The 288,358-nt window shown below is 44.4% G+C and overlaps 6 protein-coding genes and 1 long non-coding RNA gene across 9 annotated transcripts in view; 3 read left to right on the top strand and 4 right to left on the bottom strand.

Annotated features, from left to right (window-relative positions):
- Window positions 1-16,459: 16,459 nt before the first annotated feature.
- EIF4A3 (eukaryotic translation initiation factor 4A3) lies at window positions 16,460-31,864 on the bottom strand. Its single transcript, XM_069768987.1, has 12 exons — window positions 31,586-31,864; window positions 28,834-28,906; window positions 25,386-25,452; window positions 23,133-23,195; window positions 22,884-23,016; window positions 22,711-22,791; window positions 21,011-21,152; window positions 20,719-20,857; window positions 20,067-20,182; window positions 19,436-19,543; window positions 19,220-19,347; window positions 16,460-16,665 (listed from the first exon to the last, which is right to left on the bottom strand). Exons 1-12 carry the CDS (start codon window positions 31,764-31,766, stop codon window positions 16,649-16,651), a joined length of 1,248 nt encoding a protein of 415 aa, XP_069625088.1. The 5' UTR covers window positions 31,767-31,864; the 3' UTR covers window positions 16,460-16,648.
- Window positions 31,865-77,091: 45,227 nt separating this feature from the next.
- NINL (ninein like) lies at window positions 77,092-247,678 on the top strand. 3 transcript variants are annotated; one of them, XM_069768984.1, is made up of 29 exons: window positions 77,092-77,239; window positions 132,550-132,744; window positions 149,044-149,146; window positions 149,729-149,895; window positions 183,695-183,761; window positions 186,414-186,604; window positions 188,204-188,344; window positions 188,454-188,618; window positions 188,900-189,036; window positions 189,548-189,688; window positions 191,350-191,524; window positions 197,250-197,360; window positions 197,888-197,974; window positions 202,008-202,158; window positions 202,242-202,307; window positions 203,502-203,611; window positions 205,960-206,306; window positions 211,175-212,557; window positions 219,636-219,740; window positions 220,047-220,116; window positions 221,727-221,960; window positions 223,922-224,206; window positions 230,052-230,315; window positions 231,726-231,779; window positions 232,932-233,045; window positions 235,146-235,259; window positions 242,755-242,967; window positions 243,605-243,718; window positions 246,332-247,678. In XM_069768984.1, exons 2-29 carry the CDS (start codon window positions 132,562-132,564, stop codon window positions 246,521-246,523), a joined length of 5,484 nt encoding a protein of 1,827 aa, XP_069625085.1. In that variant the 5' UTR covers window positions 77,092-77,239; window positions 132,550-132,561; the 3' UTR covers window positions 246,524-247,678. The 3 variants fall into 3 exon arrangements, with proteins under 3 accessions (XP_069625085.1, XP_069625084.1, XP_069625086.1); XM_069768983.1 differs by having other exon boundaries at window positions 231,705-231,779; window positions 246,332-246,657; XM_069768985.1 differs by lacking the exon at window positions 211,175-212,557 and having other exon boundaries at window positions 231,705-231,779; window positions 246,332-246,657.
- Window positions 103,245-104,818, bottom strand: LOC138680562 (uncharacterized). Its single transcript, XR_011321656.1, has 2 exons — window positions 104,538-104,818; window positions 103,245-103,373 (listed from the first exon to the last, which is right to left on the bottom strand). It is a non-coding gene; the product is annotated as an uncharacterized lncRNA (long non-coding RNA).
- Window positions 164,393-167,378, top strand: LOC138681461 (uncharacterized). The gene is made up of 5 exons (XM_069768980.1): window positions 164,393-164,731; window positions 164,812-164,916; window positions 165,069-165,264; window positions 165,414-165,573; window positions 166,499-167,378. The coding sequence occupies exons 1-5, from the start codon at window positions 164,687-164,689 to the stop codon at window positions 166,929-166,931; spliced, it is 939 nt and encodes a 312-aa protein (XP_069625081.1). The 5' UTR covers window positions 164,393-164,686; the 3' UTR covers window positions 166,932-167,378.
- LOC138681460 (uncharacterized) lies at window positions 168,734-170,889 on the bottom strand. Its single transcript, XM_069768979.1, has 2 exons — window positions 170,175-170,889; window positions 168,734-170,019 (listed from the first exon to the last, which is right to left on the bottom strand). Exons 1-2 carry the CDS (start codon window positions 170,519-170,521, stop codon window positions 169,134-169,136), a joined length of 1,233 nt encoding a protein of 410 aa, XP_069625080.1. The 5' UTR covers window positions 170,522-170,889; the 3' UTR covers window positions 168,734-169,133.
- A 2,609-nt stretch (window positions 247,679-250,287) lies between the features above and the next one.
- Window positions 250,288-284,728, bottom strand: GINS1 (GINS complex subunit 1). The gene is made up of 7 exons (XM_069768986.1): window positions 284,605-284,728; window positions 272,225-272,289; window positions 271,046-271,144; window positions 268,217-268,307; window positions 267,390-267,506; window positions 266,969-267,043; window positions 250,288-250,943 (listed from the first exon to the last, which is right to left on the bottom strand). The coding sequence occupies exons 1-7, from the start codon at window positions 284,677-284,679 to the stop codon at window positions 250,875-250,877; spliced, it is 591 nt and encodes a 196-aa protein (XP_069625087.1). The 5' UTR covers window positions 284,680-284,728; the 3' UTR covers window positions 250,288-250,874.
- A 55-nt stretch (window positions 284,729-284,783) lies between these two features.
- ABHD12 (abhydrolase domain containing 12, lysophospholipase) overlaps window positions 284,784-288,358 on the top strand; it is a 191,445-nt gene continuing 187,870 nt past the window's right edge. Inside the window, exon 1 of the mRNA XM_069768982.1 lies at window positions 284,784-285,154. Coding sequence (XP_069625083.1) covers window positions 285,108-285,154 — 47 coding nt within the window. The 5' untranslated portion in view covers window positions 284,784-285,107. The remainder of the gene's footprint in view (window positions 285,155-288,358) is intronic.

The raw sequence follows: 288,358 nt of genomic DNA, 5'->3' as shown, positions 1-288,358 counted from the left end.
GCAAGTCCCACAGGGTGGGGGGCTCACCTAGACGACAGAGTCACTCAGGGGATATGGACAATTCAGGAGCTCAGATCTTCCTCAAATCAAAAAGAGTTGAGGGCCGTGAATCATGCACTACTGTACTTCCTAGACCAACTGCAAGGCCATCATGTCCGAGTATTCTCGGACAACAAAGTAGTAGTAGCTTACTTAAACCACCAGGGGGGAACCAGGTCTCAATCATTAATGGAAACTACCTCCGAAATTTTCAGCCTGGTACAAAACAACTTCCTGTCCCTATCAGCCCTACATATAAAGGGGGTGGAAAACCAAAAAGCGGACTTTCTGAGTCGTACCCAACTAAAGCAGGGGGAGTGGTCTCTAAATCAGGGCATATTCAACAAAATTACAGATCTATGGGGGATCCCTGTAATAGACCTCTTTGCCAATATGCACAACAAGAAAGTGGAAACTTTCTGTTCCCTAGATCCCAGGGGGAATCCTCAGGCCGTGGATGCATTCACAATACCCTGGACACAGACCCTAACATATGCATTTCCCCCTACTATTCTCATTCCAGCAGTTCTGAGAAAGATCAGGCAGGACAGATCCAGACTCATCTTGATAGCCCCCCTCTGGCCCAAGAGAGCCTGGTTTTCATCGCTGAGGATGTTATCAATCACCGATCCCTGGGTGCTTCCGGATCTTCCGGACCTCCTGTCTCAGGGACCGGTGTTCCACCCTCAATCAGAAAATCTCCATCTGACAGTGTGGCTTTTGAGAGGTCACTATTGAGGGAAAGAGGGTTTTCTGACAAACTAGTGTCTACACTAATGAAAAGTAGAAAACCTGTGACCACAAAAATATACGGCAAAACATGGAAAAAATTTTTGTCCTCCTCTGGGGTAAAACTGCAAGATGGTGTTCCAGTGTCTGAAATACTAGAATTTCTACAGAAGGGCTTAGACTTAGGCCTTTCGGTAAGTACCTTAAAGGTACAGATAGCAGCTCTAGGAGCTTTATACTGTGAGAACATAGCAGCCAACCCTTGGGTTATACGGTTTATCAGAGCAGCCGCAAGGTCTAAACCGCTAACTATAAGTAGATTACCAACCTGGGACATGAACTTAGTTCTGTCAGCCTTAACAGACTCCCCGTTTGAGCCCATAGAATCGGTACCCCTTAAAATTCTTTCTCTTAAAACGGCCCTCCTAATAGCCCTGACTTCGGCCCGTAGGATGTGACCTCCAAGCCCTGTCTGTAAACCCTCCATTTACACAAATTCTGGATGATAAAGTTATATTAAAAACAGACCCTTCCTATCTACCGAAAGTTGCGTCAACATTCCATAGATCCCAAGAAATAATCCTTCCTTCTTTCTGTCAAAACCCTAAAAATAAGAAGGAAGAGAAATTCCATACACTAGACGTTAAAAGGTGCCTGGTCCAATACATAAAAATCACCCAGCAGTATAGGAAGGAAGGGTCTCTTTTTTATCTGCTTCCAGGGACCCAGGAAAGGACTCAAAGCTTCTAAGGGCACTATAGCTCGATGGGTCACAGACGCAATAGCTTTGGCGTACTCATCCTCCGGGAACGCCATTCCGCAAGGACTGAAGGCACATTCTACAAGGGCTATGGCGACCTCCTGGGCCGAAAGGTCAGAGGTACCATTAGATCAGATCTGTAAGGCGGCCGCCTGGTCATCACCTTCAACCTTCTTCAGACACTACCGCTTAGACCTAGCCTCTTCGTCTGACCTAACCTTCGGGAGAAGGGTTCTGCAGGCTGTGGTCCCTCCCTAAGCAATGATCTCTGTAATTCTCTCTGGTAGTGCTGTCATGGGCGACTGAGAAAAGTGTAGTTACCCACCGATAACGGTGTTTCTCAGAGCCCATGACAGCACCTGCTTATTCCCCCCCCCCCCCCCCCCTCATCACGTGTGCGGTGAGCACATTATTTGTGTGAAGTGGTTTTTTACATATAGACACGGTGTTCACTGTTAAGCATTATGATTAAATTGCATATTTTTTGTGTTGTTGTGACTAACCTGGAGGACCTCCGATGCTCTGTAAACAAAACTGATGCAGGGGAGAGGTACCGCCCTTTTATCCTGTAGGTTTCCTGTCCCTGAAGGGCGGATCCCCTCTCTCCGGTAGTGCTGTCATGGGCTCTGAGAAACACCGTTATCGGTGAGTAACTACACTTTTTCGCCTGTCAATCAGGCTGGTCTGCTCAGGTGGGCGTGGTGACATCGCTCTTTTCTTCCCCAGCTTTCCGTTGGTGGCGTAGTGGTGTGCGCATGTCCAAGTTCCGAATTCCCTGCGCGAACGTGAAGAAACAGCGCGCGATCTGCGCTGTTATCCCTTTCATCGGTGAGGGCGGCCATCTTCCTGGGGCCGCGCGTGCGCAGATGGAGTGCTCTGCTGCACGAGGCTTCAGAAAAATGGCCGCGGGATGCCGCGCGTGCGCATTAGAGATCGCGGCGGCCATTTTCCCAAAGCCGAGTTTGCATCTCGGCTTTGGGAAAATGGCCGCCGCGATCTCTTCTGCGCACGCGCGGCATCCCGCGGCCATTTTCCTGAAGCCCCATGCAGCAGAGCACTCCATCTGCGCACGCGCGGCCCCAGGAAGATGGCCGCCCCCACCGATGAAAGGGATAACAGCGCAGATCGCGCGCTGTTTCTTCACGTTCGCGCAGGGAATTCGGAACTTGGACATGCGCACACCACTACGCCACCAACGGAAAGCTGGGGAAGAAAAGAGCGATGTCACCACGCCCACCTGACCAGACCAGCCTGATTGACAGGCGAAAACGGCGACTTTGGTAATGTATTTCTCAGCATAGGTGGGGAATCAGGGTACACTATATACACTATAGTAACGCACAGCGCAGGCCCTATTTAACAGTATTTATATCTCAATCTCAAAAAACGGGGTGACAGGTTCCCTTTAAGAAAGCTGAATTCCTTTATAAAACCTAAAACATTCAAGATGGAATCCATTCGTTCAGCTATAAAAAATCTATTTCCAAACTGTTACATGGTGGTATTGGATCTTAAAGATGCTTACTACCATATTCCTATACATCATTCACACCAGCAGTTTCTTCGGGTTGCAGTTTGTATAGAGGGGCAAATTCGTCATCTACAATACAGGGCTATGCCCTTCGGGTTATCTATGGCCCCAAGGATTTTTACTAAATTACTATTGGAAGTGATATCTTTTTTACGGGTAAAGGATACTTTGGTCATTCCATATCTAGATGACCTATTGATTGTAGGTAAAGACCTCCTACAGTGTGAACAGAGGTTACGGGAAGTAGTGTTATCCTTACAATCCCTGGGTTGGCTGGTTAATTGGGAAAAATCTAGACTTCAGCCTGTAACGTGTCAGAAATTCCTTGGGCTCCTTCTGGATTCGGTTGACCAGATTTGTAAATTACCTGAGGATCAGAAAATTTCCATAGTTGATAAGGTATCCTTAGCAATAAAAAAACGTAGTATGTCACTAAGACAGGTCATGTCGTTACTAGGTTCTCTAACATCGTGCATTCCTGCGGTCCAGTGGGCACAGTTCCATGCTAGGCAGCTACAAAAAATTGTATTGGAGGAGGACATTAAGAATAGAGGATGTCTGGATAAAACAGTTTTCCTAAAGTCGGAAGTATTACACTCCCTTAAATGGTGGTTGGATCAGAAAAATCTTTCAAAAGGGGTTTTATGGGTAATCACCCCTTCTAGTATAGTGACCACAGATGCTAGTCCTGAAGGCTGGGGGGCACATTTTCAGGATCAGTGGGTTCAGGATCTTTGGTCCAGCTCAGAACTTAATAGTTCCTCGAATGTCAAAGAGTTGAGAGCCATACATTACTCCCTACTTCACTTTCTTCCTCAGCTCAGCGGCTCTCACACAAGAGTATTCTCCGACAACACCACTGCGGTGGCTTATCTGAACCATCAAGGAGGTATGCGGTCGGACAAACTCAGGGAGGTGGCATCAGACATGGAACTAGCCGAAGATCATCTGCTATCCCTGTCAGCAGTGCACATCAGAGGCACAGACAACTTTCGTGCCGATTTCCTGAGCCGTCACACTCTTCATCAGGGGGAATGGATGCTAAACAGAAAAATTTTCAAATTAATAACAGCTCGATGGGGTGTTCCTCAAATAGACTTGTTTGCCACAAGAGCCAATCGCCAGGTCAAGGTATTTGCCTCTCTAAACAGGGAGGACAAGCCGGACATACTCGATGCCCTCCAGGTGCCATGGACATTCGACCTGGCCTATGCTTTCCCTCCATGGAATCTATTGCCTATAGTTATAAGAAAAATAAGGGAGGAAGGTGCAAGAGTGCTGTTAATAGCCCCATTCTGGCCCAAAAGGCCATGGTTCTCATGGCTGAGGGCAATGTCAGTGTCAGATCCATGGATTCTGCCTCAGTCCAAGGACCTGCTCTCTCAGGGTCCATTCCTCCATCCTCAGGCAAAGGGCATGAACTTAACTGCATGGAGTTTGAGAGGCGGTTACTAAATCTCAGGGGGTTTTCTAATGGGTTAATTGATACTCTTATGAAAAGCAGAAAACCTTCAACTACCCGGATTTACGTTAGAATTTTGAAGAAATTTCTGCAGTTCCATACTACACATCTTTCCTCTGAAATTCCTATATTTCCAATGTTAGAATTTCTACAAAAAGGTCTGGAATTAGGACTCTCCGTAAGCACTCTGAAGGTTCAGGTTTCAGCCTTAGGAGCTCTTTTTAATTATGACGTAGCGGGTAATAAATGGATATCCCGGTTTATATCTGCTTGTGAGAGATCGAAACCAATTAGCATACCACGGGTTCCTCAGTGGGATCTATCGATAGTCCTAAACGCATTGACACAACCACCTTTTGAGCCTCTCCATACAGCCTCACTAAAAAATATTTCTTTGAAGACTGTATTATTAGTGGCGTTAGTTTCTGCCAGAAGAGTAAGTGATCTTCATGCATTATCTATAGATCCTCCCTTTCTAGTGGTAACATCAGATAGGATACTTTTAAAAACAGATCCTTGTTATCTCCCTAAGGTGGCCTCTACCTTTCATAGATCCCAGGAGATCTTGTTACCTACCTTTTGTGAGAACCACTCAACTCCAGAGGAAGAAAGACTCCACACCCTAGATGTAAAAAGGACTGTGTTAGCCTATTTAGACAGAACTAGGGACTGAAGGAAGAGTAGGGCTCTCTTTGTGTCTTTCCAGGGTAAAACCAAGGGTGCCAGAGTCACAAAGAACACATTATCTCGCTGGATCAGAGAGGCTATAAGCTTGGCATATAAAGCTGGAGGAAGAGATCCTCCAATGCATATAGGAGTGCACTCTACAAGAGCCTTGTCGACTTCCTGGGCAGAAAGGGCGAATGTGCCAATAGACCTTATATGTAAGGCTGCAACTTGGTCCTCACCTAATACCTTCTACAAGCATTATAGATTAGATCTATCCTCTGCTTCTGATCTAACCTTTGGGGTATCGGTCCTTGACTCAGTAAACCCACCCAGTCTATAGTCTCTGTAATTCTCTCTAGTGGGTGCTGTCGTGGCGAATAGAAAATACCGGATTACTTACCGGTAATGCTCTTTTTTAGAGCCCACGACAGCACCCGTTCACATCCCTCCCTTTTCTGTATATAGTTGCACATGGTGCTTTTTTGGTGAGGTGTAAATATTAGAAAGATGTAGTATGAGGTTGTAAATATGTATATATATGTATATACCTGAACCTGTTAACTAAAACTTGGCGGCGGTTCCTCCTATTCTCTGTAAAACAACTGAGGAGCGAGGGGGGGCCGCCCCTTTTATCTCTCTGTAGGTTTCCTGTTTCTAGGGGCGGATCCCCTCTCTCTAGTGGGTGCTGTCGTGGGCTCTAAAAAAGAGCATTACCGGTAAGTAATCCGGTATTTTTTTTTTTTTTAGATCCTAACCCTGCTTTACTCTTCTGCACAAATTTATCCCTAATCTGTCTGGTGTGTTCTTTGGTTTTCATGATTATGTTTGAGCGCTAATGTTCTCAAACCTCGGAGGCCTTCACAGAACAGCTATAGTTATTCTGGCAATAAATTAAACATAGGCGATTCAATTTACTAATTATGGAGTGGCGGTGGTGTATCGTCCTCCCGGCCCCTCTCATCAGTTCCCGGATCACTTTGCCACCTGGCTTCCACACTTTCTCTCCTGTGACAACCCCACCCTCATCATGGGTGATTTCAACCTCCCCATTGCTTCTCCCCTCTCCCCATCTGCTTCTCACCTTTTATCTCTAACCTCCTCTTTTGGCCTCTGGCAGCATACTAACTCTCCAACGCATGAAGACTGAAACTCCCTCGACTTGGTCTTCTCCTGGCTTTGCTCAGTGGATGATTTCACAAACTCCCCTCTCCCGCTCTCTGACCACAACCTTCTTTCATTCTCTATCAAGAACTGCCATCCATCAGGTCACCCCCACTTTCCACACTTACAGAAACATACTGGCCATTAACACCCAGAAACTTATGAAGAACTTGCAGTCCTCATTGGCCCCAATCTCCTCCATCTCATGTCCTAATTCTGCTCTGAAGCATTACAATGAAACCCTGCAAAGTGCCCTGGATGAAGCTGCACCTCCTATACATAGAACAACTCAGCACAGACGGCGACAACCGTGGCACACGCTGCAAACACATTTCCTGCATCGGTGCTCCAGGTGCGCCGAACGTCTGTGGAGAAAATCTAATCTACCCGAAGATTTCATCCATTATAAGTTCATGCTAAAAACATACAACTCTGCCCTTCACCTCTCCAAACAAACCTATTCCAACACCCTCATCACCTCGCTGTCCAATAACCCTAAACGTCTCTTTGACACTTTCCAGTCCCTACTCAACCCAAGAGTGCAGGCCCCAACCACAGATCTCCGCGCTGACGATCTGGCCAATTACTTCAAAGAAAAAATTGACCACATTAGACAGGAAATCATCTCCCAATCTCTACATACCATGCACTGTCCTTCCTCCCCCACTGCATCTAGTTCACTCTCTGACTTTGAACCAGTTACAGAAGAAGTGATCAGGCTCCTTGCATCTTCTCGCCCAACCACTTGCACCAGTGACCCTATTCCGTCACATCTCCAGTCCCTTTCCCCGGCTGTCACCTCTCACATAACAAAAATATTCAACCATTCTCTCACTTCCGGTATTTTTCCATCCTCATTTAAGCATGCCATCATACATCCATTACAAAACCATCCCTCGATCAAAACTTACTTAGGCAGTTAACTGGTTCATGCAGCTTTACATGAACACCCGAGCCTTACACTATGGCTGGTCCGAATAACAAGCAATTGTTACCATTCATCTCTCGTGTCTTCTCTTTTCCTCATAGTTTGTAAGCTTGCGAGCAGGGCCCTCACTCCTCTTGGTATCTATTTTGAACTGTGATTTCTGTTATGCTGTAATGTCTATTGTCTGTACAAAAACCCCTCTATAATTTGTAAAGCGCTGCGGAATATGTTGGCGCTATATAAATAATTAATAATAATTTTATAATAATTTTATGTGACTTCTGGAGGTAATTGGTCACTCAGGATTTTTTTTTTAGATACCAGACTGGATTGAATACAAATGCACATCCTAATGTTCAGATTAGGAAGCTGACATTAGGCAAAAAAGGAAAATAGCTCCTCCGAGTGGCACAAAGCACCTCAGTTTAAGCTTAATGTCTGTAGGAGGCGGACCTGGATCTGACCTTAGATCCACATTTTTCCTGTTGTGTTTTTATTAATGTTTTCCCTTTGTTTTTCAAGTTCCTTTCTCTTAGGGTAACAGGGTGTAATTTCTCACCCTGTTTTCCCACACTTATGTGACCGAGAGAGCAGGGTGGTGTCACCCACATCGCCCACTCTCGGACCCGAAAGGCAGGACCTAATCCCCTGTCATCTTCACGGTTCACAGGTGTTCAGGGTGAGTCCCAGTGGCCGGTCCTAGCTTTTTCCCACCCCTCTCCTTGGAGAGGGCTCTGGAGGAAGACTGTGGTCACCAGTGGTGGCCCTTCCACCTCTTGTAAGGGGTTAACGCTGTCTTCTGCAGTGCCTAGAGACTGTGGGAAGGAGGATTCCAGTGACCCTCACCCACCCGAGGGCTCCTGCAGGCGTTAACCTCGGGAACAATGTCCCTTCATCTCACATGGGACAGGGCGACGTTAGTAGAGGGGACAAGCCAGCACCGCCGCGGCCATTGCTTCCATAGCTTTCTCAGGGCTTGCGGGCAACACCCCCACCTTTTGCTGACCACACTTCCCAGCTTTCTATGGCCAGTTATCGTCGCGCGCTCTTTTTAACCAACAGGAGGTCTCTGCTCTTCCTCCTCTTCTTGTTCAGTCTGGCCACGCCCCCTAGAAGCACACGCTTGTTTGACTTTTTTTTCGCTGCTATCATGGAGCTTCCCCTTCCAGGCTGGTCACACCCCTGGCGTATCAGTCAATAGGATATTTACTTTAGTTTTTTACTGGCCGGCATAACACACGCCCTCTGCAATGCACAGACGGGTGGTGACGCAAGCCAATGATGCTTCAGCTTCTGTGCCTCTGCAACTGGTGGTTCTGAATATTGTACCGCCATATCCAAAGCGCTCTGCATTACATGTGGACACCTACACAGTGGGACAGCCATCCACATTTTTTTTTTCTGCTGGCATCGGGTATTCTCTGCTCTATCTCTCCTCCACAGCAGTATTTCTAAGGCTTGACTTATGCCCAACCCTTCAGAGTCTTCTTTCCGCCCCTATAAGCCTACTGTGATTCACTACACCTGTGCCCGCTGTAAAAGAAAGTGGTCTTCAGGTCAGCCTTCCCCTTTCTGCCTGTCCTGCAGTCCTTCCGCCATGTCTGCCCAACAGGAGCCCCCGAACGCGCGGGTTGAGAGCACACTGCCTCCTCCGGAGTGGGCGGTTGCCATGTTAGTCGGTCTCTGACCTGACAAAAGTATCACAGTCCCTTGTACAGGTCCTGGAGCGACTTCCACATTTGTCTGCAGCCACCAGTGCTCCGAACGCCTCTCATGGTGACTCGCACACACCTGACCATGACCTTTGCAGGGACAGATCGCATACAAAGCAAAGGAAGCGGGCTCTTTCCAGTTCTTCCTCCAGTTCTCCGGGTCCCTCGGCATCCTCCAGGATGCATTCCTAACCCTATGCCACCTCCTTGGAGGCGGCTTTTCGGTCAGATGCAGATTCACAGTCTGAGTCTGATATGGACCAGGTCTCAAAAATGCAGGATATGGTGAATAGCCATATCTTGGCGATAATCCAAACTCTTAACCTAAAGGAGGACGAGACACCTGTTCAGGAGCACTCAGTTTCCTTCAAATGGGTAAAATGCCCTTACGGAATTTTCCCACTCCTAGGGAATTTGAAGCAATTATGTCTAAATGCTGGTAACACCCTGAAAAGCGTTTCCCGGGAAGGAAGAAGCTAAACAATCTTTATCCTTTAAAGACCTCGTTGGTAGATGGGCAGAGTCCCCTAATGGGGACCCACTGGTTTCTCACCTGTCTTCTAAATCAGTCTTGTCTTACCTCTTAAGGACTCTACCAATAGATTGAATCCTCTGCTAAGTCAGCCTTTGAAGCAGCTGGCGCCTCCCTCTGCCCCATTTTTGCCTCCACCTGGGTGGCAAAGTCCATGTCTGCCTGGGCAAGAATGCTTTGTCAGGTTATCCTAGCAGCAGCTCCTGCTGAGGAGATGGCAGACCAGACCATGCCGGCAAATATCGTCTGACTGCCTCCTTGGATGCGGCCGGTTATATGCAACATTCTCTGGTTGAAAGCGTGGAATGCAGATCCACAGTCTAAAAATTCCCTCACTAACCTTGCCTTTCAAGGCTCTAGACTTTTTGGGTCCAAACTGGATCAAATAATTTTGGATGCTACCTCTCTTCCCCAGTGCAAGCCTAAACGTCCTTTCAATAGGAAAAGGTCACTTCAATTTCGTTCCTTTCGGCAATTCTCCTCTTCAGGGACTTCCTCCCAGCAGGACCGCTCTTCTGCCCATGGGGAAAGGAAGAAGCAGTCCTTCAAACCAGCTCCTCACTGGCGACCAAAGGGTCGCTCTTCCAAGCCTTCAGGGTCCCACACCAACAGGCTCTCCTCAGTGTGATGGGTCACCCCCACCTGGGAATCTCTCCAGGGTAGGAGACCAGCTGCTTCTCTTCCAGGACGCATGGTCGACAATGCCTGGGTCAGAGAGATGGTGACTTCCGGTTACAAAATCGACTTCTTCCCACCCAAGACGACGTTTCTTTCTGTCTTGCCCGCCAAGACTCCCGGTCTCAGGCCCCAGGTTTTCTTCAGGCCATCTCTTCCCTACTACGCACAGGAGTAATTGTTCCCCGGAACAAACTGTTTTCAGGGTTTTACTCCAATTTTTTTCGTAGTCCCAAAGAGACTGATTGCTCTGTACGATTTTGGACCTCAAGCAATTGAACCGTCACGTCCGAATCTGTCATTTTAGAATGGAGTCCATACGTTTGATAATCGCCTCCATGGAACCGGGAGAATTTCTTTGCTCTGTAGCCATTCAGGATGCATATTTTCACATTCCACGTCGTTAAACACAGTCCTGAGTTCTGGTGGTAGATGGGGCCCTGGGAGAGCAGATCTGGCCAATCCAGCAGTCTCCAGGGTATGTCGGCGACGAGGTGTACCAGCTCTGTGAACCACGCACGGCGAGGCCAATCGGGAGCGACCAGGATCACTGGCACTCCTTCCGCCTTGATTTTCCTGATTACTCTGGGGAGTAATGGTAGAGGAGGAAAAATGTACGAAAGGTGAAATTGGCGCCATGAAAGAACCAGAATGTTGACACCGATGGCTCTTGGATCTCAAGACCCCGTTATAAACTGGTGAATCTTGCCATTCAGTCTAGACGCCATGAGGTCCACATCTGGGATCCCCCAGCAAAGACAGATCTAGGAGAAGAATTCCAGATGGAGCTCCCACTCCTCCGAAGTGAGACACTGATGGCTGAGGAAGTCCGCCATCCAGTTTTCCACTCCTGGAATATGCACCGCTGAGATCACTGAGTGGTTGTTCTCTTCCCATCGAAGGATGTGTTACCTCGGACATGGCAGCCCTGCTGCGGGTACCCCTCTGATGATTGATGTATGCTACAGCCGTGGCATTGTCTGATTGGATACGGATGGGGTGACCCGCCAGAAGATGATGGAAGTGCTGCAGGGCCAGTTGAATAGCACGGATCTCCAGTACGTTGATCGGTAGCTTTGATTCTTTAATTGACCAGCGGCCCTGGGCAGTGTGGTGGCAAAAGACTGCTCCCCAGAGTTCAATGTTCACCACCTGAGAGTCTGTCTGACCTGCAGGGATAAGCGGCACCTTCGGTCGAGGGAGAAAGGGTTTCTGTACCAAGCTGCCAGAAGGGCATGTTGTAGGGGACAAAGGTGCAATTACGCAAAGGGAACCACTTCCATCGCGGCCACCATATTTCCTAGCACCCTCATTGCAAACCGGATGGAATGAGGGTAAGACTGTTGAAGCGTTCAGGCTCATTGTTGAAGGACTAAAACTTTGCCTGGAGGGAGAGTTAGCAACCCCCAAGACGAGTCCAGGGACATTCCTAGGAAGGAAATCTACTGGGCTTGACTGGGGAGGATTTGCTTATGTTTATCAGACCAGCCCAGGCGAGAAAGGGTATCGCAAGTAATGCAAACGGACTTCGCGCAGTCGTGGAAGGACAGACCTTTGATCAACAGGTCGTCCAGATAGGGCAGGATGATCACGCCCCGAGAGTGCAGGATGGACATGACTGCCGCCATGACCTTTGTGAACACTCTGGGGGCAGTAGCAAGGCCGAAAGGCAGGGGCGTGAATTGGAAATGCTGGTTGCGAATGGCAAAACGGAGGAATCTCTGGTGAGGGGGGAAAAATTGTAATGTGCAAGTAAACGTCTCGGATGTCGATTGAGGCCAAGAATTCCCCTTCCAGGGAAGTGATAACTGGACTTAGAGAGTCCATGCAGAGATGACGGACCTTGACAAACTTGTTTAGAAGGTTGAGGTCTAGTATAGGTCTCACCTTTCCCACTTGTTGGAGATGACGAAAAGCCAGACCTGACGAAAGAGAAGTAGGCGGCCGTCTACCCTGCCTGTGTCAACCGGATAGCGCTGATAGCGTGAGAAAAATCTCTGGGACCTAGGTCCTTTAGGACTCGGGTCGGGGCTTCCAATGGTGGTTAAGTCTGTATGAGACCCGAGTTCCTCCATTTCTTTGTGGAGAACGTCCTGAACCGGACAAAGGTAGTGGTAGTGGCCCAGCTTGGAGGGGAGCAAAAGGAATGGAAATGGATTTGTTGCTGTCTCCGAAAGGGACCTCTAAGTCGCTGTTGGGGAAGGAAATTACTCTTTCCTCCCGTAGTATCGGAAATGATCTGATCCAGCTTTTCCCCAAATAAGCGGCCGCTTTGATAAGGAAGGGAGGTGAGAGACTTTTTTGAAGCAGAGTCCGCCTTCCACTCTCTGAGCCATAATGACCTTCTGATAGAGATGGCATTGGCTGCTGACTGAGCAGCACAACTGGCCGCATCCAAGGATGCATGTACCAGGTAATCGCCTGCCTGGGAAATTTGGTTGGCAAGGTGTGCCGCCTCTAGAGAAAGGTTACTGTTCTAAAGTGAATTAGCTAAGGTCTCTGACCAGAAAACCATAGCCTTAGCTACCCATGCTGCGGCAAAGGATGGATAGAGAGCCGAACCTGAGGCTTCAAAGACAGAGCGAGCCAAACTTTCGGACGATCCATGGGATTTTTGATGGATGAGCCATCCGGCACGGACAGGAAAGTTTTGGATGCTAGGCGGGATACTGGGGGATCTACTACCGGAGATTTCGCCCAATCCTTTTCCAGATCAGCTGAAAAAGGATACTTGGCTTCAAAAGGCCTTTGTCCTGTGAAGCATTTATCCGGGCGCTCTCTGTGCCTATTAACTATGACTCTAAATTCGGGGTGAATAGCAAATGCCTTATGAGAGCATTTAGTTCTCTTAAAAGGACACGGTCTGAACCGGAGCAGAGCTGGAATCTTCCTCAACCTTTATTGCCTTGTTGACTGCCTCAATAAGCAAATGCACGGTCTTCTTAAAGTCTGGTGATTCCGGATCTAAGGAACCATCAGATTCGCGTTCACTGCTGAACTCTGGTGAGAGAGCGAGAAACGGAGCTGTGAGGCGACAAGGCACTTGTCTACTCAGGAGACGTGCTATGGATCCGTTTTCTATGTACCTGATGGCTTCTAGAGTGCTTTCGGACCCTGCTAACCGACTGCTCCCGGGTTGGTGAGGATCCGTCTACATCAGTCCTGCAAATGCTCCGGTCCCCCGAAGGATCACAGAGGGATTCAATTGCTTTGGCCAATGAAGCCATGGATTGAGACAGTGACGAAGTCCACTCAGGGGGACTAAGTACACTGGGCTCGGTGGCGTCGGAGGGCTCCTGAGCGCAGTTAGGGTCACAGGCATTCCTGAGCGACGAACGCTGAGCCTTAGAAAACGCATATTGGCAGGAGGAGCATGAAGTAAAGAATATAGCCATAGTCTTGTTAGACTTTTTTTTAATGCCTTAGGCTGGGAGATGACGTACCCTTCTATGTGGCCTTGCTGAGAAGAGGTACTGCCGAGAAAAGAAGGGGATACAGCAGGGAGGAGGATCCCGGTGGGATTCAATCTGTAAAATGCAGTGCTCCCTTACCCAGGTCTGTGTCCCAGCTCCTCCTGCGTGGACCCTACGTGACACTTGCTGCCTCCGTCCTGATGGCAGATAAAGTGCGTACTGAGGCGGTCTGTGGAAGAAAGATGGCTTCTCGTGCTGAGAAGTGCCAGGACAGGTGGGCGGAGCCACTGCATCGCATAATTGCGGGGGGCGGAGTCGGGGTTGCAGCCTAGAACAGGGCCGAAGCCAGTGACTATATTTGCAGCACTGATGCAGGAAAAATCCGATGCGCACCCCCACAATGAGGATGGGTCCTCCTTACCCAGCACCGCCCCAGACCACCTGAAAGGAGCCATCCAGCCACAGCACTTACCCAGAGAAGCTGCCGGGTGACAGGTAAGGCAGCTTGCTGAAGGTCCTTCTGTGCTTCTGCTGGTTTGGATGGTGCAGGGATAAGGGGTAAAACCCTCAATCCACCATCCTTTTAGGAGGGAAGTGGAGAGGGACCGTCCGCCTCCTTGTACCATCAGTTTTAACAGTGGTGGTGCAGTGGGGACTGCTCGGACGCCTCGAGGTGGGCCTCTGAAAATCTAAGAGGTTAATCCCCAAGGATGGGACAGAATGTCCAGCAATAGGCCTGGCTGCAGAAGACAATACGTGGAGGCGACACTCCATGTGGTCGTCCGTTGAAGGTGTGGGGAGATCTGTGTCCTTGAAGGGGCCAGTCGCCCCTACGAATCAGCTCAGGCGTGGCATCCCACATTGCAGGAGAGGATACAGAGAGGCAACACTCTCCTTGCTCGCCTGTTGATGGTTCGTGGAGATCTGAGCCTTGAAAGGTTCCGTCGCCCCTTCATCCATTGTGAAAAATAAAATAAAAAAAACAAAGAGTTTTGGGTCTGAATAGTAGACTCGTCCGTGTGCCTCCTACGGACACTAAGCAAGAACTGGTTAGCTGAGAGCCAGCACGAGGGTGTAAACTGCAGAGGAGGAGCTAACTTTTCTTTGTATCACTTAGTGTCAGCCTCCTAGTGGCAGCAGCATACACCCATGGTCTGTGTCCCCCAATGAGGCGAAGGAGAAAAAAAAATAATAAATCGGACAATACGCATCCGATTTATACACTCATCTGCAGGGGCCCTAAGTAACAAGTTTACGTACCGGTCAGGGACGAATTTATCTATATTGATTCCATTGACCTGTTGAGAATATTAGTGCCAAGATCCACTGAAGTATACTTACCGACTTTTTTTTTTTTTTAATTTTTAAACATTGAAAAGGCAGACACTGATACAGATTTAGACGCGTGGCGTCTTGTGTAATACAAGTTCATTGATGCACGTGGGCTTGGCGTTTTGACTTTCACTTTGTGGTGCCGACTAGTATAGAGTTTAAAGATGCTAAATTTAAAAAAAAAAAAAATGCTGCCCCTGCGACATCACCGCTATAATTCTCAGGTCACCCTGATGGAATACTGAAGGGCTGCAGCCTATTTGCAGTAGTGGTCACATGACTCAGAGCCTAGCAGCACTGACATCACCAGAATGGTGACGCTGCAGGATGTGAGCATAGCTTTTTATTTTTTTTTTGTGCTTAACCTGGGGTTATCCAGTAGTGAACAATCCGTTGAGAATGGCTGAAGCAGATGTCACCAGAACAAACATGGCCATTTAAAAGGTCACTAGTGTCTAGCACATTAAAACCACTACTCGCAGGGTGTGTTCGATTGTTTGGACTCGCTGCATTCTTTAAAAACTAATGTACGTGTTTGTGGCAAATATGCAATTCCTGTAACGAGAGTAGTTTGACAGGATGGTGGTTCATCAATATCCAATTTCATCTCCTCCTCTCAAGCCCAGGCACAGAGTTTGATAGCCAAGAATGAAGTCCCTACAAATAATACACATGTGCACTACTGCTCTTAGCACTGAACGGGAGGAGGACATGGTTAATACTTCTAGCACTTTGGAACAGAAGTTTCTTGTTGCAACACAGTAATGCCTTAGAAGCAGTAAGACTGGAGACACCAGCTTATCACATCTGATGGGAAAGAATTGGATGCTATATGCCAATTATACAACTCCTGCTCTGCTGCAAGCGTGACCTGATCCTCTCACAGAGCATCGCAGCACAGCTGAGAGATGTGGCCCGCGACCGTGAAAATCACACTGCACTTGGGTGGTATCCAAGTGCCGTGCGAAGTTTCACATGCACCCGCAGATTTGTATGGTTGCGTGCGATCCAAATTTGGCATGCAATCGCAGCATGTTGCATTTTTTCCCCATCCGATTGCAATCTGATAGGAGCTGGAAAATAAATCACCATTGAGAACACAAGCGTAGGATTAAATTGGTACAAATGAAATCTGATTTTTAATAGGATTGCATTCGTCTGATTTAATCGCAAGTGGGAGCTAACCCAACTCTGGCCATACTAATCTGTGTGTCGGCTCTTTCCTCCCGCTCATCGACGTAGAAGTATGCATTACTAAGGGAAATCCTGAAAACATGACCTGTTGGAGAAGACGGGGAAGGGGTCGTGAGGACAGAAGTTTGAGAAACACTATTATATTGTTAAATCGGGTAACATATCTTTACTATATTAGCCTCCCCAAATTTTCCAGTTTCCCCGCCTGCCCCAATGCTACATTCCACCCGTTAGTTGTTGGTACGGAGTTTAGTATTGCACCATTAGAAAACAGTATTGGCAATACAATGCTTGTACAATAAAAATAATCACTTCACAGAACGGGGGTTTGTATTTTTTATTGAAAACTCACCAAATGTATTTACAGAGACTTACAATGGGATGCTTGGTTCATTGTACTGAAGCTTTAAATAAAAAGGTAAAAAGAGAACAGTAAAGTCTGCTCTACAGGCAAGAAATAAAACAAGTTGGGGTCCATCTTTCCATATAATCCTTCCACACGAATTACATTTCATATTAGATCAGCAACTGTAGAAAAAAAAAACATTATTGAAGAGATATTGCACTCAGTCAGTGGTTAGAATCCTTTACTTCTGGGTGAAAAGTGACTGCCAGCTCAGAATATCTGCAAAACCAGTACAGGCGCTCGGTGCCCCATGGCCAAACAGTGTAGTGCACCTTGCCACCTGCTTTCCATCCATTATGCCTTTCTCTGGCTCTATAAATCCAGAATTATCAAAGGAGGGGGGGAAGGGGTGACCCCCCCAAAAAAAGTTAAGTAAAGACACTAGCGCCCAAGGGAATAGGTACTTCTGAAGGGTGCTGCCAGAAAAACGGCTCCTGTGTGGCGAACACATGGAAAAAGTTAATAACAAAAATTGAATACTGTGGCGCTAAACAGCTAGTGGACTGACATGAAAAAAAAAGGAGACGCTCAATTATCAATAAGAACTGAATGTATGAAGTAACTTTCAGATAATTCCTTCAAAAATCGTGGGAATTCAAACGTACACAGATATTTATGTTCAGTACCTCTCTATAAATAGTTAGTTCCTCTAACAGCGCAAAACTAGTATTTGGGCTATAGATCTTACACACAATATAAATAATTCACTAATCTGTCAGTTTCTAATGCTACAAATAGCTGAAGTGGCAGGTCTGCTGTGGTACATGCATATGAAACATTGAAAGGAGTAACAAAAAGAAGACCTGCAGTTTTCTGACATAGCGTTCCCTGGAGGATGGGGGTTACCCCTGTACCTCTGATTGTTCCTGTGTATACTGGTATCTGCTGTAGGGATCCTTTATCCAGAAGCAATTAGAAATGTACGCGGTGCAGCAAGATGCTGCGAATCCTTGTTACAAGTCTGTGTGACCAGGGCGCTCCGGCTGGTAGCATTCTGGTAACTGAGCGGGAAAAAGTCCTGTGGTGTCCAGAACCTACACGTTAAGGAAATCTCGGGTCCCCTTCGTGAAAATGCTGGATTTGCGGTGTTTGTTAGCAGAAACCGCACAAATTGTTATTTCTTCTAATTTATAGAGATGATAAATACCTGTGTGCAAATTTTAAGTACCATGATCCCGTTTTTTTTTGTTTCTTCCATGTCCGTCCACTAGCTTTTTAGCATGACAGTATCCAATTTTTTATCAGATTAAAAGTGCATGTAAATGACTGATCCCGCTGTGAAGCATGGAGTGCTTATGCCTGGTTTGAACAATCATATAGATCCTAGTACAATAAAAATGATTCCTGCTTTGTAACCCAATGTGCCAGCACTGTGAATACAAGCCTTGAAGACACATACACACGATTCTGGAAGTGCACGGGGGGGAATATAAATATCCCCAAATTGACTACTAGTTTCAGTGGTAAAAACATGCCGACAGATTCCCTAAGTGTTAACTGCTCATCCATCTCACGAATCACAAAACAATGACCAGTCAATAAATCATACTCAGCATAGTATCATTCCACAGAATGACTGACCGCTGTTGCCAGAATACCTACATGTTAATACACCAATTTTCCAAATTACACCGATCAGCAGACTGCTGCATTTACAAATGTTAGCACTGATAAGAGAGGGGAGCCTAGGAAATTCACAGCAATGACGGTAGCTGTGCTAGTAGGAGTATTAGGCTGCCGTCACACTAGCAGTATTTGGTCAGTATTTTACATCAGTATTTGTAGCTAAAACCAGGAGTGGAACAATTAGAGGAAAAGTATAATAGAAACATGTCACCACTTCTGCATTTATCACACACTCCTGGTTTTGGCTTACAAATACTGATGTAAAATACTGACCAAATACTGCTAGTGTGACGGCAGCCTAAAGGTACCTTCACACATAACGATATCGTTGCTTTTGGTGACGTTGCAACAATATCGTTAAGGAAATCGCTATGTGTGACAGCGACCAACGATCAGGCCCCTGCTGGGCCATCGTTGGTCGCTGAACAAAGTCCAGAACTTTATTTCGTCGCTGGATCTCCCGTGGACATCGCTGGATCGGTGTGTGTGACACCGATCCAGCGATGTCTTCACTGGTAACCAGGGTAAACATCGGGTAACTAAGCGCAGGGCCGCGCTTAGTAACCCGATGTTTACCCTGGTTACCATCCTAAAAGTAAAAAAAACAAACACTACATACTTACCTACCGCTGTCTGTCCCCGGCGCTGTGCTCTGCACTCCTCCTGTACTGGCTGTGAGCGTCGGTCAGCCGGAAAGCAGAGTGGTGACGTCACCGCTCTGCTTTCCGGCCGCTGTGCTCACAGCCAGTACAGGAGGAGTGCAGAGAAGCTGAGCGCCGAGGACAGACAGCGTTAGGTAAGTATGTAGTGTTTGTTTTTTTTACTTTTAGGATGGTAACCAGGGTAAACATCGGGTTACTAAGCGCGGCCCTGCGCTTAGTTACCCGAAGTTTACCCTGGTTACCGGCATCGTTGGTCGCTGGAGAGCGATCTGTGTGACAGCTCTCCAGCGACCAAACAGCGACGCTGCAGCGATCCGGATCGTTGTCGGTATCGCTGCAGCGTCGCTTAATGTGAAGGGGCCTTTAGACTGCGTAAGGCGATACATACCATTCATTGGCATTTCATCAATCTGAGTAGAGTAGTACTGCTCAATGTCTCGCAAGATACGGATATCATCATTCTTCACAAAGTTAATAGCAACACCTTTCCTTCCATAACGTCCAGAACGACCAATTCTGTGTAATAGAATAAAAAATTATGCAAGGCTAATAAATAGGGAACTGTCAGAGTAAGCCCATGGTAATTACATGGGCAAGAACATACCTGTGGATGTACAATTCTCTGTTGTTGGGAAGGTCATAGTTAATGATGAGAGAGACCTGAGGGACATCCAAACCTCTCGCCCAGACATCAGTAGAGATCAGTACTCGACTAGAAATAAAGGAAAGGAGACTGTAAGGTTATCTGTTCAGACTTTTCGTACTCTTATGGCACACAGCTGACATTCCATGTGCCAGCATCCGTACGTTTTTCCATCATGGATATATCAAAAAATCTTTCTTGTAGGCAGTAATCCAACTTGGCAACCCCTAAATGTTTAGCTAGCACTTAGCTGATGAAACCTTGTTAGAAGAGGCTACACATTTTGCTGCTGGTTGCCCTGTTTTCTCTAGTTGTGCCCTTTGGATAGCATAGGACGGAGTACTGAATGAGGCTACCTCTGCCAATCACTATAAATCTGTAGGCAATGTTTTAAACTTGGTTATTGCTAGGGACAGCTCAACCGAGAACTGACTTTAATTTCCCCTGGGCCATCATTAGATGGGAAGTGTGAATGTGTCATTTTAAGGGCCAAGCGAACCACTCACAGTCAGAGATGCTGAAGATTATGACACTAAAAGCCGGACACTGGCAAAAGAACAAGGCACATCTTACAAAACCAATGCACACATACCTGGCACCAGATCGGAATTCTTTCATGATGGACTCTCTCTCTTTCTGGGGCATGTCACCGTGCATTGAAGACACAGTAAAGTTAGCCTCCCTCATTTTCTCTGTCAACCAATCAACCTAAATAGAACACAAACAAAATGTTTGTATGAAGAAAACACTTCAGGGACACTTTCCTATAGATTTTTTGTGCAGGTTTACCGGAAGGGGAGAAAGCAAAAAAAAAAAAAAAACATATGTCACTTTAAAATCGATGATACTTAAATAAATAACACACATTTCTATTGACTTACAGCCTATATCAAGCTGCAGAAAAAAAAAAGTTTTCATTACAAATTCTGTAGGGCATTCTACAAGTCCAACACAACAGATAATGATCAGAGACTCACCACGTTTGGCCAACAGGAGCTTATTAAATTACATTTTTTATACATTATCTGATAAAAAGGAAAGTAATCAAAAGGGGTAAGAAAATGGGGAATATCACAACAACAGAAAGGTACTGGGGGAAACCACCATCGTAGGTCATCTGAAGGCAATTAAATGAAATCTAAAAAATATCTGAAATAAAAGATCGTACAACAGAGAAGAGTAGACATAAGTGTAGTGAACCACGTAGGGGACAAAACATACAATTTTCACAAATAGTTTCTTACCTTTCTTTTGGTGTTACAGAAGATCACAGCCTGTGTAATGGTGAGTGTGTCATACAAATCACATAAGGTGTCAAATTTCCATTCTTCTCGCTCCACTGCCACAAAGAACTGCTTAATGCCTTCCAGCGTCAACTCATCACTGTAGGAAGAGAAACCAGAATGACACTGTGGCTTATACCCAAACACTGCTATAATATAGTATGCCACAGGTAGGTCTTTTATTAAAGAGATGAGCAAAGGTCACTCATCAATCAAACTAAGCAAATGTGAAAAGCAGCAGCTAAACAATTACCGTTTTACCAGGATACGGATGGGATCGGTCATGAACTTATTGGTCATTTCCAGGATTTCATGCGGAAGTGTGGCACTGATCAGACACACTTGTGTAGCGGGCGGCAGATACCTATATACATCATAAATCTGTTCTTTGAAACCTATAAGAAAAAAATATATAAAAAAATATAATCTTCTTACATTTATGCAGCTTATGAACCATCCATGACTATCAGCTCTACGCAATCTCATTGAGACAGAACATTGTAAGGCTATGTGCACACGTAGGAAATGTGGTGCAGAATTTTCTGCACTTAGGGTATGTTCACACTATGCGGTTTTTACTGCGGACCTCCGCGATTTTGCCGCTGCGGATCCGCAGCTGTTTTCCATGCAGGGTACAGTACAATGTTACCCTATGGAAAACAAAAACCGCTGTGCCCACATTGCGGAAAATCCCGAAAAAAACCGCACTGAATTGCTGAAGGACCATGTCACTTCTTTGTGCAGAATCGCAGCGATTCTGCACCCATAGAAATGCATTGATCCGCTGTGCACACCATGCGGGAAGTAAGCGGATAATGTGCGGTTGCTACCCAGGGTGGAGGAGAGGAGACTCTCCTCCAGGCCCCGGGAACCATATTTGAGTAAAAAAAAAAAAAGAATTAAAATAAAAAAATCATGATATACTCACCTCTGAAGTCTCAGCGCTGCACGCGGCCGTCCGGTCTCAGGTTTGCTATGCGACCAGGACCTGCGGTGACGTCGCGGTCACATGACCGTGACGTCACGAAGGTCCTGGTCACACAGCATCTTTGGAACCGGACCGCCGCCTGCAGCGCCGAGGAGATCGGGACGTCAGAGGGTGAGTATATAATTATTTTATTATTTTTAACATTACTATTGATGCTGCATATTGCTGCATATGCAGCATCAATAGTAGGGGTAAATCCCGCAGCGGAACCCGCAGGACAAACCACGATAAATCTGCAGGGATAACCGCAGCGGGTTTGCTCTGCAGATTTATCAAATCCGCTGCGGGAGAACCCGCAGGACAGGACGCAACGTGTGAATGTGGCCTAAATCTGCATCTCCTGGCAGAATCTGCAGGTGTGTTTTTTATGCGTTTTTTGTGCAGATTTTACCACTGTGGATTTCTATAATGGAGGGGTGCAGAAACGCTGCAGAACTGCACAAAAGAAGTGACATGCACTTCTTTGAAATCTGCAGCGTTTCTGCGCAGATTTTTCTGCACCATGTGCACAGCTTTTTTTTTCACATTGATTTACATTGTACTGTAAATCACAGTGCAGTTCTGCAGCGTTTCTGCTGCAGAAAAATCTGCTGCAGTTCTGCACTAAATCTGCATCGTGTGCACATACCCTAAGAGTTGAATCTGTTTTTACCAGAGGTAGCTCTGACTGCAACAGCTACTCTCAGGAGCTGGGTGTATAGCACAGCCAGCATTTACGCTTTATGCAGTGGGGTCAACTCCTGAGCTCACCGAATACAGTAAGTGCAAACATTGCCAGAAATTAGCAGATGTCACCAAAGTAAAAAAGTTATCCTCAAAGAAAAGCACTGCAAAAATCAGGCTTGAAATACAGCTCAAAGGTCAATGTATACATTCTTGATGTGCGGCCCATGTCATTTTCTACCGCTTTGTTATACTGAAATTAAAGTTTTGCCTTTGGAGAACATGTTAGACAGAAAACAAACCTTTGTTAAGCATCTCATCAGCTTCATCCAGAACGAGCATTTTAATAGCCCGCGTTCTTAAGCTTCTGCGCCGAATCATATCTGTGTGATAAAATGGAGACAACAATGCTAAATTCATCAAAGCAAACATCTGAAAACTCAACGCAAAGAACCAAGTAAAAAATAAGGCTTACCAAAGACACGGCCTGGGGTGCCTGCAACTACATGCTGCCCATAATCCAGTTTTCTGATATCTTCGCCTACATTGGTTCCTCCAATGCACGCATGACACTGGACATTCATGTAGTCGCCCAAGGCAAGGAGAACCTGGAAATTGGGCACAGCGTTTTAAGATTATAAAAGATTGGCACATTGGTGGAGATGGCAGTTTAATAAAAATAAAATAAAATCCACCGGACAGCAAATAAAGCAATTTGTTTTACCTTCTGAATCTGTCCGGCCAATTCTCTGGTTGGTGCCAATATTAACGCCTGTGTTTCTCTGACCTAGAAGGCAATAAACAGTTATGTTTTGTGTCCCCCAATGAGGCGAAGGAGAAATGTACAAATTCACAGTATATATATATTGACTGAGACTTGAGGCCATTTTTATTATATTGTTACCATCCACCTCTCGTGTCTCCCCTTTTCCTCATAGTTTGTAAGCTTACGAGCAGGGCCCTCACTCCTCTTGGTATCTGTTTTGAACTGTATTTCTGTTATGCTGTAATGTCTATTGTATGTACAAGTCCCCTCTATAATTTGTAAAGCGCTGCGGAATATGTTGGCGCTATATAAATAAAAATTATTATTATTATTATTATTATATAACCAAAGGGAAGAAGGTCAGACAACAAAGGGTGTGTTCCAATGGACCAACCCCCCTTAAAAATTATTAAATAAGAACAGTTTCAAGAATCTGACCATCACAATTTGAGTACAAACCACGATGTTTATAGCCGTCGCGAATATCTTGACCTGAGCCCAAGAGCCTTAAGGTACCGTCACACTAAGCGACGCTGCAGCGATACCGACAACGATCCGGATCGCTGCAGCGTCGCTGTTTGGTCGCTGGAGAGCTGTCACACAGACCGCTCTCCAGCGACCAACGATCCTGAGGTCCCCGGTAACCAGGGTAAACATCGGGTAACTAAGCTCAGGGCCGCGCTTAGTAACCCGATGTTTACCCTGGTTACCATCGTAAAAAAACAAACAGTACATACTTACATTCAGCTGTCTGTCCCTTGCCGTCTGTTTGCTGCACTGACTGCTGGCCGTAAAGTGAAAGCAGAGCACAGCCACAGCGGTGAGTCACCGCTGTGTGACTCACCGCTGTGCTGTGCTTTCACTTTCACTTTGCGGCCAGCAGTCAGTGCAGCAAACAGACGGCAAGGGACAGACAGCTGAATGTAAGTATGTACTGTTTGTTTTTTTACGCTGGTAACCAGGGTAAACATCGGGTTACTAAGCGCGGCCCTGCGCTTAGTTACCCGATGTTTACCCTGGTTACCAGTGAAGACATCGCTGAATCGGTGTCACACACACCGATTCAGCGATGTCTGCGGGGAGTCCAGCGACGAAATAAAGTTCTGGACTTTCTTCCCCGACCAGCGATCTCCCAGCAGGGGCCTGATCGCTGCTGCCTGTCACACTGGACGATATCGCTAGCGAGGACGCTGCAACGTCATGGATCGCTAGCGATATCGTCTAGTGTGACGGTACCTTTAGGCTGGGTTCACATTGCGTTAGTGGGTGTCCGCTGACGGAATCCGTTACATAGCGGCGCTAATGCTATGTAACGGATCTGTTAGCGCACCCATTGACCGCAATTATGTGGCGCATCGCTAACGCATGTCATTATTGGCATGCGTTAGTGATGTGCCGGTTTTTTTTGTGACGGACCTCGAACGCTGTCTGCAGCATTTTTGGGTCCGTCACCGCTAGCGCAGATAGAGCGTCTGCACTAGCGCAATCGCATAACGCGATCCTTTTTCGGCAATTGCGTTAGCACAGTCCATTAGCGTATGCGCTGAACGGACTGCACTAACGCAATGTGAACCTAGCCTTACAGACCTGAAGCTGTTGAGTTAGGTCAGGAAACCTGTGGTCGGTCTGGACACTGCCGTTTGTACACTGTTCGTGCAGGTAATAAGCAGACACCTGTTACTCCGAGGCAGCAGGAAGGGAGAACCGCCAGTGATCCGCCTGTCTGACCAGTCTATAGCGCAGTCTTGGTCCCGAGCAGCATTTAAAGTGTGTCTTTTCCCTGAAACACTGCTGTGTCTCAGAGTAAGACCACGTTCGCATGTTCAGTATTTTACCTCAGCATTAGTAAACCAAAACCAGGAATGGGTGAAAAATGCAGAAGTGGCAACGTGTTTCTAGTATACTTTTTGTGTGTGTGTGTTCCCATCCTGGTTTTGGCTTCCAAATACTGATGTAAAATACTGAACGTGTGAACGCGGTCTAAAGCATACATGGTTGTGATCATACAGGCAGTGCCTAATAATTGCTGCCCGTGGATTGCACAACATGTATCAGCTGTAAGGTTCCCTTTAAGCAGGGGTTGTTCAGTAGTGATCAAAACACTTAGTTATATTATGAGGTTAATAAATTATTACTGTCCCCGTGAGAACAGGAATACAGTTAGAAATGAGTGATCACAGGATTGTTTAAACTTAGAAGGTAACAAATTACCTGAATATCCAAACACTGAAGGACAGACACACAAAACGTAGCCGTTTTGCCTGTACCAGACTGTGATCTGCAAGACAAAAGGAAAGACTTCAAGTCATAAATTGCAGTAGAAGTTATGCTTAGGCCATGAGCTTTATACTTTTGAAAAAGAAACAATAGCGCACTACTGGACACCACCAGACCATGACGGCCACAAACGACTTACAATGGGGACTGTTAAGTTCTGTCGAGGTGTTTGTGCTTATATAGGAAAACAGAAAAATCATGGAAAGAGCCTAAAGATTTTTTATGTCTCTAGTCCACTGCATTTGCATCATCGTCATCTGGGATGTGTACGTTCGCCGCTGACATCTCAGTGACAGATTGTTCTGAATGTATAGAATATTACACAGGTTTATACAAACTGCAGAAAATATTCACATAGGGAAGTATTACTATCCAAACTTTTATAAAAAAAAAATAAAAAAAAGAGAAAACCAAGGCAAATTGTCATCAATACGGCTTGTGTGAATGGATGTGTATACTATCACATAAGGAAGAGTATCCACAAAACTGCTGCATGTGTATTATGCCTAAAGGCAGTACAAAGCTGCCCAAAATATCAACACGGTGCCCATTCAAATGGCAAAACTTCATTTCTCCACTTCAGCTTACAATGTGTAATGAGGATTGTAAAGTCAAAGTAATCTCTGCACTCGTATATTATCAAATTGCAAAAAGTTTATTAAATTTGAATTCGTGAAAAAGAGGTACTTGGCGAATTGACGTTTCGGCCAATCCTTGGCCTTGTTCACAAAATCGCCCGTTTTAACTCTGTTGTTTGTACAGAAAGGACCCTATTTGACCGGTGAGTCAGGTAAAGGAATAAAGTTGCATAACCATACTGAAATCATAAGGAGCGCTTGCCAGTGCACTGTAGCCGCAATTCCGGCTGGAAAGACACCTATAGCTGCCCTGTGTGTAATGTCAGAGATACAGCTTGGGCTGTGTTCTTCCTGCGTTAATTGGAAAGCCCCAGAGGGAATGAGACCATATAATGCTGTATCGCTTATGCATTCAGAGGCATAGATGTATTCAGGGGTATAATAGCGGAAGTGGACTCCCTGTATGGTGTGGTATATTAAAGGCAGAGCTGGGGATGATATCCGTCTCTGTATCCCTTGGCAGCAGGGGGCAAGCGTTGGTGGCGTAGTGGATGAAGCCGACACAATCCTGTGTCACGGCGGTGGATCAGCTGATGCATTCAGAGGCATAGATGTATTCAGGGGTATAATAGCGGAAGTGGACTCCCTGTATGGTGTGGTATATTAAAGGCAGAGCTGGGGATGATATCCGTCTCTGTATCCCTTGGCAGCAGGGGGCAAGCGTTGGTGGCGTAGTGGATGAAGCCGACACAATCCTGTGTCACGGCGGTGGATCAGCTGATCCACCGCCGTGACACAGGATTGTGTCGGCTTCCTCCACTACGCCACCAACGCTTGCCCCCTGCTGCCAAGGGATACAGAGACCGATATCATCCCCAGCTCTGCCTTTAATATACCACACCATACAGGGAGTCCACTTCCGCTATTATACCCCTGAATACATCTATGCCTCTGAATGCATAAGCGATACAGCATTATATGGTCTCATTCCCTCTGGGGCTTTCCAATTAACGCAGGAAGAACACAGTCCAAGCTGTATCTCTGACATTACACACAGGGCAGCTATAGGTGTCTTTCCAGCCGGAATTGCGGCTACAGTGCACTGGCAAGCGCTCCTTATGATTTCTGTATGGTTATGCAACTTTATTCCTTTACCTGACTCACCGGTCAAATAGGGTCCTTTCTGTACAAACAACAGAGTTAAAACGGGCGATTTTGTGAACAAGGCCAAGGTTTGGCCGAAACGTCAATTCGCCAAGTACCTCTTTTTCACGAATTCAAATTTAATAAACTTTTTGCAATTTGATAATATACGAGTGCAGTGATTACTTTGACTTTATGACTTGTGGGATCGAGTATCCCGTTCACTGGCACCGTGAACTTTAGTTGATTGAGTGCTAGCTTTCAATTCTTTCTAATGAGGATTGTAGACTCTCCCTCCTCTATAGAATCCATTACTGGGGTTTTCTGTAATTACATTTTCTTGACTACAACTGCACAGTATATCACTGCTGCAGGCTGTCGCTGGGCTACAGAGGTCATGTGCATTGTAGTGGTGACGCCACCAATAGTGATGGGCGAACTGTCCCACGAGGATCCGGATGGTTTGCAGAGCAGTCACATCAGTGATGCAACCACTCTCCACGCCAGCGGCATCACAATGAGCAAAGCGTGAGAAGCGCTGACTGTGACCGGCAGTGACGTCAATAAGGTTACCGCCGGTCACAGGCAGAGCTTCTCATGCTCTGTTCCTGCTGGCGTGGATAGCGGTCGCATCACTTATGTGACTGCTCTCCAAACCAACCGGATTGTTGTGGGACAGATATGGATTATGGTCTTGTCGGATGGGTGAAAAATATGGTGCTTTTTTTTTTAATTTTTGAAAATAAATGGTTTAAGAGGGTGGGGAGTTATTTTAGTCTTGCTGTGTCTTTATTACAATCTTACTCTGGGGTTAGCAATGGGGGTGTCATATAGACGCCTCTCTATTAGTAACCTGTGGGCTTTATGTCAGCTGACATCAACCCCACAAATATTACCCCAATTGCCACCGCACCAGAGCAACTGGGAAAAGCCAGGCATAGTGCTGGATTTGGCACATCTAATAGATTCGCCCTTTCTGGGCAGTCTGTGGGCTGTTATTTTTAGGCCGGTGGGGTGGCTCCTCACCAGTCTGAGAATACCAGCTCCAAGCTGTCTGCTTTAGCTTAGTCGGTTGTCAAATAGGGGGATGGGGACCATACGACATTTTTTTTAAATTATTTATTAGAATAGCTAAAAAAAAATAAAAAAATAAATAAACAGCGTGGAGACTCGTCTTTTTTTTTAAAGCAGCCAAGATAAAACTGACAGCTGTGGCTGGTGAATATTCCCATCTCCGTACACCTACTCTTGTTGCTATCAGCGAGATCAGGTTTAGGATAATGAGAGTACTACTCATTAGTCGACACCTGTGACCGGCGGTTATTAACTTAATGCCCATCAGAGCCAGTGTTTCTCATGCTGTCACACAGATGACAGTGTAGGTAACACATTTAAATGGGGTCCGGGTGCCGGTACTCAAACCAAACTTTTTAAAATGTTCAGCGGAACCCGAACATCCACAGGTTTGCGCACCTCCAGTCACCCCCTGTAGCCTGTGAAAGACTGGGAGGAGATGGAAGGGTCACTGGAGAAAGGATCAGCAACTTTTGTGATTATTTTTTTTTTATCTCCCCAAGCATATACAAGAAAAAGATATTTGACCACCGACACCAGTTTAAAACAAATGTGATGTGCACTGTACAAGCCCCATGATTACTTACTGTGCAATTACATCTCTGCCTTTAATAATCTGTTTAATCGCTCTCTGTTGGATGGCTGACGGCTTCTCAAACCCTGAAAGTAAAACATACATAGCTATTAAAATGCTGAAAATCAAAATCAATATAGATGACGGTCAGAAGAAGAATCCAAGATTTGTACAACAATGGCCTCAATAACATATAGAATAGAGAAATCGGTCCTGCCAATGGTGACCGGGTGTTGGGGTGATCTGTGTTTGTGTGTATAGATGTCCATACAATAATTTTTGATGTCCTGTACCTGTGGATGAGAACAGTCAGTCACCAAACTATATCAGTATGCACTGTGGTGACAGTCTGGGATGTTGCTTAGCAACAAAACAAACTTAGGTGCATATTCAGGCTGCCCAGTCAGCAGACAGAACTGAGCGAGGCTTTTACCCAAGATACAGCGCCAACACTTCATCCACTATATTTCTTCAGTTTCCCAGAGCTAGAGAGAATGAACAGACATTGGCTCCGATTCACAATTTGCATTTTCTTTAAGTCACTTGTTGTACGGAATTTGTTGCTTTTGCACCAAATACTTCAAAATGGTGCACTCTGTTCGAGAATTTGGCACCAAGCCCAAAAATAGTCTTTTTTTCCCTGTCTTGAGCTGTTTTTGCAACAGTAGCGGACAAAGTTGCATATTTTGTAAAATGGTGCCAAAATTACCCCAAACTACTGATGTATTGTAAAACACACCAAGGTGGAATTGAAGTGAAATGGCAAAGTCCGGCAGCGTTTTACAAAGGCGCAATTCATGAATCATGATAAAAAAAAAAATAAAAAAAAACTGGAACCACTGAACTTCCCCCCCACAAAAAAAACAAAAAAAACAGGCAAGCACATATAACGAAATGGGAACAGATAGAATAACGAACCGCGTACAGACAAAAATAGCCACCAATTAGGGTATGTGTCCACGTTCAGGATTGCATCAGGATTTGGTCAGGATTTTTCATCAGTATTTGTAAGCCAAAACCAGGAGTGGAACAATTAGAGGAAAAGTATAATAGAAACATATGCTCCACTTTTGCATTTATCACCCACTCCTGGTTTTGGCTTACAAATCCTGATGCAATTCTGAACGTGGACACATACCCTTATAGATCGGGGCCAATGTTTTTTGACTGCATGACCCCAATGTAATCAATGTGGAGCATGAGAGGTAACGACCCTGATAACAACATGCAGAGAGAATACACTGTAAAAGCACTCCAGCTTAGGCTGTGTATGTCCGCACGGTGCCTCCAGGATGTGTTAGCCTGGATTCTCCTTCATGAAGGTACAGATGTGACTATAGCGCTGCTGCAGGAAAGCTCCATGCTCTTTGGCCTGGTGTTGCACAAGGGCTCCTATGGTTTAGAACAGCTGCTCTGCAGGACTCGGCTGCCAAACACTGCATGGAGCTGTGCTTGGCTGCTCCCATCAGGGTTTACATATGGTCGCCTATGGATCGGTCAACTTGTTTATACAAAACACTCCCGTATATCGAATGTGTAGGGAGCCTCGAAATGCGGCTCTCTAAACATGTCCTGAATTCCTCTCTGCAGACAACAATGGCTGCCGGTCCCCAGTGTGGAACAGGCAGTATAGTAGTGAAGCATGTGATGATGTGCTGCAGCAGCACGTGTATGAAGTCTGTCTCACCGTATGTGCAAATGCATGTAGAAAAGCCACAGAGACACCATCACGTGTTTCTCAACACAAGCAATAAAGCCAGGTCTTTCACCAGGAAGGAACAACCACGGGAAGGGCAGCATCCAAAAGGAAAACCACCTATGCCAAAACATGGTATCCATCCACAGACAGCTGTTTCGGGGTATTTGCCCCTCATCAGTGTGGAGTAGGAAACTGGCTATTAGGAGCAGTGCCTGGTACAAGGACCATAAACATAAGGATGAATGACCACGGGGAGATCAAAACATCCAACACCGCGGAGACACCATCACGTGTTTCCCAACGCAGTGATCCAGAACACTGCCCCCATCCCTTATGGGAATTATGCAAATGCATGTAAAATGCATATTTCCCATAAGGGATGGGGGCAGTGTTCTGGATCACTGTGATGAGAAACACGTGATGGTGTCTCCGCAGCTTTTCTACATGCATTTGCATATTTCCCATAAGGGATGGGGGCAGTTGTCTGGATCACTGCGTTGAGAAACACGTGATGGTGTCTCCGCAGCTTTTCTACATGCATCTGCATATTTCCCATAAGGGATGGGGGCAGTGTTCTGGATCACTGTGATGAGAAACACGTGATGGTGTCTCCGCAGCTTTTCTACATGCATTTGCATATTTCCCATAAGGGATGGGGGCAGTGTTCTGGAATCACTGCGTTGAGAAACACGTGATGGTGTCTCCGCGGTGTTGGACGTTTTGATCTCCCCGAGGTCATTCATCCTTATGGTCACCGTATGTGCAGGCACCAGAGCAGATGCAGCGCCAGGGTCACAGCTACTGGGAAAGTAACAGGAGAGCACACATTCTTACAGCAACCAATCACATCGCAGCTTTCACTTTCTAGTTCAGCTAAAAAATATGAGAGCTGTAATCTGATTGGTTGCAATGGGCAAGAACTTTACACTAGTCCTCATAGGTCTCCCGTATTCCGGGTGCGGACAAACCAAACATGATGGGATTCCCACCAATTACACCACCCACAATACACTTGGCCAGCTGTGGTGGCACCACAGGTCGCAGCATCCCCGCGGCCTGCACTCACCATACGCATAGATGCCGCGGAGTAAGTCTTCCCGCAGGCCCATGGTGTCGAAGGTGGGAGTCACGTCCACTTCCTCGCTGGTTTCAAACTCCACTTTCGTCATGTCTTCTTCCCTCAACATGCGCTTACGGCTGGAGCCGCTGGTCACCCCCACAGGGCCCGCGGTTGCTGCGCTCGCCATTACCCCGACAGGCTGGAAACCGGACACGAGCGGACGATATAGAGCCAAGGCACACGACAGCGGGCGGAAGCGGACTCCCAGAAGCCACCGCGAGCAAGCGCAAACACGATGCATACGTCACACGTAGCGTCCTCACGTAACCTCGCGATACTTCCTTCAGGCAGTAGAGAAAATCAGGCGTTCAGCGGCTTGTACTGTGAGCGCGCCGCCATCTTATCGGAGCCCGGCAGGAATCATCTCTACTGGTGCAGGAAACAAGGTGCACAAACCGAGAGGAGCTGAGACACCAGTCACACCACAGCCTCTGCGGCTGCTCTGCGGTTACTACTGCAATGCCAGGCATAGGGTCAGCCCTCCACACATGCGGTGTAGCTAGTAATAATAGGCCCGGCACAGGGACGGACTAAACTGCATATTGGGATGATGGGATGATGGGCTGCAATACTAGACTCCACCACTAGATGGCAGCACATATTACAAATGCAGCCCAGGAAATGACTTCTTGTAATATAGCAAGAAGGGAATTCAATGGAAATACTTAAATGAATCAGAACATCCACAGGGCTGGATTAAAGTTTAATAATAGAACCAGGAAAAAAGATTGTAACTACATGGCATTATGTGTAGAATATCGGGTTACACACGCCTGGTGATATATCTCATCAACATCTCATAGGAATATGGGTATAACTATTGTTCTGTATGGGGATTATGGGTGAAATATCACAAATACACATGCCCAGGAACATATTTCATCTACTTCTGATAGGAATATGGGTATATCTATTGTTCTGTATGGGGATTATGGGTGAAATATCACAAATACACATGCCCAGGAACATACTTCATCTACTTCTGATAGGAATATGGGTATAATTATTGTTCTGTATGGGGATTATGGGTGAAATATCACAAATACACATGCCCAGGAACATACTTCATCTACTTCTGATAGGAATATGGGTATATCTATTGATCTGTATGGGGATTATGGGTGAAATATCACAAATACACATGCCCAGGAACATACTTCATCTACTTCTGATAGGAATATGGGTATATCTATTGTTCTGTATGGGGATTATGGGTGAAATATCACAAATACACATGCCCAGGAACATACTTCATCTACTTCTGATAGGAATATGGGTATATCTATTGTTCTGTATGGGGATTATGGGTGAAATATCACAAATACACATGCCCAGGAACATACTTCATCTACTTCTGATAGGAATATGGGTATATCTATTGTTCTGTATGGGGATTATGGGTGAAATATCACAAATACACATGCTCAGGAACATACTTCATCTACTTCTGATAGGAATATGGGTATAATTATTGTTCTGTATGGGGATTATGGGTGAAATATCACAAATACACATGCCCAGGAACATACTTCATCTACTTCTGATAGGAATATGGGTATATCTATTGATCTGTATGGGGATTATGGGTGAAATATCACAAATACACATGCCCAGGAACATACTTCATCTACTTCTGATAGGAATATGGGTATATCTATTGTTCTGTATGGGGATTATGGGTGAAATATCACAAATACACATGCCCAGGAACATACTTCATCTACTTCTGATAGGAATATGGGTATATCTATTGTTCTGTATGGGGATTATGGGTGAAATATCACAAATACACATGCCCAGGAACATACTTCATCTACTTCTGATAGGAATATGGGTATATCTATTGTTCTGTATGGGGATTATGGGTGAATATCACAAATACACATGCCCAGGAACATACTTCATCTACTTCTGATAGGAATATGGGTATAATTATTGTTCTGTATGGGGATTATGGGTGAAATATCACAAATACACATGCCCAGGAACATACTTCATCTACTTCTGATAGGAATATGGGTATATCTATTGATCTGTATGTGGATTATGGGTGAAATATCACAAATACACATGCCCAGGAACATACTTCATCTACTTCTGATAGGAATATGGGTATATCTATTGTTCTGTATGGGGATTATGGGTGAAATATCACAAATACACATGCCCAGGAACATACTTCATCTACTTCTAATAGGAATATGGGTATATCTATTGTTCTGTATGGGGATTATGGGTGAAATATCACAAATACACATGCCCAGGAACATACTTCATCTACTTCTGATAGGAATATGGGTATATCTATTGTTCTGTATGGGGATTATGGGTGAAATATCACAAATACACATGCCCAGGAACATACTTCATCTACTTCTGATAGGAATATGGGTATATCTATTGTTCTGTATGGGGATTATGGGTGAAATATCACAAATACACATGCCCAGGAACATACTTCATCTACTTCTGATAGGAATATGGGTATAATTATTGTTCTGTATGGGGATTATGGGTGAAATATCACAAATACACATGCCCAGGAACATACTTCATCTACTTCTGATAGGAATATGGGTATATCTATTGATCTGTATGGGGATTATGGGTGAAATATCACAAATACACATGCCCAGGAACATACTTCATCTACTTCTAATAGGAATATGGGTATATCTATTGTTCTGTATGGGGATTATGGGTGAAATATCACAAATACACATGCCCAGGAACATACTTCATCTACTTCTGATAGGAATATGGGTATATCTATTGTTCTGTATGGGGATTATGGGTGAAATATCACAAATACACATGCCCAGGAACATACTTCATCTACTTCTGATAGGAATATGGGTATAATTATTGTTCTGTATGGGGATTATGGGTGAAATATCACAAATACACATGCCCAGGAACATACTTCATCTACTTCTGATAGGAATATGGGTATATCTATTGATCTGTATGGGGATTATGGGTGAAATATCACAAATACACATGCCCAGGAACATACTTCATCTACTTCTAATAGGAATATGGGTATATCTATTGTTCTGTATGGGGATTATGGGTGAAATATCACAAATACACATGCTCAGGAACATACTTCATCTACCTCTGATAGGAATATGGGTATAATTATTGATCTGTATGGGGATTATGGGTGAAATATCACAAATACACATGCCCAGGAACATACTTCATCTACTTCTGATAAGAATATGGGTATATCTATTGTTCTGTATGGGGATTATGGGTGAAATATCACAAATACACATGCCCAGGAACATACTTCATCTACTTCTGATAAGAATATGGGTATAATTATTGTTCTGTATGGGGATTATGGGTGAAATATCACAAATACACATGCCCAGGAACATACTTCATCTACTTCTGATAGGAATATGGGTATATCTATTGTTCTGTATGGGGATTACGGGTGAAATATCACAAATACACATGCCCAGGAACATACTTCATCTACTTCTGATAAGAATATGGGTATATCTATTGATCTGTATGGGGATTATGGGTGAAATATCACAAATACACATGCCCAGGAACATACTTCATCTACTTCTGATAGGAATATGGGTATAATTATTGTTCTGTATGGGGATTATGGGTGAAATATCACAAATGCACATGCCCAGGAACATACTTCATCTACTTCTGATAGGAATATGGGTATAATTATTGTTCTGTATGGGGATTATGGGTGAAATATCACAAATACACATGCTCAGGAACATACTTCATCTACTTCTGATAGGAATATGGGTATATCTATTGATCTGTATGGGGATTATGGGTGAAATATCACAAATACACATGCTCAGGAACATACTTCATCTACTTCTGATAGGAATATGGGTATAACTATTGATCTGTATGGGGATTGTGGGTGAAATATCACAAATACACATGCCCAGGAACATACTTCATCTACTTCTGATAGGAATATGGGTATAATTATTGTTCTGTATGGGGATTATAGGTGATATATCATGAATACACATGCCCAGTGTCATATTCGATCAATTCCTGGTAAGAACACGTATGTGTACAATTATTGTTTTATATGTTGATTATTGGTAAAATATGATGAAACATTTCATTAACTTCCGGTAAGAATATGGGTATATTTATTATTCTATATGGGGTTATGGTCAGAATGCCATGGATATACAGATCCTGTAACCTATTTGCATCTGACAGGATTACATGTCCATTGACTTCTCCCACCCCTGGGAGATGTGAGCCCTGGCATCATAGGTCTTTGACCCAGTGTTCCCACCTCCTTATTAGGCCGGCCATGTCATAGAGATGAGCAGTCTTGCACCATACTTCTTGCTTATATACCTATATTATTCTCAATACATTGTTTTTATAGGATGTTGGATCTTTTGCAGGATTTTATTGGTTACTTAGGTTTGTTGACATCAATAACTTTTAATGGAGATATATAGAATTTTTTTTAAATAACTTTTAATAAAATAATAGGTTTTATCTTAACAAAAATATTTGGAAATGGAACATGTATTTTAGTGTATATTGGTCTCTAGGTTAATACGAAGGCCATCATAACAAATCCAACAAAATAGCTTTCATGGAACAATAAATGATCCTGCTTACGTTCACATGTCTGATATAGGACTCGGTATTGCTTCTTCGTCAGTAGGCAAGGCATAATTGAATCTTATGTGCCTGTTTTCCATCCAGGTTCACTTGAATGGGAATGGAAACTTTCATATTGTTCCCCGCTATACAGGGCAGATTTTTTTTTTTTGTGTGGCTGTGGGAAAAAGATGAGGGTAGCGTATACAGTCATGGCCAAAAGTTTTAAGAATGACACCAAAATTATATTTTCACATGATCTGCTGGCCTCTGGTTTTATTAGTGTTTGTCTGATGTTTATATCACATACAGAAATATAATTGCAATCATATTATGAGTACCAATAGGTTATATTGACAGTTAGAATGAGTTAACACTCCATCGGACCGATACAGACACTTCATGCTTCCAGTGGTGCCCGTCGAGAGGAATAAAGTGTAATATTTTAGTGCGGAGGCACCAGGGAGGCGGATAGAGGGCTGTCCACACTGCTGGACCTGTCAGCTATGCCACCATAGCTGCGGCTTGGTGGCATTGAATGTGATGACAGGTCAGCTTTAAGCCTTTTTTTCAGTACTGAAGATAAGCAGTTAAAAGTCTCTTAACCCCTTCCCGACCTTTGACGCATACGCTGCGTCATGAAAGTCGGTGCCATTCCGACCCATGACGCAGCATATGCGTCATGGAAAGATCGCGTCCCTGCAGATCGGGTGAAAGGGTTAACTCCCATTTCACCCGATCTGCAGGGACAGGGGGAGTGGTAGTTTAGCCCAGGGGGGGTGGCTTCACCCCCCCCCCCCCCCGTGGCTACGATCGCTCTGATTGGCTGTTGAAAGTGAAACTGCCAATCAGAGCGATTTGTAATATTCCACCTAAAAAACTGGTGAAATATTACAATCCAGCCATGGCCAATGCTGCAATATCATCGGCCATTGCTGGAAACACTAATGTGCCCCCACCCCACCGATCGCCCCCCGATCTGTGGTCCGCTCCCCTCCGTCCTGTGCTCCGCTCCCCCGTCCTCCTGTCCGCTCCCCCCGTGCTCCAATCACACCCCCATGCTCCAATCAAACCCCCCCGCACTCCGATCCCCCCTGCACAGCGATCCCCCACCCCGTGCTCCGATCCACCCCCCCGTGTTCCGATCCACCCCCCCATGCTCCGATCCACCCTCCCCCCGTGCTCCGACGCCCCCCCCCATGCCCTGATCTCCCCCCCCCCCCTTATACTTACCTGGCCTCCCGGGGTCCGTCCGTCTTCTTTCCTGGGCGCCGCCATCTTCCAAAATGGCGGGCGCATGTGCACTGCGCCCGCCGAATCTGCCGGCCGGCAGATTCGTTCCAGAGTGCATTTTGATCACTGAGATAGGTTATATCTCAGTGATCAAAATAAAAAAAATAGTAAATGACCCCCCCCCCCCCTTTGTCACCCCCATAAGTAGGGACAATAAAAAAAATAAAGATTTTTTTTTTTTCCACTAAGGCTGGGGTAAGAACTAGGGTTAGGGGTAGGGTTAGGGCTAGGGCTAGGGGTAGGGTTAGGGGTAGGGGTAGGGTTAGGGTTCGGGATGTGCACACGTATTCTGTCCTCTGCGGATTTTTCCGCAGAGGATTTGATAAATCCGCAGTGCTAAACTGCTGCGGATTTATGGCGGATTTACCGCGGTTTTTCTGCGCATTTCACTGCGGTTTTACAACTGCGATTTTCTATTGGAGCAGTTGTAAAACCGCTGCGGGATCCACAGAAAGAAGTGACATGCTGCGGAATGTAAACCGCTGCGTTTCCGTGCAGTTTTTCCGCAGCGTGTGTACAGCGATTTTTGGTTCCCATAGGTTTACATTGAACTGTAAACTCATGGGAAACTGCTGCGGATCCGCAGCGTTTTCTGCAGCGTGTGCACATACCTTTAGAATTAGGCTATGTGCACACGGTGCGGATTTGGCTGCGGATTGGCCGCTGCGGATTCGCAGCAGTGTTCCATCACGTTTACAGTACCATGTAAACATATGGAAAACCAAATCCGCTGTGCCCATGGTGCGGAAAATACCGCGCGGAAACGCTGCGTTGTATTTTCCGCAGCATGTCAATTCTTTGTGCGGATTCCGCAGCGTTTTACACCTGTTCCTCAATAGGATTCCGCAGGTGAAATCCGCACAAAAAACACTGGCAATCCGCGGTAAATCCGCAGGTAAAACGCAGTGCCTTTTACCCGCGGATTTTTCAAAAATGGTGCTGAAAAATCTCATACAAATCCGCAACATTGGCACATAGCCTTAGGGTTAGGGTTGGGTTGGAATTAAGGTTGTGGTTAGGGGTGTGTTGGGGTTAGGGTTGTGATTAGGGTTACGGCTACAGTTGGGATAAGGGTTAGGGGTGTGTTGGAGGTAGAATTGAGGGGTTACCACTGTTTAGGCACATCAGGGGTTCTCCAAACGCAACATGGCGCCACCATTGATTCCAGCCAATCTTGTATTCAAAAAGTCAAATGGTGCTCCCTCACTTCCGAGCCCCGACGTGTGCCCAAACAGTGGTTTACCCCCACATATGGGGTACCAGCATACTCAGGAAACACTGCGCAACAATTACTGGGGTCCAATTTCTCCTGTTACCCTTGAGAAAATAAAAAATTGCTTGCTAAAACATCATTTTTGAGGAAAGAAAAATGATTTTTTATTTTCACGGCTCTGCGTTATAAACGTCTGTGAAGCACTTGGGGGTTCAAAGCGCTCACCACATATCTAGATAAGTTCCTTGGGGGGTCTAGTTTACAAAATGGGGTCACTTGTGGGGGGTTTCTACTGTTTAGGCACACCAGGGGCTCTGCAAACGCAACGTGATGTCCGCAGACCATTCCATCAAAGTCTGCATTTCAAAAGTCACTACTTCCCTTCTGAGCCCCGACGTGTGCCCAAACAGTGGTTTACCCCCACATATGGGGTATCACCGTACTCAGGAGAAACAGGACAACAACTTTTGGGGTCCAATTTCTCCTGTAACCTTTGGGAAAATAAAAAATTCTGGGCTAAAAAATTATTTTTGAGGAAAGAAAACGTATTTATTATTTTCACGGCTCTGCGTTATAAACTTCTGTGAAGCACTTGGGGGTTGAAAGTGCTCACCACATATCTAGATAATTTCATTTCGGGGTCTAGTTTCCGAAATGGGGTCACTTGTGGGGGGTTTCTACTGTTTAGTCACATCAGGGGCTCTGCAAACGCAACGTGACGCCCGTAGAGCATTCCATCAAAGTCTGCATTTCAAAACGTCACTACTTCACTTCCAAGCCCCGGCATGTGCCTAAACAGTGGTTTACCCCCACATATGGGGTATCAGCGTACTCAGGAGAAACTGGACAACAACTTTTGGGGTCAAATTTCTCCTGTTACCCTTGGGAAAATAAAAAATTGCGGGCTAAAAAATCATTTTTGAGAAAAGAATTTTTTTTTTTTTTCATGGCTCTGCGTTATAAACTTCTGTGAAGCACTTGAGGGTTCAAAGTCCTCACCACACATCTAGATCAGTTCCTTTGGGGGTCTAGTTTCCAAAATGGGGTCATTTGTGGGGGATCTCCAATGTTTAGGCACACAGGGGCTCTCCAAACGCGACATGGTGTCCGCTAATGATTGAAGCTAATTTTCCATTTAAAAAGCCAAATGGCGTGCCTTCCCTTCTGAGCCCTGCCGTGCGCCCAAACAGTGGTTGTCCCCCACATATGGGGTATCTGCGTACTCAGGACAAACTGGACAACAACATTTGTGGTCCAATTTCTCCTATTACCATTGGCAAAATAGGAAATTCCAGGCTAAAAAATCATTTTTGAGAAAAGAAAAATTATTTTTTATTTTTATGGCTCTGCATTATAAACTTCTGTGAAGCACCTGGGGGTTTAAAGTGCTCAGTATGCATCTAGATAAGATCCTTGGGGGGTCTAGTTTCCAAAATGGGGTCACTTGTGGGGGAGCTCCAATGTTTAGGCACACAGGGGCTCTCCAAACGCGACATGGTGTCCGCTAACGATGGAGATAATTTTTCATTCAAAAAGTCAAATGGCGCTCCTTCCCTTCCGAGCCTTACCATGTGCCCAAACAGTGGTTTACCCCCACATGTGAGGTATCGGTGTACTCAGGAGAAATTGCCAAACAAATTTTAGGATCCATTTTATCCTGTTGTTCATGTGAAAATGAAAAAATTGAGGCTAAAAGAATTTTTTTGTGAAAAAAAAGTACTTTTTCATTTTTACGGATCAATTTGTGAAGCACCTGGGGGTTCAAAGTGCTCACTATGCATCTAGATAAGTTCCTTGGGGCGTCTAGTTTCCAAAATGGGGTCACTTGTGGGGGAGTTCCAATTTTTAGGCACACGGGGGCTCTCCAAACGTGACATGGTGTCCGCTAAAGAGTGGAGCCAATTTTTGATTCAAAAAGTCAAATGGCGCTCCTTCCCTTATAAGCCCTGCCGTGCGCCCAAACAGTGGTTTACCCCCACATATGAGGTATCAGCGTACTCAGGACAAATTGGAAAACAACTTTAGTGGTTCAGTTTCTCCTTTTACCATTGGGAAAATAAAAAAATTGTTGCTAAAAGATAATTTTTGTGACTAAAAAGTTAAATGTTCATTTTTTTCTTCCATGTTGCTTCTGCTGCTGTGAAGTACCTGAAGGGTTAATAAACTTCTTGAATGTGGTTTTGAGCACCTTGAGGGGTGCAGTTTTTAGAATGGTGTCACTTTTGGGTATTTTCAGCCATATAGACCCCTCAAACTGACTTCAAATGTGAGGTGGTCCCTAAAAAAAAATGGTTTTGTAAATTTCGTTGTAAAAATGAGAAATCGCTGGTCAAATTTTAACCCTTATAACTTCCTAGCAAAAAAAAATTTTGCTTCCAAAATTGTGCTGATGTAAAGTAAAAATGTGGGAAATGTTATTTATTAACTATTTTGTGTCACATAACTCTCTGGTTTAACAGAATAAAAATTCAAAATGTGAAAATTGCAAAATTTTCAAAATTTCCGTTTTTATCACAAATAAACGCAGAATTTATTGACCTAAATTTACCACTAACATGAAGTCCAATATGTCACGAAAAAACAATCTCAGAACCGCTAGGATCCGTTGAAGCGTTCCTGAGTTATTGCCTCATAAAGGGACACTGGTCAGAATTGCAAAAAACGGCAAGGTCTTTAAGGTCAAAATAGGCTGGGTCATGAAGGGGTTAAATCAGCCTTTATTTACTTATTTCAGCAACCTTGACGTCCAACCACAAAATATATCAATAAAATCACAAAAGCTATTTTCAAGTCAATGCTTCAGACAGTTTTCACAATCTTGAAGAAAAAAAAAAAGCAAAAACTTTGTTAAACCCGTCTTTCCAGGCCAGTTTCAGCATCTTTGAGCGTATAAACACTGCATATGTCCAGGAAATCAATGCAGATATTTTCAAATTAATAGTTCAAACTGTTATCGCTATATTAATGAAAAGCCGTCATATAGAGACAATAAACAGCGTATACTGACTTATTACAGCGCTATTGAATGCAGAATTACCAGCTGTAAAAGGAAATTACTTAGCCTATTTGACGCTGTAATATAAATGTACATATAGGTATTCATTTATTATGGAGCTTAGGTGCCCACAAGTTTTTAAAGATATTTTTTCAAACAAAGCTGCAAAATTATTTGGCCTCTGTAAATATAATATTTCACATTGAATTACCATGGAGGTGAATAATTCTATTCATATTATTATGGGAAATTCATCAAATGTGGTACTGGGCATGACGATTTGGGAAAAATATATATGTTCTTAAAATAATGATAAAATATGTTCCTGGGCATGTGTATTTGTGATATTTCACCCATAATCCCCATACAGAACAATAATTATACTCATATTCCTATCAGAAGTAGATGAAGTATGTTCCTGGGCATGTGTATTTGTGATATTTCACCCTTAATCCCCATACAGAACAATAATTATACCCATATTCCCTTCTTGCTATATTACAAGAAGTCATTTCCTGGGCTGCATTTGTAAAATGTGCTGCCATCTAGTGGTGGAGTCTAGTATTGCAGCCCATCATCCCATCATCCCATAATCCCAATATGCAGTTTAGTCCGTCCCCCCGGCACAGCAGGAGAGCTGGATTATTGCACATTCATTGCTCTGTCCTGGAATATCAGCAGTAGAAAGCAGCAAAGAATGAGCATAACTTGTAGGTCCAAAAATATGGAGAGGGATTATAGATTTCTGCTGTATCTAGGATATGGCATGACCGTGTAATATATAGATAATAGAGGTATGATATAAGGGGCCTCATATAAGGGGTTAATGAGATACATATCCTGGATGACATGCTTATGTCTATAATGTGAGAGGAACAATCACTATATTGCCATGAAACAGGCAGAAAATGTCAGCATTATCCAATAGTATCATATACAAGTCATCAGTGTAACCTGCATCAAGTGTGTGTCACAGAAGTATTGTGGGGATGTACTAAAAAGAATAAAGAAAAAGAATGAATATCATAATTTATAGGTTCGAAGATATGGAGAAGTTTCATAGATTTCGTATGCATCTTGTATATGAAATGAACCTGAATTATATGTAGACAATTAGGAAATCAACACATATTCCATATAAATATTATATTCCCTGAGCTTTATACGTGGGGAATGAACATTAAATATACGTAGATAATAGAGGAATGAACACATATCCCATATAAAAATGTTTTTATTATTATCCCTGAGCTTGATAGGTGGGGAATGAACATGAAATATATGTAGAGAATAGGAGAATGAACACAAATCCCATGTAACCAGGTGTATATTATTTACCACACTTGGACTAAAGCAGCCTCCAACTCCTGGACAGTCTGTTGTACAACGTGACGGTGGATGGTGCGAGACGTGATGTCCCAGACGTGTTCAATCGGATTCAGGTCTGGGGAACGGGCGGGCCAGTCCATAGCTTCAATGCCTTCATCTTGCAGGAACTGCTGACACACTCCAGCCACATGAGGTCTGGCATTGTCCTACATTAGGAGGAACCCAGGGCCACCAGTATATGGTCTCACAAGGGGTCTGGCACATGTGCAGGAGCTGAAACTCCTAAACCCTTCATCCAATTTTAATGTGGATACCCTCAACTGAAAGCTGAAAGTTTGAACTTCAACTGCATCTGAATTGTTTTGTTTAAAATTCATTGTGGTAATATCTATAACCAAAATTAGAAAAAAGTTGTCTCTGTCCAAATATATATGGACATAATGGTATATCCAAAAGGCTTCACGGGTTAAAAGCCGATGTTGTATGTCACCTCCACGGGGTAAAGAATTACTTCAATACCATACGCACAAAATGCAGTAATATTTCTAGTGTAACTATCTATGAAATGTCTAGCTACAGATTAAATATTTTTATTATCACTACATGATTCAGAAATGTCACGCAAATGTTCAGAAATCCATTGTTTTATTTGTCGAGTGGTACATCCTATATATGATTTAGAACATACTGTGTAATCAATTTTATATACCACATTAATAGAATTACAATGAATAAAAGTTTTAGATAAAACTTTTTGGTATTATTGTGATTGCTGTATGTTTTGATATTAATGGTCTGTTTGCACATTGTGCACCCAGTCCTACCACATTTGAAAAAATCCATGCACGCAAGCCATGTTCTACTTTCTCCTTCGCCTCATTGGGGGACACAGACCATGGGTGTATGCTGCTGCCACCAGGAGGCTGACACTAAGTAATACAAAGAAAAAGTTAGCTCCTCCCCTGCAGTATACACCCTCCTGCTGGCTCCCAGCTAACCAGTTCTTGCTTAGTGTCCGTAGGAGGCACACGGACGGGTCTGCTATTCAGACCCAAAGAACTCTTTTTTACCGTTTTTTACTTTTTACTACGGTCGAATGGGGCGACGGATTCTTTCATGTTCCGATCTCCTCGAACCATCAACAGGCGAGCACGGGAGTTTTACCTCTCCGTATCCTCTCCTGCGACGTGGGAAGCCACTGCCTGAGCTGATTTTAGGGGCGACGGGCCCCTTCAAGGGCACCGATCTCCCCCCTCCCTTATCAGACGAGCACTGGAGTTTCACCTTCAGTATCCTCTTCTGCAGCCAGGCCTATTGCCGGACATTCAGCCCTGTCCACCAGGTTTTACCCTCGGCTGTACAGAGGCACCTTCCAGCGTGGCGTCCGAGCAGCCCCCACTGCATCACCACTGAAAAAGCGGATGATGGAAGGAGGCAGACGGTTCCTCTCCACCCCTCTTCTGCAGGGATGGTGGATGGAGGCTCCCCAACCCTGCACCGTCCTATCTACCCGGGCACAGCTCCTACCTGCAGCATCTGCCACCCCCTCCATATTGGGGTAAGTGCTCCATGAGATTTGGGTTTTCCGGCGGTCAGAGGAGGGCTCCATAGCGACTGGGTCCCCACAGAGCTTAGCGGCACTTTTCCCCTCAGTCTGCGGGTGCGCGACGGCCGAAGCCATAAATTTAGTCCCCGGCTTCGGCCCTGTTTAGGCCGCATCCCGGGAAGCCCCGCCCACCGCTTGCTCCCTTCTAGCGGCTCCGCCCCCCTATTCAGGCGCTTCTCGTTCCAGACGAGATCTCGGCGGCCATCTTCTTCCTCCTCCATTGCGGTCACTATTTCTTCTGGAGGGGGCTGCGGCCGGCGGTTTTTCAGCGCTGAAGTCAGCGCTATTCCAGACGGGGGACTCAGAACCTGAGTAAGGTGAATCGCCCCAATATCTCCCCCCCCTCCCCCCCGGCACGCATCCCGGCAGCATTAAGGGACTAGCTTTCCCTGTTTTTTATATACTTAAGGCTGCAATCTCTGGTGCTCCTGCACACTACAGAATGTATAGTACAGTGTGCAGGCTTGCAAACAGAGAGCTGTGAGTTCCCAGCAATGAATGAAGCTCTCATGACTCATTCCCTGGTGACTCATTCCCTGGTGACTCGTTCCCTGGTGACTCATTCCCTGGTGACTCATTCCCTGGTGACTCATTCCCTGGTGACTCATTCCCTGGTGACTCGTTCCCTGGTGACTCATTCCCTGGTGACTCATTCCCTGGTATTTAATACTCTGCCCGGTAGTCGCTGGGCCCATAGGTGCATCCCCAGCTTTCCATGCCTTTTTATTAAACCCAGGACCAGCATTCCCTGGTCTTAAGGGTCCCCTAGTTTTAAAAGGGTCACATCCCCAGCATTCTCTGCTCTGCCAGAAGCCGGTCTCCTTTTCCTTAGTACTTAATCAGGCCAGTATGCCCTGGTCTTAAAGGCACAGGGCCAGTAGGCACTGGTCTTAAAGGCACATGGCAAGTATGCCCTCGTCTTAAAGGCACATGACCAGCATCCCTGGTCTTAAAGGAGCATGACCAGCATTCTTGTTCTTAAAGGCACATTACCAGCTTTGCTGGTCTTTATGGCACTTGTTCCAGCATTCCTTTCATGACCAGTATTCCTGGTCTTAAAGGCACGTGACCAGCATGCCCTGGTCTTATAGACTCGTGACCAGTATCCCCTGGTCTTAAAGACACGTGTCCAGTATACCCTGGTCTTAAAGGCACATGACCAGTATGCCCTTGTCTTAAAGGCACGTGACCAGTATTTCCTGGTCTTAAAGGCACATGACCAGTATGCCCTGGTCTTAAAGGCACGTGACCAGTATCCCCTGGTCTTAAACGCTATCACCAGTAGGCCCTGGTCTTAAAGGCACATGACTAGTACGTCCTGGTTTTTCAAGGCCATGACCAGTATGCCCTGGTCTTAAAGGCACATGACCAGTATGCCCTGGTCTTAAAGGCACGTGACCAGTATCCCCTGGTCTTAAACGCTATCACCAGTAGGCCCTGGTCTTAAAGGCACATGACTAGTACGTCCTGGTTTTTCAAGGCCATGACCAGTATGCCCTGGTCTTAAAGGCACGTGACCAGTATCCCCTGGTCTTAAACGCAATAAGCAGTATGCCCTGGTCTTAAAGGCACATGACTAGTACGTCCTGGTTTTCAAGGCACATGACCAGTATGCCCTGGTCTTAAAGGCACGTGACCAGTATTCCCTGATCTTAAACGCAATAACCAGTATGCCCTGGTCTTAAAGGCACATGACTAGTACGTCCTGGTTTTCAAGGCACATGACCAGTATGCCCTGGTCTTAAAGGCTCATGTCCAGTATGCCCTGGCTTTTAAAGGCACACGACCAGTATGCCCTGGTCTTTAAGGCACGTGACCATTATGCCCTGGACTTAAAGGCTCAGGACCAGTACGCCCTGGTCTTAAATGCAAATGACCAGCATACCCTGGTTTTAAGGGCACATGACCATTATCTCCTGGATTTCAGCATGCCCTGCTTTTAAAGGCACATGAACAGTATGTCATCTTACAAAAGGCACAAGACCAGTATTCCCTGGTCTTAAAGGCTCATGGCCAGTAACCCCTAGCCTTAAAGGCGCATGACCAGTATTTACTGGTCTTAAGGGCACATCATCTATCCTAAGCTGGTCACCCTAACTGAGCTCTGGAGCACTCACATGCTCCCTCTCCTACAATGGGAGCCGTCGGCTAGCAGGGGCCGCAAGTATTCTAGAAAAACGTACAGGTTCTAGAAAATCTCCATCAACATTTGACGGTGATGCACTGGAAGACCTCTAAGTAGGATACCATACCTGGTCGGAATTTTATGGGCGACGGGTCCCTTAAAGGGCTCCGATTTCCCCCCACACCTTCAACAGACGAGCACACGGAGTGTCGCCTCCATGTATCTTCTTCTGCATCCAGGTCTATCGCCACAACCTGCCCTGTCCACTTGGAAACCTCAATTCTGGGGATGTGGCGTCCACATTTGTGGCGTCCCAACAAGGAGGTTTTCCCCCCTTTGTATCAGATGCAAGAAAGTGGACGATTCCTCTCCACTTCCCTGTTAAGAAGATGGTGGATCGAGGTTTTTCCTTATTTTCTTCTCTGCACGATGATGGCAGAGACCTGCTGGTTACAGTCCCGCATTCTGTCACTTGGCAGACTCGCCGGGCAGAATTTCTTGCGGTATTCCTACCAGTATCCTGGCAGGTGTATCATCAATTAAGATTCCACAGACGGTCGGATAGCAAATCTAGTTCGTTCCGTCTTGTGGTTTCGGGTTCAGCGCTCTACCCTTCCTTAGCCGCCACATTGGTTGCTTGACCAAAGGGAGAGAATGAAAGTCTCCGGGTCCCAGACCTTATCTACTTCGTTCCACAGTATAGCTGGCCAATCAAATCTTCTGAGCGGGAGACTAGCAAGGGATCGTATCTCTTCTTCAGGCTCAACCAGCAGTGGAAGCATTGGCCAGGACAGTCTAGATCTAAGGGATCTTGGTTCCAAAATGGAGGGAATGAAAAGTATCTTCATTCCTGGACCCAAACTTCTAACAACCTTTGACAGGGCCCTTTCTTTTTTCGGATGGAGTTCCTCCGCTCAGCCACTTCTTCAACAGAGAAACGTGGTTGTTTTCTGGCATCCATCGTCATTCGGGATTCTTACCCTCACATACCTATTTCTCCTCTCTACTATAATCTCTTCGCCTTTCCATTCGCGAACAGTATTTTCACGACCTGGCCCTTCTGCCTGGCTACCACACCAGAGTGGTCGCAAGGGTCATGACGGTTGTCATGTTCTTCTTGCACCTTAGAAGCATGGTCGTCCTGCCCTATTTGGTCGACTTTGTAGCCGCTCTCCTAGGACTACGCTGAGTCGTCCATATCACTTGCAATTACCTCTCTATTGGGCTAGCAGCTAAACTTAGACAAGTTTTTTTCCTCATTCTCAGCCCAGCAGATCCTCTTTGAGGATGATCCTGCCCAAGAAGGATGGTTATTCTCTCTCGGGTCTAGGTCGTGGCCCTTCTACAGGGAGCTTGCGCACTCGATCTCTCATTCCCTCGGTTCTTTCAATTCGCTAGGAGGGTTCTGAGGGAAAGGACGTCTACGGAAGCAGTTTCCTTCGCTGCGCTCGTTTTCTGCAAGTCAATCAGGCTCTCAAAGGGTAGTCTCTGAGCTCCTTTCTCTTCCAGAGCCTTCTCCTGGCCCAAGGGCTATTGGGAGATACCATTGCCAGTTTTCTTCTCCCGATCATCTCTTTGTAGATCCGAATGGTACGGCTATTCCTTCAGCAGGCCCTCTGCCTTCTGGCGGGTCTTCAGTTGGATAATGCCTCGGCTGTGCCCCAAGTTAGCCATCTAGCAAGTACCCTCAGTCAAGCGCCATGGCTAAGGTACCTCGCACTCTCTGATGGGCCGAGTTCTATCTTCGGTGATCTCAACAGTACATTCCCTGGAGTAGAACACTGGGCGGCAGACATATTCAGCCATCCGGGTTTTTCCTCAAGTGAGTGGGAACTTCACTCGGAAATCTTCCATCGGACCTGCCTTCACTGGAGTACTCCAGAGGTAGTTCGGATGGCGTCCAAACTGAACGCCAATGTACTCCAGTTCATGGTTTGGCCTCGCGATCCAAGACCATTGCAGTGCATGATCTATTCTTCCATGGTACCAATTTCCATAACCCCTCTTCCACTACGTCTGAAACCTTTTCGGAAGCGGGTAGGGCCCCAGTGATCCCGGGAGACCCGCACTGACCATGTCAGGTTTTTTTCTCGCTTGCGGTACTAGTATTTTCCCGGCTTATTGTCTCAAGCTGGAAATATGGTCTTTCTTGCAGGCCTCAACCTGTAGTTCTTCCCTACCGCGTACCGTTAAATCCGTGGGACCTTAATGGTCCTGGGCATCTTACAGTGGACTCCTTTTCTGATCCGGATAGACTTTTCTATCAGGGAGGGTCTCTCCCCTTCTTTCTCTGCGCTCTTGTCCTCCTGATGAGTCTTCAGATCTCGACGCTCTGTTCTTTATCTTTTTTCCTTATTACCTTCAAGGCAAGGTTGCCCTCTAGCCATCCCCTTCCCTCGTTGCCAAGGGGTATTATATCTCCACTGTTGCAGGGGCATCGTCCTCTTATCTCCTTCGGCTCTAGTCCACAAAGCGGAATGGGTTCTCCATAATCTGGAAGAAGCGAGTGCTCCGAGTGGGTACGTATCGAGGACGACGTCCTTCCAAAGGTTGGACATTTTACTCGGGTTTTTCGATGGTAAGTAGGCTTCCTGACGGTCGCAGGAAGGGTTTAGCCGTTTTTCTTCGGCCACGTTAGCCTGGTGGATTCTTTTCTCCATCCAGGAGTCCTTTCGCGCTAGATGCCAGCCTATCTCCCTGTCTGAGGGCTCTAGGCGCCAGACGTCGGCAAGCACGACCGCAGGCTTGCGAATTCCTCCAGGCCGCATGCATTCTTGAAGCACTATAATTCACTCACTTCCACAGATGTGAGTCTGGGCAGGTGGACTTTGCAGGCCGCGGTGGCGCACTTGTAAGTAGCGGCTACACGGCCTGAAGTGATGTTGTCCCCACCCAGGGACTGCTTTGGGACGTCCCATGGTCTGTGTCCCCCAATGAGGCGAAGGAGAAATAGGGATTTTTGTGTACTCACCGTAAAATCCTTTTCTCCGAGCCATTCATTGGGGGACACAGCTCCCACCCTGTTATTAGCTTATGCTTTGTTTTTATCTTTTGATATGTTATACTCTTATATATAATGTGACATGCTTTACGCTTATATGTCGTTATTGATCTCCTACTGCTTTTGCACCGAACTGGTTAGCTGGGAGCCAGCAGGAGGGTGTATACTGCAGGGGAGGAGCTAACTTTTTCTTTGTATTACTTAGTGTCAGCCTCCTGGTGGCAGCAGCATACACCCATGGTCTGTGTCCCCCAATGAATGGCTCGGAGAAAAGGATTTTACGGTGAGTACACAAAAATCCCTATTTTATTTTCTGATGTATAAAAACTGGGAGATATATTGCCAATAATCCGCGCCTTCCTAGCAACTATGTTTCACAATCAGACAGTAAGATTTTACCCAAGATAACATCTCCCAGAATAGGTAAATATTTAGTAATAATTAGTTAAATTTCCCGAAATTGAGGACTGTACTGGAAGCTCAAAAAAGGTTTTTGCTGAAAAATAGTATTACCATATATACTTGAGTATAAGCCGAGATTTTCAGCCCAAAAAAATGGGCTGAAAGTGCCCCTCTCAGCTTATACTCGAGTCATGGAAGGCGGGGGGTTCGGCGGGTGAGAGGGAGCGATGCCTGTCAAATACACACCTGCTCCTGGCGCTGTCCCCACATGTCCCACGGTCTTCGGACACGGCAGTTTCTTCCCCTGTTCAGCGGTCACTGGTACCGCTCATTAAAGTTATGAATATGAACTCCACTCCCATAGGGGTGGAGCCGCATATTCATTACTGCAATGAGCGGTACCATGTGACCGCTCACTACAGGAAGAGGCTGCCGCTCCCGGAGATGTGGGACATGCAGGGACAGCGCCGGGAGCAGGTGAGTATGTCATATTCACCTTTCCGCTTTCCACCGCCTCCTCGTCTTCCGCGTCCTCTGCAGTGACTGTTCAGGTCAGAAGGCGTGATGACGTATTAGTGTGCGCGCCGCCCTCTGCCTGAACAGTCAGTGCGGAGAGACGGGACGCTGAGGAGCAGCGACGAGAGGTGAGTATGTGATTTTTTTTTTTAGTACAGCAGCAGCATTACATGTGGCGCAATGCTATATGGAGCGTCTATGGGGCCATAAAGAACTGCATGTAGCACTATATGGAGCATCTATGGGGCCATAAAGAAATAAAGAACTGCATGGAGCATTATATGGGGCATCTATGGGGCCATAAAGAACTGCATGGAGCATTATATGGGGCATCTATGGGGCCATAAAGAACTGCATGGAGCATTATATGGGGCATCTATGGGGCCATAAAGAACTGCATGGAGCATTATATGGGGCATCTATGGGGCCATAAAGAACTGCATGGAGCATTATATGGGGCATTATATGGGGCCATAAAGAACTGCATGGAGCATTATATGGGGTATCTATGGGGCCATAAAGAACTGCATGGAGCATTATATGGAGCATCTATGGGGCCATAAAGAACTGCATGAAGCATTATATGGGGCATCTTATGGGGCAATAAAGAACTGCATGGAGCATTATATGGGGCATATTTGTATATGGAGCTTCTTATGGGTCCATAATGAACTGTATGGAGCATTATATGGGGCCTATTTTGTATGGAACATCTTATGGGGCCATAATGAACAGTATGGAGCATTATATGGGGCTCCAGATTCAATATGGATATTCAAAAACACAACCCACTGATGTCTCAATTAATTTAACTTTTATTGGTATCTATTTTTATTTTTGACATTTACCGGTAGCTGCTGCATTTTCCGCCCTAGGCTTACACTCGAGTCAATAAGTTTTCCCAGTTTTTTGTTGCAAAATTAGGGGGGTCGGCTTATACTCGAGTATATACAGTATTTCTCTTTTTTTACTAGATGAAACAAGTAAGTCAGCACAATGTTTTTGTGAAACATTATTGTGAGCTCAGACACCTCTTTTTCCAAGGCACCCACTTGGCACTCAGCAGCCTGTTTCCGAAGCTCCTCTTGCTTCAAACGGGTTTCTACTGCATCCTGGATCCTCCTTAACTCACTTCTCACATTCTCTGGCTTGGTTGAATTTCCATCACTTCAGCCCCCCACACTTTTTGGCGGCTTCCTCCAACTTTGCATGTGTGGACTCAGCACAGGCATCTTCAGCCCTCTCTGGGGTCTCAGTGGTGACATCCTTAGCTTTGTCCCATTTCTATAAGACTTTAGAGTACTTCACACACTCCAGGTCCTCAGCATCAGGTTTTCTGGAGCTATCACAATCTTCCGTCACCTCACCTTTATTCAAATCTTCACAAGGTGCAACTGGTTCAACCACTTTGCACCTTTTACATCTCCGACGATGGGAAGAAGACTTGCCACGTGTACCTGGGTCAACGTTATTGTACTCCCCTTTCATGGCGTTTGAATCATTGTCCGAATGGGAGTCACCACTACTCACTCTGTCACTCTGGCACAACAAGTCCCCACTTAAACAGGTCATATTTTCTGGTATGGCTGCCACCGCCATCCTGACTTCACCCTGTGGAGACCTGTTGTTCCACTGTGTCAGTGCTTCTGTCAGCACACCATTGTACTCAGCCCTATTGGTTACTACAGGCAATGACAAGTCACAGTCACCCCCAGAGTCTGTTACACCCCACAGTATGGTGAACCCTCAAGCTGCTTTCTAACCGGGTGTCATCTCCACAAGTTTTATTTACCACATCACTAACAGTCATCTTGGGCTACATGTCAGGTGACATCATGTTAGTAAGTTCGGCAGACGCACCCTTCCCACTGGTCAACCCGATGTCTGACCTGTCAATTTTAGGAGGTATTACTGTCTTAATGTATGCCACCGCAACAGTAGAGAGACCTCCATTCTCCTGCTGTAGAGAAACTATCTCCTCCCACAAGTCTGAGTACAGCCTAGAGTCCCGGCCCACTATCACCTGACAGGCTAAGTTTGAGACTATGGCGGCCTCAAGACTTCTATGGCCCCTGACTGACTCGAGGTGCAACAGGGCCACTGAATAAACCTTAGTGTTGCTGTAACGATTCATAGATAAAAACAAAAAGTGGACACTCTGGACCGCGACGACGATCCCCTCACAGGCGAGCTGACCAGATGGACCGCCCCCTATACAGGGAGAGTTAGGGGCAGGCCCATGAGAGACTCGCCACGGAAGCTGGAGGATCAAGACGGAAAAAGGGGAAGATAACGGGCTGGCGATGGCAGCAGGAACTCAGGATAGGTGGGAACTGCAGAGTCACAGAACTGGCGGGTATGACTGAGACAAAAGCCTGGCGGGAACACTGCAGCCACACAGGGACCGACAAGAACAAGGCAGAGACAAAGGGACCGGCAAGGTGCTACAAAGACGAAGAGACTAGCAGAGACACTACAAGAACACAGGGACTGACAGGAATACTACAGAGACACTGGGACTGACGGGAGCGAGGCTTTGTCACAGGAGCAGGCAAGGTACTGCAGAGAAACAGGAACTGATGGAAACACGGCAGGGACACAGGAAACAGGCAATGCACTGCAGAGAAAAGTAGAGACCCAAGGTCAGAGGGCAAGGAACACACAGAGACCACGGGCGGCCAGAAGCACTTGATAGCACAAATGAACATCAGTCACAGAGGAGGGGCAGGAAGTGGTTTACATACCTGCGCGGAGACCACTTCTGGGTTACAGCCCTCCAGGATGATGGAGAGGACAGAAAGGAGCGCCAGCAGGAAAACTACAGGTGCGCCCGCGCAGAACTGAACGCAGCGTGCGCATGCACCCGACGAGCAGCAGAAGCCGGGAGCGAGCGCCGGAGTGAAGACGCTGCAGGAGAGGAGCCGTGATGGGACGCCGAGGACAGGTAAGTATGACAGGGAGCGGCAGCAGCAGAGGCATGACAGTTCCCATGGATGCAGGTGACCTCGATCTTCTTTTTGGACATTACAGATGTATCTTTCACAGCCCTTATTAGGGTCACCGAAGTCCCCGAATCGACCAGACCAAATACCTCCTCTACCTCTGCGTTCAATTCCAGAACTCACCCACGTAGCCTCTTGCCAGGAGGGTAGTTCTTATGGCAAATTGGGCACACATAGTACAAGTGTCTCCGGCAACCCTCAGTCTGTGCCACCCTTTAACTTCTCTGTATATTATATTCCCTGAACTTGATAAGCGGGAATGAACATGAAATATATGTAGATAATAGAAGAATGAACATGTATCCCATATAAACAGGTGTATATTATATTCCCTGAGCTTAATAAGGTCGTGAATGAACATAAAATAAATGTAGGTAATAGGGGAATGAACACATATCCCATATCAACAGGTGTATATTATATTCCCTGAACTAGGTAGGTGGGGAATGAATATGAAATATATGTAGATAATAGGAGAATGAACACATATATAAACAGGTGTATATTATATTCCCTGAGCTTGGTAGGTGAGGAATGAACATGAAATATATGTAGATAACGGGTGTGGAGTCGGTAAGCCAAACCTCTGACTCCAACTCCGACTCAATTCCCATGACACTGACTCCGACTCCATGAAGAGGTGTGAAGCAGCTTCAACAAGATCATCTAATTGTAAAGAATCATTTTGCTGTTCTTCTGCAGTAATATCTGTTTGTTCCTCCATTATGGGAACATGACTATGGTCTTCCATCTCCAAGATACTGAATGTGAGATGTTCTTCTAGCTGCTGTTCACCTTCATTATTCTCATTCATCAGTTTAATTGTGCTTATCATGTTAGAAGCATTATCAGTTACAATAGCAAGAACCTGTTCTTTTTTTAGTTCATAATCTTGCAGAACTTTTTCCACTAAGATCTGGAGAAACTGGCTGCTGTGATGAGCTTTAATATCTTTTACTGCCAGTGTCTTAGTAACAATTTTTTTGTTGTCACAAACATATCGAACTTTGATAGCAAAATAGATCACTCTGTGCCGTGTGCAGGCATCCATTTTAAGAAATACAAAGTGTCTCTTGAGAGTCTTTTTAAGATCTTCCTTTTGGTTAAGGGCTTCTTCAATCACTAATTTTCTAATACTTTCTCTTTCCAGAGAAAAACCAAGTTTGCAATCCATTTCTCCATCAAGAGCTGTTAAAGCTGTTTGTGCAAATAATGATAATGGTACACAGTCCTTCACAACAAGCTCGATGAGCTGTCTTTTAAACACATCTGCTGTCATTGTTACAGTAACTTTGTCACTTACAAAACATCTTGGAAGTGACGTTTGAGATGCTATTTCCTCCTCCTTTGCCTGACGGGAAGTGCTGGTCTCTGGTTTCTTAATGCTGCTGTGATCTTTTTCAGTCACAGCTTTGTAAACTTCTGGGTGGCAGCGTTGTAAATGTCTTCTAAGGCTACGTTCACATTGGCGTTCCGCTAATGTGCGTCGCTGTTGCGCCGGCGACGCAGCGGCGACGCAGCGGCGACGCGCCCCTATGTTTAACATAGGGGACGCGTGCGTTGTTTTGGTGGCGTTTTTCGCCACGTGCGTCGTTTCCGACGCTAGCGTCGGACGCAAGAAAACGCTACATTGTAGCATTTTCTGTGCGTCCGATTTTCGTCAAAAACGACGCAAGCGTCGCAAAACGCGCGCGTTTTTACGTGCGTCGCGCGTTGCGTCGCCGACGCAGGGCGGCGCAACGCTAGTGTGAACCTAGTCTTAGATTGGAAGCTCTTGAAGGAGCATTTTTACCACTGCCTGAGTATGCACTGATTATGGCATCATAGCATTTGTTTTCATCTGGGTCACTTATACACTGACACACAAGATGTTTATTATCTTGAGTCACTGTGAAATGCTCAAATGCAGCTGACTTAAGCATAAGATGCTTCTTAGACATTTTGTAGTTATGTAAATTCGCTCTCAAAATAATTTTGCCCTGTAAAAAAAAGTATATTGTAATTCTTGCAAGAATAGGGAATCATACACTGTATAATTTGGGACACAAATAAAACAATCTTTGCATAAATCAATAGGACAGATGATAAGTATAAAGTTTGTAAAATGTGTTGTTAAATAGCTTTACTCTGAACTTTCAATGTCAAGGCTTGTCTCAGGGTACAGCTCATTAAATGCTTCACATTATATTTCTTCACAGTCTATGAAGAGGGGAGGAGGGAGGGAGCATGTTTGTGCTTAATCACATTTCAGAACACACACACACAGACAAATATATATGTCCTCATCGATCCTGTTACTGTATTTCCAAATTTGAGATGTTAGAAAACATTTTTCCCCTTATATTCTATGTATAGTGTATATATGTCATCAGAGCAGCTAATTTCTCCAAACATGAGCTAAGAGGAAAAACAAACTGAAACATCAAGCATACAGAGACAGCATATACTGGACTATTGATTTACAGTGCCTTGCGAAAGTATTCGGCCCCCTGGAACTTTTCAACCTTTTCCCACATATCATGCTTCAAACATAAAGATACCAAATGTAAATTTTTGGTGAAGAATCAACAACAAGTGGAACACAATTGTGAAGTTGAACGAAATTTATTGCTTATTTAAAATTTTTGTGGAAATTCAAAAACTGCGAGAAACTCAGATGAGTCTTGCATGCAGGGCTGCCACTAGAAATTTCAGGGCCCCATATTGGCAAAATTTCCGGGGCCCCCTTGAGACTCCGCCCAGGCTCCACCCCAGCCCCGCCTCCACGCTCCACCCCTCAAACTGTCCACAGTCCCACCACTCTTTCTTGGAAAAACTCCACTTCTCACCTATCACACATTAACAGTTCCCATCACCAGATCACACATATAGCCGGCAGCTTTTGTTTTGGCCAAAAGATTTTTTAAGCCACCAAAATGACAAGGTAGACACTTTTGGCCGGGCCCTACTCTACTGTAACCTATTAAATATTCGTTAAAATATGCAATACAATTTAGGTATATTTTTATTTATTTTTCAATTTTTAAAATGACCTATAATACCACATACAAGGAACAAATACCACAGCACCATGACCAGATACCATATTACCACAGTGACCTATAATACTATCCACAAGGCACAAATACCGCCACACCATGACCAGATTACATATTACCACCACAGTGATCGAATAATATCAAATACAAGGAACAAATACCACAACATCATGACCAGACCACATATTACCACCACCACATAGTGACTGAATACTACAATACTGATCAATAATAAAAAAAACCCACAATACTATCAACATCAGTGCCATTATACACAGGAGATCTGTACTTAGTATGCAGTGATCACCAGTGACATTATACACAGGAGCTCTGTATATAGTGTATAGATAATCCAGTGATCACTGGTGACATTATACACAGGACCTCTGTATATAGTATACAGTGTATAGTGTTAGTGTATAGGTAACACACTGACTCACCAGTGACGTCTCTAGGTGAAGTCCGTCATCTTTCATCCAGCACAGACCGCCATCACTTCATCCAGCCAGGACTCGTCTCTGCAGGAAATAACACCGTTATCTCGAGTTCCACTTGCAGAACACATTACTTAATTTTCCCAACTTCTACATTACACCACATGAAGAAGGCGACATAGTATCACTCTACACAGTAATAGGACCGCCCCCCCATTTAGAACAGTATACTCAAAAAATAAAATAAATACATCACTGCAGTAATAATATCCCTTAATTAGCCCCCATGGTAATAATATTCGCCATCCTAGCCCCCATGTGTCTCATTCCTGGCGTCAGCCATATGTTCTCCCATCCTGCCCTAATGAGTATCCATCCTGCCCCATATGATCTCCCCATTCTGCCCCATCTGTCTCCATCGTATCCATCCTGCCCCATGATCCTGCCCCATCTGTCTCCAATCCGGCCTCCAGTGTCTCCAATCATGCCCCCTGTGTCTCAATTCTGCCCCATCTGTCTCCAGTCATGCCCCAGTGTTTCCAGTCATGCCGCCATGTCTGTCATCCTGCCCCCTGTGTCTCCAATCATGCCCCGTTTCTCCATTCTGCCCCTGTGTCCAGCAATCTGCCCGTGTCCAGCAATCTGCCCCTGTGTCCAGCAATCTGCCCCTGTGTCCAGCAATCTGCCCCTGTGTCCAGCTTTCTGCCCGTGTCCAGCGTTCTGCCCGTGTCCAGCGTTCTGCCCGTGTGCAGCTTTCTGCCCCTGTGTGCAGCTTTCTGCCCGTGTCCAGCTTTCTGCCCCTGTGTGCAGCTTTCTGCCCGTGTCCAGCTTTCTGCCCCTGTGTCCAGCTTTCTGCCCCCCCTGTGCCCAGCTTTCTGCCCCCCCCTGTGTCCAGCTTTCTGCCCCCCCTGTGTCCAGCTTTCTGCCCCCCCCTGTGTCCAGCAATCTGCCCGTGTCCAGCAATCTGCCCCTGTGCCCAGCTTTCTGCCCCTGTGCCCAGCTTTCTGCCCCTGTGCCCAGCTTTCTGCCCCTGTGCCCAGCTTTCTGCTCCCGTGCCCAGCTTTCTGCGCCCGTGTCCAGCGTTCTGCCCGTGTCCAGCGTTCTGCCCGTGTCCAGCGTTCTGCCCGTGTGCGCAGCTTTCTGCCCCTGTGCCCAGCTTTCTGCCCCCCGTGTCCAGCGTTCTGCCCGTGCCCAGCTTTCTGCCCTTGTGCCCAGCCTTCTGCCCCTGTGCCCAGCTTTCTGCCCCTGTGTCCAGCTTTCTGCCCCTGTGTCCAGCTTTCTGCCCCTGTGTCCAGCGTTCTGCCCCTTTGCGCAGCTTTCTGCCCCTGTGCCCAGCTTTCTGCCCCTGTGCCCAGCGTTCTGCCCCCCCTGGGTCCAGTGTTCTGCCCCCCGTGTCCAGCGTTCTGCCCCTGTGCCCAGCTTTCTGCCCCCTCTGTTTCCAGCTTTCTGCCCCCCCGTGTCCAGCTTTCTGCCCCCCCGTGTCCAGCTTTCTGCCCCCTCTGTTTCCAGCTTTCTGCCCCCCGTGTCCAGCTTTCTGCCCCCCCTGTGTCCAGCTTTCTGCCCCCCGTGTCCAGCTTTCTGCCCCCCTGTGTCCAGCTTTCTGCCCCCCCTGTGTTCAGCTTTCTGCCCCCCGTGTCCAGCTTTCTGCCCCCCCCTGTGTCCAGCTCTCTGCCCCCCCCTGTGTCCAGCTCTCTGCCCCCCCTGTGTCCAGCTTTCTGCCCCCCCTGTGTCCAGCATTCTGCCCCTGTGCCCAGCTTTCTGCCCCCTCTGTTTCCAGCTTTCTGCCCCCCGCCCGTGTCCAGCTTTCTGCCCCCCGTGTCCAGCGTTCTGCCCCTGTGCCCAGCTTTCTGCCCCCTCTGTTTACAGCTTTCTGCCCCCCCGTGTCCAGCTTTCTGTCCCCCCCGTGTCCAGCTTTCTGCCCCCCCTGTGTCCAGCTCTCTGCCCCCCCCTGTGTCCAGCTCTCTGCCCCCCCTGTGTCCAGCTTTCTGCCCCCCCGTGTCCAGCTTTCTGCCCCCCCGTGACCAGCTTTCTGCTCCCCGTGTCCAGCTTTCTGCCCCCCCGTGTCCAGCTTTCTGCCTCCCCGTGTTCAGCTTTCTGCCCCCCCTGTGTCCAGCTTTCTGCCCCCCCCGTGTCCAGCTTTCTGCCCCCCCCTGTGTCCAGCTTTACTGCCCCCCCCCCTGTGTCCAGCTTTCTGCCTCCCCCTGTGTCCAGCTTTACTGCCCCCCCCCCCCTGTGTCCAGCTTTCTGCCCCCCCCCCCATCCTTGTGTCTAGCTTTACTGCCCTGGGAACCCCCCCTCCCTTCCCAGATCGCCGCTCTCAATAAAAAAAAAAAAGAAGTTCTGCTTACCTGCCGCGCTCCTGCTCTCTCCACGCAGCTGCACTGTGCACTCGCCGGCGACTGACAATGACGTCAGACGCCGGCGACCTGCACGCTGCGGCTGGCGGCTGTTAACTATTGACGTGCAGGCGCGGGCCCGCACGTCAATAGCGTTTAACAGCTGCAGCGCCGGCCGCCGCTAAGGGCCCGGTTCAGCCTGCGGCTGCCGGTAGAGGCCCGGTGAGCAGGTAAGAGGGGGCCCGATGCGGGCCCCCTCTGCTCACCGGGCCCCATACGTCAGTCACGGCTGTAATGCCCTGATGGCGGCCCTGCTTGCATGTTAATACACGGCACTGTACCCGGCACTCAGATCAGAGCGTGCGGCTGCATAGGAATACATGCAGCAGCACGCTCCGCTCCTGAGTGCTGGCAGCAGCGCCGGCTATTGACATGCAAGACTCATCCGAGTTTCTCGCAGGTGAGTATGAGCCCTTAGATCAGGAATAGGACAGACATTTATAGGACATTTCATAACTTTCCCAAATTCTTATGAAAAAAATATTCCGAACAAACTAGAAAAAACAGGTGCCATAGAAAAAGTCCTATCACGTCACACTCAAAGAAGAGCAAATCTCCAAACATTTTAAGAAACGGAGAAGGAAATGTTTTGTAGCACTTAGTTATTTTGCCCCTACTGAAGCCTCGAAGTGGTTTCACTCACTATGATACCCCTTTAATGACCCCAGTAGGGTATTATGCCCCCACATAGTATGATGACCCCACAAACCTTAAACAAAGTATGATGTCCCACAGCACCCTACACAGCAAAATTGTCACTACAGCCTTCCATTGCAGAATGGTATCTTCCACAGCCCCCAATATACAGTATGAGAGGCACCACAGACCCCCACACGTTATGATCTCCACCACAGGGCCATATATAAAGTGTGATGTTCACCAAAGCCTCTCGTACAGTATAGTGACCCCCATAACCATCTTAAACAGTATGATGGTCACCATGGCCCCCAACCTAGTATACTGTAATGTACCCCATAGACCATCAGACAGTATAATGTCCACCACAACCACCCCTCACAGCATGATGTCCACCACAACCACCCTACACAGTAAGATGGTCCCTCCACAGGCACCCCACACAGTATTATAGATCCCCCTTATGCTATGAAGACCCCTATAACCCCAATTATGTGTGGCAGTCCCCCCACAGCACCTTATGATGGTCCACGTCACAGCCCCCTATATAGCATGATAGTCCCCCCAACAACCACCCATATAGTTTGATGGTACACCCCACAACTCTTTATATATTATGATGGTACACCTCACAGCTCCTATGTAGTATAATGGTACCCCCAACAGACCCCCATATAATATGATGGTCTTCCCAACAGCTACCAATGCAGTTTGATGGTCCTGACAATAGAACACTATATACTATGGTGGTCCACCCCACAGCCCCTTATATACTATGATGGTCCGACTCACAGCACCCTATATAGTGTGATAGCCCCTCACAACCCCCAGAAATAAAAAAAATCTCTATACTCATCTAATGCAAACACCTCATCCTCCGTAGCGTCTGACTCCTCTCCGTTCTCACAGTGAATGCTGGCGACACGATGCAGTGATGTCATTGCAACACTGACGTCCCCTGTTGGTGCTGGCCTCCAGCAGGTAGCAAACAGAAGGGATCCCACAGCCTGCTGGGGTAAGTGACAGAGCCAGCAACTTTATACTCCGACAACTGATAACAGTATGGCTGTCACGACTCCCGGGTATTATTGCTGTGGGGAGAGTTGCAAACAGCAGCAAGGGAGCTGAGCAAAACGCCAGGTTACTAACCAGGTAGCATACATGACCTGAACCATGTGACAGAGTGAGAGGTGGTCGGGGCGGAGCCAGATGCAGAGGTGCAGAGTAGAGATAAACACAGGAGAGTAGTCAAACAAGCCAAGATCTGAACCAGGAGATCACGAAGTACCAAAGGGGTCAGACGGGATTGTCAGAAGTGAAGCCAGAGCTCAAAAATCCAGAAGAGCAAACAAACAGAGTAATGCACGGATAGCAAGGAAAACCATTGCAAACCGGGCACAAACTCCAGGGGTCAGGAACACAGACTAGAACAGAAAGTATAGCTGACAGCGAATCCTAAGTAAAAAGACCCCTCCCAGATCGAAAGGGAGGCCAGCAAAATTAACCCTGAGAGAACAGGACATTAACCATGTCCTAACCATGACAGTACCCCCCTCTTAATTGGGGGTCACTGGACCCCAAGGATTCTCATGGTACCTGGCATGAAAAGCCCACACCAGTCGATCAGCGTGCACAGAACTGGCAAAAACCATTGACCGATCCTCAATGGAATATTCCTTCTAGTTTATTAGGTGTTGAAGCCTCCGGCGCACCCACCATAAATCAACGATGCGCCCTACCTCGTACTCCAGCTGACCCTCTATCCAACACTGGCAGAACATTGGAAGAGGAATCTCTAACCGGGACCTGTGGAAGACATTAGATATTTTGAAGAAGGTGGACAACTGTAATCTATAGGCTGCCGGGTATAATATACCAAGCAAGGCAGAAATAAATAGATGTACTGGCTAAATTGGAGGCGTACCATGACATCTTCAGAATGATGAGTATTGTTCCTTGCTCATTGCTCTACCGTATTGTTATCTATACACACTGACAGACTGATGTGGGTATAGTTATATTGGCTATACTGAACAACTGTATGGTACTTTATGCAATAACTATAAATGAGGCCGTTATCTCTGTGCAAGAGTGCAATATCTCTGGTTATTGATTAGGGTGGCCTATGAATAATAATTTTCATTTGATAATCTGTATTAGATTTGCATAACTATTGGTCTGCTAATATATTTTTCGTGCACATAGATAGGCTGTTGTGCTATCTACAATTTAGCCATTTAGCCAGTACATCTATTTATTTCTGCCTTGCTTGGTATTATTATTATTATCAAGTTAATAATAATAATAATCTTTATTTTTATATAGCGCTAACATATTCCGCAGCGCTTTACATTTTGCACACATTATCATCACTGTCCCTGATGGGGCTCACAATCTAAATTCCCTGTCAGTATGTCTTTCGAATGTGGGAGGAAACCGGAGTCCCCGGAGGAAACCCACGCAAACACGGAGAGAACATACAAACTCTTTGCAGATGTTGTCCTTGGTGGGGTTTGAACCCAGGACTCCAGCGCTGCAAGGTTGCTGTGCTAACCACTGAGCCACCGTGCCGCCCAAGTTGATTATTAGGCATATTTTTTGTGCCATCTTCCATAGCTACCCATAGGGAATCCAAGGGATAGCCGACGTGGAGTGGGGGCGCCATTTCCGCTGTACAGTAGGGTGCCAACCCCCACAGCAAGGCAGGAATTGAGCCTTGGGAGCAGTGTAGCCAGGAATTTTTGTTCACTTTTAGCACTTTATTTTGCACTGTTTTGCACTTTGTATGTCTGTGTCTCTCACCCTATCATAACAAATACAATTTTTTGTGCCTTATCTACCAATGAGCAGTATTGGCTACTGATATCTGTCTATCCATTTACTTCCTGTTGTATATCTGTGAGCCCAAATGTGACACATATGTAGGGCAGTAACAGGAGATTTAGGGCAAGCCGCCATTGAGTGGGGGCGCCAATCTCGATTGTGTCTAGGGTGCCAACCTCCACTGATAGGTAGTAGGTACTAAGGGTCCCCTTGATAGGGTACATCCAGAGAGCACGGTTGTATGTTGTGTTATGTTTGTGGCTGTGTCTATGGTTTTAACCAATAAAAGTATTGTTTTATATAGTTTATTGAGGATTATAGGTTATTTGGTTGTACTTTGATTCTCTTTGACCTATAGTTATATTGAATTTCGAGGAGGATGAAGTGCCAGAGCGTCCTTCAGACAGCCATATAGACCCTTGCAGAACAACCCCCTCAGGGGGTACTTCGGCTGCCCAAAGTCTAAACTGTGAACAGAACCATTCAGCGGAGTGCCTCCCCTGTGTCACACCCATCACCATATCCTTTGCCAGACACACTCTATCAGGCTCATCATAAATGTGCCCCAGAGCCTCAAAGAACAGGTTCACAGACATATGTTCAGGAGTAGAGGAAGAGAGAGAGAAAGCTCATGCCTGTGGAGCCCCCCTTAACAAGGACATTACAACCCCACCCTCTGCCTTTCATTTCCAGAGGCCCGTGGATGCAATTCAAAGAGCAACGTGCAACTTGCATCCCTCCATAAAGACCCTAAACAATTTTTTATCTCCAGAAAAACTGTCGGGTAACTTTACCTGTGGCTCGGGGTCCGCTAGGGATACATCAGTGGGGCCCCCCTCCCGGAACCCTAACGGAGCAGACCTCTGTAAAGCACCTGCCACATCTCTCTGCACCTGTTGATGCGAGTGGACCAGGGCTTGCTGCTCCAACAGCTTCTGCATAAGCTGGGAGAGCTCATTAACCTGCCCCGTGAGAACCTGTACCGGATCCATAATATACTAACACCCCACCACCAGGGAAAGACTGTACAGTAATGTCACGAATCCTGGGTATTCTTGCTTCGGGGAGAGCTGCACACAGCATCAAGGGAGCTGAGCAAAACACCAGGTTACTAACCAGGTAGTAAACAGGTCCTGAACCATGTGACAGAGTGAGAGGTGGTCGGGGCGGAGCCAGATGCAGAGGTGCAGAGAAGAGATAAACACAGAAGAGTAGTCAAATAAGCCAAGATCTGAACCAGGAGATCACGAAGTACCAAAGGGGTCAGACGGGATTGTCAGAAGTGAAGCCAGAGGTCAAAAATCCAGAAGAACAAACAGAGTAACGCACAGAGAGCAAGGAAAACAATTGCAAACCAGGCACATATTCCAGGGGTCAGGCACACAGACTACAACAGAAAGTATAGCTGACAGCGAATCCTAGTCTGGAGTGAGTATAAATACCCCTCCCAGATCGAAAGGGAGGCCAGCAAAATTAACCCTAAGAGAACAGGATAATAACAATGTCCTAACCATGACTATGGCTGTTTTGAGGATGCAGATTCTGATAAAAATGTAGCAGACAAAGCAGCACACTACCAGACAGACCCTTCTGACATTTGCAAGAATTGCCAGATGGCCAGTCCGGCCCTGAACACAGGTTACATTGGTAGTGCACTTCAGGTCACACTAGTAATGTATTCCAGGTTACACTAGTAAAGCACTACAGGTCACACTAGTAATGAACTATAGGTCACAGTAATGTACTATGGGTCACACTAGTAATATATTATAGGTCACATTAGTAATGCACTACAGGTCACACTAGTAATGTATTCCAGGTCACACTAGTAAAACACTACAGGTCACACTAGTAATGAACTATAGGTCACAGTAATGTACTATGGGTCACACTAGTAATATACTATAGGTCACATTAGTAATACACTACAGGTCACACTAGTAATGTACTACAGGTCACAATAGTTATACACTACAGGTAACACTAGTAATGTACTACAGGTCACACTAGTAATATACTACAGGTCACACTAGTAATGTACTACAGGTCACACTAGTAATGTACTACAGGTCACACTAGTAATACACTACAGGTTACACTAGTAATGTACTACAGGTCATGCTAGTAACACACTACAGGTCACACTTAATGTACCACAGGTCACCCTAGTAATGCACTTCAGGTCACACTAGTAATGAACTATAGGTCACAGTAATGTACTATAGGTCACACTAGTAATATACTATAGGTCACATTAGTATTGCACTACAGGTCACACTAGTAATGTATTACAGGTCACATTAGTAATGCACTACAGGCCACACTAGTAATACACTACATGTAACACTAGTAATGTACTACAGGTCACACTAGTAATATACTACAGGTCACACTAGTAATGTACTACAGGTCACACTAGTAATGTACTACAGGTCACACTAGTAATACACTACAGGTCACACTAGTAATGTACTACAGGCTACACTAGTAATATACTACAGGTAACAATAGTAATGTACTACAGGTCCCACTAGTAATGTACTACAGGTCACACTAGTAATACACTACAGGTCCCACTAGTAATGTACTACAGGTTACACTAGTAATATACTACAGGCCACGCTAGTAATACACTACAGGTCACACTAGTAATGAATCACAGGTCACCCCAGTAATGCACTAAAGGTCACACTAGTAATGCACTAAAGGTCACACTTGTAATGCACTAAAGGTCACACTAGTAATGCACTAAAAGTTACACTAGTAATGCAGTACAGATCACACTAGTAATATACTACATGACATACTAGTAATGCACTACAGGTCACACTAGTAATGCACTACAGGACACACTAGTAATATACTACCGGTCACACTAGTAATGCACTACAGGTCACAGGTAAGGTACTACAGGTCACACTAGTAATCCACTACAGAACACACTAGTTATATACTATAGGTCACACTAGTAATGCACTACAGGTCACACGTAATGTACTACAGGTCACACTAATAATGCACTACAGGTCACACTAGTAATGCACTTCAGGACACACTAGTAATGCAGTACAGGACACACTAGTAATGTACTACCGATCAAACTAGTGATGCACTACAGGTCACACTAGTAATGCAGTATAGGTCACACTAGGAAGGCACTACAGACCACACTGGTAATATACTACAGGTCACATTAGTAATGCACTTCGGGATACACTAATGTACTACAGGTCACACTAGTAATGCACTTCAGGACACAGTAATGTACTACAGGACATACTAGTAATGCACTACAGGTCACACTAGTAATGCACTAGTATAGAAAGGTAGGAGACAAAAAAAAGCGCAAATAGGGTCTTATCCCCAGGATTGTTTCTAATCAATTATGAGAGAACTGCTCACCTGGTGGTACAAAGTAAGGCTATGTGCACACGTTCAGGAATTCATGCAGAAAATTCCTGTGGAAATCCGGACATTTCTGCCAGATTTCCGCATGAAATCCGCATGTGTTCTTTTGCGCGGTTTTGACGCATTTTTTGCGCGTTTTTCCCAGACATTTCCCAATGCATTAGACAGTGGGAAATCCGCAAAAAAAACGCAAAATTAATGAACAGGTTCATTATTTTTCCGCAATGCGTTTTTCATGCGGAAAAACGCACATCATGTGCACAGAAATTGCGGATTCCATTATAAATGATGGGATGCTTAATGTATGCAGATTATTTGTGCTTTTATAGCATTTTTATAGCGCAAAAACGCTAAAAAAAACGCAAATAATCTGCAACGTGTGCACATAGCCTAAAAGCGTGTAGTTGTCAGCTGCTGTGACCTATCAGAACCATTATAATAGATGAATGTGGATATAATCTGCGCTGCTGCGACAAATGATGGATCCAGATATACAGTAGTTATAAGATGTTCGGGTGGTTTATTCAACACGTTTCGAAGCTCATGGCTTCTTCTTCTTCAGGAAGTTTCCACAGAAAGATAAATGTATCTTTCTGTGGAAACTTCCTGAAGAAGAAGCCATGAGCTTCGAAACGCGTTGAATAAACCACCCGAACATCTTATAACTATATCTGGATCCATCATTTGTCGCAGCAGCGCGGATTTTATCCACATTCATCTATTATAATAGTAATGCACTAGAGGATACGACAATGTACTACAGGTTACACTATATTCCTACAAACTACGGAAGCATATGCCAAAATAAAGGATAAAAATAGTAAATTTTATTAATTACATAAATATAAACAAACATTGTGTAATAGTGTTGGTGTAGTCTACTATGCCACCTGTCCGTGCAGGAAAATATATGTGGGCCTAACGTCAAGACCTCTGAAAATACGGGTAAGAGAACACTACAGAGACATTACAAACTCAAAAGATGTTGAAGATATTTCAACACTAAAACACGTACCTAGGCACTTCAGAATGAAGCATGAGTGCAATGCTAAACTCTTAAAGGTTATTGGCATTGACAAGGTCCTAATTGGTCAGAGGGGGGGGGGGGGGGTGATTGGCGTAAAAATTTAGCCCAGTTGGAAGCAAGATGGATCTCTAAGATAAATTCGGTACAGCCATATGGGCTTAATGAGATCCTAAGCTTCGCTTCCTTTCTTTAGTTGAGTGTCGGTATACCTACTTTTTTCTGCTTTTTATAGTGTGTTAGGTGTTTTTATTTATTATTTGTTTTTTTTAATTTTATCTGTTTTTATGCTTGTTCTATTAATCTGTATTATTTTTCTAGTATCATCTTGTTCGTCCTTCTTTATTAATATTGGAGTGGCTCTCTGCACTTGAAGAGTGACTGATTGGATATACCCTCTTGTTGGAAGGTCATCAGTGTAGGAGAAATTTATGGATATTGTCTTGGTATGACCCGGGAACTTGGAAGAGATTATACATCATGATTGGATATCGTGGAATACTGCACTTTTTTCACTTTAAATATTCTTGTAATATTATTATGCTGAATAATCTTGTTGGTGTTATACAGTAACATATTTTTTATATGTGTTTTTATACTATAATCTACATATATGTGATTGTGTGCACTTATCACTCACTGGACGCTGGTAGAATGATTTATTTGTGCCTCTATTAGGTTATATATGGTTCCTTATATTGAACTGTTCTTTATTATACACTAAGGTGGCTATATCCAATTTATTGATTAATTTTACACTATATACACTTATTATCAAGTAAATTCCACTGTTTGATTGTCTATTGAAGTTTAATTTCTTTGTGGTATCTCTCCCTTCCTGTGGCCATATTATAGTAACTACGGTCCACTCCCCGTCCTCCTCTTTTTACCAGCGGTGTGCGCTTCCCGAGTCCCCGGCTTGTGAGTCTCCATAGCGACGCGTCCAGCTCGCCGCTTGTACCGCCTCCCTCTCTGACGCGTCGGTGTGGGATGCGGACTTGTGACGTGGGACGCCGGTCTGTGTTGACGTAACTTCCGGTTTTAGACAACGGAAGCGCCGCACACATGCCGCTGCCACCACTGATTCTTAAGGTATTTAAGGACGTCTAATAACATCTCTCACCCATACTAAACTCCCCCAAAGGAAGAAGCTAAACGCGAAACGCGCGTCGGGGTTCGTGCTGCTATTACAGGTCATGTATTACTGCTCTATTTGAGCGTTTTTTCATTAGCTATACCATGTTCTTTCGCTGATATTGGCGGTTAGTACTGTTTTGTCACTTGGCACTTTATATCTTTTCTTGGTCCCGCTTTGGGGATGGTGTGGTCTCCTGCATATCTGCACTTTATATAAAAATAGGAGTCTTACATACGTTTATAACTACTGCCACTAGGCACTTCATATATATGATGTATTCAGGATGTGCATTGCCATCTCTGGGCTTATACAGAATTATCTAGCATCCACTGAGTGATGGTACCTATTTTTTATGCAGTATTAGATTATGATTCTGTGAGATATGCACTTGTGAATCCAAATACCTATGGTATGTACTTAACATCTAAGATAGAATATGCTGTTCCGGGTGCTAATATTTTGTGATGGTAAAATGTATAGATATATCATTACTTTGTGGTAGCTAAAATTATTTAAAAGCTATATAGGCTTTTGTTTGTACTGAGGACATGACTCTGTAGTGGCAGCTTTTTTGTATTGTTTCTCTCAGTTTGTTTATATTTATGTAATTAATAAAATTTACTATTTTTATCCTTTATTTTGGCATATGCTTCCGTAGTTTGTAGGAATATATATGTTTATTGGAAGTGCCTTGGTTAGACCTATATATTTTGGGTTATATACAGGTTACACTATTAATGTACTACAGGATGCAGCAGCTCCACGATAAAGGTGACGGTGGCAATACATGTGCAAAATGCAGATGAAATGGCCATTCACACACTGACCATTCATTGAGGGGGTGATTGACTAGTAATTGCACACAAATAAGACTTGTATAGGGCGCTGGTCACACAGGTGATGCATAGTGTCTGGCTTACAGCCTATTAGTAACACCCAGTCTAATAGATCCGGTGGACTGCCCAGCACCATGTAAGGCCCCCTTCTTCACATGTCAATGTTTGCAGTACATGTTATGACATTTTTTACTCGTACCAGACGCACATACAAACGTTCACTGCTGTTTAGGCACATCAGGGGCTCTCCAAACATGACATGGTGTCTAATTATGCTAGCAAATTTTATATTCAAAAAGTGAAATTGCTCTCCTATCCTTCCGAGTCCTGCCGTGCGCCCAAACAGTGGTTTCCCCCCAAATATGGGGTATCAGCGTACTCAGGAGAAATTGCAAAACAAATTGCATGGCCCATTTTCTCTTGTTACCCTTGTGAAAGTTAAAAAAAAATTAGGTCCACAAGAACATTTTTTGTGAAAGAAAAATAAATGTTTATATTTTCCTTGCACATTCCATTAATTTCTGTGAAGTACCTGGAGTGTTAATAAACTTCTTGAATGTGGTTTTGAACACCTTGAGGGGTTCAGTTTTTAGAATGGTGTCAGTTTGGGGTATTTTCTGTCATATAGTCCCCTCAAAGTCAGTTCAAATGTAATGTGGTCCCAGAAAAAAATGGTTTTCCAAATTTTGTTGTAAAAATGAGAAATCGCTGGTCAACTTTTAAGCCTTCTAACTTCCTAACAGAAAAAAAAATTATGTTTCCAAAATTGTGCCGATGTAAAGTAGACATGTGGGAAATGTTATTTAGTAACCATTTTGCGTGATATATCTCTCTGACTCTGATTTAAGTACATAAAACTTACGTTTTAAAATTCCAAAAATTCAAAGTCATATCAAAGAAATGTTACCACTATCATGAAGTACAATATGTCACAAGAAAAAAATGTCAGAATCAGTGGGATCCGTTGAAGCGTTCCAGAGTTATAACCACATAAAGTGACAGTGGTCAGAACTGTAAAAATTGAAATGGTCAAGAAGGTGAAAACAGGCCCAGGAGCGAAGGGGTTAAAGTGGATGTCCGGGGGCCGTGGCTTGCTTATGGCCAGATAGGAAGCAGAGAGACAGAGCTCTGGCGTGATTTCAGCAAAAAAACCTGACACAGAGGCATAAAATAATAACAAGGCTCCTGGAATGAGACGTAAGATGAGATCTTCGTCAGCTACAGCAGCCCTGAGCAGAGGAAAAGGTGAAATTATCTGCTTTTTTTAACACTCCGCGCTTCAACAGACCGGAGACATGCTGTCCAAGATGGCGCCGGCTGGCGTTCCCCGTGCACAACAGGAGAATGCGGCGGAGACCCGAGGCTGGTACCAGACAGGGGAAGGGAGCGGGAACAAGATGGAGCAGCACCGCTCCAAAAGAATCCCCACCCCACGTGTCATATCGGGCTCAGCCGCCCAGACACGGTGAGAACTCCTTATCACCATCATCCTCCCCCCGTAGCATATCCTCGAGACACGAGCAAACTTCACAGGTGCAGATGACAGACGAGGAATGGGACTGAAAAGCGAATATCAAAGTTATTCCAACCAAGCAGGCGTGTACTACGAAGGACAGAGAATGAACTTCAATCCAATATTGCAGCCAGCATGCAGCCAGCGGGTAAGGAAAGGGTGAATGAAACACCCGAAAACCCCGCCCCTATGGCTGAAGATTGTTCCCTCCAAATTCAGGTGACAGAGTCCATTTAAGCATACAGCCACTGGACTTTAGAGCTGTGGAAACATGTCCTCTGGAGTGACACATCACGCTTCTCTATCTGGCATTCTGATGGACAAGTCTGGGTTTGCCGAATGCCAGGAGACCGTTACTTACCTGCATTGTGTCAACTGCAAAAGTTTGGGGGACTGTGCTCTTCCATACAGAAGGATCCCCCATCTTATGGGTGGTGGATGCCATTGTATGGTGTCCATTACAGGCGTTCATTAAATGTGTACGTCAGTAGATTTCTCAACAAATGTGTTAATCCGAAGCAAAAAATAAATAAAAAATATAATGTGAATTTTTTTTAATTCTTTTAAAACAATTCCTGCTCTTGGCCTTTTCTTTGAACATCAGGGACCATCCTTTGGGCTCTTTCAGATGAGCATTTTAATTGGACGAGTGCTATCAGTGGTTTTGACGGATAGCACTTCTAACCATGTTATTCTATGGGGCCGTGCACAAGTCTGATTATTTTCTTCGGACCGAGCAGTCCAAGGAAAAAAGTTGCAACATGCATGATTTCCCTCCGAGAATTGGATGGCATTTGGCTATTCATGTCTATGGATCGTGAAAAAAAATGAAACCACACTCGATCTGATTTTCTAAGACTAACATTATGGAGTTATGTTATTTTTTCTCTCCACCTCAGGACCCCACAATGATCAACTTCTGATTATCATAATTTTCTCGTATGAAGAGTAAACAGTTGACTGCAGCAGTCGGCTGGAGATCGGAACACAATGCACGGACTGACCGCGGCTCTCCTGACCCGAGAGTAACAGCTGCATAGAAATATAGAAAGCTGCCACACTTGGGTGGGGAGAGCTGCCGGCCAGTCCGACCACTGCGTTCCGATCTCGCTCAGACTGGTACAGCCGTCTGATGTGCCCATAGTTGTAGCAATTAAAAGCATTTTGTTTGAATGTATCCAATTTATGGAAAAATGAATCAGATGCAAAGATCACAATTCCAGGAATGGTTGTGTAAGCTCAGGGCTCTGTTACAACATATTGTCCGCACTTCGGGACAATTAATGGACTTAGGTTACACTGTAGTGTGAAATTACATATAACATATTCTAATCGGGTTGCGTAAAATCGCAGGTTTACACCCGTGGGATTTTTCTTTTAGATTATTTAGACGTTAGTAATTGTAAATATTTTATACTATATTATTTAGATGCCCGTAACTACTGCATGTCATATTGCTGGGCCATCTTGTTCAACATTTCACTATTAGACATGGCATGCAGTGCACCAGCCATACACAAGGTATTATTGCCTTTATGGTCACTTTATTAACCCCTTTCTACCATTGGACGTACTATTCCATCCATGTGGGGTGAGCCTTTCTTCACATGGACAGAATAGCGATCAACCGCGCTCACTGACTATCGCAGCTGACATCCGGCACTATGTGCCAGGAGCGGTCACGGATGGCTCCTGGCACATTAACCCCCAGCACACTGCGATCAAAGATTATCGCAGCGTTCCAGCAGCATAGGGAAGCATCACGCAGGGAGGGGGCTCCATGCGTGCTTCCCTGAGACCCTCGGAGCAACGCGATGTGATCGCGTTGCTCCGAGGGTTTCCTACCTCCTCCTCCCTGCAGGCCCGGATCCAAAATGGCCGCGGGGGGCCTTCCGGCTCCTGCAGGGAGGTGGCTGCCTCCCTGCAGTGCCTGTGTGATCGCTGATCTGACACAGTGCTCTGCAAAGTGTCAGATCAGCGATCTGTCACTATAATGTGATGTCCCCCCCTGGGGCAATGTAAAAAAAAAAATATTCACATGTGTAAAAAAAAAAAAAAAAAAAATTCCTAAATAAAGAAAAAAATATATATATATATATTGTTCCAATAAATACATTTCTTTATCTAAATAAAAAAACAAACAATAAAAGTACACATATTTAGTATCGCCGCGTCCATAACGACCCGACCTATAAAACTGTCCCACTAGTTAACCCCTTCAGTGAACACCGTAAAAAAAAAATGAGGCAAAAAACTACGCTTTTTTATCATACCGCCAAACAAAAAGTGGAATAACACGCGATCAAAAAGACGGATATAAATAACCATGGTACCGCTGAAAACGTCATCTTGTCCCGCAAAAAACGAGCCGCCATACAGCATCATCAGCGAAAAAATAAAGAAATTATGGTCCTCAGAATAAAGCGATGCAAAAATATTATTTTTTATATAAAATAGTTTTTATTGTATAAAAGCGTCAAAACATTAAAAAATGATATGAATGAGGTGTCGCTATAATCGTTCTGATCCGAAGAATAAAACTGCTTTATCAATTTTACCAAACGCGGAACGGTATAAAAAAAGAAATTCATGAATAGCTGGTTTTTGTTCATTCTACCTCACAAAAATCAGAATAAAAAGCTATATAAAAAGTCACGTGCCAGAAAATGGTACCAATAAAATCGTCAACTTGTCACGCAAAAAACAAGACCTACATGACTCTGTGGATCGAAATATGGAAAAATTATAGCTCTCAAAATGTGGAGACGCAAAAAATATTTTTTGCAATAAAAAGAGTCTTTTAGTGTGTGACGGCTGCCAATCATAAAAATCCGCTAAAAAACCCGCTATAAAAGTAAATCAAACCCCCCATCATCACCCCCCTTAGTTAGGGAAAAATAATAAAATGTAAAAAAAATATATTTTTTTCCATTTTCCCATTAGGTTTAGGGTTGGGGCTAAAGTTAGGGTTAGGGTTGGGGCTAAAGTTAGGGTTAGGGCTAAAGTTAGGGTTAGGGCTACAGTTGGGGTTGGGGTTAGGGGTGTGTTGGAGTTAGGGTTGTGATTAGGGTCATGGTTAGAGCTGGGATTAGGGTTAAGGGTGGGTTGGGTTTAGTGTTCGAGTTAGAATTGAGGGGTTTCCACTGTTTAGGCACATCAGGGGGTCTCCTAGGGTTAGGGTTGGGGCTAAAGTTAGGGTTGGGGCTAAAGTTAGGGTTACGGTTGGGGCTAAAGTTAGGGTTGGGGCTAAAGTTAGGGTTAGGGTTGGGGCTAAAGTTAAGGTTTGGATTACATTTACGGTTGTGATTAGGGTTGGGATTAGGGGTAGGGGTGTGGTTAGGGTTGGGATTAGGGTTAAGGGTGTGTTGGGTTAGCGTTTCAGTTAGAATTGGGGGGTTTCCACTGTTTAGACACATCAGGGGCTCTCCAATCGCGACATGGCGTTCGATCTCAATTCCAGCCAATTCTGCGTTGAAAAAAGTAAAACTGTTCCTTTCCTTCCGAGCTCTCCCGTGCGCCCCAAACAGGGGTTTACCCCAACATATGGGGTATCAGCGTACTCAGCACAAATTGAACAACAACTTTTGGGGTCCAATTTCTCCTGTTACCCTTGGGAAAATACAAAACCGGGGGCTAAAAAATAATTTGTGTGGAAAAAAAAAGGATTTTTTATTTTCATGGCTCTTTGTTATAAACTGTAGTGAAACACTTGGGGGTTCAAAGTGCTCACAACACATCTAGATAAGTTCCTTGGGGGGTTTAGTTTCCAATATGGGGTCATTTGTGGGGGTTTCTACTGTTTAGGTACATCTGGGGCTCTGCAAACGCAATGTGATGCCTGCAGACCATTTCATCTAAGTCTGCATTCCAAACGGAGCTCTGCCATGCGCCTAAACGGTGGTTCCCCCCCACATATGGGGTATCAGCGTACTCGGGGCAAATTGGACAACAACTTTTGGCATCCAATTTCTCCTGTTACTGTTGGGAAAATACAAAACTGGGGGCTAAAAAATAATTTGTGTGAAAAAATGTTTATTTTCACGTCTCTGCGTTATAAACTGTAGTGAAACACTTTGGAATTCAAAGTTATCACAACACATCTAGATAAATTCCTTGGGGGTATAGTTTCTAATATGGGGTCACTTGGTAGGGGTTTCTACTGTTTAGGTACATCAGGGACTCTGCAAACGCAACGTGACGCCTGCAGACCTTCAATCTACGTCTGCATTCCAAACGGCGCTCCTTCCCTTCCAAGCTCTGCCATGCGCCCAAACAGTAGTTTTCTCCCACATATGGGGTATCAGCGTACTCAGGACAAATTGGACAGCAACTTTTGGGGTTCAATTTCTCCTTGTACCCTTGGGAAAATACAAAACTGGGGGCTAAAAAAGAATTTTTGTGGAAAAAAAAGAATTTTTATTTTCATGGCTTTGCGTTATAAACTGTAGTGAAACACCTGGGGGTTCAAAGTGCTCACCACAAATCTAGATAAGTTCCTTATGGGGTCTACTTTCCAAAATGGTGCCACTTGTGGGGGGTTTCAATGTTTAGGCACATCAGGGGCTCTCCAAATGCAACATGGCGTCCCATCTCAATTCCAGTCAATTTTGCATTGAAAAGACAAATGGCGCTCCTTCCCTTCTGAGCTCTGCCATGCGCCCAGACAGTGGTTTACCCCCACATATGGGGTATCAGCATACTCAAAACAAATTGCACAACAACAACAACTGGGGTCCAATTTCTCCTGTTACTCTTGGTAAAATAAAACAAATTGGAGCTAAAGTAATTTTTTTGTGAAAAAAAGTTAAATGTTCATTTTTTTTAAACATTCCAAAAATTCCTGTGAAACACCTGAAGGGTTAATAAACTTCTTAAATTTGGTTTTGAGCACCTCAAGGGGTGCAGTTTTTAGCATGGTGACACACTTGGGTATTTTCTATCATATAGACCCCTCAAAGTGACTTCAAATGTGATGTGGGTCCTATAAAAAAAATGGTGTTGTAAAAATGAGAAATTGCTGGTCAACTTCTAACCCTTAGTCTATGTGCACACGCTGCGGATTAGGCTTAGGAATTTCTGGTGCGGATTCTGTCTCTCCTGGCAGAAAACGAATCTGCGGATTTGTTGCGTTTTTTTGTGCGGTTCAGCAGCGTTTTTTTGTGCGTTTTTGCTGCGGTTTTCTTGCCTATTTGCTGCGTTTTTTTACCCCTGTGGTTTTCTATAATGGAATGGATACAAAAACGCTGCAGATTCACAAAAAAGAAGTGACATGCTACTTCTTTTAAACCGCAGTGTTTCCGCAGCGGATTTTCCGCAAAGTGTGCACAGCATTTTTTTCTCATTGATTTACATTGTACTGTAAATCAATTGCGGATCTGCAGCGTTTCTGCACCTCAAAAAACGCTGCGGATCCGCAGAGAATCCGCAACGTGTGCACATACCCTTATAACTCCCTAACAAAAAAAAATTTTGGTTCCAAAATTGTGCTGAGACATGTGGGAAATGTTACTCATTAAGTATTTTGTGTGACATATCTCTGTGATTTAAGTGCATAAAAATTCAAAGTTGGAAAATTGCGAAATTTTCAAAAGTTTTGCCAAATTTCAATTTTTTTCACAAATAAACGCAGGTAATATCAAAGAAATTTTACCACTAACATGATGTACAATATGACACGAGAAAACAATGTCAAAATCAGTGGGATCCGTTGAAGCGTTCCAGAGTTATAACCTCATAAAGAGACAGTGGTCAGAATTGTAAAAATTGGCCCGGTCATTGACGTGCAAACCACCCTTGGAGGTTAAGGGGTTAAGAAAAAACTAATATTTTAGGAAGAAGCAAGTAGTATGAAGCATGTCCTCTGGGGGTGTGAGAGCCTGTGGTGGAATACCATAGCCTAGCAGCAGGGGGCAGCCTCAGCTTCTGTACAAACCCTCCACTCCAGCAGGGATGGCAGCTCTGGAGGAGGAGGAGGAGAAGGTGTCATATAACCGTTGTATCAAGTCTCCTGTGATGGTGATGCTGGAGGAAGATGAGGAGGAGGAGAGGCTGAGTGTTCGGCCTCCATGCTGACTCCCCCTTCCCCTCTCCAGCAATCATCTGGAGGAGGAGCAAGCACTGGGAAAGAGACTTCCAAGTCCCAACATAAAGTCCTATAGCAACTGTGTGCAAAGTGTGCGCCCATGTCTCCTGGGATGAGGATCTGCAGGCAGAGCCCTGGGCTCCAGCACTGACTATGAGAAGGAGCAGGTAGGAGCAGATCCCTTGTCCTTTCTCCTTTCCCTGCCCCACAATGCTGGTCAGGATGGAGAGACAACAGCCGGATGTGAAGTATAGGCAGATGCCACCTGCATGCACTGCCCACTCACTATCCGCTCTGGGGGGCACTTACTTTAGGCATTGTAGTGTTTATATGGTAACTTGTCACAGTTTTCAGTATTTATAGAACATTGGGCTCCTATCAATAACCTGCTATACTAATAATCCCAATATTGTGCTGCAGTGAGGTCTGGTGTAATGTTTGGGCAGGCTACAGCTGAGGGGTGAGGGGCTATCCTGCTCCCATGCTGATGTTTGCTCTCAGAGGGACCTTGCCTGGAATATCTCTTGTTTGTTGCAAACCTCTTGCAGGTCAGAAATAAGCAATTCTTTTAGAGGACATCTCCATAACACAACATGCTACAATTTTGATAGTCAAGTCTTCAAGAATGAAAAAACCTTAGTAAAAAGTCAGATTAATTACAGATTCCTATCTTACACACCGCCCGCTTCATATTCTCACTGCCAAATCAAGTCCTTTTTACTTTACAAAGCAGCATGTCCTCAGGAGAAGTGGTGCTTCCAAAATGAGCAACAACCGTGTCGTGTGTACGGACGCTTTGTCAAGGTCGCAGATCCGTACAACACCGTTGTTTTGCTTCACGTCACACTGATCATAGTTTAATTGTCCCAATTTTCTCGGATGACCGAAAAACTGTTGTGTGACCCTAGCCTAAAGGCGTTTCCTCACATGCGTTGATTTGAATGCACATTGTAATGCTTCATTTCACCTGCGGGGGCACTGTGGGTAAAATAAGCCCTTACTGCCTGACTTCTCCCCATATTATAGCTGATCACTGGGGTTCCTAGCAGAGGTACGTTAAAGATCAGAGTCGTCCCACCCCTTTTTTTTTTTTTCATTTTGTGTGCGTGGTTTTCAGACTTTTTTTTTTTTTTATACCACTTTCATCAAATTAGCGCACGCAAATCCTGAAGTTTGCACTTTATAGCGGGAAAAGTCGCATATTTTGTAAAATGTGTCGTAACTGTTGCACATAAAATCACTCCGGCGAGTAGGAACTGGAGTAGACTCGCCTTTTTTAAAAAGTTGCATTTCATGAATTTGTCGAAAACGTCTGGAACATTCACATAAAAACCAGAAAACGAACGAAGTGAAACGACTTAAAAAGGCGCAAATTAACTTGTCACAAATCAAACGGTCAGTAATTGAAAGGTGTTCGCGCCATAAAACTGTCAGAAATGCAATAATGAGTCCGGGCCCCATGTGATCAGCTGATTGTTAGAGGACCTCTTTGTGGTATGTGCACCAGGCGTATTTTTCTAGCTAATTCCACCCGGAATCTGAAAAAGTGCCGCAAAATCTCTCCATAAAATTCCTGTGCACATGTTCACCGTTACGTCGCTTCGGAAGTGGCATGCTCGTTCTCCGGAAGCTTCCGCTGTTGAGCCGCTCGCTGTCTATACATAACGGTATAGTGGGAAAGAAGCTGCCACAAGAGCGACGTTAGACGACCGCCGCGCGCACGTAACCTTACAAGTAGGACATTTCCAAAGCAGAGAATCCATCTTCCTTTCTGGTTCCTGTATAAGCCCCTCCTGTGACATCGCTAGAATTGTCCTGATATTTCTAAACAAAAGTTCTCTGATCATAATGATTTCTTCATATATATACGACCTCTGTCCGCCAGCGACGGATAGTTGCATTATTACATCTGGATATGTTGGTGTAAGCTCCCTTCTCGAGACGGAGACTCTCTAGACATGTGTCATTGTTTCCACTGAGGAAAAGTCCTGGCTTCTTTTCTGCAGGGCAGGGGATACGAGGATACGCTCTGGAAGGGAATGAGTTACATGATAGATGCCAAAATGTCTCTGTCTCTGTACAATAGGATGGTGAAACCAAGCTGAACGGCTAAATCTACACACAGCTCTTCTCTGTGGCATGCCATTGTGTATAGGCTGATGCAATGGGGAGACCAGAGGGGGCTCCTAATTCCTGAATATGGCTTTAAAGGGAATCTGTCACCCCCAGGGACATTTTAAATGGAACCTGTCACCCCCAAAATGGAAGTTGAGTTAAGCCCACCGCCGTCAGGGGCTTATCTACAGCATTCTGGAATGCTGTAGATAAGCCCCCGATGTAACCTGATAGATGAGAAAAAGAGGTTAGATTATACTCACCTGGGCGGTCTGATCCGATCGGTGTCACGGTGCGGTCCGGGGCCTCCCATCTTCTTACGATGATATCCTCTTCTTGTCTTTACGCTGCGGCCCAGGCGTACTTTGCCTGCCCTGTTGAGGGCAGGGCAAAGTACTGCAGTGCGCAGGCGTTGGGCCTCTCTGACCTTTCCCGACGCCTGCGCTCTGCAGTACTCTGCTCTTCCCTCAACAGTGCAGGCAAAGTATGCCTGCGCCGGAGCCGCAGTGTGAAGACAAGAAGAGAACATCATCGTGAGAAGATGGGAGGCTCCGGACCGCAACGCCCATCGGACCGAACCGCAGCGGGACCGCCCCTGGGTGAGTATCATCTAACCTCTTTTTCTCATCTTTCATGATACATCGGGGGCTTATCTACAGCATTACAGAATACTGTAGATAAGCCCCTGATGCCGGTGGGCTTAGCTCAACTTCCATTTTGGGGGTGACAGGTTCCCTTTAACCTATTATGGGCATACTGGTAGAATGGTTAAGCCACTCCGGGGCCGACATATCATTGTTGCAACCTGTTGAGCCGCACAGGTGCCCAAGAGGTAAGGGGGCCCATTTCTTCCTCTAAAACAGGTGAGGTTGTGCATTATGATGAACTATTGGGTTCCAAAGAGCCCATATATACTGTTCTTGCACAAGTGTCCTCTCCTGTCTGCCAGTGAAGCCAGTACTACCTGTATGCCCATATCTTCGGTCTGGTTGTTGAGAAATCGTCTTTTATTTCTTCATGCTAATGATTTCTTCTAGGCTCTGGGGTGTTCGGTGCCTGGAAGAAAACTCTTCCTCCAGTCTTCATTTGCGTATCACCACTTTCTCTCCCCCCGCCCCCCCTTCCTCCCACAGGTAACTCCGTCAGTCATACATGTACCTCTTTTCTCCATCTTTTGCTCTGCACATTTTTCCTTATTCTGGCATACAGCCATTTGGGGATTTCTTTTTCTGTCCCCTAAGTGTGCCCCTGTTTCTAGATATATCTTCCATCTACAATATTTATATGGGTACCCTTTGTTGCTCAATGCATATGCACTTTAGAGCAATTCTGTATTTTTACTATGACCATATTGCCGATGTTTTTTTGCATGCTTAATACCGTGGTTCCGCCATTTTTTGGCTTGCCACTATTATTTTCCTATTGATTTCATACCATTTGTTATATTGTTGTTTCAATAAAGTCTTTACTTCTAGTACCTTGGTTCTTGGTAGTGCTTTTCACATACACTGCAGCGCTCACAGAAGTGCATACAGTGGTTGTCACACATATTATTGGCTTACGACATCCTCCCCCGTTCATGAGATCGGTGGGGTCTAAGTCATCAGACCTCCACTGATTATACCTCCTCGATGTGGTCTGTATCCGCATGGCCAGCTGATCCAGAGATAATGGAAAATAATGTTTTGTTGTTTTTTTTTCTAGGCATTTCAAAGTGCAGCCCACTTCTTCAGGAAACAAAAATAATATATCACATCCAATGTAGACATAGGAATGCTGAATAGTTATGTGTCACTTGGCTACTTGCTGTAGCATTGATACAGTCACTGTTTTATCAGCAGGAGATTATCATTACAGGACTAGAAAACCTGGTGCCATGTAGTCCTCCATATTTGAGCGGTGTATAGCCCCCGCATCACTGATTGGCAGCTTGCTGTCTATGCACAGTGTACATAGCTGCCAATCGGGTGTGGGTGGGGTTATACAGAGCTCAGCATTTAGAGAACAGTAGATCTGCAGCAGAGAAAGCAGCCCAGTAAGTGATAAATTGATGAAATCTGAGTTTTTCCACTACATCATGCTGCACTTATATGTAGTAAGAAAAACCAGATTACAGATTCCCTTTTTAAGGGGGGGGGGTTGTCCAAACTGGGACCCCAAGCGATTCTTAAAGGGTGACTGAAATTTGATTAACGCCAACTAATTTTAGTGAAAGTTCCCAAATGTATTATTTTTAGCTGTAGTTAATTTTATTGAAGGGAACATCTAAGCATTCTGAGGGTACGAACACACTGCCTTAAAACATCGCATGGCACTTGGCCGTGTTATATCGGAAAGCACTTTGCCCAATGTTATAGTATGGGGCAGTGCAGATCTTCGATGGTTTTTCTCATGGTGATTCAGTATGAGAAAATAATTGCAGCATGCTTCGAGTGCATCTGATAGTCAGATCACACAAACCCATTCCAGCCTATGGGTGCAAGTGAAACATTGGACTGCACTCCGATGTCATCCAAGTGCAGTCCGATGTACTCGCACAGTGTCAATGGAGAAGATGGAGAAATTTCTCCATCTCCTCTGCACCTGTTCTGTGATTCTCTCTTGCGAAGGAATCGGATTAGACTTTCAGAGTTTGAGCAGCTTGTTATTAGCATAATGATTAGTGATGAGCGAATATACTCGTTACTTGAGATTTCACGAGCATGCTCGGGGGTCCTCAGAGTATTTTTTCGTGCTCGGAGATTTAGTTTTCATGGCCTCAGCTGAATGATTTAGATCTGTTAGCCGGCATAAGTACATGTGGGGGTTGCCTGGTTGCTACGGAATCCCCACATGTATTTATGCTGGCTAACAGATGTAAATCATTCAGCTGAGGCCATGAAAACTAAATCTCTGAGCACTAAAAATACTCGGAGGACCCCCAAGCATGCTCGAGAAATCTCGAGTAACGAGTATATTCGCTCATCACTAATAATGATCCCAATTCTCTCTCCCAAGGGGGATATACACCAGTGTGAGCAAGCTCTTACCCTGAGATTTGTGCTGATGACATATTAGGCTAGTTTCACATTTGCGTAGAATCCGCAGCGTTTAAACCGCAACCGCAAATGAAGGAAAAAACGCTTTGAAACGCATACAAGCGCAGCGGTTTTTAGACGCATGCGTTTAAAAAACGCAGTGTTTTCAAGCTTTTCCATGCATTTTGTTTGCGTTTTTTGTACGCATGGTGAAAAATTTAACAGAAACAGAATCTAGATAAACAGACACCGCCAATGGGACTACAGAGGGCGTGTATTATGGGATATCTATATATAGACCCTTGGACTGCTGAAATCTTCACAGTTTGCTACTGTGTCCTGTGTCATGATGGATCTTCGCATGGAGAGCTTTTATTTCAACCTGGATTTAAGCATCAAGCTGTTTCTTGCCTGTGCGTTTTCTAAGTTGGGACAACAAAGAAACAGAGAACGACAGAGAAGGACATGGCGTAGGTGTTTTCGGAGACACCCCATTATTGAACTCCGGGAGAGCCGTGGAGCCTACCACATGCTATATGGCGAGCTTAATGCCAACCCGGACAAATTCCCCGAATATACCAGGATGTCTCAAGACTCTTTCCGGGAATTGCTTGGTTGTGTCCAAGGAGCCAGCCGGAGACAGGACACCCAGCTCCGTAGAACGATTCCTGCAGAGGAACGTCTCCTGGTCACACTAAGGTACGTAATAATTTTAAACAAATGCCAGTCTTTAGCTAAACACCACCATAAATGGAATTGATTGTAAATTTTATTTTTTTAATCTTATTTCAGATTTCTGGCAACCGGAGAGAGCTTATCATCCTCCACTTTCAGTACTGGCTTGGAATTTCCACCCTGTCCGGAATAGTTGCGGACACCTGCCGGGCTTTGTGGAACGTTCTCTGGGATGAATTTATTCACCTACCCAAGGAGGACATGTGAATTGAAATTGCAGAGAAATTCTGGAGTGTGTGTGATTTCCCCAACTGTTTGGGAGCGGTGGATGGAAAGCACATACAGTTAGGGCCAGAAATATTTGGACAGTGACACAATATTCGCGAGTTGGGCTCTGCATGCCACCACATTGGATTTGAAATGAAACCTCTACAACAGAATTCAAGTGCAGATTGTAACGTTTAATTTGAAGGGTTGAACAAAAATATCTGATAGAAAATGTAGGAATTGTACACATTTCTTTACAAACACTCCACATTTTAGGAGGTCAAAAGTAATTGGACAAATAAACATAACCCAAACAAAATATTTTTATTTTCAATATTTTGTTGCAAATCCTTTGGAGGCAATCACTGCCTTAAGTCTGGAACCCATGGACATCACCAAACGCTGGGTTTCCTCCTTCTTAATGCTTTGCCAGGCCTTTACAGCCGCAGCCTTCAGGTCTTGCTTGTTTGTGGGTCTTTCCGTCTTAAGTCTGGATTTGAGCAAGTGAAATGCATGCTCAATTGGGTTTAGATCTGGAGATTGACTTGGCCATTGCAGAATGTTCCACTTTTTGGCACTCATGAACTCCTGGGTAGCTTTGGCTGTATGCTTGGGGTCATTGTCCATCTGTACTATGAAGCGCCGTCCAATCAACTTTGCAGCATTTGGCTGAATCTGGGCTGAAAGTATATCCCGGTACACTTCAGAATTCATCCAGCTACTCTTGTCTGCTCTTATGTCATCAATAAACACAAGTGACCCAGTGCCATTGAAAGCCATGCATGCCCATGCCATCACGTTGCCTCCACCATGTTTTACAGAGGATGTGGTGTGCCTTGGATCATGTGCCGTTCCCTTTCTTCTCCAAACTTTTTTCTTCCCATCATTCTGGTACAGGTTGATCTTTGTCTCATCTGTCCATAGAATACTTTTCCAGAACTGAGCTGGCTTCTTGAGGTGTTTTTCTGCAAATTTAACTCTGGCCTGTCTATTTTTGGTATTGATGAATGGTTTGCATCTAGATGTGAACCCTTTGTATTTACTGTCATGGAGTCTTCTCTTTACTGTTGACTTAGAGACAGATACACCTACTTCACTGAGAGTGTTCTGGACTTCAGTTGATGTTGTGAACGGGTTCTTCTTCACCAAATTAAGTATGCGGCGATCATCCACCACTGTTGTCATCCGTGGACGCCCAGGCCTTTTTGAGTTCCCAAGCTCACCAGTCAATTCCTTTTTTCTCAGAATGTACCCAACTGTTGATTTTGCTACTCCAAGCATGTCTGCTATCTCTCTGATGGATTTTTTCTTTTTTTTCAGCCTCAGGATGTTCTGCTTCACCTCAATTGAGAGTTCCTTTGACCGCATGTTGTCTGCTCACAGCAACAGCTTCCAAATGCAAAACCACACACCTGGAATCCACCCCTGACCTTTTAACTACTTCATTGATTACAGGTTAACGATGGAGACGCCTTCAGAGTTAATTGCAGCCCTTAGAGTCCATTGTCCAATTACTTTTGGTCCCTTGAAAAAGAGGACGCTATGCATTACAGAGCTATGATTCCTAAACCCTTTCTCCGATTTGGATGTGGAAACTATCATATTGCAGCTGGGAGTGTGCACTTTCAGCCCATATTATATATATAATTGTATTTCTGAACATGTTTATGTAAACAGCTAAAATAACAAAACTTGTGTCACTGTCCAAATATTTCTGGCCCTAACTGTACGCATTATCAAACCCACCAGAACTGGATCGGAGTACTTCAACTACAAAAAATATTTTTCAGTTGTGCTCATGGCAATAGCAGATGCAGACTGTCGCTTCATCGCCGTGGACATTGGAGCTTTAGGCCATGGAAATGACTCACAGACTTTCAAGAACTCTGATATGGGCCGACGTATGTATGGAAGAAATTTTAATTTTCCACTGCCACGACCTCTTCCCCAATACTCAAGGCCCACTGATGCCATTTGTTATGGTTGGGGATGAGGCCTTTCAGATGTGTGAAAACCTACTGAAGCCATATTCCAGTCAGAACTTGAACCACACTAAAAGGATTTATAACTACAGACTGACCATGACCCGAAGAACAGTGGAGTGTACCTTTGGGATTCTTGTCTCAAAATGGCGCATTCTTGCGACAGCCATTAATCTAAAAATGGAGACAGTCGATGAGGTGGTCAAAGCCTGTGTGGTTCTCCACAATTACATAATGTCTAAGGAGCGACCCAACATTGAACTGGATGAACCAGTTGCAAACCCATTGCCAGATTACCAGCATCACCCGCTGCGGTCAACTGTTGAAGTTGGCCACATGCGTAACCAATTTGCTGCCTATTTTGATTCTGATATTGGACGTATGGCATGTTGCTAATATTTTTTGTTAATAAACTTCGTGTTTTGATACTGTATCTTGACCGAGTCTCCTATGTATTTCCTCTAAAAAACACTTAGGTTGCTAGTGATAAGGTAGTTGATGTCATTACGTCCTGATTCTGTTCTGCAGTATCTATTGGACCCAGACTGAAGAGACGATGGAGGTATAATACAAAGCAGATCTACACTCATCAAGTCAGGTGTCAAATAATGAATTCATGATGCACAAATAACAGCCTCATGAATTCACTATTTCTGACACATGTCCAGGTGAGTATAGATATGCCTTGTATGACCTCCATCGTCTCTTCAGTTTGCGTGAAATAGATTACGTACACTGAAGAAAAAATGGAGGTTATACACGGCAGTTCTCTACTCACTAGGTCAGGTGTCATAAATAATGAGTTCAAGACGCAGAGTTTTGTACATCATGAACTCACTATTTATGACATATGACCTGTTGAATATAGTTCTGTTTTGTATTACTGCCATTTTCTCTTCAGTCTGCGACACAGATTAATCAGACTGAAGAGATTATGGAGAAAATACAAGTTATATATATATATATTTTTTTTTTTTTTTGCCACCTCATAGCTCTATACCAAACACACAAAGCTGCAGTGTTTTACTTAACTACTGGACCTATGAGTTGGCAAAAAAATAAAGTCTGCGGCGCAGTGTTTTATTAGGCGCACGGTGTGTGTTGCTGGCGCGAAATACACAAATAACCAAACATTATTGGGGGCAAAAAACATTATTATTTTTTAACAAAAAAACAAAATTAACTGTGCCTGCTTGGGGTAGAGTGACGGAACTGGGGGGTGTGTAGCTGTGAGGCCTGGCTAAGTGTGGACGACGCAGGGGTGGCAGGAGAAGGGGCAATTAAAGTAGTGGGGTCTGGGAGTTCGGGGATGGGGCTTGACACATGAGAGGCCTGAGACACACTGGAAGGGTGAGACAAACCTGACATTACAGACACATTGGGAGGTGATGGGGGAGGAATACAGATAGTACACTTTTTTTTTTTTTTTTTTTTCTTTCCCTTTTTGGGATCTACATGGTCTGGGAAGCCTCTGTGGGCTCATTTGTTGCGGCCTGGTCGTGGTGGGCGACCTGTCAGGGTCCGACTGCTGCTGAGCGTACAGCCATGCCAGAGTCCATTGTGCTCGTAGAACGAAAGGCCATGCCTGGGTCCTGCTGCATCGTGGTGGAGCGGAAGGCCATGACAGGGTCCTGCTGCTGCATGGTGGTGGCAGTGGAGGAGGTCCAAGCTGGAGCAGCAGTTGTCATGGTGGTGGCGGTGGGCTGTCCAACTGCACTCGGCATGGTGGTGCTGTAGTGGTGTACGGCAGTGCTTGGAATGGAGGTGGCAGTGGTATGCAGCAGAGCTCGGCATTGAGGTCAAGCGTGACCGTGTTGGCACAGGTGGATATGCCGCCACTGTCTTCTGAAAATACCGACTCTGCTGCATAGCCTGCATGTAAGCAGCATTGCAGGCCTGCATGACACGAAGCTGGAGATCAGGAGTAAGGTGATCCGACATGCCCTGTTCAATTTGATTAAAAAAATGATGTGCTGGCCTCTGGAGGTCGGCTTTCACTTGGTCAAGGCTTCTGGTGACCTCCTAGATACGTGTATTCATATGGCTAATGGCAGTATCCAGTCGGTCACCCATCGCTTTGAATCCATCATGAAAGACCGAGCTCAATTCCAAAAACTCAAGCATGAGTGACCTGTCCGAGGCCCTCTGTCGCTGCCGGGAAGAGCCCAAAAAAAAGGGGACTGGGAAAGGGGGACACCTGATGGACCAGCTTCCTGGTCTCCAGTTAATGTGGCAGGCCTACTTGCTGCAGCGATGCTGGATGGCTGGGACGGGTCCGTGGCTGTCTGGTGAAGGACCGCTCAAGAACCAGGGTCAAGAGTGCTGCTCCATGTGCTGTGAAAAAAGAAGAAAAAAAAATAATACCAAACATTTACAAAGCACCAACTCCTGTGGAATAGAAACTTACAGATTATGGCAATACAACACAACCTAATACACAAAAAAATACTTACGTTCTCTGGGCAAGGACCGGTCTCAAAAATGCCAGAATGTGGTGGTATTTATATTTTCGGATCCTTGCTCCCGAACCACTAGGAAGCCAGCTCTCTTGACGAAGGTCCTTGTTGAAGCGATCCTTCATCGAACGCCAACGTGTTTTGACTTTGAGCACTGTTGAAAAAACAAAAAAGAATGGTTAGACATTGGACTTTTGGCCGTGATCACACAACTGTGTGTGATGAGAGAAACTTTCAGGAGTTTCTCATCACACACAGTTGTGTGATCCTGGCCAAGGTCACTGCTGCAGCACACCGCATTGCAATACTTACAAAATGCATTTCGAACCCGAGTCGGGGCATTGTCCCTGCCATCCCACATCGCTTTGGCCACCTCATTCCATAGCCGCCGGATTGTCACGTTGTCCAAGTGCTGCGGAACCCGGGTGTCCCACAACGGGACTCGCTCATGGACCAGGGAGATTAGGAGGTCATTTTCAATGAGGTCCTCATCCTGTTCTGGAACCTAAAAAATGAAAAAAGACATTAATGTTGGAGAGATTAACATAAGGAAAAGAAAGAGAACAGAGACAGAAAACTGGCATGAAAATTGAAAGTCAAGAAAAAAAAGGAGTCAAGAAGAAAAAGGTAAAGAAAGAGGAAGGTAAAGAAATAAACATTCAAGAATAGTAGAGTGAGTATACAATAAAGTCAGCCAGGCATACTTACACGCTGCCGCCTTGCCACCCGACAATGAACCCGCTGCTCCTGCTCGGCCTCTGCCGCAGTGGAAGAAGTGCTCTAAAAAAAGGAAAAAAAAATTGTCACATGTGTAGATGTAACAGTGAATACTTACCAATCTGAGGAGGTGAGTACTCACTTCACTGACATGTTCGGCTTGTGCAGGCGCAGGATGTTGCTGCTCCTCAGAAGAAGATGACATTCTAATGCATGCAGAAAGAAAAAAATGGCAGAAATTAGGACATATAGAGACAGAACATATAAAATAAAGGCATTGGCTTTGATATACTCACATTGTTCAGAGTCTTGTTTCCTCCAAGGTGCTTTCCTCTGTCTGGTCTGTTTCCCGGTCTGCTGTATAGTGACCTGCAAATGCCCACTCCCTCCTCTTCATCACTTTGTATGTGGGGGGTGGCTAATCGGTGTCTAGACATGTTTTCCTGTGATGCAACGCATGCGTTAACAAACGCAAGCGAACACATGTGCTTGCGAACGCATGCGTTCACATAGACCGTAATGCGTCTTTTTTGCCGCATTCTTTCCGCAAACATCCGCATACGTTTCTAGGCGGCAAATTGACACCTCTAAAATTACGTGTAGCGTTTACCGCGCTAAACCGCTGACAACGAAACGACGCATGCGTCGTCAAATGCGGCAAAACGCAACCGATCGCAGACACATGCGTCCCTAATGTTAAATATAGGAATACACGACGCATGCGGATAATTGCGGAAGAAACGCTGCGGACACAACCGCAGATGTGAAACCAGCCTTACTTAGCTATATTTGATATTGACATTATTCAGGTTCTGTCCGCTCGGCCCCCTGACACCAAAGGGGGCTGAGATATTGTTACTTCTAACTAGGCAAATTTCACTTTAATGCATCAGTGAGGTAGTTTTCTTATATTAAACTGGAAATCCATGTATTTTTTTTTTTTTTGTAAACGCCATTTTTATTTAAAAAAAATGTAAGTAAGATATTTTGAAGATTGTTATCAGTAACTAGATGGTAGCCCGATTCTAACGCATCGGGTATTCTACAATATTATTGTAGTTTATTTATGAAGATTTTATAATAATACATTGAATACACAGGATTCGGCCGGCCACGACCAATTAGCGAAGCGTGGTTGAAATCCCGCACCAATTCGCGGCCGGACTGCGCCTGTCGCTGATTGTTTGCGGCCGGCCACCCGCGTAGAATATTGCACAGCCCGCATAGTATATTGTCCAGCCCGCGTAGTACATTGCACAGCCCACATAGTATATGACAATGTGGGCATCATATCCCTGTAAAAAAAAAAAATTAGTTCTATACTCCCCCGGATCCAAGCGAAGCAGTTACCGACGCTCCTCGTGCGCTCTAGTCCCAAGAGTGCATTGCAGTCTCGCGAGATGATGACGTAGCGGTCTCGCGAGACCGATACGTCATCATCTCGCGAGATCGCAATGCATGGAGCGGTCACCGGGGCTTCGCGAGGAGCGGGAAAGGCCTGTTCCTGATCCGGGGGCCGACGGACGGTGAGTATATAAGGTTTTTTTATTTATTATTTTTAACATTAGATCTTTTTACTATTGATGCTGCATAGGCCACATCAGTAGTAAAAAGTTGGTCACACAGGGTTAATAGCAGCGTTAATGGAGTGCGTTACACCGCGGCATAACGCGGTCCATTAACGCTGCCATTAACCCTGTTTGAGGGATGACTGGAGGGGAGTATGGAGCGGACATTGACTGCGGGGAGGAAGGAGCGGCCATATTGCCGCCGGACCGTGCCGCTCGCTGATTGGTCGTGGCAGTTTTGCCGCGACCAATCAGCGACTTGGATTTTCATGACACAGAGGCCGCGACCAATGAATATCTGTGACAGACAGACGGAAGTGACCCTTAGACAATTATATAGTAGATTGTGGCTGCTTCAGGATTAGACACTTTCACTTCAATATATGGGTGCCAAAAAATGTAAGATGGTCTCATACACTAGTGACTAAACGTAATGAGCTATTCTGCTGTATATTCTTCATATCAGTGCAATTTTGGCAAAAGGAAAGGGGGGATTTAAAAACCAGACAGTCTGGAGTGAATATCCCTTGTAATCTAATACCATCTGGTCACCTGCGATGACTCCATATTACATTCACCAGCTGCTTATTAAAAATAAAAGCGGCTAAGCCAAATAACAGGGAGGATGTGTGTTGGGAATTGGTCTTTTAGAGTAGCAATAGATATCAGATTGTTGGCCTTTAAGAGTTGTCTCACAGGAGACGCCAAAGATGTCTAAGGGATGCGGACCCATCTCTCTCGAGGACATTGCTCTCTGGAGCGCCTTGTCCTTGCTGCTGCCCGATCACATGTGGCCCTGCATACGTGGACTGTCTCTATTCATTTCTATGTGCACTCGGAATACAGGCGAGTAAGTGCCCGACCCGAATATAGTAGACATTTATGGTATATTGTCTAGATTTTGCCTAAATGTTACCTGGGACCATGAGGCTCGGGTGATTTGGCCAAGAGGCAGGTCCCTGGCGGATTCTGCCTGCGCCGCTCCTCTACAATGACAGGTGTATCTCCATGCATGTTTATAGGGAGGGCCATGTCCGTCTAGTTGTGCTATGGAGAAGTTGCCAGGGATCGGCCTCTTGAACAAGTGATTTGAGCTACATGGCCCCTGGCTGACTCTTTGGCTTGAGTTACAGTGACACACTTGAAATCAGTGTCGCATTGCAACATCACATCTAATGTTTTCCTATGGAGTCGCGTTTCGATCTGCGACATCCTGCAGTACAGAGTTGCAAGTATTTCCAGATGAGTTGGACTTTCTGATGCAAGCGACACGCAAATTTCCATTATGTGGCTATTCTTATTTTACAGCAAAATCGGAGCCCTGAAAAGGTTGCACAACAGCAAGTTGCACAGATGTTTTTATTGCAGGACGTTTCTGAGAATTGTGGTTTTACAGTAAATGTTGCTGTGTCGCCCTAGCCGTAGTGTTTCAGAGTAAAAAGTCAGGCTGGATAGAGCCAGTGTCTGATACATACTGCCTATAGTTTAAGAACTCATGTACTCTACAGACCAGTGTACGAATCCATGATATGGAGCCCACAGGCTGCTTTGGCTTCATACTGTGTATCCATGTTCTTCTAATGACTTATGTAGGCACAGTGCACACCTATCGTTTTTCTTGTGAATGAGGAATCTTAAAGGGGACCTGACGGCTGATACATGCTACCTATAAATTGGGCAGCATATGTCGTGTCGGCACTGGCTAAGAGGCGTATCTAGGGTTTTGATTCAGGGGGAGCAAAATCTCTAAGTGGGCCCTTAACAAGGTAACCCTGATTACAACTCTGTGACGCACCATAAGGCTGTGTGCACACGTTGCAAGTTTACATTATGCATCCCATCATTTAGAATGCATTCGGCAATTTTTGTGCACATGATGCGTTTTTTTTCTGTGAAAAAAACACATCGCGGTAAAAAAAACGCAGCGTGTGCATTAATTTTGGGGATTTTTTGCGGATTTCCCAGTATATTATTGCATTGGGAGCCTCCGGAAAAATCCGCAAAAAAAAAAGGAACAAAACACGCATCAAACACGCAAAAAAAGCATGCGGATTTCTTGCAGAAAATGTCCTGTTTTGCTCAGGAAATTTATACAAGAAATCCTGAACATGTGCACATAGCCTAATAGTGGAGGGAAAACCTCAGCAGATAACGGCGCTGTTGCTGAAAATAATCTCTGTACAAAGACCAACATTGATATTAACGCCATATGGTCAGTGGTAGATATCAGTTCTGCAGAACATGTAATGGATTACAGTGTCTTACCACTGACGTTCTTTCTGATGGAATCGTTCACTTTTCCATTTGGCTCAGACCAACAATAATCCTGGAGGGCATTCTAAGGGATGCTATACTGGAGTATCTGAAGAGGAATAACCTCATGACCCAGTATCAGCACGGGTTTACTAGGGACCGTTCATGTCAGACTAATTTGATCAGTTTCTATGAAGAGGTAAGTTCCGGATTGGACCAAGGGAACCCAGTGGATGTAGTGTATATGGACTTTTCAAAAGCTTTTGATACGGTGCCACACAAAAGGTTGATACATAAAATGAGAATAATGGGGATAGGGGAAAATATGTGCAAGTGGGTTGAGAGCTGTCTCAGGGATAGGAAACAAAGGGTGGTTATTAATGGAGCACTCTCGGACTGGGTAGCGGTTAGCAGTGGGGTACCACAGGGGTCAGTATTGGGCCCTCTTCTTTTTAACATATTTATTAATGACCTTGTAGGGGGCATTCAGAGTAGAATTTCAATATTTGCAGATGACACTAAACTCTGCAGGGCAATTAATACAGAGGAGGACAATTTTATATTACAGGATGATTTATGTAAACTAGAAGCTTGGGCTGATAAATGGCAAATGAGTTTTAATGGGGATAAATGTAAGGTCATGCACTTGGGTAGAAGTAATAAGATGTATAATTATGTGCTTAATTCTAAATCTCTGGGCAAAACCGTCAATGAAAAAGACCTGGATGGATGACAAACTCATATTCAGTGGCCAGTGTCAGGCAGCTGCTACAAAGGCAAATAAAATAATGGGATGCATTAAAAGAGGCATAGATGCTCATGAGGAGAACATAATTTTACCTCTATACAAGTCACTAGTTCGACTGTTGTGAGTTCTGCTCTAGGGCTCCCTCTTGTGGTTTCTAGTGGTATGGCTGCTCCTTGGATTTAGCTGTCTGCAGCTGCTTCCACTGATAGTCTTTTCTGCTCGGCTATTTATGCCTGGCTCTTTCCTTCAGCCAGTGCCACTTGTAAATGGTTCCTGGTTGAATTCACATCTCTTTGGATTTCCCTGTTATCCTGACCAGTTCAGCAAAGCTAAGTTTTTGCTTGCTCTTTTCTGTCCATAGATTGTGGACTTATCCGTTCTGTGCTTTCTATCTTTGTCCAGCTTATCAGTATGAATTAATTCTGTCTTGCTGGAAGCTCTGGGAAGCAGATTTACCCTCCACACCTTTAGTCAGGTGTGGAGATTTTTTGTAAACTCTGCGTTGATTTTTGTAGTGTTTTATACTGACCGCACAGTATTCCATCCTGTCCTATCTATTTAGCTAGACTGGCCTCCTGTGCTCATCCTGGTTTCATTCTGTGTATGTCTTTTCCCTCTCCACTCACAGTCATTATTTGTGGGGGCTAATCTATCCTTTGGGGATTTTCTCTGAGGCAAGATAGTTTTCCTGCTTCTTTCTTTAGGGGTAGTTAGCTCTTAGGCTGTGACGAGGTGCCTAGGGAGAGTTAGGAGCATCCCACGGCTACTTCTAGTGTTGTGTTGAGCTTAGGGACTGCGGTCAGTACAGGTACCACTTCCTTCAGAGCTCGTTCCATGTTGCTCCTAGACCCACCGTATCATAACATTCGACCACACTTAGAATACTGTGCACAGTTCTGGTCTCTGGTGTATAAGAAAGACATAGCTGAACTAGAGCGGGTGCGGAGAAGAGCGACCAAGGTTATTAGAGGACTGGGGGGTCTGCAATACCGAGATAGGTTATTACACTTGGGGCTATTTAGTTTGGAAAAACGAAGACTAAGGGGTGATCTTATTTTAATGTATACATATATGAGGGGACAGTACAAAGACCTTTCTGATGATCTTTTTAATCCGAAACCGGGACAAGGGGGCATCCTCTGCGTTTGGAGGAAAAAAGGTTTAAGCATAATAACAGACGTGGATTCTTTACTGTAAGAGCAGTGAGACTATGGAACTCTCTGCCCTATGATGTTGTAATGAGTGATTCATTACTTAAATTTAAGAGGGGACTGGATGCCTTTCTTGATAAGTGTAATGTTACAGGGTATATACACTAGATTCCTTGATAGGGCGTTGATCCAGGGAACTAGTATGATTGCCGTATGTGGAGTCAGGAAGGAATTTTTTTTCCCCAATGTGGAGCTTACTCTTTGCCACATGGGGTTTTTTGCCTTCCTCTGGATCAACATGTTAGGGCATGTTAGGTTAGGCTATGGGTTGAACTAGATGGACTTATATTCTTCCTTCAACCTTACTAACTATGTAACATGACAACTTCTCCAGCCAGCACTCATCTGCAGAGATTCCAACAAAGACACATTTCACTTCTCATATTTTTAGCTTTGTCCCCATCTATTCCCAACCTGCACAAACTCCTCATCCTGCTGATACAGCAGCAGCAGCTCCGCTTTGGGGTATATGTCCCTATTACTGAATCTGCTTTGTGGGTCTGTGTGCCCTCTAGACGGTAAAACAAACCTCTAGAATATAGTAATGCTGTGTGCAACTGCCCTAGAAATCAGTGCCACACTTTTCCTCTTTAGAAAGTAATAATGCCCTCTGTGTGCCCCTTTGACAGTCACAATAACCTGAGTTCCCCTATAACAACAAGTGCCAATTTAACGTTTAATAATGTCCCAGGTCTCCCCCCTGCACAGCTCCCCTGTGGCGGTCGGTGAACTTCCTCCGCTTGGAATTCTGGGATACCTTGACATCTGGACAGAACAGGAAATAAAAACATTACAAGGCAATTGTATAAATAGATTATCTTGCCGTGTAAACAAGCTGCCAATGAACTGATGAACGGGGAAAAATGCTTGTTTCTCTGATAATTATTTTTATGCAGCATGAAAGAACATTTTCTCTGTGGAACATGTTTCTGTGTAAACATGACTCGCACTGCTGACATGAGTGGCGGCCTATGTGCCCTGCGCTCAGTGCGCATCATTTACCTCGGTCTGCTTGTGTAAACAGGCATTGAAACAACCGCCGATCTTGTAAAAGTTTTCATGTCGTATCGTGCCTCCAGATAATCTGTGTATATGACTGTGAGAAAAAAAGTATTGTGGTTGTGTTTATTGCATCCATATTATGGAGCTATTTAACGCTAAGACATGTATCAAGGGAACATACGGTACCTCACAAAGGCACACGCTTTCAGTTAATATTCCACTGGCTTGTTAACTTGCGCAAAGTTACCAGATTGAATTGCTGGTAATTTATTGGCTGGATTTCTATGGTTCAGCAGTCTTGCAGTGATTTATAGTCCTCATTCTATTTAGTTTTGAATGTTCTACCTGTTTGCATAATATATTTGCCATGTACTTGTGATATTCAACAAAGTCAGAAAAGTTTTATCAAAAGAACATATGGGAATAAAATAATATTTCATGGTGTCTGCCCTCCAAGTAAGAGTATGCTCACAGGAAGTCTATCAGACATGTGCAAACCTGGTGAAATTTTCAGGAGGAAAACCTTTCGGGACACGTTGGCGTATTTTGTCATGAACTTTTTTTTTTGTTTGTTTGTTTTTTAGCATATGTTCATTCTTTTTGGCCTTTTATTCAGTGCTCTTTCATGTGGGTTATGGAGTGTATCTACTTGAAAAAGACATAATGTGCACATACCCTACTGGTATTCAGTCATGCAGTTTACGGTAATTGTTTTCTTGTGATCATATCCATTAATATTCTTATATAATTTTATTTAGTCTGTATTGCAGGAGTGAAAAATATTTCCAAAGGTCACACTGTCATAGTAAACCAATCCTCAGAGCTGCAAAAATTAAAATAAAAAAATGAGAGGTACTTACACAATTACAGCACCAGAACCGCTATCGGTACATGAGTACAGAACCACCGTTGGAACATGATTACAACACCAAGCTTAGGATCAATTGCAATGTCGGGTGAGCTCTCGCGGTACACACTTGTATTGCATGAACCCAATATGTCTTAACAACTCTTAGTATCTCTTTATCATTGTTAAGTTACCAATAGTGATGAGCGAATATACTCGGTACTCGAGATTACCCGAGCAGGCTCAGGTGTCCTCCGAGTATTTGTAAGTACTCAGAGATTTAGTTTTCAGCGCCGCAGCTGAATGATTTACATCTGTTAGCCAGCATAAGTACATGTGGGGGTTGCCTGGTTGCTAGGGAATCCCCACATGTAATCAAGCAGGCTAACAGATGTAAATCATTCAGCTGCGGCGCTGAAAACTAAATGTCAGAGTACTTACAAATTCTCGAAGGACACCCTCGAGGAACGAGTATACTTGCTCATCACTAGTTACCAACCATTATCAGACTGCGGACCATACAGCAACCACAGTAACTATTAGACGCAGTCAATATTACAAATAAACATCCAGGTACTTCTCATGTGTTGTCTTCTCTGATTAGAGTAGTTAAAGGGAACCTGTCACCTGAATTTGGCGGGACCAGTTTTGGGTCATATGGGCGGAGTTTTCGGGTGTTTGATTCACCCTTTCCTTACCCGCTGGCTGCATGCTGGCCGAAATATTGGATTGAAGTTCATTCTCTGTCCTCCGTAGTATACGCCTGCGCAAGGCAAGATTGCAGACTGTGCAGGCGTGTACTATGGAGGACAGAGAATGAACTTCAATCCAATATTGCAGCCAGCATGCAGCCAGCGGGTAAGGAAAGGGTGAATCAAACACCCGAAAACTCCGCCCATATGACCCAAAACTGGTCCCGCCAAATTCAGGTGACAGGTGCCCTTTAACATTCCTTTTGTCTCCATGAAGTACAGATACTATAATGAGATAGCTTGTCTCTGCAGAATTACTTTTCCAGCTTTCTGCAGCACATCCCAACACGGTGCATTAAAAATAAATGTAATTATAATGCCCCGTGATTTAAAAACACAAAGTATGACCCCAACACTGTTTCTCTTATGCAACATTGCATCAACACTATCCCTCTCCTTATAAATTATAAAAACCATGCTGTCACCCCCCCCCATATGAACTATAACTGCCAACCTGTCCTTCCTTACTAACTATGGCCTCTACACTGATCCCCCTTACATTGTTCAATAATCTGTGTTCCTGCCCACACTGACACCTCTCCTTACTGTCCCCCTTCAATGTTACCACCAAATATGATCGCAGTGTTCCGGCGGTATAGGGAAGCATCGCGCAGGGAGGGGGCTCCCTGCGGGCTTCCTGGAGACCCCCGGAGCAACGTGATGTGATCGCATTGCTCGGAGGGTCTCTTACCTCCTCCTCCCTGCAGCAGGCCCGTATCCAAGATGGCCGCGGGGCTGCATCCGGGTCCTGCAGGGAGGTGGCCTACCAGCGCCTGCTCAGAGCAAGCGCCGGTAAGCCTGCAGAGTGCACGTCAGATTGCAGTGCACAGCAAAGTGTCAGATCAGCGATCTTACACTATAACATGATGCCACCCCCCCGGGGCAAAAATTAAAAAAAAAAAAATCCTAAAAAAACAAACAAACAAAATATTGTTTCCATTTAGTTAACCCCTTCAGTGAACACCGTAAAAAAAAAAAAAGGCAAAAAACAACGCTTTATTATCATACGCCAAACAAAAAGTGGAATAACACGCGATCAGAAAGACGGATATAAATAACCATGGTACTGCTGAAAACGTCATCTTATCCCGCAAAAAACGAGCCACCATACAGCATCATCAGCGAAAAAATAAAACGGTTATAGTCCTCAGAATAAAAAATGCAAAAATAATTATTTTTTCTATAAAATAGTTTTTATCGCATAAAAGCGCCAAAACATAAAAAAAATGATATAAATGAGGTATCGCTGTAATCATACTGACCCAAAGAATAAAACTGCTTTATCCATTTTACCAAACGCGGAACGGTATAAACGCCTCCCCCAAAAGAAATTCATGAATAGCTGGTTCTTGGTCATTCTGCCTGACAAAAATCGGAATAAAAAGCGGTCAAAAATTGTGACGTGCCCGAAAGTTACCAATAAAAACGTCAACTCGTCCCTCAAAAAACAAGACCTCACATGGCTCTGTGGACCAAAATATGAAAAAATTATAGCTCTCAAAATGTGGTAACGCAACATATTTTTTGCAATAAAAAGCGTCTTTCAGTGTGTGACTGCTGCCAATCATAAAAATCCGCTAAAAAACCCATTACAAAAGTAAATCAAACCCCCCTTCATCACCCCCTTAGTTTGGGAAAAATTAAAAAAAAATGTATTTCCATTTTCCCATTAGGGTTAGGGTTAGGGCTAGAATTAGGGTTAGGGCTAGGGTTAAGGCTACAGTTGGGGTTGGGGCTAAAGTTAGGATTAGGGTTTGGATTACATTTACGGTTGGGAATAGGGTTGGGATTAGGGTTAGGGGTGTGTCAGGGTTAGGGGTGTGGTTAGGGTTACCATTGGGATTAGGGTTAGGGGTGTGCTTTGATTAGGGTTTCAGTTATAATTGGGGGGGTTTCCACTGTTTAGCCAGATCAGGGGCTCTCCAAATGCGACATGGCGTCCGATCTCAATTCCAGCCAATTCTGCGTTGAAAAAGTAAAACAGTGCTCCTTCCCTTCCAAGCTCTCTCGTGCGCCCAAACAGGGGTTTACCCCAACATATGGGGTATCAGCGTACTCAGGACACATTGGACAACAACTTTTGGGGTCCAATTGCTCCTGTTACCCTTGGGAAAATACAAAACTGGGGGCTAAAAAATTAATTTTTGTGGAAAAAAAAAAAAAAGATTTTTTTATTTTCACGGCTTTGAGCCCCCAAGTGTTTCACTACAGTTTATAACGCAAAGTTCTCACAACACATCTAGATAAGTTCCTTGGGGGGTCTAGTTTCCAATATGGGGTCACTTGTGGGGGGTTTCTACTGTTTAGTTACATTAAAGGCTCTGCAAACGTAATGTGACGCCTGCAGACCAATACATCTAAGTCTGCATTCCAAGTGGCGCTCCTTCCGTTCCGAGCCCTCCCATGCGCCCAAACAGTGGTTCCCCCCCACATATGGGGTATCAGCGTACTCAGGACAAATTGGACAACAATATTTAGGGTCCAATTTCAACTGTTACCCTTGGAAAAATACAAAACTGGGGGCTAAAAAATAATTTTTGTGGGGAAAAAAAAAAGAATTTTTATTTTCACGGCTCTGCGTTATAAACTGTAGTGAAACACTTGGGGGTTCAAAGCTCTCACAACACATCTAGATGAGTTCCTTAGGGGGTCTACTTTCTAAAATGGTGTCACTTTGTGGGGGGTTTCAATGTTTAGGCACATCAGTGGCTCTCTAAACGCAACATGGCGTCCCATCTCAATTCCAGTCAATTTTGCATTGAAAAGTCAAATGGCACTCCTTCCCTTCCGAGCTCTGCCATGCGCCCAAACAGTGGTTTACCCCCACATATAGGGTATCGGCGTACTCGCGACAAATTGTACAACAACTTTTGGGGTCCATTTTCTCCTGTTACCCTTGGTAAAATAAAACAAATTGGAGCTGAAGGAAATTTTTTGTGAAAAAAAGTTAAATGTTCATTTTTATTTAAATATTCCAAAAATTCCTGTGAAACAGCTAAAGGGTTAAACTTCTTGAATGTGGTTTTGAGCACCTTGAGGGGTGCAGTTTTTAGAATGGTGTCACACTTGGTTATTTTCTATCATATAGACCCCTCAAAATGACTTCAAATGAGATGTGGTCCCTTAAAAAAAATGGTGTTGTAAAAATGAGAAATTGCTGGCCAACTTTTAACCCTTATAACTCCCTAACAAAAAACTATTTTGGTTCCAAAATTGTGCTGATATAAAGTAGACATGTGGGAAATTTTACTTATTAAGTATTTTGTGTGACATATCTCTGTGATTTAATTGCATAAAAATTCAAAGTTGGAAAACTGCGAAATTTTCAAAATTTTCGCCAAATTTCCATTTTTTTCACAAATAAACGCAGGCAATATCAAAGAAATTTTACCACTATCATGAAGTACAATATGTCACGAGAAAACAATGTCAGAATCACCTGGATCCGTTGAAGCGTTCCAGAGTTATAACCTCATAAAGGGACAGTGGTCAGAAATGTAAAAATTAACGTGCAAACCACCTTTGGGGGTAAAGGGGTTAAACTTTCCTTGCATGCCCTTCAGTGTTAAGTAGTGAACGCTGCATGTATGTGTGCTAATAGAGCAAGAATAAATTAATGAGCTGGTTGTAATCAAAATACACCTCCCTGCCAAAGAATACGGTCCCTGAGAATCTGCTCTGGGGCCTGATAAAAGGTCATTGAGGGCCGTAAATGGCCCTGGGGCATGAGGTTCTCCACCCGTCATAAAGTAGTGTTTTATCCTAGATGTGAATACCTTATTATCAGATTGCTGGAGCAGGTCCCTGTGGCTGCTTTCCCCATGCTGTCATCTGAATACAGGGGCCATTTACGAGAGGCATTATTTGCCCATTGTGGGCAGGAGGAGGCCTTCTGTTCAAAGCATTAGCAAAATTTTGGCTGCTGAAAATGGTAGATGTATTCTGCTGACAGCTGTTCATTACAGTTTTGGTAACAAAAGAAGGTCACCCGTTTTGGATCCTTTTTTTTGAGTGAACGGAGCTCTTTGGATGTGTTTGGTATATACCGTAATATGACAGTGAGTTCCTGGGGGCAGACCCCAGACACCGTGCTCCGGTATGGACAAACCTTATTCTAAATCATGTATTGAGAATTTTGTTTCTTGTTTCTTTCCCTTAGCTAAAAACTTAAGACCTTACAATTACTGACAGCCGTGTATCTCCTCTAGTACTAGATGTATATAATGCTATTCCCTAACGTATGGCGTCACCGTGGTTGTAAAAACCAGTGTTTCTATGGATCCATCTCCTGACACTAATCGGCTTTAATAAATCCTCATTATGCATAATTTTAGACCATTACTGACATATGGCTGTGGTAAAGAAATAGGGCAGTTGTCTTTTCTGCACTTACTGAATGTCATTACAAAGAGCAAATTCAATTGTAATTAGAACCAAAAATGACAATATTTAATTTTTTTTCAACATTTTGCATTGTTTTTTTGTCAGTGCAATTGGGGTGCTGTATTCCATGAGTTGTATCTGCTGATGTGGATAGGAATTAGCTGAGGCTGCAGCCCCACTATGAGTATTTGGTCAGTATTGTTCCTCAGCAATTGTAAGCCAAAACCAGGTGAGGAACAATCAGAGTAAAAGTATAATAGAAACACGTCACCACTTCTGCATTTATCACCCACTGGTTTTGGCTTACAAATGCTGAGGTAAAATACTGACCAAATACTGATAGTGGGGCCGTAGCCTTAGGAATAGTCCATTGCCGCTTCCACCGTTCCCCATGGTCTTACCGCAGTGTGACATTATTAGCTAAGGCTACTTTCACACTAGCGTCGTACTCGGCACGTCGCAGTGCGTCGGGCCGAAGTACAGACGCTAGCAGTGAATGCGCCGCACAACGGGGGCAGCGGATGCATTTTTCCAGCGCATGCGCTGCCCCATTGTGAGGTGCGGGGAGGTGGGGGCGGAGTTCCGGCCGCGCATGCGCGGTCGGAAATGGCAGACCGTCGGCAGCAAAAAAGTTACATGTAACGTTTTTTGCAGCCGACGGTCCGCCACAACACGGCGCAACCGTCGCACGACGGTTGCGACGTGTGGCAAAGCGTCGCAATGCGACGCTAATGCAAGTAAATGGAGAAAAAACGCATGCTGCAAGCACTTTTGCAGGATGCGTTTTTTTCTACAAAACGACGCATAGCGTGCAGTGCACGACGCTAGTGTGAAAGTAGCCTTAGATGCAGTGTATGTGAGTTGTAGAGGAGTTGGTCTTGGATATCAGGCTGAAACCAGAAACTCTGAATACAATAGAAAGCCGAGAACAATTCTGTCCTTTCTCCCCAGCCCAGGAGTTCAGACTGTGACAGCGAAGGGCTTATGTATTAACAGCCTGGAAAGACAATGCCACCGACCTCCTGTCACCATCTTTTTGACTTGAAATTCCATGGCAACCAACCTGGACTAAAGAGATTATACAATGGCCTTTGTGAAAGCTGAGTTTCTAGGCACCTATCCTAATTTATAGTGACACATGCTTAGTTGTTAAAATGACTTTCTTTTGTTGTGAAAGCCCTTTTTATTTTATTTTTTGTATTATCGCATGCCTGTGTTTATCACTAAAGAATCATTCAGTTACATTTGTCCTTGTGAGCAATAATCACAGACTAAAGACCACCTTTCATCAAATTTTCCGTGTTGAACTGGACACATGATATGATGGTGGCTTCAGAGCGCAAAATAACTTTTTTTTGTTTTTAGTTTCGCCTCTCTGTTGCAGAGATATTGGTCAAAGAATTTTGCACCTAACGAGTTAACTTTTGGTAAGTCCAATTGGGTGTTATTAGATAGTCACTCATAAGGGCTGGTGCAAACGGACGTCCGAGGGAATCGCGCCGATTATGTAAAGACACTCAGTGTGATCTAATTTTCTCAGATAAAATGGAGAAAAATATGTCAATCTCTCCATTCTGTAAGTCCATGGAAATCAGACTGCACTCAGATGTCATCCGAGTGTAGTCCAATGTTTTTCAATGTCCTCACTCACTTGCGTAGCCAAGTGAAATCCAAATATAGGATCAAACAAAATAAAAAAAAATGGTCATGAGAGGTCTATAAATCCTATCCACTTTGCTGGAACTGTGAGACGCTGCTTATTTCATCTGGCAAAAATATGCAACATCAAAAACTCAAAGTGGGAACTTGGCCGACAGACAGAACAAAGAGGTCCACTGGCATTCAGGTTTACGGATTATTGCCCAGAATGCCTATATTTCACACCTTTATTCAGGCCCCGAGGGGAGCTATTATCCCTATCCACCTCCTCCCATACTTTGTGAGAAGATCCACCTGGCTTTCATTGTGTAAAACATACGCAACAACTCAGGAATTACGTAGAGAATGTCTCGCTAAAGTACCGTAAGTGAACAAGCTTTTCGTGTTGATTGCTTGTGCTAAGCATTTATTTTTCACAGCACTTTATTTTGTTTTCTTAACTACATAAAAAACTTTTTTTAGCATTTCCCATAGACTTCTGTGCGAGACGTAAGGGGGTGGGGGGGAGCAACAAAAACACTTGTGCACAGTTTATAAAAAGATTTATTTATTTTTTTAAAACCAGTCTTCATGAATTAAATGGTATGTGCACAAAACATCTTTTTTCCCGGTGGATTCCGCCTGGTACCTCCCCTAAAGTTCAGCAAAACTGTTAAAAAAAGGAACATAACAGCAACATAAAAACATGTTAAGTTTGACTGCCACCGGCCCTTTAATTACATCCTGCTCCGTGAGCAAATGCACGCAGCATTGACTACTGAACTCTGAGGCGCATGCATGGAAAGATTACGTCCTGTGTCAGCGTTAGGCTACGTTCACATTTGCGTTGTTGTGTGTTACGTCGGCAACGCGACGCATGCAAAACGCATGCAAAAACGCATGGTTTTGTGACGCATGCGTCCATTTTTGGCTTGATTTTGGACGCAAAAAAAATGCAACTTGCTGCGTCCTCTGCGCCCTGACGCTTGCGCCAAAAATGACGCATGCGTCACAAAACGCAAGACAACGCATGTCCATGCACCCCCATGTTAAATATAGGGACGCATGCGTCGCCGCTGCTGCGCCCGACGCAACGCTAATGTGAAGTACTTCATGGGCAGAGTTGACACGCTGTTTGTACGGCCCCCAAGGATGGTATAAATTTACAAATGGCCCTTGGCAGATAAAAGGTTCCTCATCCCTCCACTAAAGTCTGAGCTGTCTGGGTCCGGAAGTGGTTAGATGCCTCTTCTGTTTGACTTCCATATATCATTTTTTTTTTTCTATTTTTCAACTTGTTTATGATCTTCTAATAGTTGGGATCTGGGCATTGATAACGTTTTGAGGACCACATCTTGGCCACAATCTCACTCCTTGTCTGTGCATGTCCTTTTTTTCTGATTCATAGCTTTTTCATCACTTTTTGGCATTGTAATTTTTTAGATCCAGCTGAATTGGCTGCAGGACCAGGGATTTTATAAGCCAGCCGAAAGAATGTTACTGTTTACCCAAGTCAGTCGTATGACATTGTCTGGCTGTCGGCTTTTATAGATGATCATTTTAGAGGAGGTGTGCAAGAATATTTTGTTAATGTAACCACAGGTATTCCAAAAGTTGTTCCAAGTCACTGTGTCTGTATCTTCATGATACCACAGGGCTATACTGGAATATTTATACCATGGAGAACAAATAAAACTTGCATTAGACAAGACGCCTTTGTGATTGTGGGAACATATTGGTGGTATAAGAAAGTACAGGGATAATGTCAAAGGACCGCTCACTGTGGGTGGGGGTATGTTCTCCGTCAGTAAAGTGCGAGCAGTAAAATACTTACTTGTCACAGTCTTCTGCCATTTCCAGCGCCGCTTTGGTCCTCTCCAACATCTTGATTTCCATCATTCGTATGTATGACTACGGGGAAGTGCATGGGGGAAAAACACCACACCTCTCAAGAAAAAGGAAAACCTGTAAGAGGCGTGCAACACTGAAATATTTATCATTGACTCCTTCTTTGAGCACAAACTGGATGTGACCTAACCTGGTTAAGATGCATTGAAAACCATTTGCTAATTGTGGACAGGGTAGCTGTCAGCTTCTGTTTAACAGCAGAGTGACTAGCACTGCACAGAATTCAGAGCAATTCACTCCCAATCTGTGGTTTTGCAATAGAAAAAAAGCACTCACCACGTCAGCTATTTTACGGGAAATGCTGGGATTTGTTAAAGCAGATTACACAGAAGCTGACAGATGTGTTGGTGGAATGGAGTTTTTCTGTAAACACCATTAACCAGAACCTGGCCGTCCATCGCATTCATGCATGGAGATAATTTGCCATGTGAAAAATATTCCTATGGAGCCAGCTCCTGCTCGAACATTATTATTTATTACTAGATGGTGGCCCGATTCTAACGCATCGGGTATTCTAGAATCTGTATGTAGTTTATTTATGAAGTTTTCAGAATAATGCAATTTACACACAGGATTCGGCCGGCCGCGACCAATTAGCGAAGCGTGGTTCAAATTGCCACATAGTATATTGTCCAGCCACGTAGTATATAGCACAGCCCACGTAGTATATTGCACAGCCACGTAAAATATTGCACAGCCACGTAGTATATAGCACAGAGACGTAGTATATAACACTGCCCATGCAGTATATAGCACCGGCCACGTAGCATATAGCACAGCGATGTAGTATATTGCCCAGCCACGTAGTATATTGCCAGCCACGTAGTATATTGCACAGCCACGTAACGCCACGTAATATATTGCACAGCCACGTAGTATATTGCACAGACGTAGTATATAACACTGCCCATGCAGTATATAGCACCGGCCACGTAGCATATAGCACAGCGATGTAGTATATTGCCCAGCCACGTAGTATATAGCACAGACACGTAGTATATAGCACAGCCCACGTAGTATATTGCACAGCCACGTAATATATTGCACAGCCACGTAGTATATAGCACAGCCACGTAGTATATAGCACAGAGACGTAGTATATAACACTGCCCATGCAGTATATAACACAGCGATGTAGTATATTGCCCAGCCACGTAATATATAGCACAGCCACGTAGTATATAACACAACCCATGCAGTATATAACACAGGCCACATAGTATATAGCACAGACACGTAGTATATAGCACAGATGCATAGTATATTGCCCAGCCACGTAGTATATAGCACAGCCATGTAGTATATAGCACAGAGATGTAGTATATAACACTGCCCATGTAGTATATAGCACAGCCACGTAGTATATAGCACAGACGTAGTATATAGCACTGCCCATGCAGTATATAACCCAGGCCACATAGTATAGAGCACAGCAATGTAGTATATTACCCAGCCACGAAATATATTCCACAGCCACGTAGTATATAGCACAGCCCACATAGTATATAGCACAGAGATGTATATACCACAGCCCATGCAGTATCTAACACAGCCCACGTAGTATATAGCAATGTGGGCACCATATCTCTGTTAAAAAAAATGATTAAAATAAAAAATAGTTATGCTCACCCTCCGTCGGCGTTAACGGACTGCGTTGCACCGCGGCATAATGTGGTCCGTTAACGCTGCCATTAACCATTTGTGAGCGGTGACTGGAGGGGATTATGGAGCGGGCTCTGACTACGGGGAGTAAGGAGCGGCCATTTTGCCACCAGACTGTGCCCGTCGCTGATTGGTCACGGCAAAACAGCCACAACCAATCAGCGACTTGAGATTTCCGGGACAGACAGAAGGACAGACATAAAGACGGAAGTACCCCTTAGACAATTATATAGTAGATAGTGCCATTTATTCCATGGCGCTTTACATGTGAAACGGTGAGGATGTGGAGTTTGTGTGCTGTTTTAAATATTCCTAAACTAGTAGGCCATGTTCACATATTCCTTATTTGGTCAGTATTTTACATCAGTATTTGTAAGAAATGAAGAGTGTGAAAATTTTATTAGTCAATAATCGAGGTCTGGTCCAGAGTTGTGATTCCCCCACGAGGACTGAGGAGCACATTCTTTAAAATTGATATCCGGTACTTAGTGAAAAACACAAATAAATGTACCTAAGCACTAATCGGCAGGAATAGGCAGGTAGCTGCGTGATGGCGAAGAAGAGCATCGGCACGTCACAGAGCGCTTACAGACTGTTCTTGCTGGAGATCCAGCTGCCTCTGCTGACGTCATGTCGACAGAGCGGTGGCTTCGGACTGATGTTGAAGTCCCGTCAACAGAGCGGGACCATTCCAGCGGTATCTGCATTGGCTTGGCTGTCCTGAGGTTGGCATCAGTGTTATGCCATGCGATCCCCGTGGCCAGTCAACGTTGCTTTAAGTAAAGATGAATTTTGTACGTTTCACCACAGAATCTGCATCAATTCCTGTATTTTCCATGATTACGTTATAGGTATTTAATTAACTTGGTATGGGATATTGGACTACAAAGATGCCATATCCATGGTGACTTGGATGGTTCCTTCTGGTAGCCTAAACTACCAGCAATAGGTCCTCTATGTTCACATGTCCTTTAATGATCCAGTGGACACCCATTAGTAAAGAAGTTGTGCAGACAACTTTTTAGTATGGTATTCACTAATAGACATGTGTGAAAATCGTCGGCTCCCTCCTTATTGGGCTCGCTAATAGAGCTGTAGCGGGAACCCGGATACTTGGATCGCTCCTGATAATCAGGTGTCTGGCGCCGTAGCTGCATGTGTCGCGGCTGTGTGACAGTCACAACACACAGGCTCTCCATGCATGTGTTGACTGTCACACAGCCGCAACACACATGCAGCTACAGCGCCAGACACCTGATTATCAGGAGTGATCCAAGTATCCGGGTTCCCGCTGCAGCTATTCGGTAAGCTCTATTAGCGAGCCCAATAAGGAGGGAGCCGACGATATTCACTCATGTCTATTAGTGAATATCAAACTAAAAAGTTGTCTGCACAAATTCTTTACTAATGGGTTTTCGCTGGATCATTAACCAAAACTGGCATGCACCACAACCCACTCACAACCATAAAATAACACCATAACACAGGATGATGGGTGAGGGTCAGTCACAGCTTTTATTAAAGTATTTTAACACAACCATTAGAAAGGTACTTAAATTTATTAAACTGGACTCGCCGCCAAATGTCCTGCCGCATATTCACAGGCAAGTCAGCCGACGAGTTGCACCATGTGTCCTTTCTGTTCCTTAACTGCTGTGACTTGAATTCTAAAGAATAAAACATATTTCAACATTAAATTACAGAATAAACAGGGAGGGAGGGTGGGGCCAGCACCTCCGAGACCCCTAGTCAGGGGGAAGAGGACAAAAAAGGCGCCAAGCCCCATTATATATACTGCAGGAGAGGGGCCCGTGTAAACCTCCTCCTAACCTTATTGGTCCAGTATTAAAATCTACCCACCCCTTATTTGCATGTGAGGGGGGGGGGGGGATGGAGGAGCGTGCCAAACCAACATAGGGAACAGTAGAGGGGAGGGCTCTGCAGTCAGAGGCACCCTCCTTAATCAGTGGGAATAACCGAGACATGGTTAGATGAAAGCTATGACTGGGCAGTTAACTTACAGGGTTACAGTCTGTTTAGAAAGGATCGTAAAAATCGGAGAGGAGGAGGGGTTTGTCTCTATGTAAAGTCTTGTCTAAAGTCCACTTTAAGGGAGGATATTAGCGAAGGGAATGAGGATGTCGAGTCCATATGGGTCGAAATTCATGGAGGGAAAAATGGTAACAAAATTCTCATTGGGGTCTGTTACAAACCCTCAAATATAACAGAAACCATGGAAAGTCTACTTCTAAAGCAGATAGATGAAGCTGCAACCCATAATGAGGTCCTGGTTATGGGGGACTTTAACTACCCGGATATTAACTGGGAAACAGAAACCTGTGAAACCCATAAAGGCAACAGGCTTCTGCTAATAACCAAGAAAAATTATCTTTCACAATTGGTGCAGAATCCAACCAGAGGAGCAGCACTTTTAGACCTAATACTATCTAATAGACCTGACAGAATAACAAATCTGCAGGTGGTCGGGCATCTAGGAAATAGCGACCACAATATTGTACAGTTTCACCTGTCTTTCACTAGGGGGACTTGTCAGGGAGTCACAAAAACACTGAACTTTAGGAAGGCAAAGTTTGACCAGCTTAGAGATGCCCTTAATCTGGTAGACTGGGACAATGTCCTCAGAAATAAGAATACAGATAATAAATGGAAAATGTTTAATAACATCCTAAATAGGCACTGTAAGCGGTTTATACCTTGTGGGAATAAAAGGACTAGAAATAGGAAAAACCCAATGTGGCTAAACAAAGAAGTAAGACAGGCAATTAACAGTAAAAAGAAAGCATTTGCACTACTAAAGCAGGATGGCACCATTGAAGCTCTAAAAAACTATAGGGAGAAAAATACTTTATCTAAAAAACTAATTAAAGCTGCCAAAAAGGAAACAGAGAAGCACATTGCTAAGGAGAGTAAAACTAATCCCAAACTGTTCTTCAACTATATCAATAGTAAAAGAATAAAAACTGAAAATGTAGGCCCCTTAAAAAATAGTGAGGAAAGAATGGTTGTAGATGACGAGGAAAAAGCTAACATATTAAACACCTTCTTCTCCACGGTATTCACGGTGGAAAATGAAATGCTAGGTGAAATCCCAAGAAACAATGAAAACCCTATATTAAGGGTCACCAATCTTACCCAAGAAGAGGTGCGAAACCGGCTAAATAAGATTAAAATAGATAAATCTCCGGGTCCGGATGGCATACACCCACGAGTACTAAGAGAACTAAGTAATGTAATAGATAAACCATTATTTCTTATTTTTAGGGACTTTATAGCGACGGGGTCTGTTCCGCAGGACTGGCGCGTAGCAAATGTGGTGCCAATATTCAAAAAGGGCTCTAAAAGTGAACCTGGAAATTATAGGCCAGTAAGTCTAACCTCTATTGTTGGTAAAATATTTGAAGGGTTTCTGAGGGATGTTATTCTGGATTATCTCAATGAGAATAACTGTTTAACTTCATATCAGCATGGGTTTATGAGAAATCGCTCCTGTCAAACCAATCTAATCAGTTTTTATGAAGAGGTAAGCTATAGGCTGGACCACGGTGAGTCATTGGACGTGGTATATCTCGATTTTTCGAAAGCGTTTGATACCGTGCCGCATAAGAGGTTGGTGCACAAAATGAGAATGCTTGGTCTGGGGGAAAATGTGTGTAAATGGGTTAGTAACTGGCTTAGTGATAGAAAGCAGAGGGTGGTTATTAATGGTATAGTCTCTAACTGGGTCGCTGTGACCAGTGGGGTACCGCAGGGGTCGGTATTGGGACCTGTTCTCTTCAACATATTCATTAATGATCTAGTAGAAGGTTTACACAGTAAAATATCGATATTTGCAGATGATACAAAACTATGTAAAGCAGTTAATACAAGAGAAGTTAGTATTCTGCTACAGATGGATCTGGATAAGTTGGAAACTTGGGCTGAAAGGTGGCAGATGAGGTTTAACAATGATAAATGTAAGGTTATACACATGGGAAGAAGGAATTAATATCACCATTACACACTGAATGGGAAACCACTGGGTAAATCTGACAGGGAGAAGGACTTGGGGATCCTAGTTAATGATAAACTTACCTGGAGCAGCCAGTGCCAGGCAGCAGCTGCCAAGGCAAACAGGATCATGGGGTGCATTAAAAGAGGTCTGGATACACATGATGAGAGCATTATACTGCCTCTGTACAAATCCCTAGTTAGACCGCACATGGAGTACTGTGTCCAGTTTTGGGCTCCGGTGCTCAGGAAGGATATAATGGAACTAGAGAGAGTACAAAGGAGGGCAACAAAATTAATAAAGGGGATGGGAGAACTACAATACCCAGATTAGCGAAATTAGGATTATTTAGTCTAGAAAAAAGACGACTGAGGGGCGATCTAATAACCATGTATAAGTATATAAAGGGACAATACAAATATCTCGCTGAGGATCTGTTTATACCAAGGAAGGCGACGGGCACAAGGGGGCATTCTTTGCGTCTGGAGGAGAGAAGGTTTTTCCACCAACATAGAAGAGGATTCTTTACTGTTAGGGCAGTGAGAATCTGGAATTGCTTGCCTGAGGAGGTGGTGATGGCGAACTCAGTCGAGGGGTTCAAGAGAGGCCTGGATGTCTTCCTGGAGCAGAACAATATTGTATCATACAATTATTAGGTTCTGTAGAAGGACGTAGATCTGGGGATTTATAATGTGGAATATAGGCTGAACTGGATGGACAAATGTCTTTTTTCGGCCTTACTAACTATGTTACTATGTTACAGTGGCGGCCATTCACGAACTGATCCTTTTTTTAACATTGGAGTCAATGGGCAACTGATCTTTTATTGAGGCATCCGTTGTCTATTTTTAATGGATCCTTCAAGAAAAGGCTCCGGCAATAACTGATTCATTGCCCAAAAGGAACGATCCAGCAGAGATCAGTTAGTGAATAACGGATGAAAAAGTTGTCAGCATAACTTTTTTCCTAATGGATTTCCTCAGGATCACCTCTGGATCCTTTCTAACGGATCATTACTGGACGCCTTAGGTTTTCACTTGTGTCCTAAATGTAGCTGTGCGTATCCTTTTACCAAGAGTACTTTTCTACCCAACTAGAAACGTGCTCAGAACGGTTGTCAGGATTTGTCAGGTAGGCAAGAGACCAACTTTTGGTTTCTTATAATATTCCTATGTAGGGTCAGACCGCAATTTAGTAACGTGTCTTTCAGTTGTCTGTTCTGCCATCATGTAGTCTGTGCTCATCATGACTATTGTACCACCCTTGTCTGCAGATTTAATGATGATTTCTTTATTTTTCAAAGACTGGCCTCCTTTCTCGGGCACTGAGGTTGGATGGTTGTCTACTGTTTGTGTCAAGGATAGTGGATTTTTCCAAATGTCTGAAGGAGCCTATGTACCATACTTCTCGAAATGAGGGTTGTCAGTTGCAGAAGCCCTATCTCACCTCTTCTTGGCTGTTAAGATCCCACTGTCCTCTAGTTGCGGTGGGTTATTTCAGAAGTGTCTTTAGCTCCATGAAGATGAGTTGCCTGCATAGCCAATCCTCAATTATAGGCTGGCTGACATTTTGTGTGTAACAAATACCGTACTGACTAGTTAAGCATCTGAACATGAGCAGTACGGGATTGGTGGGTGAGGATGATTATCATTTTGGATTTTGTTTGTTTTTAGCCATTGTAAAAATACCTTTTTCTCCTGGAAAACCCATAAGAACAAAACAGCTACCCTATAGCTGGTCATAGAAATTACAGTAGATTAATTGCCGAATCTGCTGTTTCCAGCAGGACAGACTTTGATTATTACTAATATGGGAGCGCCCAGACTTCTCCAGACTACTTTGATTTATAACATGCTTTATTTGTCCTCAGGGAAGTTGATTTGCGAAAGGTCTCCCATAATACATTATGACATAATCTAGGTATGTTTTTAGAAGAGACTATTTTTTTTTTTTTCATGCCATGCTTTGTAGTAAATCTCAGGGCAACAATGCTTAGCTTATGCAAAAAAGATGGCGGTTCTAAAAACCACACAATTTTTGCATAACCAAAGTGTTTCTTTACAATACTTTAGGAACTCATCCAAGCAGACTTAATATACACTTCACAAGCAGTGATGAGTGGCAACCATGTGGAAGTTCAACAATCCTCAATAATACCAAGATTTTCTTTCTAAACAAATTACTGGACAAGTTGAAACCTGCTTGGGGTGGATGCCAAGAGGATTGTTCTTTGATGAGCTGAGTATTGACTAACATTACATTAGTATATCCTGATAACCTTTTCCTTGTGTGTACATAACTGTGGTCACATTAATCTCACCTTGTCGGTGCTGATCTATGAAATATGTCCCCTTCATCATACAACATCACATGGTATACTATCTGAGTCTCGTCTTCCGGGAGATACTAATGTTACAATGCACACTTCATGTTTAGGTGCGTTGTGACTGGTACAAAGTTCATTTTAATCAGTAGATGTTGGGGAAAATAACTTCAACAATTGGGTGTGTTGAAAAAAAAATTTCCTAACAGAGATATTATAAATGTGCCCCTGCTATATACTGTTATTTGCTGTGGGGCACATGCCACAGCTCCTGACCAAGAGAGATAATATAAGCGACATGTTAAGTGAGTTTATAAGCAAAAAAGCATGGGCTTGAAAATGCTGCTTTCACCAGGTACCACATTCCCCGCCTGAGGTCACAAATTTCCCTGGCTGTTCTATCACAGGAGTGACTTTTTTTTGCTGTGTCTTCAGTCCTTTTACTTCATTATAAATCAAGTCCATGAGGTAGGAGCTCCAGCAGCTGAGCCTATACATCACTGATTTGATTTATAAATGGCTCACAGGGCTGGAGATGCGTCAGAAGCACTTACTCCTGTGATAAGACAGGAAATGCGTTCCATTAGAAAGCAACAGCTGCTGAGCAAATGCTATTGTCAGCATGTCATTTTTATGAGTATACAATCTCCTCTGTCCAGGAGCTGTGGTATGTGTTGACCATGAACTGGAGCAGCTCTGCATGGTTGGACACAGCCCTTACACAGTACATGGATAAAAATACTAAGAGAAAAATAGGGTTTTTATCTCTTTCTCCTATCTACATAAACATCCAGAGAGATGTATCAGAAGGTGCTCACCTGGTGTAGGTATTTTAATCGCTTGTAGTTTATACTTAACAGCTGCTGCAGATCCACAGGACATTCCACGACCATTAGATATCCATATCAGAAGAGTTTTTGTGGAAATTCTCTGCGTTGTTGGAATATTGGAATACTCCACTATGGGAGTGGAGAGAGGTGAATATTCATTTCTCTTAAGTAGTGGGCACGTGTTATCGCCCGGCCACTCCTGGAAGTCTACGGCTGACACTATGCGCGCTATTACTGAGAAATGAATATTCACTGCCAGCGCAGTGAATATTCATTTCTCTTTAAGCAGCGGGCACAGGGTTTAACTGCATCAGCCAGCTCCTGCCTCCTGTGACTCGCTGCTCCGCCACTGCCGCTCCCCTTTCATCTTCTATATCATCTCATCGGGCGGGCATTTTCAGCACAAAAAAAAAAGTGCTGAAAAAATTTAGCTTATACTTGAGTATATACGGTAAAAAAACAGAGTTAAGGTCGGACTTCGGCATGTATATTTACATTGGTCGACCAACTGGAAGTATGGGTGGGATTTTTTTTACATACAGTAATTGGGATCTGTAGGAAAACCTCCGAAATCTCATTTAGTCCATGGGATTTCAGAGTGTTGAGCTTATACAGTATATTCCATAGATTTCTTTTTTATTTAGACACTGTACACGATTGGGTGTGTCAACTGGGACATGTTCTGTGGGACCGATTTTCAAGGTCTTAGGCTATACGCACACATTGCAGAATTTCCGCAGAAATTTCCGCTGCAATTCCCTGCCGCGGGAAATACGCATGCAGAATTGGCATGCAAATTCCCGCTAAACACTAGCGTTTTGCAAGCGTAATTAGCTTGCAGAATGCTAGCGTTTTCCAAGCGACCTGTAGCATCGCTTGGAAAACTAACAGGTTGGTCACACTTGTCAAACATAGTGTTTGACAAGTGTGACCAGCTTTTTACTTTTAATGCTGCCTATGCATCATCAATAGTAAAAAGATATAATGCAATTCTGCGCAAAGGATGAACATGCTGCGTTTTTTTTTTTCGGAATGCGATTCCGCCATGGAAAAAAAACGCAGCATGTGCACAAAAAATGCGGAATGCATTAAAAATGATAGGATGCTTATGTAAGCATTTTTTTTGTTTGTTTTTTTTTTATAGCTTTTTTGGAAAACGGCTGAAAAAACGCTAAAAAAGGGGCTAAAAATCCTGAACGTGTGCACATAGCCTTATAGTCGTATGTTTTAATGCACAATGTCTTGAGAGGCCATGTTTGGGTAAGAATCTTCGGATATTTGATCTGTGGGAGTTTATTCTCTTATGGAGTGGTTGTTTCGTCCTACCCACGTATTTGTTTCCTACACATTCATTTACCTAGATAAGAATTTCTACGTTGCATGTCAAAAATTGATTTATTGATAGGAAATCTTTCACCAGTGGAGGTGGAAAGGAGCTGGTTTGTGCCATGATTAATGGAACAGCAGCATAGACAATTTCTGGACCCACATTTAGAGATACCATTTGGTTTAGTCTGTTTCACCGTATTTATTCCGGATACTGGTTTGTCAATTTGGGGCTAGGATGTTTTTAATTGTTGGTGCCCTGCGAAAGGTGATTTTATGGTATGTTTCCACGTTCAGGAAGCGCTGCGTGTTTGACGCTGGTAGAGCCGCAGCGTCAAACACGCAGCGTCCAGATGTTACAGCATAATGCAGGGGATTTCATGAAATCCCTTCTCCACTATGCGGTAAAACACGCAGGCGGCAGACCCGCGTAAACGGACATGTGGCGCTTCTTTTCAGAACGCAGCATGTCCTCATAATGCGGCGATGCGTCAAAAAACGCATAAAAAAACACAGGTGACTTGCCAGTGACCTCAGGTGCAGATTTGGTGCAGATTTTACCTGCATCAAATCCTGATGCAATCTTGAACGAGGACACATACCTTAAGGGTTTCTAGGTAGCGCTTTTCCTAGAATAGGATCACCTATGCCAATGGTTTTGACATTTTTTTTTCTTATCTCTTTATGACTGGAGTTGAACTGGGTGATGAAGTTAAATTCATATCTATTTTCGGTCCCCAGTTTTTTTTTATTTTTTTCTAATAGTCTTTTGACTGATTTTTTTTTTTTTTTTTTTATTGAGTTGGAGTATGCCTGTTTTATTAATTTGTTGGGATTCTTCTGTAAGATTTTAACTTGAGTTTTAAAGTCTTCATCTAAACTACAGTTTTTTTTTCAGATCCTTGTTTAGCCATTTGGCATAGTGTCCGCTATTGTGGTGGATGTTGCTGTTTTTATCCACTTAAAAAAAAAAAAATATATATATTTTTGTGAGTTTTTTTTTTTTTTTTTTAATGGAGTCATTGTCTGTGAAAGCTGTTATAACCAAAAAACGCATGGTCAGAGGGGTGAGAAAGTAAAGCCCCAGGCATTAAGTGTGTGTGTGTGTCATATACACATACACACGTGGTCAAAATTGTTTGCTCTTGGGGCAAAAATACCTGTCGAGAGGTGCAGAAATCTCATTGACAGCTACAGGAATCATTTTGATTGCAGTGATTGCCTTTAAAAGGTTGTGCAACGAAATATTAAGTTAAGGGTTCCTTCATTTCTGTGCAGGCCTATTTCATGAGTTTTATTTATTTATTATTTCTGTGGAAACATGGTTGAAAGCAATGTCTGACTTTAATTTGTTCACTCCATAGATCTTTTTTATTATTTTTCTCAGATCCAAGTTATTTCTGTGACCATTGTGGGTTTTTCTGTAATTAAACAAGGGGTACCAACAATTTTGTCTGTTTGTATGTATGTGTGTATATATATATATATATATATATATATATATATATATATATATATATATATATATATATATATATATATATATATATATATATATATATATATATATATATATATATATATAATGTCACTGCACACGTCTGAGTTGAATATTATGCTTCAAGTGAGAATTTATTAATAGTGATTGCTGAAGCGACAGGCAGAATGACGTTTCGGCCAGTTAATAGTCTTGATCACATAGTCGCTAGAAGAGATAGAAATATATACAGTGAGAAAAATGTACATTGGATATTTATATACACATTCAGCCAGCTCTGGCAAAAATTAAGAGACCACTGCAAAATGTTCAGTTAGTCTAATTTTTCATTTTTATAGGTATATTTTTGAAAAAAATGTAAATTGTTCTTTTATTCTATAAACTGACAACATGTCTCCGAATTTCCAAGCAGTAAATTTTGTATTTATTTTTTGAAAATGAGAAATTATCAAAATAACAAAAAAATGCATTGCTTGCAGACCTCAAGTAATGCAAAATAAAATAAAAGTTCAGAATCATTTAGGACCAACAATACTAATGTTTTAAAGGGAACCTGTCACCCCCGTTTTTTGAGATTGAGCTATAAATACTGTTAAATAGGGCCTGCGCTGTGTGTTCCTATAGTGTATGTAGTGTACCCCGATTCCCCATGTATGCTGAGAAATAACTTACCAAAGTCGCCGTTTTCGCCTGTCAATCAGGCTGGTCAGGTCGGGAGGGCGTGGTGACATCGGTGGTTCTTCCTCAGCTTTACGTTGGTGGCGTAGTGGCGTAGTGGTGAAGACACAGCGCGCGATCTGCGCTGTAATCCCTTGCATCGGTGGGGGCGGCCATCTTCCTGGGGCCGCGTGTGCGCAGATCGAGTGCTCTGCTGCACGGGGCTTCAGGAAAATGGCCGCGGGATGCCGCGCGTGCGCATTAGAGATCGCGGCGGCCATTTTCCCAAAGCCGAGATGCAAACTCGGCTTTGGGAAAATGGCCGCCGCGATCTCTAATGCGCACGCGCGGCATCCCGCGGCCATTTTCCTGAAGCCCCGTGCAGCAGAGCACTCGATCTGCGCACGCGCGGCCCCAGGAAGATGGCCGCCCCCACCGATGCAAGGGATTACAGCGCAGATCGCGCGCTGTGTCTTCACCACTACGCCACTACGCCACCAACGTAAAGCTGAGGAAGAACCACCGATGTCACCACGCCCTCCCGACCTGACCAGCCTGATTGACAGGCGAAAACGGCGACTTTGGTAAGTTATTTCTCAGCATACATGGGGAATCGGGGTACACTACATACACTATAGGAACACACAGCGCAGGCCCTATTTAACAGTATTTATAGCTCAATCTCAAAAAACGGGGTGACAGGTTCCCTTTAACTCCGGATCCGGAAGCGTTCAGAAATCAATATTTTGTGGAATAACCATGATTTTTAATCACCGCTTTCATGCGTCTTGGCATGCTTTCCACCAGTCTTTCACACTCCTTCTGGTGCAAAAATGTAAGCAGTTCTTCTTTGTTTGATGGCTTGTGACTATCCATCATCATCTTGATTACATTCCAGAGGTTTTCAATGGGGTTCAGGTCTGGAGATTGGACTGGCCATGACAGGGATTTGCTGTGGTGGTCTTTCATCCACACCTTGATCACATGATCATCACCTCACTGCAGTTACTCAAACTATTGCAGGTTCTGCAGCGAAAGGAATACGGTGAGCACCCACTCACCCGCACTGCGGGTGCTCACATAAAACCGTCCCATTGAACTCGGTACATGGCTTCTCAGCACCTAGTATGCTGGAAACACAAAAACATCCTGGTTTCACATCATTGACCGCTGCATGCAGTGACACGTACCTCCCTTCCTTCACAAAGCCAGTGACTCAGATAGATATTATATATTATATCAATCTACTATATAGTTGTCTAAGGGTCACTTCCGTCCCTCTGTCTGTCACGGATATTCATTGGCCACGGCCTCTGTCTGTCATGGAAATCCAAGTCGCTGATTTGTAGTGGCAAAACGCCCACGGCCATTGCCACGACCAATCAGCGACTGGCACAATCTGCCGGCAAAATGGCCGCTCCTTTCTCCCCGTAGTCAGTGCCCGCTCCATACTCCCCTCCAGTCAGCCCTCACACAGGGTTAATGCTAGCCTTAATGGACCGCGGTGTATCGCACTCCATTAACGCAGCTATTAACCCTGTGTGACCAACTTTTTACTATTGATGCTGCGTACCGGAAGCTGCCGCCTGCACCGCACACAGGCGTTAGGACTACAAGGGGCCCTCAGAAGGTGAGTATAAGTTTTGTTTTAAGTCATTTTTAAACTGTTACATACGTGACTGGCCAATATACTACGTGGCTCTGTGCTGTATACTACGTCGCTGGGCAATATACTACGTGGCTGGGCAGTATACTACGTGACTGGGCAGTATACTACATAGGTGGGCAATATACTACGTGGCTGTGCAATATACTACGTGGACATGCATATTCTAGAATACCCGATGTGTTAGAATCGGGCCACCATCTAGTATATTATATAATGCATGACCACATTGAAGTTTGACACAACCTGGATCATCAGGTGGTACCCAAATTCAAAAAGTACAAGTATAAAAACTCATTCATGTGTCGTCTTACTCACATGTGGTCTACCCCTTCCTGAAGAAGTGCCTTTAACTTCAAAAGACGTAGAAATGAATAAAAGACATTATTAATTTATTAAATTGCATCTCAGACTGACCTCTTTCCACCATCCAGCAGCGCAGAGGATCTTCAGAAAAACTCTTCTGATATGATTACACAGTACATAGCAGGAGCATATTTATGAGACCATCCCAGCAGAGGAACATATTATTTTTTAAGAGATCCAATCCTGGAACGTATTATTATTTCCAGACTTGTTAATTAAAATGTACTTTTGTTTGTGGGACAACCCCTTATAAGTGCTGTGTACCTTCTTAGATCACCAATTCTGTGTAAGGCGGAGTGCACTTTTAGAATATAACCGATTTTCAGTTGGATTTCTCTTAAAGTTGTCTTCTGTTTTGGCGATTAAAGACTGCATATAATGCAGTAAAAAGCAGAAATGCAGGCTAGGCAATTTCGTTCTCGGCACATTCGACCAGACGTCTTAAGTCTGCAGCTCCTCTTTGACCTCTTCTAACCTGAGTTTTTAAAAAAGGAAAAATATACTAAAGTCAAAATAGGATTTGCGGTTGGTTGTTTGACCCAAGACAGAGAAAGTTGAGCAGCTTGCACTGAAGTGTATAATTTGCAGGCTCAACAAGCCAAACCTCGATGATGTTTTTTTGAGAGGAGATGACTATTGTCTATGAAAAACAGGATTTTTGGTTGCTTACCGTAAAATCTGTTTCTCTGAGCCTTCATTGGGGGACACAGGAACCATGGGTGTATGCTGCTGCCACTAGGAGGCTGACACTATGCAAATAAAAAAGTTAGCTCCTCCTCTGCAGTGTACACCCTACCGACAGGAAGCAGGATATTCAGTTAGTGAGAAAGCAGTAGGAGAAGCAACGTGTAGAAGAGAAAGAATAATAATAATCTTCATTTATACAGCGCCAACCAACTTAAGCAGCGCTTTACAGTCTAACAGCTTCAAACACTCAAAGAGCGTTCAAAGAACACAAACCTTAACAGTATAACACAATAAACAGAGCTGTTCAACTTGGGAGGGTGCTGTGTCCCCCAATGAAGGCTCCGAGAAACAGATTTTACGGTAAGCAACCAAAAATCCTGTTTTCTCTATCGCCTTTCATTGGGGGACACAGGAACCATGGGACGTCCCAAAGCAGTCCCTGGGGTGGGAACAGCAGAAAAACTCCATTCAGGTCGGAAGAATCACCACTGCCGCCTGCAAGATCCTTCCGCCTAAACTGGCAACTGTCGACACCAGGTTGCCGCCAAGCAAAGTTGTAATGGGGATGCCCCATGGAGTACCGCCCAGGAGGCGCCCATTGCTCGGGGCAGAGAGAGTCTTAACACCAAGAGGAATCACTCTGGTCTTGACCCGGTGAGCCTCCTGAATGTCAGGTCTGATCCAGAGAACAACCGTAACCTTGGAGGCCGGCAGGCCTCTTGGCGTACCGTCTGGAATGACAAAAGACAGTCCGTATTCCTAAAGAAGGCGGTCCTAGACAAATAGATCCTCACCGCCATGACCAGGTCTAGCCTGTTCAGCGAATGCCCCAGAGAATCGATCAGAGCAGGACAAAAGGTGGGAAGGACGGTTTTATGCAAGTAAAAGGAGGACACCAACCTGGGAAGAAAAGGTGACGAAGGCCGTAAAACTACCTTATCCCGGTGAAGAACCAAGAAATGGGGCGACAGGAGAGCCACCAACTCCGAGGCGCGCCTAATGGAGGTGATGGGCCCCAGAAACACCACCTTGCGGGACAGAACAGACAGTGAGGCCTCATGGGGAGGTTCAAAGGGGGAACCTCACTGAGCCTCCAGAAACAAGATTGAGGTCCCTGGGATCCGCAGGAGTCTGGTACGGGAGAGCCGCATGCGCCACACCTTGGAGAAAAAGGTCTGATCTGAGAACGGGACGTATATAAATCTTTGTACCGTGATAGCCAGTAGCTAAGGACCTCTGAAAGGGACTTCAGAAAAAGGATGGAAAGGGTTGCATCTGACCCTTCAGAGAACTAAGGGCAAGACCGGCATCAAGTTCTGTCTAGAGAAAACGGCCAAAATGGAAGGTTTCAACTGCAAAGCTGTTAACTTGAGCCACCAAGAATTCTGTGGCAGATGGGTCCCTGGTACAGAAGATCTGACCAGACTGGGGGCCTCCAGTGGGAGTTCGCGAGGAGATGGGCGATCTCAGCGAACCAGACCCTTCTGGGCCAATGTGGTGCGGTCAGAATGACCGGCACCCCCTCCGCCTTGATCTCCAACAGCCTGGTAAGAAAGGGAAGGGAGGAACAGAAAGGGAAGTACAAATTGCGACCCAGGAATGGTCAAAGTATCGGTATCCACAACAAGAGGATCGCGGACTTGGAAACAAACGGTGGAACCTTCCTAAACAGGAGATCCGTATCCAGAGTTCCTCATCCAAGGCAAATTTGAAGGAAGACCTTCTGAATCAGGGACCCCTGTCCTGCCGCAAGACCGTCGCGGCAGAGAAAACATTGCGGCCTAGTAAACCACGCCGGGGATAAGCACTGCAGATAGTGCAGAGACAGTCGCCTCTGCCCAGAGGAGGATAATAGATACCTCCGCCATTGCCAAGAAACTGATTCCCTCCCTGGCGGATGACGTAAGTCACAGCTGAGGCATTGGACGTCTGGATTCTGACTGGCAGAACTCTGAGAAGCCTTTCCCAGAGACTCAGGGATAGAAGAAAGGCCCCTATCTCAAGGGTATCAAACGGCGGAGAGGACTCTTGCTCTGACCAACGCCCCCTTCAATGACGGATGGCGAGAAAATGAACCCCAGCCAGGAAGGCTGGTGACCGTCGTCACCACCTGCCTTGGAAGGACCGGACCTGGGGAATGAGAGGGGATGACAGCTACCAGTTGAGAGGCTATTAGAATCGGTCGGACTGGAGGATCCAGAGACAGTACAGACGTGTCCCACTGAGGAAGGATGGCCTGCTGAATTGGTCTCACGTGGAACAGCGCAAAAGAGAACGCTTACGGAGCTGTCACCATGCATCACAGAAACGTCGTAGCTGAACGGAAGGAAGGCAGCCGAGGGCCCTGCAGAGAGCGAGCTCCGTGTGGAGAATTGCCTGCTTCTCGCGAGGATAAACCCCCGGCGGTGTCGAAGAACATGCCTAAGAGTACGAGACGCTGACTCGGAACGAGACAAGACTTTGTTCTGTTGGCCAGTCACCAGAAACGGGACAGGGAGACGAGGACGATGGTCAGACTCTTCTGGGCCTGAGGCTTGATGAGGATGACAACAAGGTATGGAATGAGTACTAGGCCCCTGATACTCAAGGAAAAACAGGACATGGAGCAAGGCTTCTTGAATATCCATGGAGCACAGGAATTCCTGTGGATCCATGGAAGCCAGGACTGAACAGAGTAACTTCATCTTGAAATGCCGCAGGCGGAACCTTCTGTTCACTAACTTCAGAGACAGAATGGGTCGAACAGCGCAGCTCTTCTTCGGCACTACAAGCAGGTTTGAATAGAAACCTGAGAAGCGTACCAGCTGTAGGACGGAAACAATAACCTCCGAACAAACAAAGAAGGAAATGGACGCAAAGAAATCTGGGATCAGAGGAGGATTTTCAGTGGGCGGGATTCGAAGAAGCAATTCCGGGCCGTGAAGCGAACCGTATCCTGTATCCGGAGGATACCACCTCCCTGATCTAAGCGTCCTCCACCGAAGCCAACCAAACATCCCTGAAGAAGGCAGGGGATGCCTGCCCAAACTGGAAGAAACGCTGGGCCGTTAGCACGAATTATGCCGAGGAAGATCTGCCAGGTCTAGGCCTGGTGGACCAACCATGGGAGTTGCGGGAACGCCGGGAAGGGATAGGCGTAAAGCCTTTTCTCTAGCCAGACGAAATCGCAGTGTGTGTTAGCTAGAAGAATCTTCCGACGCCGCAAAACAGCGAAAGGACAAAGGGAACTCGTGCCTCCCGTGGCGTCATTAATACTTTGTTCCAGCATGTCGCCAAAGAGACAGTCCCCCTGGAAGGGGAGGCCGGTAAGGGACTTCTTGAAGACAAGTCCACCTGCTGCGTCGGATGGCCACCATATTGCTGGACGCGTGAACTGCACAAGCCGCGCATCTAGGGAGGCAGATACCAAATATTTACCTGCATAGGAAATTTGGTCTGTCAGGCCAGCTAGCTCCCCCGGAGGAGCTCCAGCCGGGGTGCTCTTACAAGGCTGTTTGGTCCATCTATCTATGGTCCCTGAGACCCAGGTAGAGGCAATAGCCGAGGTACAAAGTAGAAGCAGCCGTTTCAAAGGCTGATTTATCCAGCGGATCTAAAATTATATCCTTTGAACCCATGCCGAGTTGGTAGACAGTCTGGGAAGTGACGAGTCCAGAATTGCCGAGGAATCAGTCCAGTTAGCGATGAGCTCAGGAGAGAAGGAATATAGGATGCCGAGATGCTTCCCTGTCTGACAGCATCTGGTATGGCTCGCATTTCCCCTGGCAAGTACTACTACAAATTCAGTGTGTGGGGCAAAGACCTTGGAAGGTGGTTTGACCGTCTAAACGAAAACCGCCTGTTCTGCGGGTTCCGTAGAGGTATCCATGATGCTTAGGGTCTGGTTGATCGCATCTGAAACTTCCTCTGCAAACATGACCGAGGAAGCCCGTCTCCCTCTCTCTCTCTCGAGAGAGAGGAGGATCAGGAAGAGGGATCTCACAGGTCCAGACCAGAGGGCAAGATGGAGCAGGAAAGAAAGGTGTCAGACGTCCATGGGGCTGATGGTGGACGTCCTGGTCTCCTCCAACCGACAGGCTCTGGAGGGCGAGTGGGTGGGGAATGGAGCTGGGACCGAACCTCTAAGCACGCTTGTGTGCTAGGATCATGGTCCTACTGTCGGATCTATGAGGATACGGGGTGGCAGTACATGGCGTACTCATAGTCCATAATGTGGGTGCTCTTGTAGCCTGAGTTGAACAGGGCTGGACAGAGAATCCTGTGACCCATTAGAAATTGCGGTCGGGCACGGACACCAAGTACGTGACATCCTGGTGAGGTCCGCCCCAGACTGAGACAAAGGGAAAAGCCCACCCAGGGATAGCCATGGATCTCGGTCTCACCCGGGGTAGGGACTCCTGGACAGGGAGTTGCTGCAGCTGACAAGAGGAAGCAGGAGGACGGGAACGCTCTCCTTATAGGATAGGACTGGGAGCAGACCCACTAAATGATGCCCGAAGGTTAGGGGAACAGGAGAGGGGAGTAATAGACTGCATAGCAGAGCTACTCACAAAAATAGTAGAGTCCTGTAGACTGCTCCCAGCTGTAGCTGCGACCGGCAACATGGCACAGGTCCAGGGCACCAGCGATGAGACGGCAACCTAAGGAGGCTGCAGGGGACCCCGCCGGAGAAAGCGTGTGCTGGACTCGGCTGCAGTCTGGATGAACTGCCGATGGTGACCGCTGAAAGGGCACTGGAGCGTGCGCCCTGCTGCGATGTGGCGCCAAGCAGTGGCAAAGAAGTCATGGGCCCGGGTGTACCAAGATGGCGCCGGTGGGCGGGGAGTAAAGAGATTGTCGGGCGGGAGAAAGCCCGCCCGAAAAAAGCGGAAGTGAAGGAGCGCGGTACCGGAAGTAGGCCCCGGCAGAAGCCGGGACCTAAATTAGAGGCCGGCGCCGCCGGAAAAGAGACCGCGGTCCCGGAGCAGAGCGCCGCAGAGCAGCACGGCCGCCTGCCAGGGCCACCAGAGGGACCGAAATTGCCAGGGTCGCGGCGCCGAAGTAGGCCCCGGCCGAAGCCGGGGCCTAAATTAGGTCGGTGCGCCGGATAGAGGAGACGCCGCCTCGCAGCGCCAAGCCCGTAGGAAGTAAGTAGCGCGGCAGCCTGCCAAGGCCGCCGCGCAGGCACAGGATACATTGCAGCCGCAGGGGAAGCGGTGCCCCTGTAAGAGGTGACATAGCGGCCGCCGAAAAGAGCGGCCGCAGGGATGAGGGGGATTAGCTAAGGGGGGAAGTGCGGCGGCACCACCGCGCAAGATAAGCTCATCTAGGGGCCCCTGGGATCCCTATTAAAATAAGGTCAGCGCCGCCATAAAGGGTCGTGCAGCGCGCCTTAGGAACCTCTACTCCCCCACACTGAGGGTGGGCAGGGAAAGGTCTGGGGGATATAGGGAAAATACTCACCTAGTCTGCTACTAACCTGAGGGGAAGAGACGTCCACGGAGCTGTGATGGACGTCCTCGTCTCCTCCAACCGACAGGCTCTGGTGGGCGAGTGGGTGGGGGACGGAGCCAGGACCGGACTTCTAAGCACGCTTGTGTGCTAGGCTCTTGGTCCTGGAGAGGGATCTATGAGGATACGGGGTGGCAGTACACACCGTACTCATAGTCCGCATTGTGGGAGTACAGGTGTGACTGTTCACCCTGTATCCCTCCGGAGAAACCTGAAAAGAAACGACGCACATTGAGGTAGATAAGGGTCTAATGAAAGACCCGTGTCCACCTCCTACTGACACTAAGCTAAACTGAATATCCTGCTTCCTGTCGGTAGGGTGTACACTGCAGAGGAGGAGCTAACTTTTTTATTTGCATAGTGTCAGCCTCCTAGTGGCAGCAGCATACACCCATGGTTCCTGTGTCCCCCAATGAAAGGCGATAGAGAAAGATGTCTACTCCCATGCACCACTCCGTGGTTCATTCAGTTTTGGTGAACTCCCAACAGTGTTTCCAGATCATAAAAAAAAAAAAGCATTTATCTGTGTTTAAAGAATATGAATGTCAAGGAGGCAGTGGTGTACCGAGGACCCTCCTCTATGAACTTGAATGGACATCTGCAGTGTGAAGTGGAGTTACTGCGAGAGAACCATTCATCTGAATTCTGACTGCACCATTTGTTCTGCTACTAAGTACGGTACATGTCTGTGTCACTGTCCAACTTCTTCAATGCCACTGGGAACCCTAGTACTTCTGAGAACCTCTTATACATGTTAATATGAACTATCAGTTCCAAACATTCTTTATATTTATTACATGGACTTCAAAGTATCGTTGAACTGTAGTGTTCTTGGTCCTTAGACCTCAACTCATCGCTCAAAATATTGCTTTTAAGTGCAACTTGGAGTGGTGTGCGGACTCATAGTTTCTTTGGAGTAAATACATGGATTTTTGACAAAAATAATTTATGAATAGGTTTTAATTTACATTTTATGACCGCTTGGCTTAAACAGCCTCTACGTATCACAGTACCCAGGATGGTTAATACATTTATAAACACATGGGCCCCATTCATAAGTGGTTATGCCACAATTCTGGCATAAAACAGTTTGTATTGATAAAAAAAAAATTTGACTTTTGGTCAGCTAAACCAAAGCAGGATAACTCCCACCCGACAAATTAATCAAAAGTGGTAGATTGTCTGGCGTAATCTACACTTTCATAAAAATAAAATGAGCAATTGTCCTGTAATAAGTACCGTAAATGAATAGTAATAGGACATGTAAATAAAATGGGGTACTTGGTTAACCCTATTTGACCAGAAAAAACATAAAAGCCACAGCGAGAAGGTGTACCCAATCAGGACAGTACCAAACTCTTATAGATCACTGTTGTGAATTCTGCTCTTGGGTTCCCTCTGGTGGTTGTAGGTGGGAATGCAGTTGTCTCTGAGTCGCAGTCCTGGCCAGGTGTATCTACTGATTGCAGTTCTGACTGGGATATTTAGGTGTGCAGGTTTCATTAGTCCTTGCCAGTTGTCAATGTTTCTTCTGAAGTGTTGGTTCACTTTCTGGCTTCTCCTGCTCAGCTGTCATTTCAGCAAAGATAAGTGTCTGGTTTTTGTTTCTGTGGCACACATGCAGTGTGCTTATATTCTGTGCTATTCATTTGTTTTCTCTTGTCCAGCTTAGACTGTGTCAGTGTTTTCTCAGTCTTGTTGGATTCTCTGGAGATGCAGATATACGCTCCACATCTTTAGTTAGATGGTGGAGTTTTTGTATTTTCTGCTGTGGATATTTTGGAAGGATTTTTAATACTGACCGCTTAGTATCCTGTCCTTTCCTATTTAGCTAGTTGTGCCTCATTTGCTAAATCCTGTTTCCTGTCTACGTGTGTCTTTTCCTCTACTACTCACAGTCAATATTTGTGGGGGGCTGCCTATCCTTTGGGGTTCTGCTCTGAGGCAAGGTAGAATTCCTATTTCCATCTATAGGGGTATTTAGTCCTCCGGCTGTGTCGAGGTGTCTAGGTTTTGTTAGGCACACCCCACGGCTACTTCTAGTTGCGGTGATAAGATCAGGGTTTGCGGTCAGTATAGTTACCACCTGTTCCAGTGAAAGTTTTCATGCTGCTCCAAGGTCACCTGATCATAACAGATCACCTCACTATGTATCAGACATCCAAACTATTAAGGGCAGAGCAAGATTGGGTCCCGACTGTACGGGCACCCCTCCGTGGATAAACAAAAGGGGAGTCATGCCACTATTTGTGCAAACTGTAAAAACCTGAAAAAAAAAAAAAAAAAATCGAGCCAGAGCATACAGTGGTGAAATTAAGTATTTGATACACTACCGATTTTGCAAGTTTTCCCAACTATATAGAATGGAGAGGTCTGCAATCTTTATCATAGATACACTTCAACTGTGACACAGAATCTACAAATAAAACCCCCAGATACATTGTATGACTTTTACATAATTTAAATTTTATTGCATGAAGTATTTGATTCAATAATAAAATAGAACGTAATTTGGTACAGAAACCTTTGTTTGCAATTACAGAGGTCAGACGTTTCCTGCAGTTCTTGACCAGATCTTTGAGGTTTCGGGGCGGTCTCTGGGCAACATTGAGTTTCTACTCCCTCCAAAGATTTTGTATTGGGTTCAGGTCTGGGAACTGCCTAGGCCACTCCAGGAACTTGAAATGCTTCTTACTCCTAAGTTGTCCTGGCTGTGTGTTTTTGGATCATTGTTGTGCTGGAATACCTAGCCCCGACCCTTCTTCAATGCTCTTAAAGGGAACCTGTCACCCTCAAAATCGACGATGAGCTAAGCCCACCAGCATCAGGGGCTTATCTACAGCATTCTGTAATGCTGTAGATAAGCCCCCCGATGTATCCTGAAAGATGAGAAAAAGAGGTTAGATTATACTCACCCAGATACTGGTGAGCTTAGCTCATCATCGATTTTTGGGGTGACAGGTTCCCTTTAATAAGGGAAGGAGGTCATTGGCCAGAATCTCCTGATACATGACCCCATCCATCCTACCTTCAATACGGTGCAGTCGTCCTGTCCACTTTACAGAAAAGCACCCTGAAAGTATGATGTTTTCCCCACCATGTTTCACGGTTGGGACTGTGTTCTTGGGGTTGTACTCCTCCATCTTTTTCCAACAAATACTGCAAGTGGAATTAATACCAAATAATTCTACTTTGGTTTCATCTGAACACATGACCGTCTCCCATGCCACCTCTGGATCATCCAGATCAGGGGTGTCAAACTGCATTCCTCGAGGGCCTCAGACCATGCGGGTTTTCAAGATTTCCTTTGCATTACACAAGGTGCTGGAATCATTCTGTGCAGGTGATTAAATTATCACCTGTGCAATACAAGGAAATCCTGAAAACATGACCTGTTTGCGGCCCTCGAGGAATGCAGTTTGACACCCCTGATCCAGATGGTCATTGGCAAACTTCAAACATGCCTGGACATGTGCTGGCATGAGCAGGGGTACTTTCAGGATTTTAATCCATGACGGCATAGTGTGTTACTAATGGTAATGTTTGAGACACTGGTCCCAGCTCTCCTTACGTCACTGATCAGGTCCTCCCGTGTTGTTCTGGGCTTTTTCCTGATCTTTCTCAGAATCATTCTTGCCCTACGAAACGAGATTATGCATGGAGCCCCAAACTGAGGAAGATTGACGGTCATCTTGCATTTCTTCCATTTTCCAATAATATCCTGTAGCCCATCCCAGCCTCTTGTCTACAGGTCTACAATTTTGTCCCTGGTGTCCTTAGACAGCTCTTTGGTCTTGGCCATGTTGGAGTGTGATTGGGTGGACAGGTGTCTTTTTATACAGGCAACGAGTTCAAACAGGTGCAATTAATACAGGTAATGAGTGCAGAGTTGGAGGCTTCTTAAAGAAAAACTAACAGGTCTGTGAGCGCCAGAATTCTTGCTGTTTGGTAGGTGATCAAATATTTATAGCATGCAAAAAATGCATTTTAATTATATTTTTTTTACATTTTGTCTCTCAGTTGAAGTGTACCTACAATAAAAATTAGTCCTTTTAAAATGTGAGTTTTTTTTTTAATACCTATTTTGATCACACTCTGTAAGCCCCCCTTGCCATGCCACAAAGTGAGCTCATTCAGTTGGGTCCGTATACTAACATTATACCTGTACACTGGGCACTCGGCCCGTAGGTCTGGATTGTACTGAGGATCAGTAGAAACTTGCAGATTGGGAGTGTGGAAAATCCTTGTAATTATGTAATAGTAGTTGAGGACATTTCTCTGGATAAATCTTTAATTTTCACGTTTTGGCATGTCCCAGTTTGCATTCATGTTGGCAGAGAAAAGAATATTTTTAAATCTCTCCGACCCCCACTTATTCTCTTTAAAGTAGCATGTTATTAAGTCTGTGGTTTTTCTTGTACTTTGCTATATCAATTTTGGGCACTGCACTACAGAAAACGTGCTGACCAAGCGCTTAGAGTGTAAAAATTCACTTGAAATAGAAATTGAATTACAGAGAAAACATTCCCATTTCTTCACTCCTCTGAAACATGAAAAGCCCTACAGCTCGTCAAGCATAGTCTCATGATGTGCAATAACAGGAATTATATCTCTATATAACCACAACTGTGCCAAGTTCATTAACCCTTTAATGACTTCCCCATTTAGGCCTTAAGTAGAAAGGTGTTTTTTTTTTTTTTTTTTTCATTTTCACCTTCTTATGACACATAGTATTTTTTTTTCTACGACTTGGCTATATGTTTTTTTTTTTTTTTTGGTTTCAGGATGAGTAGAATTTGTCAGTGACAGGATTTGCAGCAGAGCATGTTTTGAAAGGACAAACTATAGTTTTTCCTAGTGCTTGTTTTGGGTACAAATCACTGTGATGGCTCACTTTAAAAAAAATAAATAAAAAAAAATCTGAGGCTGGATAAGAAAAAAATGTTTGTTTTTGTATTTTTATTTCACTGTACAGTATAAATATTATGGTTTTTTTCTAGCCTTTTTTTGTGCTTCTCTCGTTCTGAGAGCCATAACTTTATCAGTTTTTTTTTTATTTCTAGCGCTGTATCATCGTTGTCCCCAATGGGGCTCACAATCTATATTTCCTATCAGTATGTCTTTGGAATGTGGGAGGAGAGCGGAGAACCCTTGTGCTGTTAGAGGCAGATGATGGCTGATTATCACAGCAATCATCTGCCAGCTTGCGAGCCTGCTTCAAAGTTAGGGAGCCCGCACAAGTTGAAACAAAAAAACAAAACAATTCACAACTAAGCACAATACAAAGCTGGTGAATAAGGCACATATGGCTGACAGCTCTGTGCATATTTTAGGGCATATTATTGGAGACTTCTTAAAGGGAATCTGTCAGCATTTTTTTTGCGATGTAATCAAAAGCACAGTGTAGGGGAGGAGACCTTGATTCCAGCAATGTGTCACTAACTAGGCTATATTTTGCTTTTTCAATAAAATTCATGTTAGCAGGAGTATCGATACAGGACTTATTGTTGTCTGTCAGCTGGTCAACTGTGTAACCCGTCCCCAACACTCATTTGCCGCTTTCTGTCAGTGTACAATGTACATAGGCAACTTTCTATCAGTGGTGTGGGCAGCATTATACAGGGCTCAGCATTCAAGCACTGCTAGCTCTACAGCAGAGAAAACTCTGATTTTTATCAGAACTGCAGCACCCAGTAAACTAAGTGACTCCTCACTGGAATCTGGGTCTGGAATAAAATTACATAGAAAAAAACCTGTTGCGAAATTCCTCTTTAAGATTTTAAACATAATTTAAACCTTCTAGCCAAAATAAAGTACATAATAAATCCCAGTAATTTTAGGCTCGCTGGGGAATATTCAACAGAACTGGTGCAAAATAAAATTGGGAGTCGCTGCTCATAGCAACCATCTGCTCTTACCGTCCAGGGGACCCTACGAAATGGTACAATCCTCTCCACTTTATCGTGCGCTACTTTGATCCCTTCTTTTTCTCCTAAGAGCAGGAGGACCAGGCTACTTGCAGAAATCTACCACCATAAAGCACCAAGATTATAATAAAACCTTAAAGCTAGGGTGAAAGGTCATTTTTTTTTTTTTTTTTTATTATTGGAATTAGGTGACCTGCAGCTGTTAGAGGTGGCTTCATAATCCTGGTCTAGAAGCTTGGGGAAGAAAAGACCATGATCTTTAGCTGCTGATCCTGCCTCCAACATAAAGGGGCTGTCCAGCAGCATACAGAAGTCATTTAGTTGTTTGAAAATGTAAATGAATAAAACTTACTCATATACTTTTATGGCTGATGCAAGAACGGGGAAGGAGGACGGTTGTTAACCTATTTAAAGCTAGCTCCATTCATCATATCACCATGGGGACATCATGATAATGGACAATCGGTGCAGTTTTTCAGAATTAAAGTATGCTAGTAAGTTTATATCAATTTACATTTGTAACTAGGGGGTCAAGAAGGTGTGTGTGTGGTTTTTTTTTTTTTTGGAAAATTGAAATCCTCCCCCCTCAGTATATAGGTTTTTTTTTTTTTTACCTATGTAACTAGGTCAATCAGGTTCAACTTTTCTCCACCGAATTTATAAATTTTTCCTTGACATTTTAGAGGGAAAGTGATCAAATTGTGTTTTTTCTAAGGGCTCGTGCAAATGACCATTTTAATCGGACTAATGCTATCCGTGGTTTTGACAGATGGCACTCGTGTACGTTATTTTATGGGGTCGTGCACACATTCACTTTTTTTCCTGGAACCTAGTGGTACGATGAAAGATAAAAAAATTGCAGCATTCACGACTTGCCTCCTAGAATCAGATGGCACTCGCCCAGTCGTGTCTGTGGGTCCGTGTAAAACATCGGACCGCACTCAGATGACATTGGATTTTCACAAACAGACTGAATAGAACATGAAGACTAATGATAATAATAATAATACTAAATATATATATATATATATATATATATATAATTTTTTTTTTTTTTTAATTCTCTACAGTCGAGAAAAATGGATCCCACTCTGATAAAACGCTGATCAGAGTGTGATCAGCAGGTGAGACAGATTTTATCAGATGGGGAACATATGGTCGTCTGCACCTGCCCCAACCTACATAGTGCGAGTACCTGTCATCCAGCCATGAAGGCTTTGCTTTTGGGACTATATAGAACTCTTTTGACGCAGTATCAAAGCAAAGGTAATAATGTCCCCAAACTGAATTATTGTCCTTACAGGTGCAAGTAGCTTGTCTCTGCAGGTCATTCATTGGACACATAAAAAGCTGGTGCCTCCAAAACCAGTTCTGTGATCCAAAGAACAATGAGTAAACCCCATAGACAATCACTACCCCATTGTAAGTTGTAGCCTAGCGTATCCAAAGTGGTAGAGTAGAATCCTTGATTAATAACGATTACAATGTCTTTTCCAGTATTGCTATGGGATGGACCAGGAAGAAGAGAACAAATATGTGTCCCAGCTTCAAGAGGTTTTCAGCAGCTGTGACACAACGGGCACTGGATACCTGGACAAAGATGAGCTGACAGACCTTTGTCGTAAGCTCCATCTCGACGCTCAACTCCCTCTTCTTCTGCAAACACTTCTTGGAAATGATCTGCTTGCCAGGGTGAGTCTTCTCTCCATACATACACTAAGCCCCTTAGGGTCATTTTTTGATTTTGCCCTTTTATTTCCTCCAATGATCCTAGAGCTGTAACTTCTTCTATTGATGGGTTGTTGTTTTTTTGTAAAACAACAAGTTGTAAGCTTGCATTAAAACCCTTTTTTTATTTATATTTTTATATAATGTACTAAGAAAGTATCAAGTGGGAAGAATTTAAGGGAAACTGAAATTTTGCCTCTGTTTTTTTCCATTTGTGACTTTAAGTTGCAGTAAAAATGACCTAGTAACTTGTGTCAATGAACTTTGAGAGCCGTAACTTTTTTTTTTTTTTCGGTTGACAGCATTGTATCAAGATGTGTTTTTTTTTTTTTTTCTTTTTAGAGAAAAGCTGTAGTTTTTTGTTAGCTGTTAGGGGTCTTGCCCTGCAATCTCTTGACTTCCTACATAATGCGACACAATAGTGTAGTACTGCAGTCTCTTGTATAATTACTGGTCCCCCATGGACTTGTGTGATGCAGGGAGGGACACGTTGGCCCGACGTAGACAAAATAACTGACTAGAAGCACACACAATTTCCATAATGCCCCAGAGGTTCACAAACTTCATTTAAAGCACTTTAGTTCTCTTGTGCCGCCAACCCTTTTTTTTTTTTTTAAAAGCTCCCTCTAGTGGTGGCTGGCCTTCAGACACAACCTTTTTTTTTTTTTTTTTTTTTCTTTTTTCCTTTGGGTGAATGCATTTATATAGAATAAAATAAAGGTCTATTGTCAGTAAACGCTGATGGGATTTCTGCATTATTAGCTGTTAACTTATAAGAGGAAACCTAAATCAAGGCAAACACACAGACTTCTTGGTTTACATTATTAGTAGCATATGTTCAATATTTATTTTCACAGAATTGTGTTTTGTGTGTGTTCATGTCACTTGTAACTATTTGTAATAATGTCTTGTATTGTGTGTATTTGTATTTTTCGGTCTGATGTTACTTAGCAGCTCTGTTCTTTGGAAAACTTTTTCCATTAAAGAATTTGCTGAACCAACATAGTCGCATTCCTGCATCCGATGTGATTAATGTCACCGTAGTCAACTGTTTTTTATGGTTATTCTAGCTTCTTAACCCCTTCCCGACCCATGACGCCACGTAGGCGTCATGAAAGTCGGTGCCAATCCGACCCATGACGCCTATGTGGCGTCATGGAAAGATCGCGTCCCTGCAGATCGGGTGAAAGGGTTAACTCCCATTTCACCCGATCTGCAGGGACAGGGGGAGTGGTAGTTTAGCCCAGGGGGGGTGGCTTCACCCCCTCGTGGCTACGATCGCTCTGATTGGCTGTTGAAAGTGAAACTGCCAATCAGAGCGATTTGTAATATTTCACCTATTATAACTGGTGAAATATTACAATCCAGCCATGGCCGATGCTGAAATATCATCGGCCATGGCTGGAAATACTAATGTGCCCCCACTCCACCCCTCCGATCGCCCCCCCAGCCCCCCGATCTGGCCGGTACACTGCTCCGGCTCCCCTCCGTCCAGTGCTCCGCTCCCCCCCGTGCTCTTGTCCGCTCCCCCGTGCTCCAATCACCCCCCCCGTGCTCCAATCACCCCCCCTGCACTCCGATCCACCCCCCCCGTGCTCCATTCCAGCCCCCCCGTGCTCCGTTCCACGACCCCCGTGCTCCGTTCCACCCCTCCCGCGCTCCGATTCCCCCCCCCCCCGTGCTCCGATTTCCCCCCCCCCCCCCCCCCGTGGTCCCCCCCCACCCCATCATACTTACCGATCCAGCCGGGGTCCCGTCCGTCTTCTCCCTGGGCGCCGCCATCTTCCAAAATGGCGGGCGCATGCGCAGTGCGCCCGCCGAATCTGCCGGCCGGCAGATTCGTTCCAGAGTGCATTTTGATCACTGAGATAGATTATATCTCAGTGATCAAAATAAAAAAATAATAAATGACCCCCCCCCTTTGTCACCCCCATAGGTAGGGACAATAAAAAAATAAAGAAATTTTTTTTTTCCACTAATGTTAGAATAGGGTTAGGGTTAGGGGTAGGGTTAGGGTTACGGCTAGGGTTAGGGTTTCGGTATGTGCACACGTATTCTGGTCCTCTGCGTATTTTTCCGCTGCGGATTTGATAAATCCGCAGTGCTAAACCGCTGCGGATTTATGGCGGATTTACCGCGTTTTTTTCTGCGCATTTCACTGCGGTTTTACAACAGCGATTTTCTATTGGAGCAGTTGTAAAACCGCTGCGGAATCCGCACAAAGAAGTGACATGTTGCGGAATGTAAACCGCTGCGTTTCCGTGCAGTTTTTCCGCAGCATGTGTACAGCGATTTTTGTTTCCCGTAGGTTTACATTGAACTGTAAACTCATGGGAAACTGCTGCGGATCCGCAGCGTTTTCCGCAGCGTGTGCACATACCTTTAGAATTAGGCCATGTGCACACGGTGCGGATTTGGCTGCGGATCCGCAGCAGTGTTCCATCACGTTTACAGTACCATGTAAACATATGAGAAACCAAATCCGCTGTGCCCATGGTGCGGAAAATACCACGCGGAAACACTGCGTTGTATTTTCACCAGCATGTCAATTCTTTGTGCGGATTCCGCATCGTTTTACACCTGTTCCTCAATAGGTATCCGCAGGTGAAATCCGCACAAAAAACACTGGAAATCCGCGGAAAATCCGCAGGTAAAACGCAGTGCCTTTTACCCGCGGATTTTTCAAAAATGGTGCTGAAAAATCTCACACGAATCCGCAACGTGGGCACATAGCCTTAGGGTTAGGGTTGGAATTAGGGTTGGGGTTAGGGGTGTGATTAGGGTTATGGCTACAGTTGGGGTTAGGGGTGTGTTGGGGTTAGGGTTGTGGTTAGGGGTGTGTTGGGGTTAGGGTTGTGATTAGGGTTACGGCTACAGTTGGGATAAGGGTTAGGGGTGTGTTGGAGTTAGAATTGAGGGGTTACCACTGTTTAGGCACATCAGGGGTCTCCAAACGCAACATGGCGCCACCATTGATTCCAGCCAATCTCGTATTCAAAAAGTCAAATGGTGCTCCCTCACTTCCGAGCCCCGACGTGTGCCCAAACAGTGGTTTACCCCCACATATGGGGTACCAGCATACTCAGGACAAACTGCGCAACAATTACTGGGGTCCAATTTCTCCTGTTACCCTTGTGAATCTAAAAAAATGCTTGCTAAAACATCATTTTTGAGGAAAGAAAAATGATTTTTTATTTTCACGGCTCTGCGTTGTAAACGTCTGTGAAGCACTTGGGGGTTCAAAGTGCTCACCACATATCTAGATAAGTTCCTTGGGGGGTCTAGTTTCTAAAATGGGGTCACTTGTGGGGGTTTCTACTGTTTAGGCACACCAGGGGCTCTGCAAACGCAACGTGACACCCGCAGACCATTCCATCAAAGTCTGCATTTCAAAAGTCACTACTTCCCTTCTGAGCCCCCACGTGTGCCCAAACAGTGGTTTACCCCCACTCATGGGGTATCAGCGTACTCAGGAGAAACTGGACAACAACTTTTGGGGTCCAATTTCTCCTGTAACCCTTGGGAAAATAAAAAATTCTGGGCTAAATAATTATTTTTGAGGAAAGAAAACGTATTTATTATTTTCACGGCTCTGCATTATAAACTTCTATGAAGCACTTGGGGGTTCAAAGTGCTCACCACACATCTAGATAAGTTCCTTTGGGGGTCTAGTTTCCAAAATGGGGTCACTTCTGGGGGGTTTCTACTGTTAAGCCACATCAGGGGCTCTGCAAACGCAACGTGACGCCCACAGAGCATTCCATCAAAGTCTGCATTTCAAAACGTCACTACTTCACTTCCGAGCCCCGGCATGTGCCCAAACAGTGATTTACCCCCACATATGGGGTATCAGCGTACTCAGGAGAAACTGGACAACAACTTTTGGGGTCAAATTTCTCCTGTTACCCTTGGGAAAATAAAAAATTGCAGGCTAAAAGATCATTTTTGAGAAAATAATTTTTTTTTTTTATTTTCATGGCTCTGCGTTATAAACTTCTGTGAAGCACTTGGGGGTTCAAAGTCCTCACCACACATCTAGATTAGTTCCTTTGGGGGTCTAGTTTCCAAAATGGTGTCATTTCTGGGGGATCTCCAATGTTTAGGCACACAGGGGCTCTCCAAACGTGACATGGTGTCCGCTAATGATTGGAGCTAATTTTCCATTTAAAAAGCCAAATGGCGTGCCATCCCTTCCGAGCCCTGCCGTGGTTTACCCCCACATATGGGGTATCAGCGTACTCAGGACAAACTGGACAACAATATTTGGGGTCCAATTTCTCCTATTATCCTTGGCAAAATAGGATATTCCAGGCTAAAAATCATTTTTGAGGAAAGAAAAATTATTTTTTATTTTCATGGCTCTGCGTTATAAACTTCTGTGAAGCACCTGGGGGTTTAAAGTGCTCAATATGCATCTAGATAAGTTCCTTGGGGGGTCTAGTTTCCAAAATGGGGTCACTTGTGGGGGAGCTCCAATGTTTAGGCACACAGGGGCTCTCCAAACGCGACATGGTGTCCGGTAACAATTGGAGCTAATTTTCCATTCAAAAAGTCAAATGGCACGCCTTCCCTTCCGAGCCTTACCATGTGCCCAAACAGTGGTTTACCCCCACATGTGAGGTATTGGTGTACTCAGGAGAAATTGCCCAACACATTTTAGGATCCATTTTATCCTGTTGCCCATGTGAAAATGAAAAAATTGAGGCTAAAAGAATTTTTTTGTGAAAAAAAAGTACTTTTTCATTTTTACGGATCAATTTGTGAAGCACCTGGGGGTTCAAAGTGCTCACTATGCATCTAGATAAGTTCCTTGGGGCGTCTAGTTTCCAAAATGGGGTCACTTGTGGGGGAGCTCCAATTTTTAGGCACACGGGGGCTCTCCAAACGTGACATGGTGTCCGCTAAAGAGTGGAGCCAATTTTTGATTCAAAAAGTCAAATGGCGCTCCTTCCCTTCCAAGCCCTGCCGTGCGCCCAAACAGTGGTTTACCCCCACATATGAGGTATCAGCGTACTCAGGACAAATTGGACAACAACTTTCGTGGTTCAGTTTCTCCTTTTACCATTGGGAAAATAAAAAAATTGTTGCTAAAAGATAATTTTTGTGACTAAAAAGTTAAATGTTCATTTTTTCCTTCCATGTTGCTTCTGCTGCTGTGAAGCAACTGAAGGGTTAATAAACTTCTTGAATGTGGTTTTGAGTACCTTGAGGGGTGCAGTTTTTAGAATGGTGTCACTTTTGGGTATTTTCAGCCATATAGACCCCTCAAACTGACTTCAAATGTGAGGTGGTCCCTAAAAAAAATGGTTTTGTAAATTTCGTTGTAAAAATGACAAATCGCTGGTCAAATTTTAACCCTTATAACTTCCTAACAAAAAAAAATTTTGTTTCCAAAATTGTGCTGATGTAAAGTAAACATGTGGGAAATGTTATTTATTAACTATTTTGTGTCACATATCTCTCTGGTTTAACAGAATAAAAATTCAAAATGTGAAAATTGCGAAATTTTCAAAATTTTCGCCAAATTTCCGTTTTTATCACAAATAAACGCAGAATTTATTGACCTAAATTTACCACTAACATGAAGCCCAATATGTCACGAAAAAACAATCTCAGAACCGCTAGGATCCGTTGAAGCGTTCCTGAGTTATTACCTCATAAAGGGACACTGGTCAGAATTGCAAAAAACGGCAAGGTCTTTAAGGTCAAAATAGGCTGGGCCATGAAGGGGTTAAAGGAGTTGAACTACTGTAAGATCACAACTTCTTCACATGATAGGAAATGTGTGTCATAACTTGGGGTTCAACCCCTTGGACTCCCACTGATTACAAGAACCGAGGTACCAATAGACCGGTTTAACCCCTTATCTACCAGAAGTATTTTTGGTTTTGCATTTTCATTTTTTGCTCCCCTTTTTCCCAGAGCCACAACTTTTTTTTTTTTTTTTTGTTGTGAATATAGCCATGTGAGGGCTTGTTTTTGCAGGACGAGTTGTACTTTTGAATGACACCATTGGTTTTATCCATGTCTTGTACTAGGAAGCGGGAAAAAATTCCAAGTGCGGTGAAATTGCAAAAAAAGTGCAATCCCTCACTGTTTTTTTTGTTTGGCTTTTTTACTAGGTTCACTAAATGTTTTAAACTGACCTGCCATTATGATTCTCCAGGTCATTACGAGTTCATAGACACCAAACATGTCTAGGTTTTCTTTTATCTAAGTGGTGAAACAAATTCCTAACTTTTTGTAAAAAAAAAAAAAAAAAAAAATAAAATAAAAATTGCGCCATTTTCTGATACCCGTAGTGTCTCCATTTTTCGTGATCTCAGGTTGGGTGAGGGCTTATTTTTTGCAAACTGAGCTGCCATTTTTTATGATACCATTTTGGTGCAGATGCGATCTTTTGATCTCCCGTTATTGCATTTTAATGCAATGTCGCGGCAACCAAAAAAAGTAATTCTGGCGTTTTGACTTTTTCTTTCTTGCTATGCCATTTAACAATCAGGTTAATCCTTTTTTTATTGATAATTGGGCGATTCTGAACGTGGCAATACCAAATATGTGTTTGATTTTTTTATTTTGAACCCGACAAAAGTGGGGTGATTTGAACTTTTTTTTTTTTTTTTTTTTTTTATAAAAAACATTTTTTTTCAAATTTTTGGCATGCTTCAATAGTCTCCATTCGAGGCTGGAAGCTGCCTTAACCCGATCGGCTCAGCTACATAGAGACTATGATCAGTTTGCCTATATGTAGCTGAATTAGGCCGGGATCACACATACGCGAGATACGGCTGAGTCTCGCAGGTGAAAACCCAGCTCTGGCGCCGGCACTCCGGAGCGGAGCGTGCAGCCGCACAGCAATACATGGAGTCGCACGCTCCACTCCCAAGTGCCGGCGCCAGAGGAGGGATTTCACCTGCGAGACTTGGTCGTATCACGCGTATGTGTGATCCCTGTGATATGGGCAGCACAGTGGCACAGTGGATAGCTCTGCAGCCTTGCAGCGCTGGGGTCCTGGGTTCTAATCCCACCTAGGACAACATCTGCAAAGAGTTTGTATGTTCTCTCCGTGTTTGCGTGGGTTTCCTCCGGGTTCTCCGGTTTCCTCCCACATTCCAAAGACATACTGATAGGGATTCTAGATTGTGAGCCCCATCAGGGACAGTGATGATAATGTGTGCCAAACTGTAAAGCGCTGCGGAATATGTTAGCGCTATATAAAAATAAAGATTATTTATTTATTATTATCCCGGCCTTACTCTCTTGCTATGAGCACCGACCACTGGGCGGCGCTCACAGCAAGTCGGCATTGACAACATGAAGGTCTCCAGGAGACCTCTGGTTGTCATGCCAACCCACCAGTGACCCGCGATCATGTGACATGGGTCACGGTATTTAACGGGTTAATAGCCGCTGGTGGATCGCGATTCCACCCGCAGATATTCCGGACACAAGCTGTTCAAAACAGCTGACATGTCACGGGAAAGATGTGGGCTCACCGCCGGAGGAGGGAGTCCAACATCGGCGTACTATTATGCCCGATGTCGCAAAAGGGGTTAAAGAGATTCTGTCGCCAGGGTTTTTTTTCTATCTCATCTGAGGGCAGCATAATGTAGGGGCAGACACCCTGATTCCAGAAATGTATTAACACTTACTGGGCTATTTGCTGTCATTTTGATAACATTTGTGTTTTCTCTGCTGCAGATCTAGCAGGTCTCTGAATGCTGTGCACTTTATAACACCACCCACACCAATGATGGGCAGCTTTCTGTGTACACTGTGCAAAGGCAGAAAGCTGCCAATCAGTGGTAGGGGGTTATACAGAGCTCACAAATATGGAGGACAACCTTGCAGCAGGTTTACTAGTCCTCTCTAGTGATAAACTCCTGCAGATAAAACTGTGATTTTTATCAAAACTACAGCAAGTGACACAGTAAGTTAGTAAGTCACAGTAATCCAAGTCTCTGTCTCTTTATGCTGATTTCAGATTAGGTGGCAAAAACCTGATGTCAGATTCACTTTAAATGGAGCAGCAGTGGTGCATGAGTGCTGACATTCTACTAATAGGTTAGGCTGAGAACAAGAATCCCATGTATATAATGTGAGAAAACGGATTCCTGGTGAAAATAACACCAAGAAAATCCGAACTCACTCTATCTGCTCAAAACAAATTATGTATGCCCGGAGGAAAAACTGAGCATCGATGAACAATAAATCAACTTTATTCAAAAGCTACACATAACATATAATAACATTTCAAATATATTCAGGTAATATGAACAAAGATGACTGTGAATGATAAGCTGAAAACATAACCCCATACCCTTATTCCCTCTCCCTATGATATAAACCCAGATGGGTGTATATCCTACCCCTGCCCACCCTCCCCCAATAGACTAAGGGAGGGAAAAGAGAGGAAAGTAACACACTGAACACGAATAAGACTCACAATGAAGTCACACGTGTGTCCACCCGAATAAACATGGACCCCCATGTGCCATGTAAAACAGTATCTAGGGAACCCATAGAGCACCAAAAATCATAAGGCTGACATGGGGATAATACCAAAATTATACCGGTCTAGGGGCAAATGGAGAAGGTTTCAGTGTCACTAACCTCACCGGTAAGCACCGATGTGCACACAGGTGCCATAGCTGCTGGCAGTACAACACACAAGTAAAAAAGATCATAAATCGCCAGCGAAATAACAGGGGCTTACCATATACTAGGGCAGGGTGGAGGGGCAGTCGGGAGGTGGTCCCCGACGCGCGTTTCGCGGCTGCAGATCGCCGCTTTCTCAAGGGGATAGCTATGAGATGCTCTGGAGGACCTTGAAGTAGCCCCTGACCTGGGTCACATGGCTCCCAGCAGCCAATGACAGTAGCGCTAGCGGCGCATGCGCACTGCGTCCAGCAGGTCCCGGCAGTGCAAACAGGCGTCACAGCCAGCCCGCAGATGCAGGGAAAGCCCCCAATCTGCAAACGAGCCACACAGACGCCCGTGCACACCGGGAGAAGGCGGCACACAGTGCGATGCGCACTGCCACTGACATTAATACAGAGAGGTAATTATAGGCAGTCAGATGAAAATACACCTGGTCCTAAGTCCGCCCGCCTCACCCCCCCAGATCAAATAAAGACACCCATCAGACTCCCATCCCACAAATCACATATATGGGACAAGAAGACATACACAGAAAAACAAAATTTGTTTGAAAAGGTCATAAAGAATGTAAAAAGACATAAAAAATAAACAAGTAATATAATTTCCGCACGATGGTTTGACTGATACGGCCCACTTGTTCATTGTTTCATGCATATATAGTCCACGAATGCTGGATAGGGAACATTATGTTCACTTGCGCCGTGATGACAGTCCATGGGGTCTTTCCATCATGGGAGATATGATCATAGGAGTTAACAGGGCCACAGGGCAATACAACAAGGAACACCTCAAGGCATCACATCACTCCGGTTCACTATTAATATGAATATGTAGAAAAAAACACATGTTAAAATACATAATAAAAATTATTAAAACACCATAAAAACAACCACCCGACTACAAACGGGTATGGGAGACCAGGCAGTGAGGATTATAGATACCGTGCTAGCCTCAGGAGCGCTTAGGAGGTACATAGTACAGAGAAATACACCAAGAGCAGAGAGAAGGGGGCCCCAATCATAGAAAGGAGGAAAAGCTCAACGCCTCATTGAGGCCATTTGGTGCCAAAGTGCCCAATTGCACTATCCATTTTGTTTCTTTTTGTGCCAATAGTTTCTTATTGTCCCCACCCCGAACTCCCAGATGTAAAACATCAATACCCCTCACCTTTAATAATTTCGCATCACATTTGTGATGCAATCTAAAATGGCGGGGTATTGATTTGAGTTCAGCAATGTCAGGCACTGTCCTGGCCACACCAATGTCCCGCACATGCTCACGAACCCTGACTCTTAATTCCCGAGTGGTTAAACCCACGTACACCATAGGACACGGGCACGTGGCATAATAAACCACGTTGGTTGTACCACAGGAAATCCATTCTCTAATGTCATATTTTTTCATCCCATCCGTGGACATAAAACTCGAGCATCGCAGGACATTGGTGCAGGCAAGACAGTGCCCACAGGGGAAACATCCCACATTAGGTCCCCTTGTTCCAAATGGGTTGTTCGGGGTGGGGACGTAATGGCTACGCACCAATAAATCATTTAAATTTCTACACCTCCTTGATGTCATCTGTGGATTGGGACCAAGGGAGGCCGCCAGGGAGGGCTCCGTCTTCAAAACCGACCAATGTTTAGCAAGGATGGAGCGCATATTGCCCCATTCGTGATTGTAGGTTGAGATAAAACGAATGGGAGTGGCCACATCCCTGCCAATCCTCTTGGTTGACGGATGTAAGAGAGTCTCACGTGGGGTTCTTCTGGCGCGATCATAGCCGTGTTTAATACATCGTCGGCTATAACCACGGGCCAGAAAACGATCTTTCAGATCAGAGGCCTGTGCCTCAAATCTGGGCTCGGAGGAACAGATTCGCCGCATCCTGAGGAACTGTCCGACCGGGACGGCCCTCACTGTGGATGGGTCATGTGCTGACGACGCATGTAAAAGCGAATTGACGGAGGTCGATTTTCTGAAGACATCCGCCTGGATACGCCGAAGGTGATCGACCTCCAGGCGGATGTCCAGAAAATCGACCGCAACACCACTATACACATATGTCAATTTTATATTAAACATATTGTTGTTCAGAGTACCCATAAAGTCCTCGAGCTGCCGGACGGTCCCGTCCCACAAAAAGAAAATATCATCAATGAAGCGATACCAGCACAGCACATGGGAGGCGGCCCGCGGGCCCTCGTCGCCAAAAATGAATCTCTCCCAGTAACCCAGGAAGAGATTAGCGTACGAGGGCGCACAGGCCGCACCCATGGCTGTGCCACGCCTCTGTAAATAAAAAACGTCTTTAAAGACAAAAAAGTTGTGGGTAAGGACATAGTCCAGCAGCTCGACGCTCCGCATCCAGGTTTTCCCGTCATTCCCAATCCTGGACGACAGGTTTAAAGACAATTGGGAAGAACTGACTAATACTTGCTCCAAGGGGTTCATGGTTCTACTGAAACAGATGAACCATGAATCCCTTGAACTAATGGAGAAAGAAATTGACAGTCTACAGGTGTGTTTGCAGAAGGACATGCCAAGTGACGCACTAAAGAAACTGAATGAGGAAATTGATGCGGACCTACAGAGGTGGGCCCATGACATCCAAACTACTAAAACAAAAAAATTTAATCGAGATATCAAGGATAAACAGCAATCCAGGGTCTATAGATGGCGGAATCCATGGGGCCGATCACGCCCGAGATCTAGGCATACTTCCTACTCCCGATCTAGATCCACCTCAGCTGTGTCGGGTAGATCCAACCATGATGAAGATATGAGGCCCAACATGTCTCAATCTGAACAGGCTTCTACATCTGAGTCCAATGACAAAAGGATGGCCACCAGACAGCACACCAGGAGCAAGGGAGTTGGGGGAGCCGTGGCTCGCGGTGGTCGCCAGGGAGGTCTCCAGGTATTGAATTTATCTACACATGTTCTCACTGAGTCTCAGTTGGACGTTCTGAGTAGGGGCCTGACTTTTTCCCCGACTAATTCATTTGATTACTTTACAGCCCTCAAGGACCTCCACTTGTTTTCCCGCAAGCTAATCTTCAAAAAATTACATGCTAAAAACTCTATATTACAGCCTATGAGTGAGATTGAGGCACAGGCACTTCGGGATTTGGAGGATTTGCTTGAGGAGCAGGAGTCTCCGAGTACTGGTAGGTTCCCCTCTTCCGTCTTGCCCAGATCCGCAAGGTTCCCCCCCTTGTCCTTAAGTCCGGCGGTTGAAATATTTACTAAATTGGTTGGTGATGATTTCAAAAGGCTATCAACTCGGCGGATTGCTGATAATCTAACTGCCAAACAACGGCAGGCAATTGCTCAGTTGCAATCAATGCCGGATGTTGTTTTCAAGCCGGCGGACAAGGGGGGGAACATTGTGGTCTGGCCGAGCGATAAATATGAGCGGGAGGCATTTCGCCAGCTCCGAGACTCAGGCACCTACCTCAGGCTGTCCTTCAACCCGATGGGCATTTACTTGCGGGAGCTAGAGAGGATTCTTGTTGGTGCCTTGGAGGGGGATGTTATCCCCAAAAATGTGTTTGAGGGTCTGATGGTCAGGTCCCCCAGAACTCCAACATTTTATTTATTACCTAAAGTCCACAAGGATGCCCTCAACCCCCCGGGGCGTCCTATTGTGTCCGGCATTGGGGGTCTATGTGACCAAGTGTGTCGTTTCATAGATTTCTACCTAAAACCCCTGGTGCAAATCTTACCATCATATATTCGGGACACGACGGACGTCCTGGCGCGGGTTGATGGCATCCTTGTGGACGACACTACCCTCCTCGTCACTGCTGACGTGGAGGGGTTATATACCTGTATAGAGCATTCTCACGGCTTGGAGGCGGCTCGCTTCTTTCTGGGGACCTCCGACCTGGACGGCCCACTATGTGGATTAGTCCTCGAGCTGCTGGACTATGTCCTTACCCACAACTTTTTTGTCTTTAAAGACGTTTTTTATTTACAGAGGCGTGGCACAGCCATGGGTGCAGCCTGTGCGCCCTCGTACGCTAATCTCTTCCTGGGTTACTGGGAGAGATTCGTTTTTGGCGACGAGGGCCCGCGGGCCGCCTCCCATGTGCTGTGCTGGTATCGCTTCATTGATGATATTTTCTTTTTGTGGGACGGGACCGTCCGGCAGCTCGAGGACTTTATGGGTACTCTGAACAACAATATGTTTAATATAAAATTGACATATGTGTATAGTGGTGTTGCGGTCGATTTTCTGGACATCCGCCTGGAGGTCGATCACCTTCGGCGTATCCAGGCGGATGTCTTCAGAAAATCGACCTCCGTCAATTCGCTTTTACATGCGTCGTCAGCACATGACCCATCCACAGTGAGGGCCGTCCCGGTCGGACAGTTCCTCAGGATGCGGCGAATCTGTTCCTCCGAGCCCAGATTTGAGGCACAGGCCTCTGATCTGAAAGATCGTTTTCTGGCCCGTGGTTATAGCCGACGATGTATTAAACACGGCTATGATCGCGCCAGAAGAACCCCACGTGAGACTCTCTTACATCCGTCAACCAAGAGGATTGGCAGGGATGTGGCCACTCCCATTCGTTTTATCTCAACCTACAATCACGAATGGGGCAATATGCGCTCCATCCTTGCTAAACATTGGTCGGTTTTGAAGACTGAGCCCTCCCTGGCGGCCTCCCTTGGTCCCAATCCACAGATGACATCAAGGAGGTGTAGAAATTTAAATGATTTATTGGTGCGTAGCCATTACGTCCCCACCCCGAACAACCCATTTGGAACAAGGGGACCTAATGTGGGATGTTTCCCCTGTGGGCACTGTCTTGCCTGCACCAATGTCCTGCGATGCTCGAGTTTTATGTCCACGGATGGGATGAAAAAATATGACATTAGAGAATGGATTTCCTGTGGTACAACCAACGTGGTTTATTATGCCACGTGCCCGTGTCCTATGGTGTACGTGGGTTTAACCACTCTGGAATTAAGAGTCAGGGTTCGTGAGCATGTGCGGGACATTGGTGCGGCCAGGACAGTGCCTGACATTGCTGAACTCAAATCAATACCCCGCCATTTTAGATTGCATCACAAATGTGATGCGAAATTATTAAAGGTGAGGGGTATTGATGTTTTACATCTGGGAGTTCGGGGTGGGGACAATAAGAAACTATTGGCACAAAAAGAAACAAAATGGATAGTGCAATTGGGCACTTTGGCACCAAATGGCCTCAATGAGGCGTTGAGCTTTTCCTCCTTTCTATGATTGGGGCCCCCTTCTCTCTGCTCTTGGTGTATTTCTCTGTACTATGTACCTCCTAAGCGCTCCTGAGGCTAGCACGGTATCTATAATCCTCACTGCCTGGTCTCCCATACCCGTTTGTAGTCGGGTGGTTGTTTTTATGGTGTTTTAATAATTTTTATTATGTATTTTAACATGTGTTTTTTTCTACATATTCATATTAATAGTGAACCGGAGTGATGTGATGCCTTGAGGTGTTCCTTGTTGTATTGCCCTGTGGCCCTGTTAACTCCTATGATCATATCTCCCATGATGGAAAGACCCCATGGACTGTCATCACGGCGCAAGTGAACATAATGTTCCCTATCCAGCATTCGTGGACTATATATGCATGAAACAATGAACAAGTGGGCCGTATCAGTCAAACCATCGTGCGGAAATTATATTACCGTACTTGTTTATTTTTTATGTCTTTTTACATTCTTTATGACCTTTTCAAACAAATTTTGTTTTTCTGTGTATGTCTTCTTGTCCCATATATGTGATTTGTGGGATGGGAGTCTGATGGGTGTCTTTATTTGATCTGGGGGGGTGAGGCGGGCGGACTTAGGACCAGGTGTATTTTCATCTGACTGCCTATAATTACCTCTCTGTATTAATGTCAGTGGCAGTGCGCATCGCACTGTGTGCCGCCTTCTCCCGGTGTGCACGGGCGTCTGTGTGGCTCGTTTGCAGATTGGGGGCTTTCCCTGCATCTGCGGGCTGGCTGTGACGCCTGTTTGCACTGCCGGGACCTGCTGGACGCAGTGCGCATGCGCCGCTAGCGCTACTGTCATTGGCTGCTGGGAGCCATGTGACCCAGGTCAGGGGCTACTTCAAGGTCCTCCAGAGCATCTCATAGCTATCCCCTTGAGAAAGCGGCGATCTGCAGCCGCGAAACGCGCGTCGGGGACCACCTCCCGACTGCCCCTCCACCCTGCCCTAGTATATGGTAAGCCCCTGTTATTTCGCTGGCGATTTATGATCTTTTTACTTGTGTGTTGTACTGCCAGCAGCTATGGCACCTGTGTGCACATCGGTGCTTACCGGTGAGGTTAGTGACACTGAAACCTTCTCCATTTGCCCCTAGACCGGTATAATTTTGGTATTATCCCCATGTCAGCCTTATGATTTTTGGTGCTCTATGGGTTCCCTAGATACTGTTTTACATGGCACATGGGGGTCCATGTTTATTCGGGTGGACACACGTGTGACTTCATTGTGAGTCTTATTCGTGTTCAGTGTGTTACTTTCCTCTCTTTTCCCTCCCTTAGTCTATTGGGGGAGGGTGGGCAGGGGTAGGATATACACCCATCTGGGTTTATATCATAGGGAGAGGGAATAAGGGTATGGGGTTATGTTTTCAGCTTATCATTCACAGTCATCTTTGTTCATATTACCTGAATATATTTGAAATGTTATTATATGTTATGTGTAGCTTTTGAATAAAGTTGATTTATTGTTCATCGATGCTCAGTTTTTCCTCCGGGCATACATAATAGGTTAGGCTGCGTTCACATTGCGTCCCCCCAGTCCGTTAGATGGACTACGTTACACCGCGGCGTAACGCAGTCCGGTAACGCCGCCATTGAATGCAATGTCAGACGCATCGCTAGCGCACGCCCACAATGGGCGTGCGCTAGCCATGTGCCGTCATTGAGTGACGGACCCCGAGACGCGGGCTGCAGCGTTTCCGGGTCCGTCACTGCTAGCGCAGATAGAGCTAGCAGATGCTCTATCTGCGCTAGCGTGCTGCCATAACGGCACTTGCGTTAACAGCAACCCGATAACGTATGTGTTTAACGGGCTGCTATTAGCGCAATGTGAACCCAGCTTTATGGGACTGACAGAGCCAAATTCAGCGCTCATCTGTCTCCATCAGTCCTACAGAAGTTTAATGAAGCCGCAATACTACCATGTGTGACCACTACCCCATTTAAACAGAAGACACATGACCCAATTTTTTGATGATTGGCCTGGTCCCAGTGATACGACTGCCACTCATCACACACCTACCTTATGCTTTGGATAGATTTGAAGTTGTATTTGGGGTAAAACCTCTTTTAGGGCACAGTCAGACGGCTATTACTCATGCGATGATCACAATCCTCAGACTGGCTGTCGGCTCTTCTGACCGGAGTGTGACTGCTCCATAGATATACATGCTGTCACGCTCATGTCAGGAGAGCCGACAGCCAGTCCGAGGATTGTGATGGGATCCTCGTGCAAGTAATGCGGCCGTCTGACTGCACCCTTTAGATAAAATATCATTACTCCTTAAATCAGCTTTCCCCGTTCATACAGTACTTCTTGAGATAATGTTATATTTTCTTTAGGTGAATTTTGAAGAATTTAAAGAGGGATTTGTAGCTGTCCTGTCATCAACTATCAACATCAGCATCTCCGATGATGATGATGAAAGTAGTTATTTAGAGCCTGGTAAGACCATTACTTCAGTTTATCTTTTGTACTATATTGTATAATGTACGGTACAAGAAATGGTTACTAGATATGTGCCAGTGTATAGTAGTTCACTCATTTTTGACAGTAGGTGGCGATGTAGCCGATAGTGAGGTGAGGCATCATCTAAACCTAACTTCTCAAAGTATACTATATCTATATGCGTAGCCTATGTGGTATATAAATACTAATGTTCCTCCCAGAATTAAGTTACATGATCTTTAAAGAGGTTGTACAGAATTTATAGTATTGATGACCTATTGAAAAAACGAGTCCTCAATACCAGATTGGCTGGAGTACGACTCCTGCACCCTCCGCTGATCTACTGTTCCCGATGCAGCGCTGGCCGGATGTCATCAGTTGCAGTGTGTGAATGTGCAGCTCCGTCAACTGCCTAGTGGCCACAGTGTGGTACTGCAGCTCCACCCCTGTGCATTGAGTAGGGGCAGATATTTAGTACCCGCCCGCAGCCACTATGCAGTTATGTTATGAAGATGATTATTTTGGTGCGATTTTTTTTTTTGCATTTTCTACAATTTTTCCTTTTTTTTGTAAATGTAGTAATTGCTGAGGAGGCACAACCTAAACTTGTGAAGGGGAACAAGAGATATGGCCGCCGTACACATCCTGAGCGAGAAGCTGTCGAAAATGAAGCCAACAAGTATTTGCATGACAAGGACCAGAGGAAAAGTCAGCTGAGACGGTCGTCGTCATTGGAGAGTGTAGAGGTAGGAATCCTTCATTGCAGGAGAATTCGCCACTTCAAGGCGCAGGACGTCTTATTGTGATATCTGCTTTTAGTCCAAGAAAATAGAAGTCTTTAAGTAAATGCAGGGCTGAGCAGTTCAACAAATGAGATTAATTTGCCTTTTGGGAACCTCAGGATCGATCAAATACATTGATTTTAGGAGAGAAGTGCGGCAGCGCTGAATGTGTGCGGTGACACTGCTGCTGACGGGGCGCCTGGGCCACAACAGACTCGCCACAGCACAACCTATGCCCACACGAGGGAGAAACTGAAGTATGAGGGATGCGCAGCAGGTTATTACTAGAGCCTAGAGAAAGGTCTGCAGGTAATGAAGCCTTAGGGTAAGTTTACACAGGGCATTTTTTGCTGCGTTTTTTAATGCAAATTTTTAGCTGCTTTTTACAATACCAGCAAAGCCTATGAGATTTCAGAAATCTCATGCACACACATTGTTTTTTTTGTTTGATCAGTATTTTGTGCTTTGCTGCGTTTTTTCGACATAGAGCATGTCACTTGTTTCAGCGTTTTTGCTGCGTTTTTTTTCATCCATTGACTTGAATGGGTGTTGAAAAAAAAAAAGCAGCACAGGTATCATTATTTTCTGCGTTTTTTGCTGCTGAAAACCCAAGGACATTAGCATGGACAAAGAGAGAGAAAAAAACGCACCAAAAAAAAACCCGCATCAAATACGCACCAAAAAACGCAGCTAAACCTGCGTTTTTGACACAGCTTCTTTCCTGCGAAGATCAGGTTTTGCTGCAGAAAAAAAAAGCTGCAATAAAGCCGTGTGTGAACTTACCCTTACTCATGTCAGGAAAATGGCATCTCTGGGTGACCTCTGAGGCAGGACAGAGATGGGTACGGCTGTCCGGTACAGAGCCATAACCTGTCTGCCTGACCCTGGCCATGCGCTACAACGTACTGTTTCCCTAGTCACATGCCTCCGATACTGGCAACTGTCAGCAAGGAAACGGTTACTCTTCAGGGAATGCTGGGTATGTGTAAACTGTCGGCATGGGATCTGTGAGATGTAACGTGCACACATGAGTATTTGGTGAGGGTTTTTTTTTTTTTACCTCGGTATATTACCGTATATTATATATAATTTGTAAACCAAACCAGGAGTGGGACAGTCAGAGGAAAAGTATAATAGAAACCCGTCATCACTTCTGTATTTATCACCCACTCCTGGTTTTGGCTTACAAATACTGAGGTAAAATACTGACCAAACACTGCTCTAACAAGGCCTTACAGTTCCAGCTAAGTGGATGGGATTTATAGAAATCTCATACCCGCTGCTTTTTTTTTTATTATTTATTTTTTATTACGCAGAGTAAATTGACCCCCAGTGCGTTTTTGAAATCCACAACGTGTCTGTTTCTATTACAGTCAATAGGTGTTTTATTTGATTTGTGGACTTTCCCCAAAAACGTGAATGAGATGACTATACAGTTACGTCCATATATATTTGGACAGATACAACATTTTTCTCATTTTGGTTATAGACATTACCACAATGAATTGTAAACAAAACAATTCAGATGCAGTTGAAGTTCAGACTTTCAGCTTTCATTTGACGGTATCCACATTAAAATTGGATGAAGGGTTTAGGAGTTTCAGCTCCTTAGCATGTGCCACCCTGTTTTTAAAGGGACCAAAAGTAATTGGACAGATTCAATAATTTTAAATAAAATGTTAATTTTCAGTACTTGGTTGAAAAACCTTTGTTGGCAGTGACTGGTGATGTCCATGAGTTCAAGACTTGTTTCTTACTTTTTGATGCTCTGCCAGGCCTTCACTGCGGTGGTTTTCAGTTGCTGTTTGTTTGTGGGCCTTTCTGTCTGAAGTTTAGTCTTTAACAAGTGAAATGCTGCTCAATTGGGTTGAGATCAGGTGACTGACTTGGCCATTTAAGAATATTCCTCTTCTTTGCTTTAATAAACTCCTGGGTTGCTTTGGCTTTATGTTTTGGGTCATTGTCCATCTGTAGTATGAAATGACGAGCAATCAGTTTGGCTGCATTTGGCTGGATCTGAGCACTCAGTATGGCTCTGAATACCTCAGAATTCATTCGGCTGCTTCTGTCCTGTGTCACATCATCAATAAACACTAGTGACCCAGTGCCACTGGCAGCCATGCATGCCCAAGCCATCACACTGCCTCCGCCGTGTTTTACAGGTGATGTGGTATGCTTTGGAGCATAAACTGTACCACGCCTTCGCCATACTTTTCTCTTTCCATCATTCTGGTAGAGGTTGATCTTGGTTTCATCTGTCCAAAGAATGTTCTTCCAGAACTGTGCTGGCTTTTTTAGATGTTTTTTTAGCAAAGTCCAGTCTAGCCTTTTTATTCTTGATGCTTATGAGTGGCTTGCACCGTGCAGTGAACCCTCTGTATTTACTTTCATGCATTCTTCTCTTTATGGTAGATTTGGATATTGATACGCCGTCCTCCTGGAGAGTGTTGTTCACTTGGTTGGCTGTTGTGAAGGGGTTTCTCTTCACCATGGAGATTATTCTGCGATCATCCACCTCTGTTGTATTCCGTGGGTGCTCAGGTCTTTTTGCATTGATGAGTTCACCAGTGCTTTCTTTCTTTCTCAGGATGTACCAAACTGTAGATTTTGCCACTCCTAATATTGTAGCAAATTAATTTCTCAGATGGGTTTTTTCTGTTTTCGCAGCTTGAGGATGGCTTGTTTCACCTGCATGGAGAGCTCCTTTGACCACATGTTTACTTCACAGCAAAACCTTCCAAATGCAAGCACCACACCTCAAATCAACTCCAGGCCTTTTATCTGCTTAATTGAGAATGACATGACAAAGGGATTACCCACACCTGTCCATGAAATAGCCTTGAAGTCAATTGTCCAATTACTTTTGGTCTCTTTAAAAACAGGGTGGCACATGTTAAGGAGCTGAAACTCCTAAACCTTTCATCCAATTTTAATGTGGATACCCTCAAATGAAAGCTGAAAGTCTGAACTTCAACTGCATCTGAATTGTTTTGTTTAAATTTCATTGTGGTAATGTCTATAACCAAAATTAGAAAAATGTTGTCTCTGTCCAAATATATATGGACGTAACTGTAATCTGCAGGTAAAAAAAAAAAAAAAAGCATTGAATGGCTTTCCACAATGGAAATGCAGTTGAAATATGAGAAGAGAAAATGAGAGAAAAAAACACAATAGAAGAAAAACATTTTTGAGTACATTTTTTTTTTCGTACATGCGTTTTTATTGCAAGCAACCTAAATTGTCGCTGTAAGATCTGCAAAATCCCGCAAATATTCACTGTGGGAACTTGGACTCAATACCTCTGCTGTCTCTTGTTGTGTGGATTTTATCATCTTGAATTGCATTATTTTCAGCCAGAGATGAGCTCCGAGGTCTACTAGTATCTCCGAGGACGCTGGACCTCACGTTCCCTGCTGGTTCAGTGTAGTCGCAAGCAAACGTGTAAATGCAGCTCTGGATGAGTTAAATAATAATGATCTGGCAGCTCGGAAAACATGGAATAACTTTAAAAAATTGCCACTTTTTATGTTGCAAATGCATGAAAATCAAGCCATTTGCCAGCAACATCTGCTTCTATAGGGGACAGGAATCCACAAACATGGCATTTATTAGAATAAGGATCAATAAAACATGAGATGCATTTTACAGATTACTAGTATATTATACACTATTAATATGCTGCACAGCAATTCCTAAAAGCATTACTGTAATCTATGGAGCGATGCACTAGGCTGCTTAGGACTCTAATGCTCCATGCAAATACACAAATCAGAGAGGTGGCGTCAGGAGGGGTCATCTACTGGGCTTTGCTTACTCTCCTGGGATCCAGTGCGGTGTAATCGCTCAGTCTCCGTTGTTTGGCTGCAGCAGTGGCGTCACGTCAACATCACAGCTGCCGATTAGTGATTAGCGAGTATACTCGTTGCTCGGGTTTCCCAAGCACGCTCGGGTGGTCTCCGACTCCTAGTATTTTAGTTTTTGTCCACGCAGCTGCATGATTTGCAGCTGCTAGACAGGCTGAATACATGTGAGGAATTCGGCAACCCCCACATGTATTCAGGCTGTCCAGTAGCCGTAAATCATGCAGCTGAGGCAACGAAAACTAAATTTCCGAGCACTATCAAATACTCTGAGACCACCTGAGCGTGCTCAGGAAAACCCGAGCAACGAGTGTCCTCGCTCATCACTACCTGCCGATCACTAAGCTCAGTGGCTCTGAGCAGTTTGTGCCGTTTACATGGACAGAACTGTTGAGCTCAGTGATTGGCTGCAGCGAAGTCGACGTGACATCATAGTTGCAGCCAAGCAACGGAAACCGAGGTAGCAGTGGAGGCTCAGTGATGGACCCAGGGAGGGTAAGCCCAAGTCACTAAACTGTGCTTATAGGGATACGTTTTCTGAAATGGGCAACCCCATATAAAGAATATGTCCTAATACTGTAGCTACAGCTAAAGAATGTGATCTCGCCCTGATAGGGAATTACAAACTGCTTCTCTGTAGCGTTAGTTTGCAATCTAACATGTGCCTATGACCACTGCAGCCGACCACCGATTTAAGCAGACCGTATTGGTCTCTGCATTCTAAGTGCCAAATATTACGTGACCGATCTGCAGCTCCACTGTATCTGCAAGATGGAGTTTAACTTTTTTTTTTTTTTTTTTAGTGGTTTAGGGAGAAGCATGCATCTTTAATGGAAAAGCTTCTCTTAGGTACTGCGAGTGGTGTCAGATCTATGGCATGTTCCATAGTACAATGCCCCACTCCCTGCCATGTTTATTGACTAATTGGAAGCCAATGCATTGGAAACCGGTCAGACTCTAAACTATAATCATTTTTCTATTTCTGAAAAAAATAACCGAGTGCTAGGATCTCTTCACCTTCCCACATGCCTAAAAGCACTAATCCCCCTCCCCCACCTGTTATTGCATTGGGAGCTATCCCAGCATAGTCCAGAAGGATATACACTATGTACTCCTCGTTCCTGTTTGCATTTCTCCTATGTGATTAATGGCCTGTGAGCCAGTCTTAGAATTACCTGTTTTGTAAAGGCGTCTACAGTTTTTCCACATAGAAAATAATCTGAAGAATAGGTGTAAAATATTTAGTGTGAAAGCAGCAACCAGATGGCAGGAGAGGTGTCAATACTCGTTTGGGCATGTAGCCTAATCTGTTAATACCTTTTAGAGTTTTAGCTTTTTATTAGTCAGAAGTGGCCATTAATCTGTCATTTTCACAAATGTTAAGCGTAAAAGACTGAGCAGAGATGGAAAACGGCTTCATGTCACCCCGAATCGGTTCTAAGTGACATAAGGTGAAATATGTGCACAGTAATGGCGTTTTGGCACTGCTGTGCATTATGCCCTCACATTGTGGTAGTGCTGTACTCAAAAAAGAACGGACAGCACTTCCCAAATCATACATTGCTCTAATGCTGCAGGCAAAAATATAGAACTGCTCATTAGGATCTTGATGTAACAGTCTGATCAGACTGTATGACGCCACTGCCACAGCGAGTCTCTCAGGGGGCCCTAACTTTTGCTTTAAAGGAGCAGTGTTGGGCGCTAACCACCACCGCAGCGACACTGCTCCAATATATATTTATGCCGCAATGTGTGATTTCATTTTTTTGTGTATTGTGGTAGTCCTGCTGTATTGCAAAACCAAATGGGGTCTTCTTATTCCTGTTGCAAGACTGCATGGGAGGTCAGACCCCCAATCGCCACTTTATCTATTTTCTATGGTTCTTCCAGAAAAAGCAGAGCGTACTGCTCATCAGCGCCTTCAGGAATGAATGCAGCAGCAGTCAGACATATGCACTGCCACTCTATTCTAAAAGGGGATAAAAGGTCCACATTCTCCCAGTTGGCATGGGTACTAGAGATCGCCCCCCCACCATCGTTATCACTTATATTCTGTGGGGAAGTGATGATAAAATAATTGCCGCTTTTTGTTTTCTGCATGTCTCACAAATAATGCAATAAAAAGTTATCAATATTGTAGGTACCCCAAAATTCACTACATGTGTGCATTCGCTTCTCTACTGAATATGGAGGCATCTATAGTGTCTGCAGGTCCCAGTATTATGGATTCAGCTGATTCGGTTGTCTACAGGCATTGTCATTTGACGTTCTAAACACAAGATGGCAGTAGAGGCTGTGAGGTATTGTCACCTCCGAGCTTGGAAGCTGGGTGATATTTAGTTACCATGGGATGCTGCCCAGATTTAAGTTGGGGTTAGCCGGCAATTTTGGCCGCAATACAGGTTGCATGGCCAAAAATTGCTATATGCGCGTGAATGGGGTCATATTGTGCCTTCTAGGGTACTGAGACCAGGAAGTCCAAAACAAATCCAACTGAGGCTGATTGTTTTCTACTTGCTTGTCATGGTTCCCAAGGGATTTCTGCTATTCAACGGCAATATGTTCCAGTATGGCAGCGTCACTTAGTAATCTTTGTCTGCGTGACCCCTGTTGAGGCCAAAGTGTATGTGTAGCCCCAGCTTTAGTCTGGCTTCATAAGCCCACATTTCACAGTCCATGTGCTTACCACTGCTTCTGGATTGTTTGGGATCCAATGTATGCCTATCAGACTGTTTGCTTCAGTCTGTAGCCCCTGGCTATACCAGAAAGGCTTGTGAGGCCAGCCTTGCCTTCAGATTCTGCATCAGAGTTTGAGGTCCTTCTGCTAGCAATGCCTGAGGATAGTGATGGCTATGCTCCATTCATATAATAATTTGATACGCCATTGATGCAAAGCTGAGTACTAACTGAGGTTTTAAGACCATTTTCCCACTTAGCGGAAAAGCTACTGTCTGCTGCAGAATAAGCAAGATAAGCGTGCTTTGATTATTGTAATTTTTTTTTATATATACAGGGGGAACGGAAAGTATTCAGAGCCCTTTAAATTTTTAATTCTCTGTTTCATTGCAGCCATTTGGTAAAATCAAAAAAGTTCATTTTTGTTTCTCATTAAAATACACTCAGTACCCCATCTTGACTGAAAAAAAACTGAAATGTAGAAATTGTTGCAAATTTAATTAAAAAAAAAGAAAAACTGAAATGTCACATGGCCATGAGTATTCAGACCCGTTGCTCAGACACTCATATTTAAGTCACAAGCTGTCCATTCCCTTATGATCCTCCTTGAGATGGTTCTTAGGGTATGTGTCCACGTTCAGGATTGCATCAGGATTTGGTCAGAATTTTATGCAGGTAAAATCCTGACCAAATCTGCACCTGAGGTCACTGGCAGGTCACCTGCGTTATCCTTGCGTTTTTTCTGCAATGTAAGGACATGCTGCGTTCATAACCCCTTCATGACCCAGCCTATTTTGACCTTAATGACCTGGCCGTTTTTTGCAATTCTGACCAGCGTCCCTTTATGAGGTAATAACTCAGGAACGCTTCAACGGATCCTAGCGGTTCTGAGATTGTTTTTTCGTGACATATTGGGCTTCATGTTAGTGGTAAATTTAGGTCAATAAATTCTGCGTTTATTTGTGATAAAAACGGAAATTTGGCGAAAATTTTGAAAATTTCGCAATTTTCACATTTTGAATTTTTATTCTGTTAAACCAGAGAGATATGTGACACAAAATAGTTAATAAATAACATTTCCCACATGTTTACTTTACATCAGCACAATTTTGGAAACAAATTTTTTTTTTGTTAGGAAGTTATAAGGGTTAACATTTGACCAGCGATTTGTCATTTTTACAACGAAATTTACAAAACCATTTTTTTTAGGGACCACCTCACATTTGAAGTCAGTTTGAGGGGTCTATATGGCTGAAAATACCCAAAAGTGACACCATTCTAAAAACTGCACCCCTCAAGGTACTCAAAACCACATTCAAGAAGTTTATTAACCCTTCAGGTGCTTCACAGCAGCAGAAGCAACATGGAAGGAAAAAATGAACATTTAACTTTTTAGTCACAAAAATTATCTTTTAGCAACAATTTTTTTATTTTCCCAATGGTAAAAGGAGAAACTGAACCACGAAAGTTGTTGTCCAATTTGTCCTGAGTACGCTGATACCTCATATGTGGGGGTAAACTACTGTTTGGGCGCACGGCAGGGCTTGGAAGGGAAGGAGCGCCATTTGACTTTTTGAATCAAAAATTGGCTCCACTCTTTAGCGGACACCATGTCACGTTTGGAGAGCACCCGTGTGCCTAAAAATTGGAGCTCCCCCACAAGTGACCCCATTTTGGAAACTAGACGCCCCAAGGAACTTATCTAGATGCATAGTGAGCACTTTGAACCCCCAGGTGCTTCACAAATTGATCCGTAAAAATGAAAAAGTACTTTTTTTTCACAAAAAAATTCTTTTAGCCTCAATTTTTTCATTTTCACATGGGCAACAGGATAAAATGGATCCTAAAATGTGTTGGGCAATTTCTCCTGAGTACACTGATACCTCACATGTGGAGGTAAACCACTGTTTGGGCACATGGTAAGGCTCGGAAGGGAAGGAGCGCCATTTGACTTTTTGAATGAAAAATTATTTCCATCGTTAGCGGACACTGTTATGGCTGGCAATCAGGCAACACAGCGTGCAGTAATCAGCGCACATACAGAGATCTGGCAATAACCAAAAACAATAGGACGAGCTCTGAGACGTGGAATCTCTGTAGACTGCAGTACCTGATCTATCCTCACACAACTATAAGCAGCAGTGGATTGCGCCTATCACTACCTATGCAACTCGGCACTGCCTGAGGAGCTGACTAGCCTGAAGATAGAAATACAAGCCTGACTTACCTCAGAGAAATACCCCAAAGGAATAGGCAGCCCCCCACATATAATGACTGTTAGCAAGATGAAAAGACAAAACGTAGGGATGAAATAGATTCAGCAAAGTGAGGCCCGATATTCTAGACAGAGCGAGGATAGCAAAGAGAACTATGCAGTCTACAAAAAACCCTAAAACGAAAACCACGCAAAGGGGCAAAAAGACCCACCGTGCCGAACTAACAGCACGGCGGTGCACCCCTTTGCTTCTCAGAGCTTCCAGCAAAAGTTAATAGCAAGCTGGACAGAAAAAACAGAAAACAAACTAGAAGCACTTATCTAGCAGAGCAGCAGGCCCAAGGAAAGATGCAGTAGCTCAGATCCAACACTGGAACATTGACAAGGAGCAAGGAAGACAGACTCAGGTGGAGCTAAATAGCAAGGCAGCCAACCAGCTCACCAAAACACCTGAGGGAGGAAGCCCAGAGACTGCAATACCACTTGTGACCACAGAAGTGAACTTAGCCACAGAATTCACAACAGTACCCCCCCCTTGAGGAGGGGTCACCGAACCCTCACCAGAACCCCCAGGCCGACCAGGATGAGCCACATGAAAGGCACGAACAAGATCTGGGGCATGGACATCAGAGGCAAAAACCCAGGAATTATCTTCCTGAGCATAACCCTTCCATTTAACCAGATACTGGAGTTTCCGTCTAGAGACACGAGAATCCAAAATCTTCTCCACAATATACTCCAATTCCCCCTCCACCAAAACAGGGGCAGGAGGCTCCACAGATGGAACCATAGGTGCCAAGTATCTCCTCAACAACGACCTATGGAATACATTATGTATGGAAAAGGAGTCTGGGAGGGTCAGACGAAAAGACACCGGATTGAGAATCTCAGAAATCCTATACGGACCAATAAAACGAGGTTTAAATTTAGGAGAGGAAACCTTCATAGGAATATGACGAGAAGATAACCAAACCAGATCCCCAACACGAAGTCGGGGTCCCACACGGCGTCTGCGATTAGCGAAAAGCTGAGCCTTCTCCTGGGACAAGGTCAAATTGTCCACTACCTGAGTCCAGATCTGCTGCAACCTGTCCACCACAGAATCCACACCAGGACAGTCCGAAGACTCAACCTGTCCTGAAGAGAAACGAGGATGGAACCCAGAATTGCAGAAAAATGGAGAGACCAAGGTAGCCGAGCTGGCCCGATTATTAAGGGCGAACTCAGCCAACGGCAAAAATGACACCCAATCATCCTGGTCAGCGGAAACAAAACATCTCAGATATGTTTCCAAGGTCTGATTGGTTCGTTCGGTCTGGCCATTAGTCTGAGGATGGAAGGCCGAGGAGAAAGATAGGTCAATGCCCATCCTACCACAAAAGGCTCGCCAGAACCTCGAGACAAACTGGGAACCTCTGTCAGAAACAATATTCTCAGGAATGCCATGTAAACGAACCACATGCTGGAAGAACAAAGGCACCAAATCAGAGGAGGAAGGCAACTTAACCAAGGGCACCAGATGGACCATTTTAGAAAAGCGATCACAGACCACCCAAATGACCGACATTTTTTGAGAAACGGGAATGTCAGAAATGAAATCCATCGAAATATGTGTCCAAGGCCTCTTCGGGACCGGCAAGGGCAAAAGCAACCCACTGGCACGTGAACAGCAGGGCTTAGCCCTAGCACAAATTCCACAGGACTGCACAAAAGCACGCACATCCCGTGACAGAGATGGCCACCAGAAGGATCTAGCAACCAACTCCCTGGTACCAAAGATTCCTGGATGACCGGCCAGCACCGAACAATGAAGTTCAGAGATAACTTTACTAGTCCACCTATCAGGGACGAACAGTTTCTCGGCCGGACAACGATCAGGTTTATTAGCCTGAAATTTCTGCAACACTCTCCGCAAATCAGGGGAGATGGCAGACACAATGACTCCTTCCTTGAGGATACTCGCCGGCTCAGATAACCCCGGAGAGTCGGGCACAAAACTCCTAGACAGAGCATCCGCCTTCACATTTTTAGAGCCCGGAAGGTATGAAATCACAAAATCAAAACGAGCAAAAAATAACGACCAACGGGCCTGTCTAGGATTCAAGCGCTTGGCAGACTCAAGATAAGTAAGGTTCTTATGATCAGTCCAAACCACCACGCGATGCTTAGCACCCTCAAGCCAATGACGCCACTCCTCGAATGCCCACTTCATGGCCAGCAACTCTCGGTTGCCCACATCATAATTACGCTCAGCAGCAGAAAATTTCCTGGAAAAGAAAGCACATGGTTTGAACACTGAGCAACCAGAACCTCTCTGTGACAAAACCGCCCCTGCACCAATCTCCGAAGCATCAACCTCGACCTGGAACGGAAGAGAAACATCAGGTTGACACAACACAGGGGCACAGCAAAAACGACGCTTCAACTCCTGAAAAGCTTCCACGGCAGCAGAAGACCAATTAACCAAATCAGCACCCTTCTTGGTCAAATCGGTCAATGGTCTGGCAATGCTAGAAAAATTACAGATGAAGCGACGATAAAAATTAGCAAAGCCCAGGAATTTCTGCAGACTTTTTAGAGATGTCGGCTGAGTCCAATCCTGGATGGCCTGAACCTTAACCGGATCCATCTCGATAGTAGAAGGGGAAAAGATGAACCCCAAAAATGAAACTTTCTGCACACCGAAGAGACACTTTGATCCCTTCACGAACAAGGAATTAGCACGCAGTACCTGGAAAACCATTCTGACTTGCTTCACATGAGACTCCCAATCATCTGAGAAGATCAAAATGTCATCCAAGTAAACAATCAAGAATTTATCCAGATACTCACGGAAAATGTCATGCATAAAAGACTGAAAAACAGATGGAGCATTGGCAAGTCCAAACGGCATCACCAGATACTCAAAATGACCCTCGGGCGTATTAAATGCCGTTTTCCATTCATCTCCCTGCCTGATTCTCACCAGATTATACGCACCACGAAGATCAATCTTAGTAAACCAACTAGCCCCCTTAATCCGAGCAAACAAGTCAGAAATCAATGGCAAGGGATACTGAAACTTAACAGTGATCTTATTAAGAAGGCGGTAATCAATACACGGTCTTAGCGAACCATCCTTCTTGGCTACAAAAAAGAACCCTGCTCCCAATGGTGACGACGATGGGCGAATATGTCCCTTCTCCAGGGACTCCTTCACATAACTGCGCATAGCGGTGTGTTCAGGTACGGACAAATTAAATAAACGACCCTTAGGGAATTTACTACCAGGAATCAAATCGATAGCACAATCACAATTCCTATGCGGAGGTAGGGCATCAGACTTGGACTCTTCAAATACATCCTGAAAGTCCGACAAGAACTCTGGGATGTCAGAAGGAATGGATGACGAAATAGACAAAAATGGAACATCACCATGTACTCCCTGACAACCCCAGCTGGTTACCGACATAGAGTTCCAATCCAATACTGGATTATGGGTTTGTAGCCATGGCAACCCCAACACGACCACATCATGCAAATTATGCAGTACCAGAAAGCGAATAACTTCCTGATGTGCAGGAGCCATGCACATGGTCAGCTGGGCCCAGTACTGAGGCTTATTCTTGGCCAAAGGTGTAGCATCAATTCCTCTCAACGGAATAGGACACCGCAAAGGCTCCAAGAAAAATCCACAACGTTTAGCATAATCCAAATCCATCAGATTCAGGGCAGCGCCTGAATCCACAAACGCCATGACAGAATACGATGACAAAGAGCACATTAAGGTAATGGACAAAAGGAATTTGGACTGTACAGTACCAATAACGGCAGAGCTATCGAACCGCCTAGTGCGTTTAGGACAATTAGAAATAGCATGAGTAGAATCACCACAATAGAAACACAGTCTGTTCAGACGTCTGTGTTCTTGCCGTTCTACTTTAGTCATAGTCCTGTCGCACTGCATAGGCTCAGATTTACTCTCAGACAATACCGCCAGATGGTGCACAGATTTACGCTCGCGCAAGCGACGACCGATCTGAATGGCCAAGGACATAGACTCATTCAAACCAGCAGGCATAGGAAATCCCACCATTACATCCTTAAGAGCTTCAGAGAGACCCTTTCTGAACAAAGCCGCTAGTGCAGATTCATTCCACAGAGTGAGTACTGACCACTTCCTAAATTTCTGACAATATACTTCTACATCATCCTGACCCTGGCATAAAGCCAGCAGATTTTTGTCAGCCTGATCCACTGAATTAGGCTCATCGTAAAGCAATCCCAGCGCCTGGAAAAATGCATCAACATTACTCAATGCAGAATCTCCTGGTGCAAGAGAAAACGCCCAGTCCTGTGGGTCGCCGCGCAAAAAAGAAATAATAATCAAAACCTGTTGAATAGGATTACCAGAAGAATGAGGTTTCAAGGCCAAAAATAGCTTACAATTATTTCTGAAGCTCAGGAACTTAGTTCTGTCACCAAAAAACAAATCAGGAATCGGAATTCTTGGTTCTAGCATCGATTTCTGATCAATAGTATCTTGAATCTTTTGTACATTTACAACGAGATTATCCATTGAGGAGCACAGAGCCTGAATATCCATGTCCACAGCTGTGTCCTGAAGCACTCTAATGTCTAGGGGAAAAAAAAGACTGAAGACAGAGCTAAGGCTACGTTCACATTAGCGTCATGCGACGCTGCGTCGCCGACGCACGGCAACGCATGCGTCATGCGCCCCTATCTTTTACATTGGGGACGCATGCGTTGCGTTGTCGTGCGTTTTCGGTAAAACGCACGACGCATGCGTCGTTTCACCGCACCTGGGTGGCGTCGGAGACGCGACAATGTTGCATTTTTCGAGCGTCTAAAAAACGCATGCGTCGCACTTGCGTCGCTCGTGCGTCGACATTGCGTTAAAATCTCCATTGAAACACATTGACAACGCACTTGCGTCGCGTGTGTGCGTCGTGCGTGCGTTGTACGACGCATGCGTCGTTACATAAAATTGAACAAAAAGGTGTCTAGACAGTGTCTAGACAGTGCAAACAGTAGATAAACATCCCCCCTATATAAAGAAAATGTTTGGATTGTTTGTCACTTCTACTGCAGCATCTTGAGGCAAGAAATCCATCACCAGAACACTTCTACACATCCCAGAACACTTCTACTTATCCGCTGTCCAGAGATGTAAGTATACAATGATTCTGTGCATTTTCTACATGTGGTTTAAAATTATTTTTGCAAGTTGTGTTTTATATTCTGCACTGTGGTTAAAGATATTGTTGTATTTTTAGTCTGGTTGTGATGTATGGCGTTGTATAGGATGGCGTTTCATTGTGTCTGCGGCCTTGATGATTGTTCTTTTCAGGATAGAATTTTATTTTCAATTATTTGGTTTGGTGGTGTTTTTTGTATTCAGTTGTGATGTTTAAAAATTGCGTTATATGATGGCGTTTAATAGTCTCCGGCCCTGACGGTTTTATTGTAAAGTATGGTAGTGCATAGAATGATTATGCGCCCTTTTACATGTAATAATTTTTTTATTGCAAGTTGTGTAGTTCTGCACTGTGGTTGTGTAAAGACATTGTTGTATGTTTCTGGCTGTGATGTATGGCGTTGTATGCCCTTCTATTGTCTCCGGCCCTGTCGGTTTTATTGTAAAGTATGGTGTTTTTAAATATTTACATTTTTTTCCTTTCAAAAATCTATTGTATTTTTGGGGTTTCTTGCTCCGTGGATTACTGTACTTTAAAAAAAAAACAACTTTTGGTATTACAACATGGGGTCTGTTGTAGATCTTATCTTTAGGCTTTAGTTTAATCTGGCATTGGGTTGTCTCAGCCATTGTTTCTTTAATTTAATCAATGTGGCAGTGTTGTTTGCTCAGCGTTAGGTTGGAGTGCAATGTTGTTTGTGGTTTAAATGCCTTTTTTTTTTGTTTTTGTTTTTTATATTGCTGGATTGTGCATAGGAGCATAGGAACAATTATTTTGTTCTTTATTTCAGAATTGCATTAATAGTCATGGCCAGCGGCAGTGATTCCAGCACCCCACCGCTGAGGAGTGAGGTGAGTACATGATCTACTATTACTATATTCGCTTTCATTTGTAGATGGGTCACTCAACTTTTTGGTAAACTATTTTGCAGGCTTCTTCAAGTGAGGAGGAGAGCCAGGAGGAAGAGAGGGAGCAGGAGCAGAGACCGGAGCAGGAGCAGAGACCACGGGGCCAAGCTGTGGTTGCAGGACGGAGAGTAATTTTTTTTTTTTAAACTTTTTTTTTTTTTTTTGGGCGGGTATGGGGGGTGGCGGGATGGGGTGGTGTTGTGTGTGGTAGGTGGCGGTGGAGGAGGTAGGGTCAACTTTTATTTATCTTGCAACAATTAATATTTTCCATTTTTTCTAGGTTTCACAACGGGCCCTGGATGAACCCCTCAACATCGACCTCATGGTGGCATCCATAGAGGAACGGGGCCCGTTGTGGGACAGCCGTGACCCCCGGCACGCGGACCAGGGCATATTGCGGTGTATGTGGAAAGAGGTGGCACAATTGCTGTGGGATGGCTTCGACAGCGCTTCCCCCACGGTCAAAGCTAGTTTTCGTAAGTATTTCCAAAATGCTGCTGTGACCCATCATGCTAGGATTACACAACCGTCTGTGATGTCTTCTATTGGTATTGCACACGGTTGCGTAATCGTTGTCAATATATTCTCTAAATTTTGTTGTGTTTTTTTATTTATTTATACACAGTTCGAAAACTGCGGACCAGATGGCGCTCCATGAAGGACCGTTTCAAGAGGGGCCTGAAAAAGGAAGGACAGGCCCGTAGTGGTGCAGCGGCTTCAAGGACCTCGGTTTACAAGTATAACCGTATACTGCAATTCTTGAGACCGGTCCTTGAAAGCAGAGAGTAAGTCAAGTACCTATGCACACACCTAGTTTTTAAAACATGCATATTCACATACTACATTCCAGCCACTTAGCTTATTGCCCAGCCATTTATTTTGGCAAGTACAAAGTATTTAAACAAAAAAAAAAAGGTGAGTTCACCGAGGCGTGAAAAGTAAAAAATACATACTTTTATCCTCTTCAATCATAAGCAGAGGATGAAAAATCAGCACAATACCATAGACACTATCTACGCGTTTCAGGTGGCAGGGAACATCAGACCTGAAACACGTAGATAGTGTTTTTATTGTATTGTGCAGATGTTTCATCCTCTGCTTCTGATTGAAGTGAATAAAGTATTTTGTTTTTACTTTTCACGCCTCGTTGACCTCGAATTTATATTCATTTCTGGTATTCTCACACTTTACACAGCAGCTCCCTTCTGGGATTACTACAATGGTGAGCGTGACTTACTAGTAATGTCCCTGAAATCGGAAGTATACAGAACACAGATAGCTAGTAGATTGGCCATGCCCAGCCAATATTTCATAGGGGATTAGTATAGTACCTATCCAGGTGTATCCCCGATTTAGTTATACACAAATAATTAAAATATTATAGACACGCCATACATTCCACTGCAAGGCAGGTTATGTTCCCATGCTTGCTCAGCTCAAAGGACCTGTGATGACGTCTCGGTCACATGACCGTGACGTCATGGCAATTCCAACGTAAGCATAATTGTCTGGCGTTAAATCGCAATCATGGGTGACTATTTGGAATAAAATAAATGTGTTTTTTTTTAATATTGATGGTGCATATGCAGTGTCAAGATTAAAAATAGGTTAATATTAATGGCGGTAATGGATACCTGGCGGTAAAGTTAATTAATGACGCCTGTGAAATTTGATATTTAGTATACTAATGCTTTCCTTATGTTTTCACAGAACACACAGCAGCACCCGCGAGCCTGTCCGACCCTCTGGAGCGGTCCTTTGTGAAGCGCCATCTCAAGCCTCGCAGCCATCCCACAGCGAGAGCAGGTCTGCACCACCACAATCTGGCGAACCGGCAGCCGGTCCATCAGATGTTCCCCTGGCCGAGGCCTCTGTCGCTCCTTCCTTCGGGTCTTCCCGACAGCGTCAGCGGGCCTCGGACAGGGCGCCCATGCCCGAATTTTTACATTTGAGTACCGTCTTTCAGAATGGTTTCAAGGCGCTGTGCGATAAAATGTCAAATATCGAGCGGCGTCTTGAAAACATCGAAACGGATCTCGCGAGGCCGGCGAAACATTTTTTTAATGCCCTTCACAACGGGATGGTTGAACATCTTACGCCGGAACTCCAGATTTCGGTCATGCAGGGCTGCAACAATCTTTAGGTCACTGCTCTGCAGCAGGCTCGGGTCATGCAGTCAGCGACAAATGCGCCCACAGTACCATCGCTGGCTGCCATGACTCCGGCTCCTGCTGCAGAGCACCACCACAGAGGTCCGCGTGACGAGGGCCACCGCCACCGCCACCGCCACCACAGAACAGAGCCCCAAAGGTCGGAGCAAGACCGGCCTTCAAGGGCACACGGGCACAGACGGGAAGCCGACCCACACACAGAGAGAGAGAGGAGGAAAAAAAAGAAGATCAAGACGACGACGACTAGCACTACGACCTTGGCTATGGCTGCTCCCACAACTACCACCAGAACACAGCCTGGGTCGACCCGGAGCACACCAAGTACCCAGGCTGGGTCTACACGGAGCACACCCAGTACCCAGCCTGGGTCTACAAGGAGCACACCGTCAACACAGCCTGGGTCGACCCGGAGCCGGAGTAGCCAGCGAAGGACACTGGTCGTCGTCCCTCCTCCTCCTCCCTCACCTGCTTTGGAAGTATCCCAACAGTGGATGGATGTCGGCATCCCGTCAAGTATCATTGAATATGCTGCTGCTTCCTCCCCCTCGTCCTCCTCCTCGGTCTCTTCCACACCCACCAGAAGTGAGGGATATCAATCCCCTTTAGTTGTGGATGTAGGTACCCCGTAATGTTATGTCCCTAATTTTTTTTCCTGTCCCAAAATAAAAAATTTATTTGGTTTACAAAAAATTGGTTTTTATTGTCTCAAATAAAGTTTTCACCAAATGACACCTTGCGCCGTATACACAAATATTGTCTTTGTAACACCTGATGTGCAATGTCTGACAATATTTTTTAGATTTTTTTTTATTAATTGTTTTATAGGCCTGGCGCTCATTGTACTATCAGCTGTTACAAACACAACCAGCATTGCTCAATATGTCAAGTTTAAAATGTACCATCACACAACGATTTCAGTATAGATAAAGTTGGTTTATTTGTGTAACCAACGTTATCTTTTCTGTAATCGTAAAACGATAGAGCCCCTGCTGTGAGATTTTGGGTGTCAACGAATGATTATGATTTTTTTTTGTTACCCACGCTGTCATTGTTGGATCGGCGAGTTAGACACCGATCAAGCGATGTCTTTATTTTAAAATAGGTAATATTGGGTTACTAGCGCAGTGTTTTAAACACTCAAATAAAAATTAAAAAATACCCCACAAATCAAAAAAGGTGTCAACCACGTCCCTCGCCGTCATCTTTCCGCAATTACTTACACTGTGATTCCCGCCCGTAAATCAGAGCACACCGTTAATAATAAACGCTGTACTGTGGTTTAGGGCTGGCACAGTACGGAAAGCTGACGGCGATGGACGTGTCACACACCGTAATAAAATGTTGTTTTGTATTTTTAATAACTACATTTACAATGGTAAACATCGTGAGTGCGGCCATGCGCTTCATAACATTTCCCAGATTACACGGGACTTGCTCTTTTTGGGTTGCTGGAGAGCTGGCTGTGTGACAGCTCTCCATCAACCACACGACCAATAAACAACGATCACGGTCCGGTGGTATCACTGGTAGTTATCGTTGTAGAATAGTTTTATTAATGTACCTTAAAGGGAACCTGTCACCTGAATTTGGTGGGACTGTTTTTGGCTCATATGGGCAGAGTTTTGGGGTGTTCCAGTCCCACAAAATACAGGTGACTGGTTCCCTTTAAAATATTGGTCAGGTGAGGTGGAAGCAATGTTCACAGTGTCGCCACTATTTGACTCTGGACAAATTCTACCATCCTGAGTACAATAGTGTTAACTCTGTTGAGTTTTGCAAACATGATAGTTTCCCTCCTTGTCAAGCCAGGTTCCATATGAAAATAGTCTTCAGTATTAATTATGGTTAACAAGGTGGGAGCCGATGAAGTTTTATACGTCAAAACTATGGTACTCACGGCTGCAAATTTTATTGTTTTGTCACAGTCCATTTGGGTACTGGTGCTCACATAAATTTTGTGGGACAATCATTACTTTCAATAAAATAGGATTTTTTACAATTTCTATGGAAAAACGGATGGGAGATTTGTTTTGTGAAAACGGAAAGGCGGAAAGGCACAATAAACTTTATTAACAAACACAACGCATTAGACAATCGGGTGACATTAATAACCAAACATATGATGGTTACATGGGCTCCACAGTGTTTACATAACATCATAACAACACGTTGAATTACACCATTTGATCTTGCCAAGAAACACGGCCAACATCGGAAACAAAATATGCAGCAAATTGGTCCCTCATATGAGCAATCTCCAAAGTTGTCCGCAGAGGATGAGCTTGATAATCAGGCAATGGATTTTGTATGGGTTCATCGAGTTCAACGTTGACTCTCTCTTTATCAATAATAAAATTGTGTAGAACCACACACGCCTTCACCACCTCATCCACTGTCTCAATTTTCAAATTTATTGCGGATCCTAAGATACGCCATTTGGACACCAGAATGCCAAAGGCGCACTCCACAGTTCTTCGGGCCCTGGACAGTCTATAATTAAAAATACTTTTTGTGCGGTCCAACCCCCGACTAGAGTACGGTTTAAGTAGGTTGCCACACATTTGAAAAGCCTCATCCCCAACCACAACAAATGGCAGGGCCGGGCCTTCGGTGTTAGGAAGAGGTCGTGGATGGGGGAAATTAAAATTGTTCTCGTATAATCTTCGGCCCATGTCAGACTCCTTAAATGTCCGTGAATCATTTGCACGACCAAACGCTCCAATGTCCACAGCGAGAAACCTGCAGTCCGCACCTGCAATTGCCATCAGCACGGTGGAAAAGTATTTTTTATAATTATAAAAAAGAGATCCACTTCTTGAAGGCTTGGTAATCCTAATGTGCTTGCCATCCACGGCTCCGATACAGTTAGGGAAATCACAAACTTTTTCAAATTTTTGGGCGTTGGCATGCCATAATTCTCTTGTAGGGATGGGTAAAAATTCCTCCCTGAGGTTGTCCCACAATGCGCGGCATGTGTCTGCAATAATACCCGACAGTGTTGAGACTCCAATCCGAAACTGGAAATGCAGTGATCTCAATGTCTCTCCGGTAGCCAGGAAACTGACAAGAAGAAAAATAAATAAATAAATATAATTAATTTAATTGTTATGAAATAATTTTTCATTTTTAATTACAATCCCCCACCCCAAAAAACAAAAACACGTTAATTTAAAAAGTGGCAAGAACATATAAATCCTTCACATTCCATTACGTACCGTAGAGTCACCAGCAGACGTTCCTCAGGGGAAATCGATTTACGGAGCTGCGTGTCCTGCCTGGAAATGGCTCCTTCCACCAGACGCAGCAGATATCGGAAGCTGTCTTTTGACATCCTGGTGTACTCAAAATATTTGTCCTGGTTCTCATTTAATTCGCCAAAAAGACAATGGTACACTCCACGACTCTCTCGGACTTCCACTATAGGGTGTAGCCAAAAACGCCGACGACTCCTTCTCCGTTGTTTGTCTCTTTTCCTCTGTTCTTGACAGGCAAAAGCATAAGCTATAGCAAGGGCTAATTCCAGCTGAAAAGTGAGGTAGATACTCTCCATGGAACGATCCATCTTGATGCTCTATGGTTGGAAATAATGTATGCCGGGGTATATATACCACTATTACATTAATACCCACCCCCATCTACCCATTGGTGGCATTATCGATTGTCTAGACACTAGACCCACCCTCTTCTATTCATTGGTGGTGTTATCTAGTGTCTAGACACTAAATTGTGTGTAAAGATCTAATCAGTGTTTGACAACGCATGCGTCGTAAAACGCTGCGTTTTTGTAAAAACGCACCAAAAACGCACCAAAAACGCTGCGTTTTACGACGCATGCGTCCGACGCTTGCGTCACAAAAGTTGCGTTTTTGCGTGCGTTTCCGATGCGTCGTGCGTTGCGTCGGCGACGCAGCGTCGCATGACGCTAATGTGAACGTAGCCTTAGAAAAAAAAAATGATGTCAGGATTTCTTTTTTCCCTCTATTGGGAATCATTGGGAGGCTCCTTGTACTGTTATGGCTGGCAATCAGGCAACACAGCGTGCAGTAATCAGCGCACATACAGAGATCTGGCAATAACCAAAAACAATAGGAGGAGCTCTGAGACGTGGAATCTCTGTAGACTGCAGTACCTGATCTATCCTCACACAACTATAAGCAGCAGTGGATTGCGCCTATCACTACCTATGCAACTCGGCACTGCCTGAGGAGCTGACTAGCCTGAAGATAGAAATACAAGCCTGACTTACCTCAGAGAAATACCCCAAAGGAATAGGCAGCCCCCCACATATAATGACTGTTAGCAAGATGAAAAGACAAAACGTAGGGATGAAATAGATTCAGCAAAGTGAGGCCCGATATTCTAGACAGAGCGAGGATAGCAAAGAGAACTATGCAGTCTACAAAAAACCCTAAAACGAAAACCACGCAAAGGGGCAAAAAGACCCACCGTGCCGAACTAACAGCACGGCGGTGCACCCCTTTGCTTCTCAGAGCTTCCAGCAAAAGTTAATAGCAAGCTGGACAGAAAAAACAGAAAACAAACTAGAAGCACTTATCTAGCAGAGCAGCAGGCCCAAGGAAAGATGCAGTAGCTCAGATCCAACACTGGAACATTGACAAGGAGCAAGGAAGACAGACTCAGGTGGAGCTAAATAGCAAGGCAGCCAACCAGCTCACCAAAACACCTGAGGGAGGAAGCCCAGAGACTGCAATACCACTTGTGACCACAGAAGTGAACTTAGCCACAGAATTCACAACAGGACACCATGTCGCGTTTGGATAGCTCCTGTGTGCCTAAACATTGGCGCTCCCCCACAAGTGACCCCATTTTTGAAACTAGACCCCCCAAGGAACTTATTTAGATGCCTAGTGAGCACTTTAAACCCTCAGGTGCTTCACAAATTGATCTGTAAAAATGAAAAAGTTTTTTTTTTCACAAAAAAATTCTCTTCGCCTCAATTTTTTCATTTTCACATGGGCAGTAGGATAAAATGGATCATAAAATTTGTTGGGCAATTTCTCCCGAGTACGCCGATACCTCATATGTGGGGGTAAACCACTGTTTGGGCACTCGGCAGGGCTCGGAAGGGAAGGCGCGCCATTTGACTTTTTGAATGGAAAATTAGCTCCAATTGTTAGCGGACACCATGTCGCGTTTGGAGAGCCCCTGTGTGCCTAAACATTGGAGCTCCCCCACAAGTGACCCCATTTTGGAAACTAGACCCCCCAAGGAACTTATCTAGATGCATATTGAGCACTTTAAACCCCCAGGTGCTTCACAGAAGTTTATAACGCAGAGCCATGAAAATAAAAAATAATTTTTCTTTCCTCAAAAATGATTTTTTAGCCTGGAATTTCCTATTTTGCCAAGGATAATAGGAGAAATTGGACCCCAAATATTGTTGTCCAGTTTGTCCTGAGTACGCTGATACCCCATATGTGGGGGTAAACCACTGTTTGGGCGCACGGCAGGGCTCGGAAGGGATGGCACGCCATTTGGCTTTTTAAATGGAAAATTAGCTCCAATCATTAGCGGACACCATGTCACGTTTGGAGAGCCCCTGTGTGCCTAAACATTGGAGATCCCCCAGAAATGACCCCATTTTGGAAACTAGACCCCCAAAGGAACTAATCTAGATGTGTGGTGAGGACTTTGAACCCCCAAGTGCTTCACAGAAGTTTATAACGCAGAGCCATGAAAATAAAAAAAAAAAATTATTTTCTCAAAAATGATCTTTTAGCCTGCAATTTTTTATTTTCCCAAGGGTTACAGGAGAAATTGGACCCCATAAGTTGTTGTCCAGTTTCTCCTGAGTACGCTGATACCCCATATGTGGGGGTAAACCACTGTTTAGGCACATGCCGAGGCTCGGAAGTGAAGTAGTGACGTTTTGAAATGCAGACTTTGATGGAATGCTCTGTGGGCGTCACGTTGCGTTTGCAGAGCCCCTGATGTGGCTTAACAGTAGAAACCCCCCACAAGTGACCCCATTTTGGAAACTAGACCCCGAAAGGAACTTATCTAGATGTGTGGTGAGCACTTTGAACCCCCAAGTGCTTCATAGAAGTTTATAATGCAGAGCCGTGAAAATAATAAATACGTTTTCTTTCCTCAAAAATAATTATTTAGCCCAGAATTTTTTAATTTTCCCAAGGGTAACAGGAGAAATTTGACCCCAATATTTGTTGTCCAGTTTCTCCGGAGTACGGTGATACCCCATATGTGGGGGTAAACCACTGTTTGGGCACACGTTGGGGCTCAGAAGGGAAGAAGTGACTTTTGAAATGCAGACTTTGATGGAATGCTCTGCGGGCGTCACGTTGCGTTTGCAGAGCCCCTGATGTGCCTAAACAGTAGAAACCCCCCACAAGTGACCCCATTTTGGAAACTAGACCCCCCAAGGAACTTATCTAGATATGTGGTGAGCACTTTGAACCCCCAAGTGCTTCACAGACGTTTACAACGCAGAGCCGTGAAAATAAAAAATCATTTTTCTTTCCTCAAAAATGATGTTTTAGCAAGCATTTTTTTAGATTCACAAGGGTAACAGGAGAAATTGGACCCCAGTAATTGTTGCACAGTTTATCCTGAGTACACTGATACCCCATATGTGGGGGTAAACCACTGTTTGGGCACACGTCAGGGCTCGGAAGTGAGGGAGCACCATTTGACTTTTTGAATACGAGATTGGCTGGAATCAATGGTGGCGCCATGTTGCGTTTGGAGACCCCTGATGTGCCTAAACAGTGGAAACCCCTCAATTCTACCTCCAACACTAACCCCAACACACCCCTAACCCTAATCACAACCCTAACCACAACCCTAATTCCAACCCTAACCCTAAGGCTATGTGCCCACGTTGCGGATTCATGTGAGATATTTCCGCACCATTTTTGAAAAATTTCCGCGGATTTCCAGTGTTTTTTGTGCGGATTTCACCTGCGGATTCCTATTGAGGAACAGGTGTAAAACGCCGCGGAATCCGCACAAAGAATTGACATGCTGCGGAAAATACAACGCAGCGTTTCCGCGCGGTATTTTCTGCACCATGGGCACAGCGGATTTGGTTTTTCATATGTTTACATGGTACTGTAAACCTGATGGAATACTGCTGCGAATCCGCAGTGGCCAATCCGCAGCCAAATCCGCACCGTGTGCACATAGCCTAATTCTAAAGGTATGTGCACACTGCGGAAAACACTGCGGATCCGCAGCAGTTTCCCATGAGTTTACAGTTCAATGTAGACCTATGGGAAACAAAAATCGCTGTACACATGCTGCGGAAAAACTGCACGGAAACGCAGCGGTTTACATTCCGCAGCATGTCACTTCTTTGTGCGGATTCCGCAGCGGTTTTACAACTGCTCAAATAGAAAATCGCAATTGTAAAACCGCAGTGAAATGCGCAGAAAAAAACGTGGTAAATCCGCCATAAATCCGCAGCGGTTTAGCACTGCGGATTTATCAAATCCGCAGCGGAAAAATCCGCAGAGGACCAGAATACGTGTGCACATACCGAAACCCTAACCCTAGCCCTAATCCTACCCCTAACCCTAACCCTAACCCTAGCCCTAACCCTACCCCTAACCCTACCCCTAACCCTAACCCTACCCCTAACCCTAACCCTAAACCTACCCCTAACCCTAACCCTATTCTAACATTAGTGGAAAAAAAAAAATTTCTTTATTTTTTTATTGTCCCTACCTATGGGGGTGACAAAGGGGGGGGGTCATGTATTATTTTTTTTATTTTGATCACTGAGATAGATTATATCTCAGTGATCAATCTCAGTGATCAAAATGCACTTTGGAACGAATCTGCCGGCCGGCAGATTCGGTGGGCGCACTGCGCATGCGCCCGCCATTTTGGAAGATGGCGGCGCCCGGGGAGAAGACGGACGGGACCCCGGCAGGATCAGTAAGTATGATGGGGTGGGGGGGGACCACGGGGGGGGGATCGGAGCACGGGGGGGGGAATCAGAGCGCGGCAGGCGTGGAACGGAGCACGGGGGGCGTGGAACGGAGCACGGGGGGGCTGGAACGGAGCACGGGGGGGGGGGGGTGGAACGGAGCACGGAGGGGGGTGGATCGGAATGCAGGGGGGGTGATTGGAGCACGGGGGGGGGGGTGATTGGAGCACGGGGGGAGCGGACAAGAGCACGGGGGGGAGCGGAGCACTGGATGGAGGGGAGCCGGATCAGTGTACCGGCCAGATCGGGGGGCTGGGGGGGCGATCGGTGGGGTGGGGGCACATTAGTATTTCCAGCCATGGCCGATGATATTGCAGCATCGGCCATGGCTGGATTGTAATATTTCACCCGTTATAATAGGTGAAATATTACAAATCGCTCTGATTGGCAGTTTCACTTTCAACAGCCAATCAGAGCGATCGTAGCCACGAGGGGGTGAAGCCACCCCCCCTGGGCTAAACTACCACTCCCCCTGTCCCTGCAGATCGGGTGAAATGGGAGTTAACCCTTTCACCCGATCTGCAGGGACGCGATCTTTCCATGACGCCACATAGGCGTCATGGGTCGGATTGGCACCGACTTTCATGACACCTACGTGGCGTCATGGGTCGGGAAGGGGTTAAAAGACGCGCCGCATGTCCGTTTTCGCGGGTCTGCCGCATGCGTCTTTTAATGCATAGTGGAGACGGGATTTCATGAAATCCCCTCCACTATGCTGTAACATCTGGACGCTGCGCGTTTGACGCTGCGGCTCAACGCAGCGTCAAAAACGCAGCGTTTCCTGAACGTGGAAACATACCCTAATCCTTCATTGGAGTCCAGGTGTGGTTAATTAAACTGATAGGACATGATTTGGAGAGGCATGCACCTGTCTATAGAAGACCTCACAGCTCACAGTGCATGTTAGACGTAGAAGCGCATACCGGCGCGAAACGACTGTCGTCCGTTGCGTCTCCTCTTCACACTTCCTTGCTTTTTATGTGATTTCCAAATAAAGGACATTAATGGAATGGTGAGTGTCTTTGCCACTTCTTCGTACTTGAATACTTTGAACACTAGGGATTTGACCGTTGGGACATCGTCAGATCCCCAGAACGCGGCTCTACATAGCTCTATATGAATAGAATGGAGGAGGCGCGTAAGCACTGCTGAACCCTTCATTGTCTATGGGACTGCTAGAAAAAACAGAGCAGAGTACTACCACATATCTGGGTAGTCTTATAGACCATTAATAGAACTCTGATGTGAATGCCTTGACCACCACTCCTTTAAGACAGCAATTCTTGGCATCACTGAGAGTATGGGATAACTTGCTATCTTTAGGAAACCCCTTTATTAGCACATGTGCAGCCCTTGGGGGCTATATGGATAATTAGTATGATAACCCTATTGCCATGCTACGATCATGTCACGGATGGACCGATGAGGATTACAGAGGGAGCCCCTTCTGGCTAACCACCTAAATGCATTGGCTGCTATTGACCACAGCATGAAAGGGGTTAAATTGCTTTGCGAGGTGTCTGGCAGCGGCTTATTCCTCGCTGGCCGGCATGTGAGGAGCGATAATTTTTGTCTGCTGAATGACTGTATGGCTGCCATAAAACATAGATTTGACAGAAGGGCGGAGTACATGAATAAGAATTATTATACTGGTCCAATGTATTGTGGTAAAGCTGCTGGAGCGTAAGTTATGCTTACAATTACTTGTACAGATCAGCCCATGTCTGAAAAAAATTACCGTACTACTTTCCTAGGGAAAAAAAATGGTTAAAATTACATTGTAGGCCAATATTTTACTGCAGTGTTACATAGCGTAATAATTACAATGCAATATCTTGTTACACTTGATGATTATAACCTATGAGGGTTTTATAAAATAGCAACAATGATTGATTATTTTTTTTTTTTCTTACATGAAACCGCTGGCTAAAGGTATATGCACAAATGATTTCATGTACCATGCTCCTCCATAGGCTACAACCAGCGGCACTGCAGGCCTTGGCACAGGGCGCCGGCTGACAGTCTGAATTAGGGGTGACTTCTCCCCTCCTGTCAGCTCCGCAGTCAGCACTGCATCATACTGATCAGTCAGGAGGCCACAAACTACAGGATGCACTGATAACGCCAGCCGGTCACTCAGCGCAGCCTCCATACCCCGGCCTGTAGTGATCTCATGGCCACATCACCACAGTGTACAGGTCCTCCTGCCGGTGTGGAGTGTGCAGTCTAAACATGGAGAGCAGGGGAGGGAAGAGGGGCCTGGGAATCACTCTTTATACTCCCATCTCACATGTGCCCCAGTCTGCGAGGGATGGGCATAGCGAAACTGCTGCTACTATATGTGGTAGAATTGAGACCACGTTCGCACGTTCGGTATTTTGGTGACTTTTTTTTTTATTACCTCAGTATTTATAAGCCAAGACCAGGAGTTGGGGAAAATACAGAAGTGATGACGTGTTTCTGTTATACTTTTCCTCTGATTGTTCCACTCCTGGTACTGACCAAATACTGAACGTGTGAACTTGACCTGAAAAGGAGCCAATGCTGCTGATAATGTGGGCCCCCCCCCCCCCCCGCCGAAACACACAGAAATATGGCGGGGGTCTCATGTCTACATATACCCTAACCCCCACTTTATTCTTCCTATGTTACTGGGGAGATAATCGTGAGGTAATGGTAACCGGTGAGCTATTAATAGACTAACCGGCTTTAACCAGTGGTTGTGCGCCCTGTTATTGATAAATTTTGATTGGCTGATAACGGTTTTGGCGGTTCTCTCTCTCCCTCTCCCTCTCCCAGAAACTCAAAAACCATGCGCAGTACATAGAGCCGGATCCAGCTAAAAAACGGATCCGGTGCATCAGTTTGCATCCGTTTTTTCACTATTTACACCGGATCCGTTTTTTAGCAAATTTGCCGGATTGTGCCTGAAACCAAAAACCTGATGTGTGAAAGCAGCCATAGAAGAGTCATCAGAAGAAAACCTCTCCTGCGTCCTCACCATAAAATTCAGTGTCAGAAGTATGCAAAAGGACATCCAAACAAGCCTGAAACATTTTGATATACCGTATATACTCAAGTATAAGCCGAGGCACCTAATTTTGCCTTGGAAAACTGGTTAATTTTATTGACTTAAGTATAAGCCGGGTATGCATTGTCCCCCCATCACTGTCCTGGTATGCGTGTGGCTCCCCCATCACTGTCCTGGTATGCGTGTGGCTCCCCCATCACTGTCCTGGTATGCGTGGCTCCCCCCTGTTGCTGTCCTGCTATGTGTGGTTCTCCCCTTCGCTGTCGTTATGTGGCTCCCGCGTCCTGTCCTGGTATGTGGCATCCCCGTTTTGTCCTGGTATGTGTGGCTCCCCCGTCCTGTCCTGCTATGTGTGGCTCCCTCACTCCTGTCCTGGTATGTGTGGCTCCCCCACTCCTGTCCTGGTATGTGTGGCTCCCCCACTCCTGTCCTGGTATGTGTGGCTCACCCTGTTGTATGGATGGCTCCCCTGTCCCGCATGGCTTACTCCCTCTGTCCTGTCCTGGTATGGGTGGCTCCCCCACTCCTGTCCTGGTATGTGTGGCTCCCCCACTCCTGTCCTGGTATGTGTGGCTCCCTGTCATGATCCCAATGGCAGGGGATCACTTAAGGACAAGCACAGATACAAACAAGCTCTAGGGCGATGGAACCTGAGCTGACCGCGACCCTGAACCTAACACACAAATAAAAGTAGCCGGGGAACGTGCCTACGATGATCCTAGACGTCTCGCTCCAGCCGAAGATCTAACTTCCCCTATTAGAAGAAACACAGACCTCTCTTGCCTCCAGAGAAATTCCCCACAGAAATAGCAGCCCCCCACATATAATGACGGTGAAATGAGAGGAAAGCACATACGCAGTATGAAAACAGTTTCAGCAAAATGAGGCCCGCCAAAGCTAGATAGCAGAGGATACAAAAGTGAACTGCGCGGTCAGCGAAAAACCCTTCAAAAAACCATCCTGAAATTACTTGAACTCATGTGCCAACTCATGGTACATGAGGAGCAATTTCAGCCCACTAGAGCAACCAGCAGCAAGAAACACATGTCTGCAGGCTGGACTAAAAACCAAATAAAGCAAAACACCAAAACAGGAAAATCCAAACTTAGCTTGACCAGAAGGTTCTAGGAGCAGGGAGCAGAGGTAACAAGACACACTGGATACATTGATAACCGGCGAGGAAATGCCAGCAAAGCCAGGTTAAATAGGAAACTCCCATATCCTGATGGAACAGGTGGAACCCAGAGACCCAGGAAAGACAAGTCACCCAGTACCATCAGTAACCACCAGAGGGAGCCCAAAAACAGAACTCACAACAGCTCCCCCACTCCTGTCCTGGTATATGTGGCTCCCCCACTCCTGTCCTGGTATGTGTGGCTCCCCCACTCCTGTCCTGGTATGTGTGGCTCCCCCTGTTGTATGCATGGCTCCCCTGTCCTGCATGGCTTACTCCCCCATCCCCCCCCCCGCCGTCCTACTCCCCCTCCTCGCACCGTCGCTGCATCTCCTATGGGAGTGGAGACGGGTGCATAATCATTACCTTAATATGTGGTACCACGTGACCGCTCAGCGCAGGAACAGCCACCGGGACGGAGATGCAGCAACGGCACGAGGAGGGTGAGTATGATGCCTTCTCTTAGCCGGCTCCTGCTGCTGCTTCGCCGCCCCCCCTCCCTTGCCGGCTTTCTGGACAATGTCTTGTGTATAGGCCGAGGGGGACATTTTCAGCACAAAAAAAGTGCTGAAAATTTCGGCTTAAACACGAGTATATACGGTACGTTGAAAGCGAGATATACATGCTCATCGAGCTCTGTGATATACATAATTTTGTGTCCTTGTGGCTTGGTTTACGTGAGAGAGACCACGATGGAAATTAGAGCCCACATAAGTAAACAAAAAAGCAGCATTAGGACAGGACTTACTGGAGTTACCTGTTCCAAGACATTTTATTGATAGCAGATATTCAGTAAACCAATTGATATTTAGGGTAATTGAGCGTGTCGCTGTACAAAGAAGGGGTAGGGATAGGCAAAAAATCTTGAAGAGATAAGAATTAAGTTGGATTTTTGAATTGGAGACTTTACAGCCCAAGGGTTTGAATATTGAATACAATTTACAGACTTGTCTACCTTGAATCTCCTTCTTATTTGTTGTCAGCAGCTTGTTTTTATTTATTGCTGTTTTTTGATGGTTTCCCCTTTATGGTACTGGGATGAAGTGATTGAAGATGTGGGGATGGAGTTCGTTGGACACTCCTATACATAAATATTATGGATATAATAAAATTATGATACCGGTACATTAAATTGTTACATTCATATTATGTCTTGGGTTTAACTTCTCCCCATATCGTCTGTTACAATCTCCCTGTTTTGTTCCTTTTGTTTGATTTGCTTATGCATTATACTGTATATGGGTTGCTATGGGGGAGTATATGTGCCTTATTCATTTAAGGAGGTCCGGTATGAACACCACGACCTGGATGGGTGGGACCCCTTACGTCATGTGGGTGTTCTCTTTACCGTGGTCATGTGACCGTGGTCTTGCTGACACCACATGTAGTCTCCCAGTCTGTGTGCGCCGCCCCCGCATGCGCAGTAGTCTCCCAGTCTGTGTGCGCCGCCCCCGCATGCGCAGTAGTCTCCCAGTCTGTGCGCCGCCCCCGCATGCGCAGTAGTCTCCCAGTCTGTGTGCGCCGCCCCCGCATGCGCAGTAGTCTCCCAGTCTGTGTGCGCGGCCCCCGCATGCGCAGTAGTCTCCAAGTCTGTGTGCGCCGCCCCCGCATGCGCACAGCTTCTGCGTGTCATCAGGGCAGCGGTCTCGTGACTTAATGTGATCTCTCCCGAGTGACGAATGGGAACGTGGGTGTGTGATGGGATGGCGTGCAAGCCGGGTAAGATGGGATAGTGGGTGCGAATCAGGTTTCCCTGACAACTCCATGCGCGTGTGTCAGTGGAGAAGGGTGGATGCACCTTTGGTATCATTGGTCTTTAGGATTTTGGCGCACTTTTAGAAGCAATCCATTATTGACTCCTCAGATCACCTCTTTACATATTCATGGTCTACCTTATTTGGATTGGACCTTGGAATCCACCACAATGAAGATGGCATTCTTTGATTGGTAGATCATCCCGATGTTGTGTAAACTATGGATATATTATTGGATGTGGGGATTGTTTTCCATCTTTTAATTGTATAAGTTGTTTGTGTATTACTGGTAGGGCCGATGTGCCGTTTTGATGTTTTTTTGTAATTGATGAATAGGAGTGGGTTTATACTTTATGGTGATTTGGAGTATACACATCAGCCACACTATATATAAGCCAGCCCTAAATGATTGTATGTATACTTGAGAAAGACCTTTAACAGGTCGAAACGTTGTAATGTGCTGGCGGAATAAACCTTACCCATACCTTTGGAAATTCATCACCCTGGATTGAACGCGGTTTACTTTTTCGTATGCTGCTGATCTTCCAAGTTGGTTTCTTGGAATATTGTAAAATCGTCCGGCATAGTTAGTGCTGCCAGTCCTCCTTTTTTCTTTAGCATTTTGGAAACAAGTCCTGTGGACCGATGAGTTTAAAATAGAACTGTTTGGCCACAATGATCAAAGGTATGTGTGGAGAAATAAAGGGCACAGAATTTCAGGAAAAAAACATCTCACCAACCAGTAAACATGGTGATGGATCAATCATGCTTTGGGGTTGGGTTGCAAGTAATAGCGCAGGGAACATTTCATAGGTAGCAGGAAGAATGGATTTAATGAAATTTCGACAAATTCATGATGCAAACCTAACACCATCTGTAAAAAAAAAAAAAAAAAAAAAGCTGACGTTAAAATGAGGATGGCTTCTGCAAATGGATAATGATCCTAAACACGTATCAAAATCCACAATAGATTATCTCAAAAGATGCAACCTGAAGGTTTTACAGTGTCCCTCACAGTCCCCTGATCTGCACATCATTGAAAATCTGTGGCTAGATCTCAAAATAGCAGTGCATGCAAGACAACCCAGGAATCTCACAGAACTGGAAGAATTTTCCAGGGAAGAATGGATGAAAATCCCTCAAACAAGAATCGAAAGATTCTTGTCTTGCTGCAAAAAGCATTTACAAGCTGTGATCCTTTCAAAATAGGGTGCTACTGCTAACCATGCAGGGCGCCCAAACTTTTGCATGGCCTCATATTTCTTTTTGTAAGTTTTAAAATGTAAAAGATAAAAATATATTTTATTTTTTCCCCCCTTAAACGCAAAGGAAATGTGTTTTCTTTAACTTCAGACCTTTTGAGAGATCATTTAATCTTCAACTTGCTTAACTGTTCACATTACCAGTAATTTTTGCCAGGGGTGCCTAAACTTTTACGTGCCACTGTACATGATACTGTAATCACATTGGAAAATCCATATTACTTCCTTCTCTTGTGACCGTACCCTTTGGCTAGGGCTAACAGACGACGTGTGGCATTGCAGCGTGGCATCTAATGATTTCCTATGGCCTCACATTGTGACTTACCTGGTTGAAACAGTCGCAAATGTTCCCAATTTTGTTCCGTTTTCTGTTGCATGTCGCCCGCAACTCTGTGGAGTTCCATGCAGGTTGCGGTCACCTTTTCTCCAATTTGGATGTTTGATTTTTTTTCTTTACTGCAAAATCATAGCTCTAGAATAGTGCCGTGTCAAATGTTACTTTTTAGCACCAGTCTTAAAGGGGTTGTCCCCTTCCTGAAACCTTTTCCCTATTTTCACAGTTCATTGAAAGCCAAAAAAAAACAAAACCCTGGCTTTACTTTCCCTCCCTAGGTCCAATACTATGTCTCCATCACTGCAGCAATCTCTGTTTTGGTTTCAGTGGTGATGTCACTTCGACATCGCTGCAGCCAATCACTGAGCTCAGCAGCTTTGAATGGCATGTGCCATCTACACGGCCCGCTGAGCTCAGTGATTGGCTGCAGCAATGTTTACAAGGCGTCCCTACTATAGCGGAGACTGAGGCAGTGACGGAGACTCTGCGCTGGACCTGGGGAGGGTGAGTAAAGCACATTTGTTTGTTTTTTAACAACAAAATGTACATTTAGAAAAAAAAAAGTTTTTCAAAGTGGATCTATAAATGGAAATTCACTTTTGTTATGCCAGAAATTCCAGTTCCTCTCCTTCACTCGGAATATTTTTTTTGGCAGGAACCCTGATAAGATTCTTCACACGCCTGCAGTTATAATTGTCTAATCAATGACTTCAGGGGATAATATACTGGTGCATTCAATGCCTTATTCACCGGACTTGATAGTGTTTGTGTGCAGACCCTTCCGAAAAGGCCGCACACTGCAGGATTCCATGGATTAGCCGGTTTCGGACCTTTTCCAGTGTTTGCGGTGACCTGCAGTATAGTCAGTGAATGTGTTAATGTTGGCATGCCATGCTCCGCTGCCAGTTTAATGTTTCACTTGCAGAGGAAGCCTCTCTGGTTAATGGTGGGATGGGGGCTTAGAATCTAGTTGAGATGAAACAGTGCAAAGTGAGTGAGTTGTATGGCTTCATTTGTTTGCTTTGGCCTGGGGTTTGTCTGGGAGGTGAACACACATTCTTAAACCCAGTGAAGGATTATTTTTTCTCTCCCTCGGCCTTCCTGCCTGGTATAGTCTTTTTTTTTTTTTTTTTCTTTTTCTTCCTTTTATGCACATTTCCATCTTGGATCATTTAAGCAGAAATCCGTCTCACATGTGCTCTTCTCTTCAGAGCCTGAAGTCTGAGGAAGAAGCAGATGTCACCAAGGAGCCTGAGATTGAAAACTTCGAGGCACAAGGTAAAATGAATAATCTTAAATAAAGTGGCGTGTAATATGAGGACGTGCTGCTGGCTGGACAATATGCATCTGATTAATAGACGGGCATGTGTATGTCACCTGTAAGCAGCTGATGACTGTCCACATGTCCGTGCTCTGCTACCAGTGCGTCTCCTTCACATGGGACATACAGGTCTCCGTGGAACATGACGTGGGAGAGCACTTTGTATTTAAATCTTTCATAAGACAGTCGTGGCAATTATTGCTATATTGGTGCAATCGTTATCAATTGTTAGGTGCTTAGACACTTGTTTTTGGTTAAGCTGCATATTTTGCAAAAGAACAACAAAATTAGATTTTTTTTTTTTTTTAGAATTGTTTTGCATAGGGGAGCACAGCTATGACCTCCTGGGATGGTTCTAGTGTGTGGCGAGGTGGCATGGACGCCTTAAGCAATTGTAAAAGCTGCTGTTTTGCAATGGATTTTTAAATGAGTAGTATTTCTGGAAAACTGCTCAGTTTAGTGCACCGGCCACACTTTTAAGGCTACTTTCACACTAGCGTTAACTGCAATCCGTCACAATGCGTCGTTTTGCAGAAAAAACGCATCCTGCAAAAGTGCTTGCAGGATGCGTTTTTTCCCCATAGACTTGTATTGGCGACGCATTGCGACGGATTGCCACACGTCGCATCCGTCGTGCGACGGATGCGTCATGCTTTGGCGGACCGTCAGGAGCAAAAAAGGCTACATGTAACGTTTTTTGCTCCTGACGGAACGCTTTTTCCGACCGCGCATGCGCGGCCAGAACTCCGCCCCCACCTCCCTGCACCTCACAATGGGGCAGCGGATGCGCCGGAGAAATACATCCGCTGCCTCCGTTGTGCAGTGCGTTAAACGCTAGCGTCGGAATCTCTGCCCAACGCATTGCGACGGGGAGATTCCGACGCTAGTGTGAAAGTAGCCTAAACTGTTTTCCTGCAAAATCTTGTGTTCACTTAACCATCATTGTAAAAAAAACAAAAAACATGGCGACTGCATACTGCCACAGCTTTTGGGCACAACAGTGCCACCCCACCTGGTCTAAGTCTACGTTCCCACGATGAGTATTTGGTGAGTTTGGTGCAGATTTTCTGCAGCATTTCTGCACCTATTTGCTAAATTGTTACTGTACTTGCTTTTTTTTATTGCATTTTTTTTTTTTAGTTTTGTTTTATTAAATGTGTTTTTGAAGCTGCATATTTTTTTTTTGTGTTTTTGGTATGTTGTATTTTAAATGAAAGCTGCTTTGTTTTTGAAACATTCTGATAATTGTATTAAATGTGGAAAATCATCAGGGAAAAATGAATATACCTGTACTTTTTTTTAGTGCATCTCCACAGTGGACCTGGCAGCAGGTTTCTGTCTTTGCATCGGACTGCTCTTAGATGGCAAAAATCTAGTGTTAGAGTCTCTTTTAAATGCTCTGGGGAAATACATTTTCATAAAATCACATCCACTTTGATTAAATGTTACACCCTTTTTGCACAATGCATTTGCAATGCAATTTGTTTTTTCACTACAAATTTCTAGAAATACGTTGATTTTTATCAGGTTGTTGGAAAATCAGGTGCACATTTTGTGAACGCAGCCATAAGCACAACATGATTTATTTTGTAAAAGAGCAGCATTTATACCACGTGGCTAAATGGCCTCCATGTAGCTATCCGTAGGCTGTGTGCACATGTTGCAGATTTTTTGCTTTTTTTTTTTTTTGCATTTTTTCGATATAAAAACGCGAAAAAAGCATACATTATGTATCCCATCATTTAGAATGCATTCCGCAATCTTTGTGCACATGATGCGTTTTTTTTATGCGAAAAAAACGCATCGCGGTAAAAAACGCAGTATGTTCATTAATTTTGTGGATTTTTTTGTGGATTTCCCACTATATTATTGCATTGGGAAGCTCTGTAAAAATCCGCAAAAAAAATGCACCAAAAACACAGTAAAAACGTGCAAAAAACGCATGCGGATTTCTTGCAGAAAATGTCCTGTTTTGCTCAGAAAATTTCTGCAAGAAATCCTGAACATGTGCACGTACCCTTACAAGAGTCATATATCACTACACACTACATCAAAGCCAAATACTGTTTTACTGCAAATTGCAGTGGGTTTGTAGTGTTGTCTATAGTTGCATTTTTTACAGGTGAAACTCCTCTATATTACGTTTTTTAACCCAACAGGTTGTACACAGTACTTTTTTTTAAACTCCAGCGAACCCGCCGGGTTTTTCAAGCATAAGAAGCTTCAAGAAATTGGCGTTTTTGTTTTTTTATTTTCCCCCGAAGTTAAACTTCTGCACAAAAAGATTCCATGTTCCATGGCACAAGAGGTGCCTGGAATAAGCTTTTTACTTTAGGGTTGGTTTTCTAAAGTGCCTTTTGGGATTATATTTTTGCCAAAAACATAGATGTTACCTGTAAGTCAAGTAGTCAGTAAGACTCATTGTGTTTTATTATTATTATTATTATTATTCACCTCAGTGTATCATCCACCAAATGCTTACAATAGAAGGTAAAAAATATGCTTCCATTGTAATAAAAGTATGATGTGAGTGTCCTGTAGACCTAGGCGATGTTGGGAAGCAGGCACACAAGTATCCTTCCGCTGTGATGCTTTTGACCCTTTGATAGGACAACTGAGGACATGGAACCCAGGATTTTTTGACTGTCCCAGAGCAATTTCGAATGCCCACTCTGATATGACTGAAAACCAGGTGCGGGACATCTGGGAGGAGCTGGGTGTAGGACACAATGGATACCTCAACAGGCAAGAGCTTGCCACTGTGTGCAGAAACATTGGACTTGAAGATCTCTGTGACGAGGTATGAGCAGCGTCGTTGTGTAGCACCATCTTCCTTGGTTGTATTCACACGTTGACATCATATCACAATATTGCTGCAGTTTTTTCAAAATTACCACAAATGTGATTCAACACTATTGTGTCCTAAGCTTTTATCTTTACAGGGTCGGCATTACCTTCTAGGTGACTACCTCTAATAGCCACCCTACGAGGTCACCTTCACATGTTCGTGTTTTTATACATGTAAACGAGATGGAGACATGCTCATTTTTTACTGACTGCACGGATGATAAGGGCCAATATAAGTCTTTTGGTCCGTGTAAAACCCTCACAGCAGGCGGATGGCATTCATGTATCATCCTTGTGCTGTACGTGTTAAACATTGTGAAGTATAGGAGAAGCTTTATATTTCTGACGACACTCTGATCCAAAGCACTGATGACACCGGTACGTACGGACACGTAAAGGGGGCCTAAGTCAGCGAGGAGCCCGCTTTTTTTTCTTCTTGTGGGAAGAGAAGACTATTTGCATACCTTTATTTTCCAGGGAGCATTACCAGATCAAGAAGTCTCCCTATGTTAGCTCAGTTCTTCCCTCAAGGAGAGCCTTTACCTCCTAGACCATGAAGGTCAAGAAACTGTTGTAGGAAATTACATATGGCAGCACAATACAGTTTAGTATATAATGTGGAAATAAAGTACCACCCAACTAATGATACAGCAGATTGGGAATATATAAAACTTAACTTTTAATAAAGTAGGTAAAAACCAGAAGGAAAACAGTAATCATAAATAGACCATGTGTAACCATACAAGTGCCCTCAACCGGTTAACAGTGGGGTATGTAGTACCCCTAGATGTCTTAATTGCTGTGTCCAGCAAAAAAATGTGAATCACATAGTAAAATTAGTCCAGGGACTTTTATACTTGAATACCTGGTCCCGCTCAGACTCTTTCAGTCCTTCTACTTTGGGTAAGCACATAGTAAAACATCCATGCTTTGTATAAAGTTTAAAAAAAACGGATAGAGAAAACGGCTTGATCTCACCCGATTGGTAACGCGCAGGATCTGATTTACCTCATGACCAATGTGTATTATGTCAAGCCTTAGCCTTATTCTCCCATATCCTGACGCATTTCATCTAGTGATGAGCGAATATACTCGTTACTCGAGATCTCTCAAGCACACTCGGGGGTCCTCCGAGTATTTTTTTTTTTTTAGTGCTCGGAGATTGTTTTCATCACCGCAGCTGAATGATTTACATCTGTTAGCCATCATAAGTACATGTGGGGGTTGCCTAGTTGCTAGGGAATCCCCACATGTAATCAAGCTGGCTAACAGATGTAAATCATTCAGCTGTGGCAATAAAAACTAAATCTACGAGCACTAAAAAATGCTTGGAGGACACCCGAGCATGCTCGGGAAATCTCGAGTAACGAGTATAGTCGCTCATCACTAGTTTCATCCTCACGGATTCATCAGGGAAGTCGACAATCTTAAACTTATTTTTTGTGTGTTGTAGCTGGGGACAGATTTTGTAATGACTTGGAAAATTCCTTTAAAAATTCTGCCTGTCTTTAGATCACCTAAGTTTAATGCGGGTATGTGTGTGTTCTATTAGGAACTTGAAGACTTATTCAATAAGTTGGACAGAGATGGAGATGGCAGAGTAAGCTTCCAGGAATTTCAGGAGGGATTGTTCAGCCACGCGCCTCTTCCGGCTGCCTCCACCCCATTAAGGAAAAGACATGCACTTTACCAGGTGGGTGGTGTAATATATTCATGGTCTTATAATGGATGCTGCAGGGCTTTATTGTACACCTTGCAGACATCGTTTGCATTTATTGATCCTGTACATTTATGCTTGGCAGATCGAGGAGCATAGCCATAACACCGCCTCACAGTCTCTGCTGTCTGGCTACGGAGGCTTTCATCTTTTCTCCAGCATCGATGATGGGACCGGCTTTGGAAACCCAGAGCAGATCATGATCATCTGGGAGGAGGAAGGGATTCAAGACAGCAAAGATATATTAATGGTAAGGATAATTCTACAAGAAATATTGCAGTTTTGTATAATTTTATATCAAGTGGCAATTTTGTGATTGATTCTTTTATGCCATCCTTATAAATATACTTCATACTGAGTTGTATATTGGTACTTTTTCTTTTGTACACTAGATCTCGATCTCTTCTATATTTTCCTTATATATAAGGATTTCCAAATAAAAATGTGATAGCTATTTTATAGATTTTTATTATAAAAAAAAATTGTTTGCGAAATCTTTATTTTGTTAGTAATATGCCCTCTTCTCTTTAGAGCCTGGACTTTAATGTAGAGGAACATGTGAACCTTTTGGATCTCACCACTGCTTTAGACAATGAGTTAATTGCAACGAAAAACCGAATCTGTCTTGCTGCATTAGCGTCTTACAAGCATGAATTACATCACCAGCAGTAAGTCCTGTCCTGCGTCCACATTTCTTCACCGATTTCTCATGTGTCCATTTATTTATTAAGGCAACCCCTTAATGACTGTTTGGGGCATATGGGGATAGGGAATAACTTGCTTATCACTGGGGGTCTGAATGCTGGGAGCTGCACCAATCCCAATATCTGGGCTCTGCAACCCTGTCCGGAGTGGAACTGAGGTGCGCGAGCTCCACCTTCATTCCAGTCTTTACCTATGGGACTGCTGGAAATAACAGCGCTGGCCTCTGCTTTCTCTACCAGTCCCATTGACAATGAATGGGGCAGTGACCGAGCATGTGCATCTCTGCTCTGTTCAGGAAAGTGCGAGGGACAACTATAAAGTGCGAGCGATTTCCAGCTTTTCAATAGAAGAAGAAAAAAAAAAAAAAAATATATATATATATATATATATATATATATATATATATATATAAATATAATATATAATTTTATTTATTTATTTTTTTTAAATAACTTTTGACTATTTTTTGTTCAGTAACCAAATTGATCAGATCACTAAAGAGAGAGACAAAGTTAAGCAGGATCTTGATAGAGCAGAGAAGAGAAATCTACAGCTGGCTGATGAAGTGGACGACCATAACTCTGCGATGGAAAGTCTCAATGAAAGCAGGATCAAGTGAGTTATTTGTAATTGAATCGCACTGTGCTGCCAGACCCCTCTGCCTTAAAGGCTATACTCTTGAGTCTTTTATCTTCCGATGTAGACTGTTGGGTTCTGTTTGCAAATTTTCTTTTTTTTCTTTTTTTACCTTAAAGGGAATCTGTCAGCATTTTTATGTAATCCAAGAGCAACTTGATGTAGGGGCAGAAAGCTTGATTCACTTACGGGGCTGCTGATTGCAATGTCAATAAAATCAGTGTTTCATTAGCAGAAGATTATACTTACAGGACTAGTTTTCTCATGCCATGTAGTCCTCCTGCTTTGTGTAACCCTGCCTCCTCCACTGATTAGCAGCTTTTTGCCTATGCACAGAGTACACAAAAAGCTGTCAATCGGTGCCATTGGCGATGATATAAGTAAGCTCAGCATTCAGAGAAATGGTAGGTCAGTAGCAGAGAAAACTGATTTTAATGAGAATTATACCAAGCAGCCCAGGAAGTGAATTATCGCTGCAATCAGAGTCTCTGTCCCTACATCATGCTGCTCTTGGGTTACATAGCAAAAACCTGGTGACACATTGGTTTTTAAATTTAGATTTGTTCACTACACAGTGCTTGTGCCGGTTATGGGGCATATGGCGGTAATTGGTTATCCTGCTTGCCACAATATGCCACAGCAGATGCGATCCAGACTTGTGTAGATGGAGCTCCGTGCACGCATAGTATACAGCTCCCTATGACTGCTGTATAAGGCTATGTGCACACGTAGGAAAAGAGGTGCAGAATTTTCTGCACAAAATCCGCATCTCCTGGCAGAATCTGCAGCTGCGGATTTGCTGTGGATTTTGTGCGGTTTTTATGAGGAATTGATGCAGATTTTGTGCGGATTTTCTGTGGTTTTTGCCACTGCAGATTTTTAACATGGAGGGGTGCAGAAATGCTGCAGATCCGCACAAAAGAAGTGACATGCACTTCTTTGAAATCCGCAGCAATTCCGCACTGATTTTTCCGCACCATCTGCACAGCTATTTTTTAATCCCATTGTACTGTACATCACAGTGCGGATCTGCAGCGTTTCTGTGTGGAAAAATCCACTGCGGATTCGCAGCAAATCCGCATCATGTGCACATAGCCTAAGCCTGTTTACACTTTACTCCCCCTAGTGGTGGCTGCGTGCAGTCAAAAATGTATAACTTAAGTGGGCTACACAGCGCTCACTGTACAAATATATTGTCAAATTTATCAACATAGACTTCTGGACATAAAAACCTAAATGTTGGACATTAAGGAGGTTTCCCACTACATACCATTATCGTCTTTCCAGAGGATAGGCGATAAATGAATGATGGCTTCGTGAGATGGGGTGGGTCCTAAAGTTCCAGATAGCCATTATGGAAATCCCCTAGAAGTAAATGGTGCAACTATCAGGCATTCTCACTACCACTCCAATCACACAGGACTTTACTACCCCCGATCTCAATATCAATGTGGGCTCCAGCAGTAGTCCCTGTAGCTGACAAATGTTGGATTATTGTTAAACTTTAACTTTAATAAAGGCATAGTACATTTGTTGGACTGGATAATACTAAGCTTCGCTGTGGAGCGCTATGATTTCTGTGCACAATCATGGTGTGTTATATTCTCATGCAGATTACTTTTATGATCAATATTTTACAGGGATTTGGAGCAGGAATACAAACAGCGCCTTTCTATAATTCGATCTGAGATGGAAACAGAGAAAGATAATTTTCTGCAGCAGTCTGAACAACAGAAGAAAGAGCTGGAGACAGATATCGCTAATTTCCAGGTGGAAGAAGCCTATATGAGAGAAAAACTTCACTTGTCAATAAAGGTCAGGAATGTTGTACCTTGTGGCATGATTTTAATTAGTTACTATATTCTGTATTCTTAAATTGATGTGCTTTCACTAGCACAGATGGGGCTCCTCTCTCCACCTATTGGCGTATAACTACATTAAAGGGAATCGGTCACCACATTTGACCTGTCTAAGCTATTAGTATGGGCATACAGGAGATAGACTGATAAAAATGTCCTCCCTGTATGCCTCATATCCGATGCCTTGTTGATAAATCGTTTTTTATCTCTTTATATAAATTACTTTTTCCAGGCTATGGGGAGGACACTGCATGGAAAATGACTCTGCCCCCAGAGATTATTTTACATGAAGGGGAGTTACCAGTGTGATGTGTAATGGCTTCTCTCTGCTCTCCTGATCTCACTGCAGAGCTGTGTGTGATTATACCTGACATATCTGCAGGTTCCTCTCAGCTCCAGCTCACAGGCAGACAGGACTGCAATATTGCTGCAATCCAGCAGAGCTCAGAGAGCTGCAAAAAATATTTGTAAGAAGACAAATTTCCATTCTTCTGTTCAGTGTTAGTGAGTTACTTGTCTCACACTGGTAGCTTCCCCTTTTATTTATAATAATCTCTGGAGGCAGAGTTATCCTCCAGGCAGCATCCTCCCCATGGCCTGGAAGGGGTCATTTACATAAAGTGATAAAAGATAATTTATCAATGTCAAGGCATCTGATGTGAGGCATACAGGTATGACTAGTTCAGCAGTCAATAACCTGTATGCACAAGTGAAGGATGGCACCAGACAGATCACGCAGAATCCCTCCTCTGCCACCACATGTGACGAACTCGTACCTCGCCACCCTGCCTGACTTCGCTATTACGTCACCGAGATCACAGTGTATGGCCTCCTCACTTGCACCAACACGACGTTCTGCACCCGCTAGGGACGTGTAATGTAAGCTTGGCGCAGTTTTACACACACTCACACTCGCTCACACTCCCAACCCTGACAGGCCACTTTAGCTAGCACCAGTGAAACAGTGCTGGAAGCCAGGTAGGATTGCATCCAGTTCCTCGTTGGATATAAACCAGTCGGTTAACGGGAATATATCTGTCCAGAAATCACCCCCAGTATCATGGGAAGTTAAACCGAGAAACGGACGTGTGGAACGAGATAAAAGAGCAGCCCAAAGTTAAATTAGACAATACACTATACAGTATATACGATGAGTATACATATATACAATGGTCAAATATTCAAATACAGATAGTGGTAAGACAAAATATATAAGCAGAATATATGTCAATTACTGGGTTATGTTAGGTCATGGGTGTGCTGGCCACAGGGGGCATGTGCTGCCAGCTGTCTCCTTGGTCCTGTCTCAGCACGTCACATACCAGGGAGTGAAACCACATGGCTGTACACTAGCCTTTATCCCCTTTAGGTCACTCTCCTCCTGCCTCTGGGCTGAACCTAAATCCCCTCCACTTGCCTTTGCAGCTGTAAACCACAAAACCTATGAAAGATCATAACTCCTTTTTGTACGGTCCTAGGGCGGCGGTTCTGGTGCCATTGAATCCAGTCGGGTCCCTGCTATGCCTTAAGACCAAACACATCTTTGCTCTCTGGTTTCTGCTGGCTGTTCTATGTAGTTACTTGCCCCTAGGTGCTAGAATGGGTCGAGACCCAGCCCCGCGCTCGGCATGTTCTGGTGATCTCCTAAATACAATATGTCCTAGCCGTAACTCCTTATGGAATCATAGCTGTCTCAGCAAAGCAGTTCAGAAGGCATAGTATCCACATGGCAGCAAGCTTTTTGTTTTGCTCTGAAGCCCTTTGATTCCCTCCCCCCTCAGCTGAGCTATCTGCACACTGGAGGGGGTTTTATAATCCCATGCAAGATAGGATCCAAACAAGTGGTATTATTATTATTATTTATTATTATAGCGCCATTTATGTATGAAATTATATCTCCAATATTCTTCACAGCCCAGATTAATAGTTTTTAGATGGGTCAATTGTGGTGGCTGATTCCCTTCTGAGGAGTGGATTTTAAAGAGGACCTGTCACTTGCTCAATAAATTAATACCTTATAAATATACAAGAACTGCCCTGATTCTTTCTTGTTGTGCTTTGAAATTGTAGAGAAATACAGATTTCTTTCTTTTGTAGTACAGTGTCATGATCCAGACCAGGTTTTGAGTCCTGTCTTCCCTTTTTTCCGGTCTATGCATGCCAGGGAAACAAAAAAGAAGAGGAAACAGGCAGCCATGTGGTCCCATAAAAGATAAATATTTATTATAACACATTAAAAACACCAGACAAAATACAGGGATACAGAAGGGGATGGAAGTACGCTCCTAATGGCCATAGAAAACGGGCCTGAAAGCCAACCCACAGATCGTGCTGCTATAGTGGCGTTTGCTTATTCCTTTTGTACTGCGCTACAGTCTTAAATCGACCCGGCTTGTTTTGACTATTCTGCTGCCACCTTGTGGTGGCCTCGCCGCTGCATTGAAGGTCTGGTCTTGCTGTGTGCAGTCCTTTCTCCACTCTATTGCCACCTAGTGGAGCTTGCATTTACCTGCAGTGCAGTGACATGACATACAGCATGTGAAATCTCTCCATGCAGTCCAGCCGGGTGTTTTTTCTTCACAAAATTCTCTGGGAGCTTGTGTTTTCTCCCTTTCCTTGTTGATACTGCTAATCACTGTTTAGCATCTGATCTAGAAGTCCAGCAGTCTCAGACACTTCCGAGTTGTGGTTGGCAGCGTCTGGGAGGGAGATATAAATGTGAATGCCCCCAAATACAACTAATGAAACACCCATGTTGGTCTGCAGACAGAGATTTCCCATATTACTCTCCAAAAGCAATAAATGTGACTATCTCTAAAATAGCGTGATGCAGCGCAAAACGGAAAAAAGCTGCAGAATCTGGGAATCTGAAAGATTTTTACATGGTCATTAACTCCATTTTTTTAGCAAGTAACAGGCTCTCCTTATCATTTTGTTGTATAGATAAATTCAGCTGTTGATCTTTATTATCAGTCATTCTGAAAAGGGCAAATTGGCAAAACCCTTAGATATCTTAGTCACCAGGAATTCTGTGCAAAATAATAACTTGAGTCCAATGACAATTGGTAATGGTTATCCCTTGGGAATAATCCAACACAGTAATGGTTAAAATAGTGCAGATATTGTGTACAGGTCCTTCTCAAAAAATTAGCATATAGTGTTAAATTTCATTATTTACCATAATGTAATGATTACAATTAAACTTTCATATATTATAGATTCATTATCCACCAACTGAAATTTGTCAGGTCTTTTATTGTTTTAATACTGATGATTTTGGCATACAACTCCTGATAACCCAAAAAACCTGTCTCAATAAATTAGCATATCAAGAAAAGGTTCTCTAAACGACCTATTACCCTAATCTTCTGAATCAACTAATTAACTCTAAACACATGCAAAAGATACCTGAGGCTTTTATAAACTCCCTGCCTTGTTCATTACTCAAAACCCCCATCATGGGTAAAGGCCCCTTCACATTAAGCGACGCTGCAACGATACCGACAACGATCCGGATCGCTGCAGCGTCGCTCTTTGGTCGCTGGAGAGCTGTCACACAGACAGCTCTCCAGCGACCAACGATCCCGAGGTCCCCGGTAACCAGGGTAAACATCGGGTAACTAAGCGCAGGGCCGCGCTTAGTAACACGATGTTTACCCTGGTTACCATGCTAAAAGTAAAAAAAAACAAACACTAGATACTTACCTACCGCTGTCTGTCCTCCAGCGCTGCGCTCTGCTTCTCTGCACTCCTCCTGTACTGTCTGTGAGCCGGAAAGCAGAGCGGTGACGTCACCGCTCTGCTTTCCGGCTCACAGCCAGTACAGGAGGAGAGCAGAGCACAGCGCTGGAGCACAGACGGCTGTAGGTAAGTATGTAGTGTTTTTTTTTTTTTACTTTTAGCATGGTAACCAGGGTAAACATCGGGTTACTAAGCGCGGCCCTGCGCTTAGTTACCCGATGTTTACCCTGGTTACCAGTGAAGACATCGCTGGATCGGTGTCACACACGCCGATCCAGCGATGTCCACGGGAGATCCAGCGACGAAATAAAGTTCTGGACTTTATTCAGCGACCAACGATCTCCCAGCAGGGGCCTGATCGTTGGTCGCTGTCACACATAACGATTTCATTAACGATATCGTTGCTACGTCACAAATAGCAACGATATCGTTAACAATATCGTTATGTGTGAAGGTACCTTAAGACTAGCGACCTGACAGATGTCAAGAAGGCCATTATTGACACCCTCAAGCAAGAGGGTAAGACCCAGAAAGAAATTTCTCAACAAATAGGCTGTTCCCAGAGTGCTGTATCAAGGCACCTCAATGGTAAGTCTGTTGGAAGGAAACAATGTGGCAGAAAACGCTGTACAACGAGAAGAGGAGACCGGACCCTGAGGAAGATTGTGGAGAAGGACCGATTCCAGACCTTGGGGAACCTGAGGAAGCAGTGGACTGAGTCTGGTGTGGAAACATCCAGAGCCACCGTGCACAGGCGTGTGCAGGAAATGGGCTACAGGTGCCGCATTCCCCAGGTAAAGCCACTTTTGAACCATAAACAGCGGCAGAGGCGCCTGACCTGGGCTACAGAGAAGCAGCACTGGACTGTTGCTAAGTGGTCCCAAGTACTTTTTTCTGATGAAAGCAAATTTTGCATGTCATTCGGAAATCAAGGTGCCAGAGTCTGGAGGAAGACTGGGGAGAAGGAAATGCCAAAATGCCTGAAGTCCAGTGTCAAGTACCCACAGTCAGTGATGGTGTGGGGTGCCATGTCAGCTGCTGGTGTTGGTCCACTGTGTTTCATCAAGGGCAGGGTCAATGCAGCTAGCTATCAGGAGATTTTGGAGCACTTCATGCTTCCATCGGCTGAAATGCTTTATGGAGATGAAGATTTCATTTTTCAGCACGACCTGGCACCTGCTCACAGTGCCAAAACCACTGGCAAATGGTTTACTGACCATGGTATTACTGTGCTCAATTGGCCTGCCAACTCTCCTGACCTGAACCCCATAGAGAATCTGTGGGATATTGTGAAGAGAAAGTTGAGAGACGCAAGACCCAACACTCTGGATGAGCTTAAGGCCGCTATTGAAGCATCCTGGGCCTCCATAACATCTCAGCAGTGTCACAGGCTGATTGCCTCCATGCCACGCCGCATTGAAGCAGTCATTTCTGCCAAAGGATTCCCGACCAAGTATTGAGTGCATAACTGAACATTATTATTTGTTGGTTTTTTTGTTTGTTATTAAAAAACACTTTTATTTGATTGGATGGGTGAAATATGCTAATTTATTGAGACAGGTTTTTTGGGTTATCAGGAGTTGTATGCCAAAATCATCAGTATTAAAACAATAAAAGACCTGACAAATTTCAGTTGGTGGATAATGAATCTATAATATATGAAAGTTTAATTGTAATCATTACATTATGGTAAATAATGAAATTTAACACTATATGCTAATTTTTTGAGAAGGACCTGTATATTGCTAAGCTCATAGTGAACTCCGTGAATAATGACGATTTCTCTATCGCTTCATTGGGGACACAGGAAAATATGGGTGTATGCTGCTGCCAATGGGAGGCTGACACTAGGCACAAAAAATAGATTTGTTTTGTTTTTTTGTAATGTTGTTTGGATTTCGCAGTTCTCGCTCTACATCCTCTTTACCATTGTATAACAGGAGAACAACAGATTACAAAAGGAAATGGTCGAGGTTGTTGGAAAACTCTCAGAATCAGAACATCAAGTGTTAAAACTACAATCCAGCATAGATAATATACTGAAGGAAAAGGTAACCCTGCACTTATGGTAGCATTGTCCCTGTATGTGTTGTGACTGTCATAAAGGCAGCAAAGCTATTGGCTGGTAGGATAAATAATAACCATATACAAGAGGTCCAAGTTTCTTAAAAAATCTTGTACAATAAATGGATGGAAATTGATATTTGGGCCCCTCAGTTGAATGGGGTCCGGGTTCAGGTCTGGGTACTGTTCTGGTACCCGAACTTTTTGTAACTGTTCGGCCTGACCCGAACATTCAGGTGTCCACTCATCTCTAATCATGAAGACAAGAAAAAAAAATGGTAGCCAGATGCCACATAGATATGACACACAGGCTTGCACCATTTTCAGCTTAATTTCTGCTCCAAAAACTGTAGGGTGTTTTATTTTGCATTGCTTATTGGGCCAGCTCTCCTCTGTGAACACCCCCCTCCTCCAACCTGTTCTTCTTCAGAATTCCATTTTAATTAAGTAATGTAAATTACATCAGATGTGTAATTACATACTGACATTATATATAAATGTTCTTGTGTAACAGAAACTGTCCGACCCTCATAGCGCAGAGTTATTCACTCAGGAGGAGAAATTTGCAGAGATCATCAGGCAGTATGAAATACAGTGTCGGGTGAGTACGGGGATTTATTTTTGTTGACTTATACAGTATAGTTTTTTATTTTAAAGGGAATATGTAATGAGGATTTTATACCTCAATCTAATAACATGTACTGTAAATGCCTAGTATGTACAGGAATATGCAAATTGCCTCTTCAGAGAGGAAGAGGACTAGAACTCTAGGGCCACCTATTGGAAGTAGCAATCCTAACAGTCAATGTCGACCTTTTAACGAGCCTTGTCACATGACACTTTGCACTGACGAGGCGCAGTACCCCAAAACAGTGTCTGCAAATTGAGAATCTGGTTTGGCTTTTATCCTAAGTCATGTGACAAGACTCGTTAAAGGGTTCACATTGACTGTTAGGATTGCTACTTCCAATAGGTGGCACTAGAGTTCTAGTCCTCTTCCTTTCTGAAGAGGCAATTTGCATATTTCCCAGAGGAGCATTGCGGCCCTAAGTCTCCTCGTCTCGCCATGCCTAGCATGTCAATCTCCACAAGGAGACATGATACTTCTTGGATAGTATGTACAGGGGTTGTCATGCTGGTAAGATCCATACCCTGATTGTAGAAATCAGTTTAGTGGTTTCTGAGAAATCCAGCATTGAAATTGTATTCAGATGATCTGTGAGTGCTTCAGGGTGGGATGTTGTACTTGCAGCTCTCCTGTCCTCCCTCACTGTCTCTCTCCACCCCACCCTTTTACTGACTCCTGTTCTTCTGTTTCTGACAAACAGGTCACTCGTGTTTCAGTGATCTGCTTTATCAGACCAAGAGCTTATACAATTGCCATTCTTGCCTGAGGCCATGCATTCCTACACTCTACTTGTCCTTTTACATAGGGCAATGACATATGGTGGGTCCATCCGTATTGGCAAGCCAAAGCTATACCTGCCAATGGTGGGCTAATGGCCGCACAGTTGGTATTGTGCGATAAATAGCCCGTGTGGTGGGCAAAGCTTCAGGCATATGCAGCCAGCTGAACAGTTTGGCCCCATTCTGATCAGTGCGTGCCTTTAAGATTCCTGAGACATGGAGTAGTTGTTCTTCATTCCTTATGATGTTCCTACTAAATTTTATTGGGAATTCATACTGTCCGTGGGCGGCATGAATCGATCACTCTTTGAATCGCTAAGGCATTTCAGAGTAGGTAGACTTTGAAATCCAGCCGGAGATGAGTCTAGTTCAGTGCCGCTCCCTGGCCGGCTCTTCCCTGTGCTGCTGCAAATGATTGATCGGTCTCTTCCTTGCATACACATAGGAAAAGATCTTTCAATCTCTCCAACTTCGCAGTGAAGAAACCTCTTCACGTTATCTCGTCTCTGAACCGACAAATCAGAGAAGAATATACCAGGATGTGATGCGTGCTGCCTGCAGTCTGGGCAGCATCACTCACCTGACAGGTTCCCTTTAAATCGCAGTCCTATATCTTGCATTTGTGCTTGTACTGGCTGAGAGTACAGGGCGTGATAACTGCTGCATTTCCAGCACCCTGTGTATATTTCTCATGGCCACCACAAATACACCTCTGGCAAATGCGAAATGTAATTGAGAAAAGATGTGGACAGTAGAAGCCATAAACGGATTACCAGGAAGTAGCTCATTTCTACTTTTCGCACGAACGCTTACTAATCCATAGCAAATGTCATTATTTTTACTTATATTTTTCATATTTTTTTCTTATTAAAACTATCTGACTCCTATTTCTGCTGTGTAACCTAGAGGGTAAAGGTGAGCCTAAGGGTGCTTTTTTACATATACAGATATCTGACCAATTTTTGACCCCTGAGACCAATATCAATCTATAATCTTTCTATAGTGAGCTATAGGAAGTCGATCTGGAAGGTTTACTTTCATCTTTACTTAGCAGTGATCAAGAGGGGGTTTGTAAACGCAATAATTAATTTTTTGTTCTACACCAGCACAACAAACTGGGATTTTTATGCTCTCTAAAACAATGTGATCAGAAATCTGTGGTCAGATTGGTCATAAATCTGTGTGTAAACCCATCTGAAGTCTGTGTGATGATTGCTTATGTTTAGTGCTTCTGCATGCCGATTTACAGTAAAATATTCCTGTGAAATGATGAAATAATGTACGCCTTCCCTGATCAGTACTGATCTACATTTTCATACTTTGTAGAATGATTCAGGCCAAGGAAGCTACATGCTAATTGTATGTGCATCGCTTGTATTTGCAGCTAAGGGTGATAGACCGACCAGCGGCACAATTAGATCGGCGATCGGTAGACCTTTTCTGATTAATGGTTGATTAATAGCCTGTTTACACAGCCAGACCATCATAAACGATGTGATCTGCAATAGCTCGTCCAGTGCCACTATTCTTGGCAGTGCGAGTGTTGTCTACACAGGGTCGGTGCTCCGATGAGAACGATAACCTTTTGATCCGCACAAAAGATAGTTTCATTCAATGATTTGCAGCCTGTTTACACTGGAAGACCATTGTGAAACGAGTGTTAAGAAGTCTCATTCACGATTATCTTTCAGTGTAAATGCAGCTTTAATAACGATTTCCAGAAATCAAACATTGCTGACCTCTGGCCGTCATTGTTTGTTCTATGTGGATCCGGGCCCGGAGATTCCTGCTGATGAACCTTTGTATTTTGTTAAGCAGCATGTCCACTGAGGCTGGATTTGCGTTAGTCAATTGCTGAAGACCCATCTTACAGGGGCAGGATATTCCTGAATGAGCGTTGTTAAATACGTTTGTTCCACAAATAACCTGCCATAAACAGGCTGCCGATCACACAATGAAGGAGAAAAACATTGTGGCAGCATTGCTTACTTTGGTCTGCACGTGTAAACGGGGCTTTTACATGACCGTAGCTAGGTAAAATTTACCGATCGGTGGTTGCGTCGTGCCGCCAGTCTGTTCATGTAAACAGACCTTAAGCATTGAAAACTTCTTTAATTGAGACCCATATGTTAGAAAAAAGATATCAAATATTAATTGTTATTAATAGTTAAACCAAGTCACAAAAATACTATTGAGCTTACAAATCTGCTGGTACAAGCCCCCCATCAAGAAGATTAAATGTGACGTCGGGTGTTTCTAATGCCAACTAATGGAATAAACCTCTCTATGAAAGCTTATATTAATCATAATGTGGGGTGTGTTCAAGTTTCCAAATTTATCCAGTTCCCTTAGCAAGATGACTGTTTAATCTCCTTGCTGTGTTGTCAGCTGTCACACTTAAACCCCATACACTTTAGATGTCTGGAGGTCGAATGATGATTAGGCTGATTGTTAGGCCAACAGCTATGTCCCCCAACTCTCCAAAACACAGGTTCGCTTGGTGGTGTCTCATCTCCAGGAGAACAGCATCGGCAGTATGAAGTCTGACACGCCGGGTCCTTCTGTCACTGACGTCCCCTACTAGCAGACAGTGGGGTGGCCACCATACAGATTAACTGTCAGCCTAACCCGTCATTAGTCTGTGTATGAGGGGCCTTTACACTTGACAGGAGACATAAATGCTGATATCAGTGGAGGCATACCTTATAGGGGTATTCCCATCTCCAACATCCTATCTCAATATGTAGTAGTTGATAATAATATTAACAAAAACCACCAATTAGAATCAGTTCTTCTGATTTGCTATGTCTTTCTTCATGTGCAGGCATTGCAGGACCTTAGGTATCCATGTTTACAACGGCTAGCAACTACCTGTCCCTTTATTAGTGGATGTAACCATGGATACCTACAAATGAGGAAAGAGGCATAGCGAATCCGAAAAACTACTACATTTGTAATTGGAGGTATTTGCTAATAATATATTATTATTATTATTATTATTATTATTATTATTATTATTACTATTACACCTACTACATATTGGGATAGGAACTTGGAGATGGGAATACCGCTTTAATTTGAAGTGGAGCTCCGACTTCTTTCTCTGGTGCTTACCAGCTATTCCTGTTATTGTTGTTGGCAATTTAGTTATTTTCAGTCAATAATCGTTGTTCTTGATGTAATGAAACTTTAGTTTTCATAATGGACGTTATTTTTCCCCCTTGTAGGAATTACGTGATCGGAATGATGAGCTTCAGATTCAGTTGGAAGCGCTGCGATCCCAGCTCAGTGAGGGCAAGTATTCTCGTTTATTGGCCAAGATGAAGGACCACAAACTGTTGCACCATAAGGTGAAGGATAAGATTGAGGATGGCCATAGTAAGTCTGTGCTATATTTGTAAACCTCCATTACCGAGTAGTGCTTATTGCCTGCAGTTCATTAATAAGATTCTACCCAACAGAAACCTCTGCAAAGAAGGGGATATCCTCGAAGCCTAGAAGAAGTGCCTCAGCAGCAGGTTCCTGTGGTAAGTACCAGCCATGGTTTTCCTCACTGGAGCGGTGAAACGTTTCTGTACGATATAAGTATTGGTGGTCCCAGTGATCAGATCTCCACCCATTACAAGAGCTGGGCTCCTTGTCTTTATCCTATAGTATCAGGACTGGAGAAGAGATACGACACTATAAGGAGTAGTGTGTTTTATTTTACTTTTTTCTTCTTCTTTCCTGTCTGATGACGATAAGTTTGAGTATCACCAGTCCATGCTGTGATATTCAACCAAAGCATTATGGGGGGACAGACTGCGGTCACTGTCACAGACTCTGCTCCCTCCCTGAAATAAAGCGTCATCAGTGATGGTCGTTTCATGGGCTGGTCCCTGCTTTGTCCCTGAGTGTCTCTTGTGCAGTGCCTCACATACAAGAGAGACCCATTAATCAACTGGAGTAGGGCAAGGACAAGCTGGCCGCAGGGGACTAGTCATGTCATCCTTAGTCCCTGACCGACCTTTCAAAGTCCCTTCTTTGAAACACTGGAGCGTTTCAAAGTAAAACCTAGCTGGTAGTAATCACACAGCCAGGCTCTGATGCATTCTGCCTGTAGTTCGGGCAGCATGTATCTGATGACCGGTTCCCTTTAATCCCTTGTTTTTAGGTTCTTAAAGCCCAGTTTTTCCCTTTCTTGTCCTGTGACTTCCTGTGTATTCTACGTTTATTTCATATTGTGAGTTTATCTGCACAGATCATGAGGACCACATGCTCTGTGTTTTTGGGGTGTCCCTCTCTATAATAAAGCACGGTGTGCAGCATTTTATTTATACAGTTAAATAAATGGTATGCAATCACATATTAGCCAGATAAGGCCAAAAGGCACATAGCCGTATACACCAGGAGCTTATCTCTGCATATATATTTTCAGCTAGATACAGTGTTACTAACATGACATAACGAGTGGCCCATGGATGCCTAAATGAAATTTTGCTCTATTACTTCCCTTACTCCTTTTACCAACTACATCTCTCTTCTCCAGGGGAGACTATTGATTTTAGTGAAGCTGTAAAATACTTTGTCAGTAAATGAGCTTTTACTTCATTGTTCCTTCATAGTCAAATCTACTATAACAATTGAAGCTCCCAAAGTGGGTAACTCCTATGCGTTGCATTGATGCCATGATTTAAAAATTATTAAAATTATTGCTCTGTGTACATCTTTGTACTTTTCAGTTTTAGGTCTTGTGTCATCCACAATGAACATGGAGGTTGAGCTGACAAAGCATCAAGTGAAGGAACTGCAGCAAGAAATCCAGGACCTCAAAATACAGCTCGAAACCAAGGTGAGAGCAAAATGCACTCATCTATACATACACGGTTTTAAATTTGTTTAGTCTTCTATTTATAAAAGTTCATGGTGGCGATTTATCTAAGCATTTTCTCCAGATTTCTGGCACAAAATGGGTAAGGTTGCGCAAAAAAGTTTTAGAGTGTTCAGGCCATTCTGGCCTTAGCTCTGACAAAGTAGGTGGAGCCGGGGCAGGGCATGTTGACTCGCGCTGTTCAAATTCAGCAGGGGCTGGACTAGGATATTAGGTGAGGTGTACGCTTTTACGCGCCTCTCCTGATTCATCAAGAGGTGTGAGCATCTGCTCTAAAACACCTTCTCATCAAGACCGGCGAGAGAATCGTCTTTCTTGATGAATCGCACCCTTTATTGTTAAACTGCCTTCACACTGTAGACTTAAAGGGAACCTGACGGCTGATACATACTGCCCAATCTGCATGATTCCAGCCAGGTATGTACAGTGTTCCAGAGAAAAACTTACATACTTTAAAAGCCGCCAGGGAGGAAGCTGCACGAGAGACTAGTGAAAAAGGCAGGTCTCTGTTGGCTTCTCTTTGCCGGCTGCCAATGGCTGACCGATCTTTCTATACACGCATTCAGAGAGACGTTTCACTCCAGAGCAGCCGGCAGGAAGACGCTGCGAGGGACCTGCCTCGCCAACTTGTCTCCAGTGTGGCTTGGACCCCAATGGCTTTTACACTGTTTTTCTCTGAAAACACTCCTGGCTGAAATCATGCAGCCATTGTCTGATGCATGCTGTCTGTAGATCAGTCAGCATGTATCAGCTGCCGGGTTCACTTTACAATCTCACACAGCTATTAACCCCTGCACTGTCCTCTCACGTGACCAGTGTAGCGGGCTGCTAGTTAGATGCAACATTTGTCACTTTAAAAGCAATGAGGTTGTAAAGTGGTATTTCAGAGCATTGAGAGCACTTCAGTTTTGTCAGCACTTTCAGGAGTTGTGTATGCCGGATTTAAGCTACATCTTCTCAATCCTATTGCTGCTAAAATACTGTAGAAATGTATATTTAAACACAACAACTCCCCTCTCTCAGCATTAGAGATAGCAGGAATGACGGGAGGGTTGTACACACATCTGCACTGGAGAGAGGGGAAAGCATTTTAAGGGCAAAGAAAACAGGCTTAAGTCAATGAGAAAAGAACTTGGAGAGGAAACAAGTCCAGTTCTGGAGCTGAGTTGATACATGAGACCTAGTGCAAATAGCAGCACCATGAACACATGCAGACTTCACATCCAGCCTATATTACTGAGAGAGGCTCACCCATAAGAGAAAAATCAGAATCTTAAAAATCCAGTCTGCAAACTGCATATCAGGAGATCTGAGAATGAAAGAAGGAGTTAAGATTGCAGATTGAAATGTTATTATCTAAAGGTAAAAAGCAACCTGTAAAAAAAATTAACTTTTTTCCCATGTCAAAGGTGTCCATAGCTTTTAAAGAGAACCTGAAATCCAGATGTTATACCCCATACTAGTGTAATGTATGTAAAGGTGCTTTAATGCTGGTTAAATCATTACCTTGCTTGTGGAAATCCATTTTGCTGTTTTAGAGAAATCCATCACGAAAGTTGGATGCTAATGGAATTGGCTTATCACCCATTGTACTTGCAAATCATTATCATACAACTTCAATGGATTTCTCTAAAATAGCAAAACGGATTTTTGCAAACAAGGTAAAGATTTAATCAGCAGCACAGCCTCTTTAATTTGGAGTATAAAATCCTGGTGACAGGTTATCTCTAAGCTCCAGAACTTCCATGGTGATATGCGTGCCATGTGTAGAAAAAAAAAAACATCTTGAATATACCGTAGTTTTAACTAACAAATAAAGTAGCACTCTGTAGCGCAATAGCATGAAAACATGAAATATGTAAAATCTGAATTGCATTAGTACTCCAGAATATGGGAAAAATTGAGAATACTTAACACATAAATTCATGAATGCCCAGCTGCCGTTATAAGGCGATTCTCATTGATGGGAGCCTGCCTAATGTGAATGCTATCCTAAGGTTCCCAGCAACGAGAATCGCCTTGTCGTGGCTGCTGGGTATATATAAATTGGTCAATTTATGCGCTAAGTATTCTCAAGTTTTCCTGTTTTCTAGAGCAGTAATGCAATTCAAATTTCATATATTTCATGTTTTCATCCTATAGCACTACATAGTGCAGTTTTATTTGTTAATTATGTACAGAGATGACTACTCTTCGCATGCACCTGTACACACCTGATTTCTGTTTGGAAGGGACGGGCAGGTCTTTTGTTATTTGAATATAGTTTTATACTGCCACTAGTTGTGATAAAGATGTTTATGAACTTTCAGGTAAACTATTATGAGCGGGAACTCGAATTAACGAAAGCGAACTTTGAAAAAGAAAGAAAAGACACTGAACAGAACTTCAAGTTAGAAATCAGTGAACTAGAGGAGCAGAAGGGAGACCTTGAGGAACTCAATACAAAATATCAAGAAGTCATAGACGGCCTCAGAGAACAACTCCCCAAATCTGGCCACGTCCAAGAACTGGAGAAAAAATTTGAAAAGGAGCGAGCTGCCATGGAAGAATATTATGCCACAGAAATATCAGCTCTGGCCCAGAGGCTGACCAAGGAGAAGGAAGAGCTGGAGAAGGATCTAACGAGGACCCACCAGCATGACCTGCAGTCAGTGAGGTCTGATATCACATATTTACTCTATGGTATTCTAGAATAGACACATTAGTCCAGAGTAGACTTAGGACTTGTCTGATTGCAATTGCTGATGAATTCTGACTTGCTTGCGTCACCTAGCCTTCTTTCTGCTGATTTGGTTTTCTGATTCCCTGTTTTGTGTACAGCAGGACTGCTTTATAATAACGCGTGGAAATCTTCTTGCAGGAATGCTGCCCTTAATGCATGGCTCTGTTTGTTCTTTCTCTATTTGTATCCGTTTGCATGACTTTTACATATGTATATGTGCATTTCAGGACTGTATATAAATAACCACTTACACGGCACTCAATGTATGAGAGGTTTTGAGATACGGTGTATATATATAATATTTATACCACTTCTTATATAAAATGCACAGCTGGTTCACTGTCGGAGAACATAGTCCATGTCCTATGTCTCTTCCCTCTGTCAGCAGAATTCTGCTGTGCCTTACCACTGGTGCTGGTCACTTCTCACAGGTTTTATTGAGCTTCGTTCTAGCTATACTAACAAAGAACACCCCATATTTTCTGAAGATGTCATATTTTTACATATTAGATCCATATTAAAAATTTTAACATTTGCTAACATATTTGCTTCAGTTTCTTTTAATTCTTTACTTACCTTGTCTTAAAATGGATCTATCATCAGTCCTGTGTATCTTACTAAATACTTGTATTCATTATGAAAAAAATATATTCGTTAATGTGCTGTTCCTCTGTTTATTTCTCCTCGAAATGAATGAATAAATTGATAACTGCGTGTTACCCAGTGAGGGGGTGTCCCTACACAGTCTGACGCTGAAAGCAATGGCATCGATCCCTGTCAGATACAGACCGAAAAGGGCCCGTGTGCAAGAACAGTGTATGGGCTCTTTTCACTTTAATAGATCAACATAGTGCAAAATTCCACCTTACCTCCTAGGCCCATGTGGGACTGCACAGGTCGCATCAATGATATGTCTGCCCAGGTATCGGTCAGACTGTGCAGGGATACACCCTTTTGACAACAGAATAGTAGCATACAGCTGTGAACTTGTTCATGAATTTCGAGGCCGAGTTACAGAGTAACTAGACAACATGGGCGCAGAAGAGATGCTCCAGGTTTATTTACTTGAAAATACAAGTATTTATTAAATTGGATATATCTGGAGTGTTCATAAATCCACGTTAATAACCTGTTTGTGGATACATTTTTATTTTTATTATTGCTGACATTCCCATATATTCTATATACTGTCGTTTCAGACTATGACACACCTCACTTTAAGATGCACCCTAGGTTTAGACAACAGAATATAGGAAAATACTAATTAAAACATCCCTGCAGGTGTAAAGAATTGGAGGGGTCAATATTACTAATTGTAATGAACTAGTAGTAGTATATAAAGAGGTAGTAGATCTATTGTTTAGTGATTCTCTGCATCATGTATATTGTACACATATAGCTTTACAGCACGCACATCATTTACATGCTCTGCAGTGCACACGTGTAAATGCATGCATGCATCCATACATACATGGCTCTAACACACATACACACACACACACACACACACACACACACACAGATAAAGCCGTGTGCACTACTACTAGTGGTGCCCAGGTAGGTTCCCACACCATGTGATACTAAAAGAAAGAACCTGGCACTCAACTTAATGCTTGTGAGATTTTAATCTCACAAGCATTAAGTTGAGTGCCAGGTTCTTTCTTTTAGTACACACACACAGACACACACACACAGACACACAGACACACACACACACACACACACACAGACACACACACACAGACACACACACACACACAGACACACACACACAGACACACACACACACACACACAGACACACAGACACACACACACACAGACACACACACACAGACACACACACACACAGACACACACACACACAGACACACACACACTAATAATACTAAACAGCTCGAACATACATCCACAGCTCTAACACATATAGACATAATCCACAGCCCTAATACGTATGGACTTTTCAGATCATATGATCAGAGTGTGTGTGTTACAGCTATGTACATACGTACGTACATAGCTCTAACACACACACACTGATCATATGATCTGAAAATTCCATCAAGTCACTTTTGTCACAGAGGACAAAACGATTGGCTGTTGAAATTCATAAGGTCGGATCCTTCTCTCCCCCCAACATCATCTGTCGGGTAAGAGTCTGGAGGCTCCCATGTACAGTAGATTAGACGGTTAGTGTGTGGGGCCTTAAAGGGATCTCTATTAACTTGCATGTATTGGGTTAATTTGCAGGTTAATAGCATTAGAAATGTGCCCGGCTGCTGTAATGAAAGCAGAGCTACAGGGAGAAAAGTAATCTATCTTCTCCCAGGAGCTGCCGGTTCATTCAGGCAGACATGTGGGCGCTGCTGCAGTCACTGATCACAGCACTGTGCACAACAGCTGCACGCACACTCTGGGACTGACAGCAAGCTCTGCAGGGCGTCCGTGCACAGCCGGCTGTTAGTCAGTGTCAAAATATGACACTTTCTATTATATACGTCTTACAGGTTCACTTTCTGCACTTATTAGTGTCGCCTTTATCACAGACTGCACAGAGCTCTTGTTCTCATAATAGCTGCTGATGGAGGAGCATGTAACCAGATCTGTCCATCAATATCTTCCAATTAAGAAAAAAATTGCACATGAGAAAGCTGACTTTGATTTGTAGAAGGCTGACGAACAGGTCTAGCCACAGGAGTGAGTGCATGTATGTAAATGTTTAATCCTGTCACGCTGGTATCCCGACTAGTCGTGGAGCGTCATCACTGCGGTTCGGTGGCTTCACGCTCGCAGCAGCGTCCATCTTGTCCTCACTTCACATGCTCGTTTGTCAATTCAGCTGCTGTTTATCAATTGGGCCGTTATACCAGCGAACTGCAGGGACAAGTGAAGGTGCTTCTGGACTAGTCCATGAACCCACACTGCAGGAGGGAACATTATTTTTACACACTTGGAAGTAACAGTTGTAATAAAGGCATCATTAAAAACATTATTAGGAGCCTGAATAAGCACTGCGAGTATATTATAGGGGTAAATCCCCTAAATGTATTCCCTTTTAAAGTGTATCTCCCATTATATACCACTGTGTCTCCTGCCAGACGTGAAGTCATGGTGTGAAATGCCGCCAGCAGATCTGGCAGTGCTGTTGCTCAGGCGCCCAGAAACCAGCAGGCTGGCATTTGTATACAGGGACATCGGGTACATTTTGCACAATGTTCAGGAATGATATTCTATGTGTCTTATGCTACTCTCTGTCCATTACTAAACGCTTACAGTAAAATACTAAGGCTTCGCACTGCCTGAATGTCGTGCTTTTCTATATTCCATGCTCCTTTTGGAATGTCTCCTCTATTGCTATTTGTCCAGATAATTTTGCTTCAAAACTGTTTAAGTGGTCTAACAAAATACCAAGGAAAATGGCATACACCAGGAAGATAACAAAAAACATACAAATCCCAAGAAAGTTTTCTGACACCCACATTTTTTTTCCTTTTATTTCAACATATAATTTCTGTATATATTTATCCATTAAAACAGTTTGAGAAAATAAAATGTTCCAGATCCTGTAAAATCTTGACACGGTCTGTACAAGAAATGAATTAATAGCCCATGTACACATTGGATGAAGGGAAAGCATCTGATGTGTTTGTGGGTCTACCAGAGCTTCTTTGACAAATTCTGGCAATTTGTCAAAGGGGATAAGAATTTGGCAGCTGGATGATTGCCATATCATTTTATTCTCAGGGAAGATAAGCCGCCGCCAAAGATCTCTGGCATGGTCTTTCTCCACCCTTCTTATTGAAAACATATGAATGCTTTTCTGAGCCAAACATGCATGTGTATGGCAGAGTGGGGAGCAATAAATGTCCGGCCAGACGACTATCTGTTATGTATGACGAGCATAAGGCCTCTTTCAGATAAGTAAATAAAAAAAGTATTTTTTCAGCTCACCTGTCCACTCTGTGCATGGCCAGGAAAATCCAACAAGTCGTAAAAAAAATCCAGCACCAATAGGTTGCACTCCAATAAGCTTTATTCCAAAATCTTCATTAAAAGCATGGACAACCGACAATAGAAAAATGGCATAAATAGCAGGGGTCCCAGACACCGGTTTACGCGTTTCAGGGCCAAATATGCCAATGACTAAGGGGCATATTTGGCCATGAAACACGTAAACTGGTGTCTGGGACCCCTGCTATTTATGCCATTTTTCTGTTGTCGGTTTTCCACTGTCCCGTACCGCAGTTCTGAGAGCTATGCCAGCTCATGTGCATTGAGCAATCTAGTACGTATAGATCGCTCAGTGCGCATCGTTTGCTTGGTCTGCTGGTGTAAATAAGCTTTTCAATGTGTGTCCATCTGTAAACGTTCACTGGTCGGTGGTCGTACTGTGCTGTCTGTCCATGTAAACAGACCTTAACCATATCGTAAGGATCTATGATTCAAGTTTGTAGAGTTTGAATCGGACTTCGATAGGATGCCTTATGTCTGCCGCATTACGGCCACCTGGTTGGCATAAGGCTATGTTCACACCATGTATGTTCCTGCAGTAGCATGCAACTCCCATTGCAGGTTATGCCGTATCCTGAACAAACATATGTCAAAAAGACACCTTTTTTCCTGGTAATACTAATGCTTGCATAAATAACAGTCCATGGGGTAGTTTATAACTTAAATGGTTGGGCCGAAGAAGATTTATTTTACCTATATTACTTTTCTGATGTATGCCAGGCATTTAGGCAGGTTTCTGTGAGACAAATGCATAATTTTGTTTAATTCGGGTGAACGTCCATTTATCTATAGGGAAGAGACAGAAGATGAAGTTATTGAGAAGTTGGCACAGATTGAAGCAAAATATACAGAACATTGCCAGTATTTAATGCAGCAGCACCTCAGCGAGAAAAACGAGTACCGGAGCAAGTACGACTCTGAGAAAAATGCATTAATCCAAGACCACATCAATGAGCTAAACCAGTGGGAAGGAAAGGAGAAGACCCTAATGACACAATGGAAAAAAGATCAGCTAAGACTGGTGGAAGAACACAATGAGGACCAAGCTGAAATTTGTAAATCATTTGCTGTTGAGAAGGAAAGGCTAGAAACCCACTATAGAGATCACATTAAGGGGCTCAACCTGGAAATTGAGGGTTTAAACACCTTGTTGGTAAAAGCTAAAAACTCTTGCATCCTTATGAGAAAACGGCAACGGTTGGCAGAGAAAGGACATTGTGATCCTTGTGTCGAGGTGACTGTAGCTGATGTAAACCTGCAGGTGCAGCCCCTGCTGTCCGCGAATGATAGAGCAGATGCAGGGGAACTCGTATGTGATGTACACAATTTTCAGGAAAATCCGCCATTAATTAATGGAGGCACGGATAGCGACCCTTCAAATGAACATCACGTAGAAAGGCACAAGAGGCATAACCATAGCTCCCTTAGTCAAGACGGGCAGGATTATCTTTCTCTAGACATGGCTGAAGGACATCCTTTAAATGAGGCAGAGGAGAACACATTGCTAAAGCTACGAGAGGGCTTGGTAACTTCTCCGAGAGCCCGGCTGTCAGAGCAGACAAAGACTCAACAGACCCTTATGAAAGAACGAAAAAGATTTGAAGAAAAAGCACATCTAAGCAGCTTGTTGGAAACTAGGGCAGACAAATGCCTGCTTTCTGAGGACATGGCAAAAGAATTAATTTCTCAGTTGCAGGAAAGCCGAGAACGTGTGCAGACGTTGGAATCAATGGTTCAATTGCCTGATACCGAGAAGAAAAATCTGCAGACACAGGTGGCAGGGTTAGCTGGCAATGGGGACTTGGATTACAAGCTGAAATTAATGAGCGCAGAGGAAGAAGTTATGGCAGCCCAGCAAGATTTTGCTGGAAATAACATGCTTAAAAATATGTGGGAGTCCCAGACAGAAATTGTCACAGTAGAAGATCTTGTAGCCAAAAATGCTATGTTACTCCAACATCTGAAGAGCAGTGAAGAGGAAATAAGAGAACTGCAGAGTCAAATAGGAGACACTGTGAGTAGAGGCCAACAAATGGAAGAATGGGCAACCAAGAAAGTCCAGGAAGCCAAGGAAGAAGTGGAGACTGAGAAGAACTATGTGAAAGACAGGTTGTTCGAACTGGAAGACTTGGTACGAAGACTAGAACAACAGACTTCTGCTTGTCAAGATGACAGGTTAGACTATTGGGATTTTTATTTTTCCGCTTGGCTTTCAATGAAATGCAAAGAGCTTCTCACATTTTACTAACTGCACCACTGACCACTCCAAGAAATATATTTGCTTGTATTTGTTATGTATTGCCTATGTATTTTGCCTTGAGTATTTTGAGTACAACCAGTAGTGTGATTCTGATAATTTTCTATAAGGCATCCCCCCCTTTTCTGTTGTGCACTTAACTTTTAATCTTACTAACAACATAGATTTAAAGTAATTATTTTAGTTGTATTATTAATCGATTTATTAGTTATACATGCATGTATGTACATAATCTATGATGCCAATCCTTTTCTGTTAGGTTTATGTTCTTTAGTTGTGGGAGTCAATATCCATCATGCAGTAAGGTTGGTTACACAGTCTGAGTATGGACCAGGATGTCTGCACCGGCTGCAGGTCTCCTGATGTCCCCCTAGTCATATATGCTTTTCAGTTCCCGTCAAGAGATGGTCTGGACATCACGGTTCATACTCGGAACATCAATGTCAGTAATAAGCACTTAAAGAGTTTATTTTCTTACATAACTCAAGTACAGATGAAAATAACAAACTTTGTAATATATCTTTTCTTCTCGTGGACTAGTAATATGCTCCCAATTAGTTCGTAAAAAAAATCTGTCCCCAGAGAAGCCAATGTATAGGTTCAGCGAAGGATAAGCTGGCAGTCGTGCTCATAAGTCTATGGAGGGGTAAGGAAGGGAGGAGGAAGAAAGAGCTAGAGAGAGACAGAAGTAGACACAGGGACCTGAAATGGCCATTACATTTGGAGTTTCACTGTATATTCATTGTGAATTTGTGAATATCAAAAGATATCTTTATATTTTAGGTTTTCAGTCAACATTCGGGGTTTATCAAGGAATGTTAAAACTATTTGCAAAAAAAAAGTAAATGTATAGCATTATTTCTCTATATCGGGTCTTCTCAAGCTAAAATAACAGCAAACTATTTTTTTTATCATGATTTACCTGTGCTGCTAGTGATCTATTCAGAATGTATGCTAAGATATCTGACTTCTAAAAAGGTTGGAACCAGCAGCATCAACGTCTAATGAATGTTCAGAGCTTTATTAAAGTGATTATCGCAAATATACAACATGTGCTGCAAGTATGGATGAATTTTGTCATGTTTAGTTCCTTTTTCTATTGCTCTCACAGTCAAAACAGAAAGAAAATTCATTTTTGGTTGTGCTTTCAGCCATAATGTAAAAACAAAATGCTTTATTCTTAACATTTCTTAAAGGAAATTAGGTAGTAGACTCGGCCTTCTTAAGCCGTCTATATGGGCACACATGTCATAAAGTTGAATAAAACTAAACCTTCAGATCTGCTAGCCAATCTATGATTCCAGAGAAATCAATGTTTTTTTTAAATATGTAAATGAGCTGGTAACATCTATAGACCAGACACAGATCTAACTGAGAATCTGCCTCCAGAGATTATTTTAGATGAAAGGGGCAGTTACCAGTGTGAGATATGTAATGATGGTCTGTCTGCTGTCCTGATCTACATGTCTCACACTGGTAACTCTCCCTTTCATCTCCCAGAGAATCTGCCTCCAGAGATTATTTTAGATGAAAGGGGCAGTTACCAGTGTGAGATATGTAATGATGGTCTGTCTGCTGTCCTGATCTACATGTCTCACACTGGTAACTCTCCCTTTCATCTCCCAGAGAATCTGCCTCCAGAGATTATTTTAGATGAAAGGGGCAGTTACCAGTGTGAGATATGTAATGATGGTCTGTCTGCTGTCCTGATCTACATGTCTCAGGCCGGTTTCACACGTCAGTGGCTCCGGTACGTGAGGTGACAGTTTCCTCACGTACCGGAGACACTGACTCACGTAGACACATTGAAATCAATGTGTCTCTGCACATGTCAGCGTGTTTTCATGGACCGTGTGTCCGTGTGCAAAACAGAGACATGTCAGTGTTCATGGGAGCGCACGGATTACACAGACCCATTAAAGTCAATGGGTCCGTGTAAAACACGTACCGCACACGGACGCTGTACGTGTGCAGTCCGTGTGCCGTGCAGGAGACAGCGCTACAGTAAGCGCTGTCCCCCCAGCGTGGTGCTGAAGCTGCCATTCATATATTCTCTCCAGCAGCGTTCGCTGTAGAGAAGATATGAAAAATCCTTTTTTTTTCATGTTTAAAATAAAGATCCCTGTCCCCAACCCCCTCCCACCCCCTGTGCGCCCGCCCGCTGTTAATAAAATACTCACCCGGATCCCTCGCAGCGTCCTCTCAGCGCCAGCTTCTCCTGTATGAGCGGTCACGTGGTGCCGCCGATTACAGTCATGAATATGCAGCTCCACCTCCCATAGGGGTGGAGCTGCATATTCATGACTGTAATGGGCGGCACCACGTGACCGCTCATACAGGAGAAGGTGCGGCGCGGAGAGGACGCTTCGAGGGAGCCGGGTGAGTATTTTATTAACAGCGGGCGGGCGCACAGGGGGTGGGAGAAGAGGGATCTTTATTTTAAACACGAAAAAAAAAAAAAAAAAAAAAAAGGATTTTTCATATCTTCTCTACAGCGAACGCTGCTGGAGAGAAGATATGAATGGCGGCTTCACCACCAGATGCAGGGGACAGACTGGCCTCACACTGGAAACTCTCCCTTTCATCTCCCAGAGAATCTGCCTCCAGAGATTTATTTTAGATGAGTGTCCAGCCCATAGATCTTAACAGCTCATTTACATATTTTAAAATTAAAAAGTGGATTTCTGTAGAATAAGTTATTGGATCATGTATATCAAGATATCATTTTATTTAGTTTCCTATGACTTGCATGCCATATAGATGGCTTAGGAGGGCAGATTCACTTTAAAACAAAATTGCGCATCAAAAAAAAAATTTTGAACAAAAGTCTAACAATATCTCTGTCCTCTAAATCAGTGATTTTCAACCTTTTTTGAGCCGCGGCACACTTTTTATACTTAAAAAATCCCGAGGCACACCACCAACCAAAATGGCACAAAATGGTGCGTCCAGGTTTGAGATGAAAGTCTGCAGTCATTCTATGTGGCTGCAGGCTTCTGAATTTTCACAGCGCAAGCACTGCACACTTTCAGGATTCTCCCTTGCCGGTGGCCAGAGTGGACGGTCATGACAGCACAAGTATGTGATTTGGATACTTCTGGCCACATTCTAACTAGACGTGTCCGGCCTCAGTCAATTCATTTTCATTGAATGAGGCCACACATGTCTAGTCAGCACGTGACCGCATGTATGTAAATCACCAACATCAGAGAATTATGATAGCAGTGTGCACTGTGAGAATTCAGAAGTCTGCAGTCACATAGTATGACTGCAGACTCATCACAACCTTGGACATCCCCTTTAATGTTCCTAACAAATAAAAATGAGAATTAGTATCACAAAAAAAACACATTTACATCCAGGTACCTGATGGATGACGTTGTTTGTGGAGTCGCCTCTTTCTTTTCATCTTCACCTTGTCCAGATGCCATGATGACTCTTCTCATCCACCGGCAGAGCTCGTTTCTGCAGACTTCCATCTTCTCCTGTCTTCTGCAGCACATCCCGACACAACACCCTTAAAGATAGCAGTGTTATTATAATGCTCCGGAATAACAATATCTGCCCTAGGCTGAGCCCCTGAGTAAATAATTGCCCCTCACTTTATTCCCAGCACATAATATGACCCTCACTGTCCCTCTTATGGTACATGCCATCCACACTGCCCTCTCTCTCTTTTCCATACTTCACACTGCCTTCTCATACGGTGTCCCTCATAGAGAGCCCAGTCTCTCTACTGTGCCCCTTCATTACACTCCTCCTACTTGGCATACTGTCTCCTCCTGGCTGTTACCCTCACACTACTCAGTATCTATTATGTGTCCACTCACACTTTCATCCCCCCATACTGTCTGCACACATTTCTAATAGCCTCCTCCTGTACATCCCCCCCCTGCTAACATACCCCTTTGCTCTCTCCATATTTCCTCCTCACACATTCCCCCCCTCACACATTCCCCCGACCCCCCATACTGTCCTCACACATCCCATCACCAATGCTCCCAATACTGTCAGCACACATTTTTCCCCTCGCTACTGTGTCCACCCCCATCTCCCCACTCACCCCCACAGAATATATACACCCCCCTTCCGATAGAATAAATCCATCCCCCTCCACACAGAATAAATGCACCCTGCCCCACACATGCTAAATAAATTCCAGCCCCCCCCCCCCACGTACACACTGAATAAATCCCCCCCCACACACTTAATAAATCCCCCCACACGCTTAATAAATCCCCCCACACGCTTAATAAATCCCCCCACACACTTAATAAATCCCCCCACACACTTAATAAATCCCCCCACATACTCCCCATAAACCCACCCCACACTGAATCTTCGGTGTCTTCAGCTCCACAGCACAGGAGCACTTACCACCAAGTCTCTTCTGTCTCCTGCACGCCGGATAGTGACGTCAGCAGCGTGATCACATGACTTGATCACGCTGCTGGCGTCGCTCTGACCCAGCGGTCAGAGCCTCAATTGTACTCGCAGCTGGTAGATGTCTGCGAGTACAATTGATCTCCGGGAGCCGGCGCGCTGCAGCTTCTCTGTGCCGGCTGTCAGCTTGACAGTCGGCACAGAGAACAGCTGACTCCCGTTCCCCGCGGCACACCCGACCGTGTGCCACGGCACACTGGTTGAAAAACACTGCTCTAAATTGGTAGGGCGCCTACGAGCCAAACACTAATCCATCAACCACTAATGGAATGTTGTAACAATATTGGATTGTCGCATTTATAAAAAGATTTCCGGATGGTTTGAACATGAATAAATCCTTCTAACTATAAAGCTAAAAAAAGAGTGCACAACACCACAACATGTAAGGCTCACTATGTGAGCTTGTAGTGCTTCCTTTACTACTGAATATGGTCCTCCTGATCTTGAGAACCAATGATGTGGAGTAAGGTTTCTTGTCCATTGGTAAGGAAATACACCTAAGAAGGTCAGTGCATGGAGAGGCCTATGTAAATAACTACTACACCTATCCACTTCTATCTTGCATGAGAGGATTAGTTTCAATGTATTCATTTTTTTTTTTTTTTTTTAAGGTGACTGACGAGTATTTTGATTGGACAATTGCACTTCTTATTCAAATTAATATCCACTTAGCCTGATTGAGTCAGTAGTAAGTGACATCGCAAGCTGTACCTGACCACCCCATCCCCTAGATAAGGGGCACACAACCTCTACTTGTCCGCAACATATTCAGATTGCACCCAGTTACCCCAGTATTACCATCTAAGATATTTCTGGCATATAAGCCACCTTGACTGCTTCTTTTTGGAGTGTGAAGTCTGTCATTTACTGTGTATCCTGTGGAAATGATGGTCTCAGATGGGAATACGCCTTTAGGGTAAATGTACAAGGGGAAGATGTGCTTTGAATTTTTTAATAACAACTCTGTTGCAATATCCAAATTTGTGATGTGGATTTTGTTGTGGATTTCCCTGAGTTCCCTAAGAAAATTTCCACAACATATAGATAAGATTTGTGCTACCGTATATTACATTGTGGATTTTCTTCATGCAAATCAGTGTGGAAAATTCGGCAGCAAGTGCAGTGCATAACATGTACAATTATAGTAAAGAAATATTTTTTGCTTAGTTGGCTTCTTCAGTTTAATAAAATTGGAACTCATGCAACCAGACTGTGCCCCCTGCAACAGGGCCAGCCACACCGTGCCCTCTACAACAGGGGCAGCCACACCGTGCCCCCTGCAACAGGGGCAGCCACACCGTGCCCCCTACAACAGGGGCAGCCACACCGTGCCCCCTACAACAGGGCCAGCCACACCGTGCCCCCTACAACAGGGCCAGCCACACCGTGCCAGCCACACCGTGCCCCCTACAACAGGGCCAGCCACACCGTGCCCCCTACAACAGGGCCAGCCACACCGTGCCCCCTACAACAGGGCCAGCCACACCGTGCCCCCTACAACAGGGCCAGCCATACCGTGCCCCCTGCAACAGTGGCATCCACACCGTGCCCTCTACAACAGGGGCAGCCACACCGTGCCCCCTGCAACAGGGGCAGCCACACTGTGCCCTCTACAACAGGGCCAGCCACACCGTGTCCCCTGCAACAGGGCCAGCCACACCGTGCCCCCTGCAACAGTGGCATCCACACCGTGCCCTCTACAACAGGGGCAGCCACACCGTGCCCCCTGCAACAGGGGCAGCCACACTGTGCCCTCTACAACAGGGCCAGCCACACCGTGTCCCCTACAACAGGGCCAGCCACACCATGCCCCCTGCAACAGTGGCATCCACACCGTGCCCTCTACAACAGGGGCAGCCACACCATGCCCCCTGCAACAGGGGCAGCCACACCGTGCCCCCTACAACAGGGCCAGCCACACCGTGTCCCCTACAACAGGGCCAGCCACACCGTGCCCCCTACAACAGGGCCAGCCACACCGTGCCCCCTGCTCCTCTCTGAGATGGAACATGCAGGTCAGTGTTCTGTATAGGAAAGAGAGAATGTAGCCTCTATTTAATGATAGTCCTCTGTTCTCTGCATTAATAGGATGATGACCTAACAATTACATATATTAAATAACTTACAAAAATGTATAAAAACACAGTAGCAAAGTATTTATGTGGACATACCTGGCATAATGAGCTTTCAGTAAGCTACCAAAAATAACTAATATATATGCACTTTTAATTCATGTAATTTCTGCTAAATACCTTAATAATTTGGTTGCCTTAAATACTCTGCATTTGCACTTTTGTATTGCTTGAAAAAGTGCTTATTTTTTTTTTCCATCTGTATATGGTGTGCTGCCTTTTTTTTTTTTTTTTGGATTCTATTGAAGGACCGTTTTGTACCTGGGAGGCTTTGCACCCGTTTTTCTCTTTTTTTTGTTGTATAGGTTTTATGTTTTTTTGCATTGTTTTTGTGTGTTTTTCTTTGTAAAGTAGGAAGACCTTTTCTTTCTTACTGAAAGAGAGGGTTATCATTGGTCTTTCTTCATTCGATCTTATGTAGGATGGAGCTCCACAGATTGTCTGATGATAACATCTTCCTGAGGAATAAAGTGGAGCGACTTCAGCAAGAAATCGCAAATCTAGAAGATCTGAATAAGAAGAACAGGTAATAATTCACTCCATACATGAGAATTAAAGACTAAGTGCAAAATGTGCTATCAGAGAATAACCAGTGACGTTATACTCCATTATACTCTACTTTCTCGCTCATATAATATACTTTCTTGCTTAAGCATTTTGAAACCTTTTCTCTTATGCATTTCAATATTGAAAGAATATAACATTGGGGGGAACCTAGTAATAAGGAAAGACTTGTCCATATACATCATTATCTCCGAATGTGCCATTATCATTTTGTTTGAGCGAGCAGAATGATAACTTTAGTGTTTGTTTTCTATTGTACAAAATCTAGAATCCAGCTGGAGGCTTTCGGTACAGAAACAAATATAACACATGGAAAACTAGAAGACATAAACAAGCAGGTGAGAAATAACAAGAACCTAACAAACCAAAACCATCTGCTACGAGACAGACTTACCATCCATTATGCACATATAAAAAAAACAGATTTTGATCAATCTTAGAATATATTTTGAATCTTGTTTTACACAAGTGTTTTGGATGACCTGATTCTCCAGGGGGTTTTCAACCATAAAACAATTGACGACCGCTTTAAATGTGATAAAATGGAAAAAAAAATAAAAATTCAAAATCATACTCCCATTGATGCTGGACACAGAACCCTGCAACTGTCTAGCCATGTGGCCACTGCCACCATTAACATTCTGAGCTTTTTTTTTCTTCAAATTTCTGGATAATATCTAACTTTATTTATTTATTTTTTATTTATTTTTACATTGTGTGCAACTAACTTTATTGAAGTCTATGGGAGTTACGGATCGAGCTTGGCATACACTCTCTATCCAACTTCTGCCTGGATTCTGCATTCCTCACCTTATGAAATAAGGGTTGAGAGTAGGATTAAACAAAAATAATTTCAGGACCCTAGAGCAGTGACCGCCGGAGTTTCACATCAGCCAGACTGGGGCAGTGCGGACTTCTTCTGCTGGCACTCGAGTGTCAGCATCCTGTGTGCCTCTTGTGAATACTAAGCTCCCATGATGTCATGGAGTGATGCCCATCATGACATCACTTGAGACCTTGTAATCACAAAAGGTGCCCAGGATGTTGGCACTTGGATGCCAGCCGAGGAAGTCCGCACTGCCCTGGAGTACTGACATGGATGCCCGATCAGGGTCATAGAATCATAGAATGTTAGAGTTGGAAGGGACCTCCTGGGTCATCTGGTCCAACCCCCCTGCTCAAAGCAGGATTCACTAAATCATCCCAGACTAAATCATCCGATCCTAAATCATCCCAGGGTCCTGGAAATCTTTATGCTCAACTGTATCAGTTCTTCCAATAGGTGGAGTGTCAAAGTTCAGTCCCCGTCTGTCAAAATTTTGTTGCATATTTTGTGTATCTGTCCAAAATATCAGATCAAGATAATCCTTAGAACGATGTTTACACCTGTTTGTAAAACGGACTGTGGTGTGCTCCATATTTTATAAAATATATAGTCAAATCTTTATTCCTTTCTTAAAACGTGATGACCTATCACAGTGATGTGCCATCACCTGGGACCCGCATCAATGGGCATAATGGGGACCTTTTGTCTCGGTTAGAATGGAGCATGTGTGACCTGTGCTCTATTCATTCTCTATGGAGCTGCCAAGGACAGTTCTCGGCTTTTCCCAGCCGTTCCGTAGAGAATGATGACAGCGACAGTTGGGCGTCCGACTTTCCAAGCCATCTTGTAACTAGGAAAAAAGTTTACTGTTGTGGATAAAAATGTCCCGATCAGCTGATCGGTGCCGGTCCAATCAGCACATTGTCACCTACCCCATGGATAGGTGATAACTTGCTTTAATCGGACAGCCCCTCTTAGTTCATCTATGTAGGAATTCTAGGTGGACTTATGAATCTATATAGGAAAAAAAGTTGAGTGCAGTGTGATGGGGAATGTAACACTCCTCGTACAATGCCATCTTTGCTCTTACATTCTGGAAGGTTAAAAACTTTTTACTTCCAGAACCAAGAGTACCAGGAGGAGCTGTTCCGGATAAAGACGCAACATCAGGAGGCAATTCATAAACTAAACCTAAAACTAGAAGAGCTCACTGAGCAAAGGGATGAAAAAAACTCTGCTCTGGTGAAGCTGCAGGAAGCCATCAGTGCTCTGGAAGACGCAAAACTTCAGCAAGAACTGTCTTGGCAAAAAGAAAGAGATCGCTTGGAACATGAACTGCAGGTGTCAAGGCAGGAGGTAAGGGGGAGCGGAGAGCTACAAATGGGGATGCACATACAGGTCCTTCTCAAAAAATTAGCATATAGTGTTAAATTTCATTATTTACCGTAATGTAATGATTACAATTAAACTTTCATATATTATAGATTCATTATCCACCAACTGAAATTTGTCAGGTCTTTTATTGTTTTAATACTGATGATTTTGGCATACAACTCCTGATAACCCAAAAAACCTGTCTCAATAAATTAGCATATCAAGAAAAGGTTCTCTAAACGACCTATTACCCTAATCTTCTGAATCAACTAATTAACTCTAAACACATGCAAAAGATACCTGAGGCTTTTATAAACTCCCTGCCTGGTTCATTACTCAAAACCCCCATCATGGGTAAGACTAGCGACCTGATAGATGTCAAGAAGGCCATCATTGACACCCTCAAGCAAGAGGGTAAGACCCAGAAAGAAATTTCTCAACAAATAGGCTGTTCCCAGAGTGCTGTATCAAGGCACCTCAATGGTAAGTCTGTTGGAAGGAAACAATGTGGCAGAAAACGCTGTACAACGAGAAGAGGAGACCGGACCCTGAGGAAGATTGTGGAGAAGGACCGATTCCAGACCTTGGGGAACCTGAGGAAGCAGTGGACTGAGTCTGGTGTGGAAACATCCAGAGCCACCGTGCACAGGCGTGTGCAGGAAATGGGCTACAGGTGCCGCATTCCCCAGGTAAAGCCACTTTTGAGCTACAGAGAAGCAGCACTGGACTGTTGCTAAGTGGTCCCAAGTACTTTTTTCTGATGAAAGCAAATTTTGCATGTCATTCGGAAATCAAGGTGCCAGAGTCTGGAGGAAGACTGGGGAGAAGGAAATGCCAAAATGCCTGAAGTCCAGTGTCAAGTACCCACAGTCAGTGATGGTGTGGGGTGCCATGTCAGCTGCTGGTGTTGGTCCACTGTGTTTCATCAAGGGCAGGGTCAATGCAGCTAGCTATCAGGAGATTTTGGAGCACTTCATGCTTCCATCGGCTGAAATGCTTTATGGAGATGAAGATTTCATTTTTCAGCACGACCTGGCACCTGCTCACAGTGCCAAAACCACTGGTAAATGGTTTACTGACCATGGTATTACTGTGCTCAATTGGCCTGCCAACTCTCCTGACCTGAACCCCATAGAGAATCTGTGGGATATTGTGAAGAGAAAGTTGAGAGACGCAAGACCCAACACTCTGGATGAGCTTAAGGCCGCTATTGAAGCATCCTGGGCCTCCATAACATCTCAGCAGTGTCACAGGCTGATTGCCTCCATGCCACGCCGCATTGAAGCAGTCATTTCTGCCAAAGGATTCCCGACCAAGTATTGAGTGCATAACTGAACATTATTATTTGTTGGTTTTTTTGTTTGTTATTAAAAAACACTTTTATTTGATTGGATGGGTGAAATATGCTAATTTATTGAGACAGGTTTTTTGGGTTATCAGGAGTTGTATGCCAAAATCATCAGTATTAAAAGAATAAAAGACCTGACAAATTTCAGTTGGTGGATAATGAATCTATAATATATGAAAGTTTAATTGTAATCATTACATTTATGGTAAATCATGAAATTTAACACTATATGCTAATTTTTTGAGAAGGACCTGTACTGTAGAGGTCGGCAGAAAGAAAAATGCTGGTTCATGCCATCACACTACTCAGCCCTGAGATGGCGGAGCCCAGTCATTGCAAGGACCCTCCTGTGCCACGTCTTGTAGGAACATGGAGGGGTATGATCCTCTGACTCTACCCCTCTACCGGATTGCTAACTATGCTGTGAAAACCACAAAAGGGGTTAAGGTTGAATAGGGAACACAAGGAGAATGGCCGTGTTTAGGGAAGGAACATGGGTTCATTTCTAGGGGAGGATCTAGGGTAGAAGAATAGCTGTAGAACTAAAGAGTTACAATGGTATATATTATGTGACTGTGAGCATCTTTCTTTTTAGAATGAGAAATACTGGGATGAGTTGTGCCAGCTGAATGCCCAGAGCCTCCAATTGACCACCACGGTGTCCGATCTGAGTTCTCAGAGAGAAATGAGTTATGAAACCATTCAAGAATTGAATGCCAGAATAAGGGAGCTCGCTGATGAAAAGCATGAATCGGCCGCTCATACAGAACAGCTACAGGCAAAGCTCTGTGTCCTGGAGAAAGAGGGCCTTCATAGCCGGTCTGAATGGCAGGGAGAGAAAGCAAAGCTTCACAGTGAGCTGCAGACGTCGCTCCAAGAGGTATGTGCACTTCTTACATCTTGTATGATACGAGCAGTGTGTATAATCAGCATTTACTAGGGACATGTTTACACTGATTCTGATTTTTCAGCATTAAAAAAAACACTGACGTCCCTAGTAGAAATCCAAGCCTGACCAAGATTTATAGTGTGGATTTACACTGCCAGTGATTCATGCAGTAAATGGGCTAATCTGCTTGTAGCCAGGGCTGTGGAGTCGGTAAGCCACAGTTGCGACTCCGACTCCTGGATTTTATCAGCTTCCGACTCCGGCTCCGACTCCTTCATAAATGGCCAATTCGTAACAATAAATTTACTGTTGTCAAATATTAACATTGTGCTTATTCAGTTTCTCACCATCATATAAGTAATCAGACCACTTAGAGACAAAACTATATTTATTAGAATACAATTAGAATATAGCAAATAACTTTTCTAAACTTTTCTAAACTCTTGTAAGTAAATATGCAATAAACACTGTTATGCAGTTAATAAGAAATCTATAAATTTGTCATCAGAAAAAGTATTGCTTCTGTCAGATCCTCCTTCATGGATGCCCTCAAATCTGATATTATTTTGAGAGCAGAGAACAACCTCTCTACACTAACTTGGGTTGGTAGCAAAGCAGTAACCACTCGGGCAACATCTCTGACAATGTCAGGATACAGAGGAATCGCTTGTTGCACTGTTATTTTTGATGAACCGTCAAATTTCTCAATTTCTTTTAGTGCACATGAAAAATTCTGCTGAAATGCACTGGCTGTGTTCTTTGATGGGGATGACTCTTCTATGCAGGAACACTTTGCACGGTCCTTGTGAGCCAAATATTTTTCGAAATTAAATTCTCCATCAGTTGAAGATGTGGCAGGACGACCAAATTCTTCTTGTTCCTCCTGACTGTTCTGCAACCCTTTCATCCTTACTGCTATATTTCAAACAGAGCTTCTTTTCCTTTAGTAAGGCTACTTTCACACTAGCATCGGGCTTGGCCCATCGCAGTGCGTCGGGCCGAGGTTACCGACGCTAGCGTTGTTTGCGCCGCACAACAGGTGCAGCAGATGCAGATTTTCATCGCATCCGCTGCCCCATTGTGAGGTGCGGGGAGGTGGGGGAGGAGTTCCGGCCGAGCATGCGCGGTCGGAAAAAGCGGTCCGTCGGCTGCAAAAAACATTACATTTAACGTTTTTTGCTCCCGGCGGTCCGCCACAACACGGCGCAACCGTCGCGAGACGGTAGCGACGTGTGTCAATGCGTCGCAATACGTCAGTAATGTAACTCTATGGGGCAAAAACGCATCCTGCAAACAACTTTGCAGGATGCGTTTTTTCTCCTTAACGACGCATTGCGACGTATTAAAAAAAAAGCGCCAGTGTGAAAGCAGCCTTAGCTGTTGATCATCTAGAAGAATCCGATGCATTGGGTCTACATAAACAACTGCCAAAAGAATGTTATTTTGTAATAGTAGCTCCTCTCTCCATTTCATTGATGTAGCAATGCCACTTGCAATTAACCCTCCTCTTTGGGACAGGCGAAATATCAGGTTCTTCCACTCAGAAAATACCTGGAGTTAAGTCCTCTGCTTGTAATTTTTTAGTCACTGTAAATGGGTGCTCTAGCAATTTTTCCAACTCAGTCACCTGATTCCACTGACTTTCATTTAGCGTCAGTTGAGGGTTAGCCATGTCTACAAGAAAGGTTTTCAGTTCAACCAAGCGCTGAATCATTAAGTACTGCCCCATCGTGTGGCTTGATCAATAATTGCCCCTTTTCCAGCACGTCTCTTCAAAATTGAGTCAACTTTAGGGGTTCTGGCAACAGTAGCCAATTTTCTCACCTTGCCAATCAGTGCAGCAGCATGTAATTCTTGCAGACTGTCTCTTATAGCCAGCTGTAGCATATGCACAACACAGCGCTTGTGATGAATGAAAGAAAGTATTGACACAGTTTCAACAAGATCATCTAAACTATCATGTTGCTGTTCATCTGAAGCAACTTCAGTTTGCTCCTCAGTTACAATACTGTGTTCCTCTATTTCAAACATTTCTGTGTCTGTGGACCCAGAATGTTCTTCTAGCTGCTGGTCACCATCATTACTCTCAGTCATTAGCTTAATAGTACTTATCATATTTGAAGCATTGTCAGTTACGACAGAAAGAACTTGCTCTTTTTTAAGTTCATAGTCTTGCAGAACCTTTTCCACCAAGACCTGGAGAAACTCACTGGTGTGATGAGCATTGGTGTCTTTTACTGCCAATGTCTTGGTAACTATTTAATTTTTGTCACAAACAAATCGGACATTGATGGCAAAATAGTTCACTCTGTGACGTGTGCAGGCATCCATTTTAAGAAACAGAAAGCGTCCCTTGAGAGTTTTTTTTAAGTTCTTCCTTTTGTTTAAAAGCTTCTTCGATTACTAATTTTCTAATACTCTCTCCAGAGAAACACCAAGCTTGCGGGCCATTTCCCCATTCAGACACATAAAAGCTGCTCGTTAAAATAATGAAATAGGCACACTATTTTTTACAACAAGCTCTATGATCTGTTTTTTAAATGTATCTACTGTCATTGTCACAGTAACATTGTCACTGACAAAATATCTTGCAACTGATGACTGCAAAGTTCTCTGCTCCTTTGTTTGGCTGGAAGAGCTGGGCACTGGTTCATTGGTTTGGATGCAGTCTTTCTCATCCACTGCTTTCAGTACTTCTGGATGAAAGCACTGTAAATGTCTCTTTAGATTAGAAGCTCTGGTAGGAGCATTTTTATCTTTGCCTGAATATGCACTGATCTTGGCTTCACAGCATTTGTTTTCGTCTGGATCATTTGTCATACACTGACAGACATAATGTTTTCTATCTTGAGTGATGGTGAAATGTTCAAATACAGCTGATTTAATGTGACGCTTCTTTGACATTCTCAGGTTTTTAATTCTGCATTCACAATCCAAATGACAATTGTTTTTCCTAAAAACAATTGTAGAAAATTATTGCCACGTCGTACAACTGATATAGTGGTCAATAATACTGTTATTCTTCATGTACTCACAGTTAACTGATGCAAAGTTTGTTGAAAGGATAATACTTCTTACAGTCTTCCTCTTTTGAGTAGCAGCTGTGAGATGCTTGGAAGACGCACACCAAACATCTAGTCTAGAGGAGGAGCTTTACTACTAAGAATTTGCAACACATTTTCACTTTCAGTTTCATACATTGTAAGTAAGGGGGTTGGGGCAGCATGAGGTTAACCAAGTATAAGATTAGATAAGGGCAGTGGAGAACAGTGACACACAAGAAGTAAAGGTACCTTCACACTAAACGACGCTGCAGCGATCCAGACAACGATCCGGATCGCTGCAGCGTCGCTGTTTTGTCGCTGGAGAGCTGTCACACAGACCGCTCTCCAGCGACCAACGATGCCGGTAACCAGGGTAAACATCGGGTTACTAAGCGCAGGGCCGCGCTTAGTAACCCGATGTTTACCCTGGTTACCATCCTAAAAGTAAAAAAAAACTAACGCTTCATACTTGCCTTCCGCTGTCTGTCCCCGGCGCTGTGCTTCTCTGTACTGGCTGTGAGCACAGCGGCCGGAAAGCAGAGCGGTGACGTCACCGCTCTGCTTTCCGGCCGCTGTGCTCACAGTGAGTGCAGGAAAGCAGAGTGCCGGGGACAGACAGCGGAAGGTAAAGGGAACCTGTCATCTGAATTTGGCGGGACTGGTTTTGGGTCATATGGGCGGAGTTTTCGGGTGTTTGATTCACCCTTTCCTTACCCGCTGGCTGCATGCTGGTGGCAATATTGTATTGAAGTTCATTCTCTGTCCTCCATAGTACACGCCTGCACAAGGCAAGATTGCCTTGCGCAGGCATGTGCTACGGAGGACATAGAATGAACTTCAAACCAATATTGCAGCCAGCATGCAGTCAGCGGGTAAGGAAAGGGTGAATCAAACACCCAAAAACTCCGCCCATATGACCCAAAACCAGTCCCGCCAAATTCAGGTGACAGAGTCCCTGTAAGTATGAAGCGTTTGTTTTTTTTACTTTTAGGATGGTAACCAGGGTAAACATCGGGTAACTAAGCGCGGCCCTGCGCTTAGTAACCCAATGTTTACCCTGGTTACCAGCGAAGACATCGCTGAATCGGCGTCACACACGCCGATTCAGCGATGTCAGCGGGAGAGCCAGCGACCAAATAAAGTTCTGGCCTTCTAGCCCCGACCAACGACATCACAGCAGGATCCTGATCGCTGCTGCCTGTCAAACTGAACGATATCGCTAGCCAGGACGCTGCAACGTCACGGATCGCTAGCGATATTGTTTAGTGTGAAGGTACCTTAAGAAATGTCTCTATCTCCAGCAGAACTGCTTATCACTGTTGTTCATAGCTTGATAGAACATATATATTTGAGTAACATTTATAAAATTCATCTGAAAGTTCAATTATGAAATATTACTACATTTTTTTAAAAGCTGGAGTCGGTACATTTCTACTGACTCCGACTCCACAGCCCTGCTTGTAGCGACTATTGTTAGTATGCTTTGCTTATATGGCACCATTAATTCGGCAGCACTTTACAGACATTATCATCACTGTCTTCATTGGGGCTTACAGTCTAGATTCCTTATCAGTATGTCTTTGGAGTGTGGGAGGAAACCCTGGCAAACACAGGGAGAACATACAAACTCCTATCAGATGTTGTATCCCAGCTCTGCAAAGCAACAGTGCCAACCACAGAGCGACCAACTAAGGCTACCTGCCGTGGTTTCTGTGCAGGGACCCTCTGGATAATACACGTCAATTCTTTTTTTTTTTTTTTTTTTTTTTAAACCAAGCACATTTCATATTGCCTCCACGTGAACTACAGTGAGGATTTTTATTAAAAACATTGAGAGGAACAATTCAAGCTTATTTCATGCTGATTTCAGTGCCGAAAATTAATTGGAATCGGTGTACAAACTCCTTCATATATGATATTTATAGATTTCTTCTATTCTACTGCATTTTAGTTGACTTTTAGCTGTCATGTGATCCTTGTAGACTTTATACCTCGCTCAGTAAATTATGATACACTTAGCTAGAAAGAGGTAAAGCTGGACAGTGGAGAAAGTCTGTGCAAAACTGCAGAAGACAATTAGTGGAGAAGGAAAAGGCCCTTATAGGGGTTGGAAGGCCCACCATAACAACCACTACCTACCAGTGGATAGGTGATACATTGCTATTGGCCAACCTGTGTAACCATGAACATTTACAATTTGGCACATTAATTGTAACCTCTTGGACATGTGCTCCATAACTGAGGATGCGCCCCAAATCCTCATACTGATTACTGATGTAGCGTTATTAATTTAGTGCGTCATAAAATTATGTATTTGTAGTTTTTAACAGTCAGGCCCCGATTCATCAAAGCGATTCCACCGGAGTTTTTATGTAAATTGTGCAAAACTTGTCTTTTTTTTTATGCCAGTTTCGCCCACCAATAGCAAAATGTGCAGAGGTCTGGTGGAAGGAGGGCGTGATGCCACCACTCATCTAGATCATGACGAGCTGCGACCTACCTTATATGAGACATATTACTGCAGGGTCTGGAATAAGATTTTTGACGAGGCACATGGAGGCGTATGCAAGATGTACTGTATTCATTAAGGGACATGCACCTCTTTACGAAACAAGTGTCTGCCTCCAACACGTCATCTTATCAAGTCCGGAGAGAACAGTGCTGGCTTGGTGAATTGAGGCACATAGATATATGTATATGTACTTCTTTCTCATCATCTCCGGTTCTAGTGCAGTGGATCTTGTGATGTCGAGTTTATCAAGCTTTATACATGATGTTTTTTTATTCTCCAGACTAACAAAACCCATAGTGAAATACGGCAGCTGAATTGTACAGTATCGGATCTAAAGGCACAGAATGATGTTCACCAGGAGGTCGTCCAGCGGTTAGAAGACAGGCTGCGAGAGATGGGCCGACAGAAGGACGAGGTTACAGCAACTATAGAGAAAATCCAGAACCAACTCCACTCAGTAGAGCGAGAAAAGGTCCAGCAGCAAGAATCCTGGCAACAGGACCGAGAGCGACTGGAACGTGACCTGCTGTTCTCTAAAAGCAAGGTACCCAACTTAAAAAAATAGTGACTGTGCATCATTAGGCTTGCCTTCAGTCATTTTGTGTTCTGTGGCAAAACGAGAAATGTCCCTCCCCATCATATTGGCCCAAGTTAACCCCTTCATGCCCCAAGCCAGTTTTCACCTTTCTTGACCAGGTCAAATTTTACAATTCTGACCACTGTCATTTTATGAAGTAATAACTCTGGAACGCTTCAACGGATCCCACTGATTCTGAGATTGTTTTTTTCGTGACCTACTGTACTTCATGATAATAGTAAAAAATTTTCACTATAACTCGCATTTATTTGTGAACAAATTGGAAATTTGGCAACATTTTTTAAAAATTTCACAATTTTTGAACTTTTAGTTTTTATGCCCTTAAACCAGAGCGTTATGTCACACGCAATAGCTAATAAATAACATTTCCCACATGTCTACGTTACATCAGCACAATTTTGGAAACATATATATTTTTTTGTTGTTGTTAGGAAGTTATGAAATATAAAATTTGACTAGCAATTTCTAATTTTCCAACAAAATTTAAAAAACCATTATTGTTTAGGGACCACCTCACATTTGAAGTGACTTTGAAGGGCCTATATGACAGAAAATACCCAAAAGTGACACCATTCTAAAAACTGTACCCCTCAAGGTGCTCAAAACCACATTCAATAAGTTTATTAACCCTTCAGGTGCTGCACAAAAACTAAAGCAACGTGGAAGGAAAAAATTAACATTTAACTTCTCACAGAAAGAAAAAAAAAAAATCACATTTTTGGCCACAAAGATGTTCTTTTTAGTCCCATTTTTTTGTTTTTATTTTCAAAGGTAACAGGAGAAATTTCACAACAGTTTATGGGATCCATTTTCTCCTAAGTACACCGATACCCCTCAGTGGCTGCAAGATGTCCAAAAAAAGTGTGTTGTCACATACTGGGCTCCCTGCTGTAGTTTAGATGAAATCCATATTTTATCTGCTTCAGGTTTAGAGTTCTCTGAATATTCATCTCTGTAAAACCCATCCCACACCACTGATTGGCAGCTCTGTGTACACTGTGCATAGGCAGAAAGCTCAGTCGGCGAGGGCGCGGTTATACAGCGCCTATGAATATGGAGGACTACAGCAGGTTTACTAGCCCGTAAGTAATCTCCTTCTGTTAAAATGTTAACTTATCAAAACTATAGCAAGCATCCCAGTAAGTGTAAGGCTCTCTGCCTCATGCTGCTTCTATCATAGCCCATGTGCCCCCTACAAGGTGGTGGTCGTTTTTATGTCTGTTTCATTTTGAAAACTTACTATTAAAGTAAAAACAAAAGTTGTCACTATTGTCATATGAGGGTTCACAACGCTGTATTTGGATGTTACTTACGTTATTGTTTTTCTTATAACAAATTGAAAATCTGATTCTTAAGCACAAACAGGAGAAACAAGATCTTCTCAATGGACTGGATGAGACTAACAAACAGGTCAGTGTATGTACTTACTACAGTCATAGCTGAATAACAATGTATAATGTTAAGAAATTGTGATTTTTTTTTTTCCCCCCTTTGCTTATAACATTCCTTCTTTTTCTTAAAAAATGAGGCTGCTTTGGGGTATTTTGTTTTATATACTTAGTATAGGTTGCGATCTGTTTCTTTAGTTCAGGATGTTGTTCTCTTGTTACCACCACTAGGCCAGACAGTATAAACTCCTGTTGAGGAAAATGAGCATAGTACTAATCATCAAGTACCATAGTGCAGGATAGCTGAGCAGTAAAAGGTCTAAAATGTATGTTGAGGCTTAAAATATAAAATGTGGTTGTTGGTTAAACAGAGAATATATTTTCCTTTAGTGACTTGACATTGATGCCTATCCTTAGGTTAGTGCCGTCATCCCATCATCGTTTGACTGTTGGGGATCCGACCTCCAGCCCCTCAGAGGTGACTAGATTGAAGGGGCCATTCTTTTTCTGCAAATGAAGTTAATTTAATGCTTGACACTCCTATCCGTACACGGTATTGCAGCATATTCCATTTGCTATGCACTGATAACATGTTGATGGCCAAACCTAAAAGCTAGGTCTTCCCTCTTCAGGTTCTAAAAAACAAACAAAAAAACCCTCTTTAAGCCTTTCCTGACTAAGGACGTTTGTCTGCATCCCAAAAATGGTATAGATTAAACCAGCTAGGCACGCAAACAAAAAAAAAAAAAGCGGGTCTCAGAAAATGGTGAAACAAACCATTTTTTTAAAATTTATGTTCAAAATTTTTAATCCACAAGAATATAAAAAATGTTCGGTATACGTTTGATATTGCCGCAATTATACCAAACTGGACAATGATGGTTCCAGGACACTTTTACTGCACAATGAATGGCGAAAACAAAACCCACAACCATTGCGGAATTGCGTGTTTATCACTATGTCAACGGAAGAATAAAAAAGTGACTGGTATTGTAAGAGGGGGAGACAAAAATGAAAACAAAAAAATAGAAAATCGCCAGATGAGGGGCTCAAGAGTTAACCAACATTTATAAGTTGTTCCTTTCTGCTGACTACTTGAAGATACATTTTTGCAAAACTGTTTGACTAGGCAAAACATCTACATAATGTACCTAAGAATGACTGAATTTTACAGCTTTTAGTTATGGCGACCCTTCAAGAAGAAATCTCATCATTAAAGCAAGTGAAGCAATCTTTGGAGGATCAGTGCCAGGCTCTTTCCAAACTGCTTAAAGAAACCTCCGAGCAGGTAAGTCTGACAAAGCCCCCTCCACCACAGGCACAGAGCACTTACACAAGAAATGGGCGCATCAGTCAAAACTCTAATTTGTCTGTTCACACGTTTTTCACGGGAAATTTGATTTGTGGAGAAGTTATTCCCCATGAGTTTAATGACCCTTTTTTATACTCTGGGGTCTCTAGAGTATGATTAGAAATTCTATATAAAGGCACAGCAATAACTGAGCCAAGTTCCTTACCTACCTTTGGATGCTGTCGATCTGGGACCTGGGCTTTGTTCATTCATTTTATTTAGCATCGCTTGGACTATATCTATATGTGACCAACTGAGTACATTAGATGATAATTAAGACACAATCTAACCTAACATATAATGCATATTATCAATAGAATCCTTTCTATATGATAATGTATGTATATTATTTCACTTATCTACTATATAATTGTCTAAGGGTCACTTCCGTCTGTCTGTCACGGATATTCATTGGTCGCGGCCTCTGTCTGTCATGGAATCCAAGTCGCTGATTGGTCTCGCCAGCTGCCTGTCATGGCTGCCGCGACCAATCAGCGACGGCCACAGTCCGGCGGAAAAATGGCCGCTCCTTCCTCCCCGCAGTCAGTGTCCGCTCCGTACTCCCCTCCAGTCAGCGCTCACACAGGGTTAATGGCAGCGTTGACCGCGGTGTAACGCACTCGGTTAACGCTGCTATTAACCCTGTGTGACCAACTTTTTACTATTCATGCTGCCTATGCAGCATGAATAGTAAAAAGATCTAATCTTAAAAATATTTAAAAAAAAAAAATAGTTACATACTCACCTTCCGGAGCTCCCGGATCAAAGCGGCTGGTTACGGATGCTCCTTGCGACGCCCCAGTGACCGCTCCATGCATTGCGGTCTCGCGAGATGATGACGTGCGGTCTCGCAAGACCGTAATGCACTCTTCAGACCGGAGCGCGCGAGGAGCACCGGTAACCGGCCGCTTCGATCCGGGGGCTACGAAAGGTGAGTAAGTAATTTTTTTTTCATTTTAATTCTTTTTTTTAAACAGGGATATGGTGCACGCTACGTGGCTGAGCAATATGCTATGTGGCTGGGCAATATGCTATGTGGCTGGGCAATATGCTACGCAATATACTATGTGGCTGGGCAATATACTATGCAATATGCTATGTGGCTGGGCAATATGCTACGCAATATACTATGTGGCTGGGCAATATGCTACGCAATATGCTATGTGGCTGGGCAATATGCTACGCAATATGCTATGTGGCTGGGCAATATGCTATGTGGCTGGGCAATATGCTACGCAATATACTATGTGGCTGGGCAATATACTATGTGGCTGGGCAATATATTATGCAATATGCTATGTGGCTGGGCAATATGCTACGCAATATACTATGTGGCTGGGCAATATGCTACGCAATATACTATGTGGCTGGGCAATATGCTACGCAATATACTATGTGGCTGGGCAATATGCTACGCAATATACTATGTGGCTGGGCAATATGCTACGCAATATACTATGTGGCTGGGCAATATGCTACGCAATATACTATGTGGCTGGGCAATATGCTACGCAATATACTATGTGGCTGGGCAATATGCTATGTGGATATGCATATTCTAGAATACCCGATGCATTAGAATCGGGCCACCATCTAGTGTAATTATAAACCCGTTTATTGTACTAGAAAAAAATCATTTTATCTATATTTTTATAAAAACTCATTCAAACCTCTGGTTTCATTTAGATATTTGTATTCAGTGTGAAAATCCAATATGATTCCCGTTGTAATAAACTGGATCCAATCTGTGTAGCATCTTTACCTCATACGTCCTCCACTATCACCCACTTAAGATCACAGACTATATGTAAATAGGATTTCTGACCTGGTGAAGGATTCATGGTGACAGAACGGTGCATCTGCAGCCTATGCACTTGATGTGATTTATGCGTTGATTAAGTGGAAATAAGGAGATTAAAAATACTTTCTTCTGATTATATTCAATGTATCTTGTGTTTTTGTTTCTTTTACTTTAAATGGCTTTACATGTTACATTCCAGACATATTTAAATAAAATGTATTATGTGAATTTTCTAGGTGAGTCAAATAGAAGAGCTGAAGTATGCATTAAGGCACGCTCGGGAGGAATGCCAGAACTGGAAGGGGCACCATGAGCAGCTGAAATCGGATCTGGATGCATCTCATGATAAGGTACTGTAGTATTGAGTAAAGATGCATATATTTTTTAAAAAAGTGGGGTGTTCTAATTAATAGCAGTGCAGAGTTCAGTTACTGAGGTTACTAATTCTGTGAAGAAATAGGTGTCAATTATGGCCCATCTTTAACCCCTTCACGACCCATGACATATGCATACATCATAGATGGTATGTCTGCATTCTGTGCGTGCTCCAGCGCTGAGCCTGCACGTTTTCTGGCACATGACAGCTGGTTTCAAAAGAATGCAAAAGAAGTGTGGAATGTAGTGCAGTCAGCGAGGGATGGAATATCTGTCAGATGTTAGCTGACTCCATGCCGCACAGATCTGTAACCTTAATTTCTGATAACTGCTTTATAACTAAATATTAGTTCAGTGATTAGCATAAAAACTGGGAACAAATTTCAGTTTATAGTGTACAATGACAAATTATATTGTGGTACCGTGTAAGCCAGAAAAATTGAGGTGAATATTTTTCTGCCCAATGATGACAAAAGTATTCTCAGAGTGATACCTTTATTGGCTAAACAGAAAATAATATATATGTTTCCAAGCTTTCAGAGCACAGAGGCTCCTTCTTCATGCAGGATTATAAATAAATATGAAAAAGGCACAACATTTAAGGGATAGTACAGTAGCACATTTGTTCATGAGGTGGGAGGTGTGATGCCTCCTAAAGAGCCAAGGAAATCAAATGATGCATTTTCTTACAAATGGAGCGGCAGTGGGAATGATGCTCTTAGTTATCTGGAGTCACCTCCAATTCTTGATGGTTTCCATAATACATACATTTGGATCTTATAGTAATGAGTATATCCAACGCTGCAGATTTTGTTGAAGTTTCTGTGACTGCTATTCATCTGAAACAACCGCATTTGGATGGATGGTACTGATTTTCAGCCGCGGAAACTTCTACAACAAAATGTGCGATGTGAGAATTCAACCCCAATAACTGAGATGATCTTGAATTTAAAAAAATAGGGATTTTTGTGTGTACTCACCGAAAAATCCTTTTCTCCGAGCCACTCATTGGGGGACACAGGACCATGGGTGTTATGCTGCTGTCACTAGGAGGCTGACACTAAGCTGAGACAAAAAAAGGTTAGCTCCTCCCCTGCAGTATACACCCTCATGCTGGCTTCCAGAGACCCAGTTCAGTGCAAAAGCAGTAGGAGAATAACAACAAAATATCATGTAACAGAGTATAACATGTCAAAAACAGTCAAAAAAACGAAAAAAGGTAACAAGCCGAACAGGCTAACAGGGTGGGTGCTGTGTCCCCCAATGAGTGGCTCGGAGAAAAGGATTTTACGGTGAGTACACACAAAAATCCCTATTTCTCCTTCACCACATTGGGGGACACAGGACCATGGGACGTCCCAAAGCAGTCCCTGGGAGGGAAACAATACAACCAAATGTATTGTACCATCTGACTACAAATGCGCAACGGCCGCTTGCAGAATACGTCTGCCAAGGGCCGCGTCCGCTGTTGCCTGGTGCCGGATGGCCCAGGAAGCACCCATCGACCGAGTGGAGTGTGCTCTAATCCCCGCCGGGATAGGACTGCCCCTGACCCGATAGGATTCCTGGATAGCAGATCGAATCCATCTGGCTATCGTGGCTTTAGACGCAGCCAAACCCTTTCTGTGACCCTCCGGGAGCACGAAAAGGGCGTCCGATTTTCTGAAATGAGCCATTCTGGAAATGTACCTCCTAAGAGCCCATACCACGTCCAGGGTATGAAGGGCTTTTTCAACCCTGTGTTTTGGCTGCGGGCAAAAAGAGGGAAGAATGATTTCCTCGTTAAGGTGAAAAGATGAGACTACCTTAGGGAGAAGGGCGTAGGACTACCTTGTCCTGATGGAAGTCAAGAAAAGGAGCCCGGCAGGATAAAGCGGCCAATTCTGAGACCCGTCTGATAGACGTCACAGCTACGAGGAAGGCAACCTTCCAGGAGAGGACAGAAAGCGGAACGTCCTGAAGGGGTTCAAACGGAGGTTCCTGAAGAACCCCCAGGACCAAGTTGAGATCCCAGGTCTCCAACGGCATTCTGTAGGGGGGTACCACATGGAAGACCCCCTGAATGAAAGTCTTGACTTGAAGGTTGGCAGCGATCCTGCGTTGGAACAACACGGATAACGCTGAGATCTGACCTTTGAGGGAACTCAGTGCCAAGCCGGAATCCAAACCGGACTGAAGAAAATCCAAGAAGCAAGGGATAGAGAAAACGAGCGGAGGGCGACCTCGGAGCCTGCACCACGAGAAGAAGGTTTTCCAGGTGCGGTGGTAGATGGAAGCGGAAGATGCCTTGCGAGCGCTTATCATGGTGGGAATGACCTGCTGAGAGAAACCAGCTCGAGTCAGAATCCAGGTTTCAACAGCCACGCCATTAAACGTAGGGCCCCTGAGCTCTGGTGGCAGATCGGACCTTGGCGAAGCAGGTCTGGGCGGTCTGGTAACCGCAAGGGGACGTCTGCTACGAGCTGAACGAGCTCCGCGTACCAAGCGTGACGTGGCCAATCTGGAGCGACCAGAATGACCGGAACTCCCTCCGTCTTGATCTTCCGGATCACCTTCGGCAGTAAGGGAAGTGGAGGAAACACATATGGGAGTTGGAACTGATGCCACGGGGATATCAGCGCGTCCACTCCGATAGCCTGGGGATCCCGAGAACGTGCAATGAAGTTGTGAACCTTCGCGTTCAATCTGGACGCCATCAGATCCACGTCCGGGGTCCCCCAGCGAAGGCAGATCTGCCGAAAAACCTCTGGATGGAGTTCCCACTCCCCCGAGGCAAGGCCCTGACGGCTCAAAGTCTGCCGCCCAGTTTTCGACGCCCGGAATGTGCACTGCGGAAATGGTGGAGTGTTTGGCTTCGGCCCAACGAAGAATGTGGGAGACTTCCTGCATCGCCGCCCTGCTGCGGGTACCCCCTTAGTGGTTTATGTATGCCACCGCTGTGACGTTGTCCGATTGGACTCGGATTGGGTGACCCGCGAGCAGGGGGTGAAAGCGTCTCAGGGCAAGTCTGATCGCACGAATCACCAGGATGTTTATAGGGAGCCTCGACTCCCGAACTGTCCAACGACCCTGGGCAGAGTGGTGAAGAAACACCGCACCCCAGCCGAGGAGACTGGCGTCAGAAGTTACCACTAACCAGCGGATCGGGAGAAAGGACTTCCCCTGGAGGAGAGATGGACCCAGGGTCCACTATACAAGAGATTGTCTGATCCGCGGAGACAAAGGGCAAGGACGATCGAGGGATAAGGGACTCCTGTCCCAGTTGTCCAGCAGAGCCTGTTGCAAGGGGCGGAGATGGAGTTGAGCGAAAGGAACCGCTTCGATTGCTGCTACCATTTTCCCCAGGATCTTCATGGCGAACCGAATGGGTCGCGGGCGAGGATGGCAGAGCGTCCGGCGCTGGAAGGCCGCCTTGGGCCTCTGTTGGGGAAGGAACTTGCTCTTTTCCCCTGTAGCATCGGAAATAAGCTGGTCTAGCTTTTCTCCAAAAAGACGCCCGCTCTGAAAAGGGAGAGAAATCAGAGATTTTTTAGAGGAGGAATCTGCGCGCCACTCTCTGAGCCAAATAGCTCTTCTGATAGTGATGGCGTTAGAAGCCGCAGTTGCTGCGCAATTCGCTGCATCGAGAGATGCGTACATCACGTAATCACCCGCCATGGCAATCTGTTTAGCAAGGTCCGCCACCTCAGACGGGAGATCCTGTTCTTGAACGGATTTCACTAGAGCATCTGCCCAGGAAACCATTGCCTTGGCCACCCAAGCCGCGGCGAAGGAGGGAAATAGGGAAGAACCTGAGGCTTTGTACACTGAGCGAGCTAGGGAATCTAGCTGGCGTTCAATGGGTTCCTAGTCGAAGCGCCATCCGGAACGGATACGAGCGTTTTGGAAGCAAGGCGCGAAACCGGAGGATCTACTAGTGGGGATTCCGTCCAGTCTTTCACGAGATCTGCTGAAAAAGGATACTTCGATTCCAGGGCCTTTTTGCCCGTGAAACGCTTATCTGGACGCTCCCTGTGTCGCCTGACTATATCCAGGAAATCTGGGTGAGAGGCGAAAGTCTTTTGAGAACGCTTGGTTCTAGTAAAGGAGATTGAGTGGTCCGGAGCAGAATTAGGGTCGTCGTCCACTTTAAGTGCGTGATTGACTGCCTCAATGAGGGAGTCGACAGTAGATCTAAACTCCGGAGCATCCGGGTCTAAAGATACATCAGACTCATATTCAGAGTCGTGAACGCTACGAGCCCCCAAAGAGGGTGAGCGAGAGGTGGAGATGCCAGAAGCTGACTGGCGTGGTGAGCGCTCAGGAGAGGTAGTGCGGATCCATTTTCTGGATGACCGTGCCTCTTTCCGGAAAGAGTGGCCCCTGCTGGCCGACGATTCCCCTGTTACGGAGGGATCTCAACACGTGCAAAGGATTGCCCCGCTCCCCAGGCGGGTTCTGAATGGATTTGATGGCATTGGCTAAAAAATCCACGGACTGCGAAAGTGAAGCGACCCACACGGGGGGACTAGATACGCCGGGGTCGGTGGAGGGCTCCTGGGCACATGGGGCATCGCAGGCTGAGCAGAGGGGGGAACTTTGAGGCCGAGGAAGTTGAGCCTGGCAGGTGGTACACGCAGAAAAAAAGGTCGTATGCACCTTAGAGGATTTTTTAGTCTTTGACTGGGACATGGTGTAAACCCCCCGAGGCACTTACCCCGATAGAGAGCCGCGCAGGGGGGCAGAAGCTGCTGCACACAAGGAACCTGGTGAGGTGTGCCTGGGGTGATAAGGACGGTGCAGGGGTTGGGGAGCCTCCATCCACCATCCCCTGAAAGGGGGGTGGAGAGGAACCGTCCACCACCTGCCATCAGCCGCATATTCAGTGGTGATGCAGTGGGGGCTGCACGGATGCCACAACGTAGAGTGCCTCTGATCAGCCGAGGAAAAAACCTGGTGGGCAGGGCAGATGTCCGGCAATAGGCCTGGCTGCAGAAGAGGATACGTGGAGGACCTCCATGTGCTCGTCTGTAAGGGGGGTGGGGGAGATCAGTCCCTAGAAAAGGCCAGTCGCCCCGAAAAATCAGCTCAGGCAGTGGCTTCCCACGTCGCAGGAGAGGTGAACTCCCGTGCTCGCCTGTTGTTGGTTCGGGGAGATCGGAGCCTTGAAAGGTTCCGTCGCCCGATAGAAAAAAAGAGAAAAAATTTAATCCAGTGTGCCTCCTACGGACACTAAGCTTGAACTGGGTCTCTGGAAGCCAGCATGAGGGTGTATACTGCAGGGGAGGAGCTTACCTTTTTTTGTCTTAGCTTAGTGTCAGCCCCCTAGTGACAGCAGCATAACACCCATGGTCCTGTGTCCCCCAATGTGGCGAAGGAGAAAAAAAAATCAAATGGGAATGATTCATTCCTAATTAGAGAATTCTGATCATTATCTGTTTATAGAAATAAATATTCGGTTATATCTGAAAAATTGCTTTATGATCTGAACTGTGATTTGCTATAATTTGCATGATGTGTCCAGTTAATTAAACAGTGTTGAGTAGTTTGTTCTGGAATCTTCCATGTAACGGCTTTTCCTCTACATTAGGCCAAATTCAGATGTCTGCCTTTTACATCCGTTTTCTGCCCGTGGTTTTCATGGATAGAACATGTACCTATTATAGTCTATGGGGCTGTTTACATGTAACTGATTTTTTATTTTTTTTAAGACCTTATAAACACACAAAAAAAAATCAGAGACATGTTCGTGTTTTTTCTTATCGGCATCAAAATGACAATCACAGAACCATAGACTTGTATCGGTGACAATCATGGACAGTACATGGATGACTTCAGTGTGCAGCCTGTATACTTCTCCAAGATTAGCATTGTAATGGATAGGAGAAGCTGTTAGAGTTGGTGCAAATCAATGTACAGGCTCCAGAGCAGCGGCCGGGTCCGTAATTTGTTGCTCCTGGAGAACTGCCTCTTCTTTTGATTATCCGGGCTGGCATGTCACCCGCACATCACTCCGTTCCACCAGGTCAGCTAATCAAAGGAAGAGCCGCAGATGCTGGAAGGTAAGAGGTGGTTCACCTGTACATCGCTCACAGGTTACTGACCTGGCCGCTGGACCGCCTCCTGACAACTCACTCTCACCCTAGAACTTAAAAAATAAATAATAATAATCTGCATACAGTAAAATTACTCATGGTAAAAACTGACCAACTAAATATGTTGAAAATCTGATCCAGCACACTAATGAAAGTTGGTCTTTTTTTTAACACACGAATAAGAAAATGTCTAAGGCTACATTCACATTTGCGTTGCTGGGCGCAGCGTCACCGACGCATGCGTCATGCGCCCCTATCTTTAACATGGGGGGCGCATAGACATGCGCCGGTATGTGTTGTACTGCGTTTTACGACGCATGCGTCATATAGACGCACAAGACAGGGCGCAGAGGACGCTACTTGTAGCGTTTTCCCTGCGCCGAAATTCGCAAGCGTCGCAAAACGCTGTGGTGTATTTGCGTTGGTTGCGTTGCCGACGCTGCGCCCAACAACGCAAATGTGAACGTAGCCTTAGGCCTAAGTGTGATACATGACCAACAGGAGAAACTGTAAGGCTATGTTCACACTTTGCGTCCTGTCCCTGCGGGTTCTCCCGCAGCGGATTTGATAAATCTGCAGGGCAAAACAACTGCGGTTCTCCCTGCAGATTTATCGCGGTTTGTTCCGCGGTTTCCGCTGCGGGTTTCCGCCTATACTATTGATGCTGCATATGCAGCAATATGCAGCATCAATAGTAATGTTAAAAATAATAAAAATCGGTATACTCACCCTCTGATGTCCGGATCTCCTCGGCGCTGCAGGCGGCGGTCCGGTTCCAAAGATGCTGTGCGCGAAGGACCCTTCGTGACGTCACGGTCATGTGACCGCGACGTCACCGAAGGTCCTGGTCGCACAGCAACTCTGACCGGACGGCCGCGTGCAGCGCTGAGACTTCAGAGGGTGAGTATACATGATTTTTTATTTTTTAACCACAAATATGGTTCCCGGGGCCTGGAGGAGAGTCTCCTCTCCTCCACCCCGGGTACCATCCGCACATTATCCGCTTACTTCCCGCAACGTGGGCACAGCCCCATGCGGGAAGTAAGCGGTTCAATGTATTCCTATGGGTGCAGAATCGCAGCGATTCTGCACAAAGAAGTGACATGCTGCGGGTTGTAAACCGCTGCGTTCCCGCGCGGTTTTTCCCGCAGCATGTGCACAGCGGTTTGCGGTTTCCATAGGGTTTACATGTTACTGTAAACGCTATGGAAACTGCTGCGGACCCGCAGCGGCAAAATCGCTGCGGTTCCGCGGTAAAAACCGCAACGTGTGAATATAGCCTTAGAAAGAAAGTGTAGTGCCTTTATGTCCTAACTCCTGTATTGTGTACTCTTTGTATAAATCCGTGGCACACATACTTCACTCACATTTCTGGCATTGAATTGTCACTTTCCAGCTATTAGATGCCAACAGCCAGCTGACCCTCGCACAATCTCAGCACATGCGGGAAGTCCAACAGCTACATGAGAAGGTGAGCAGTGCGGTGCCCAGGGAGCAACTCGCCCAGCTACAGAAGCGGCTCCTGGAAGAACAGCAGAAAGTGCAGCAGCTCCAGGAGAGGATGAGGTTTCATGCTGAGCAGACCAACTGCCAACTGGCCATGCAACAGGTACCACTCCAGTCTGTCCGGGCAACGTTCATTCATTTAAATAGTTAACCAAAAATTGCTTAGAAGACCAGACCAACCAGATTCACTGCCCCTATTAACATCCTTCCATGGGAGTGTTTAGCACTGTCCACTCTACAGATATTTCCATAAACATATAATATAAATGTTTAAGTAGATGCTAGATGCCATGCCCTTCAGCTGATATACGATATCGTTCCACTGTACTCAACCTTTACAGACCGCACATTGATTCATTATATTCCAGAGTTTTCTTTTTGCATGTCCGTCCAACAGATGCATGTGTTACTTTGGTCAAACCTGTGCATTCTAATTAATGAGTCCAAATAAACCCCTTATGAATCATGAATGTGTGAAATAAAGGTCCAATAGAGTTAGCACCTAGGTATTCTCCACGTCAGCTTTTACACCCCTCTTTGGAGAGTTGGCTTCTGGGATTCCTTCAACTGTTAAGATGTTTAAGGAATCAAATGATCAGTGACTGGACATACGCTAATTTTAGTGATGGTCTTCTGTTCACCTACTTGCCGCTTTACATGGGCTTGTCTACACCAGAAAACCTCTATAACCATTTCAATATATGCTAGAATATCTTTGTTAATGTGTTTTATTTATGCAGGAGGAACATGAGAAGCTCCTCCGAAGGATGGAAGAACGAATGCAAGATGTGGAAATGAATCTGAAAAATGTCCGGGTAATGTTGCAAGAAAAAGTTAACCAGTTGAATGAGCAGGTAAGTGAGGCTGGGGTGACACTATTGCATTAACCTTTTAAAGGGAATCTGTCGGTAGGATCAACCCTCCCAATCTGTGTGGGCATGCAGGTCAGGAAGTTAAAGGGACACTGTCACCTGAATTTGGAGGGAACAATTTTCAGCCATAGAGGCGGGGTTTTCTGGTGTTTGATTCACCCTTTCCTTACCCGCTGGCTGCAATATTGGATTGAAGTTCATTCTCTGTCCTCCGTAGTACATGGCAATCTTGCCTTGCGCAGGCGTGTACTATGGAGGACAGAGAATAAACTTCAATCCAATATTGCAGCCAGCAGGTAAGGAAAGGGTGAATCAAACACCCGAAAACCCGGCCCCTATGGCTGAAGATTGTCACCTGAATTTGGAGGGAACAGAGTCCCTTTAAATAAAATAATACTTTGATATCTGCCATCTGATGTCTTCTTCCAGAGAAATCCATGTTTTTTTATTATGTAAATGAGCTGTTAAGAACTATGGGCCAGACATAGATCTCGCTGACAATCTGCCTCCAGAAAATATTTTAAATGAAAGGAGGTGTTACCAGCGTGAGACATGTAATGACTGATGGTCCGCTCTCCTGATCTACATGTCTCACACTGGAAACTCCTAATTTCAATAAAGGGCCACTGTCACCCCCCTCCAGCCGTTATAAACTAAAAGCGCCACCTTGTGCAGCAGTAATGCTGCATTCTAACAAGGTGGCTCTTTTAGTTTTTGGTGCATGTATTCCCAAAATAAAGCGTTTTATTACTTCTCCAAAATACCTGTCTTTAGCCAGGGAGGCAGGTCCTCACCCCCCAGCTTGAAACGTCACACTGCCGTCACTCAAATCTTCAGGGGCTCCGGGCGCTGCCCCCTCCGCGCTGTTTTCGCATGAAATCCAGCGCCTGCGCTGTGTACTACTGTGTGGGGCAGGCGCAGTGAGCTCTGGCCATCTGACGTCACAACCAGGCTTGCAGACTGCGCGTGTGCGGACACCCACCATGGGAATCCCAGCACCGCAGTGTGTTATGCATTATGCACAGTGCGGGGCTGGGATTCATAGGCAGGGCGGCTGCACAGGCGCAGTCTGCAAGCCTGGCTGTGACGGTGGCCCTTTAAGAAAAAGGCAGCGGAAGCAGATTCTCCGGGAGATCTATGTCCGGCCCATAGATCTTAACAGCTTATTTACATATTCCAGAGAAAACCATGTTTTTTCTTATAATACATCAGATGGCAGATAAAGGTGTCACTTTATTTGACTTCCTATGACCTACATGGGCATATCGACGGCTTAGGCCTCTTTCACACTTCCGTTTTTTACAATCTGTCACAATCCGTCAAAATGTTGAAAAGACGGATCCTGTGCAGATTGTAAAAAACAGATGCACTGGATCCATTTTTTTTGACATATTCGTAGCGTTTTCCAAGCGATCTGTAGCATCGCTTGGAAAACTGATTGACAGGTTGGTCACTCCTGTCAAACAGTGATTGACAGGAGTGACCAACTTTTTACTATTGATGCTGCCTATGCAGCATCAATAGTAAAAAGATATAATGTTAAAAATAATCAATAGTAAAAAGATATAATGTTAAAAATAATAAAAGAAATCTTGATATTCTCACCTTTCGGCGTCCCTCGCAGCCTTCCCAATGCTTGTGATGCTTCCTTTCTCAGTAATGCCTTGCGAAATGACCCGATGACGTATTGGTATCGCGAGACCGCTACGTCATCACAGGTCATTCTCGCAATGCATTACTGGGAACGGGAGCATCGGGAACGCTGCGGTGGACGCCGGAAGGTGAGAATATGATTTTTTATTTTTTTATTATTTAACATTATATCTGTGCATCAATAGTAAAAAAAGAGAGAGAGAATTTCCTTGACTGGAAATTCTTCCGCGCATGCTCAGTTTCAAAAGACTGAACCAGTCGCTGGATTCCTGCTTTTGACACAGTGACGGATCCTGCGTCCATAGGCTTCCATTATAGCCAATGACAGAGCGCAGGATCCGTCGCTGCACAATTTTCTGATGTGCACAAAAAACATTCCTCTGTGCATTGTCTCTACCCGACGGACAGCAATTTGACGACTGATGAAATGGAAGGCCATCCGTCACAATCTGTCGCTAATACAAGTCTATGAGAACAAAATGGATCCAGCAGAAACATTGCTGGATCTGGTTTTTGTACTCGGTGGTGCAGTGAATGTAGGTTATTTGCAGTTGTAAGGTGCCAGGGGGGCATTAATCAGGCTGACTCATGTCTGCTGTAATTCTTGCCAGGCTACTACCCGCCATAACACACCCTAAAAATACAATGAAGTTAGCCAGAGATACTAGACTGGTTAATACTAGACTTGGTCAACAGTATTGGTTGTTATTGACAGAATCTACCAATAATATGTCCTTTGCTACGTAGAAGGGTAAAAGGATCTACCGTAACTTGGTTGTTTAGCTTACCCTGGAGCTGCCCTCGACCACTTAACATGCATGTGTTGGTAGCAGAGCGATCGCCTGCACAACTATATGGATTTGTGTTTTGGACTTTACTCTGAAATCCTCTGTATATAGTCTGAATGTTTCATGCTCCTTCTTTGCTCATATCTCGATTCAGCTGGAGAAAAACGCCAAATCTGACTTGCTCCTAAAAGATCTGTATGTGGAGAACGCCCAGCTGATGAAGGCGCTGCAAGTGACAGAACAGCGGCAGAAGAGTGCGGAGAAGAAGAACTATTTCCTCGAGGAGAAGATTGCAGCATTAAACAAAGTTGTGAAGAAAATTGCCCCTGCCTCTGTGGCCATCTGACACTGAGCACTAGTCGGGAGGACCACGCCGCACTATGGCTTCCAGCTGTCGCCTCTTTGTTTCTATGGATTTCCAGCAATAAAAAGCTGTGAACACAATTCATGAATTGTACAAAAGGCACATATCATACCAGAAGACAATCACACGGGTAATCGGCAGAGCATGGACTCTTCAGAAACGTCTTGTTTCTGGTGTAGGACAGCATATGTCCTATTATACCCCGCCACTATGCCAGTCTATGCACTACCCAACCATGGCTGCCGTGCAGCCCAATATTCCAGGCATGGTATACAGAGCAGGTCCCCTCTCCTTAATGCCTCATATTAACCCATTGGGTACTGAAAGCAGTTATGTGACTGGCTGGATACAACTCTTTTGGTCATCGGATTTCACTTTATAGTAATGAAAAAGGGGCTTATGCCTGCTGAAATGTGGGTGGGATCCTTATATTCTGCACTATTTTCAGGGTAAAACACTACATTACTTCTTTGAACTGTTCCAAATGTTTTTTTTTTGCCATGAAAGTTATCATGAAGCCTCGTGCAAATATCTGCACTGGAACTAACATAGGATTCTCACAGGAAGTGTCAGATTTTGGAAATATGGAAAACTCTTTTCTAAAATGTATTGTTCTTGGGGAACAATATCTCCATACTTACTGCATCTCAATAAAGGGCCAACACTTACTTGACCAAAAGCTGTTCCTCCTTATCCCCCTTAGTCCTGTAGTGTGCATGTGTTATCAATGGGGAGAGGCGAGTAAGCCACTACCAGATGCCTTTATTAACATCTAACCTGTGACCAGCCAACATTTGCCATCAGGGATACCACCAAATTAGATCGTCATCTTGCCCCTACCGAAAACGGCCATATCCAAAGCTAGGTGCACACAGTGTCTGTGCACCTATCCTCTATAAGTCCATTTATAATAGGTCCAGATGGTGGACAGATATCTCAGCATCTATCGTGTCAGCCGCATACATCCTGAGCGTGGACACAAATAGAATCCAGATCCAGCCTAAGGCCTCCTTCAGATGTCAGTGTTTTGTTACGCCTGATTTTCTCTGACCCATTGACATGTATTGGCACTTTTTTGACGCAAGTAAAAAAAAAAAAAGTCTGTTGCACAGAGTCCACAAAAAACATGGACATGTGAAAAAAAAAAAAAAAAAAATCAGACTATAAAAACGACGTGTTATAGCCAAAACCCCACAGAACACACATGTGCAAAAACTGAGCCGTAATGTGTCCATTCCCATCATTAGGACTTGCTGGTCCTCCCTAACTCGTATTCCAATGTGAATAACGTCTGATGGGTTTTTTCCCCATAGATATTCCAACTAGACAATCTTCACCATGGAGTGAGAACTCGACGTTAAATGGATTGTTTAGTTTTATATAATGGATTTGTGTAACAGAGCTATGACTGCAGAGTGTCAACCTTGGCTATAAAGCAAGTATACCGCTAGAAAGAAGCGTATATGGATAGCAGATATAATGCAACAATCTACACATGGAGGAATGGTCAGCCTCCAATTTATGTGGCTGCTCCAATGGAGCAGGCACACTGCTCCTTAATTGGTCAGAAAATATTGTATAAGGGTATATCACACCACAAGTAAGCACAAAAGGCAATATTTTTGATTGTTTTAATTTTCTACCCTAATATCCTAAAAGTTATTACACCGCAAAGTGAAGTATAGCACCTTGTCGGGTAATGTACCTTTGTCAGGCTGTGAATAGGATTGTGCGGTATGTCTTTCTTGGATGAAAAAAATGCAGAATGTCCATTTGTACCAGTATATGATGGGATGGACTCACTGGGCTGTATGAGGACCCAGAGAGAGTGGAAATGACTACTGTCCATAGGCGATAGGACGCAGTGGTACAACGTGCAGTGGATCTAGAGGAAAGCGTTGTGACTGTTCCATCGCCTCGTTTACTGGTACAAATGGACAGTCTGCTGGGTTTTTTTTTCCATCTAAGACATTCTGCACATCTCCTAGTCATAGCCTGACCAAATACATTACTTTGCACATTGCTATACTTCACTTTGCGGTGTAATTATTTTTGGATATTCGGGTATAAAATAAATTCCGTTTTTTGGTGGGCTGCTATTCCCTTATACAATAATTCAACAATCTGTTGGCTTCTGCATCCAAAAGAGAAAAAATGCTAGACATAACTTCCTATTAAACAATTTATACAAAAGATCTGACCTAATCTTTGATTACACATACTGCATTTATGCAGTGTTCATATGTTGCAAGTGCGGTGTTTTTGTAGCCATCATTGTGCTAGAACTGCAACAAAATACTTTTTTTTTGCTTTTCTTGCATAAAACGAGACAAGCCAATTTCCGCTTGCTAATGAACATTGATCGGCGCTCATTTACACAAAGTGATAAAGTATCTATCACCCGAGCCACATACAGAATGTTTTTGGCAGCATTTACATGGGGTGATCTGCTGCATATGATGATTATTTTTTTTTTATGCTGGCATAGGAAAACCACTTGATCAGGCAATTGGATTGTTTCTGTCACTAAATCATTTCTGGCATCTTTACACAGGGAGATATTCGTCTGATTGTAAAGAGAATCTGTCCCCAGGTTTTTGCTACTCCATTTGAGAGCAGCATGATGTATGGGCAGAGATGCTGATTCCATCCTTGTTTTCACTGCTGCAGATCCAGCGATTCTCTGTATCAGGGGTCCCCAACTCCAGGCCTCGAGGGCCGCCAACAGTGCAGGTTTTCAGGATTTCTTTAGTATTACATCGGTGGTAATGTGATCATCTGCACAGGTGATGATTCCAACCCCTGTGCAATACTAAGGAAACCCTGAAAACCTGCACTGTTGGCGGCCCTCGAGGCCTGGAGTTGGGGACCACTGCTCTGTATAAACCAGTCCACATCACTAATTGGCAGCTTTGTTTGCTCATGGAAAGTGTTCAGAAAAAGCTGCCAATCAGCGGTGGTGGAGTTATGCAGAGGACTACTTGGTTGTATATTTACTAATCATCTAGTGATAATCTGCTGCTAATAAAACAATTATCTTAATCAAAACTACACTAAGTAGCCCAGTAAGTGACATCACTGGAATCAGGTTCTCTGCCCCAACATTAAGCTTCTCTCTAAGCAGGTGGCAAAAATCTGGTGACAGATTCCTTTTAATAGGCATTATGGTGCCTCCACTCAATGCAGCAAGTTGTGTGGGCAAAACGCCACACTTGTGAAACAAATCGACTGCAGATGTGGCAAAGCTTGTGCTGCTGGGTGTGAACTTGCCCTTACTAGACACATTTATAACATGAAAAGGAGTAACCCTAATATAGTGTGGAGTCCATGCTGCTGCGTTACTAGGAGAACCTGGACATTGTCCTGTGTCAAAGAAAAAAAAAGTGCTCAGTTAGGAGGGATCTGTCTTGCATCTCTAGTAGAAAATTCCTATAATAGAAAAATCAGTGCCCAACATAGGAGGCTACATCCTGTTCAGGTATACATGTTGGCTGATAACAGCTAGCACTAGCTTAGGTCCTCTCCTATGGTTGTACATAGGCACACCATATTGAAGCCTGTGGGTGTTGGAGGATAATCTGTGGTACGGCGGGCTCCCTCACAGACCTGCACGAACATGAGGCTCAGAATTGGCAGCTTGCAATATTCCGCAGTCACATTTTTTGCTTGTACAATCCCTGCCTGCTAGGCCCAATGGCACCATTTCTGATATTCTGAATTACATCTTCATTAAAGGCAAGAAGTCATTTGATGTTCTTAACCGAGTAAGGAATTTATTGAATAGTTGGGTATGTCACCAGCGTATATAGAACCATGTCTGTAAATATACTGTTCTTGGCCAGCTGTATACATTTCATAAAATATGTACAGTTTTATATGTAAAATGTGTGTATATTTATACCGCAGATACCAAAAATAAGCCTGGACTTAAATGTAATGACATTAAAGACCTGACAAGCATTCGGATAACAAGAATGTTAATAAAAATTGCAAATCAATTAAGTAATTTTTTTTCTTATGCTTTTTACCCCCAGGTATAAGGGACAATCTGCAGGTAAACAGCAGTTAAATTCTTTATAGCCGTCTTACTGGAGCAGTGGCTGCAGGAAGAACATGAAGTCTTGTTCTCCCTGCAGCTGCTGCTTGTCATCGGGGGCAGTGCACTGTACAATGAGCGCACTGTAATCAGTCCCTGGCACATTGTCAGCCTCCTCTGTCCACACAAACCAAAAACATTATATAAATGGATTAATTCAAAGTACAAATCCATATTTACATGTTACTATAAACATAAGAGAAATCCACGAGGTCCATAAATCCAGTATAGAGGAGCTCATGACAATATGTGCTCCAGGACGCCTTGCCGGATGAGCTGTTCACATTTCCATCTTGGCAAGAAATGCTGCAAAATAAAAAAGGGAAGTAAAACAATGAGGAAGCTCATGTTCAATAATCATCTGCACTTTTTTGTCCTGAGAGAATGTAAAGTGAATCTGTCACAAGGATTTTGCCATCTAATCTGAATCCGAAAGAAGCATATGTAGGGACAGAGACCCTAATTCCAGTGATGTCCTTTACTGTGCTGCTTGCTACAGTTTTGTGTCATGATCCCAATGGCAGGGGATCGCAAAAATGACAAGCACAGATACAAACAAGCTCTAGGGCGATGGAACCTGAGCTGACCGCGACCCTAAACCTAACACACAAATAAAAGTAGCCGGGGAACGTGCCTACGATGATCCTAGACGTCTCGCTCCAGCCGAAGATCTAACTTCCCCTATCAGAAGAAACACAGACCTCTCTTGCCTCCAGAGAAATACCCCACAGCAAATAGCAGCCCCCCACATATAATGACGGTGAAATGAGAGGAAAGCACATACGTAGTATGAAAACAGTTTCAGCAAAATGAGGCCCGCTAAAGCTAGATAGCAGAGGATACAAAAGTGAACTGCGCGGTCAGCGAAAAACCCTTCAAAAAACCATCCTGAAATTACTTGAACTCATGTGCCAACTCATGGTACATGAAAAGCAATTTCAGCCCACTAGAGCAACCAGCAGCAGAGAATCACATATCTGCAGGCTGGACTAAAAACCAAATTAAGCAAAACACAAAACAGGAAAATCCAAACTTAGCTTGTCCAGAAGGTTCTAGGAGCAGGGAGCAGAGGTAACAAGACACACTGGATACATTGATAACCGGCGAGGAAATGCCAGCAAAGCCAGGTTAAATAGGAAACTCCCATATGCTGATGGAACAGGTGGAACCCAGAAACCCAGGAAAGACAAGTCACCCAGTACCATCAGTAACCACCAGAGGGAGCCCAAAAACAGAACTCACAACAGTTTTGATAAAATCTGGAAGATTAATAACCCTGCTGCCAGGTATTCCTTTATATTAATGCACCCTATAACCGTGCTACCACCACTGATTGGCAGCTTTCTGCCCTTGTATAGTGTACACAAAGCTGCCAATCAGTGGTGTGGGCAGAATTATACAGAGCTCAGCACTCAGACATTGGAAGTGCTTTTTGGAAGTGCATTGAACAGCAAGGTGGATTGCTGCTGAGGGGGAAAAAAAATATTCTTTACATCTTCAGCTTAGCGAGTGTTAACGAGCCGAGTGTGGCCTGAGTGTAAGTGTGAGCAGCGGTAAGTGTGACTTGTGATTCAGTGACTTTGGATTCAGGGAGTTTTCCAAGGGAAGAATTACTGAATTGCTGTCTGTATTTTATTAATACTTTGTATTTATTTTTATTTAACGTTTGTGTGGTGCAATCCCAAGTTAGGACATGTGCCCCACTATTGTTAATGCCATCCAGTGCACATCTTGCCACATGTATGCAATCCTTGAGCAGCTGGCCGAGGGTGCATACTGCTGTGTGAGATGTGAGCACGTTGAGCATTTGGAAGCCCAGATTCTAAATCTAAATGTGCAGCTGACAACACTGAGATCCATAGACAATATGGAGAGGAGTCTTCTGCTCACTGAGATAGATGAGGTGGGGGATGGTAGGATGGAGCTGCAGGATGGTGAAGTAGCAAGCTGGGTGACAGTTAGAAGGCCGGGTAGAGGGAAGAGTGCCAGGGAGGCTAGTCCTGACCTGGAACACCCCAATAAGTTTGCTAAGTTGGCAGATGAGGGGGTGCCAGTACAGGGGTAGCACTGCTGCAGCCAGACATGTCCTCGGAAAGCCGGAGGAGTGACTGCTCCAGTAAGGAGGGAAATAGGAGAGCAGGGCAGGCCAGACAGGTGCTGGTAGTGGGGGAATCAATTATTAGGGGAACAGATAGGGCAATCTGTCACAAAGACAGGGATCGTCGAACGGTGTGCTGCCTACCTGGCGCTCGAGTCAGACACATCGCTGATCGGGTGGACAGATTATTGGGAGGGGCTGGTGAGGACCCAGCGGTCATGGTGCACATTGGCACAAATGACAAAGTTAGAGGTAGGTGGAAGGTCCTTAAAAACGATTTCAGGGAATTAGGGAATGTGCACATGTTGCGGATCCGCAGCATTTTTTGAGGTGCAGAAACGCTGCAGATCCGCAATTGACTTAAAGTACAATGTAAATCTATGAGAAAAAAAAATGCTGTGCACACTTTGCGGAAAATCTGCTGCGGTTTAAAAGAAGTAGCATGTCACTTTTTTTTGTGAATCTGCAACGTTTTTGTACCCATTCCATTATAGAAAACTGCAGGGGTAAAAAACGCAGCAAATCCGCAAGAAAACCGCAGCAAAAAACGCTGTGGAACCGCACAAAAAAACCGTGACAAATCCGCAGGTGCGTTTTCTGCCAGGAGAGGCAGAATCCGCACCAGAAATTCCTAAGCCTAATCCGCAACGTGTGCACATAGACTTAGGCTGCAAGCTGAAAGCAAGGACCTCCAACGTGATATTTTCCGAAATACTGCCTGTACCACATGCCACGCCAGAGAAGCAACGGGAGATTAGGGAGGTTAATAAGTGGCTCAAGAATTGGTGTAGGAAGGAGGGGTTTGGGTTCCTGCAGAACTGGGCCGACTTCTCAGTTGGCTACAGGCTCTACGCTAGGGATGGGCAGCATCTCAATGAGGAGGGTGCAGCTGTGCTGGGGGAGAAAATGGCTAGAAGGTTGGAGGAGTGTTAACTAGGGAAAGGGGGGGGGGGGGGAGGGTATTCATTTTATAAGAGGGGAAGATAGAGACCTCGATTAGGGTTGGGATTAGGGTTATGGCTAGAGTCAGGATTAGGGTTAGAGGTGTGTTGGCGTTAGAATTGAGGGGTTTCCAAACGCAACATGGCGCCACCATTGATTCCAGTCAATCTTGCATTCAAAAGTCAAATGGTGCTCCCTCACTTCCGAGCCCCGACGTGTGCCCAAACAGTGGTTTACCCCCACATATGGGGTACCAGCATACTCAGGAGAAATTGGATCCCAATAATTGTTGCCCAGTTTGTCCTGCTACCCTTGTGAAAATAAAAAATTGCTTGCTAAAACAATTTTTGAGGAAAGAAAAATGATTTTTTATTTTCACGGCTCTGCGTTGTAAACTTCTGTGAAGCACTTGGGGGTTCAAAGTGCTCACCACATATCTAGATAAGTTCCTTGGGGGGTCTAGTTTCCAAAGAGGGGTCACTTGTCGGGGGTTTCTACTGTTTAGGCACATCAGGGGCTCTGCAAACACAACGTGACGCCCGCAGACCATTCCATCAAAGTCTGCATTTCAAAAGTCACTACTTCCCTTCCGAGCCCCGACATGTGCCCAAACAGTGGTTCCCCCCCCCACATATGGGGTATCCGTGTACTCAGGATAAACTGGACAATAACCTTTCGGGTCCAATTTCTCCTGTTACTCTTGTGAAAATAAAAAATTGTGGGCTAAAAAATAATTGAGGAAAGAAATTATTTTTTATTTTCACGGCTCTGCGTTATAAACTTTTGTGAAGCACTTGAGGGTTTAAAGTGGTCACCACACATCTAGATTAGTTCCTTGGGAGGTCTAGTATCCAAAATGGGGTCACATGTGGGGAAGCTCCAATGTTTAGGCACACAGGGGCTCTCCAAACGCGACATGGTGTCGGCTAACGATTGGAGCTAATTTATCATTCAAAAAGTCAAATGGCGCTCCTTCCCTTCTAAGCCCTACCGTGTGCCCAAACAGTGGTTTACCCCCACATATGAGGTATCGGCGTACTCAGGAGAAATTGCCCAACACATTTTAGGATCCATTTTATCCTGTTGCCCATGTGGAAAGGAACAATTTGAGGCTAAAAGAAATTGTGAAAAAAAAGTACTTTTTCATTTTTACGGATCAATTTGTGAAGCACCTGGGGGTTCAAAGTGCTCACTATGCATCTAGATAAGTTCCTTGTGGGGTCTAGTTTCCAAAATGAGGTCACATGTGGGGAAGCTCCAATGTTTAGGCACACAGGGGCTCTCCAAACGCGACATGGTGTCCGCTAATGATTGGAGCTAATTTTTCATTCAAAAGTCAAATGGCGCGCCTTCCCTTCCGAGCCCTGTCGTGCGCCCCAAACAGTGGTTTGTGACCACATATGAGGTATCGATGTACTCAGCACAAATTGTACAATAACTTTTGGTGTCCAGTTTCTCTTTTCACCCTTGGGAAAATAAAAAAAATTGTTGCTAAAAGATCATTTTTGTGACTAAAAAGTTAAATGTTCATTTTTTCCTTCCATGTTGCTTCTGCTGCTCTGAAGCACCTGAAGGGTTAATAAACGTCTTGAATGTGGTTTTGAGCACCTTGAGGGGTGCAGTTTTTAGAATGGTGTCACTTTTGGGTATTTTCAGCCATATAGACCCCTCAAACTGACTTCAAATGTGAGGTGGCCCCTAAAAAAAATGGTTTTGTAAATTTTGCTGTAAAAATGAGAAATCGCTGGTCAAATTTTAACCCTTATAACTTCCTAGCAAAAAAGAATTTTGGTTCCAAAATTGTGCTGATGTAAAGTATACATGTGGGAAATGTTATTTATTAACTATTGTGTCACATAACTCTCTCGTTTAACAGAAAAATTCAAAATTTGAAAATTACAAAATTTTAGCCAAATTTCCATTTTTTTCACAAATAAACACAAAAATTATCAACCTAAATTTACCACTAACATGAAGCCCACGTTCCTGAGTTATTACCTCAAGGGACACTGGTCAGAATTACAAAAAACGGCCAGGTCTTTAAGGTCAAAATAGGCTGGGTCATGAAGGGGTTAAGTGCAGTCATTAATAGACCATTATTTTTAATCTTTAAAGACTCCATGATAACAGGGTCTGTACCACAGGACTGGTGTATAGCAAATGTGGTGCAAATATTCAAAAAGGGGACAAAAACTGAACTCGGTAATTATAGGCCAGTAAGCTTAAAGGGAGGGTGCCGTGATTTTAGTTTTTGTATTAATAATTATTGATTATATAATCAATTATTTTTAATACAAAAGTAAATGTACTACTTTCATACTTTTTTATTTATTCATTTTTACTTTTGCCACTGGAGGCCGCCATTTTCATTAGTGTGGGTGTAAGTGTCTGGGCACGACACTTGCACACCTCACTTACGGCAGCCATGGGCATGGGAGCCAACGGTCAGACCCGACCGCATCTTTCATTGAGGCTGCTTCTCCTGCCTCTCAGCTGTGACTTGGGCACGCCCACTGGGCTGCTACATCACAGCTGTGAGAGGAGATCACGGCCATTTTGTTGTTTATTTTCCTCTGTCATCGCACACACAGCTCAGTGTGTGCGATGGCAGGAGCTGCCAGGGAGAAGCTGCTGCTGGGAAGCGAGGGTCGGGGTGAGTATCTGCAGCCAGGAGCTGTGATTGCAGCCTGTACTTAGTATTACAGCACAGGCAGCAATCACTGCGCACTGCCGACCTGTTCAGAGCAGGGAGATTGTCACACTTCTCTGCCCTGAACATGATTCAGCACTTCCTGGGAGAGGACTGAAGGCAAGTACAGGGTTTTTATTTTCTTATGCATCTACCACTGCTACCAGCCCCTATATACCACTGCTACCAGCCCCTATATACCACCTACCACTGCTACCAGCCCCTATATACCGCCTACCACTGCTACCAGCCCCTATATACCACCGCTACCAGCCCCTATATACCACCTACCACCGCTACCAGCCCTTAAATACCACCTACCACCGCTACCAGCCCTTAAATACCACCTACCACCGCTACCAGCCCCTATATACCACCGCTACCAGCCCTTAAATACCACCGCTACCAGCCCCTATATACCACCTACCACCGCTACCTGCCCCTATATACCACCTACCACCGCTACCTGCCTCTGTATACCACCGCTACCTGCCTGCCTCTATATACCACCTACCACTGCTGCCTGCCTCTATATACCATCTACCACTGCTACCTCTATCCTGTGTAGCTAATCTAGTCTTGTGTAGCTAATCCTGTCCTGTGTACAGTATCACACAAGATAGGATTAGATACACGACTCAGCACAGTATCACACAGGACAGGATTAGATACACGGCTCAGCAGTCAGTATCCAATCCTCTCATATGCACTCCTCTCCCCCCTGCGTGTCTTTCCCCATTGTGGTTTATTATTTTTGTTGTGGGAGATGAGGGAGTCGAGGATTATGCGTTCGGTATGGTTTAAAAAAGATTAATAAAGGACTTTATTCTGGCCGAGTCTATATTTACAATACATGAGAGATCTATGTGGCGGCAATATGGGTGATCTATATGGCGGTATTATGTGAGAAGCATATGGTGGTATGTGAGAACACTGGCGGCATTATGTGTGATCTATGTGGTGGTATGTGTGGTATTATGTGAGAACTGTAACAGTATTATGTGTGATCTATATGGCGGATTATCTTCAGAAAGGGGACCCATTCTATGGTGGTTCTGGCTGATCACCTGCACACGGGTCTGGGGTCATAGAGGGGGCAACAGGACCTACATTAGGTGCAGTCAGGGGAGGGCTGGTGAGGCAGCTGAAGAGAGGGGTCTCATTTTTATTGTTACTATATGGCTACATTTCCCCCCTGCTTCCCAGTGTAACCCTGTACTGCGCCTGTCGCCTCGCTTTCACACATCGCCAGGACAGGATCTGAGGAGGGGAATGGGGTCTTTGATGGCCTGGTCTGATCCAGACATTGCATGCAATCAGCAGAAATGTTTCCTGGATTTCTGTGGAGCAGACGGTCCATCCATGTGTATAAAAGACAGCGCCCTATATACAATCCCTGGCTGCTCCGCGTACCAAACAGGGGGCCCCTATAGACCAGCACACTGCTCTCCTGAAATACTCTGTGCTGCTGTCACCCTGCTCCCTCCACCACATATCTCACAGAATCCTTGCTGCCTGCCATCCTTGGTGACTGTCTACTTGTCAGTATAAGGCTGCTTTCACACTAGCGTCGGTAGGGGCCCGTCGCAGTGTGTCGTACCGACGCATGCTGTGAAAGAAATGTCCGACGTGGGCAGCGGGAGGCAGCGGAAGCAGTCTTACGACGCTTCCGCTGCCCCTGCCCCATTGTAAGGTCTGGGGAGGATGGGGCGGAGTTACGGCCGCGCATGGGCGGTCGAAAATGGCGGACTCGACGCACAAACAAATGTTACATGTAACTTTTTTTGTGGCGGTGGTCCACCAAAACATGACGCAACCGTCGCACGACAGTTGTGACGTGTGGCAATACGTCGCAATGCGACGGTAATGTTAGTCTATGGGGAAAAAACGCATCCTGCAGACAACTTTGCAGGATGTGTTTTTTCTCCTGAACGACGCATTGCAACGTACAGCCAACAACGCTAGTGTGAAAGTAGCCTAAGGCTGCCGTCCACTATTTACTGAGGTAAAATACTGACCACATACTGATAGTGTGACGGCAGCCATACTCTGCAGTCACTAACAAAATGGCTGCTCACTGGGTTCCTGAATATCATCCTCTCTAATCCCTTAGCAAACACCCAGAAGGGGAGGAGAGGAGACATCACACACGTCAGCAGACTCCGCCCATAATTACTGCAGTGCTGTAATGTGAGCTAGTTGTACACTAGGTTTTTCTGAAATTTCAGCAGCTGCTCCCCCTTGTGTTTAAAAGTGGAAATTCCAAAACTTCAAATTATTTTTCATATTTTACTAAATTATAAACGAATGATAATATTTTTTAAGAAAATGTAATCATTAATTCTTTACATTTTTACAATTTCCGAAATTTTTATTTTTTTGATGGCACCTTCCCTTTAACCTCTACTGTGGGTAAAATCCTGGAGGGCATTCTAAGGGATGCTATGCTGGAGTATCTGAAGAGGAATAACCTCATGACCCAGTATCCGCACGGGTTTACTGGGGACCGTTCATCTGCAATATAACCAGCCAAGGGTATTAATTAACTAAGCAAAAAGTGCATTGTGCATATGAATATAACTAAAGAAATAATAACTAAAAAATGTATATCATCATATCTCCATCATGAAATGACTGCAATCAACAAAAAAACCATAGTGTGCAAATATTATGCTATATATATATATATATATATATCTATCCATCCAAGTGCAACATATGCAAATGTGCCAAAAAACCAGCAAAAACAGATGAAAATGTGAGGGTGAAAAAACTCACAAAAAACAAATAATGTGTAATATGAGAAAAAGAAAAAATGCAAGAAAGAATAAAAACGTAATGATGTGAGGTGTGGGAGAAAAGTAATATAATATTTAATGGGAGGTATGAAGCATAAAAATATATAAGGTGGTGGGATATGCCAGGATGAAAAAAGGACAACGCTGCAGAGCTATATGCGGTGTCAAACAAAGGGCTGTGTGCCGTGCTGGTCAGAAGACTATGTGCCAAAGGAAGATCAGGCTCAAATGGCAGGATAATTAGAGATCAATACTAGTACCTGTATACGTCCGTCCCCCCAAGATACAGCGCACCCCGACGCGCGTTTTGGACACTAATCCTTCGTCAGGGGGTGATGTATCATTGGAACCGGAGCGGCTTAAATACCTGATATTAGACGCCGATTAGAGGAAGCGGGAGCGTAGGCGGCGCATGCGCCGTCAGGAGGACCCGGAAGTAGACAGCGCCCGCGTCATCACCAGAGAACAGAATACTGTCATGGCAACACTGACGCGAGGTGTACAACAATACATGACAGTATTCTGTTCTCTGGTGATGACGCGGGCGCTGTCTACTTCCGGGTCCTCCTGACGGCGCATGATTTTTAAGGGCGACTGGTCCTTTAAAGGGCACCGATCTCCCCACACCATCAACAGAAGAGCACATGGAGTATCGCCTCCATGTATCCTCTACAGCATCCAGACCTAACGCCTGACAACCTGCCCTGTCCACATGGGGACCTGAACTCTGTGGATGTACAGAGGCACCCTTTTTGGCATCCGAGCACCCCCCCCCCCCCCTTGCATCACCACTATTTAGCAGATGGTGCAAAGAAGGCGAACGATCCCTCTCCACTTCCCTGTTAAGAGGATGGTGGATCGAGGGTCCCTAATTTTCTACTCTGCACGACGATGGCAAGAGACGGCTTTTTCCTGACCTGCTCGATGCAGCCCTGCATTCTGCCACTTGGCAGATTAACCGGGTAGAATCTCTTGTAGTATACCTACCAGTATCACTGCCCGCTGTATCATCAATTAAAAATACCACGGACTGTCAGATAGCAGATCTGGTTCGTTCCTGCTTGTGGCTTCGGGTTCAGTGCTCTACCCTTCCTTAGTAGCCGCATGGGTTGCTTGAGCAATGGTCTCCTGGTCGGAGACCTTTACTTTGATTCACACCGGTAACCTTTTCTCGAAGACAGAACAGCAGGCCAATCAAATCTTCTGAGTGGGAGACTAACAAGGAATCGTATGTTTCCTACAGACCCAATCAGCAGTGGAAGGGTTGTCCAGGACAGTCTAGATCTAAGGGCTCTTGGTTCCAAAAAGGGGGAATGAAAAGTAAGACCGATCCTGGACCTCAAACTTCTGACAACCTTTGACAAGGTCCTCCTTCTTCGGATGGAGTTCCTCCGCTTAGCCATTACTTTAACAGATAAAGGTGGAGTTTCTGGCATCCATTGACATTCGGAATTCTTACCCCCACATTCCTATTATTCCCTCTTCAAAAATTCCTTCGCTTTTCCATTTGCGAACAGCATTTTCAAGTTACGACCTTGCCCTTTGGCCTGGCTACCGCACCCAGAGTGTTCGCAAGGGTCATGGCGGTTGTCATTTTCCTCTTGCACCCTAGAAGCGTGGTCGTCCTGCCCTATTAGTTCGACTGTCTAGCCGCCCTTCCAGGACTACGCCGAGTCGTCTATATCAGGGGTCCCCAACTCCAGTCCTCAAGGCCCACCAACATGTCATGTTTTCAGGATTTCCTTAGTCTTGCCCAGGTAATAATTGCATCACCTGTGCAATGCAAAGGAAATCCTGAAAACATGACCTGTTGTTGGGCCTTGAGGACTGGAGTTGGGGACCACTGGTCTATATCACTTGCGATACCCTCTCACCTGGGCTGGCAGCTAAACTTAGACAAGTTCTCTTCATTTCCAGCCCAGCAGATCCTTTTTGAGGATGATCCTGCACATTTCCAGAAGGATGGTAATTCTCCCTCGAGACAAGGTCGTGGCCTTTCAACAGGGAGCTCTCGCGCACTTGATCACCCATCCCCTCGTTTCATTTGATTTGCTAGGAGGGTACTGAGGAAGCGAGACCGCGAAGTCTTCTGGGTAACTTCGCAATGCATCTCTGGGAACAGAAGATGGCGGCAGCCGCGCGCCTCGGCGGACTACGAAAGGTGAGAATAGCAGGTTTTGTTTTTTTTATTATTTTTAACATTACATCTTTTTACTATTGATGCTGCATAGGCAGCATCAATAGTAAAATGTTGGGGACACACAGGGTTAATAGCATTAACCCTGTGTGAGCGGTGACTGGAAGGGAGTATGCGGGCGCCGGGCACTGACTGCAGGGGAGTATGGAGGGACTAATCGGACTGTGCCAGTCGCTGATTGTCACGGCTGCCGCGACCAGGCAGCTGGTGAGACCAATCAGCGACGCAGGATTTCCGTTACAGACAGACGGATGGAAGTACCCCTTGGACAATTCTATATATAGATTCTTTTCTAGTATGTGATTTTTTTTTTTTTTTAATATAGTCCTTTTATGGGACATTCACTTTCATGTGCCTGATCGCTGTTGTAAGCCATTTGAATGGTTTAGAACTGTCAGATTTGCACTGACACAAGCCCCAAGGCTATGTGCTGCACACGTAGGAAAATAGGTGCAGAATTTTCTGCACAAAATCCGCATCTCCTGTTGCCACGGTTTTTAATGCAGATTTTGTGGGGTTTTTATGTGGAATTGATGCGGATTTTCTGCTGTTTTTGCCACTGCGGAATCTTAACATGGAGGGGTGCAGAAAGGCTGCAGATCCGCACAAAAGTAGTGACATGCACTTCTTTGAAATCCGCACAGCTTCCCACCACCCCCCCCCCCCCCCATTGAATAACATTCTACTGTACATCAGTGCGGATCTGCAGCGTTTCTGCGTGGAAAAATCCGCCGCGGATCCGCATCGTGTGCACATAGCCTTAGACCACGCTCTGAGCATTCCCTGGTTGAGTCACCATGGCAACGATCAGGAAATGCTGCAATCAGTGAGAGCCAGGTGTTAGATATAATTACCTGAACACCCGGCGGCAATCACGCTCGCACAGGAACTGTATACGCAAATTCGCCACAACGTACCTGGTATGTCCAAGGTCAGGAAGGAGTTAAAGTGTAACCAAAATTTGAATTTTTACTTTATAAATCAATGAAACATATCAATATAAGCCTATATCTTATCAGAAAAATCTGATTTTTCCTCCTGATCGATTGATCTTTAACTCGCAATTTAGGATTAAAATCTGGATTTAGTGAAGGAGAAGCTAGAGACAGACAGACAGACATTGTGCAGCGCGTTCTCCTGACGACAGATCTCCAGAAAGATGCAACCACTGCCACCTCCGATCTCAGTAATGATCTATCAGTGCAGGAAAAGACACAAAAAAAAAAAAGCGGATTTCTCTTTTGTCGTGAGGTATTCACTGATTATTCGTCAAATGGTGAATATGGTTCATGAATTTGCCACAAAGGCAAAAAAGGCTTCTTTCCTGTCATTAACCCCTTTTCTGACCTTAGACATATAGGTACGTCTAACGTCACCTCCCCGGTTGCTACGGCCATGAGTCTGCAGCTTTTCTGGCACATGTCAGCTGATTTCATTAGCCGACATGTGCCCCTAACAGCAGCGGGTCATCATCCACCCTTGGCTGTTAGCATGTCAAATGTCGCTGATGATCTGACAGCAGCGTTTAACATGATAGCGCCGAAAGCGTGTCACAAGCCTCGTCCAACAGCACTTGTGTCACATGACCGCAGGTCACCGATGGGTTGGCATGACAACCCGGCGTCTGCAGGAGATCCCTGTGGTTGTCATTGCCAGATTGCAAATGATCATTTTAGCTACACTTGCCCTGCTGTGTGTAGCACAGGCGATCGGATGATCGCTGCTTCTAGTTTCCCATGGAGACTATTGAAGTTAAAAAAAAAAAAAAAAAAGTTTACATATTAAAAAAAAGTAAAAGTTTAAATCACTCCCCATTCAAAATAAGACAATTGGTAACAAATCGCCAGAATTACTTTTTTGGGTCATTGCAGCATTGCATTAAAATGCAATAACGGGTGATCAAAAAAACCTTACATACACCAAAATGGTGTTAATAAAAACGCCAGCTCAGCATGCAACAAATAAGCCCTCACTCAGCCCCACATCACAAAAAAGAGGCGCTACGGGTCTCGGAAAATGGCGACTTTTTTTTTTTTAATGGAGAAACTTTGGATTTTATTTTCACCACTTAAATAAAACAACCTATAGTTGTTTGGCATCTACGAACTCGTAATGACCTGGAGAATCATAATGGCAGGTCAGTTTTAGCATTTAGTGAACATGGTAAAAGAAAAAAATAAATTGTGGAATTGCACTTTTTTTGCAATTTCACTGCATTTTATTTTTTTCCCTGTTTTCCAGTACATTGTATGGAAAAAACCAATGGTGTTGTTCAAAAGTACAACCTGTCCCACAAAACACAAGCCCTCACATGGCCATATTGGAGAAATAAAAAAAAAAAAGGTTATAGTTCAGGGAAGAAGGGGAGCAAAAAGCAGAAACTCAACAGAAAAATAATCAATGTGGTTGAGCATTTTGTGACTTTAAGGGCAATGTCGCATCTTTTTCAAAATATCGTGAAAGATCCAACTTTTGAAAGCCATGCATAGGGCTACACTATGGGGGAAGCAGCTAATGAATCAGGCAAAAACCTCTAGAATCACTAAACTCCCCCCCACAAAGTAGATAAAAAACAAAAGAAAACAACAAGCGAGCACATAAAATAGCCTTACATGGAATCTGTCAGCAGGTTTTTGCTGTGCAATTTGAGGACTTTGAGGACAAGGCTGTGTGCTGTTTACTCACAATGAAGGTTTTATCACCAGGTGACTATTTGCTGGGACTAGGTTGCATTTATCTGCTGAAGACACAAAAGAGAATAGTAAAACCAAAAACACTCAGTTTGAAAAAATGTTGCAGTAATCCGCAAGTGCTAGTAAAAGATGTAAAAAACAGGGTATTTGGTTGATACGTTTTTTGCAAAAAATGTATACTAAGCTGCTCTACCAATCTTCACGGTATACCCTTATCAGAGCAGTCCTAACTAATGTATGCAATCCCTATCTGATGTATTTAAAAACCTGATCATCTGTATATAACCTGTGTGAACAGGGTTCAGAGAGGAAAAATCCATGTGTGCATACAGGGTAGAACAGCTTTTGTGCAGATAGCCCAAGAGGAGTGGTGGAACTCCCCAGTCTTGTAGACACAAGAGAATAACGTATCAACCAAATACCCTGTTTTTTACATCTTTTACTAGCACTTGCGGATTACTGCAACATTTTTTCAAACTGAGTGTTTTTGGTTTTACTATTCTCTTTTGTGTCTTCAGGTTTCTTGGTGGTGTGTGAACATGATCATACAGACTTGTTCACTGTGCAAGTAGCCCATGTGTTCCTGCATTTATCTGCTGGCCTGACTGCCACCTCTTGTGGTAAGCAGTTCATTGTCAATAGACTTCGTACACAGAATGCTCTGGTGTGGGTGAGGATAGCTTTCTGAGCTCTGCTACATCTGAGAACTGTGTCACAATTGCTGCACCCAGTAAACTAAGTGATACATTGATGGATTCAGTTTTTTTTTCTATATTATCCTGCTATCAGATGAGGTACCAATAACCTACTGACAGATTCCCTTTAAAAAAAACAAAAAACGGCACAAATAGAATAAAGAATTGGCTGTAAATAAAAGAAAAAGGTGCAAATCATACAAAGCTAGGCAAAAAAACAGGAGGAAAGGCAATGATGAATTGGGGCCAAAGTGTCTTATTTCTATATGTACTTTGGAAGGGCGAGTTACCATAGGGGGTGCTCGCTCTCCTGCAAGGTATTCTCCTCCTCTCAGCATGTGTGCGCTGTAGTGGTGTTATGGAGGACACACACGGACTCTCCGCACTGTGCCATTAGCAGCGGCTCTTCCAGCATAGCTTTACCCAGTGCTAGGCTGCAGTGCCATGCTGGCTCTATGGGTTTCCAGACCTGGCTAGCTGCACTAGCGCTGGGTACAAGGAGGAGCATCTCCTGGGCAATCAGCGTGCAGAGAGGTCATCTGGCATGGAGTATCTTGCATGGCAGCAAACACTCCACACTCCACCACTGCCAGTGCATAGTAATGAGGTACAGAAAAAATACACAAGTAGACTAAGCCGTGGTTTAGAGGCCACTTAGATGAAGGCTTTTTACAGAAGTGTAGCCATGTTGCTTAATGAAGAGATTGCCAAAGTTATATCTTTCAATGCTGGATAAAATCATCAAACAAACTGAAAAGTTACGTTTTCCATACGCTTTAAAATGTATTTACTAGGAATTGGCAAAAGGTGTGTGTGTGTCCCAGAGAGGGAACGGACCAACCGGGCATATAGGACATATCCTACAGATATGCCAGCTGTGCCCCTAATCTCTTCCCACTATAGACCTAGCTGCATTATTCAGCCAGTCTCTGCTGCTTACAAAGCTGGTGGAGCCGAGTGACGCCCGCCACGGTTAACCACTTAAATGCTGCTGTCATTCAGACAGCGGACTTTAACGTACATGCTTTTCCACAGGCAACCGGTACCCCGCTATGTGATCACTGTGTTGATGGGTTACTACTGTAGCCAGTTTATCTGCTGAAGACCCCTGTGCCTGTTATTATGAAGCTCCCATGAAGACTTATTTTTTACCACCTACTGCAATATTATGGTGTTGCAGAAAATACCAGAAGTCTTAAAAATATAGCAGTAAAGAAACAAAAACATAATAAACATATATAGTATCACTGTGTCCGTAAGTGGCCAATCTCTCAAAATCTATAGTTAATCCATTTGATTGGTAAACACCATAAAAAAAGCTTATATGCACTGCTAAAAAAATGCGATTAATAATCAAAATATCAGATCTACCACAAAATGGTATCAATAAAAATGTCAGCTCAGGACGCAAAACACAAGTCCCAGCTCTATTGATGCAAAAATTACAGCACTGCCATCTCGAAAAAAATATATAATAATAATAATAATAATAATAATAATAATTTTTATTTATATAGCGCCAACATATTCCGCAGCGCTTTACAAATTATAGAGGGGACTTGCACAGACAATAGACATTACAGCATAACAGGAATACAGTTCAAAACAGATACCAGGAGGAGTGAGGGCCCTGCTCGCAAGCTTACAGACTATGAGGAAAAGGGGAGACACGAGAGGTGGATGGTAACAATTGATTTGTTGTTCGGACCAGCTATAGTGTAAGGCTCGGGTGTTCATGTAAAGCTGCATGAACCAGTTAACTGCCTAAGTATGTAACAGTACAGACACAGAGGGCTATATTTTCTGAGTAATTTTTACTTAATGATAGATGTAAAAACAAAACCAAAAAAAACTATTAACGTTATGGCTTTTGGGAGAAGAGAATGCAGGAACAAAAGTGGAATGGAAGAAAAAAAAAGTTGCCATTTTGGGAAGGGGTTAAAGCCTGTAGAGCCGGCCTGTAGATGTGGACGTAGTCTGACAGGCTGCCATGCAGGTTTTAGAACGACATTCTAGAGTGAAGCCCTCCAGGCCAAAGCGACACTGTTATACCAGGCACAGGGCCTGATGGGCCGTGCGTGACTCGGGGACTCAGGTGTTGGATCTGGGGCGTACACCCATCCCATATGGAGCATATAATAACGGCATTTATAGTTGTCTATGGATACACACCACTGATTAACAGAAAAGGTTACTTCATTCACAGCGAGAGGACTTACTTGGCTGTTTTTCTTCAGAAGGATAGTGGTGCCATCATCGATCTCAAATTCACCATAATCTCTTAAACAGCGCACCTGCAACATGAAGAAGCAGCAGCCCTTACATCGCTTGTAACACAGAGCTCATATAGGATCATTCATGTTAGGAGATGCGGATGCGGTGCTCTGCAAAATAAGAAATATCCAGCGAGTATATTCAGATGATTGCGGTTTTATTTTCAATGCGCTTCAAAGTATCTATAACTTCATCAGGAAAAAACACAGAAAGTGACTTTGTGGTTACTCCTGATGAAGAAGCTGTAGATCCTTTGAAACGTGTTGAAAATAAACCTATGGATATTTCTTATTTGATACCAACCAGACGCGCAGCACATTTGCATCTCCTACAACTCAGGATTAGTAACACACATTTGCCCCTTACCTCAATGTACAGGCTTTTGGGGGGCTTCATGTCTTGTGTAATGTCTAGTCCTTCTTCACCTCCCAGAGATCTCATGTATGTGGCCAAAGACTTCTTGTATTGATTAAACCAGTCTGTCTATAATCAGAATAAGAAAAATAGCTGCGTTAACTTTTTATTATTATTATACATTTTTATAGCGCCATTTATTCCATGGCGCTTTACATGTGAATACGGGGAAAATATAGAAAAATACATTAAACATGAGCAGATAACAAGGCACACGAGTACATAAGGAGGGAGGACCCTGCCCGCGAGGGCTCACAGTCTGCAGGGGGTGGGTGAGGATACACTAGGAGAGGGAAGAGCTGGCTGTGCGGCTGTTCAGTAGGTTGAGGATCACTGCAGGCTGTAGGCTAACCCCTCTAATATGGCTGCATGTGAGCAAATATGTCCTGACCACCAGAAATGTGTGCGAGAAAGCTCTCCTATAGGGCTGAGACATACTGTATATAGTCAGGGAAGGTCTGTCATTGGATTCATGGTTGACACTCAATGTACAGATCCCATTTACAACTGTTTCACAACATAGGCAAAGAAAATCCAGAAATGTAATTATTGGTAAAACGTCAAAACATGCAAGAGGACAGAACCCCGGCATCAAAAAACAACTGAGGGCCGCAGGCCTGACTACTATACTGACACCCTTGGAGACAAGTGGTGCCTAGCAGCAGCCTTCTGCCCCTTTCCTTACTGAAATAGGCACGCTGAATCAGCCTCCATGGTTATGGCAGAATTAGCCATCGGACACACGCTGACCGCAGCTAATATACAAGCATGAAGCGCACCTCCTCTGCAGACATATGGAACCGCAAAGCATTGGGCAGCACGCTGCCATACTCCCATCGCAGAGCACGGATCCGCAGCATACGGTCATATCTGGGAAGAGACACAATTAGTGAATATTAGGTTACCTGTGCAAAACTTTTCTCTATACACCTCACTTTCCTATAACATAAACTTATGTTTCAAAACCCAAGAGCAATGATATCCCCCCCCCAATACTCCTGAAAAGAGATCAGATCAGCTTTGGGCAGAAATCCACTGTCACTTTAACATGGGAAAAGTGGATTTACACCTCCTGCGTTAACAAATGGCGTCATTGTGATACTAATTTGATTATCCGAACGTCTCCTAATTAACTGACCCTATAAAGCAATGTCACCAAACCTTCCGAGAACAGCAGCTCTGCACAGTATCATTAGATATTATATGTCGGAGTTGCTGATTTTACCAAGAGCCATTGTATTTTGATGTGGTGGCAACTAGTCTCTGGGCTATGAATGTCCATAAGCGGAGTAGATCCCACAGCAAGGTTTATCCATGACAAGTTATATTAGACATTATTCTCTAAAATGCCCCGATATAGGAAGCAAAGGCTGGAAGGTAAAACACATCATGGTTATGTTTCTTCACCTCCATTTTCACAGAAATATCAGTCCATGGATGACATCTTACACACGAGAATGAACGAGAAGTTATTATTTAAGGTCTGCCTGTGAGAACCAACAGATTCAAACCTTGGAGTGATGAGATTTGCGGTGAGTAGACATAGGATAGGCAATAACTTGTTGATTAGTGGGGGTCCGGCCATCAGGACAAGGACCCTTTATCCCTGGGAGAGCGGATGCTTGACCTGCCCTCCATTTACTCCCTATAGCGATGCACTTAGCTTTCCCGGCACTCTGAAAGGCCAGTCTCACACGTCCAGATAATTCCGGTCCCGGAAAAATCGGTATCGGAATTATCCGTGTACGTGTGTCGGTGCGTTTATGTGGCACATCAGTGTGGCATCCCTATGGGAGGTGGAGCCGCATATTCATGACTAATCGGCGGCCCCACGTGACCGCTCATACAGGAGAAGGTACGGCGAGGACAGGACGCTGCGAGGGAGCCGGGTGAGTATTTAATTAACAGCGGGCAGGCGCATAGGGGGTGGGGACAGGGATCTTTATTTTAAACACGGAAAAAAAAAAAAAAAAAGGATTTTTCATATCTTCTATCCAGCAAACGCTGCTGGAGAGAAGATATGAATGGCGGCTTCAGCACCACGTGGGGGGGGGACAGCGCTTACTGTAGCGCTATCTCCTGCACGGCACACGGACCCATTGACTTTAATGGGTCCGTATAATCCGTGCGCTCCCACGAACACTGACATGTCTCCGTGTTTGGCACACAGACACACGGTCCGTGAAAACACACTAACATGTGCAGAGACACATTGATTTCACATTGTCTTGTGATCGCCGGTAGCTGCTATTGGGCATGTACCGGCAGCGCAATCTTGGAGGAGGACATTTTTTCTTTCATCTCTAGTAAGACGGCACCGCCAGGGCACGCGCAGTAGCAGCTATCAGATCACCTCTATATACACGAATAGCTGCTACCGCGCAGGCACGACGGGAGCCTTTTTCAAATAGATTTTTTTTTCTAAATATCAGGATAACCTCCACCATAAAAATTATAAGCACATTATATATTAGATTATGCTGCAGCGCAGGTGCCATGGCCTTATACTTTCCTGGCGGGCGGTACGGTCTGATGGGTGTCACTTCTCTTGGTCTGGCGCCTCCCATCTTCTTACGATCCCTGTCCTCCTTCATGTTTGTATGTTCTCTCCGTGTTTGCGTGGGTTTCCTCCGGGTTCTCCGGTTTCCTCCCACATTCCAAAGACATACTGATAGGGATTCTAGATTGTGAGCCCCATCAGGGACAGCGATGATAATGTGTGCAAAACTGTAAAGCGCTGCGGAATATGTTAGCGCTATATAAAAATAAAGATTATTATTATTATGTGGATGGCGCGTCCCTGCTTCATCCACACAGGCTCCTCGGCTTCGCGCTCCGGCGTACTTATTTGCCCTCTTGAGGACAGAGCAAGGTACTGCAGTGCGCAGGTGCTGGAAAAGCTCAAAGAGCCCCAGCACCTGCGCACTGCAGTACTTTGCTCTGCCCTCAACAGGGAAATAACTACGCTGCGGAGGAGTGTGGTGCTGAGGAGAGCGTGTGGATGAAGCAGCGACGCCTCATCCACAAGTAGCAAGCAGGAGGACGGCATCGCATGAAGATGGGAGGCGTTGGACCAAGACCAGCGACGCCCATCAGACCCGAACGCCCTGTAGGCGAGTAAAATAAAGGTTATTTTTCTTCTCTTCCAGGTCGGATTGGGGGCAGATGCACAGCATTATAGAATGCTGTATATAAGCCCTGAAAGGGGGTGGCCGTAACTCATCTGGAGAATCATAATGTCAAATCATTTTGACCGCACACTGAATACTGTTAAAGCAAAACCTAAAATACAACGGCAGAATTGCATTTTTCTTCCTCTTTATCAGTTCCTTGTTCTTGAATTTTTGTTTTTATTCAGTTTTTGGTATATCGTATAATAAAATCAATGGTGTTACTCAAAACTAGAACTTGTCCTCCACAAATAACAAGTCCCTTTTATAAGTCAAAAGAACAAAACAAATTAATGGTTCTTGGAAGAAAATAAAGAAAAATAAGAAAAAAATGTCCAGTCCCTAAAGTGTTAAAAAAAAATAAAAAAATGATACTAAATATTTTGTAGTTTCCAATTCCAATAATCCAAAAAATTAAGCAGCCTATGTACAACTTACAGATATGCCACAATGCACCGTCGATTGCGTAGAAGACAACAGTGGCGGAATTTAATAGTTGGTATCAATTCACTCCGGTTTTCCGTTTTTGCTTCATTGCTGTAGTGGAGGGAAGAAAAAAATAAATCTGTTACAACCTGCATTGCTATCACTACCTCCAGGAACACTAGTCCCAAATGATGGGGATTAGTTGATCGGAGTATCATCAATCATAGGATGCTTCAGGGTATTCGTTACAGTAAATGTGATCTGGTATTTTGGGGGGTTAAAAATCAAGCTTTGGTTTGTAAACACTTTGGGTGGTAATTCCCAGGAAAACCTAAAATTGGATTTATGCCCATAAGATTGGTGCTAATTCATGGTACAAACCATTACTCCAAGAAAGGTGGACACCAAACTCTTATATTCATAACAAAACCAAACTGAGCAGGTACTCTCCTTCCCCTGGTCCAGAACTAGCAATCCCCCCACTGCCTCGTTCTCAGTGTTTTGGCTGCTACGCTGACGACAACAGCTCACATCACCGCTGCAGCCAATCATTGAACTCTACATACATCTCCTGGTCCTCCCGCTAGCCGATACCTCTGCACTCAGCATACATCCATCTCCTGGTCCTCCCGCTAGCCGATACCTCTGTACTCAGCATACATCCATCTCCTGGTCCTCCCGCTAGCCGATACCTCTGCACTCAGCATACATCTCCTGGTCCTTACGCTAGCCGATACCTCTGCACTCAGCATACATCTCCTGGTCCTTACGCTAGCAGATACCTCTGCACTCAGCATACATCTATCTCCTAGTCCTCCCGCTAGCCGATACCTCTGCACTCAGCATACATCTCCTGGTCCTTACGCTAGCACATACCTCTGCACTCAGCATACATCTCCTGGTCCTTACGCTAGCAGATACCTCTGCTGCACTTTCCCCTGATGCCAGAGCTGAATAGCTACTGCTTCCCGGACAGCACCAGCTCACCCTCTGGGGTGGAAAGTGGCTTTCCTCACTGCTTTTGTTCCTCTGGGGAAAGTGCACACTTTGGTGCTCGGCCAATTGTCCCTCCACTTCTAGGAAGTTTAACTACAATTTTTTTTGTTAATTTTTACATAAATTTTGGCCATTGGTGAGGTGCAGATGTCATCATGTTGTGCTTGCTAACGGTAATATCTTCAGGTTACTCACACGTCGCCTTGGTTCTGCTCGTATAAAGCTTTCATCTCCTCCAGGACCTGTCTGATTCCATCCTCCTAAAAAAAAAAAAAAAAAAAAAAGAAGATGGGAGGCGCAATAATATAACCTCTTTTTCTCATCTTTCAGGATACATCGGGGGCTTATCTACAGCATTACAGAATGCTGTAGATAAGCTCGATGCCGGTGGGCTTAGCTCATCTTCGATTTTTGGGGCGACAGGTTCCCTTTAACCCCTTCATGACCCAGCCTATTTTTACTTTAATGACCTGGCCATTTTTTGCAATTCTGACCAGTGTCCCTTTATGAGGTAATGCAGTAAAGAATAGTAATAACGGTCCTAGGAGCGCTGGAAATGAGACCAAAACAAGGATTTTAGTGTAGGCGGTATAGGGAAGCATCGCGCAGGGAGGGGGCTCCCTGCGGGCTTCCCTGAGACCCCCGCAGCAACGCGATGTGATCGCGTTGCTCCAAGGGTCTCCTACCTCCTTCTCCCTGCAGACCCCGGATCCAAAATGGCCGCGGGGCTACATCCGGGTCCTGCATGGAGGTGTCTTACCAGCACCTGCTCAGAGCAAGCGCTGGTCAGCCTGCATGTCAGATCGCTGATCTGACACAGTGCTGTGGAAAGTGTCAGATTGGCGATCTGTCACTATATGATGCGATGCCACCCCGGGGAAATGTTATAAAGTAAAAAAAAAAAATATTCACATGTGTAAAAAAAAAAAAAAAAAAATTCCCAAAGGAAAAAAAAAATAAAAAAATTACATAATATATAAATATATATATATATATATATATATATATATATATATATATATATATATATATATATAGTTCCCATAAATACATTTCTTTATCTAAATAATACTAAAAAAACAATAAGTACACATATTTAGTATTGCCGCGTCCGTAATGACCTGTCCTATACAACTGTCCCGCTAGTTAACCCCTTCAGTGAACGCGGTTAAAAAAAAAACGAGGCAAAAAACAATGCTTTATCATACCGCCGAACAAAAAGTGGAATAACACGCGATCAAAAAGACGGATATAAATAACCATGGTACCGCTGAAAACGTCATCGTCCCGCAAAAAACGAGCCGCCATACAGCATTATCAGCGAAAAAATGAAAAAAAAAAAAAAGTTATAGTCCTCAGAATAAAGCGATGCAAAAATAATTATTTTTTTCTATAAAATAATTTTTATCGTATAAAAGCGCCAAAACATAAAAAAAAAATATAAATGAGGTATCGCTGTAATCGTACTGACCCGAAGAATAAAACTGCATTATCAATTTTACCAAACGTGGAACGGTATAAACACCCCCCAAAAAGAAATTCATGAATAGCTGGTTTTTGGTCATTCTGCCTCACAAAAATCGGAATAAAAAGCGATCGGAATAAAAAGCGATCAAAAAATATGTCACGTGCCCGAAAATGTTACCAATAAAAATGTCAACTCGTCCCGCAAAAAACAAGACCTCACATGACTCTGTGGACCAAAATATAGAAAAATTATAGCTCTCAAAATGTGGAGACAAAAACTATTTTTTGCAATAAAAAGCATCTTTTAGTGTGTGACTGCTGCCAAATCACAAAAATCCGCTAAAAAACCCGCTATAAAAGTAAATCAAACCCCCCTTCATTACCCCCTTAGTTAGGGAAAAAATAATAAAATTAAAAAAAATGTATTTATTTCCATTTTCCCTTTAGGGTTGGGGCTAGGGTTTCAGTTACAATTGGGGGTTTCCACTGTTTAGGCACATGAGGGGCTCTCCAAACGCGACATAGCGTCCCATCTCAATTCCAGACAAATCTGCATTGCAAAAGTAAAACAGTGCTCCTTCCCTTCCGAGCTCTCCCGTGTGCCCAAACAGGGGTTTACCCCAACATATGGGGTATCAGCGTACTCAGGACAAATGGGACAACAACTTTTGGGGTCCAAGTTCTCTTGTTATCCTTGGGAAAATAAAAGTTTAGGGGGCTAAAAAAAATGTTTTTGTGGGAAAAAAATGATTTTTTATTTTCACGGCTCTGTGTTATAAACTGTAGTGAAACACTTGGGGGTTCAAAGTTCTCACAACACATCTAGACAAGTTCCTTGGAGGGTCTAGTTTCTAATATGGTGTCACTTGTGGGGGGTTTCAATATTTAGGCACATCAGGGGCTCTCCAAACGCAACATGGCGTCCCATCTCAATTCCAGTCAATTTTGCATTGAAAAGTCAAAAGGCGCTCCTTCCGTTCTGAACTCTGCCATGCACCCAAACAGTGGTTTACCCCCACACATAGGGTATCAGCGTACTCAGGACAAATTGTACAACAACTTTTGGGGTCCAGTTTCTTCTCTTACCCTTGGGAAAATAAAAAATTGGGGGCAAAAAGATAATTTGTGAAAAAACTTTTTTTTTTTTTTTGGCTCTGCATTATAAACTTCTGTGAAGCACTTGGTGGGTCAAAGTGCTCACCACACATCTAGATAAGTTCCTTGGGGGGTCTACTTTACAAAATGGTGTCAGTTGTGGGGGGTTTCAATATTTAGGCACATCAGGGGCTCTCCAAACGCAACATGGCGTCCCATCTCAATTCCAGTCAATTTTGCATTAAAAAGTCAAATAGCACTCCTTCCCTTCCGAGCTCTGCCATGCGCCCAAACAGTGGTTTACCCCCACATATGGGGTATCGGCGTACTCGGTACAAATTGTACAACAACTTTTGTGGTCCGTTTTCTCCTGTTACCCTTGGTAAAATAAATCAAACTAGAACTGAAGTAAATTGTGTGTGAAAAAAAGTTAAATGTTCATTTTTATTTAAACATTCCAAAAATTCCTGTGAAACACCTGAAGGGTTAATAAACTTCTTGAATGTGGTTTTGAGCACCATGAGGGGTGCAGTTTTTAGAATGGTGTCACACTTCGTTATTTTCTATCATATAGACCCCTCAAAATGACTTCAAATGAGATGTGGTCCCTAAAAAAATAATGGTGTTGTAAAAATTAGAAATTGCTGGTCAACTTTTAACCCTTATAACTCCCTAACAAAGAATTTTGGTTCCAAAATTGTGCTGATGTAAAGTAGACATGTGGGAAATGTTACTTATTTTGTATGACATATTTCTGTGATTTAAGGGCATAAAAATGCAAAGTTGGAAAATGGCAAAATTTTCGCCAAATTTCCATTTTTTTCACAAATAAACGGAAGTCTTATAGAGGAAATGTTACCACTATCATGAAGTACAATATGTCATGAGAAAACAATGTCAGAATCATCAGGATCCATTGAAACGTTCCAGAGTTATAACCTCATAAATGGACAGTGGTCAGAATTGTAAAAATTGGTCCGGTCATTAATGCGCAAACCAACCTATAAAAAAAAAGCATTTTTACTGTGTGATAGCAGGAAAAACAAACAAAAAAGCTATAAATCTGGTATCGCTGTAATTGCACTGACCCGAAGATTAAATCCACCTTATCACTTATACCACACGGTGAACTTCACAAATATAAAAATTACCGGTGCTCTTGTACTTACCGTATGTCTATTTGTTAATTCTGCTGTCCAAAGATCATAGGTAAGGGTCGGCCCACATTTACAGTTATATGAAAAAGTTTGGGCACCCCTATTAATCTTAATGTTTTATAAAAATTGTTTTTTTTGCAACAGCTATTTCAGTTTCATATATCTAATAACTGTTGGACACAGTAATGTTTCTGCCTTGAAATGAGGTTTATTGTACTAACAGAAAATGTGCAATCTGCATTCAAACAAAATTTGACAGGTGCATAAGTATGGGCACCCTTATCATTTTCTTGTTTTAATTACTCCTACCTACTTTTTACTGACTTAGTAAAGCACTTTTTTTGGTTTTCTAACCTCATTGAGCTTTGAACTTCATAGCCAGGTGTATGCAATAATGAGAAAAGCTACTTAAAGTGGCCACTTGCAAGTTGTTCTTCTGTTTGAATCTCCTCTGAAGAGTGGCATCATGGGATCCTCAAAACAACTGTCTAATGATCTGAAAACAAAGATTATTCAACATAGTTGTTCAGGGGAAGGATACAAAAAGCTGTCTCAGAGATTTAACCTGTCAATTTCCACTGTGAGGAACATAGTAAGGAAATGGAAGAACACAGGTACAGTTCTTGTTAAGGCCAGAAGTGGCAGGCCAAGAAAAACATCAAAAAGGCAGAGAAGAAGATTGGTGAGATCAGTCAAGGACAATCCTCAGATCACCTCCAGAGAGCTGCAGCATCAACTTGCTGCAGATGGTGTCACTGTGCATCGGTCAACTAGACCAGGGGTCCCCAACTCCAGTCCTCAAGGCCCACCAACATGTCATGTTTTCAGGATTTCCTTAGTCTTGCCCAGGTAATAATTGCATCACCTGTGCAATGCAAAGGAAATCCTGAAAACATGACCTGTTGGTGGGCCTTGAGGACTGGAGTTGGGGACCCCTGAACTAGACAACGCACTTTGCACAAGGAGAAGCTGTATGGGAGAGTGATGCGAAAGAAGCCGTTTCTGCAAGCACGCCACAAACAGAGTCAGCTGAGGTAAGCAAAAGCACATTTGGAGAAGCCAATTTCTTTTTGGAAGAAGGTCCTGTGGACTGATGAAACCAAGATTGAGTTGTTTGGTCATACATAAAGGCGTTATGCATGGCGGCCAAAAAACACAGCATTCCAAGAAAACCGGTTTTTACGTACCGGTAATAGGATTTTACAGAGTCCACGACAGCACCCACAACGAGAGAGGGGATCCGCCCACCTTCCGGACAGGAACCTACAGGTTAAAAAGGGGCGGTCCCCCTCGCCCTCCAGTTTGTGTTCCAGAGTACAAGGGATACCGCCAATGAATCAGTACATGACAATATTATCTTAAACACTACTAAATACCACCACCTCTATAGAGTGATCTCTAAGGCACACCTTCCAACAGAGTGCAGGAATAAGTAACTAAATACGGGGGGGTGGGGGGGGGGGGAATGTATGGGTGCTGTCGTGGACTCTGTAAAATCCTATTACCGGTACGTAAAAACCGGTTTTCCTATCGCCACGACAGCACCCACAACGAGAGACTTTCAAAGACTATTTAACTGGGAGGGACCACAGCACTAAGTACTGAACGGCCAAACTGTAAGCTGGAATTAGCAGATAGATTAAGGCGATAGTGCTTATAAAAAGTGGAAGGTGATGACCAAGTTGCCGCCTTACATATCATTTCAATGGGGACATCTGCCTTCTCCGCCCAGGATGATGCCATGGCCCGAGTGGAGTGCGCCCTGATGCCTTCTGGTGGTGTTACTCCCCTGGCAGAATAGGCAAGACATATCGCTTCTCTAATCCATCTAGCGATAGAGTTCTTCGTGACACCAGAACCTTTTTTCTGATTCTGGAAAGAAACAAACAGAGCCCTACTCTGTCTCCAGCTTTGTGTCCTATCCAGGTATTCTAATATCGCCCTCTTTACATCTAGGGTATGATATTTTTTCTCCTCTTCTGAACCTGGATTTTCATAGAAAGATGGTAAATAAATCTCCTGACTTCTATGAAATTTAGTTGCTACTTTTGGTAAATATGCTGGATCAGGCTTTAAGACAATCTTATCCTGGAGAATTATTAGATAGGGAGGATCTACTGATAACGCATGTATATCACTGACCCTCCTGGCAGACGTTAATGCTAAAAGTAGAGCTGTCTTTAAAGTTAAATTTTTTATCGAAATAGAGTCTAATGGCTCAAAAGGAGGTTCGGTCAACGCCTCAAGCACCAAATTTAGATCCCATGGGGGTATTCTTACAATATGGATTGGGTTAGAACGCTGACATGCCTTAATAAACCTAGCAACCCATCTATTACCAGCTACATCACTGTTATATAGAGCTCCCAAGGCTGAAACATGAACTCTCAGAGTGTTGACTGCTAAACCCAATTCCCAGCCCTTCTGGAGGAATTCTAAAATAGCTGAAATCGGAGCCTTATCTCCTAATGGTTGCTGATGAAACATAAGGAATTTTTTCCACATTTTTGTATAGATCTTTGTAGTAACCTCCTTCCTGCTTTTCAATAAGGTAGTAATTAAAGCATTGGAGAACCCTCTCTCCTTCAGAAGCTCCCTCTCAAGTTCCAAGCCGTTAAGTGAAGAGTCTCCAAATTTGGATGACGAAATGGACCTTGAGAAAGGAGTTCTGGAACCACTGGCAACACCCAGGGATCGGTCACTGACATTGTCCTGAGGAGAGAGAACCAAGGCCTCCTGGGCCAGAAGGGGGCAATTAGGATCACTCTGGCTCCTTCCTCCCGGATCTTCCTGAGAACTGTCGGAATCAGACACATAGGAGGAAAGGCATATGCCAGCTGGAAGTCCCAACGGACACGAAGGGAATCCACTATGAATGGTTGGTCTGCTATGTGCAAGGATGCGAACCTCCTGACCTTCCTGTTCTTCCTCGTAGCAAATAGATCTATTATCGGCAAACCCCACAGATTGACTATTCGATCGAATATCTGTTGGTCTAGGGACCACTCTCCCTGACGAAGGGAATGGCGACCGAGATAGTCCGCCTCTATATTGAGTTCCCTTTTATATGAACTGCCGACAGGGATTGTAAGTGATTCTCGGCCAGAGACAATATCTGTGCTGTAGTGGTCATTAGGGATCGTGATCTTGTCCCCCCCTGATGATTGATGTAGGCTACCACAGTCATATTGTCTGTTTGTATCTGTACATGTGCATTCCTCAGTGATGGTAGTAAGCAAAGAAGAGCCTGTTTGACTGCCACAAGCTCTCAGATTTGAAGAATTCTGGGATTCTTGAATCGACCATCGCCCTTGGGTTAGAATGTCTCCCATATGGGTCCCCCAACCAAACGGACTGGCATCTGTTGTAATTACGTTGTTCGGAGTGATGGTCCAGAGAACCCCTTTTGACAAATGTGCCAGATTGAGCCACCATCTCAGATCGTGAAGAGTGGCGGGTGATAGACCGAATATTCTGCTCAGAGCACCGTGAAGATCTTTCTCTGCTTGAAGAACCTCGTATTGAAGCATTGGAGTATGAGCCTGAGCCCATCTCACTGCCGATATACACGCAGTCAAAGATCCTAGTAGAGACATTGCGTCTCTTAAACTTAAGTTTGGAGTTTTCCTTACGGCCGTGATTCTTTGAATGATCTTCTGCTTCTTCTCTTCTGGTAGGAAGGATTACTGATCTTCTGAGTCTAGAAGAACTCCTAGAAAGATTTGACGTCTTGTGGGTTCCAGTTTTGACTTTTCCCAGTTGACTATCCACCCGAGTTCCTGTAGGGATGATATTATGGCATTTACCCTAAACGTACACTGAGCAATTGAATTTCCAACTATCAAAAAATCGTCTAGATAGGGCACTACAAGGGTTTCCTTTTCCCTAATATGGGCCATTACTTCCGAGATAACTTTAGTAAAAATTCTAGGTGCCATGGATAGACCAAAGGGCATTGCCAAATATTGGAAATGTTTAATGTGATGGTTTACCCATACTGCCATCCTGAGGAATTGCTGGTGATTTCTGTGAACTGGAAGATGGTAGTACGCATCTTTTAGATCCAAGACCGACATGTAGCACCTAGGAAACAAAAGCTTAGTTGTTGATTTAATGGATTCCATTTTAAAAGCGTGGTACTGAAGATATTTATTCAATTTACGTAAATTTATGATAGTCCTAAAGGACCCATCAGGTTTAGATATTAAGAATAGCGGAGAATAAAAACCCGTCTTCTCCTGATGTTTTGGTACCTCTTCAATAACTCGCTTTGTAAGCAATTGTTGAATCTCTAATTCTAAGGCCTGTTGTTGGGCCGGAGTGTCCAGTGATGTTATCACAAAATGATTTGATGGAGTTCTCAAAAATTCTAATTTTAATCCTGACTCAATCACCCCCATTATCCAGGCACTAGAAGTAATCTTTTTCCATTTATCTGAGAAGAACTCTAGTCTTCCCCCTACTGGTAGATCAGTTTTATCTGTAATTACGTCTACGTCTTGAGAAAGATGAAGGGTTCTTATAGTATCCACCTTTCTTCTTTTGATCCGATGTTTCCCAGTCGCGATTATTTCCCTGCTGGTCTGACTGGAATCTTCTGAAGGGCATGCGTCTCCGGAAGGCATTCCTAAAAGTGGGATTAAACGTTTTAGGAAATCCCTTCTTTCTGTCTTCTGCCTTTGCAAGGATGTCATCCAGCACCGGGCCGAATAGGTACTCACCCCTACATGGAATGGAGCACAATTTGGCTTTTGCCTGAGCATCCCCCTTCCAGGTTTTTAGCCAAAGTGCCCGTCGGGCTGCATTTGAGAGACCCGCCGATCTTGCAGCCAATTTCAGGGAATCAATCGAGGCATCCGCTAGATAAGACGCTCCTTCCCTGACCTGAGACAGGGAGTTTAACAATTTATCCCTGGGTACTTTTGCTTTAAGCTGTTCCTCCAGCTGAGTCACCCAGACCATAACTGATCTTGCCGTACAGGTGCCTGTGATTGCGGGCTTAAAGGCTCCAGATGATGCTTCCCACACCTTCTTAAGGAGCATGTCAGCCTTCCTGTCTGAAGGATCTTTAAGGAGTCCTACATCCTCTAACGGTAGCGAGCCTGTTTTCGAGGTAGAGGCTACTGCCGCATCTATTTTTGGGATCTTCATCCACTGGGATAAGGTGTCATCCTCAAAGGGGTACCTTCTTTTTGCGGCCGAAGGTAAGAACCCTTTATCCAGCTTGTCCCACTCCCGTTTGACCAGATCTTTAATGGTATCTACCACCGGGAAAGCTTTGCGACTTCTCTGGCTCAGCCCTGCGAACATGATCTCCTGGGTTGTTTTCGGCTCTTTACTCTCAGCCACACCCATAGTCGCACGGACTGCCTTAATTAAAGTCTCCATATTATCTGTGGCAAAGCAAGGCCTTCCTTCCTCATCTGAGGAGGATGGTGATGAACTCTCCGAGCACTCGCCCTCTTGCAACGAAGGGCTGGAATCGGATACCATTTCCATACTACTCTTCTCATGCCGCTTAGATTTAAGAGAAGATTTTATTTCTTCCCTAATTACTTCCCTCAAATCCGATACACGAAGGGGGGCCTCTTCCTCTAACGTACGGCATATACACGTCTGACATAATCTCTTTACATAGGTGTCAGGTAGTGGCTCCGTGCATAACGCACACTGCTTATGTTTGGACTTTGAGGCCTTCTTCCCCTATAACAAAACATAGTATAGAAGACAGTTGTATCAGCCAGTGGCTCAGATATAACACTCACCACTGCTGATGAAATTAGAGTACCGGTTTCTGAGGGGGTGAGGTGCGATGTGACGTGCCAGGATCCTGCTGCCCGCGTGCCACATCTCCACTCTGAGATCTGCTGCTGCTCCTTTGCTGCTCTCCTTTTCGGTGTTCGGCGTCTCCTGTGGAAGACATGTTGCCGCACACCACTCACCAAGCGCTGCCTTCTTTTCAAAGGTCCCGCGCTCCTCCTCCCGGCCTCCTCCGGAAGTCGTTAGATCACTTCTGGGTCATAAGCGCCGACCTGCTCCCGCAGAGTCGCGCGCGTGTGGACGACCCAGGGCGGCGTGCCTTCCCCTGGGAACGCCACTTCGGCGTTCAGCCGCTCCTTGCCAGACGAGGGGGGAAGCTGGACACAGGACTTCCCCCGACGCTGCTTCCGGGCCCCCGACTCTGCCGTTCTCACCTGGACACCGCACAGAGGCTTGGCGGACCCGGGTAGGTGACCTGTAGGCTCCCGCCGTCCGGACAGGAACCCAAACTGGAGGGCGAGGGGGACCGCCCCTTTTTAACCTGTAGGTTCCTGTCCGGAAGGTGGGCGGATCCCCTCTCTCGTTGTGGGTGCTGTCGTGGCGATAGGAAAAACACTTGCTACCCACAGTAAAATTTGGTGGAGGTTCCATCATGCTTTGGGGCTGTGTGGCCAATGCCGACTCCGGGAATCTTGTTAAAGTTGAGGGACGCATGGATTCTTCTCAGTATCAGCAGATTCTTGACAATAATGTTCATGAATCAGTGACAAAGTTGAAGTTACACAGGGGATGGATCTTTCAGCAAGACAATGATCCAAAACACCGCTCCAAATCTACTCAGGCATTCATGCAGAGGAACAATTACACTGTTCTGGAATGGCCATCCCAGTCCCCAGACATGAATATCATTGAACATCTGTGGGATCATTTGAAGAGGGCTGTCCATGCTCGGCGACCATCAAACTTAACTGAACTGGAATTGTTTTGTAAAGAGGAATGGTCAAAAATACCTTCATCCAGGATCTCATTAAAAGCTACAGGAAGCGACTAGAGGCTGTTATTTTTGCAAAAGGAGGATCTACTAAATATTAATGTCACTTTTCTGGTGGGGTGCCCATACTTATGCACCTGTCAAATTTTGTTTGAATGCAGATTGCACATTTTCTGTTAGTACAATAAACCTCATTTCAAGGCAGAAACATTACTGTGTCCAACAGTTATTAGATATATGAAACTGAAATAGCTGTTGCAAAAAAAACAATTTTTCTAAAACATTAAGCTTAGGATTAATAGGGGTGCCCAAACTTTTTCATATAACTGTATCCTGTGCTCTCCGCTGAGCGCTTAGGGTATGTGCACAAGTCAGGATTTGTTGCAGAAATTTTCCTGACAAAAACCGGACATTTCTGCCAGAAATCCGCATGCGATTTTACCGCGATTTTGACGAGTTTTCGGTGCGTTTTTCCCCAAATGCATAGAATTGCCGGAAAAACGCAGAAAATCCGCAAAAATAATGAACATGCTCATTTTTTTACCGCGATGTGTTTTTTTCGCTGAAAAAAACGCATCCATGTGCACAAAACATGCAGAATGCATTCTAAATGATAGAATGCATAATGTATGCGTTTTTAATGAGTGTTTATAGCGTTTTTAGCGCGAAAAAAAACGCGAAAAAACCTGAACTTGTGCACATAGCCTTACACCAGGGTTTCTGTGTAAATTCCCCAAAACCACAATTCAGACAAAACCCCATGTGGAACCACTCACTTATAAAGCAGATGGGAGTCACTTTGGACTGGTCTGTGTTCCAATGGTGTCCCATCATTTTAGGCGTCTTTTTAGCGCACAAGTTTGGGCGACCACAGATCTGTGCACGTCTAAGAAAATGGAGACCACCGAAGCAAACTCCAAATGAAGGACAAAGTGTCCATCTGCCTCATTGTGGGTGGTTCCCTTGGGGGTTTCATCTGAATCGCATTTTTTTTTTGTGGGATTTACAAGGAAACCCCCACCTAAGTGCTCAGTGTAGAACACAAGAATGGGATCCAGCTTTATTTTGAAAGCGATTACAAAAATGTTATGTACCCCAAAATGTTACCAATAAAAACCCTAACTTATCCCGCACAAAACCAGCCTCCACTCAGGTCCGTCATCTGTCTCTGGAACTGTAGGGGGTTGTCACATTACTGGTGTAACAAAGAATCTTGGACAGTGACACGGCTCCCACCGCCTCAAGTAATATCCAATGAATTCTGTGCTCTCAAATCCAAACGTCCCCCTCTGTGCCTAACAATAAGAGGCCACATGTTTGGCATTATAGTAATGGAGAGAAGGCACTTAATTTACAGGTATCACCAGAAGCACAAGCTGGGCACAATGTATGGGCACTAAATTGGCAGATAGTCGCTGCAGCCGTAGATTAACTCATTGAGAGATGTAATTTCTACAATGGGGTCACTTTGGGAGATATTCTGTTGCGGTCACCTTTGGAGCTCCGTAAATGTCACCTACAAACTTCTCTAGCAAAATCTGTGCTCCAAAAGCCAAATAGCTTTTGGGGGTTTCTGCAGCGTCAAACCCGCAGCGGCCAGAGGTTACAGCATAGTGGGTGAGGCTTCACGAAATCCCATGTCCACTATGCGTGCACCCGCAGAGACGGACATGTGGCGCATCTTTCCAGACTGCAGCATGTCAATATCTCATGTGGAGACACGATCCTCCGCAACAGAAATGTCACCCGTACAATGTATTGGATGCAGTAAATCCGTGCGGTGCAGTGATCACATGCGGATTTACGTGCGGCCAATAGACGGCAGCGCTATGGACCCAGCGGACATGTGCTGCTACTTCTGCCATAGAAGTCAATGGAGCAGGACCAGGGAGGACGGAGAGCGGCATCCGGACATTTAGGGCACAGACTTTCTCCCATGTAACATGTCAGGTAGGGTTGTTCATCCATGGGACTGTACATACAGCCAGTTGCAGAACTACAAGTCCCACAATGCCGTACACTGCCAATGGAAAGGCAACACAGCTGATAGCAGAGCACAGTGGCTGATAACAGAATACAGTGGCTGCCTCCATCTTGTCACTCACGTTAAAAGCCGGTAACTGTCCTTCCGTGGCCCGCTGCAGCTCTCGGATCAGCTCTATGGCTTTCTCACAGAACATCCTGGTCCTGTACAAGACAGCCGCTACTCTTAACTCCCGCCACAGAGAACACAGCTCACTGCGCAGCTGCACTGCGTGTCTGTGAGGCGCCTCCCGCCATGTCTACTCCTGGCAAACCGCTAGCAGTAGTCGGACTCCTCACCGCTGTGTTCCTCTGCCACCTCTGTGGTATGTGACAGCGAGTCCTCCATTACCGCCGTTACTAGTTTTCTGCTTTATCACACCATCAGTCATTTTAAAAGCCTTTCTATGTTTTGCCCTTAACAAACATGGCAGCTCGGAATTCCCAAGAAGAGCCCGAAGCAGAGAAAAACTGTCCTACAAGCCGCTGAAATTGGCGCCGAGTATCACCTGGCCAATGAGGGAGGGCTTTCGCCCACGGGTCCCGGCTACGGGAGCTGAGCAGAGACAATTGTATTTTGAGGCTTATGATCGCCCTGGAGCTCATGCGTAGCTGGTGGCCGCGGGGTCGCAGGTGAGTCCGACACAAACACCACCGTGTTGTAAGCAGCAGGGGGCGCCCGTGACACTTGTGCTGTGTGTGGGCAAGGAGCGCAATGACGTCATCTGGAGCTGTGATGTCAGGAGGTCCTCACCTATAGCCATGCCGGCAGGTGACAGGAGATCTTCTGTATGCAGTGTGTGTGTAATACCGGGCAGGGTGTCAGCTATATACTACAGGACAGGAGATCTGCTGTATACAGTGTGTGTAATACCGGGCAGGGTGTCAGCTATATACTACAGGACAGGAGATCTGCTGTATACAGTGTGTGTAATACCGGGCAGGGTGTCAGCTATATACTACAGGACAGGAGATCTGCTGTATGCAGTGTGTGTAATACCGGGCAGGGTGTCAGCTATATACTACAGGACAGGAGATCTGCTGTATGCAGTGTGTGTGTAATACCGGGCAGGGTGTCAGCTATATACTACAGGACAGGAGATCTGCTGTATACAGTGTGTGTAATACCGGGCAGGGTGTCAGCTATATACTACAGGACAGGAGATCTGCTGTATACAGTGTGTGTAATACCGGGCAGGGTGTCAGCTATATACTACAGGACAGGAGATCTGCTGTATGCAGTGTGTGTGTAATACCGGGCAGGGTGTCAGCTATATACTACAGGACAGGAGATCTGCTGTATACAGTGTGTGTGTAATACAGGGCAGGGTGTCAGCTATATACTACAGGACAGGAGATCTGCTGTATACAGTGTGTGTAATACCGGGCAGGGTGTCAGCTATATACTACAGGACAGGAGATCTGCTGTATGCAGTGTGTGTGTAATACCGGGCAGGGTGTCAGCTATATACTACAGGACAGGAGATCTGCTGTATACAGTGTGTGTAATACCGGGCAGGGTGTCAGCTATATACTACAGGACAGGAGATCTGCTGTATACAGTGTGTGTAATACCGGGCAGGGTGTCAGCTATATACTACAGGACAGGAGATCTGCTGTATACAGTGTGTGTGTAATACAGGGCAGGGTGTCAGCTATATACTACAGGACAGGAGATCTGCTGTATACAGTGTGTATGTAATACCGGGCAGGGTGTCAGCTATATACTACAGGACAGGAGATCTGCTGTATACAGTGTGTGTGTAATACCGGGCAGGGTGTCAGCTATATACTACAGGACAGGAGATCTGCTGTATGCAGTGTGTGTGTAATACCGGGCAGGGTGTCAGCTATATACTACAGGACAGGAGATCTGCTGTATACAGTGTGTGTAATACCGGGCAGGGTGTCAGCTATATACTACAGGACAGGAGATCTGCTGTATACAGTGTATGTGTAATACCGGGCAGGGTGTCAGCTATATACTACAGGACAGGAGATCTGCTGTATACAGTGTGTGTGTAATACCGGGCAGGGTGTCAGCTATATACTACAGGACAGGAGATCTGCTGTATGCAGTGTGTGTGTAATACAGGGCAGGGTGTCAGCTATATACTACAGGACAGGAGATCTGCTGTATACAGTGTATGTGTAATACAGGGCAGGGTGTCAGCTATATACTACAGGACAGGAGATCTGCTGTATGCAGTGTGTGTGTAATACAGGGCAGGGTGTCAGCTATATACTACAGGACAGGAGATCTGCTGTATACAGTGTGTGTGTAATACAGGGCAGGGTGTCAGCTATATACTACAGGACAGGAGATCTGCTGTATACAGTGTATGTGTAATACAGGGCAGGGTGTCAGCTATATACTACAGGACAGGAGATCTGCTGTATACAGTGTGTGTGTACCGGGCAGGGTGTCAGCTATATACTACAGGACAGGAGATCTGCTGTATGCAGTGTGTGTGTAATACAGGGCAGGGTGTCAGCTATATACTACAGGACAGGAGATCTGCTGTATACAGTGTGTGTGTAATACAGGGCAGGGTGTCAGCTATATACTACAGGACAGGAGATCTGCTGTATGCAGTGTGTGTGTACCGGGCAGGGTGTCAGCTATATACTACAGGACAGGAGATCTGCTGTATACAGTGTATGTGTAATACCGGGCAGGGTGTCAGCTATATACTACAGGACAGGAGATCTGCTGTATACAGTGTGTGTAATACCGGGCAGGGTGTCCGCTATATACTACAGGACAGGAGATCTGCTGTATACAGTGTGTGTGTGTAATACCGGGCAGGGTGTCAGCTATATACTACAGGACAGGAGATCTGCTGTATACAGTGTGTGTGTAATACCGGGCAGGGTGTCAGCTATATACTACAGGACAGGAGATCTGCTGTATACAGTGTGTGTAATACCGGGCAGGGTGTCAGCTATATACTACGGGACAGGAGATCTGCTGTATACAGTGTGTGTAATACCGGGCAGGGTGTCAGCTATATACTACAGGACAGGAGATCTGCTGTATACAGTGTATGTGTAATACCGGGCAGGGTGTCAGCTATATACTACAGGACAGGAGATCTGCTGTATACAGTGTGTGTAATACCGGGCAGGGTGTCAGCTATATACTACAGGACAGGAGATCTGCTGTATACAGTGTGTGTGTAATACCGGGCAGGGTGTCAGCTATATACTACAGGACAGGAGATCTGCTGTATACAGTGTGTGTAATACCGGGCAGGGTGTCAGCTATATACTACAGGACAGGAGATCTGCTGTATACAGTGTGTGTGTAATACCGGGCAGGGTGTCAGCTATATACTACAGGACAGGAGATCTGCTGTATGCAGTGTGTGTGTAATACAGGGCAGGGTGTCAGCTATATACTACAGGACAGGAGATCTGCTGTATACAGTGTATGTGTAATACCGGGCAGGGTGTCAGCTATATACTACAGGACAGGAGATCTGCTGTATACAGTGTATGTGTAATACAGGGCAGGGTGTCAGCTATATACTACAGGACAGGAGATCTGCTGTATACAGTGTGTGTGTACCGGGCAGGGTGTCAGCTATATACTACAGGACAGGAGATCTGCTGTATGCAGTGTGTGTAATACCGGGCAGGGTGTCAGCTATATACTACAGGACAGGAGATCTGCTGTATACAGTGTGTGTAATACCGGGCAGGGTGTCAGCTATATACTACAGGACAGGAGATCTGCTGTATACAGTGTGTGTAATACCGGGCAGGGTGTCAGCTATATACTACAGGACAGGAGATCTGCTGTATACAGTGTGTGTGTAATACCGGGCAGGGTGT

Source organism: Ranitomeya imitator, chromosome 5, assembly GCF_032444005.1.
Source record: "Ranitomeya imitator isolate aRanImi1 chromosome 5, aRanImi1.pri, whole genome shotgun sequence".
NCBI lineage: Eukaryota > Metazoa > Chordata > Amphibia > Anura > Dendrobatidae > Ranitomeya > Ranitomeya imitator.
This window is presented reverse-complemented; position numbering and strand designations above follow the sequence as displayed.

Bases quoted from the DNA above. Each gene is read 5' to 3' on its own strand.
- EIF4A3 (XM_069768987.1), bottom strand. From the start codon at position 31,766: ATGGCGAGCGCAGCAACCGCGGGCCCTGTGGGGGTGACCAGCGGCTCC. The intron at 28,907-31,585 runs GTGAGTGCAGGC...TTTTACTTTCAG, and splicing joins CCGCGGCATCTATGCGTATG to GGTTTGAGAAGCCGTCAGCC. The intron at 19,544-20,066 runs GTATGTGTGCAT...CTTTATTTCTAG, and splicing joins GAATTCCGATCTGGTGCCAG to TCGAGTACTGATCTCTACTG.
- NINL (XM_069768983.1), top strand. From the start codon at position 132,562: ATGGACCAGGAAGAAGAGAACAAATATGTGTCCCAGCTTCAAGAGGTT. The intron at 183,762-186,413 runs GTAAAATGAATA...ACCCTTTGATAG, and splicing joins TGAAAACTTCGAGGCACAAG to GACAACTGAGGACATGGAAC. The intron at 197,361-197,887 runs GTAACCCTGCAC...CTTGTGTAACAG, and splicing joins ATAATATACTGAAGGAAAAG to AAACTGTCCGACCCTCATAG.
- LOC138681461 (XM_069768980.1), top strand. From the start codon at position 164,687: ATGGCCAGCGGCAGTGATTCCAGCACCCCACCGCTGAGGAGTGAG. The intron at 164,917-165,068 runs GTAATTTTTTTT...CATTTTTTCTAG, and splicing joins CTGTGGTTGCAGGACGGAGA to GTTTCACAACGGGCCCTGGA. The intron at 165,265-165,413 runs GTAAGTATTTCC...ATTTATACACAG, and splicing joins CACGGTCAAAGCTAGTTTTC to TTCGAAAACTGCGGACCAGA.
- LOC138681460 (XM_069768979.1), bottom strand. From the start codon at position 170,521: ATGGATCGTTCCATGGAGAGTATCTACCTCACTTTTCAGCTGGAATTA. The intron at 170,020-170,174 runs GTACGTAATGGA...TCTTCTTGTCAG, and splicing joins CGTCTGCTGGTGACTCTACG to TTTCCTGGCTACCGGAGAGA.
- GINS1 (XM_069768986.1), bottom strand. From the start codon at position 284,679: ATGTTCTGTGAGAAAGCCATAGAGCTGATCCGAGAGCTGCAGCGGGCC. The intron at 272,290-284,604 runs GTGAGTGACAAG...TTTTTTTTTTAG, and splicing joins GACAGTTACCGGCTTTTAAC to GAGGATGGAATCAGACAGGT. The intron at 268,308-271,045 runs GTAAGTTGTACA...GTCTCTTCCCAG, and splicing joins CGGTGCATTGTGGCATATCT to ATATGACCGTATGCTGCGGA.